General features: G+C 34.2%; 25 protein-coding genes and 1 long non-coding RNA gene across 34 annotated transcripts; 8 read left to right on the top strand and 18 right to left on the bottom strand.

Annotated features, from left to right (window-relative positions):
* Positions 1 to 1497: 1497 nt before the first annotated feature.
* On the bottom strand, positions 1498 to 3854 carry LOC128988212 (peptidoglycan-recognition protein 1-like). The gene is made up of 4 exons (XM_054409484.1): positions 3760 to 3854; positions 3091 to 3336; positions 2129 to 2256; positions 1498 to 1738 (listed from the first exon to the last, which is right to left on the bottom strand). Exons 2-4 carry the CDS (start codon positions 3324 to 3326, stop codon positions 1593 to 1595), a joined length of 510 nt encoding a protein of 169 aa, XP_054265459.1. The 5' UTR covers positions 3327 to 3336; positions 3760 to 3854; the 3' UTR covers positions 1498 to 1592.
* Positions 3855 to 5149: 1295 nt separating this feature from the next.
* On the bottom strand, positions 5150 to 8767 carry LOC128987805 (peptidoglycan-recognition protein 2-like). The gene is made up of 4 exons (XM_054408834.1): positions 8645 to 8767; positions 7297 to 7639; positions 6346 to 6494; positions 5150 to 5564 (listed from the first exon to the last, which is right to left on the bottom strand). The coding sequence occupies exons 2-4, from the start codon at positions 7635 to 7637 to the stop codon at positions 5407 to 5409; spliced, it is 648 nt and encodes a 215-aa protein (XP_054264809.1). The 5' UTR covers positions 7638 to 7639; positions 8645 to 8767; the 3' UTR covers positions 5150 to 5406.
* A 1559-nt stretch (positions 8768 to 10326) lies between these two features.
* On the bottom strand, positions 10327 to 14653 carry LOC128984911 (peptidoglycan recognition protein 1-like). Its single transcript, XM_054404281.1, has 4 exons — positions 14462 to 14653; positions 12730 to 12992; positions 11776 to 11912; positions 10327 to 10478 (listed from the first exon to the last, which is right to left on the bottom strand). Exons 1-4 carry the CDS (start codon positions 14543 to 14545, stop codon positions 10327 to 10329), a joined length of 636 nt encoding a protein of 211 aa, XP_054260256.1. The 5' UTR covers positions 14546 to 14653.
* A 9320-nt stretch (positions 14654 to 23973) lies between these two features.
* LOC128983895 (peptidoglycan recognition protein 3-like) lies at positions 23974 to 27704 on the bottom strand. The gene is made up of 4 exons (XM_054403152.1): positions 27580 to 27704; positions 26565 to 26798; positions 25550 to 25677; positions 23974 to 24423 (listed from the first exon to the last, which is right to left on the bottom strand). Exons 2-4 carry the CDS (start codon positions 26768 to 26770, stop codon positions 24281 to 24283), a joined length of 477 nt encoding a protein of 158 aa, XP_054259127.1. The 5' UTR covers positions 26771 to 26798; positions 27580 to 27704; the 3' UTR covers positions 23974 to 24280.
* Positions 27705 to 28576: 872 nt separating this feature from the next.
* Positions 28577 to 37927, bottom strand: LOC128987540 (peptidoglycan recognition protein-like). 2 transcript variants are annotated; one of them, XM_054408437.1, is made up of 3 exons: positions 37409 to 37927; positions 30058 to 30188; positions 28577 to 29100 (listed from the first exon to the last, which is right to left on the bottom strand). In XM_054408437.1, the coding sequence occupies exons 1-3, from the start codon at positions 37606 to 37608 to the stop codon at positions 28838 to 28840; spliced, it is 594 nt and encodes a 197-aa protein (XP_054264412.1). In that variant the 5' UTR covers positions 37609 to 37927; the 3' UTR covers positions 28577 to 28837. The 2 variants fall into 2 exon arrangements, with proteins under 2 accessions (XP_054264412.1, XP_054264413.1); XM_054408438.1 differs by having other exon boundaries at positions 30062 to 30188.
* Positions 37928 to 40084: 2157 nt separating this feature from the next.
* Positions 40085 to 49493, bottom strand: LOC128987029 (peptidoglycan-recognition protein SC2-like). 2 transcript variants are annotated; one of them, XM_054407687.1, is made up of 5 exons: positions 49335 to 49493; positions 48266 to 48365; positions 42468 to 42672; positions 41625 to 41752; positions 40085 to 41028 (listed from the first exon to the last, which is right to left on the bottom strand). In XM_054407687.1, the coding sequence occupies exons 3-5, from the start codon at positions 42668 to 42670 to the stop codon at positions 40871 to 40873; spliced, it is 489 nt and encodes a 162-aa protein (XP_054263662.1). In that variant the 5' UTR covers positions 42671 to 42672; positions 48266 to 48365; positions 49335 to 49493; the 3' UTR covers positions 40085 to 40870. The 2 variants fall into 2 exon arrangements, with proteins under 2 accessions (XP_054263662.1, XP_054263661.1); XM_054407686.1 differs by lacking the exons at positions 48266 to 48365; positions 49335 to 49493 and adding an exon at positions 43520 to 43856.
* Positions 43735 to 47415, top strand: LOC128987028 (peptidoglycan-recognition protein SB2-like). Its single transcript, XM_054407685.1, has 4 exons — positions 43735 to 44025; positions 44657 to 44873; positions 45785 to 45912; positions 47219 to 47415. The coding sequence occupies exons 2-4, from the start codon at positions 44659 to 44661 to the stop codon at positions 47365 to 47367; spliced, it is 492 nt and encodes a 163-aa protein (XP_054263660.1). The 5' UTR covers positions 43735 to 44025; positions 44657 to 44658; the 3' UTR covers positions 47368 to 47415.
* LOC128987030 (uncharacterized) lies at positions 48145 to 48819 on the top strand. The gene is made up of 2 exons (XR_008490184.1): positions 48145 to 48266; positions 48452 to 48819. It is a non-coding gene; the product is annotated as an uncharacterized LOC128987030 (long non-coding RNA).
* A 1706-nt stretch (positions 49494 to 51199) lies between the features above and the next one.
* Positions 51200 to 57534, bottom strand: LOC128987663 (peptidoglycan recognition protein 1-like). Of its 2 annotated transcripts, none has more exons than XM_054408632.1 (4): positions 57477 to 57534; positions 56160 to 56359; positions 55800 to 55927; positions 51200 to 51787 (listed from the first exon to the last, which is right to left on the bottom strand). In XM_054408632.1, the coding sequence occupies exons 2-4, from the start codon at positions 56357 to 56359 to the stop codon at positions 51645 to 51647; spliced, it is 471 nt and encodes a 156-aa protein (XP_054264607.1). In that variant the 5' UTR covers positions 57477 to 57534; the 3' UTR covers positions 51200 to 51644. The 2 variants fall into 2 exon arrangements, with proteins under 2 accessions (XP_054264607.1, XP_054264608.1); XM_054408633.1 differs by lacking the exon at positions 57477 to 57534 and adding an exon at positions 56941 to 57093.
* Positions 57535 to 59668: 2134 nt separating this feature from the next.
* On the bottom strand, positions 59669 to 64092 carry LOC128988033 (peptidoglycan recognition protein 1-like). Its single transcript, XM_054409207.1, has 4 exons — positions 63891 to 64092; positions 62074 to 62288; positions 60902 to 61032; positions 59669 to 60189 (listed from the first exon to the last, which is right to left on the bottom strand). Exons 2-4 carry the CDS (start codon positions 62277 to 62279, stop codon positions 60005 to 60007), a joined length of 522 nt encoding a protein of 173 aa, XP_054265182.1. The 5' UTR covers positions 62280 to 62288; positions 63891 to 64092; the 3' UTR covers positions 59669 to 60004.
* A 1450-nt stretch (positions 64093 to 65542) lies between these two features.
* Positions 65543 to 72839, bottom strand: LOC128987357 (peptidoglycan-recognition protein 3-like). 3 transcript variants are annotated; one of them, XR_008490232.1, is made up of 4 exons: positions 72745 to 72839; positions 71853 to 72074; positions 66825 to 66952; positions 65543 to 66102 (listed from the first exon to the last, which is right to left on the bottom strand). XR_008490232.1 is itself a non-coding variant. In XM_054408160.1 (4 exons), the coding sequence occupies exons 1-4, from the start codon at positions 72752 to 72754 to the stop codon at positions 65942 to 65944; spliced, it is 516 nt and encodes a 171-aa protein (XP_054264135.1). In that variant the 5' UTR covers positions 72755 to 72839; the 3' UTR covers positions 65543 to 65941. The 3 variants fall into 3 exon arrangements, 2 of the variants coding, with proteins under 2 accessions (XP_054264135.1, XP_054264134.1); XM_054408160.1 differs by having other exon boundaries at positions 71858 to 72074; XM_054408159.1 differs by lacking the exon at positions 72745 to 72839 and adding an exon at positions 72544 to 72625 and having other exon boundaries at positions 71858 to 72074.
* A 2810-nt stretch (positions 72840 to 75649) lies between these two features.
* LOC128987723 (peptidoglycan-recognition protein SB2-like) lies at positions 75650 to 82567 on the bottom strand. 2 transcript variants are annotated; one of them, XM_054408721.1, is made up of 4 exons: positions 82455 to 82567; positions 80975 to 81189; positions 77852 to 77979; positions 75650 to 76282 (listed from the first exon to the last, which is right to left on the bottom strand). In XM_054408721.1, exons 2-4 carry the CDS (start codon positions 81178 to 81180, stop codon positions 76155 to 76157), a joined length of 462 nt encoding a protein of 153 aa, XP_054264696.1. In that variant the 5' UTR covers positions 81181 to 81189; positions 82455 to 82567; the 3' UTR covers positions 75650 to 76154. The 2 variants fall into 2 exon arrangements, with proteins under 2 accessions (XP_054264696.1, XP_054264697.1); XM_054408722.1 differs by having other exon boundaries at positions 82459 to 82567.
* A 3064-nt stretch (positions 82568 to 85631) lies between these two features.
* LOC128984910 (UDP-N-acetylglucosamine transporter-like) lies at positions 85632 to 86709 on the bottom strand. Its single transcript, XM_054404279.1, has one exon. It carries the CDS (start codon positions 86707 to 86709, stop codon positions 85711 to 85713), a length of 999 nt encoding a protein of 332 aa, XP_054260254.1. The 3' UTR covers positions 85632 to 85710.
* A 1314-nt stretch (positions 86710 to 88023) lies between these two features.
* Positions 88024 to 91324, bottom strand: LOC128984164 (peptidoglycan-recognition protein 1-like). The gene is made up of 4 exons (XM_054403457.1): positions 91123 to 91324; positions 89874 to 90078; positions 88804 to 88931; positions 88024 to 88273 (listed from the first exon to the last, which is right to left on the bottom strand). Exons 2-4 carry the CDS (start codon positions 90074 to 90076, stop codon positions 88080 to 88082), a joined length of 525 nt encoding a protein of 174 aa, XP_054259432.1. The 5' UTR covers positions 90077 to 90078; positions 91123 to 91324; the 3' UTR covers positions 88024 to 88079.
* A 2199-nt stretch (positions 91325 to 93523) lies between these two features.
* On the bottom strand, positions 93524 to 96655 carry LOC128983903 (peptidoglycan recognition protein 1-like). 2 transcript variants are annotated; one of them, XM_054403163.1, is made up of 4 exons: positions 96578 to 96655; positions 95558 to 95776; positions 94345 to 94472; positions 93524 to 93919 (listed from the first exon to the last, which is right to left on the bottom strand). In XM_054403163.1, exons 2-4 carry the CDS (start codon positions 95758 to 95760, stop codon positions 93783 to 93785), a joined length of 468 nt encoding a protein of 155 aa, XP_054259138.1. In that variant the 5' UTR covers positions 95761 to 95776; positions 96578 to 96655; the 3' UTR covers positions 93524 to 93782. The 2 variants fall into 2 exon arrangements, with proteins under 2 accessions (XP_054259138.1, XP_054259137.1); XM_054403162.1 differs by having other exon boundaries at positions 93524 to 93711.
* Positions 96656 to 97240: 585 nt separating this feature from the next.
* LOC128984909 (peptidoglycan recognition protein 1-like) lies at positions 97241 to 103752 on the bottom strand. The gene is made up of 4 exons (XM_054404278.1): positions 103681 to 103752; positions 98731 to 98923; positions 98167 to 98294; positions 97241 to 97347 (listed from the first exon to the last, which is right to left on the bottom strand). The coding sequence occupies exons 2-4, from the start codon at positions 98919 to 98921 to the stop codon at positions 97241 to 97243; spliced, it is 426 nt and encodes a 141-aa protein (XP_054260253.1). The 5' UTR covers positions 98922 to 98923; positions 103681 to 103752.
* A 240-nt stretch (positions 103753 to 103992) lies between these two features.
* On the top strand, positions 103993 to 106851 carry LOC128984908 (peptidoglycan-recognition protein 1-like). The gene is made up of 4 exons (XM_054404277.1): positions 103993 to 104135; positions 104787 to 105086; positions 106350 to 106489; positions 106727 to 106851. Exons 1-4 carry the CDS (start codon positions 104116 to 104118, stop codon positions 106849 to 106851), a joined length of 585 nt encoding a protein of 194 aa, XP_054260252.1. The 5' UTR covers positions 103993 to 104115.
* A 795-nt stretch (positions 106852 to 107646) lies between these two features.
* On the top strand, positions 107647 to 112733 carry LOC128987864 (peptidoglycan-recognition protein LF-like). The gene is made up of 5 exons (XM_054408923.1): positions 107647 to 107729; positions 108472 to 108566; positions 109466 to 109710; positions 110861 to 110997; positions 112587 to 112733. Exons 2-5 carry the CDS (start codon positions 108522 to 108524, stop codon positions 112694 to 112696), a joined length of 537 nt encoding a protein of 178 aa, XP_054264898.1. The 5' UTR covers positions 107647 to 107729; positions 108472 to 108521; the 3' UTR covers positions 112697 to 112733.
* Positions 112734 to 113479: 746 nt separating this feature from the next.
* On the top strand, positions 113480 to 124924 carry LOC128987551 (peptidoglycan-recognition protein SC1a-like). Of its 2 annotated transcripts, none has more exons than XM_054408455.1 (5): positions 113480 to 113577; positions 114247 to 114339; positions 121397 to 121524; positions 122202 to 122332; positions 124716 to 124924. In XM_054408455.1, the coding sequence occupies exons 2-5, from the start codon at positions 114247 to 114249 to the stop codon at positions 124859 to 124861; spliced, it is 498 nt and encodes a 165-aa protein (XP_054264430.1). In that variant the 5' UTR covers positions 113480 to 113577; the 3' UTR covers positions 124862 to 124924. The 2 variants fall into 2 exon arrangements, with proteins under 2 accessions (XP_054264430.1, XP_054264429.1); XM_054408454.1 differs by having other exon boundaries at positions 124343 to 124817.
* Positions 124925 to 127357: 2433 nt separating this feature from the next.
* Positions 127358 to 130157, top strand: LOC128987947 (peptidoglycan-recognition protein SB2-like). The gene is made up of 4 exons (XM_054409071.1): positions 127358 to 127477; positions 127762 to 127979; positions 129260 to 129387; positions 129784 to 130157. Exons 1-4 carry the CDS (start codon positions 127475 to 127477, stop codon positions 129918 to 129920), a joined length of 486 nt encoding a protein of 161 aa, XP_054265046.1. The 5' UTR covers positions 127358 to 127474; the 3' UTR covers positions 129921 to 130157.
* A 1094-nt stretch (positions 130158 to 131251) lies between these two features.
* On the bottom strand, positions 131252 to 135323 carry LOC128984906 (peptidoglycan recognition protein 1-like). Its single transcript, XM_054404276.1, has 3 exons — positions 135115 to 135323; positions 131881 to 132014; positions 131252 to 131389 (listed from the first exon to the last, which is right to left on the bottom strand). The coding sequence occupies exons 1-3, from the start codon at positions 135321 to 135323 to the stop codon at positions 131280 to 131282; spliced, it is 453 nt and encodes a 150-aa protein (XP_054260251.1). The 3' UTR covers positions 131252 to 131279.
* A 3132-nt stretch (positions 135324 to 138455) lies between these two features.
* On the bottom strand, positions 138456 to 144371 carry LOC128985392 (peptidoglycan-recognition protein LF-like). Its single transcript, XM_054404848.1, has 4 exons — positions 144228 to 144371; positions 143477 to 143685; positions 142377 to 142501; positions 138456 to 138589 (listed from the first exon to the last, which is right to left on the bottom strand). The coding sequence occupies exons 2-4, from the start codon at positions 143680 to 143682 to the stop codon at positions 138483 to 138485; spliced, it is 438 nt and encodes a 145-aa protein (XP_054260823.1). The 5' UTR covers positions 143683 to 143685; positions 144228 to 144371; the 3' UTR covers positions 138456 to 138482.
* A 3486-nt stretch (positions 144372 to 147857) lies between these two features.
* Positions 147858 to 154052, top strand: LOC128986376 (vacuolar protein sorting-associated protein VTA1 homolog). The gene is made up of 5 exons (XM_054406726.1): positions 147858 to 148164; positions 149394 to 149616; positions 150649 to 150869; positions 152083 to 152403; positions 153714 to 154052. The coding sequence occupies exons 1-5, from the start codon at positions 148059 to 148061 to the stop codon at positions 153866 to 153868; spliced, it is 1026 nt and encodes a 341-aa protein (XP_054262701.1). The 5' UTR covers positions 147858 to 148058; the 3' UTR covers positions 153869 to 154052.
* An 80-nt stretch (positions 154053 to 154132) lies between these two features.
* LOC128986377 (novel acetylcholine receptor chaperone) lies at positions 154133 to 163364 on the bottom strand. The gene is made up of 4 exons (XM_054406727.1): positions 163215 to 163364; positions 158625 to 158763; positions 156730 to 156836; positions 154133 to 155663 (listed from the first exon to the last, which is right to left on the bottom strand). The coding sequence occupies exons 1-4, from the start codon at positions 163323 to 163325 to the stop codon at positions 155553 to 155555; spliced, it is 468 nt and encodes a 155-aa protein (XP_054262702.1). The 5' UTR covers positions 163326 to 163364; the 3' UTR covers positions 154133 to 155552.
* Positions 163365 to 179244: 15880 nt separating this feature from the next.
* On the top strand, positions 179245 to 191608 carry LOC128986726 (LHFPL tetraspan subfamily member 2a protein-like). Its single transcript, XM_054407223.1, has 7 exons — positions 179245 to 179360; positions 183492 to 183618; positions 184820 to 184950; positions 186151 to 186286; positions 186847 to 186960; positions 187466 to 187613; positions 190527 to 191608. Exons 2-6 carry the CDS (start codon positions 183492 to 183494, stop codon positions 187606 to 187608), a joined length of 651 nt encoding a protein of 216 aa, XP_054263198.1. The 5' UTR covers positions 179245 to 179360; the 3' UTR covers positions 187609 to 187613; positions 190527 to 191608.
* Positions 187635 to 199286, bottom strand: LOC128986725 (methyltransferase-like 26). The gene is made up of 6 exons (XM_054407221.1): positions 199192 to 199286; positions 197311 to 197361; positions 195617 to 195856; positions 195209 to 195363; positions 190491 to 190745; positions 187635 to 187884 (listed from the first exon to the last, which is right to left on the bottom strand). Exons 2-6 carry the CDS (start codon positions 197322 to 197324, stop codon positions 187856 to 187858), a joined length of 693 nt encoding a protein of 230 aa, XP_054263196.1. The 5' UTR covers positions 197325 to 197361; positions 199192 to 199286; the 3' UTR covers positions 187635 to 187855.
* Positions 199287 to 236046: the final 36760 nt, after the last annotated feature.

Below are 236046 nucleotides of genomic sequence, written 5' to 3'. Positions count from 1 at the left end.
TTTTATTTTTTATAACGATCACACAATCCTAAATATAGTGTATCAAATTAAATTATTCTAGTACACAGGGTACTGGCCGAAAAGGGACCGGCCTACCTCATTGAAAGACTGGTCACCCGCGATCGGGTGTCTCAGCGCAATACCCGACAAGACAAACAATTTCACTTCCCGAAGTGAGGTTGGAAGTAGGTAAGAAAGGTTTTGCCTACTTTGTGCCTAAACTGTACAACGACCTCCCCTGCGACCTTAAGATGCTGGGTATCCCAGCTTTAGGATCTAGGCTTAAGAAAACGTATTTACAATTATTGTAGATAACTAAAATATTGTAAATAGCTGGTTGATCGCTATTTTGTTTCGATCATTAGTTTTAACTGGTTGTGTAGCTGAGTGGTTATAGTGCTCACCTAGTAATCAAAAGGTCGCCGGTTCGATCCTGAGAAAAGCCAGTAGCTTTTTAATGGTTCGAAACTGGACCCAGCTGTTCCTGATCATTGGGCTTTAAATAAATGATCCTGACTAATGAAACCGCTGATCTTAGTCGGTAACAAAGCTACACAGGTCATCACACACCATTCTACACTCATCCTTCACTCATATTTGGGTTAAAATACGCACTTAAGTGGCGTCCCCATCTCAATGATTGATTGATTGATTAAGTTAGCATTAGTTAATTGACAAGAGTCATACTGTAAAACAGTTTTTACTGAGGAATGCTTGCTAATAAAAGGCATTTGAATTTATTCATTCATTTAAATAGGCTTTACTAAATAGCCTACCCCCCTATTGATTTATCTGTGCCCTCAAACGTTAACTTTTAAATACTTTTCACTCGAGGATTTTCTTTAACTAGGCTTTTATATTACATCTATTATTACACCTCTAGAAGGAAATTTCAAAAGAACTTCACCGTTCAAAATTCCTACCAAAGGTAATGCAGTATGTTAATCTGTATATTTTATTTACCTTCTGGTTTGTATGCAAATAAAAATGTCTTGGAATATTAACCATTGTTTATCTTTTACAATATTCGTCTTGTAATAATAAATACACTTTATATACATTCAAAGTACATTCGGGTGATTCAATTTGCCATTGGTCAGAGTGCAAGACTGTGTCGAGGTTTGGGTTCAAATCCCTCAATTCACCGTTTGCTTTTATCCATGTGGAAATTTTATCCAAAGATCATTATCCAAAGATTATGACATTATCCAAAGATTTAGACCCAAGCTTTTTATTTAACTTATCCAGATAAATAAATGAGGAAATTTCTCAAAATTGGAGAAATACCACTGTTGGTCATAACGATGACTAACCACGTGGTCATCAACCAATTTCAATACATTATCAAATTAGATTGAAATCCTATTCCACCTAAAAGGACATACTTGACTAAAAATTGCTTAAATACAAATTCAAGTGCTCAATAATGATTGTGCGTTGTCAACACATTATTACAAATAAGTAAATTTATACATATGAAATTGACACAATAATTACAGGTTTAACGTTAATATACATTTCACCAACACTTTTAAAATATGTAAAAGGTTTCATTAGTTCATTCATTAATAGTGTTAGCAAAATCAGTTGGTTCAAGATTCGTCTATAAAACTGACTGGTCCTTCAGGAGGATCGCGTAGTCCGATGAGTCTGTAGTTGGTGTTGATGAACTTACTTCGGAGACCCTTCATGATGATGTGAAGGGCGGAGTCCATCATAGGCCATGGTGGGTCCTTCTCTGTGAGGGTGAAACATTCAATGTTACAATTTGGAATTGGACAAGCCAAAGTAGTTTTGAGCACAAGTAATATTTCTAGCTTTGCCAACAAAATAGAATGTTAATTTTTAAAGATATATGTTGAGGAAATACCAAATAATTAAGTTCAAAACTTGAATGACAAGAACCTTTAGTGATGTTTTGAACATATCTCAGCTACTTCCCGAAATAAAGTTGTAACTTTTATTCAATTAGATTTACATAAAGACCGAAATTGAAAAGCCAATATTTTATTTCACACAATAATTCCCAACTCAAATGATTTTGACAAAATATTGAAAGACGAAGTAATTTTACATTAATGTAAAACTGCTTTTGATCAGAATATGTTTACCTATAATTGTTACTCACCACTAAAGTCTCCGATAAAACAAATGTCAATGATTTTGTAGCGAAGAGGTACATACTTCAATGGCAGGACGGGTTCTGTAAACCAACCTCTGCATTCGTAAATTATCCCTTCTTGGTTGACTGCGAAGCTGAAATAATTCGAAATTACTTCTATAATTATTTAACTCCATTACGTTATTGCGTGTATTTAATTTAACATTAGTCAGATGGAACAAAAAAAGTTTTATTGTTTAAAAGCATGAAACAGCTGTAGTCGTCATTCTACCACCAAAGATTGTTTTAACAGCCAATGGGTAATTATTTTGCTACAATAGATCAATAGGCCGAAGTAGCTACGGATAAATGAATACCCTACCCCCCCCCCACCCCGAAACACCCCCATAAAACAGGTAATTTAATCTTATATTACTTCATTCAGACGATCCAGAGGGCATTCCATAATTTACCTACTTTCTTCGTCCGGAAATCAGACTTCGCTTTTCCAAAAATTAGCTACCGGCTTTGTCATTCGCTTGTAAAAGATCATCTAATGTGCAAGACTGGTCTAGGCGTGGACAGATCAGCCAATGGCCAGGATCCTGAGCAGCACCACACGCACACAAGATGTTTTCTTCGTCTGGTAAGAGACTCCATTTCTGCATGTTTGTCTTGCATTTTAGTACCTCGACCCTGATTCGATTTAGGGTCTTCCATACCGTGTAATGAAGGCCTCCACCGGGAGTTAGTTCCTCCCTGGCTGGTATGGGAGGGTTAGTCAACGTGGCCTCCCACCTTGCCACCCGATTGCTTGAGAGTGATCCATCCAGGACTCGTGTCCGTGATAAAAAGCTCTTTCTGGACCGCAGCCGTCACTCTACAGGTTTCATTCCATCATGAAGTTACTATAATTACATTGTTCTATCTACAGCTAAACATCCACTAAGCTAATCTGCCGCTACCAAACTACTCTACGGCTACGTTACTTGTATTTGATGTTGTCGTAGCCCTCCCCCATGTGGTCTCGCTGACACAGCCTAAGCGCCTCAGCTGTCACGGTCGTTTTGTACCTCGTCATTATGTCGTCATAACCAAACTTGACATGTGTCAGAGGTAACTCTGTACAATCCATTTCCCTGCAAGGCCTCTCGATAGCCGCACCCCACTCTTCGGGCAGGAACATCTGTTTGAACATTCCATCCCATAGCTTGAACTTCCCCATTCTTCAGGATCTAGGGTATAAAAACATTATTTTTACTGAGGATGGTCAGGAAATTAAACTATTATACAGCATATTTTTATAGATATATTTTGAATAAAAAATGTCACACAGTATGAACATTATTCTTTATGTTATCCATAGTAATTATAAATACAAAAAGCATTACTCTAAAATCTAAGTTTTGTTTTATGCAAATTGATAGTGCATGATTTTAGTATATACTCGTAATTACGATTTTGTCTGACCTCAGTGTTGTGTTAACCATTACCTAAATTATGTGGTATAATTATTTAGACAATTAAATCAGTTAGTGAAAAATATTTCAGCCGAGTTTTTTCAATTTGAAAAAGATGATTTTTTGTAACATTTTGTGCTTGTCTGAAAATAAATATAGAAATAAAACTAATCAAGAGTAAAACATTATATCACTTACTTTTTATTATTTCTAAATACAGTACATTATTCTCTCTACGATTCCTGATTTCTACTACACAATCTTTGTTTTCGTTTCTGTATTCCAGACATCACTGCAATCCTTCTTTACATACTTTTTTATAATGTTTCTGGCACCAGTCGAATCGAATAAATAAATAAACTGTTGTTATTGGCCTGAGCTCTCATCATCTACTGTCATAATATCTACTGGCTTTATTTACAAAAACAAATAAAAAACATTATGTTTTTTAACTCATTACAATCAACCATACTATTTAACATTTAAATGTGTTACTGTGAACAACATCAAATGTTGAATTAAAAACCTCAATGGAGAGATAAATAGATTATCTCTAGTTATTATTGGCTGCCGGGAATTCTTTAGTAGCTTTCATATTAGATGCCGTACCATTAGCTTTGCAAATTTGTATTTAACTTTTTGAATTTAGAATTAATGCAAATTGAATGGAAATTATTATTAGCATGTATCAAGAAAGTAAGTGGTTTAACTAAGTTGTCCTTAATTATTGTGCTCTAAATAATTTACACTAGGCCAAAGAAACAGCTGGTCTACAGAAAACAAACAGCTGGTTGTTCGTAACACTCAGCTGATCCATGGACTACCCTCCATTCTTCACTCATATATGTACACTATGTTTCTCTCAAGTGTTAATCATATTACTATGCTATTAGCCATAAGATTTTAAGGAAGAAAAACTTGGACTAAATTTCAAATTTAAAGTATACAGGGTGTCCCGTAAGTAAACAGTCAAACTCCTGGAAATGGGTCTATGGGTCAAAATGAAGTGAAAATCAAGAACAGGATTTCTTTATAAAATCGCTTTTTTAACTAGATATCTTCCATTTTATATATTTCACATAAACACTTCTATCTTTTAATTGTTTCAACAGATCTTAATCTTAGAAAAAGTTGCATTGATCCAATTTATAATTTCTAAATGCAGGTCATTTAATTTTTAAACTCAATTTAGTAAAAAACTGTTGGTTTATGAAATAATGTCAAGTGAATTTTTATTTTACATTTTAAATTCCTATCAAACGTCACAAAGTTCAAAAAGATCAAACAAAAAATAACTAAAAGATTATGATTTTAGTTGTAACATGAAGTAGAATAAGGCTAAGCCGGTCAGGTTTGGTTGGCAATTGTAAAAGATTAGGCAAATCGTTGTAAATTTGTTGGTGTACAGTAAGATGATTCTTTATTTCGAATGTTCACATGTACATACTGGTTAAGGTTATCAAAAACTCATGGAAGTCAATCCAATAAAAATTTATAAGGTAACAAGGGAAATAAAAATGAAAAATATACGAATAAATAGTTTATTGTTGATTAATACAGTTGATCACATTTTTAACTGTATCACATTTAGAATCATCTATATTTCATAAATATTGTCTATTTAAGGTACTTAAATATTTTAATTTAAAGGATCCAAGAACTGTTTTTACCAAGAAAAATTAGCGATAGCATATTTATTTAAAAATCCATGGCGTCTTTCACACAGCACATTAGATTTGTGCCAATTTGCCCGAAAGGTTCCTCATCTCCAAAATATTCTGTTTACTTATTGATGTTTAACTTAAGACAAAGATACACGTTTTTGTACATATTTGAAATATTAGATCAACCTCTAAATACTTTAAAAGCTTCGTCACTTTCCCAATCCTTGGGCCTGTCTTTGTAAGGAATCACTTCCACTTGATCGTGTATTTTCCCTTCCTTCCAAAACCTTCGGACAAAGTTATAAGCTCCCATTTTAGTATCATTAGGCGGCTCGTATACTGAAAAAATGATATTTATTAAATGTTTCAAAAATGTCTGATGATATTTATATTATAAATTCAACTATTTATTCATTTCTTCATATAACACACGAAAGTAAAGGCACAAGTCAAGTTAACCAGATTTACACACTGAGTAATTTATACACGTTTTTCTTCTGATCCTTAAATATTTAATTTAGTTGTAGACTTTAATATAAATTAAAACTGTACATTTGATTTATTTGACAAATAATGACCAACATATTTATAAAGCAATTAAGAATTAAGGTTTTAGAAACTATTACCAGTAAAAATACCATTGAAACGTGAATTTTTTATAATCTTTAACAGTCTAAAAACTGGTCTATTAAATCATTGAAACATTATTTCACCTCTCTTTTGATAAGGTTTTAGGAACTATTACCAGTAAAAATCCAATTGAAACATGAATTTTTTATAATCTTTAACAGTCTAAAAACTGGTCTATTAAATCATTGAAACATTATTTCACCTCTCTTTTGATAACATCTACCTTCCAAAATAGTTAATATTTCACTAAATTTAAAAGAGCTAGGTAATATCGTTAAGAGTTTTGACGATCAAGTAAAAAAAGTCCTAATGAAAATGTATCTCTATTGGTACAAACGGGGATGGGGTTTATTATGATTTGGAGTTATGAGTAAAAACTCCAACCAAAATAATAATTGTCAAAAAAATAGACAATTGTATTCGTATGTATGATAAAATGTTGTTCGTAAATATATTTTAGTACCATAGCATGATGAAATGTGTTACTTACAGTACAGGTCACCGATGTAGGCTAGATCCAGCGTCTTTCCCGCCAATTTCCCATGGATTCCCTCGAAATCGTTGTACCGCTGTTCCCTGATCGCTTCTCTCTCCCAGCCTCTTCCCTCGTAAACTATGCCTTTGCCGCCAATAATAAAACTGGTGGGAAAATAATCAATTAGGTTAAAACTGAAAGGAAGATATATCGTTTATTTATAAGTACAGTGCAGCTATTATAAATGTTTGTTCTGTAAAAATGAAGAATTAAGCTAATCTAGCCTAAATTAACTTAAATTTATATGCATGGTGAAAAAAAAAAAAAAACGAAATATGCAATCAAATAATTAGGCACATCATAGTCTTAATGTTTGTCAAGAATTTAACACAGTCTTAAAACTATGCGTTATAATAAGGAACATTAGCATGGAAAGTTTTGTGCAATAATGAAATCTACAGTGCCATACTCGTGAAAAAATTCTAGTTCTAGTTGGCCTTATTTATTAATTTTCTTATTCTTCTATATTTTTGGGGATATTTTATTATAATTATTACCATTAGAACATATCATGTCAACCACAATGACAAAAATGGACGTTAATTTTTTACAGATAATGATGGAAAGTTAAACGAAAAACAGTCTTAAAGCCAGGACAGGTTTTCATTTTTACCACATAACAGATAAAATTCATTAAATTTTAAATGTTAACTACGTACTTATTTTTTTACCATACTTACTTTATCCTTTATTTTTCTATGAAATGGCGACCATACAAAGTAGGTATTTGAAGCCAAGTATGAATGGAAAGATTGTAAAATGAGTGGCGCGATATACTATAATCCAAGGTGTTCAGAAACGCAATGCAATACCTTACAATAAGTGTTTACCTAACTTTTGTTCTTATAAGTGAGGTAGTTCAAACGATTGTGTTCCAAAAGGCAACAAGATCACAAAAAGGCTTACTTGAAAGGAACATCATCCAACCCCTCGTTCATCGACTTCTTCTGCAGCTCCCGCATAAAGTGCATACACTCGTCCACTTTAAAGCACTCTTTCATGCTGAGGTAGGTGTAGCGGACATAGAGTACCGGGAGCTTCAGAGGCACCCCGGGGGACTTAGGAGGCAGAGCCCCCCACTCCTCTCGAGTCACCACCGGAGCGAAGAAGGGGAGTGGGTCGTCGCCCTGTGGAGGAAACGGGAGAGCGTCCCAATTGTCCACGAATCCCTTAGGGAGATCAGGATCATTATCGGCCAAATTTCTGAAATAGTCCAGTTCAAGCTTGGTCGGAATAAATTTCGCCATTTCTGAAATACATATTGCATCATTCACTTATGCATACGGTTGAATAACATTTTATACCATTTTTAAATAGCATCCAAAAATCGTAATATTTCAGCTATTTCTTATGCGATATTTTTTAACTTGGTATCATTTTAATAGGGAATCAAAGATTCTAAATAAACGTGTACTATGCATTTTTTTTTGTAAAATCAGCCATTCTTTAGTATTTGCGTTAAAAAATTAAAATGGCCGCCATTTTAAAATCTTAAGATGAATCAAGATGATTTTTTTTCTAACGTGGGTCTCTTTTACCTTAACATACATAAAAAGTTTCAAAATTACCAACTGAAAAACTTCAAAGAAAGAAATTTTAATGGGAAAAACAAAATGGCGGATATCTGGTAAACAAACCGATAAAAAAATATTCTTGATTTTCTTTCCATTTTGACCCAAGAAATCACTACGTAAAATATGTCCCCACCTTTTTTGAACACCCTGTATAAGTATTTAGGCTTTGTTTAAAAGTTGGTGTATGTAAAAGAAATAATCATTTACATCAGTCACTCGGTCAAATTGACTGCGTTTACAACTTGAAAATGGTAACAAAAAGCACATCTATCCATAGTAGGCCTACTATACATCTGCATAATCTGGATACTCCAGTAGTTAATGATATTTTCATTGAATTACTTTATTATTGATTATTGATTTTGGATCTTACAAAGGGGCTATTTTTGTCTCATGTCATGTAGTTTACTAACTAGTAGTACGCTTATTCTGCGCGTAACGGGATGAGTGAACGTGAGCGCAACAATGGAAGATGTACGCTTCATTCATATTAACCAAAAACGTAAGGAAATGTTAAATGGATATATCAGGTATTTACCTCACATAATCTTGAAAACATCCTAAAAATAGTTCCAAATGTTTTTAAACTAGTTAAAGCTCTAACTAACCTATTCTTCTAATATACCTATTTTATAGAGAAAAAATATATATTTTTATATAGTACAAATTCGAAACAATACCTGGTAGTTCCTTGACAAAGATTTAAGTAGAAAACGTCTGTCAAATTATTGTTGACAGTTATAAACTGTCTTGAAACTCACAACACTGACTTCACATGTCGGACAAGTTAATTTTTTGTGATCTCTCAAAAGACTGAGATTTTGATATGGATTCCATATGAATGAAATCATGTTATTGATACACACTTATATTGCACAAAGATAAGATTCTCTACCCTTCTACGCTTATTGTTGTTTGGTATTGTATTGTTCGTTATGTACAGCATGTTACGTTGTGCAGATTCCACTTCAAGTCTTTTAAATATAGTAATAATTTATCCCATTAGGAATTTATTTAGTTAACCATCTTTTCTCAACTATAAAAATGAAAATTAAGTATTCCTTCGATACATCCCATTAATGAATAGGAACTAGATTGTTTTCTTGTATGTATATTATAGTTTGTCCTCCTCAAGACTAAAAAGAATAATGAGAAGAATTTTATAGCAGTTCCTAATATACCAATTTAATCAATTTATCTGATGTTGCGGAGAATTCTGGAAAAACAAAACTAGATAAGCTGAAATATCATCAAACTTTTGGTGAAATTGAACTTAATTAATTTAGTAATTTTATATTGGCTCTATATATTGAAATTAGTATGTAAATATCGACTGGCATACAATTTTGAAAATAAATTCTAGATTGTTCAGACAGATAATCATAAAGATAAGTCACGAATAACACATATATTTAACGTCCGAACTAGTGATTGCTACGACTATCCGCAGTACTATCCTAATAATTAGACCAATTCATTAATACCAAGGCAAAACTGTGGTTCGGATTCCACTATAAACTGAAGGTCCTTTAGTTGCCATTAGCTGTATAGGCTATTAATTAATTAACAGCTGTGTCTAAGGAATATGTCGGCCTTAGTCACTGAGAAGACTACAAGATCACACCACTCATCCTACACTCATCTCCATTATTTATACTTGGCTTAAAATACCTACTTTATATGGTCACCATTTCAATAAAAAGTATTTAAGTATAAAAACGATGAACCCCCATTTAGCTGTATTCATGGTTTTAATCTATTTTGATCAGAATTTGTATTGCAGATTTATACATAAGTCACAGTGTGCTGGCCTAATAGCCAAAAATAAAATTGATGCAAATTACACTATTGAAAATCAGTATACAAATTTATTACCTTTAAACACACTCACATACTATAATAACAATCTAACAGTTTTAATTTTTGCGAATACCAACATTCAAATAAGGTTTAATGTCTGTTTTATTAAAATTATGAATTTTAAACCACGATCTAATTTTCTTGTATTTTACTCCATAAATGATTATATCCATCATAGTGCCGGATAAATGCCATGGTAAGTCTTCACCTAAAACAAAAGAATCTATTTAATAAAAAGGATTCGGTTTAAAGTGTATAAATCTTTAAAGTTTAGTTTCTATTACGTATTGAGATTTTATTTGTTAAATTTTAAGGCATATTGGTATCCCCTATTATACATACAGAGAGTTTACAATCAGTAAATTCCTTTACACTCCTTCTAGAGAGCGAATTTCTCTGTAGATACGAAAAATAAGGTGTGTTGTAGTATGATGTTGAAATATTGAGTACTCGATAATTTTAAAAATATATATTTCAACCAAGCTATTGAAAATCACGGACTTTATTCGTTGGATATTTCTGGAACTCCTTTGAGATATTCGTACTTCGTGTTATAGTTAAACAGTTTAAACAGTGGATGGACGTGTTCATTTTTGATTCCGTACAAAATCATGTTTATCAGAGCCCTGACAATTGCCCATCTCGGTCTTTTACCTGTAACAAATCAACTTAGTTTTTAGCACAAAAAACAGGTTTAGTCAGTTAGTAAGATTTACATTCTTTAATTTGGTTTGTAAAGAGGAACACTTGTGAGAATAAATTATAGATGGTCGAATGGCTATAATCACCATACCAGAACACTTGAATACTTGAATGCTTGAACAGAACCGGTATGGATCGTAAACATAAACAAATTACGTTGCTGGACCGAATCCTAGATGTTAAATAATGTTTATTTTCGAGCCAGAAACATAATTTGTATATGTTTAAGATCCATACCGGATCAGTTCAACTATTCTTGGTGGTCACCTAAAAATTAATTGTAAGATCGTCCCATCTAATATTTCAAAAAGGCACTAGATTTTACAAAATCATGATCCTCACCCAAGAACAGATGATCGTAGTTAATAACAAAACTTTACCGAACACCCACTCCAAATCAACATCTGCTAACGGTATAATACTAACAATGTTTGATAGTTTATTTGTTTGTAAAATATATTCTAAGAACCAGTGGATGGAATCTGAAGTAAGTTTGGGATTAGAGGTTCTTATAGCTAAAAAGTGGTTGGGTAAAGCCATAAATTAAGGGAAACTTGTATTCCGCTCTACGACAAATTAATTTAAACATTTTAACATTGACCTTATGGTATGAATAATAGAAAAGAAACTGTTTGGATCATAAACATATGCAAATGACGTCACTTTCCCAAAAGTAACTATTATTATAATAATATTTATATGTAGCTTTCAAAAAACTTACTAAACAATTAATTAATTGTCATGGCTTTTTCGGGTCAGTGACGTCATTTGTTTATATTTTTATCCATACCATTTCTTTTCTAATATTCGTGCCTTAGGGGTTGCCATGGTGGTAATGGGAATATCAAAGTAAATGTTATCAAAAGAATCATAGCATTGCTAGCAAAAAATAGACTACCATCAAATTTTAAGTAGATTACAAAAAAAGACATTCTGATTAATACTGTTGAGCTACTGTATGAGTAATAATAATATAACTCATAAGGTGATTACTGAGCGCCAGACAGATAGACGTGTTATTTTTACAAAAATCACTTCTTAAACAAAACTCCATAGCAGAACAAAGGCCTTAATCACATTAACCTTGAACATTTTATGAAAAGAATCAAGACATTTGAATTGTAGAAAGATGTGACCAAAAAAGTAAAATTTAAAATCAGTTGATACCAAACCACCTATGAGTTTTCAACATATGCTCGCTACAACGTAAATCAAGATTCTTAACAAAGGATAATATTTTTTTTCCCACCTGTATTTTTATAATCTCCAATGTAAGCAATATCCAAACAGTTCCCCTTAAATTCTGGAAAGTCTACATTGCTTCTTGTTGCTTCCTTGGTCCATCCCCTTCCTTCATAAACAATGCCTTCAGATCCAATGAGGAAACTGTAAACGAAAATGATATTTATATCATGTGGCATGTGTAGATTCTACTTAATGTAATTGCAGGGAATTATTTTCCGCAATAGGATTATGTAGTTGTTTTTGTTTGAATATGTTTTGTACCATTTAACTACAGTATTACCATATGTATAATGAGATAAAAAGAGTTGTTTATAAACAGTTGTCTCAGACGTATCATGAGAGTGTTCTGGCCAAACACTATATCAAATGAACATTTTGAGAGGCAACAGGGTAACAAAAGATCAGCCTGGAAATCATAAGACGGAAGTGGAGGTGGCTGGGTCACACGTTTCAGTGCAGACTATTAAATATCTTCAGTTAAGTAAAATAGCAAAAATAATAAATGAGCTTACATAGTGTTCAAATAAAAAAAATGGTAACGTAGAAAAGTTTCAAAGTAGAACTAAGTCATATTGTTAATGGTTCTTACTAGATTGTTGGATCCCAAGACTTATCTTCAGATATTTTCAACCAATTGGCTCTGAAAGAAACTGACCTAGAGATACGACTGGAGGTGACACTTAATGATAGAATTGCGAGTTGTTGGCTGTTATTTCGTACAAAGGGATGAATTGCATTGTTCATTGTTGTGCATTGTAAGTTGCATTGTGTTGTGCATTTTTGTTGATGTACATCGGACCTGGGGGAATAGAGGATTGTAGAATTGTAACAAAGGCATGAACCAATGAGCTGGTTGATTCTCCTAATTTGTTCAACATAAAGTTTTACATCCTCTCAATTTTCTAGCAGAGTTTCTATACCACTGATACCTAAAGTTGTATTTATGTTGAGTACTCACTTTGGAGCAATATCCGGGAGGTTCCTAACGTTCATGTCGTACTCCTGGATCTTCTGCACTCTCTCTATACACTCGGTGTTGTCGTAGCAGGAAGGACCCCCGGTGCAGTACACCCTCACATTGGTGACAGGGAGGGTAAGCTTCGTGGCGTCCCCAGGGTTCTCCTCGTACCTTGGTGCCAGGGAGAACCATTCCAACCTGGAGACGTACACTATGTAGGGTCCCTTCATTGGGTCTACGTATATCATCCCCACCATGGCGTTCTGGCTGACAAAATATGTGTTAGTTATATAAACAAAACATTAAATTTAATTGTATGAATTGTTTTTGTCCTTAAACAAAACTGTATTATACCGACCACACCTAATAATTATAACCTAGCCTAACCTATCCTAATCAACTTCCAAATAAGATTTTAACCTCTAACCTATCCTAACCTATCCTAACCTCTAACCTAATCTAACCTAACTTAGCCACCCTTAGGTTAGGTTTGAGATTAGGTTAGGCTAAGAAGAATTTGTAATTTAAACCAATTAAAATCTTAATTGGAAGTCAATTTATCGGTGTGGTCCACCGAAAAAAATGTCTAAGACAATATTACGGACATTTTATATCACGCTCAGTAATTAAAGAATATGCCTAACAGTAGTTATTTTTACAAAGATTTCTAATAAATGGTTAAAAATACATGTACTGTCGAGCAATAATTTTTTTCTGTTAAAATACCATTGGTTTCAAACCAAAAGTTGTATTCTCATGCCAAATAACAACATATTTTTCATTGCTTGACTTGTGTAGGGTCGTCATAAACACAAACACGAAAATGTAAAAAAAAATGTTTAATAGTTGTTCTTGAAAAACTATTACTATTTGAATTCTTAACCCCAAGCATGTGGGGAAGCGAGCTGGTCTAGTGGTCACCAAATCACCAATGCATTTTACCAATGAATGAATGAATGAATTACAAGTGGTATTGCCGAGCCTGAAGTAATGTGAAAAACAATCCCGGGCTCACGCCTATCGTCCTAGGACAAAAAACCCAAGCATGCAAAAGAGTGTTAGGCACTTAAACTATGATAACGAACCTGTTTTGTGTTTTGGATCCCCCAAATGTACCGAGTTTTCCTGGAGACTTTAGGCTTCCATCATCTGGTAAGATAGGAGAATAAGGTTACTAAATCGTTATGGACAAGAAAATGTGAAAAGTTCTTTTCAGCTAAATCTTTGTATACAGTAATAATTTAAATTATCTGACTTTAAGCTTAGTATATTTCTGTTATGTTAGAATTTAATTAACGTAGATTATTACGTTAAGGAAACTGATTTTTTGACGCCCTTGACTTTCACGGAAAATTTTCAAAAGAATACTTAATTTAATTTGAGATCAGTAAGATGTATCTTAGGTACACTCAACAAAATATGTGATTTTCCATATTTTTGTATATTTCACTTTCCCATTGTTGATTATCTGACCCAATAATGTAAGCTTAAAGTCTTCGAAAAACAATGGCAATTAAATCCTGAACATAACCCCTTAAGGAAGGGTTCTAAATAGATATTAGAAATTACATAGGTATTAAATATGTCAGTGATGTTTGTGTTTTTACATTGTTGTTTTAAAAACGTATGATATATAATTCTTTCTTACTTATAAGTTTATAATTGCTAATATTGTTTTATGTTACTGAAAATGTAACAATGGCTTAAAACTATTTTATTTCAAACTACATACTTTGTCTTTCCTCTCGTTCCAATTTTCAGGAGTCGGTTTTAACAGATCCAAAACCTCAGGGGGAAAATCTGGCATTTTAGACATTTTGTTTACAATGTACGAGATTCTATTGTATTGAAGATAAACAAAACAGTATTACTAATTTTTGTAAAAATCCAAACTTCAACACGCTAGTTTGGGACACCTACTGTAGACAGCTTAGCCACAGTGATAAGTAAATTTTATATAACAGACATATAATTTAGATATCAAATTAGATAATGGTAATACAATGTTCATTTACTAAATGTTCAGTGCCAGTAATCATAACCTCTATTTTCGTTACATAAGTGAACCTAAAAAACGGAAAAGGATACTTTTTTCTGCAATATTTATAAAAAAAAATAATTCTTTGAAATCCATTACTGTAGGCCTATAACTTATGTACAAAAATGTTGTATCCTCATAATTTTTGTTGCTATCTGGAAGTCTTCAAGAAGTGTAAACCCAGAATATACTTATTTAATACGATGATGCAAATAGAACACTAGGGATAAGAAATAAATTCAATTTGTTGTTGTATGAAATGTACTGTATTTATATAGTTTTTTACCTGTATTTTTAACTAAAGTTATAGTAATAAAAACTTGTATAACATAGTACTTAACTTCTTATTATCTAGGTATCTTACAGAGTCTACTAAGATAAACAAAATAAAAATGCATCATTTACAAAACAAAACAATACTGAGTACAAAAATATACAGTTTTAAAAGACTAAGATCTTAGTCCTCAATCTTCTTTGTACAGTGAGTTACTTTTCTCTAGCAAGTCATGGTATTCGCAGTTTTTATCTATAAAACAGTGTAGCATTCCGAATGTAAACAGTTCAATGCTGTAATCGTACATAACTTGTGGCAGCGTTTCTTCTGTAAAAATAAAAACAATAAATTAAACAAAAATAATATAAATTAGGCTTATGTATGTATAATTTAATATTGAAAGACATTAAAGTATAAAAGAATTTATTGTTGTTTCAATTTCTTTTGCTGTAATGTGTAATAAATTTTAATATAAAATTTCGAAGGTTCCATTGTTCATAAATAATTATTGAAAGATATATTGGTATAATTTTTTTAGTAGTTGTAAAAGAGCCTTTAGAAGGGTGTGGCGGAACAAAAACGGCAACACCGCAGTACCGGCCTATTGAAACAGCTGTTGCACTATAATGGACGTCAACGCAATGTTCATATTTTTTTACTTTAGTTATTACCATAGCAATAAGCGGGCGCAACCTTTCCACGCACCAATCTGTGGCCTGGTATTAGAGGGGTATACAATTATTTAAATGATACATGCTACATGTTCAAATTGTCAAGTATGCGAAATATATTTTCCACAAACAAGAAAGAACGCTTTTGCGCGTTCTGATTAACCATGCGGTTATGTTAAGCAAATTTTATAATCGTAATACAAAACACATACATATTACAACAATCGGGAACAATAGCTGGTTTTTTAAACAGCTTTAAAATTCTTCATTTTAGACTTTGGAGTAAATGCCTTAATGAAAAGGAAGGGTAACTCTACTGGTTTGGGGCTACTAGTTAGTTGGGTAGATGAGTGGTTCTATTGCTTGTCCGAAATTAGAAACTTTTTGATGTGTCGAAACTGAGCCCAGCTGCCCTTGATAATTTTTCTTTTAATAAATGATCATGAATATTGAAATAGCTGGTCAGTAACAAATCCACACAAGGCATCCCACTTTATCCTTCACACTTATTTAGGTTAAAATACGCATCTAGTTGGTGTCTAAATCGATAGTGATTAATACAAATAATTGCTAAAGTTACAGTCTTACGTGTGTATCCTCCAAGGTATGCAATGATGATGCTTTGACCTTCAATGTCCTTGAAATTAGGCTCAAGAACAGTCCTTGTGATCCAGCCTCGGCCTTCAATCAGCTGACCTCTTCCTCCGACTGTGAAACTGTTAATGACACGTGCAAGTTTGTTTGGATTTTTTTGAACGCAGATTTACATAGAGGATAAATCATTTGAGGTCTTATCTACTACGTTATTAGACATAGTTTAAGGAGACACAGTTTAGACCATGTTTAACCAACCCAAGCGTGGATTACATTATCATGACGTGAATCATCCCTTAAATTTCATACGGCAATGTGAAAGAGTCCCCTTATTGATATTGAAATAGATTAATCGACCAATTTCATTATTTTTTTAAGTGGAAGATCCAATTTTGAGGACCTAGTGTATCAATCTTATCCAAACTAACACAATATTAGCATATAATTCAACTCAAAATATAGCACACAGAAACATAAAACACCGGAGAGGTTTTTTGATGTAGGCCTACTATGTACAAATACAAGCAATAATATTATTCCAAAAGGGGAGGCCCCGTTCTCTTTCTATTTCCTTTGCAACCCTAGCGGCGTGTACTTCACATAAACACACACTTAGAGCTGGCTTACTTAGGATTGTTGAGCTGGTGTTGTATTACCTTCAAGGTCTTTGTCTAAAAGTATTTAACTTTAAGCCTCCAGCTAAATGTGTGTTTCTTTTCATCATTGTTAATTCAGCATGTTATTCTATGAAGGGAAGAGTCCATTTATTATGTATTTACGATATACCGTCACCTGAAACTTAGGCTTTATGAACCACTGTGAGAGAGTGTGTGTAAGGACTGATTAATCCTCTAGTACTCAACAGTAAACGATCTAGTGTAGTAACGTGGCTTGAATCCTTCCGTTCATCAAACTACTACAAATTCTCTATTTTGTAGTTGGCCAAACTGCGTAGTCTACCTCCCATCAAACCCTTTTAAATACAAACCCTCTCAACTTTTTCACAAGTATTTTCCTTACAAATGTGACACTCAAAGCTATCTTACTTGTATCTGATGTCCTCCATGCCCTGACGTATGTGTTTATCCTGTAAGATCCTCATTTCCCTGGCACAAGCCTCATCACTGATGCACTGACTGGTCTGAGCTATGGTGAGAAACACATGTTTCACAGGTGGAGTTATGGAGACACATCGTCGAGCTGGAAGCGCATTCCAGGCTTCCCTGTTGATCCATTCCAGAGGCATAGTTCCGCATATCTTTCGGTATGGAAGTTACCTGGAAGCTAAGGAAGTTTTTAGTCTTACATAAATTAATGAAACAGTAGCTTTATTAATCCTTACTGAAAACTAAACCGAGAAAATGTGAGATCTTTTGAGTGTTCAACGTCAATTGTACGGTTTTTTTTGGTAATGGCATGGATTAAACCCTGGTCTTGTTAATTTAACGTCAAACGTTTTGTTAGATAGCATAGTTTATTTAAAGCACAATGGAAATTGGTATTAAGTGTTTAATTTCACCCCTGTTTGGGACCAAACGAACACCCAAGAGACGTCTTGTTGAGATTTGAAGACGATCACTACAATTTTAAAGTATGATATTGGAGTTTTATCTTTTATAACATTCAAAATGTTTACAAACCTATTAAAAAGAATGTCATTTTTGACACGTAAAATCTATATATAAAGGCAAAAGTACCCATGAACTTTTGAGAAAACTACAAGTCACATCCCCATAAACCATATACTTAAAATGTTCGTCATGACGAGAAACATTGCGCAAAATTATCCATTTTTTCATAAATTGCCCTTTAAGGTCTTAGTTGCTTTCCAAAGGGAACTTTCCATATACTTAATGTTAAAAATACCTCAGCTGTTCTTATTTGTATGGTATTCTTTCAAAAAATCTGGTGTGATTATTTGTTTGTAATGCTGTATTTAGTCCAGTCAAGGAATGAGGTGTAGAGTGCGTGAGCAGGTAACTAAGCGATTCCTTCAGAAACTTGTTCAGGGGGCTTAGGGTGTTAACATACCAAAAGTCCTGACTCCTAGGTGGTGAGCCAGGGGTGGAGGGGGGAAAAGGGGGGGGAGAAAGGTACGCATTTTGGGTTTTTTGATTATATCTCGAAAACAATCAACTTTTTGTATACTATAGTAAATTATAAAATTGAAGAAGATTAAATTTTCTACAAGAAAAGTATATAATGTGTTTATTTTGGTTCTAACAGATTACGAGTTATAACTTATTTAATTGATATCTTATTAAAATACTCCTTCCATAAGAAATACATGTAAATTAGTATGCGAAATGGAGCGAATCCTATCCGCCCAAAGGAAATATAAATGATATTCTGGAAATCTTGACAAAATTTCCAGTAATTTGACACTTTAATCATTAAAATTGATCCAAAATTAAGGCGAGGGCGAGGTAACAAAATGTCGAGTTTTGGTGTTTTTTTATTGGAAATATAAAAAAACCTTAAATCTTCCCATTTTTAAACGCTCACCCTCGCTTTAATTTTTGACAACATTTCATGATTTAAGTGTCAAATTACTGGAAATTCGGTCAAGATTTCCAGAATATCAGTTATATTTCCTTTGGGCGGATAGGATTCGCCCCATTTCGCATACTAATTTACATGTATTTCTTATGGAAGGAGTATTTTAATAAGATATCAATTAAATAAGTTATAACTCGTAATCTGTTGAACCAAAATAAACACATTATGTACTTTTCTTGTAGAAAATTTAATCTTCTTCAATTTTATAATTTACTATAGTATACAAAAAGTTGATAGTTTTCGAGATATAATCAAAAAACCCAAAATGCGTACCTTTCTCCCCCCCTTTTCCCCCCCTCCACCCCCTGGCTCACCACCTAGGAGTCAGGACTTTTGGTATGTTAACACCCTAAGCCCCCTGAACAAGTTTCTGAAGGAATCGCTTAGTTACCTGCTCACGCACTCTACACCTACTTTTGGATCATTCATTGACTGGACTAATTCTGTTTTGTTTTTTTCATTTTATTTTAACCAATCAATAGTTTTTTATAATACTTTGAAGTCAAACGGGTTGAAGCCCGTGGGTAACAGCTAGTTTTTAGTAATGCTGAAATAATATTGATTACTATATAATCGTGGTTCCACTATTTGTAGGCTAACGCAATCATGATTACCTTCGGGTACTTGGTATCTACAAAGGGTATTCACAAATTTGTTATCAAGTATTGCCCTCTTTTCTAATTGGAATAAGCTCGTATTTCGGTAATATTCTAACCACTCAGTATAATGGACCAACAATTAAATACCGGTGCAGCAAACCTGCCGACTAAGCGAATTTCCATTTGCCTGGATTGATTTTCAATTAATCTATTAAATTAACATTTATAAATAACGAGTACCTAGGTTTGTTGCTAAAGAAAACTAATCAAATGTGTTTTTATTAAAATATTAATAGCTTAGTATAAAATAAATATATCTGCCAAGTTTGATCAACATATATCCAAAAACAAGCCAACTTCAACATTTTACAATATTCTCCATAAGAATAACATGGGAATTTTAAATTAACAATTTTTTTAATTTTCTTCGTAACCAATAACCGTACAAAAACACTTTGATATACTTATTAGGCCTCTGGGGACATTAAAATGAAAAAGTATATCGGTCCCGGGCCTAGGTCTTACCACGAGACCTACGGTAATAGCTACTTCCCTATAGGGAAATTCGCTAAAACAATCTATACAGGGTGGAACGAAGTTAGTGTTAAAAAATTTGATGTGTTAAATTACTAAGTATTGGTGACAAAATGGCACCAATTTAAGTTTCCATACCCTCACAGGTAGGGAATAACAGACAATTTAAGATTTTTTCAAAATATTTGTACTTACTTACATAAATTGTCCATAAGTGCATTAAACATATTTTTTATTCCAAACTCATTGTCATTTTCAGAATCTTCGTTAAATTTCCAATAGTAATAGTACAAATTCATTGAGATTAAACATCTGCATAAGCCCTTATTTGACCATGGAAGTTTGAATTTGTGATTTTTTATAAAAAATTAATAACTTTTTCCAAAGTTTTTCTATACTACACTGGACTGTAGAGAATGTCAAATATCACTAAAAACTTCAGCAGTTAATAACCTTTAAAATGATGTATAAACATCTACTGTTCCTTTGATTTGTCGTTCTCAAATTTAAGAGTTTCTCATGCAAAACACGGAACGGCTAATATTAAATTTCCTTTAAAATAGCATGTATTTGCTTAAATAATATGGCAATAGCTGCAATAACAGTTATATTTGAATAGGGTCTATTGTAATTTTTAGAATCCTTGTTAGATTTATTATAAGAATATTAAGAATCTATTAGGATTAACATCCATATAAACGTATGTTTTGTGAAAACATGTTAAATTAGTTTTATTTTTATTTTTTGAATACATTGAATATTGTTTAAAGTTACACATGGTACATTTAACTTAAGATTTGTTTAAGCCTAAGCAAATACTTCCAATGGAGTAGCCTATAAAATTATTTAGATACTACACTTTACAATCTTGTCAATATGTTCACCGAAAACCGACAATTAACCTAGTTCACAAATAATACATTTATACATTTCATATATTACATTTTATGTAATAGTATACCAATTAATTGATTGTAGTGCTTAGACACATGCTAATGGAAATAACTCAGTCAAGTGACATATTTCTTAACTAAAATAATTGTTAACACCTCAAAAATACTTAGTTTTAGTTATTTATACAAAAACTAAAAGTTAATTCTAAAACACACAATATTCGAAACTTAAATAACTGTTCCTTACTTCCTTGACGTTTTAATAGTTGCCTTCTATTTAATGCCAACTACTTGAGTTTTTTTTTTCAAAATCTCCTCCATTTTCCCAGATACACAGCCAAGCTTTTTTGCACGTGGCACCAACAGCAACATTAAAATACAACGTTCCTCTGACTAGCACATCTGCATTCATTATCCAGTAGTTAATTTCCTAAATATCTTCTACTAAAGATGAGTAGACCAAGTACTCCACATAACACACAAAGCAAATCTAGTGGACTTAGGTCTGGCGACCTGGCATGCCAGCAAACCACACCATCATTATAATTCTTATCATTCAAGTTGTGTATTTTGCTTTAAGTCAATCTCGCACATCGGTTGAATGTGCCATAGAACTAACACCGTACAGATATTTAATTTATTCCAATAAATAAGTAGATAACCCCCAAAATGAAAATTCATCACAAAACATAGTTTCATAACGTGTTAATCCTAACAATTCCTCAATATTCTTGTTAGGAATTTTACAAGGATTCTGAGAATTGCAATAATACCCATTTAAACATGATTTTTAAAGCAGCTGCTGCCGTATCATAACAGCCAATACATATTTTTTTAAAGGAAATTAAACATTAGCCGTTCCGTGTTTTTCATGAGAAACTCTTAAATTTGAGAACAGCAAATCAAAGGAACAGTAGATGTTTATACATCATTGTAAAGGTTATTAACTGCTGAAGTTTTTAGTGATATTTGACACTCTCTACAGTCCAGTGTAGTATAGAAAAACTTTGGAAAAAGTTATTAATTTTTTATAAAAAATCACAAATTCAAACTTCCATGGTCAAATAAGGGCTTATGCAGATGTTTAATCTCAATGAATTTGTACTATTACTATTGGAAATTTAACGAGGATTCTGAAAATGACAATGAATTTGGAATAAAAACCATGTTTAATGAACTTATGGCCATTTTATGTAAGTAAGTACAAATATTTTGAAAAAATCTTAAATTGTCTGTTATTCCCTACCTTTGAGGGTATGGAACCTTAAATTGGTGCCATTTTGTCACCAATACTTAGTAGTTTAACACATACAATTTTTTAACACTAACTTCGTTCCACCCTGTAAATACACTAAGCAAATACTTCCAATGGAGTAGCTATAAATTTGTATAGTTATATAAAAAATTAAATATTGGTTGTTGATTTAGTAAAGAACAAACCAATGAAGCCAACATATCATAAAATGATGAATTAGTATATTAATAGTTTTGTTTAATACTTATTGTACTCTAGTTTTAATAAAAATATTTAGGGATTTTAAAAAATACAGTTAAACTTAAGTAAGTGCGAGACTCATTACACATTTCCCGTCACTTAACCAGTAAAATTACAATATTATTTAAATAAATTGGGTATGTGTTTTACTGTAATTTTTCATTGCTATTATAAGTTTGATAACGTGGTAAACAAACTAGGAATAATTTCAAAATTATTAAATACAAAGTTTACTATACTATTTGTAATTTGTAAAAAAAACCTTATGCAAGCTTGTAACAATTATATTGTCAATAACCAAAGGTGAAAACCATTTTTTACTGTACAGCTAAAATACTACCTGAAATTGATTGTCTGTATTAAAGAGCAAATATAAACATCTGTTTTGGTCCTATAAGCTGGTTAACTATATTTCGAATAATTATCCTACCTTGTTGATTGTGGTTTCTATTTCTGATAAGAACAATTTTGTATAGACAAATAAATTATGTAGATGACCTTCGTCTGGCTAGGTCAATAACCTTAGTTATATGCAACATTTAACTGTTCACGTTATCCTAGGATAACAGTCCTAGAATAACAACTGTTAGGGAATGGTTTCCTTAGTTTTACCTTTTTGGTGTCTATGAAGCACTGGTGAAAGAGTAGAACTGTAAAAAAATAAATACATTTAATTTTTAGTTCCGCAAGATGTACCATGTGATTTAGCTAGTGATCTAAAAATACTCGTCGGTTCTATTGTAAATGTGTTGGGGACGGAAAATTGTCTAAATTTGTAAATTAACTATAGGAGGTTTTAAAGGGGATTTTGTCTTAAAAGGAGGATGAATTATGTAGAATTTATTGAAATTATTAGTTTTAAAATTGCTTTTAGGATAAGTTTGCTCAGCACAGCTTTCTTTCTAAAGCTACTATCTTAAGAAAAAAAAAAACAATGTATTTCCGAGGTGGGATTAAGAACATTTGCGGTTTAATTAACTTACATCAACGATTTTGGATACTGAAGTTTGACATCTCATTAATATAAACCAACTGTAGCAAGTTTTTACTAAACAAACGTTTTTTAATGTGCGTCTTATAGAAAGTTTTACTATGGCATTTATTCTTCTTTATTTGGTTTTTTATCCAAAGATAGCTAATATAATATCATGGCCTCCTTTAATAGAAGGCCGTGGCGAGACAAGGTGGCAACGCCGCTGTTCCGGCCTACTGAAACAGCTGCTGCACTATATTCATAGAGCTTCAGCGCAATGCTAATGTTTAGACTTGTGTATTACTATTGTTACCATGGCAACAGGCCGGCCGGTGCGACGTTGCCACACACCAACGCCGTGCCCTCGTATAGAGAAAGAGATAATAATATTTCATTTTACAATACTTTTCTCTTAGTTAGGCAGGTTAGAAAGATTTGCGTTAAGAATAAATACATCATTATAAAGAAGCACACAATGTTTGTGGCTGTATCAAACCTTTTGACAAAGGAATTAATAACTGTTGCGATGACATAGGAATTATCAAACTGCATGTGTGTGAGAAAACCCTGTCTGGTAAAACGTTAAATAAAACTAGTCTGAATATACACTTTTATTTAACAAATCTTTCATGTGCTGGACGTTTTTTTGTGCAAAGTTTACAAATAAAACAACGTTACAAATTTTGACACGGCTAAAACATACAGAATATAAAACATTAATTATACCACCACTATAAAACACATATTTACAATTCCATACAAAGCTATTATCAGTGTTGCATCTAACCATTTCCTTCAGTATTTCTTGGCTTAAAGACTCAGAATAGCAGAATTCGTTTAGTAATTTACTTTGTGAAATGCAGAAACCTTTACTGGACTTACAAATTAATGTCTTAACTTTAAGTCTGGAGTAAGCAGATGTTAAACATTTGTCTTCAATCCACCACTTCTTACAGCAACCATTATGTTTTTAAGTTCAAAGTCCCTTTTGATCAATCCATTTTCGATTCCAAATTCAATCAAGTCACCAAGTTGTTCAGCTGCGGCCTCAGACAGATTGATGACTGAAAAGAGTTTGTAGGTTTATAAAAAAACCAAAAAGTCTCAAAAAAGATTTACTTAAAATATTTAATTAATAAAACTTAGTAGATTGTTAGGATTATTTAAATTTAAGTTGCATTATAATTACTGAGCTTACAATTTACTCTCTACTCTAAAATGCTTTTTAATTGGATGCCTCATAAGGCTTTGGGGTTTCCGAATAGAATAAACGGGGAGTCGTTTCTTTTGGAATTTAAAGGACCTAGAATAGAAAGTAAATTTCCTTTCGGTTACATTATTGATACAAAAAGAAAATCGGAATTAAGAAACGTTTTTGGCCAAATAACGCTTTACATTTAAAAGAAAACTTTGAATAAGTTTAAAAGAGAAACTAACTTAACCGTGAACGTGATTTATTAGCAAGCTGTTACAAAATAAAAATAACATAGTAACCAGTACATTAGTCGGATTTTCAATTTGTAAAAATAAAAATACTGATATTATTTCTGGGATTTCGAGCACAAGTTATACATGGGGTGGATTTAGTCCTACTTCAATTTACAGATTTTTGTTTGTGATACATTTTTTTAGTCAATCAGGAAACTCACTAAGGATTCCAGAGACCCACAAAACTGTTGTTCACAAACTTTCATTTTCTAGTTCTTGCGTGTTCTAAATTTACACTATTTGTTTGTCTGAGCAGAGTATGGTTTGTGTGTTCTAAAATATTTTATTATAACATCACTATGGAACATATTTTCATTACAGCTAAACAGCTCTATATAACAGCTCTCTATTACATGAGCTTTCAATAACAGTATACACTTCTCTTACTTAATAAACCTTTTTTTTAGATAGGGCCTTTGGCTTAAAGTCATGGTTTGATCACTAAAAGCTATTGGGCTTGTAAGCTTTGTGTCCCATCCACCAAGCTAAAGCCTATACAATCATAGGTATACGTCAGTCGTGCATCTTCTAATCAGTCTAGATAATAAATTACCTACATTTATATTGTCAAACGTAAAATTATTTTCCAATGAATATGCAGAGGTGTACTTCTTCAAGGATAATAAATATATTCATATTTAATTTACGAGATGTCGTCCTACCCTAAATTGGAATTACTTCCCACTAAAAAATATTGCTTACCCGATTGCTTGCCTATGAAAGCAATGAGGAGGCTGTAGCAATTGCTGCGTGCGAACCGCAAAGGAAGCAGTGGAGCGTGGTACCAACCCTTGGCCTCGTACACATTCCCGTCGTCACCTATCAGGAAACTGAGGAATCATAATCACCCAATCAAGAGAAAATAGGCACTTCTGACAACTTTGTTAGTTAACACAAGGTTTCCAGAGTCTCACAAAATACACAATATTGGTGTACTTGTGTGGAAGTCTAGTCTGTGTAGTCGTACAAGATCTTGAACATTCAAAGAATTAAAATAAATCTGGGAGGGTTTCCCATTCGTATTACCCAGTAGTATGATTAGCTGTGTAATGGTTATTTTATACCTGGTTACAGAACACATGGCTTTCATGGATTGTCCTCTTCATTGTAATTATTTTGCCTTGAAATTTAACATTAAAAATTGATCCAATATAAGCTATTGACGCTGTCAAATACATCTAAAACTATGAAATTCACTCATATTGAAAAATAAATGTTTATTAGAAATATTGAAGCTACCCAGACACAAAATATACGAAACTTAAAAGTTGTTTGGAGATGGGAAACCCTTTTAGTATTTACAGTCAATGATCATTAACATTAAATACTACAAGTAGAATTGTCATTCAAAAACAAAATGTGAAAATTTTTGTTAGGTGTTCTGTAGGCTCAACAATATATAGAGTTTCTGGTGGTTTACTGTAAATATAATGTATCTCATTTTAAGGTAAATATTTTTTTTTCTTTAGCTGTAGTACCAAAGAACATGTAGTTTAGGTACTACACATAAATATTAATAATTCGCTTCGATTAGTTTCAAAGTTAGTTAGAAATCAATAGTAAGCATTGCAACACACTTTAAGTACAACAGACAATTATTTAATTTAGAATTAATTTGAGCTAATCTAAGTACTTTAAAGGCATGAGTTATTAATAAGCATGTTAATGTTATGGTGTAATGTACCCCATACAAAATCCTACAAAAATTATTGCTTACTTATATCGCAGGTCCTTTAGATGATGCATTTTCGTAGTTAGTCCAAGTAAATCCCTTAGTTGACCAGAGCAAGCTTCTTGAGTGAAGCATTGGTCCGAGTTTGTGTTCATAAGCCATACGAATTGAGCAGGTATTTGGACGAAAAAGTTACTTTTAGGCATGGGGTTGGGGTCCCATGTACTTCTTTCGAATAGTTTTAGTGGCATGTTTGTTTGTAAACGTATCTAGAAAAAACTGGAAATAAAACAATAATTATTGTCATACCATTCACATTGCAATATTCTAACAGAGATGGGAGAGAAACTCGGCATGTATGCTTAATTTTAAATAATGTTTTAAAAACTGTTGAAAGGGGTAATTTTGTTCTATTTTACGATGGATGCATTGTATTCTCTTAAAAGGCTTTTTAATTTTGTTTATATCTTTAGACAGTTCAGATATTATTAAGGACACTCATCAAAATTAACACATTTTCATTTACCTACACACTCATTTAATCCATATATAAATCCAAAAGTACCAATGAACTTTTGAGAAAACTACAAGTCACACCCCCATAAACCATATTCTTAAAATATTCGTCATGACGAGAAACCTTGTGCAAAACTATCCATTATTTAATTTGTCCTTTAAGGTCGTAATTCCTTTCTAAAGGGAACATTCCATACAACTAATGATAAAAATACTTAATCTGTGCTTATTTGTATGTTATTCCTTCAAGTTATTACCTTATTAAAATCAGGTGTGATTATTTGATTGTATTACTGTATTCTGATTTGTTTATTTCAGCTTACTTAACCAATCAATAGCAAATCTGTTGTTTATTTAATTGATTAGATACTTGACTTAAATAACTAAATATAACAGTATTATTTACTTCATTAATAAATAAGAAGTGCGTACAAGAAAAATCTTATCGTACATTTTTGTTTTACCCTATAAAGTATTAATGAACAAATTGTTTAGTCACAATAATCCTTCAGTTAACACTTTATATTACCTTTTTTCAACTAACCTTATTTAGTTGCATGCATAAAGACTTATTACACAATAGACTTGGTAAGAAAATCTGTCGCTTTGATAATTGTATTTACAGGGGACGATAATAACCTTAAATTATTTTAAAAACATATTTCAATATGGACGATTTTGTAATACATAGTCCATTAATTAATTGCAACGTTCTTGATGGTTTATTGGTTTATATTAAATCACATAAATTTAAGTTCCAAGTTAAGTGTAATCTGGTAAAAATATTTTTTTAGAAATGTAATGTGAAACTAGTCTTACCAGAGTAAGCCGTCGAGAAAATATTATTTACTGTGTTAAAAACATTTATCTTCTATTGAGTATTATCAATGTTAAGTAACACAGCGATAATAATAGATGACTAACATTGGAGTAGAGAGTTCAGCCCTGCAGTTGAGCTTCAAACAAACTGAACATTTTGCCTCTTAATGATGTGCAAATGTTATTTAACAATGTTCATACATTATTAAAAAATGTGTAAGGTTTGTGAAGACTTTTTTCAAATATTAAATAATGTGTTAGAAAACATTGTGAACTTTAATTTATAGTAAGCTAAATAGTTGTTTTCTTACTTCTAGTATATTTATCAATTGTTATGTATTCACAAATATACTGAAAACTGTCTAATTTAAAGGGTCGGTTTTAAAACTACATCCTACAATTTTATTACCAAAACCTAAATTTAGTTTTAAATCCATATTAAACACTAACAACTTTTTCACTAGTATTTTCCTTTTCTATAGTCAAACAAGTACTAGACAAACAGCCCAATACGTAACTAGCTTATGTCAACTAAAGGCAAAATTAATAAATAATTTTACAGCAGCTTGCTAAAAATGTAAAGGCGATTTTTTGATAAAGTAGACATATATGTAACGAACATTGTTTTTCGATCATACAAATAATATGGTCATGGTATTTTATAAAACAATACTATTAAACATCTTTAGTAGGTACTTTATTACACACATTAGAATCTCAGGTGGCGTAAATGCCTAGATTTAAACCTTAAATATTAAATCAAACAAATGTATGAAAATAATAGGTAAAAATGTAACATAATAAATATTAAAAATAAGTAAAATACAAAACGTTCTATTAGGTTTATACAGAAATCCTTAAATGTGTAGACACTCATTCCGCCTCACTTGCACATTATTTTACTACGCTTTCTCTTTAGCTTGTGCAATTTAAAAGGATGTCTTTATTTCATTATTTTCTCGTTTTTTCGTCGAATGTAATAATTACTTCTTAAAAATATATCTAGTGTCGATTTCCGGGGACAGTTCGTTATTCAGTCCCATCTCTTTGAGCATGCATGCGGTTCTCGTCCGATTTTTCAATTTGGTAATGTAGGAATCTTTGATCATTTCTTCAATAACTTCCTCTCTAAAGTGGTCTTTGAAGAGGTTTTGAGATCTGTAGCTCTTTTTGAGATAATTGTTGTCTATGGCATAGTCGATGAGATCGCTGGCTGCTCGCATCATAATTGGGGTCACTTGGTCATCTGAACAAAAAAAAAAAAAATTATGTTCTCGAATTCTATCTGTTTTTTAAATAAAAGGTGTCAAATAGCTGACACATGCTTTATTCTATAAGCTTGTCAAAAATTCTTAAAATAATACTGTGGGAATAACTATGTTATTTTAAAAGTAGTTTTACAAACATTTTACATACAATTACTTAGGAACCGTTATTATGACAGAGTTGGGGATTAAACTCTAAGGTTTAAATGTCCATCATAACATAGTATTATCCGTTATTTTATGGGTTTTAATGGGGAAACCCCAACTACGAAATAAAAAGTTCAAAAATAAAACTCATAACTTCTAAGATTTTCGTATACACAGGTTAAGTTTCGTTGACAGTGATGCAACCAGAGAGCACAGAATAGAAATTTATATTCTGTGCTCTCTGGGTGCAACCAACATTGTACCAAACACTAATTGCATCACTCAACAATTAAATTCGTCTGAACAGCTGATTAGTTGAAGTTCGAATCATTAAAATTTTACTCCTTCCCTCTCAATCCTTGAACCTCATTGGTCCGTTACCCGTGTTGTTATGAAAAACTAAGCTGTTATGAAAGTAAACAATGCTGTTATGGGAAACTTTTCAATTCTTAGAACTAAACTGACACGGCTACTCTTAAAAAACGGTCGTAGGTAAAAATACTAACGTTGATGTAGGAAAGTTAACGTAACAAATGATTTTCAGCTCAAAACTATTACTTAAAATATTTAATTCCGAAGCTCACTATGAGAAAGCCTTGCAAATGTGGTTAAATACATTAAGATACGTTATTTTTTAAATTTATATATTATTTTCTGTCTTTTGTAGCAAAGCTGCATATGTAGCTACAGTTAGTAAACAATCTTTAAATTAAATTCGTAAAAATACCATAATAAATTTTATATAAGTTTTCTATATTTGACAATATGGTGTTTAATGGAATAATACTTACTGACCCATCTCCCGATGAAGGCTATCAGTATACTCTGTTGCTGGTTTCTGTCCCTGTACTCAATGGGGAGACTTGGCGCGTATTTCCAGCCTCTTCCCTCGTACACTTGACCGTCTCCCCCGATCATAAAACTATGTGATTAAAACACCCCTTATTACCGACCTTTGGTATACTTTATTAGAGATTTAAACATTAATTATTCAAACTGAAAATGCTTATGGCTTACCGTATGTTTATAAAAACACAAAATAACAAAAACACAAAACTTCAGGAAAAGGCGAGGTGTCGGAAGACTATGTTGGTTTTTGAATCTTTTGCTTACAAACCAGTATTATCTAAAGGCACGAATTCAGGTACCCTATTTGCAAATCTAGTGGTCAGCGTCTTGGACTTTGGTAAGAGAGGGAAAGATTCAATCCCCGGCATATTCAAAACAATATGGATCGGGTAAAAGTAAACACTAGACTGCAATAAACTAAGCTGAATCACTTTATTCTTCTATTTTAGAAAACTCTCTATGTATGTATTCAATCAAACTTTGAACAAAGTATATTTAATTGTAGTAGATGTTAACAATTGCATATAATACGTTAATTGTGGTGTAAATACTGAAAAATGGCCATTTAGCTAGGTCAACATGGCTGAATTTCATTATTTAAGTATCACAACAGTAAAAAATCTAAATTGATTCAAACTTTCACTGACTATAATTAATTGATATTCAACCTGCACAATGGATGACGCATGAACTTACCACTAATTAAGACAGGTTTTTTTTTCAATCCAAATAAAGCTATGACAAATTTGCTGTTTTTTACTACTAGTATAGTACACTGTAGAAAAACCAATTCATCCATCATAAAGTTGAAATAGACACTGTTGTTCTCGCTTCAGGAAACAGTTCCACAATTCCTAATTGCTATGTAAAAAAAGCGTACAATTTGGTTAAAATAAATAAATAAATAAATAAATAAGGTCTTTATTCATGAGCGAATTTCAGTTACAAAACTGTTTTACAAATTGACTCAAGTCAGGACTTAAACTAAATAAAACCTCTTATAACTACGAAACAAAATAAGATTAGTTACAAACTCTTTAGGCGATTCTTAAAACTGTTGTAAGACAGTGCTTTTAGCTTGCAAGGAAGTGCATTGTACTGAGCCGGCCCGAAGTAAGAAAACCCCCTTCTCCCAGCATCAAGAACAACCCTTGGTATGTCAAGCAACAAGTCCTGTCTAGTTCTGCGCTCTCTCACGGCTGACCTCGCTTTCAGTTTTTCCTTCAAGTACTGTGGTGCCTGAGTGACCAGTGTTTTGTGGACGATACATGCAACCTGCTTATCACAGCTCTCTCGGATGGACATTGTATTTGAGATCCTACGGTGACTTGTTATATGATCATATTTTTTAAGTTTGTATACGAACCTTAGGGAGCAATTCTGTAGCCTGTGAAGTATTGTGATCTGTTCCTGTGTTAAGCTGTATCCAAAAACAGGTAGGCAGTAATTTAAAGTAGGGAAAATCAGGGATTTGACCAACCTCAACTTAATGTTTTCAGGGAGCAATGTTCTAAACCTATTAAGCACTTTTAATTTTCCAACAACACGTTTGCTTATCTGTTTTACATGGCTAGAGAATGTCAGCTGTGAGTCAATTGTTACACCAAGAATCTTAATGCTTTTGGAAGTTGAAAGCTCTGAGTTATCAACTGTAACTTTGATGCTATTTTTTTCCAGCTGCTCATAGATTGCTGTATTGGCAAAGTGTATAGCGGAACATTTTTCAGGGTTTAGCTTTAATCCATGATCCTTAGACCATTCACAAACCTTTGAAAGGTCACTACTCATATGCTGTAATGCCTCCCCAACCAAAGTAGGCTGGTATGATAAGAAGATTTGACAGTCATCAGCATAAGAATACATAATCCCGAAATCCAACACTGATTCAATACCTACTATATACAGATTGAACAAGATAGGACCAAGACAACTTCCCTGGGGAACACCGACTGTCTTTGCCACTGACGATGAGAGCTGATTGCCCACTTTTGTAATCTGTGATCTCCCACTCAAATATGTGGTCATCCACTCTAGAGCCTTACAATCAAATCTAAAATATTTTAACTTTGAAATCAACAAGCTATGGTTTACAGAATCAAATGCCTGTGTATAATCTAACGACGACAATACGCTGCATAGCTTATTATTTTTTGCTTTGTAAATTTCATCAATCATGTTAAGCAAAGCTGTGCATGTACTGTGTCCCCTTCTAAAACCAGATTGGTTAACATCTAAAATCTTCTCTGCATCAATGAAATGCGTTATCTGGTCCACAACAACCTTCTCTAGGAGTTTTGACAACGAAGGCAACAGTGATACTGGTCTAAAGTGTGAAACCATGGATGCATTGTTCGTCTTAGGAAGGGGGATTACCAGGCTATGTTTCCAACATTCTGGGAAACTACCCGTTCTTAATGACATGTTTATTAGGCGTGTTATTACAGGTAGGCAGTAAGGGCTTAGTGACTTAATCATATGAATGTTGATTCCGTCTATTCCAGCAGATGCTGAAGTTATGCTATTCATGGCCATTTTTACTTGGCCTTCACTTACTTCAGAGAAACTAAAAGTCCCAGAAACGTGTTTAGCAATGTTAGATTTGTAATAGCTTAGAACATCAGGGTTAATAGTATTACCAGTTCCCATGGTGGCAAAAAAACTATTCATATCATCTGGAGCTAGTTTACAAGAATTATTGTTCTTTTGGTTCAATACAGATGGACCATCTCTCCGAATTGATTTCCAGAACATTTTAGAGTTCCTCATTTCAATATTATTGCTGAAATGGTTCTGCTTTGCCCGCCTTATTGCACCATTTAACCTATTTCTAGCCCCACAGTACTGCTGCCTAGACTCAGGGGAATTTGCATGCAGATGCTCCTTCTTATATTTATTTTTTATTTTTGTGAGAAATTTTATTTCCTCATTCCTCCATGCAGCTTTTCGTTTGGTGACTCTTTTCCTAACTATGGGCGCACACTCATCATAAATCTGAATGATTGAATTTGTAAGTTTAGTACAGATTTCCTCTAAACCATCAATCTTAGCTATCGCTGCCCAGTTGGTTTTTGAAGCTAATGAAATAAAGTGAGGCATGTCAAACTTTGTGAAATCTCGATATGTTATATATTCTGCATTCCGTTTTTGTCTGCTACACGGAAAATCACAAAAAACCAGTTTGTGGTCAGTTAGTTTCTTACCATAGCTAGTTAAAATTAGGGAAGTGTCAATCACTCCCACCCTGCTCATCTCCATAACACTTTCAGTAATAATATGGTCTATAAGGGTCGATGACATTTCTGTGACCCTAGTTGGCTCCATTACCAACTGCGATAAGCTAAGGGATTCCATCAGATTACTTAAGAACTTTCTATCACTCTTTTTTTCCCCGAATAGATTAATGTTCAAGTCCCCTAATAATATTACAGAGTCAACAAGTGGGAGAGTGTCAATAAAAAGAGAGTATAATACAGATTTCAGGTAACTATAAGGCAAGTCAGGTGGTCTATATAAAAAGCAAACGCAAATCTTTCTGTTTCCAATATCAACTTTCATGCATATATAGTCCATGTGATTGTCAATATCAGTTAGTTGCATCAGGTTTACATTTTTTCCAGATCTCACATAGACTGCAACACCTCCTCCTTGACCGGATACAGAGGTGTCAGACTTCCTATCACTCCTCAAAAATGTATATCCTGGTAATTCAAAACAGTCTGAGTTAATTTCTGGGTTAAGCCAAGTCTCCGACACCCCAAGTATGTCAAAGTCAAAATCCTCCAAGACATAACTGAACTCAGGGAAACCTGTATTTAGGGATCTTATATTTACATGTCCTATCCTGAAACTATCAACTGGACGTTTTTTCCGTTTCCCGAAAAAGACTGCCCCTGAGGCACTGACTCAGTGTTTACACATAATTGCTGGTAGTCACCAGACTTACGTTGGGTTGGTTTGACACCATTTCCTACATCACTTATTTCACTTCCTACTTCCCTAAGCACATCCTTTGAAACCCAATGAAATATTAAATTTTCCATTCGTTTTACACCCCCTCTATTCAAATGCCTTCCATCACGAGACAGATGATATCTGCGAATTGTTTTGTTTCCATCAGCAAAGGCTACACCAAAGTTGTTACACATGAGGTAAAGCTGTTCATTGAAATATGCAAGAGATGAGTTGTCTATGTCCCTACGACAAAGAACACTGCTTACAATAAGCTTTGATTGTGGGAAATTATGCCTAGCTGTACTTAAGAGATCTGCCATTTCATGCAAAGCCTCGCGCTTGCCCGAACCACCATTATAACCTGGACCACCGTTGTAGCCATACATCAGGTTGTTTGTACCAACATGAAAATAAATGCATTTAGGTTGACAAGTAACATAATTCATGAGTTTCTCTTTTATGTGTCTAATTATTGACCCTGGATTTACGTCAACCAAAGCCCCATTGTCAGCTAATTTTACCCCTGAAAATCTCAAAAGTGAGTCCCCAATTATCAACGTGTTTGCCAGCGAAACTCCCTTGTTACGGTTACCCACCCGCTGACCAAAAGCACTGTCTCTTGCTACATGGACATCAGAAGAAGTAATATTAGGCTCACCATTGTTCTTTGCTAAAACATGCACTTTACTTTTTACATTTTTTTTCTTTCTTAAGCTACTATTTCTAACCCTCCATACCCCAGAAACATTCTTTACCGAGTCCACTACATTAGTACCCATTGGTTCATCTAAATCCTGTAAAGCACTAAATTTATTTTGACAGTCAATCTGAGCCTTCTGATACATTTGGCTCTTCATTGATCTATTCTTACTCTTGCTCTTACGCTTGTTATGATTTACATTCCAGTTACCATCATCCGAAGAAACTTTACCTTGATTCAACCCTTTGTTTGGTGACTCACTTATACTAACATTATTTACATTACTATCAGCTAGAACATTGGTTACAGGCATGATATCAGTATTTACTAAATCCGTGGACTCAGAAGGAGTACCACACTCATCATTACTTTGCTTCTCTTGAAAGGAGTTCACATTAGCTGTCATCACCTTACAGCCAGCACCTTCCCCAGTAAAACAATTGTACCATTCAAGGAACTGTAAATGACAGGGTCTCTCCCTCTTACAAAACCCCTCATAAATAAACTTAGCATTAACAAGTACGCTAAGCCCACACTCAAAAGCATTGTTTTGCTGATTACAAGTCACTTCTGTAAAAATACATTGTTCAGAAAAAAGCCTATTTGCAACTTCTTTAGCTGTGTTTGAGTTGGTATACTTAAGAGAGTCAAAGTGAAATACATGTTTTGAAGCCACATCAACAAACAGTAAGCTCCAATGAAAAATGTCAGAGTTCAGAGCTTCATGCGTGCCTACTGGATTATTACAAATACATAAAAATGCATAATCTAAGCTAGGAAATGACAGCTGCAATAGGGATTCATTTACATCTTTAGCACTACCATGTTTAATAATTTGACTCACAGCAGGCCCTAGAAAAGCAGTTTTTGACTTTGATTGCCCATTGTTGGCAGCTAATGCCTGAAAATAATAATCAATTAGTTTGTCATCGAGAAACCTATTACTAGACCATGACCTTGCCTCGGCTTCTTTTACCTGGGCTTTCATTTTTGCAATAATATTTACAGTTTCTGTCTTTTGTTTTAAAACATGCTCAATTTGTTTACTCAATGAATTTACTTCTAAATCCTTGTCATCTAACTTTTTTTGGATAGCATCCAAATCGCTAGTTAAGTTATTTAGCTTAGCCTTAGTATTACTTAGACTAGATTTTAATTCTATGTTCTCTTTTAAGACAATGTCTTTTTCTTCTGTCAAAATTTCCTGAACATTAAAAGATTCATTAAGTTCCGAACGTCTTTGTGTTCTCTCTTCCTCACACCGAAACTCAAGTCCAGTTATCTGAATGTTTAATTCAGAAACCAGCTCCTCCAACTTGTTTACTTGTTCAGCAGACTTATCCAGTGATTTAACCAAACAAGCTAAATGTGGCTCCAAGACTTGTAATTGACAGTCTGGGTTATTTGCTGAAACCTTTTTAAATTCTAGACAAAGATCTGAAATTAAGCTTCCAGTTTGTTCATCCAAATTTTCAGTATCAGTCAAAATATTTTCAAAAGTAGAGTCACATAAATTAAAAGTCATTTTACCAGCACGTGTCATCACCATCTTGCTATTACAAAAATAAAGATTGTAATTTTATTTTTAAAGGTTCAAATGAATAAACATAAATATAATGTCAATAACTCTCAGTCAATGAGTTTAAAACAGGGAAACGGAGTTTGTTTTCCCCTGCGATGTATCTGCCGTAATCAACAATACTGTTCTGTAGATGAATTGCAGACCAGCAAATAGAAGGCGCAGCGAAAAAGCCGTGTCTCATCAACCCCCGCCAAGCAGATGCAACCGGTTGAAGGGATATTTGGTGCGGCTGGCTCCCTGCAATGGGTTATCAGTGCGCATGCGCCAACCTAGTTGTGAATGACAGCAGGACGTTGGCAATGTCGGATTTCCAAGAATCTGACTCTTCACTGATAACGGCAACTTTGCTCTTCCGAAAAATTAGACTACTTACAACAGTCCGGAGTAGTTTGATACCGCGGCCGCACAGGCGCAGGGTCCAAGAAGAATGGTAACTAGTTCAAACTACGAACTGATTCTTAAAACTGCACTGATGTTTGAATAAAATCACCTTCGATATCGTCCTCTACCTATCGTCCTGGTTCTATAAAATTAAAATTATTCTACAAGTAGGAATTTACAGTTCGCCAAATGCATTAAGTAATTCAATATCAATCAATCAATCAATCAATCGTTGAGATGGGGACGCCACCTAGGTGCGTATTTTAACCCAAATATGAGTGAAGGATGAGTGTAGAATGGTGTGATGACCTGTGTAGCTTTGTTACTGACTAAGATCAGCGGTTTCATTTAGTCAGGATCATTTATTTAAAGCCCAATGATCAGGAACAGCTGGGCCCAGTTTCGAATCATCAAAGACCTTTTGACTTTCCTCAGGATCGAACCGGCAACCTTTTGATTACTAGGCGAGCACTATAACCACTCAGCTGCCCAGACCTAACTTGTTTGTTTTATGTTTCCAAATTTTACAGTTGACTTCTATACCAGGATTTGTTCGCTTCTCCCTGCGGTTTACCACTTTCAGTCACACATTAGAGACTAGTAAAACTATTTACCATCACGTTATGATAATTTGAAGCAAAACCCTACAGTCACACAACTGACATACCGACATACATACCTGAAGCGTATGTCTCCATATTTTTTCATCAAGTGAATGGACTGTAGCCTCTGACATACTTTTATGCAGGTCAGTTCATCAGAACACTCTCGGGTCTGAGTAGCGATGTAGTAGACGTGGTATAATGGTAACTGTAAATCGTTCCATTTCAATGGTTTCACCGCACCCCATTCATCCCTCCTTAGATAACTTAGGGCCATACTGAGCTCAAATTTTAGTATTTGTGTAACATTTGAACAGCCGGTGTCACAAGTTTGTAAAGACAAAGATTTTTTAAATAATTAAATATATATAATTTCCATAAGATGGTTGAAAGTGCATTTTGATGTAGTTAATGTCTCTTCATCTTCCAACAGGACTACAAATGTTCCTTTAACCTTCGGGAAAATAGAGAGGCCACTCCCATTTCAGCACGGTAATAGCGGATCATAAGAAAACGCTGAACATTGTGGTGGATAAAAAAAATCACTAAAATAATTTTAATGTAAGAATAAAATTAAAATGGATTCACAGTAGTTTAAGCACCATTCACCCCAATGATAACAACATTGTGCATCACTGTTCATACAAGTACTAAATAGGCCTGATTAATTTCGTAATTGTTTTATCCACATGATTCAATTTTGTAACTTCAAATCACTACTGAAGATTGTAACAGATTATCAGTAGTTTAAACATGCAAGCCATTTATTTTACAGCTCACTCTTAATACATTTGATTTTTAGAGTCTTATGTTTAAAAAAAAAAATACTTTCTTGATCAGTAATGTTTAGTTTAGTTTTAATTTTTGTTTACTATTTTAAAAAGGTTTATTTTTTGTTTGTTGATCACAGTGTCATGAATTTATATATACATTAAGTGTACATGTATTTTGAAAATAATGCCATAAAGAAAAAATATCTTTGTAAAAGAAACAGGAGAGTTTTACCATACTGCTCAAAATTCGGTTTTTAGTTAATTGTGCAAATATTCTAGAAAACAATCTTTGTCACATTACACACGCATAAGTTTGAAGCTTTTAGTTTATTTACTGACCAAAACATAAACTAATATTAACATGTGTACTAACTATCTATCGGTTCTTGTAACTTGTGTTGTGAAAAGTCATAAAAATGAATATTTTAATCTATTTAGTCGGTTTATGTGAACTTAGAATTAAATATCGATTTAGATTTAGTTGAAAATTTTCAATCAATAAAACATTACCAGTTTGGTTTGATTACAAACCTTTTATGTTACAGAATAATAAGTTTTTCGTAATTGGGATTACTTGTTTATTACATGAATTCTTACAGGATTTTGTGTCCAATATACAGGGTTAGTAAAAAGTGTGGAGACCCCCTGTTATTTTTTTAACGGCCCATTCTAGAAAAAACTAAACTCGGCACACCATTATGGCATGTTATTAAGTACTTTTTGGGCACAACCGCCACTTGGTGTTCATCCCCAAAATGGGAAATTTTGGGGTAAACTAAAAAATTTCAAATACAAAGACCCATCGAGTGACCCCTCATTTTGAAGGCCCTGGTAAAAGAAAACCAACAACGCAAACTAGAGGTCTCTATCTCAGCTCAGTACAAAATGGCAGCCAATTGAAATTCTCATAAGTTCCCAAACCCAAAATGGGGGATTTTGGGGTAACTCAAAAATTTTTAATGGTAAGCCCCATCGAGTGACCCCTCATTTTGAAGGCCATAATAAAAGAAAACTAACAACGCAAACTATAGGTCTCTATCTTAACACAGTAAAATATGGCAGCCAATTGAATATAAAATTGCAAGTTATTTCCAATTTCTAAAGATTTCAATCAGCTTCCATTTTTTACTGGATTGAGATAGAAACCTCTAGTTTGCGTTGTAAGTTTTCTTTTACCAGGACCTTCAAAATGAGGGATCACTTGATGGGGCTTATCATTTAAAACTTTTGAGTTTCCCCCAAAATCCCCCATTTTGGGTTTGGTAAGCAAGTGGCTATTATGCTTAAAAAGTACTTCATAACATGCCAAAAAGGTGTGTAGAGTTCAGTTTTCCTAGTGTGAGCCGCTACAAAATTTACAGGGGGTCTCCAGACTTGGAAAGCTGCAAGTTAAATTCAATTTCTGAGAATTTCAATTGGCTGCCATTTTTTACTGGATTAAGATAAATACCTCTAGTTTGCGTTTTTGGTTTTCTTTTACCAGGACCTTCAAAATGAGGGGTCACTCGGTAGGTCTTTGTGTTTGAAATTTTTGAGTTTCCACCAAAATCCCCCATTTTGGGAATGTACACCAAGTGACGGTTATGCCCAAAAAGTACTTCATAACATGCCATAAAGGTGTGCCAAGTTTAGTTTTTCTAGTATGGGCCGTTAAAAAAATAACAGGGGGTCTCCACACTTTTTACTAACCCTGTATTATAATCATTAAAAAAATGATGGTACAAATTGACTTTACACACATACCTAAAGACAATACTTCTCTTCAATCCAAATGCTCATGAGAATAGTTCTACAATCATGCTCTAGTAACTAATTCTTGTGAGGGAAAATGATGACTTCGGGGATTAATATGCTACTTATACGATTTTAAATGTGTATTCAACAACTCTCACTTCAACCAATCTCATTTAAATTGAATAGTTTTGTTTCATATTAAATGAGGCAGCCTGTATCCAACTCAAACAAATTATTAGCCCTGAATCATGCCTCTTTTTATTATACTTATAATACTTACTCATTATCACTTCACTCCAGTAATACAAAGTATTATGTTGTTCTCAAACCTGAGAAATTTAAGTAAACATGAAGATGAAATACTTAGTTTTAGTAGAGCTGTTTCATTAATACATTTTTAGCAAACTTTCCATAGACAACAGTTTATTCGGTCAAATTGTTAAGTGATTTCCACCAAACCCAACAAAACCAAGCATCCGTTAAAAAATAATCTTTAAAAAAGTGTTGAGTATGAAAATAGGTTGTCAGGTTTTTTATTTTTGTTATTTATGCTATCCGATTTTACCCTCGGGACATTGATAATAACCAATACGTCCTACTAAATGTTTTATCAATTGTATTTTAAAATTTATTTTCATTTAAAATGTGGCATGCAGGCCTTTTAAAGAGTAATTTTACACATTAGGCTCATCATTAAAATACTTAAGCCTAATTTTTCTTTCATATTGAAAATTAATTTTAATAGATTTAAAAACCCTATCACTCACTGAATCATTGGTTTAACAAATATTGCAATCTCCATCCATATATGATTATTAATGAAAAACGGTTTAGTTGCTATACTTATTCTTAAAATCCTGCACAAATCTATATATTACCACTTTTGACTTATAATAATATATATTAAAATGCTACATACAAAAATAACCAAATATGAATTAGTTTCATTATCAAACTCCAGTCGTTAGATCGTTTGAAAACTGTGACTGAAAATTCTTTAGAGTGACCCGAACACCAAGTTGTCAACGTTTTTCACTTCGTTGTTTGTACAATTTGCTCGGGCTGATCAATTCCTTCTTTCCTCTTAAATATTTCCCACCTCTTGCAGTCTTTGTCGATATAGTTGTTTTCTATTCCATACTTGACCAGTTCTTCTCTGGCCGTCAACATCTCCTCTGGCAATGTTTCTTCTGAAAGACAATTAATATCTATTACATTTTGTGGAATTTATATAAACTGTTACATAATACTAACTGACAACTATTTTTATACTCTACATAAGTATTTTATTTCAACCTGTATCTTGCAGGGAAAAATCTTAACCTAAAACATTCCTCGTACATAAAGAGGATGGTTAACTTATTTATATTATTTGTAACATAACATTTTCCAATTGGAAAACTTGTCAAATAGGTGAATATATTGCGAATTCAGCATAAATTAAGATAGATGAGCTTAAAAGTAAAGATAGTTTGTTGAAATCTGAGGAATTAATTTGTTTTCATCAAAGATAGTCGACAAAATCAAGTTTATTTGAGCCTCAAGAACATATATACTTGGATTTCTTATTTTAGGTTTTTACTGGGGCGTTGATTGAAATTATAATAATCAAACTGGGCCATGTTTTGAACCAATAATTCAACAAATTTTTCTCAGGATCGAATATGTCACCTTTTGACTGTCGTGCAAACATTGTAAGCAGTCAGCAACCAGCTGAGAATGAAACAAATTTAGGATCTATTCAAAATTCACTAGACAGGATACGTATGACTAAGAAAGTACTTACCATCATATTGCCCCACAAAGCCTATAAGAATACTTTGGCTGTTGATATTCAAAAACTGCTGTGGAAGAAGGGGAGCGTGGTGCCAGCCTCTTCCTTCATATATTTTACCATTGCCAACAATCATAAAACTGAAACAAATTTTACTGTAGCTATTGATTATTTATTATTGTAGTTTTTCACTTAGATTTCAAATGCGAACATCATGTTTTTATTTGTAACTTCAAACTTAAAAAAGAAACACTTTTGTAAACTTCTTAATCGCCAATAGATAACTTCAAATATTTTTCCGTGTTACCTGTCAATCGTTCTCTTCGTTTGTTTAAGTCTACTAACATTTAAAAATTAAAATAAGTTTTTGAAAATTGCCATATGGCTTCAGGCAAAGAACTTTGAGATTGAACTTCAGAAAATTATTCCAAAAGTAAATTATTGTCCTATACCAGTTACTCCAGGTTAGTTAGCTCCATCATCCAGATAAAACAGTGACAATTTGAAGTAAAGTCAGATTTTACCTGTTAGCAACAGGACCAAATTTTTTGCAAATGATATCTTTTATAACTTGATTAGTAAGAATTGAAACAGGTTCACCTACATGTAGAGTAACAAACTATTACTAGCAGTTATCACTCATTGAGATGGGAGTGCCACCGAAATATGAGTGAAGGATGAGTGTATAATGGTGTTAGATGATCTGTGTAGCTTTGTCACTGACTAAAATCAGCTGTTTCATTAGTCAGGACCATTTATTTAAGCCCAATAATCAGGAATTTAGCTGGCAACTAGCAGCTACTGTACGCCTAATGTACATGCTACAGGTGTAAAACAAATTTTGGAAATAATTACTTAAACCTGATGTCCTTCATCTTTTTCCTTTTCATATGGAAACTTTGGACGTATCTTAGGGTGAATTTGCAGACGGAATTGTTGTAGCATGGGTAACCATTCGTGGCCATACAGACCACATAATTTACTGGGTGTTCCAAGACGTTGTGAGCCAAGGGAACTTTAGCACCCCAATCCTCTCGGTTCACAATTTCAAGCGTCATACCTGATAATAAAATAAGAATGTCAGAATGGGCTTAGCTTAAACAGTGTTTCAAATATTATTTTCAATCAATAGTCTAATATAATATTTTGCTGTTAATTTTGTTCAAGGAAAGGCTCCAGGCCAGGAATTTGAATTGTAGAAAAAGGAGGATAGCATTTAGCCTCCCTTGAAAGTGTAGGTAGGCTATAGGACATGAAAATACACTCCAAATTTACAAACTGTAAACTCTACCATATTCTCTACACTTGACAAAGTCCCTCAGGGGACATAATATTGTGTGCACAGTGTATCTTCTGTATGTTCTATGACCTACCTACGCTTTCAAGGTAAGCTAGTTGCTATCCTCCTGTTTCTAAAATTCAAAATTTGCTGTTAAGTTAACACAGGCAAATATTTTCACCAGAAACACTTTAACTCTCCTAAAAAGCATTTAAATTACAAAATTAAAAATATGTGTAGGAACTTGTATCATAAAAGTGAGTGATTGATTTGATTAAGTGAACCAATTTGACATTTCAGATTTTATATTATTTTATGAAAAATTACGATTGACATTGGTTTATGTATCATAGAACACGTTTTCCTAAATAGTTTAAATTTTTGGGGTTTCTGTAGAGAAAACCCGGGTTTGTTCGGACCTGTATTTACTATAGACGCCTTTCGTATACAAATGTGAAAAACAAATTACCACTGCAAACAATATTTTACAGCATCTTGCTTAACAAACTTCGTGTGGAATTTATTAAGAACTATGCTGTGATTATGTTCGTCTAAAATTATTAATGATCATCCTTATAAATTATGGTATTCTAAAAGGTGTTGTTATTGAGGTGTTTTAATACAATACCTGATGAGGGTTTCCAGTTAATAAAGCTACAAAGAAAATCACTTCAAGCCTATTGAACTCACAAATCTCCGTAATACATACATTTTATTCAATTTAAAGTGCCAAAAAGACAAGTAATACTTTTATGTAGTATGAAATAAAAATGTCAGGCTTTTCCTATCGTATTTGAGATAGTGAAATGTTGATAGTGAGATAGTTGTCTCTAAACTCATTTTTGTAGGGCAAATAATCCGATTTTGAAAGTAGCCTAGAACATTTTTGTTTGGAATCTCCTCAAATAAAATGTAGCGTAATTGCTAGAAATAGTAATGTTTTTGCAATTAGAGTAGTCATTGATGGAGTGTTTAAGTATGTGTTTGAACGATGCCGTCTCAATAATTCTTTTCATTGATAATTTGGATAACACCTCGCTATCTTATTTGGAATGAAAAAGCGCCATGAAGTCACCTTTAAAATTATGTGGAATGAGTCTTGACGTACATTCATACTATGTGATATAGACAATCGTAAGTATCAACGGTGAGAGTTCTTAATTTATATTATTAATCAATTACAATTTTGTAGGAACACATTTTTTTTACTTTTAGATTATTCAAGAATTATAAACATAGAAGCATACGTTGAATTTGACATATTAATATTTTTTCGATAGTTTGGGGTCTATCATATTTTACCTCACTTTCAGGCTGTATATGTGTTATGGTATGGCCTGTAATGATTAACTTACCTTTTGAAACAATTCATGTCACTAACATTAAATTTCTTACGCTTCATTGCGTTCATTAAGTTTGGAGCCTGAGAAAAAAGTAGTCAATATTAGTCTTACTCACGAGCACCACTGTTTTGAACATTGCACATTTCATATAGGCCTACTCGTATATTGGTAAAAAGAAAATCTCGGATTCCTGAAGTCAAAAAGTTCTTGAACACAGGCGTGCTTGAGAGTTTTGCTGGAACGGAGAAATTTTCGAAGGTCAAGCTAAGGAATAATTGGGAATGTTTGTTGTGAAGGGTATTAATATCCGTCAAACAGTGTTGAAAATATGAATTACTTAAATCACTGAAACCAGAGCTTTTCCAGAAATATTAACATTTATAATCTTTAATTTTTGTTTGTAAAAATTCCTTTCTGTTCAGGTATGATGGACAAAGATCCTACAATCATAACAAGAGACGAGTGGCAGGCACCTCCCATACTCCAGAATATGCTGATCGCTAGACTCCCAGTGATCTACGTATTCTGCATGTCCACTCACACTAGAGCGTGCAGCAATCCTGAGGAGTGTCACGACTTGGTTCATCGTCTGGAGAAGATACACACAGAAATACATCACCATATAGCCATCAGATATAAGTAAGAGCTCAATCAAAGGATGAGTATGAACAAGAATTATCACGGTATACGGTCGGAAAAAGAATGGTCAAACTCTAGAGTAGGAGAAATGATCAAACTGTACAACAGGTCAGAAACAAGAATGAGATTTTGGAGTAGATAAATACAATAATGAAACTCTGGAGTAAGACATAGCAATATTGGTCAAACCCAAAATCAGAAACAATAAATTGAGAGGACACGATAATGGTCACACATTCAAATTGTTTAAAAAAGACAACGCTCTAGAGTAATATAGACACAAAAATACACTCAATAGTAGGTCAAATACAACAACTATCAAACTATAGCTTAGATCAGACACAAAAAGTGCAAATTCTAGAGAGGAATCAATAATGGTCAGAGTTCAGAATCTTTTAAATTACAAAACTCTAGAATAAGACAGACACAAAAATCCCACTCTATCATAGTAGGCCAAATCTAATAGTAATTAAATTAAAGAGTAGGCAAAAAATCCCACTCTTCAGTAGATCCAATACAATAATGATCAAATTATAGAGCAAGTCAGATAAAATAAGGGCTAACTCTAGAGAGAACACGATAATGGTTACACTTTAGAACAGTTACAAAATTACAAAACTGTAGAATATTTCATACATAAATCACTCTATAGTGGGTTAAATACAATAATGATCAAATTATAGAGTAGGTTGGACACAACTCAAAAGTAAGTAAGATGTAGGATAGGAAGAATTCAGTAAAGCAAGATGGTTGAATGATCATCTTTGGGACTGTGAACTACTAAACAATCCATTTTCTCTCTTAGTTTTTTTGCTAGTTTATAATTTTATGTTATTTTGGAACCAGGACATATTCTCTAGATGACGTTTTGTGTTTCTCATTATAAACAACATGTATCCTTGCCAGCACAGTTTCGTGATCACGGGAGAAGGCTCAATCTACGAGGGGAGAGGCTGGGGGGTGCAAGCGATGCTGCCCCTCAGATATACGAGGTACAACGACCGTAGTCTGGTGGTGGGCTTCATGGGAGATTACCTAGGTAAACTGGTTATAAAATAAGTTTTTGTGGTGTTGTCAACTCCAATATTTACTGTTTTTTTAAGGTTCAAACCCCAGTATTGTTCTTCTAACGACCTTTGGATAGCACTTAACTATTCGCCTTTGGCTCGCTGGGGGCGGCGAGGGAAAGTTCCTCGGGGGCAGGATGTTTCCGGGAATGTTTCCTGCGTTAAAAACTAACGATAGCTTGGCTGTTGCAAGTATTTTATGTAGGAGTTAATTATTTATCGGGGCATCAAACAGGCCTTGACATGTTAGAGTCATAATGTGAATTTGATACTCAAATACTTAAAACTTTTAAGGCATCAACTGTAAAACTATTTTTGGTTCGACTAATCTATATAAATAAAATTATATAACAATAATGGTACAATTTCAGGGGTTAGGGGTGTAACAATATTTTAGATAGCCTTAGGATCCCTTCGTGGGGGGGGGGTTTAATATATTTGGTACGAAGAAGAATGGGCCTCCTTTGGGGGCTGACCTTGCTTCAACACAATTTTTAAATACCTTGAACGTCTATGAACAGTTTAACATCAATTTTCTAAAGGAAGAACTTTGAAAGGGGGGGGGGGTTAGGATGGGATTGGTCATCATGGGATCTATTTTTTTCCATTTATTTAAGCCCATGACCACTAACTCTATTACCTCCCCTGTAACAGCTGATCTAAGTACTCATAAAATTAAATAATTTAAATTGGGAATAAATCTTGCAATATTTCGGACAACAGCAATTTAAAAAAATCTAGAACGTCTAGTAACAGTTAAACAAACATTTTTTTAAGGGGGGGGGGTCTAACTTTTTCTGTTGATTAACGGTCATAACCAATCCACTCTCATAATTTTATCAAGTCTCTAGTCTGCTCTTTCACTGCATGCTTGCTCTCCATAAGAAATAAGTAAAACACACACACAAAAAGCGCTAAAAAAGACTTTTTTATTTTGAAATCCACCATTTTTAATTTTGTTGGTGGGTAGCAGTTTTAAAATGTCAATTTTGGCAATTTTTCTAAAAGTTGGTGGCATTAAAAGTACAAATATATGTTCGAAAAGTCGTTTTAAAAATTAAAACACCCAAGAAATCCGAGATATTTTAAGATTTTTGGAAATATGGCGTTTTTGAAGGCGAAGGAGTGTGATTTTTGAAAAACGCCTAAGAGTGTCTTGTAAAAAATTTAATTCTGACTAAGGATTTTCTTTCAAATCATTTCTAGCTCTTACCATTTTCGAGCTACAGCCGTCTTAAAAAATGTGCTTCGGGCTGTATAATTTTTTTTCTGTTTCAGAAAATACGTTACCGAGACTTATGAAACGACGGAGAGAGGAACTCGTACAATATGGGATTAAAAACAAGTATATTTCGGAAAATTTTGAGGCAATACAAATATTTAAGCAAAATGGAAATAAACAAGAAATTGTTGACTTCGAGGTTTAAATCTAAGTAATGGATTGATAAAAGATTAAAATTTAATAAAATTATATTTTTAAGTACAAAAAGCTACAATAAAAGGCTTAAGCATTTAATTAAACTAATTTATTGAATTTTTGCTTGTACAAAATCATGTGATACAAAGTTATATTTAATATTTAAGTTTGTATTAAAAATTAATATAACCATCTGTATAACTGTGAAAGTGGTAGTATTTACTAATTATCCTGTTTGTGCAATTTTATAAAATGTATTTTAAAAATATGTTAGAATGATTTAATATCTAAGAAGGTAAAATGTTTATCATGCTTTATGTAAGCTTTGACAAACTTACTCTCCACTACATTTATAATATCTGGTCACGTATAAAATTTAAAATAATATCTTTCACATAAAATAACGATCAAAAGGTTGTTTGTACAGAAGAACAGAAAAATCTTATACAAATATTACTTTTTCATTTTCATTTACATCATATAAGAATAAATAATCTTGAAGGGCACTTTTTGAAAAAACAAATCTTAAATTCAAACACAGGCATTGTGAATTCTAGATAAGTTGAGTACACTCTTATTGCAATAACAAGGTCCTCAAACAAGAGGAAAGAGTATTTTTTTTATAATTAACTTACAAATTCAAGAAATAGATAAATAAATTACATATAAAACCCATTAGCTACAGAATGTGACTAATTCTTATCTATTTAAAAGAGATAATAAATAATAGTCCATAAGAAAGAGGTTGTTTTATGATCTATCTATGACATTTAGAATATAAGCTTGTTTATTGTGATTATATGGCAGGCATATTGTTGAATATTAATGGAAATGCTTATACCGTGTTAAAACATGATCGTGTCGTTATGGACGAAATTTTTATACCTATGTGTTTACTCAGTACTTACGGTGAGTATTTATAACAATGTTGAAATTTTATCAAAGTTTGTAGAACTATTTCCAAAACTGCTCCGTCCAACTGATTTAGTGTTATCAGAAGGATTTTAGCTTAAAACAAAAAAAAATCAATCTTTTAATACAAATTATAAAAATAAAATTAAAAAATTTTTCTTAATTTTTCTTTTCTTTTGCAGAAAACCATTTATGAAAAACTAAAGGAAGCCCCGACGGACATATACAGATGGTGGTGTGATTTAAAAGATTGTTTTGACGATTAGGAACCGTATTAGGATGCTAACTGTTTATTTATAAACTCATTTGCTTTATATTTAAGATTTATTGCCTTATCACTTATAAATAAGATGTTTAATTGTTAATAAATGTATTGGTTGTAAAAGAGGTGCTGTAATAAAAGTGTATAGCCAATATATTACTGAATCATAAAAAATGTATAGGTTGAGTAACGATGCAACATAAAATCATACATATTTATGAATCTATTTTTTGATTGAATATGTAAACGGGCTTATTGTAAATATACTACTCATAATTATAAATACTTTATATTTGTCTGTTATTTTTACCAACAAAGTTTACTCATATTTCTAAATGAATTTTACTACATAAAAACTTGTTATAATGGAAGGAAAAGCTTAGGAACTGGCTTAACATTTAAAGTCTTAATTTGAGGATGTATATATTGCTCATTTCCTTGACGGAGTGGACATCATTCACCTTAAAGTAATTATGTTACTTCAAATTGTATTCACCTGTTGAAAATTTTAATATGTGTATGATTAAGGTACACATAAAATAACACAAGATTACACAAGATTTGAAGCAATAACATTTTTTTGTGTTTTGGTAATTAAAAATGTTGTTCAATCCTTAATCTCTTGAAATTCTTACTCTATGACAGCTCTGAAAAAAATAATACAAAGTGCAAAGAAACGTTCAACTTAAAAATTAATAAAACTAATAAACTTTAATTTGTATAACACTTTATTATCATAGTTTACATTTTGATTGATTATTCATACTTTTAAGGGTTTTATTGTACATTGTAAATATATTTACCTCAACTGCCCATATAAACAGATTCAGAGTATATTAAATAACCTAAAATTCCTGCCACCATGATAATTTCCGCCATTGCTACAAATATTAACAATATTCTGCTTGAAGTGTCCAGCTTAACCATTGTGGTAAAAAGGGAACTTGACAAGCTACGCAACGTTCAGTAACTGTTTCCACAGAACTGTGAAATAATAGGCCTATAAAACCAAATAAAGATAACACTACCGTTTCTCTATCACACTGTGGTTAGAAAACATGTCTATGCACACTTAGTTCTGTTATTAGTTGTTCATGAACAACAAATTTTTTTGCTAATGATGGCGCACCATGCAGAATTCGGAACAGCACAAATGTGAGATAATAAAAAACATAATTGAAACTTGAAATTATTTTGCGATAAACGTTTTGTGACTTATGCTGCGGTAGACCTTGCTAGAAGACTTTTCAGTTTTAGCTGTGGACATGCCGTGTTGTTAATTAATTACTCCTATTGCATAATACAAAACAAAATTAAAACAATTTTAGTAAATCATGGGTGAGAACAAAACTACTTCTAACATGTTGACGTTACAGTACATGGAAAAATGTTTTTTGACGTGTCTGCCATATCTACTTTGTCTTGTATGCTCATTTTTTGTTACTCATCTGGTTTGAATTTCAATAAATTTGGAGCAATATTGAAACCTTAGCTGGTTTGATAAATGCAATATTTATTAAGAGTTCATAAATAAATTGTTCATTTGGTTTAACCAATATAAATTCGAGTGTACCAATACAATCTTATGAACTACAAACACGTCTATAGGAAAAATCGAGACCTTTTTTAACTGTACACACTCCTTGGTGGAGTTTCCTAATTGACTAGCCTTTTCGAAAACTGTATGAATGGATAAAAGACCAATAAATTTATCTTGTGATGACAAATAGACTGTAAGGTGCTTAAATAAAACTTAAGGAAGCAGCTGGGCTTTTGGTGTGTTTTAATTCATGAAGACACGCTTAATATGTTGTTATGTAATTTAATTTACAGAGTATTTACAGCGAAACTTATTTTGCTAAAAACATATATTTAATGTTGAATCTTCAAAAAGTGTTCAGTACAATTTCCATCTCGCTGAATTCGTTACCAAATTAACTATCTTAAGGGCAGGCATGATAATCCATAATTTTGTTTACACTTAGTTTCCTTCATGGAAGCTATTTAAAGGAGGTCTTCCATTTCTGGCATGCAAACCTACCAATTCTCGAAGAAAAACAGTAGACAGAAGTCACTACTAGCTTTACTACTAGCTTTGTAGTTCTAGACTAAGGCTCAGGTCCACACTCTTCAGTTCTAGACTAGGATTCAAGACGATCCATCTGTAACTCTTATTTAAACTTCCAATACACAGCCCGACCCCAGTAAGGGATAAGTCAAGGGAAGCCCACTACTTACAAGGGTTGTTTTTTTACCTGTGATATCAAAAAGCTATCCCGACTTTCAAAATAATCTTAAGAATAAATTTAACCATCTCTGGAAGAGAAGTTGGCCTCCATCAACTGGCGAGCTGGTTAAAAGTTTTTTTAAGGTACCTCAATCAACTAACCTCCCAAGACAAATTTTGAAGTTGAAATATGATTAGGTGGTTTAAAGGTCAAATACTTGGTTGTTGAACACCATTGTTTCGGATCCATAGTTGAACTATATGTATCATGATGTACACTTGAAGTTAAATGTATTCATTTACAGTAAGTTGAAACGCCACCTACTATGCGTATTTTAACCCAAATATGAGTGAAGGATGAGTGTATTATGAAGTGTGATGCCTTGTGTAGCTTTGTTACTGACTTTGGCCAGTTGTTTCATTAGCCAGGACCATTTATTGAAAGTCCAATGATCAAGGACAGCTGGGTCCACTTTCGAACCATCAAAAAGCTGCACGTTTTTCCCAGGATTCTTCGAAACCACGGTGACCATTCGATTAGTAGGCGAGTAACATAACCACTCAGATACCAAGCTGATCCCTAGCTGATGCCAGCTTCCCCACAATCTTAAGTATAAAATACAGTTTAGAAAACATACTACATATATTTGAAAAATTACTTAAAATTACCCTTTGAATGCGTTCTTTTTCAAGCTAGTCGTTGTTTTCTCGTTTCACGCACTATGTCACAGCCGTTCCGTGTGTAACTTATAAAGTCTTTGAAAGTTCAGAGAAGTATATCCAGATGACAAAGCTATCTGATGACAAAGCCATCTAACGACAAGCTCTGACGCGTCAAGATGTTCACATTGTTAACTTTGACGTGGAAGGTCCGCCTCTCACTTGGTCAAAACAGATCCGGATTTAAAGACCGCTTCTCTGTTATTGTTATATCGCGGTACTGGAAGTGTTTAGCAATCATCCCATCCTTCACGCCAAGTTTCACAAGTTCCACGGCTGCCTGGGCCATGGGCTTAGGAACCGTGCTGGCTGTGGAAAACAGTTTAAATAATAGATTAAGAAAAATTCAAACAATAACGTTATTTTTTTATGTAATACATAACTATTTGATTTTCAATAAATTTAAACTATAATTGATCATACTATAAAATGTATGCCCCTTAGTTACCATTGGCTGTATGGGCTATTAATTAACAGCTGGATCATGTCAGCCTTAGTCACTAACAAGACTACAAGATCGTGCCACTTATCTCCATTCATAATAGACTTATAACACCTACATTCGTTTGGTCGCCATTTCAGAATTTAGTATTAAGGTTTAGTTGAGGTTTATTTTGAAATAATAAGTTTATTGGTTTTTTCGATTAATTTTGAAGGCGAGACAGCTTGTTGTTTTTTGATAGTCAAAAACCACAGCTATGGACATAAAACATTACTGGATTTTTCGTAATTTAATTTATTAATTTTACACTAATACTTTTAATAGTTTAATAAATCAAATGGTTATGACACGTGCGACAATTAACGTTCCAAATCTATTTTAGATAATTTTCAAATTATCGTTGCAGTCTGTTGGAAGATTTAGTAAAGTGTACAGGAAAAGACAAGACATGCATTCTTTTAGCTATACAAAGGCGTGGGAACTTCTGAATATTCAAGTGTGAATCCACTTGAAAATAAAAATGGTCCTTTACGGTCACCATCGCCGTAATGTGTCCCACAAAATATTACTTCAAAATGAAGCATAGCTCTAGTAGTCCAGTAAAATAAGACATTTTGGTATGCAAAAGGTCGGGTAGTTCTGATTTTTGGATATGTTGTTAGTATTGGGCCCATAACATAAAATCCAAGTTATCCACCTCGAGATACTGCCGCTCGCCGCGGGGCGCGCCACTTGTTATCGAAATATTAAAAATATGGCAATTCCTATTGTTTTTCACTCAATCTCTCGAACCGTTGAGTTTGCCGAAAATTTTATATTATTACATTAAAGAAGAATAAATTTGTGACAGTTTAAGCCCAACAGCAAGTATGTAGCGTAAATAATGGTCAAAATACAGACCATCAAAATAAATAAATTTTCCAAAGACGTATAAAAATTGTGGTTTTTTCAATATTTCCACAATATAGTTGTTTGAAGCTAACACCGTATTGATTTAGAGAGTATGCCAGTTTATTTGCTATTAATAGAAAATAAATGAAAGTATGAATAAAAATACCCCCACCTCAGCAAACCTGCAGACTAAGCGAATTTCCATATGCTTGATTTGATTTTCACAAACCTATTTAAATAACATTAGGTTTAACTGGTACCTAGGTTTGCTGCCAAAGGGAGGGTTATATAGTATATAAAATAATAATAGTATGATAAGAAACAAATAAATTTACCTAATTTTATAAAAATGTGTATAAAAAAAAAGTTACGAACTTCACCGGTAATGTAAGATCCTGTACTACAAAACTACAAAATTTCAAGTCTCTGGCACGTTTCTTAATGGTTCAGATGAGCGTACGAATGTCGGTATTTTTCAATGTTATTTAAAAAAAAAAGAATAACATGGGGGGGGAATTGTTCATTTAGAGGGGGTTGAAAGGGAAAAATGGGATTTTTTGGAATTTCTCCGGGCGGTTGGGCCCAAGACCCACGTGCGTGCCAAATTTCATCTCCCTGGCACGTCTAGAAGTGTCCAAACGTTTGCCTGTCAAAACATGCTAATTCTCCGTAAGAATATACGTCAAAAATTATTTTTTTCATAGAAAATTCATTATTTTAATTTTTTTTCGTAAATTAAAATTATAGAAGGTCACTTTAGTGACTTTCTTTTTAATGTTGGGAGCATAAAAAGTAGAAATATATGTACGAAAAGTCGTTTTAAAAATTAAAAACACGTAAAAAAAATAGAGGATTTTCACAATTTTTGGAGTTAGAGCGTTTTTTGAAGGTGAAGGAGTGCGAATTTCGATATGACGCCTTCTCAGAGAAAACTGTCTTGTAGAAAATTTAATTGCGAACCTACAATTTTTCCTCAAATCGATTCTAGCTCTTACCGTTTTCGAGCTACAGCCGTTTTAAAAAAACATGTTTTTCCGAAAACCGAAATTTTTATGGAATTTTTTTGGGGGGGTAGAATTTTGAAAATGGGGTTTTTACGAATTTCACCGGTAATTTAAGATGCCATAGTACAATACTACGCAAATTCCAAGTCTCTAGCACGTTTCTAAACGTTTCAGATGATCGTACGAAAATCGGTGTTTTTCAACGTTATTTCCCATAAGAATAACATGGGGGGAAAATTGTTAATTTAGGGGGGGTTGAAAGGGGAAAATGCGACTTTTCGGGATTTTCCCGGGGGTTTGGGCACTAGACCTACAAAACACCAAAAATTTCAAGTCTCTAGCTCATATAGAAGTGGTCTAGAAGTAGTATATAGAGATTTGGTTCTCGCAGGAATCATTGCGCTTCTCGCTGGCATATATACCACGCCCGGCCTCTACCACACCGGGAGGACCCCGATGCTGCTAGACGTCGGTAGAGATTCACTTCTCTACCATACACATTGGTGATGTCTCACACTCCGACAGTGGAGCTTACGTCTCAGCAGCGGACTTTGTTCTCCTTTTGTAAACTCTGAAGTGTAATGTTAAAATAATACATTAACACTTTTATTGCTTTTGTAAAGCAAACTTATTGCTAGGAATAGGAAGTAAACAAAATTTAATGTTTTATAATATGTAAATTGGTAGCTAGTATTTCATCAGCCACTACAATTTTTTTATTTATGACTACTATAACATTATCTAGTTTTAAGCAATTAAATAATTTATCCTCTAGTATTGTAATAAACAATATTACAGTAAGCGTTTAATCAACAACACTGATCTCTATGCGTAAACATGAAACACACATTCAGAAATGCGCCAGGCTTTAGAATAGGAGATTCTAACTGTTATATTTTAAGTCAATTACAACTACTATCGAAACATGTATTTGTCATAAGTTAGTAGAATCCAAATTTTTATTTAAAAAATAATACACGGGTATTGAATCTGTCTACATATATGGTTGGTCAACTAAATGTACGTTTTAATGGTTTTAATGGTTAGACAAACGTTGCGCCCCACACAACTATCAAATGGTCAATGTTGTGGACACTTACGTCTCAGCAGCGGACTTTGTTCTCCTCTTGTCACTTTTGTGTAATCTCTAAAATGTTGTAGAGCTAATTAGGAACGCGAAAAGTATAGAATACCGTAATTCGCTCATTTATCAACCGGACACCAGTTTTTCGATACAAACTCCCAAGGGCTCGAAGCTTAATTAAAGGATTGTACTTTATTACATTAAAAATATTATATAATGAGTCAGTTCTTACGTTTGTTTTTATTTATTTATTTATAACTAGCTGATATACCCACGCTTTGCAACAAAGGAAAGAGGATGTGGAAGAGAAAATGTTGGTTCTTTGAAAATACCACATGAAATGGTTTTTAAATCCAGTGCCAATGGGTGGTTTATTTTGGTAAAATTCCGTTTTTGTTAACTGGGGTTGTGAAGACATTTTTAACTATTTGGGACGATTATAAACTGTGTAAATAAGTGTATATTTATAATTTTCATAAATGTCATTGTTTTAAAGTCAATTATTAGGTAAAGCTGATCTTCCAACAACTTAGAGTACTGTTATATAAATAAATAAATATATATATATATAAAACAGAACAAAAAAAAACATTGATCGAATTAAGGCCTCTTTTTCTGCAGCTCTTTAAGTAAATTTCTCACTAAGCACAAAGTAAAATACCCTAATTTTCCCTATATAATATATTTAAAACTTTCTCCGACGGTTGTGATCCGGTAATTACACAATGTACTTTACAAGTTAAGTTGCAATTACCCTGACAATGAAACTAATAAAAATGCAGTTACAACAGCAAATAAGTAAACAGTTCTAAGTTTTAAGTAGCTAAGTTTTGTGTTTGTGAAACATCAAGGTATTTCAACACTTGCTGAGTACCCTGTATGTACTAATAATGAACTTACCCGTGTAAGTTCCCAGGTAAGCTATGACGATACTGGTCAAACTGTAACTCTTGAAGCTTCTTGGTAGTTCAGGAGCCAAGGCCCAACCTCTTCCTTCGTACACTGTAGCGTCTCCCCCGATTATAAAACTGTTGGAAAAGATTAGCTTATTATTTTGAAGTGTTCTACTTTGTATCAACTACCAGCATGTTTCATTCGTACTGTCTTTCCATCATAGTTTTTTAACTCGTATAAGTATCAATGTATTGTTTGCAAGCTTTTGACCAACCTATTCACTAGACTATATTAGCAGATGCAGATTTCATAGGTTAGCATAACCTCAAAACCATTAACAATATGTAAGTTATCAAACCTGATTACTTATATCTGATGTCTGCCATCCGCTGAATGTTGATGTTGAACTCTTGTACCCTGCGAACCATGCCGTTACAATACACCCGGTGACGACATGGTTTGGTGTGCGTGTTCATCAGGAATACAGTCTGTGCTGGTGACGTCATGAACGTAGTTCTGGCGTGTGGTAGGGCGTACCACCTGTCTCGGCAGATGATATCCAGCATCTACAACAAGGGAGTCTGTCAGGACGAAGTATTTATAGAAAGAGTGGCTCATGTCATAGCGAGGCCGATAGTTCAGGCATCAAAGACCAAATAGGGGAATAATTCCAAAATGCCAAATTTGGTTCAGTTGTTGAGGAAGGGTCCTTAAACTTTTTAGGATGCGTGATGTTTCTCCCCACTTTTTCCCCTCGACATGTCTTAAGGTAATAGTCCTTGCAAAAAAGGTGCATATGAAACTTCTTTGTTGATAATTTTACGTAAATAATTCTTAAGGCTTACGACAATCGTTTTGCTGGAGGCCGTAGTTATTGAGTTATTTAAGAAAACCCCGATAAAAAGGGACCTTTAAAATCACCCAACCCTTTTAGCTCTACCCCCACTGGTCAATACCTTTAGTAGGTTGTTTATGGACCCTTTCCCCTACAACTGTAAAAAATGCTTATACGTTAATTACTCGTATTTCCCCTATTTGTTCCTATTTTATCTTATATTTTAATACGATTGCGAAACAAATGTACTGATAGAATGGTTTTCGTCCTGGCGGGACACTTAAGATTTATCAGTATATTCTGGTTTTGTACCTTGTTCCATACGTCCCACGCACGAGCCTCCGGACCACGTGTAGAGGAAAATTACAGGTTTAAAGTTTTGTTAATGGCGTACTTCTATGAGATAGTCACAGATTGCACTAGTGGAAAAAATTTCATTTTCTGCCTTACTTGTTGTTACTGAGATGACTTACCTGAAAAATGACGAACTTTATTGTATATGTTTTGTATACCATGGGAAAAAAGAACCATTTAGATTGGAAGGAGCTTTAAAATTGAAAAAAAATCATCTGTAGAGTATTTTTTAAATATGACATATATGTTAATAAAATATATTTACATCGAGAAAAAGCGCCCAACTATCAGTTCACATGGGAAAAGCAGTTAAGTACCACAATATCTTCTGTGCGAAACACACGCAGAGCATTTAGTTAAAACTATATTACTAGATATTTTACAGTGAGTAACTGAATAAATTAATCATTTCGAATACATAAACTGTGTACATATTTTATTATACAGGTGTAAAACCTGTATTTGTGTTTTACTATAAGTAAGAAAAAAATTACCTCCGTAAGAAACACACTTTTTCAGCACCCTCATAGGTTTTACTTATTTAATCTAAAACGTTAATAACCAAACCACGAATATCTTGACCATTGATAGCTTGGTGTAGATAAGATAGAATTTATCTAAGCTCAGTATGGTTTTGTGATTTCAGTAAATACAATACTCTACTAAGCTGTTCTTATTGTAAATTACTGTTGGAGGGATATAAAAAGCATTTAAGTGAATTTCCCATTTAGGTAGCTTTAAAGTAGGTCTGGTAAGACCTAGTCACGGTCTAATTAACTTTTACTTTTGAATATATTTTATTTGTTTATGCGTGTCTGTACTCTAGTAAAAATCACAGGATTTTGATTAAATTTGGAACATACGTGTAAATTTACGTTTATTCGAGTTAGTTTTCAAACCTGCATGTGAATGAAGTTTTATGGTGTTTTTAAGGGATTTAAATTGGGTTTTCTCCTTTTCAACCCACAAAACCTATAATTTTGCGATTTCTTTCCTGAACACTAAGACCTCAAAAAATAACTCAGTATATTGGAGCGTTATTGTACTTCTGATGTTTTCCAATCTTGGTCAAACTTAGTAAATTGACCAAGTTAACTATAAGTTAAAAAAACACATGTTATTAACTTTGCATCAAACGTAGGCTACGAGCTCAATTAATCTACTGTTATTTAAATAGGGAATACATCTGACTTTTTATGGAAATATTTTAGTAGCCTAATTTAATTAGATCGATTAAAATCCGTTCAGTATGCAGGTTTTCTGTGATAGGGGTATTTTAATATGTCATATTTGATGGTGGTTTTGTAGTCATTTCTTAAAATATACTTAACATTTAGCGAATTATTCGTGTTCTTTGATAATACCTTATACTCTTTGATTAAAAACTAAAATAAAACCCCTAATACTCTTATATATTACACGCAGTACAACAAGTACATACCGGTACATTGGACTTTAATCAGTATTCATCTGAAACAACAATGAGATATTTTATTTCTATATTAGTTGACTGAACTAATATTGTTTGGAGTCTAACCTCTTACTGCATACATACAACCGTACTTCTTCAGTTAGTCCTTGTGGCACTATATTTTACGTTATAATCCACCACTCTTTCGCTATGTAAAAATTATATTTCTTTATAGTATATTTCATAACTAGGGCTTAAAGGGACTCTTTTCGACCCAAGCTTAAGTTTCGCAACCAAAGGCGAAGCCAAGGTCGGAAAATGAGCGAGGGTTAAAAGACACCTTTTGTCCGTGTGATGAACTATACTTTTCATCATTTTGCATCATTAATTTACAAACTAAGCTTGAAAACGAAGATACTTCCCTTGTAAAGATAACCTCCTTAAACGAATCCATCTTTTTTGCAATTTCGCTAATGTAAATAAACACCTGTTTTGTAAGTGGTACGAATCTTTTACGATTGTCTTACAGTGCATTTTATACCATCTATTGACAAGAATGCAACAATAGGTCTTACCTAATAAAGCAATCGATAAATAATTTCAATCAATGCGATTGCCTACAATCATATTAATTTACAAGTGTTTACAACAGCTCACCTTTACTGCCTAGGGTGGAGTAATAATCATACTTTAGACCCGCAACGCATGTATTAAAAATGTCTTTTTTGCTGCAGTATGACGAAAAATTAATTTTCTCACCACTGCATGGAAATTACCATATTGCCACACCTGTAAACAGTACGCAAAAAACTCATTTACGCTCTTAACCGGGAGTGACCATTCCCGCTCGCTTAATAATTAAATCAGCTGATTTCACTGTTCTATAAAACACTACAACACGTTAAGCGAATAACATAACCTAAAAAAATCAAAGATACCAAACCTTAATGCCATCTTATATACAACTAAAAAGTAAATGTAGTGTATTATAAGTTAATTATGGAGGTAGGAAACCATGTTTGAATTACTAGCACAAACAGTCATTGCCGCTCTCGAAATGTATACGTTCAGTCAAAGGTTCAGCTAAAGTTTCTTGTGGCCATCTACATTTCTGATGCGGCAGTGACGTAATTTGCGCTCTTAGTACACAAATAGCTATTATAGTATATGTTAAAAGTAAATCTTCCTCTCGTATTGTTTTACAAACACAAATATATTTTATAAGCTATACAATGTACGATGTAGCAACCAGAACTAATTTTTAACAGCAATTAATTTATGGTTATCTCATTGACCCACTAAATGCATGTTTCGATATCAGTTTTCACTGCAGCATTACAAAAATCTTTTATTACATCTGCTTGGTAAATGTTTATCTAGTAAATCTATATAGCTTAATATGGCTCATTTTAATAAGTTGCATACTCATGTTAGTAAAAAAAATGGATTTATCAAAACAAAGTTATCGGGTAAAAAAGGAAATTGTTTGGGTTTTCATGTTTACTAAAAACATATTAAATATTAGACATATTTTGGGATAAAATCTATAGTTTATGTACAGAGTGGTCCTCTCGTTCCACTACACTACACCTATTTTCACAATAAATACTTTTAGTTATATATATTCCGTCTATTTGCAGTTCGTTCGAGTCTATGTGTTTCACGCATTTCTTTTGCTCGTGATTGGTAAGTCATTTGATCATTATAGAGAAAGAATTTTGAAATAAATCCGTTCTTTACGCCATACTCAACTAAAAGCTGACCAGCCCTGGCCATTTTCTTGGGCATCGTGTCCGCTGAAAACAAAAAGATAAATGAAAGAAATTTCGATTACCTTTTTATCGTTGAAGGAAAAATGTAAGGCAATAAAACTTCATTTGTTGGTTGTAAAAATTAAAACTCCATGGCCAGTCTTTAGAAACTTATTTGTGTAGGCCTTCACTTAAATTAGGTTGATAATTACATATTCCCTGTAAATTTATCAACGTGATAAAATATTCGAACTAAATATTGTTAATAGACTTTAAAATGTTCTAATGCAAAATCAATTTGTAGGTTACACCTACAAAACAAAAAATATAATTTAGTTGATAAACGTTAAAAAAGGTGTATTTCTTCATATTACACTCTAATACATATTCATTTAACCAAGACTATTTCAATCTTCTAAAATATTTAGAATAATAGATTCATAAATAAGTGTTAATGTTTTGATGATTTCAATCTTAATCAAACTTATTTATTTTTACTAAAGCTGTGAATCTTAAATTTTACAAATATATTTAAATCGATGTCCTCTATTAGTTTTTTTTTATTGTTTCTAATCCAATAGAATTTTTTATAATTAAGTCAAATCAAACGCTTTTAGGGGAAAGTAGGTGAAACCCATTTAAATTTGTGGATGTACCGGGAATTCCGAGACGCTAACCACTACCAACACACCCAGTCTATAAAAACGTACATTTTGTTTTTATATTGTTTGCTATCCTGTATATTTCAAATATTTACCTGTTAGTCCACCTCCATGGTAACCTATTAAAATGCTCTCTGGGTTGATGGTTCTAAATTTATGGGGTAAAAGGGGTTGAATGTACCATCCACGTCCTTCAAAAACCACCCCACTTGACGTCACTATAAAACTGAAAATAAAACGATTAAAAAAACAATAAAATAAAAAAGTATATAAACCTGCACACTGTAAACTCCTCTGCTTACAGAATAGTACAGTAAGATATGTTTTAAGTTTGTCGGGAAATAAATCTTTCAAAAGCTATTCCAAGTAAAATTAATTATTTGGTACGATAAAAATGTATCAAACACATATTTCAGCTATATTTTCTTTGGACACCCATATAAGTCTGATAAATTTCAACCACTCAAATCTAACATACTAGAGCTTTTCACAACGCCGCACAGCGTTGCTTAGAAAGTGCATTACGTTGAAATGCACGGATAAAAAAGAATGCAACTCTAATGTCCTGCTAAGAAAGAATTTACAAAGTCACAGACTTTGCTTTGAAAGAATAGTCATGGTCAGGTTTGCTTTGAAATTTGCTGATCCGAAAATGTGTTTAAGATCAGTGTTAAAAGTAACGCATTTATAAGTAACGCCTATATCTCTTTCTCAACTATTTTTCTACACCAGTGGAATTTTGATTTAAGTCAACGTGAGATTAAATGCTTGTAAGGGAATCAAAGTTTGTGCATGTCCCGAGGGGGACAGTCCAACTACTCGCGGTGGTTAGATTTTGGATGAATAGTTTTATGACCCCCGAAAGATCCAGTCCAACTCCGCGCGGTGGTTTTAGTTTATAGTCAAACTCCTAAAAGTTATGTTACACTTTTTCGTAGCTTCTTTATTCATGTAGGAGGTTAGGTTAGGTTAGTGTTAAAGGTTAGGTTGGTAAGGTTAAGTTAGGTTAATGATCATGTATTAACTAAGACTTTGGGACATATAAACACCGCCCGGAGTTGGACAGTTGGACATGTGCCGCGAGGGTCTCAAAGGGACTACCGCGGAGTTGGACAGAAGGTTCGGACAGTTGTCTGACCACCGCGCGTAGTTGGGATAAGCCCGGACCGAGAACCCGTCCCTTCCGCACCGAAGTCCAAGGCGCTAACCACTAGGCTAGTAACACATAATTATTTGACCCAATCCTGTCCTCGTGTCTAACACTTACTTGTGCCTAATGTCAGGCTGGCTCTGCCCGTACACATGGTATGCCTGAGTTGACTGTATCTCGGCAGCACAATCCGACACTGTATCACACGGATTTCTGTTGATGGACATTGTGAAAATGTACATCGCAGGGTGTTTTAGTTCCTTCCCCGGTTCCATCTCGTTGGCGGCTCCCCATGACTCCCGTGTTATAATGTTTAGGTCCATCACGAAATCCTGGAAGAAATTGACAAGGACGTAAATTACAGGTTCTACGGATTTTGAGTAAAAGTTTGTGTTCTCGTGAAATATTTATAGTTTTTGTTATGCTTTTTGGTGGTAAAAAAGAGGTCGCGAATTTTTAATAGTACTGTCAATAAATTAGGGGTGGATTAAAATAAAACTAAGGTTGTCCAGTGATCGAAACCTCGACCGAAAATATGTATTGCGGTAATAACACACTTCTCTAATTTCACCCAACATTGTAAATAAAAAACATGTTTTTGGAATTTCTTCCATTTGTTTTGATTATCTTGTATTTCGTCACCATCATGGCAACCCATTAGAACTATGTTATTCTTTTTTTAATTTAAAATTCATTTTTGTGCTTATTTTTGAGCCTGTTTTAATTTATAAGCAGATTCTGCACATCTACAGGAAAATATATTTCTAACAGTGTGCGTAGATTTTCTCTGCGATGCACATAAGCTGAGAAAAACGGGTTTCAAGAAACATGCTTGCCTACTAATATAAATATAGCAAAGGTTTTAATATTGCTTCGAACTACAGTATGCGCAGATTGTTCTGTGATTCAAACAAGAGAAAAAATGTTTTCAAGACTTGCCTATTATATATAGGATATTCTCAGGCCTACTGAATCTAACACTATTTTCCTTAAGTTATTATGTTATACCTACGTACACAAACTTATCTGGCCACATACGTAGGTCTAAAAATGTATTAGATAATCTTTAGATTAAATGTCTTCACCACTTATATATTTTTGTACTCTCAAATACGTTGGTGACCACGAAGTTGACCAATAGTTCTTGCTTGACTCGTAAATTTTGGGATTACAATGGGTTGAAAAGAGATTACTCACTTTTGAACTATTTTTAAAATTAAGATCCTAATTTGATTGTTGGTCAACTCACATGCCCACCAAATTTGTAGTACACATACAAACTGGCTGAACAAACCTTGCAGAACATTGATTAGTAGACTCTTTTCACAAACTTACTTAAACGGTATCAACAATCTGACAACTATTTTATACAATTAGATTGTCAACAAGCTTAACCAAGGGCAAGCTTTGGGAGTAACTATGATATTTTATGTGGGAAATCGTAGCAATTTTAATAATTTTTAACAGTAATTGTAAATATTACTGCATTGGGAGATGTACCATTTTCTTTATAAAAGGGCCATAAAATACTAGATTTTAATCAAAATCATATACTGCTTTTGTGAATACTCGATTTTTCTGTTATTGTATGGGTTTAATTGGAAAACATTAAAAATTAATTTTTACAAAAATGAAACATCCTGGAGATGCTATGGGTTAGGACACACACACATACCGAATCACGTCAAAATCGGACCACAGTGGTGTAGTTTGTAGCTCTGTACACAGTACACATCTACACACACACTCACACTGATTTTTTTCTAAACCCCGCTTTTTTAGTTAAGGGGGGGGGGGTGGCACAACGAATTTTTCCACCAAAAACTCGAGTATTAGTGCAAAAACATTACTTTCTGAATATACTATTATAGGGCGAAAATAAAATTTTGGAATGTTATTCAGTTTGTATTTAGATCAATGTTTGTAATACATACCACTCATATATTGATGGATACAATCAACTTTTCAACTCAAATCAATGCACCAATCTTCTGAAACCTCTCCTGCATTGTCACGTAAATTGTCTTGTTCAGATTACATTCACATTTTTTCTAATATTTCTGTGTAAGTTTTAGAGCATTGAGCCATTACAACAATCTGAAATGTTATAAATACGCCATCTACAATGATGAATTGTAGATGGTAGTTACTTAGCTATCTAATCGGAACGTGTTATAGTTCTTGATTTCCTTGATAAAATCGATAACAGGATAAGGTTCAGATAATGTACATTTATTCACCCAAGCAGATATTTATTGTTTTGTTCACCGACATTACAATAACTATAAAATTATATTATAGTCTCTGTGTCATTTATTAATAATTGAGAGGGTTATTTATTAATGTGGCTATTTTTGGTTTTTTGATAGTTTTAATGATTACTATACTCTGCATACATTTCCTTTTTTATCCTATCTCGTTTTACCATTTGTTAAGATACAAGGTTTTATAAAAAAATATTCATAATTACATCGTTTACATTGGAAAAAGCATGTTTACAATGCGAAAGTAATGTTTACTATCTTATTTGGATTTTGCCGACGTGAACAAACAAAGATTTGTTATATTTTGTCAAATATTTCAATTTTCATCCACCAAAGTAAATGTTAAATTTAAATTGAAGACATAACCTAAAACTACTATGCGTTTTGTAATGTTCCTAAATGCAATAAAGAAATATAGAATGCCTGTTTTAATTAGGAAATAATATTCTTTGTAGTGTAGTGAAAGGTAGTGTTCAAAGTATACACATTCTTGACCATTTAAAGTGCTCCATAAATCTTGCACCTTAAACATGGTCCTAAGTATGTGATGACTCACTTTCTAATCTTTTTATGAAATATATTATTACCTACGATTGTTTTTTTAACTAGCATTTTCAATTCAGTTCTTAGAATTAATAAAAAGGTTCACTCAACAGTATTGTTGACTTACTTTGAGAAAAAAGAAGTAAATTTGCAATGCTTCTAAAATCAACTTATCAGCTGTAAAGGTAAATTTAATTGATTATACAATTATGTGAGTGGTCGGTACAATGAGTCCGTTGCATCACGATCAGTGAATCAGTGGCTATGAGAGGTTATAAACAAAAACATAACCTCTCTTAGACGTAATGAGTAGTGATAGTTAGTAATTAAAAAACTTAAGTAGGTAAATTAGTGTACGCAACTCGCGTTATTAGCATTTAAGACTTACGCGATCGTTGCGTAAACTACTATTTCCACACTCATGTGTATTTAAGGGAGTTTTAAAATTAAAATTAGTTTGTTTAGACAACGAAATTACTAAGGCGTAGCATTAAAACATTTTTTATTCGCAGTATACTGTTTAAATACTTTTTATAGTGATTTTTATTGTATGTGCCAGTGAAATACAAAATGTAGCTATTTAAAACAATTTTCTATGGGAAAGCCATTCAACATCCTCTAATTTCGTTGGATGTGACAGGAATCGTACACTCGGTTTGGACCAAAGTTTAAGACGCCAACCATCAAGCTACCAAAACACATTAATGAATAGCTGTTATCGAAAATATTTACTCCTTTAGCGTGGTTTAGTTAGAAGTTTATTAATTAGTCACTTCCACTTTTACACTTTCCATAGCTTCTTTATTGTATAAATTTTCACATAGATATTCACATAGATATTCACATTCTATTACAGTATCTTTCTCATATTAAAGTAAAATCAAGGTGAAAAAGACCCTCAGAGAAAATTAAATGGATAGTGATGATTTACATTAAGTCTGACTATATTCTTCCTCAACTTCCTCATATATTTTTATTTTACTATCGACTATAGAATGATCATAAAGTAATTTACAAATATAATATATATTTAGACTAGTTTGTTGCATAATTGACTATCATTACTCGTAAAAGTAAACTCTTACGGAACGCACAATCAAATATTTTAAATTTCCTGCAGCGTCTTTAGCTGTAGAATCGTTTTTCATGAAATAGGAAGTGACTAAACATTTCTTAGCTTAAAAGACAAACTTAGCTTCAGCAGGATTTGGGGTGCCTACTTTATCAGTAAAATCTGTGATGCTTTTATAAAGGCAGTTTTGTTCTATGTAGTTATTTCTCTTCCCGTATTCAATCAGTTTGTTGGCTGCAGAACACATCTCATCAGGAAGCTGATCCTCTGAAATAATAGGTGTAATAGTATTAAATTGTGTCGCTATAATAGTCTAAATAAATTAGATATATTTAACTGACAAGCTTGTCGTTGCCTGCTAATGCAAGGAAAAGATCACATTTCCTCCGCTGTTAACAGTACGCAAATCACCTTATTTCACTGTCAGCTAATTTCACTGTAATTTCTACACTAACCAGCAAACATAACCTAAATTACATTTTATACACATCAAAAAAGTTAATCTGTGTGTTTAATAAGTTAATAATTATGGTGCTAGGAAAACCCTCGTGTGTACACTAATAGCTATTTCAGTTTTGTCATCACTTGAAAAATCTATTCACAAAATTGAAAATAGTTTTATTCTTCTTTGACTATACTAGTGTGTAACGGCATTAATATTTTGTTGACAAAATTAAGTAGCTGTTCAAAGACCAAATTCTTTTAGAGGCAACATGTAATCTTTGACAGAACACACTCTTGTTTGTATGTAGAAGTATTAGGAGAAAAGCTTTACCAGAATTAGTTTTTAATGATTTTTGAATTTTCTGTTTTATTCAACTAAGCTCAATTAAGAGGAAAATTCCAAAACTTGCACTAACCTTTGAACCGTAAAACGTACAAAACTGGACAACATTTTACGTAACAATACTTTCTCCAGTTACTATGTATGGAAAGAGAAAGTAAACATATATTTCTCGGTTTTACATCGAGTGATTAATTATTCTCACCTTTGTACATTCCAACGAAACCGATCAGGATGCTCCTCATTGCATCTGCGACAGCAAAAGCGGCGAGTCTGGGAGGGGTCATCCACCCCCTTCCTTCATACACCCTCCCATCCCCTCCAATCATGAAACTGGACAATGTAAAAGCTGTTGTTAATATAAAACCATTGACGATAATTGAAAAACATATATGGCTATAGGGTACGATTTAAAATTTACCTCAAGGTTTTTATAACAAATTTCGTTCGTGAATATCCTAAAACACAATAGTTGAACCAATTTGCATTTAGATGTGAAGAACAAATTTGCAGATTGGTTAAATAATTAAGGTAGGTTTCGTATTTTTTTATACCGTATTCATAGTTTGCTCTGTTCACTTACAGAATCATTTGGTGCATAAATTGTATGTCTTAAATTTATTAAAAGTATGGCTTTCAAACGGGAAAAAATAGTATATTTCATCAATAGGGCCTAAAGTGAATCTTTTCGACCCGAGCTCAAGTTTTGCTATCGAGGGGAAGCCGAGGTCGGAAAATGAGAAAGACACCTTTTGCCCGTGTGATGAACTATTTTTTCGTCCCTCCTGTAACCTTAAATAATGTCCAAATTCCGCAATCCCACGAAGTGAAATATCTCGGCATGACGATTGACAAAAGATTAACATGGAAAAACCATATCTGGAATAAAAGAATGTACCAAAATTTAAAATTTAAAAATCTTTCCTGGCTCCTAAATAGTAAATCAAAATTGACCATCTATATAAATAAAGTTAGAGTTTTGTCTGTACATTGCTCAGAATCGTAAATTTTTAGGTTATTTTTACGTTTTATACATTAAAGAAGCCGAAACAAGTCTCATCTAAATTTCTGTCTGTCTGTCTGTCTGTCTTTCTGTCTTTCTGCAACACTCAAGATGGCATTTTACGCAATCTTCTCCAGGAAAACGAGAGTACCTATCAAGACCCAAGTCATTTTAATGTATTCACTGGATTGGCGAGAGTGTTTTTAGCCTTTAAAATATGGCCTCACTACTTTGTAATTAAAATTACGGACGTTCAAAAATGAAGTTTTGTGCGATTTTTGTCAAGTTTTCGTCCAATTTTTATCACATAATCATCTAGGAAATAACGAACAGCTGTTCGGATCAAGATTATTTTTTCTAGCTGTCACTGAAATGTTTACAAATGTTGTTTACAAACACCGCAACCATTTCCGATCACGTTTTGAAGGCAAATCCCATCCAAGTGAGATTAAAAACGTTTTTCTGACATAACGGATTTAATTAATCGCAAGTGGAATAATATAGTGTAATCGTAAATTAAATAACTAGGCATCATCCAGGTCAGGAACCAGACATTCTTTGTGTATAAAATTGTTCTTGAGTTTTGATAACCAGAAAGAAGATATTGAATCAGTGTTTTATAAGGCTGGCAAACTTAAATTTACTAATGATCGTCACCAATAGCTTAGAAACAAGGTTCCACTCATTGACGACTCTTCAATGGCGGTTGTGTAAAGTGTGAAGTAAAAAATCACAACTGCAGAGGGTGATTGTAACAGAGGTTTACGGATGATGCTAAGCTCGATTTTCCAATGTGTCACTTTCTGTTCCTACCATTGACTATATATAGTTAATAGTTCCTACTCACCGTGTGATGCAATCGCTGGACCATACAGCCAATAGGCCCATAGCCCATCTCTTGGGTACGTACTCTTACAGAATTATTTTTATAACAACCTTTTCGACAACGATCCTTGATACCGGTACTTTTCCATAGAATACACGGCCTACCTAGGTACTTAAGAAATAAAATTACAAACGTCCAAAAACCCAACGTTGTGTAATTTTTGTCACATTTCCTTATAATGTTAATAGATATACCAGCAATCATTGTTTAGAGAATACGTAATCTATTAAATAACAGAAAGTTATGTTGTATAAGGTTGTTTTTTTTTCAAACTGACACCGATAAGTTTACATTAAGAGTTGTGTACAAATAAAGCAATTAATGGGAAATAACTTTGATTGCCGATAACTTTTTATGAGAAAATCCAAAACCAAGAGATAAATAACCTTGATTAACGCATATAATTGGTCGGATGCACTACAGTTCTTAACTGTAAACGTTGTTTTTGGTACGGTACTGGTTCTTTTCCTTTTAATTATTGGTAGCAGCAAGAATCATTTTTACGTACCAACACATCACAGTAATTTACAAATTAGTTAGTGGTGTTGCACCTTATTTATTACAGGCGTAGGCCTATCCAATTTATTGATGTCTTAACTGTATATTTTTTGCTTTTTCTGTCTGGATTCCAAATTGTTAGTTTATGCTAAGCGATAACGCATTTTAGTAAAACATTTATTCAGCAAACCATCATGAATTGTTCAAACGCTTTGAACGTTGTTTATGTATCAATAGTTCGTGGTCTATTTTGGTAATTTTTACTATAAATCACCAATCTAAATCGTCTATAGTAGGCCTACTGTACTTCATTTCATATAGCAAACCGATTCAGATAGCATTTCGACAGAATTTCGGGTCATCTCCGGTCCAAGCAATAGCAAATATAAATTGTTATGATAAAATTTTATGACATTAACAAAGATTTCAAATACTAATTTTATATGTACTTTTTTATGCTTAAAGCGTAGCAAATTCCCTAATTAAGTTCTGTATTTTTGTGTGTATGTCTGTTGGTAACGCATTAATGTCCTTTATTTCTCAGTATTTCACGGAAAGGACAAGAGCACCTTGAAAATGAAAATGTCAACCCGAATAAAGTGTTAAATTATGAGTTTGAGGTAGTACCTTAAATACCTTTAACCATTATGTTATAATCCTTTAAATTCTGAACAAAATTGTACAAATCCCATTTCCAAAGGTTGTTGACAAACTTATGGGAGAAAGTATGTGTCAAGAATGCTGATACAGTTTTTTTAGTTTAATCATTGCATTTAACATATGGACCAAAAAGATCCGGGTGACATTTAATTGCGAAGCATTAGTTTTGGCTTGAAACTGTCAGATACTGTATTTGCGAAGGAATAGTTTTGTCAGCATATCTGAAAATATGCAAACCAACTGCTGTGCTTTAGTATATAAGAAGGTTTTAACTGACTATGATGAGATCCCCGTGCGTAGAACGGGCACACAGCTAGTTCCAAATAAATTATTACTATACAAAGTAATCCTGAAGCCAATTTGGACTTATGGAATCCAACTGTGGGGAACGTCCAGTATGTCGAACATAAACATCATCCAACGATTTCAGTCAAAAGTTTTAAGGTTCATCCTGCAAGCCCCGTGGTATGTTAATAACAATATCCTTCACAAGGACAGTAGAATTCCGACGGTTGAAGAGGAAATAACCAAATTTAGTACAAAATATCTAAAGAAGCTTAAAAATCACCCCAATCACCTGGCTCTAAACCTTTTGGACAACAGTACCAGTATATACAGGCTGAAAAGGATTCATGTCTTGGACCTAAGCTCACGTTTTGTTTGAACAATTTAATTTTCCCCTGTTTATTTACTTATTTATTTTGTCATTGAAATATTTTTAAGTTAGATCTGCCAATGGACAGAGACTAACTAACGTTTTATAAATAATTGTTATTGTATTTGCTGAATGTTCAAAAAATGAACAGATTGTAAATACAATTGTGAAAAAAATATATATATATTACATAATTAATTACACAAACTAAGCTATGAAACGAAAATATTTTTCTAAATAACCCTTCAAAATGAATGAGCTTGTCTTTAATTCTGCTAATGTAAATAAGCAGCTGTTTGGTAAGTGATTCAATTATTTCGTATATTACGATTGTTCCATGCGATTCTTGCATACGAAATTTACAACTGTTTACAATAGCTGATTTTTATTCCCTAGGGACTAAAAAGGCTTTTTACTCCCTAGACACGCAACGCATGTATAAAAACGCCTGTTTTTGCTGCAGTATGACGAAATAGTATATTTCGTACCTAGGGCCGAAAATTAGGTTTTGCCGGCTCGAGATAGTTCGAGACGAACTCGAGAACTTAAAACGATCGAGAGCTGCAAAACCATTTCGGGCCATGGTACGAACGCTATTTTTCACCACATTATACCCTTATTAGCACTATTCGCCACAATAATAATGTACACTAACACAACAAAACTACAACTTTAAGGTAATGTGAAGAAATAATTTGAGGAATAATAAAAAAAATTTTAATAAACAGTTGCTAGGCAGTGGTGACGAAAAACAAGTCTACGGTCCCCAAAATATGATCGCAGCTGACATGGCCAGCAAAATGTAACTTTCAGCCACAAATTAACGTTTGTAATACAGCTAAAAACATAATATTGTGGTGAAAAAATCGTAATTGCGAAATTAGATTTTCAATTTGTTAATTGGATTATCTTTGAATGTCAAACAAACTAAAAATTACTCATTAATAAATGATTGCACCGTAATTAGAAAGACCAATTACTTGTAAGCCCCTATATGGTGTGAAAACAATTGCCTGTTTCGTTCGAACTAGTTGAAAAACATCATCGTTGGCTAATATACAAAGCAAATGAGGTAAACAAAAAAAAAAAATAGAAAAACAAATTCAAACATGAGAATTTTCTCAGAGCATCGGGATTACATCATTATCACCATCATTTTTGATTTGTGGGATTAAAACCCAATCCTACTTTACTCCCTTCGGGTTATGTATGTGTGTATATATATTCACCAGTTGCTATAAAAAACCCTCAAAAATCATGAAAATACCTCATTAAAATGGTGGAAGGAAAATACATACGTGTGCATTATCGTCATATGCTGACGTCACTCAGATTGCAAACACCATTTTACCATTTAACAAATTATGAAAGCCATAACAATCAAATCAAAACAAATATATACTTATATGGCAATACAATCAGCTGATTTTTTGTTTGCGATCTGGGTGACGTCAGCATATGACGGGAATAGCACACCTATTTTCCTTCCACCATGCCTCATTACTGTATAACAAAATTAAAAACATCTTACTTTACTTGAATCTAATATCCGTGGGGAACCTGGAGAAGTGTTTATGCTGAAGGAAGCGCAGAGTCCCTTCACAGAAAAGGGGGTCGAAGCAAGGCCCTGTGTGTGTAGAAGCGGCGTATACTATGGTAGCCGGCCTTATAGGAAGATCTTTAGTCTCGTACAGTTCTATTTTAGTTCCGCTCCATTCAAACCTTGGTATGATAGCAAACTCTTCCGATGTGTCTGAAACGTAAAACACACTAAACAACCCGTCAATAAAATATTGACCTAGTTTGAAAATAATTTACGAACATTTATTATACATTTTGACAACTTTTGGTAGCTCAGTTGTGTTGGTCTCTTAACGACTTGTAAAAAATCATTGTAAAATACACTGCTAATATACAGCACACAATTGCATGAGATTGTAAAGAAGGGCTCAAAACCTAGTTTGTGAGAAATTATCAAAATTCAGCTGTTTATTTTTTTAACTAAGTGTGATGTATGTTCTAGCCCTTGAATCGTTATACTAGGACTCGACTAGGTATTTCTGAATGTTAATACTTAGTATTTTCTTGAACATTACAAATAGATTTTTTGTTATATAGTTTTTATAATACTCAAAACTTTCTTTTGAATTAAGATGTGTATTCAGCTATATTACAGAAAATAATCAAACCAGGTGTTCAAGTTTGCTAAGACTGCACTATACCTTCATTGACGTTATTTCTTCGAAACATGTTTGAACAACCATTTGAGATTATATAAAATACGTGTCTCCACAAATTTAAAAATCCTAATGAACATCAACGTTTACTAGGACTGACACTAGACTGTATGTTCCATTATTATTTATGTCACAAAATACAATCTGCCTTATAAATTTCCCTTGTCAATATGAAACTTTACTTACCTGTTGTCATGTTTATTTTAACTGAATGCTCATGTTATTTTTGTATTGTTAAACTTCATTTTGTAGCTATACTCAACACAGGCTATAAAGCTTTGTTATCAGAACAATGTTCAGATGTGATAGCTTATGAATTATAACATCCACTGATAGACATCTAAAGTTACTTAAGAGTTTTGTGGAACATTTACAGTTCGGGTATAGATCAATCAAGAACTCAGCTGAAAGACGTTTTTAATTTTTTTTAATCTTTTTAACTTCCTCAGGTTTAAGGCAGCATAAACTTAAATGAGTTAGCGAACTAGCAAGATCGAGTCATATGGAACGGAGTGTTAACTTATAAAGATTATGACGTTTTTAAAAACATTAAGCTTTTCAAATTTTTACCATTAAATCATGGAAATATATAATTTTCATTTTGAGGAAACAAATAATTTTGTACAACTAGTGTCCCTGTTGCTCGAATTCGAGCAATTGCTAAGTATTACAGGCTTTATTTTAAAACGAATCGCAGTCATAATTTCTGATGACTTTAAAAGATTCGACTCAAAGATTTTGTAAATACTCATGATGTACATAACAGATCGATATAATCACAATTTCTTGTAAATATCTTATCATTTTTCAAAAGCTGATCTTGTTTTTCTGTGTTTTCTACAAATAGCCTTACTCATAGCCGCATTAGGTTGTCCACAATAACGATTATAAATAATAAAAAAAAAACATTATTTCTATTTCTTCTCCTTGGTGGTGTTCTATGACTTTCCTATGTTTCCATAGTTTGCAAATCACCTCTTTCAATGATTACTAAGAAATGCAGCGCAGTGTTAATTTAGTTTTTTTTTTACTATATAAATTTATCCAGGCTCTCTCACTTTTTTCCATTGTAATATTTACGCCAACCCAAATTCAAATAGTAAATATTTCATTTCAACTAAGTCGGAGAAATGCGAAACTTTAAAGGGTCCCAGGGCCTCACTCTCAAATTATTTCGATAAAAAGAAAGTTTCCTGCACAACTTCACGTTCTGCTCTTTCCAATGACACCAAAAACATGTCAATCGGTTCAGTAGTTTCGGAGGAGTAATTGTCACAAAAATCCTGCTTGCGTATTAAATAAGTATATATATATATATATAAAGATGGTGTTGTTATACAATTAAAATTTACAGAAAGAAAACCTGTACATTTAAAATGATCATGTTAATCCCATGGAGAATAAGAAAACTCCTGTAGATTGCTTGTTTATGGATTTATGTTGTTTTGGTAAATTTATTCATTTTATTATAGGTATACTATTTACATTTGGACATAAATACTTTTTACCTTCCACGTAACAGCAAACCTAAATACTTGTTAAATCGGATGTTATTTAAATGGGTAATAATATATGACTCGTTTAAATTGAAATCCCCTTGGTCCGCAGGTTTGCTGTGGAGGGGGTATGTAAACTTTGATTAACTAAGACATCAATTTGTGTTTCCATGTAACAATTTAAATAGCATTTAGAGCTAATTTGAAACATAACAGCTATGTTAATGAACAACTTACATAAACCCAAGTAAAAATGTATTCACCTGCAAATTTCCATTTAAAATATTACGTAAAAACTTTGCAAGTAACACGTTCTATTAGCTACTAAAGGTTTTGGTTAAATAATTCGAAACATGTCACTAGTTTGTAAAACGGTATTTTATTTTACATCTCACTTTGTTTATTTACTGCCTTTACAAGGATTATTTGAAATGGTCATGAACGTTCCTAATGCACATTTAGAGGTCATGTGTTGGTACACTCGATATTTTTTTAATAGCACAGCAGGTTAAGCCTTTGGGTTTTGGATAATAAAGTTCCATACATTTTCAAATGCTAAACATTCTTATTGATTTAATATCCTGGTCTTTTTTATCGTATCTACGCCAGTGGCAATTTTTGTTACGAAGTCATTTCGAACACTTTCAAGGGAAAGCGGTCCAAACCCATTAAAGTTTGGTGGATGTGTTTGTGTGTTCAATCCCCGATTGAACCCGTCCCTCCCGCACCGAAGTCCGAGATGCTAACCACTAGGCTAGCAACACAACCACATGCAAGTTTTGGTTTTCGATAATGGTTAAGTGCTATATTTTTTTAAGTCCTTTGTACCATCACGTTATTTTACTTTTTATTGTTAAGACTATAACAGTACGGCACATACTTCATAATCTACCTTGAATAAAGATTTTTGTTAATTTCATCGAAATTAACTCCTTGCGTAACTGGACATGAACCACGGTCATACTTTACAAAATGATTCATGTACTATTTACTGTAGAAAAAGTCAATAATAGTGCAAATTAATAATATATTTTTTATTAAATGAAGTAAAATCCTTCTTATGCTATGCAAAGTAATAGCTCCTGCATGTATGCTTGTTTTAGCTTCTAGTTTTCATGTTTTATTTGTGATACAAGTACAAAGATAGCTGTGCATACTGTACCTCATTATATAGATCTCATCAGGGATTTTATAACATTAGTTCCTACCTCATCATGTTTTTTTGCTGCTCTCCTTAAAAGTCAAACGTTAATCACACCTAGGACCTTCTTACAGGGCGAAATATAACATTTCCTTGTTGAAAGTTAGTTTACTATGTACAGTTTTGTTAATCATTTGATTTGCCTACGTTAGTGAAATAAAAAATATCGATTGGTTATTTGTTTTGAACGTTTTCATAAATAATACGAAAATAGCTAAAAATATTATTTAAAAATCTATAATGCCATCTATTAAAAATCTATATGCTTATCTTAATATAATTGAATTGCGTTACTAAATCACACTTCATACTGCATATTGTATTAATAAATATATTTATTAGGTTTTATTAGTGACTAAAATAACAAAATAGAATACTAATCAGTTTGCTGTTAAAATTTTTTTTATTTATTAAAAAAGGGCACCTTTGGTAATTAATAACATGTCTAGGGTTTCCCAGACAAAACAAAATCTGTTTGAATTCGTGAATTACATTTAACTTTGACTTGTTAAAAAATGACATTATATACCGTCAATATTAAATAATCATAACTAGTTCTTTTTAAACACCTTTTTTCTTTAATTATTTGAAAAATAAAAAAATGTTTGATCTAAAATGATAGTGATGCAGTTAATGATTAGATTTCAGAACCTAAATCGACATACTCTCAGATATATGATCATTAAATAGATCACTGCTCACAAAATCTTTATAATCCGGCAGAAAATTAAGATATTGTACAGGAATTCTTTAGCCATCGTCCCAAACCCACATTTCAGACGCTTATTTCAACCGTTTCGGTTGCGATATCGATTCAGAACAAGCCAAAACATTTTATTAACATTAACACTAATCTTAACTTATAAATACCACAACAAGTAATAAAACTAAATAATATTTCACACATGGCTGTGAAGTTTCGTGAGTATATCGTAGTACAAGAAGTCTGATGCGATGTGGCCCTGCTGAATTCCGTATTCTATGAGATCGTATCCTGCCTGTGACATGTTGGCAGGAAGATCTGCCGCTGAAGCACAAACAATTAAGTGAGTAAAGATACAACCAAGCAACAATACGAAATTTCAAATGCATATGATCATGGCTTCATCTAACATGACTGTTGGATAAGATGATGTTGGATAAGATGATGTTGGATAAGATGATGTTGGATAAGGTTATATTTGATAAGATTATATTGTATAAGATTTTATTTTTGACGATGTCAACACGCCAGGATGTCAAATTATGGATGAGTTAAGGAGTGTTGAATGAGATGAAATGATAGGTTTGTTACTGACTATATTCAAAGATAAACAGTTTTTTTAGCCAGGACCATTTTTTATTTTATTTTGAGCCATTTTTCTATAATACCGTTATTATAAATACGTAAAATATCACTTGTAATAATGCATTTACACTTACACTGTTTATTCAAAAGACGGTAAATACATATACAAGATAGAAAGTGGTGATCGATTTGGATTGGACGCTCATCAGACCCAATAGGCGAATGACAAGAATTAAAATGGCGTCCCTTATATAGAAGTACCCAACAAGAAACTTCTATAAGTACAACTGGAGTCAAAAATCAATTGATCATTAATTAGTTCCTTTCTATAATTACATTTTCCCTTATAAATATACACCTCTTCCCAAGCATTCATCCCATTTCCTTTCTTACAATTCTTTAACGTACATACAGCTTCTAATTTTTCCCCTAATGAGTGGTCATTTCGTAACAAGTTATGTGTGACATTTGATCTTTTCGGGTTTTCGTGCCTCTAAAGAGGAACGCCATTCAAGGGCACCAGAGTACAGCTATGTACCATAAAAAAACCATGCCTCTGTATGGAGAGTTATTTACAAGAGTTATTTGACGTATTTATGTACTTTCAGACACTTAGAATTCACCACTGTAACGTTACGTTTTTAAATAATTCAGTAATCACTTTTTAAGAATTAAATGCAAGCTTGACAGCTCCTCCATGCTCTTTTAAGGAGAGTCAAAGAAATGTTTTTAATTTTTTTCAATTTTTACTTTTTATGTCCTTTTTATAGCACAGAATGTTTTCTTAAAAATTGTATACTTACATTTTTAATTACTAACCTAGAAATGTATAAAAAAATATATTTTCCATAACATTGCAGTGACGTTTTAAAGGTAAAACTAGTAGATCCTTGGTTGACCCTTGGAGGCTTTTCTTGCCGATTTCCGCAACTTTACTTTTTAGAACTTTAATGTCATTTTTTTCAGGACTGGTAATACATCCAGCTGTGAAATCTTTACCATGTAGTCTTAGTGACTTATTATAAACACAGACATAAGGATTTCATCATATCTTTAGTAGAAGCATGTAAAAAAAATAATAAATTTTATTTTTGAAACAAATATTTTTAAAATCTATACAAACCCATAAAATAGTTATTTTTAATTTTAAATGAAAAATCTTGTGTCTGTCACTAGTTAATTAGTTAATATAAAAGTATACCAAGTTTCACTATCCTACCTGTTCTAACTCCTGAGAAAAATGACATTTAGTTAACATTACTAAAGATAGGACCTCGGACTCCCCTTAAGTTAAAATAATTTTCTTACCAGTAAAGTCACCGATGTATCCAATGAGGATACTTTTGTTGCTCAATCTGGAATGCTCTCTTGGTAGAAGAGGTGAAGATGTCCATCCTCTGCCTTCGTATACATCGCCATCACTGCCCACTATGAAACTGATAATAGTGTTAGTTAAATCTACAAAGCCTTGTTACTAGCTACACAATTATTTACTGGGTACCAGTAGAGTACCTGCACTTTGAATGGAAGTGGTCTATATTTGTAACGTGCTTATTGTCCGCCGAACTCGTTCTGACGTTTGCAACGAAAGTGGACAATTTAGTTCTTTTAAATTTACAATATGAAATAAAACTGATTAGTCTACTAAGAACAAATAGTTTTCTCATAGTTTTTACATGATTGCACTTATACTGACAGACTCCGTTACATTTTTTATTAGAGTATAAACATACTCAATGGTATAAATAAACTTACCAATAAAACCCTACAAAAGCTGAAAGATTTGTCTACTTTTACCTAAAACCATTGACTGTTGGATACTGAAGTACAATAGTCAAAGCTAAAACTAAGACAAAATCTTTTCAGAGTATAAAAAACAGATTTCATAATGATCCTACAGTGCCATTCGGCCTAGAAACAAATTACTTACCGATTAATTTTGTTGTTTTGCATTAAGTTTAAGAATTAAAAATTAAAATCCGTTTGAAAATTGTTTTCATGGAGAAAATAGGTATGTAGGAATTTGTTCACAACGAAAGGCTTGGTTGGAGGTACTAAATACATGTTTGATATAAAAAAAAACAAAAAAATAGCCATTTCCTGGTGGAAACAACAAAAGCTCCATAGGAGGAAGTAGTAATGATACGAACTTGAATCATTTCAAAAGCTACAAATCAAATTAAATCAAATCAAATCAATTTATTGCCATCAACATTATAAATACATGTATAGCAACGTCATACAATTTCATCACAGTATATCCATTAACCTACTTAATATGTTTTACAAATTCTTTTACCTTATACACACATAAATCATACAAAATCTTTCTAATAGTAAATTTAAATTGTCGTATTTCAAGACATTTAATGTGAGCAGGTAACATATTATACAATCTTTTGCCAAATTCACTAAAGTTATTGATTGTGGTCATAAAATTACATTGGTTTGGACGGAGAAAAGTGTTTTGTCTGGTAAAATGGTTATGAACTGAATCATTTGTAGGGAAATCTCTAATATTATTTTTAACATACAGTAAACAATCTAAAATGTACAGAGAAGTGACAGTTAAAATTCCAAGTTTCTTGAATAATGGCTTACAATGTGTTTCACTGTCAACAATTGTTACACAGCGGTTGTTGTTACGCTTCATGGTTCATGACCTCCACGGCCCAAAAACAAATCTTGGATAAATGTTATGTACGTACTTTTGCAAAGAACTCCCCAGTCTTTGTCTACAACCTAATTCGAAGATTAAGGTCAAAGGACACTATAACTAGGATACACTAGGACACTGTAAATATTTATTTTAATCCACCCAGTTTAATTTGTAATTGTTTGTATGTTTCACCTTAACATCCAACGTAAAGCAGCAAGAACCATTTACATATTACCTAGACTTAGAGGGTCGTGGGAATATGACAAAAGATAGTAGTGATAGGCGAGATTTTAACCCAGAACCTCATGGACGAAGCCCCAACCTGCTCCCAATCTACCTATAGACATCCCAAGAACAAAATAACCTGCGCAGAAACGAAAAGATCACGTGGTTCGCGCCGGTAGGTGTAGCGACCCTTAAGAATAAGAATAAGAATAAGAATCGTTTATTGCCATAATAATACAGAAATGTACAGGGCAAAAGTCACTAAAACTAAACAAATAAAATCAGACCCATAAAAATAAAGATACAAACTTCAAGAGGTACTTACTATTTACATTTTAAAAACGAAGAAACACTGTAAAATTCCTTATCAACTAAATATTCCCTCAAACCATGCTTAAATTTTTTTTAAATTATTTTCGCCCTTGATTGAATTGGGAAGAGAATTGAAAAGATGGATACACATGCAGAATGACTGTTAGCGAATTTCCCTATAGGGAAGTAGCTATTACCGTAGGTCTCATGGTAAGACCTAAGCCCGGGACCGATTTACTTTTTCATTTTGATGTCCCCAGAGGCCAAAAACACCATTCATTCAAATTTTTATATATCTATATATAGAGATATATATATATATGTGTGTCCATCCGCACGATAACTTGAGTAATTTTTGTCCGATTTTAATAAAATTTGGTTTGAGGGTGTAAGGCAGGATAAACTTGAATGAGTTCGCGAACCAGCATGATCGGACTATGGGAACGGGGGTTTATGGGGGGTTTTATGGGGTAAAAATAGGTTTTTCCCATTTTTGACCCTAAAAACACACAATTTTACAATTTCTTTTTAAACCATTTTGTAGAGCTTAAAAAAACAAATAATTTAGTATATTGAAGCGTTATTATACGCCTAATTGTTATGGAGAAAATAAAAAAAAATTGTAATTTTAAAATTCCCATGTTATTCTTATGGAGAATAAGTCAACTGTTGTAGTTTGCTTGTTTATGAACATATTTTGATCGATTTTGGAAAATACTTTTATTTACCATTATCATTTTATAAAACAATCTTTTTTACCCTCCCTGTTGCAGCAAACCTAAGTACTCGTTAAACTAATTCTATTTAAATAGGAAATAAATGTGCTATTTTTATGGAGGCATTTTAGTGTAAATCCAATCAGGTAGTGGAAATTCGCTTAGTCTGCAGGTTTGCTGCGGCGGGGGTATTTTTTATTAAAAGTGGTACGGGATTTTGGAATAGGTAGGTCAAATTTATTTCTAAGATTGAAGCTGTGGTGAGATGACTCGTGAAAATGAAACATTGTTGAATTCTTTTTTAAGAATGACAAGGATTCAAAAATGAAAATTGATGGGAAGGTCAGCATATTATTTCTACGAAAACGGATCTACAAGACTCTCTGCATTTTAAGTTGAAGATTAATCTGATCCCTCTTTTTTCTAGTTTGAACGCAAACCTGCGCGGCTCGAAAAGGCCCAGGGTTCTTTTGTTTCTGGGATGTCTATAGTGAACATTACTGTACCACACGTGCTTACTTGTATCTGATATCCCTCTGGTTCTGTCGTTGCATGTGTGATCTCTGAAGCAGTCTAAGTGTTCCCATACACACCAGGTGGTCGAAGCAGGGTTTGGAGTGAGTGTTCATACAGAAAACATTCTGTACAGGCGTGAGTAGAGCGTTTACCATCACCCGGGGTGGTAGGGCACCCCATTGGTCCCTCGGTATGATATTCACTGGCATGTCTGTAAACTGTAAAAAAAATGATTGTTCAAAGTTCAAAGTGATGTTGACTATAGCCTGTCACTATAATTCGAGCTGGTCAGTAGAGCACGGAGTTTAGACTCCAAGGTCCCGGGTTTGAATCCCGTCAATGCCCAATGGGTCATATGTAAGAGAACCACTACCTTCTAGGCGTATAGCAGAATTACTTTTACGTCCCAATTATTTACGATTTGTTATTTTCTGTGTCTTCACTTTTAAAATTCGGGTTTGATTTAATGAAAATTATGTTCTACTGATCAATAATTATTGTCAGTTTTCGGAAAACCCTTTAAAAATCCTTAAAAACAAATTACTGGACAACTCCAGAGGTATTTTAAATATACTTGAGTTAGTTTGAGGTATAAAACCTTAAATTTATTCTGAGTAACTGTGTCATTTCTGACACATTTACTTACCGATTTCGCATGGTTAGTTCACCCCAAGAAAAAGAGAAGTTGTGACAGAAATAGTCCTACTTTAGCTAAAGTATTCCCTAATAATTTGAAGGTGTTGAACAATTGTTATTGAGGTAAAGCATACAATTAGGAAACAAATGTATCAAATGTATCATTATAAACAAATGTATTATTAGGTCTGCAGGTATCATATCTATCAATAATTCACTTATTTTTTATTAATTTATTAAGCTTACACGAGATATGGGTAGTTTCCAAATGAAGTACACACTAGTTTTTATATTTTAAGTATAATTTGTAATTTCTATTACTTTTAAATCGTTTTCTTATCAACATCTTCATAAATGGACGCAAGAAGACTATACAAAAATAAAATATACAATTAAGTTCTTAGTTGAATATTTTACTTTAACTTTGAGTCAAAGTAACATAAGTAAACAGTATTAAAGTGTGGTCACTTTTGAAACACAACTTTTTTTAAGTTGTTATTTAAATGATTTAAATATTTTTTTTCAAACGAATAAAATGTCTGTCAGTGAAAAACTATTCAACAACCTTATATTAAAAAAATACAAAATGCAATAAGGCTCAACCTATAAAAATTAGGATCCGAACACTAAATTCAAAAATTCAAATTCAAATTCAAATTGTTTATTTGGCCATTAAACATTACATAATAGGCTATGTCAATACATAATTCAGTAAATAAAAATAAACCATCATCAGAGATTGGTTAACAATCAAATCAAACCATGCTTAGTTTAAGTCAAATAGCATAAGGCAAATAGCATAACTAATATAAGGTATACACAAATTTTTATTTGTTATGTTACTTACCTACCTAAGTTCACTGTTTTAATGGTCTTTATCACTTTTAATTTTCAGTGTTATAAAATATATTCTTATAAACATTTAGTCTGTTAACCTAGCCTATGTGATGAGTTAGGTGTTAAAACATAACTCACTAGTTAACTGATAACTATTTGGCACTTTGAAAATCGATAAGATTACGTATGATTTAAATAATAGAAATGAGTCTTATTTGTGTGTCGCACATTATATAATGTTTGTTTTTCACATAAAACATTTGCGTGTAAAGGCTACACTGAACCTTGAGTTTTTAATATTTTACACAGGGGAAATTTTAATACTCAAAATTCTTATAGTTTATAATTCTTTTTATGATAAAAATCTTCCAGTGGTTTTTAGACTGACGACTGACGTAAAATTCAAACACTTATTATTATTATTATTATATCGAACTTTACGAAGAAGCTTTATCCGTGCTTTGCAACGGGAAATGAATGCGGAAGAGAATGATGCTGTTCTTTAGATTTGCTGTATAAAATAATTACATATTATGAATTCATTTTATAATCAAAACTTATTTCCCCACTAATTGAAGTAGAACCTCTTTAATCCAAACCCCTGTAATCCGAACGCCTCATTGCTGTACTCTATACACAGTACAGTAGTTCTTTATTGCATGTATACTGTATTTATTGATACACTCACCGTAGTTATTTCAATTGTAATGTATAGTAGGCCTACTGTTTATTCCTTATGTTTACTACTGTATTACATAAACACTGTATTTTACTTTATAAAGCATTTTTCACTTTTTCCTAGCTTTGTTATGTAAAAACAACAATATGTTCTGTAATCCGAATTATTCAATAATCCGAACTACCCCCGGTCCCAATTAGTTCGGATTAAAGAGGTTCTACGTAAATAGTTTTCTATATTTTTGGATAAAGGGAATACATATTCCAATCAATTACAGTGTAAATGGCTCTGATGTATAAAATATAAAATAGTATAACTCTATGACTTAATGATTATCATTACCCTTTGAGAAGGGGACGTCCTCTCTGTGCGTATTTGAACACAGAGCGGTGTTAGGAATGAGTGTAGAATAGTGTGATGCCTTGTGTGGCTTTGTTACTATGATCAGCTGTTTCATTAGTCAGGAACTTAAAAGCCCAATGATCAAGGACTTAAATTGTGTTCGAACACTTCAAATTTATTTAAGAAAATATTTTCTTAAGAAACCTGTTCTATCACACAGATCGTCATAGGTTCACGAGATTATTGTTATACATGTTTTCAATCATTGGAAAAATTATACAAGTGCAGAAGGGCACTTTGCCCCCAGTGTCCATATTTTGCTAAATTAATAGTAGTTTACAGCAACTGGATAAAACAGTTTACAATATTTATGTACAAATATGTGCATGATTTAGAAAGTCATTAAGCTGTAAAACTGCAATTTACTACAGACTTTTCAGAGAGTTTACTTCGATGTTGTTAATTCAACTTAGTGAAAACATAATATGGATAAGTATACAAATAAGAATTTGAACTCTTAGAGAGCCTTTGAATGTTATTAGAATAACGAAATGGGTTGTGCATGTTTACTAACGCTAATCAGCAACAAAAACCATTTAATTTATCTCTAAAAATATATTCTTAAAGTGCACTGAGCAGCAGCCTCCAAAATACTATGTAACTTGGTATATGTATAATGTATGGGTATACAGTTACAAAATGCTCAAACTCACAATGTGACATTTATAATTCGGCTTATATTTCTCCAGCAGATTATTATCTGCAAAAGAAGTTTATTGTGCTCTTATCGTGTGTAATAACAACCAAACACAGAAACCTGGCCTAAAATAGTATCTATCTTGACAGATTATTTGAAGTGATCTATATTACAGACCGTGGCTCACTGGGTTGTTACTAATACTATTTACTGGGTTGTTGTTAATACTATTTAAGCAGCTACTATCATGACAGAAAGGTCATATTCCTTTTAAACTTGATCACATCATCCTTTATAAGATACTTTGTTTAACAATGCATGTAAACGTCAATATTGACGTAACAGCCAATTTTCAGTATTTATTGCTTTTTGGAAATGCGGCATTGTTATGTAATTTGAATTATTTGTTGCCAATGAAGCCGCACAACCATATAAACGAGGAGGTCCCTAACAGTTTAAGAGTAAAAGCCAACTTCACTTCAAGTATATTCCACTAGATCCACTAGATCCTAACTTTCCGTAGATGAATAATTAGCTTAAGCCTTGACAGTGACCGTCGATTTCGACGGGTTTCATCTAGTAGTAAATAAGTCTGCTTAGAATATGATTTTGCTTATAAGGGTTCTTTGGAACACAGATTGTAAGCTCAACAAACCAGCTGATATTTGTTACTGCTCTCAGCTGTTAGTTTATGTTGTTGTTGACGAAGTTTGTTGGTGTTGTAGTGAATAGGCCGTATGTTTAGTTAATATTTTTGAATATATTTATAATTCCAATGAAAAAAGGGCATAAGGAAGAAAAATAATTGTTGTCCGAGAGAAATGCTAGGAATGTAATGCAAATATAAAAAAAAAAAACAAGAAAACATATCGCAGTAGCCTACTTATATTAGTTAGCCTAGGCTACTGGAAATCTACTGTGATATATAATTTTTTCTCAAGATCGTGGGATTAATATAGCTACTAAAAGTCAAGTTTTGGATTAAAAAATAATTGTACTCTACCTAGTAGATTTTTATAGAATATAGATATAGTTACCTGTTCTAACCTGTGCTGACATATTGGCTGATATTTGTTGTGATCAAAATCACGATTAATTACCAATGAAATTGTCCTTGTTTCCAGAAAGAAAATTGTATACAACTACAGAACAAAAAATGACAAGAAGATGGATTTTTTTAGTTACCAAGATATTAGCTACTAGATATTCTTGTATATTTGACAAATTTTGCAAATTTTATTGTTGAAAAAGGTTTTTGTTTTTGTAAAATGGCAGTTTTATTTTTAAATGGACATAAAACATAGATTGCTTACATATTCATACCAAAACTATACATGTAGTTTTAAAATGTCATTAGTTCCTTTCACTGGACACAGAAAACATAAAAACTAAAAGAGTAATCTTTTCGATATCAAACTTAAAAAAAACCAAATTTTTGGAAAAAAGGGTTAAATTTTTTTACACAAATATTAAATAGGTTAAAATTACAAAAGATTCTCCTGATTGGATCCCTACAAACACAATGCTGAATCTTCTTAAGGAAAACAGTTAAACTTTGAGCAAAGATTCTTTTGCTGAGTCCATAACGCTCTCAGCGAGTTTCGCTTTTGGGCTGTAACTGTAAAGGAATACTGAAGCTATGACCATAGCAGCTCCTAAAACGAATTGAAATGTTATCGTAAAGTCAAACAGATACTCAGATACTATGCAAGATATCACGATCGCTAGAGAAGTGGCGAACCCTTTCAATATGTTGTCAGCGTATTTAACCACCATAGCCACCATTAGTCCCCCACCAGCCTGTAGTACAACCAAGTAAGCGATGAACCAATCGTATCCGTGGAAGAAACCGTTGTTGCTGATGGCACTCAGGTCTTTAGCGAAGCAAGCCAACAAGCCAAACGGAAGCGAGAGAAAACTGAGTTGAACGTTTCTCGTCCAAACTGAAACGTCAGATCCTTTCAAGATCATTTCGAAATAGATGCCTGCAAAACCCGACAAGACACAGGCACCGATAGCAGCGGCAAAGCCGATGAGTCTGTTCTGTTCAGCGTTGTTTTCAGCAGTGTCAGAGGCACCGGTCAGTTGAACCATTGCTACTCCCATCGCCAGAAGCACCAGAGAAGCCCATTGCTGTGCTAGCAACTTCTGCTTGAGCATCGTCACAGCAAACATAGCCGTTGTCAAGATCTTTAGCTGGTAGGTTACCTGATATGTTGCTGCGTCTAAATGGGAAGCGGACAAATACAAGAGATTGTTCTGGATGATGTAAAGGAGCGAAGGCACACACACTTTGAGCGTATCCATCGGTTGATTCACAATGTTGTGTAAGGTTGCTATCCATCGACTGCCTTCTTCTTTATACACGAGAGCTAGACTGGTCACCAGCTTGACCAGCTCAGCCATAACCACGGCAGTAGAGGGGAGGAACTTGTCACCGGTTCTGGTACAGGCGTATCGCATGCTGAGTCCTAAGACAGCATTCTGTAGAGTCAGAGTGACCAGGCTGACCACCTTCAGCGTACGCGCTTTCCTTCGTCTCTCCATCCAGTTGATAAGTTGGCTGGTACTTAAATTAGCTTAACGTAACAGGAAACAATTGAGATGTAAGTAAACATTTCAGTAATCTAACCTATTCCACCTAGCTCAAGTTGAGTTCTGCACAACAAATAAATCACCTGAAGCACCGCAAAAAAATAAAAACATAATAACGTAAACAGAATTTACATTTTCCAAGTTGAGGAGTTGAGGCACAGGCCTTCAGCATACTCGCTTTACTTCGACTCTCCATCCAGTTGATAAGTTGACGCGTACTTAAATTAGCTTAACGTAATAGGAAACAATTGAGATATAAGTAAACATTTTTAGCAACCTAATCAATGAGTTACGCTACAACAAATAAAAACACCTGAAACGCAGGGAAAAATAAGAACACAATAGCATAAACGGTTTACATTTTACAATTGAGTTAAGACCCTAGGTGCAGGCCTTCAGCATTCGCAGTTGATAAGTTGTCACTTACTTAAATAACCTTAACTTGTTACAGGACACAATTGAAATATGAACCAACATTTCATCAACCTAAACAATGAGTTCTTCCATACTTACCATAAATTTGAAAAGAAAAACTCCTTTAAAAATGTAAACCTGCATACCTTTAAATCCCCTAATTATATTTGACGCCAATAGATCCATAATATTATAACTACATAGCTTAGTGTAACAATAGCATCAATTGCTTGATATTGATGCTTTATGAAAAAGTGTTTAACCTCAACCCTTCAAATGTAGTCAAGCCTCTTAACCTATCAATTAGTATATAAATTACAAAGACAAATGTGAGGAATATCTTAAAACCTTTACTACCTTTCTTTAACCAAACAAAACCTTCTTACTTAATACCACCCACATTTGATCATTGTAAATAAAACACCATAGCAAATTCAATAAAGTAAACAAGCACTTGTTAATTGCACTGACAGCTGTTTCATTTTATTTTACCCTTAGGAAATCAGCTGTTGGGGCACAGCCCTTAGGAAATTCGTTCATATAAATTCTTTTCGGAAAATCTACACACTCTAGGGGGTTACTGGGAATGTAATGACTATAGAACTTGATTTAATTTAGTCATGGAATATGTTTACATTTTGTACAAAATGAAAAGTAGGAAATGGTTCTCCCTTAAGAGGTGTAGGTGTAAGAGAACTCTTCGTCCTATGCTTATCTGTGATTAAATGCAATGCCTTCTAATTACAAAAATAAAACATTAAATTAACTATAACTATCAAAACAAACCTATCCAACCTAGCATGTATTCTATTAAGAATATTATTTAGGAAATGACAAACAATTAATGGCCAGCACTTTAATAAATTAGTCATAAAATAATAAAATAAAAATAAATAAATAAGAACAAGCTACGCGTAATCTTGTTCTTCATGTAGTTCAGGTTCTCTGTACACATTATAATATTTTCTTTCTTCTCTTTCAGCTACGGATTGTGGGTACATGATGTCGTAATATTGGTAGTCGACCGCTATATGACCTGCTTTGACCCCAAATTTGATCAGGTCAGAAGTCGCCTCGTCAATTTGGGTTGGCATCGTCTCAGCTGAAAATCAAAATTGGAAGTTTAGCAGAAGAAATTTGTGTTCTGAGGTTTAGTTACTTTATGCGTAATGTTTTGAATATGGAGTATATCTTATATTTAGGATCGAACTCATCAAAGCCTTAAACCTTCGTCACTTTAGCCTTGAAAGTTCAGTTTATGACTAAAACCACTTGATTAGTCAGCAGAGTTCAGTATGCCAGAGCAAAATCGATGAGCGGATAGAAAAAATAGGCATCTACACTGTGGTTTTATTTCCAATGAAAATGACTATGTTTCTTCGAGTAAATTTCGAATTTTTTTTATATCACACCAAGTTTTTAATCAATATTAACTGAATTTGGCTAAAAATGTTGGAAGGTGTCTATTGATCGATGAAAGTACACATTCTGTCACAGACTCAACTTCAGCGACATTTCTATTAGACCAAACAAACATAATAAGATAATGGATGGATGGATTATGGATACATCAAAAGAGTGTTCAATTAATCAATTAAATTACATATACTGCAATATTATTGGTGTTCTCACCTGTATAATCACCCATGAAGCCGATGAGCATACTTTGAAATCTCAACTTGTTGAATCTCCTCGGTAAGCAAGGAGGAATTGTCCAGCCGCGACCCTCGTATACGTTACCATCCTCCCCTACCATGAAACTGGAAAAATAATGACAACTTTAGAAGGCATCTGCTTATTACGAGTTTTAAAGCTATGTCATCCTTCTCCACCATAGAACTAAAACAATAGAACCAAACCCCTTAGCGGTAAGTAACTAAATAACAATTAAAATTTATCTTGCCAAAGGAAAAAGCCAAGTCGATATAGGGCGTAAGTCTCTGACGCCATCTCACGCCATTCTGCCCTCATATTTTGTTCATATTTGGTTTGAAATATACCCAGTATTATTCCCGTCTCAGTTGGTAATGGCGTAGATTAAACATAAAATCTTATTCCTAGATTTGTTATCCATACCTAGGTTGCTGTTTGACAATCAAAAGATTTCCGCTTCTATACCGAGAAAAGTCAGAAGCTATTTGAAGGCTCGAAACTGGAATCAGCTGTTCCTAATCATTGGTCTTTAAATAAATGATCGTGGGTAAAGAAACAGCTGATCTTTGTCAGTAAAAAAATCAACATGGATCACCAGACTTCATTCTGAACACTTCTTTCACTCAAATTTAGGTTAAAATTCGCACCTAGGTGGTGTCAGCTGAAAACAATTTAAATGTTGGTTCCGTCGTGTGTCTCTAATGCTGTGAGTGGTTTTGTGGTTTTGTTTACATTTTGTTTCTTCTTATTTCTGTAATTAAATATTATCAATAATTTCCAATTAGTTGAGATGGGGACGCCACCTGGGTGCGTATTGTAACCCAAAAGAAGTTAAGGATCAGTGTAAAATACTGTGAGATGGTCTGTGTAGCTTTGTTACTGGCTAAGATTAGTTTCCTCGTTTAACCAAATAAAAAGGGACAAATCATAACTTGCCCTTATGTTAGTTTAGTGTTACCAACAAAAACTAGACATGATAAACGCACTGAAGATTTTAAATTGGATAAGGCAATAGTAATGATATTTTGACAATCAAATACTTCACCTACTTGAACGTGATGTCCTGATAGAGTAAGTTGGATGCATGCATTTGCTGAAGTTCTCTTACTCTCCCTTGGCACCGTTCCTGGTTTAGACAAGGTGTTGTGAATGCGTTTTGGATGAACACCTTGTTGCACATCTTGAGATATTCTTGGCAGTTGATGGTGGGGTTTGTGGACCATTCCTCTCGTGTCACTATTCTCAGAGGCATCTCTGTGGAGGAAATAGAAATTTAGAATGTTAAAAAGGAGTCAAGAAGGGAAATCAAACAGGAATGAGGAAGAACTTTGTTAGTTTTGGAGCATTTGAAAGGAATATGAAGAGTAACTGATGTCTTAGACAAAATTTAGACCAACAAGTTTGAACAATAGGCAGTGCCTGATCAGATGATGTTGACTGTAAAATAGCCAAAAGTATATTGGATGTACCAAAGCTGAAAGAAAGTGGAGGTCTTTTATTTTGAGGAACATAAAGACTACGGAACAATCCAATTATTTTGAACATCTTGGTATGAGAGATTTGTAGCATTTTTAAGCATCCCAGATCGTTTATAGGTTACAAAAATGTTGAGTGGACATGGTAATTTTTTGGGGGCTCTAAAGGAATTAACCATTTTAGGTTGGAATGACCTAGGCACTCAAGAAAAACCAACCACTTGCTAAATTTTTTTTTTTTTTAATTTGTTAATTTATGATCAAAGAGAAACAAAGTGTCCTTACGTGACTTAGTTTGTAAATTTTGAGGAATCAAGATCCCTAGACATCCTTTGAGTAAAAAATTTAATATATCTTTTAGCAACATTGGGTAGAAACACCCTTTTGTCCCTTGAGAGTGAACAGATAAGAACCATATTTCTTAAAATATGTTACTGAAATATTTATGTTCTTCCTCAGGCAAGAAAATTGTATTTTTGTCATTGTTAACAATTTATTTTTATGGTAAGGTAGGTCAAATACGTTTTATGAATGGCTGTTTATCGTGATCTTTTTTACAATGACATGTTAAGGATTGTAACTGGTTTCATTTAATTTTAGGTTATTGATTCATTGTTGACAGTCCACATTTTCTAATAAAAACAACTATATTACAAAGAATCAGGCACAATATATTTTATTGCTGTACAATAAACGATTGCGAAATGTTTTCCAATTATTTTCCTTCTTGTATTCTCATTACATCATACTTTTTACCTACATAATTCAATCATAATGTTTATTTTTGTAAGTGATATTTAAAAAAATAAGAACATTTACTTACTTTTTTCAAATAAGTTCCTACTGACGAAAGAAAAATGTTTCCATACAATGAGTAACTTAATGTGAAAATTTATTTCTTGAATATGTCTTTACGATCAGCCTGAGCAATAGTTCCCAAAAGGCACTGTAGCTTTCTTTAATAGTAAACTAGTATGATCCGGCATTTAATTTTCATTGAGGAAACATATTTACATTAACTATCATAGTTTTAAATTATCACGTGATATGGTCAAGTGAAGTCGTCACCACGTTTTTCCTTATCACGTGTTTTTATTTTCACACTTGTATATCACACACACTTTAAAAAAACGTGTGAATTCTCACGCAATATTTAGATAAAATTTCTTGTACTGCTTAAAAACTAATAATAGGGGTTATCAATCTATATTTTTCTATTAGTAATAGGCCATTCATATATCAGTTGCAATAAAGACTTCAACTACGTTACTTGTAGAGTAAGATTGTTTTGATTTTATCGTATGAGGTCGTATACTGAAGAACCAATTATATTGTATTAGTAGAGGTTGACACAGTTTAAATGTACCTATTAAAATATTTTTTGCCCACTATACAATTTTAAGCTATTTTGGACGTGATTATGAAGGCTACTTACACACAATATAAAACGATCAAGCACCAGAAAAGGTCCTCAGCGTAATCCTCGTAGGAAAAGTACACAGGGAAAGCACTGAGGAAAAATTCCCAGAACATTTGCCAGGATCTGGTCCTGTGTACTTTCCCCTTTAAAGCATATTTGCACCCCATTGGGGTGTTTTGTCAATTGGACCTTTGGGCCTGACTCCACCGGTATGAGCCCCCTGTGGGGAACACCTGGGGTTGTTTAGATCGGTGCCCCTGGTTGGCGTGTTAAGCCACCATATCCGCTTTACTGTTTTGTCCCCAGTGGCCAAATGACCTGCATCCAGGGACCACGAATGCGCCAAAAAAGGGGATATATCCCCCACCACAGCTACATAAGAGAGCCGTCCAACAAAGAGTGACTCTACGTCAGGCAGAGGGGGGCTAGCGCATTGAGAGGTCGAAGATTTCTACGTATTGAGCTTCCAGACAATGTGATTGAGTCTCCAGAAATATGAAGGCAGGAGCAGTGGATGACTGCCAGAGCCGAGTGGAGAGAAAAAACTCAGCGTAAAGACTTAAATCTCAGTGTTTTTTTATCTCTCACCTTCACATTCTAGGTCGCTAGATTCTCGCACGGAACAGTTTTACACATTACTTCAATCTCTGGAGGCTCGTGTCATTATCAAATAGAAGTCCTCCATTGGTGATTGGCAGGATTTGAACCCGCGACCATGGGCTCCAAAGTCCCGCGCACTACCTCTGGACCGGCTCACCCCCCTCGTATTGAGAGTAATAAATGTAGTTGTAGTTGTAGACTAAGAGCAGTATCCGCATAGGCGTTAGTCAATAAGAGAGTCTTAAAACCTCCTTAAAGGTCTGTATGCAGGAAATAAGGTATAAGTCGAGAAAGTACCCAACTATTACAGAATTTTTAAACAAGCATCAAGGCCACTTATACATAGTTTAAGGTAGCCTTAACAATTTAATCCACTCATTCGTATGGACAAAAAATGTGCCATATCAAACTTAGCAGTAAAATTAAGCTTTGAATATAAAATTAATCAAGGATGTATAACTTCATTTCATGCAGCAGGTCTAAACAATCACATTATTCTGTCACGCTTCTATTTCCCGTAGCGAAACACGGGTATAGTAGTTATTGCAATACTGTAGTAATTTTGCCTAACTAAAAAACTCAGATATGTGAAAATACAATATAGGCCCCAATATACACAAGAGGTTTCAAAATTGATTTCAAAGCTGTCATTTTAAATAATAAACATTTAATGAACAAACATCACTCATTGATATAAATTGCCACATTAAAGAATGCTTGGGCTAATTTTAAACATGTACGTTATTTTGGTTGTAAAGATGCTTAAACTCATTTTATCAAGAGGCTCCTATGGTTAAATAACGTGGAATGATGACATTAAGCAGTTTTAAAAGATGCTATGGTTTTGATAACAATAATTTGACCCTAACTTAATGTAGTGTATTAAACCTCAATTTTGGAAGAAGAAGCTCTTCAAAATCCATCTTAAGTTGAGCCTACAGCTTAAGCTTCAGACCACCGAGTGGGTTATATCACAAGCAAAAAGTAATTTGTGATAGCGGGTTCTGAACCCAGGTTTTAAGACCAAAGCCACGCGCTTTACCACAAGACCAGCCATTCTCCAATATAACCCGGTTAATACACAAACACACTTCTGAGGCATTTAACTATTACAAGAGATTGTTTTGTGAAAATGTTTAACCACATTAGGGAAATATTAAATAGACCTTAAGTTGAAATTTCATATACAGTATATACAGTACTATCATATTTCATATACAGTATTATCATTCTTAAATCCTTCCCAAAAAACACCTTTTTCCAAACGTAATTTTTGTGGGAAAGGCGTTAATAGATCATTCAAAATAAATTTCGGCAGGATATAGTTTTTTGCGATTCCATACTTTATTAGTTCTTCTCCAATAGCGTATAGCTCCTTTGGCATTTCTTCATCTGAAAAATATTTAGGAAAAGATTTAGTTATCTATTGTCGTAATTTCCTATAGTGTGTATTAGTAGTCATTTCAGCCAACACATCTTCGTCTAGACACAATTGATATAAGATCGTTCATAATGTATTTTTCTTTGATGTATTTATTTTCCACACCGTATTTCACCAATTCATCTGCGATTATGTAAAGATCCTTTGGCAGCTCGAGATCTGTAAGCAAATACAATGTGATGTATGATTTAATATTGTTTAAAGTGTTAAAGTGATTTGGAGGATTCGTTCCTGAAACATCTCCTATGTTGATCAACGGTTGTTAATGATCATAGAAAAAATATTCATCTGCTGAATCATCACAATTATATTTTAATTTCCACAGGACTGTAAGATGGAGAATCCTAGGAGGGAAAAGAACGTTACATTATGCATACAGCTATAGAAGTAAAAATACCTAACTTCTTAAAACAAATATCGTATATGGTAAAATTTTAAGCTTACGTTTTATGCGTTTTTTTATCCGCACGTAGAATTATGTTATAGGCTAAGTACAGCATTACAAAAATATTCACACCATGTGCGTTTTACATTTGTTTACGTTTGCATGTTTTCAGGTATAGGCTACATTTTTAACTACTTACATTTATACCATCCAATGAACGCTATATAGATGCTTTGGTGTTTGAGTGATAAGAATTGAACTGGTAGATCAGGGGCATCGAACCATCCTCTGGCTTCTATAACCTTGCCATCGTCCCCGATCAGGAAACTGAAAGAAGACGTGAGTTATGCATTAACATGTTAAATATTACTCAATACTTTGCATGTTTGAATCTCCTTGTAACGTAAAAACGTGAGGTTCGTGAAAATATTCATAGAGTATAATTAATTGAACAGGTTATTAACCTACTATGTTTAATGGTGGTTTTAAACTCTTCTTAAATTTAAAAGATTCATGATTTCATACAGATAAATTTGGTAAAAACAATCTTATGTGAAGTAATGACAAATGCTTATGTCTGCTGACTATGCATTTTCGTTTACAATCTTTCCTCGACTTCATATAATTACACGATGTATTATGACCCAACTTGGCGAATTTAAGTGCACATTTCAGTAAGGGATGTGTAAATGGAGTGAAATACATTGTGCGGATTGTTATTGACTAAACTCATTGACTAAAGTTCACAAAGTTTTGGATATTTGAGGGTATGCTAATTTGTCCCTTCCACTTCACCCTTACTATGCAACAACAGCCAAAAGCTTGTTATGATCAGCTGGTATATACTTTAGGCTAAAAAAGGAGGGGGGTCAAGAATAAGGAATAAGGCAACCTTCCTCTTAAACCATCTAAATTTTGTGACGGACTATACTACCAGCTGGATTTTTAGCCATACATTAACAGTGATCGAGAACAGGTGAAATCAGTTCTTAAAGCACCAAGAAGTAACAGAATTTTATATGGTCCTACTTGGTGACCATATGATTACTCTATTAGCCAAGTATCGTAACAAATGTGAAAATTGTTTGTAAATATTTTTATTGGTGAAACATCCAATCACTGGAGCAAGCACCAACCTCATCTTCTATCCAGGTAGTATCACTTTCAAAGTACAATAAAAATTGGGAATTTGCAAGCAAACAAAAGTGATAAAAGGTCTGCAAGATTTCTATACGGCCAATTAAGATCCAATCCAATATCCAAAAATCAATAATATAGGGAATCTCGCTCACTTTTTCACATCATGGCTGATGTTAAACTAGATGTCCACCCTAATATTTTAATTCTCTGATTCGTATAGCAAAAATATTGAATTTTACCCGATTTATTTCCCAACACACAGATTCACTCACTTATAGGCGATATCCTTGCGTTTGAAGTCAAGCCTATGTTCCCTCAGTAAGCCTTTAGTCCTCTGTATACATGATTCCCCATCATTGCATGGGCGGGTGCAAGTAACGGTGTACCACACACAGTAGGCCGGGTGTAGTATCTTGTCAGGCTTTTCTTCTCTGAATTTTGTCCATTCTTCACGTTTCACAAACTCCAGTGGCATCGTTTGATTTGGAATCCTAAACAACACTAACTATAGTACTTTCGTATCCTAAACATGAATGCATGAATTTTCCTTTCATTGTGTATTTACTAATATGGTTCATGCAAGAAATTGAGTATGACCTTTGTATGCCTAACCTATTTAAGTGAACTAAGATTTGTGTTTTAACATTATCAATTGAGAGGAGATCAACCCAAAAATGAGTGAAGGATAATTGTAGAATCTTTGACTATCCAAAATTCAGTTGTAAAATATTGTGAGATGATCTGTGTAGCTTTGTTACTGACTAACATCAGCTGTTTCAGTCAGGACTTGTCAGGATCATTTAAAGCCCCATGATTAGGAACTGGTGGGTTTTCCTTTGAATTTGTGTTTTGTTTGTGTTTTTGTGTGTGTGTTTTGTTGAATTTGAATTTCCTCAAAAACACTGCTATTTTATATTTCTACTACAAAGCTGAACAGTTATAAAAAGCTAAGGTACGGAGTTAGAAATTAAATCACAATGACAATGATGTCCTTTTGATGGCTCTGTCTACGGTATTAATGACAAATCTAGGCTTTTATGCCTTAGCACCTCAGATTTAGTAGCGTAAAGTGGATGTCTAATTATTTATGTATTTGTAATTTACTTTGAGACATCCAATTAAATATTAATGTAGATATTTGGTCCTATTTCTTTTCTTATTATTAATGCAACAGCAAAACTAGTTAGTTTTAAAACTATTTCTATTGACAAGTAAATTTTCCTAAATTGTTATATCTTAATTTTATTTTTACTAAATTATTTTACATGTAATAACACGAAAAAGTAGCTTACCATAACGTACAGATAGTGTTATGAATCACACTGTAAAAGCAACATAAGCCGTTAGTCTGTTATTACATTAGTCATGTGTAATCTGGTTTTGTTATAAGAGTATAGGTTATTGATAAGATCAATTTATTAAGTTACGATTAACTTTGTTATATTCATTCTCTGTCTATTAAACACCAAGCAAATCAATTGAGATATGGATTCATTTACACAAACAAACCGTTTCTGGTCTTTAATGTTTTAAATTATTTGAGCATCGAAATACCAAATTTTATTATATGCTCTTTGCAAGGAAATGTACAAAAGTTAATAATTTAGTTTGAAGCCAGGTTATGTAGCTGTTTGAGGTAAATGAGCTTAATTCGCAAAATAAAGAATCATCTTTATATTTTTTCAAACATTGTTTTTGTTTCCACTATCTTACATCTGCAATCCACATTAAGGGTTAGTGATTTAAACGCTAAACACAAAATATGCAGTGTAAATTAATTCAAAAACAGAGTTATAGCAGCTATAAAAATAGTCAAGAATCAATAAATATGTTATAATTGATAATAATTATACAATTTACACTATTATACAACATGCCTAATACATTAAATCTATCTATATATATCTATATATATTATCTATCTATATATACAATATTAAAATTGATAACATCTTCTATGTTTCGATGAATTCCAAATTGTAATCTTCAGTGATGTACTTCATTCCTACAGCCATATTTACAAACTCCTGAAGAACGAAGAAGAGCTCATCGTTGTTAAAAGCTGTTAACACATTTCTGGTGAGGAAATTCTGGCAAAAATTAAGGTCTATTGAGGTATCTACATCCCTGAATCCAACGAAAAGTTGACTCAATCGTCATTTTGTACTCAATTAGTTACAGTATTCTAGACTAAACCACATAAACATAAAATATTTAAGCTCAGTAATAAATGCAGAGTTAAGAGTAGATAAAACCTAACTTCACAGGATAACATGATATGCTGACCAAGACCAGCTGTTTTTTTTTTATTTTTTTTATTTTTTTTTATTTAGATTAAGTTACTACTTGAAAGTCTAATAATCAAAGGAGCAGTTTTAACCTCGTAAAAAGCTATCTTAATTATTTAAAACTACTTAAATTTTACTTCGCTCACCACTATTTTGTGAACATAATGTTAGTGTCTGATTTTTTCAGAAGCCACTATATTACTACATATTTGTTTTCTTCCTTATCCTGACCTCCTGTAAGATGTTGATGTACAACTAGAGGTTGAATAAAGATCGATAGAGGTTCTTTGTAAAATATGTTTGTCACACAGATAAAAAAACATTTAATACAAGGCCGCGGCGAGACAATTGGCAACACCGCAATGCCGGCCAACTGAAACAGCTGTTGCTTAGATTCTTAATGGAGCCTCCACGCAAGGCCACACTATTGCTTCACGCCATGTTTATGTTTTCACGTTTGTTATTATTAACGTTATTACAATGGCAATAGGCCGACCTTAACGTTGCCACACACCAACGCTGCGGCCCTGTATGATAGGAGGACTATACTGTAACTATGTTTTTGTATGTACATTTACAGAATATATACGTACTTGTTTGTTTTCCAATACAACCAATGTATATACTGTATTCTTCGAAATCTGCATATCCGTGGTCTAAGCTTGGGCACGATTCCCAACCTCTTCCCTCATAGACTAACCCGTCACCGCCAACTAAGAAACTGACAGAATGAAGTACGGTTAGAAAATTCCTTAGAGTGAGAAGGAGAATTCTAATTCTGGTATTTATTAAATGGCGTATAATTAAACATAATAGGAAAATAAGAGATACATTTCAGACACCATGTAGTTGTTGAAGCAAAAAGTATACTTTTAGAAGTACTGGGCTTGTGATTATAAGAAGTGGTGAACTTATGAAAAGCAAATAATGTAGAGGGAATACGGCGGATGGAAGAAGATTCCATGTATTTATAAGAACGAGGTGACAAGATTAAGCTAATATGAGAATGTTAACAGACGATTAATCAGATGAACAGGATTTGAAGAATTGGAGGCAGATAATTTATGGTACAAAATACTAACTTGGGAGTTCTTAAGCAAGTACAAAATGCGTAAACGGTGACTATTTGTTGACTTGTCAATAAAAACACTACCAACTTGAAGCGTATGTCCTGCAGCACAATACGATGCTGATTCTGAAGTCTTCTACACTCATCGGCACAGGTATCTGGGCATGAGCAAGGAGAGGTGTTGGTGTGTGCATAGAACACTCTAGAAACTGGTAGTTCTAGATATGTTGATGACTTTGGGCACCTCGCCCTCCACTGAGCACGGCTCACTACCTCCATATCTGACAAAATGTATGACTTCTTCTATAGAACATTCATCATGTAAAAAATTACACATCTAACTAAAAGGTGGTCCTTAAATACTTCAACCGATTGATTGCATACGTTTTTGTATTTTAAAACGTAGCTGGGTTTAGCTATCTACGATTATTTTTCTTTTGAGTTTAGACACTGAATTAGACATGCTATTCATGCGGACCAGCTTTTTCTAGTAGGCCTAATTACTTAAGTATACAGTATTATATTTTATTGAGCTTCTATAGAATATAATTGAAGCTCAGTGTACTACAACATACTATGATATACATAATTAAATAATAACTTTTAAGTTACCATTCCTTTTGGTATTTATAAAAAAGACACTTTATGGGGGCTTTAAAGATATTTTGGTTTGCAATTTGTTTCAATCTTATTTAACAATCTGCATCTAGTCTTTGGTATGTTTTTCATTGTTAATAGATAACTAGTAAACACGTTGCTCGAAACCGAGCAATTGCAAAGAAGTAAAGTAGCCTAGTTATTTAAAAACAAATAAAAGTCATCATAGTCCAGGTAAAATACGAAAAATATATACCTAACCTGGGAAAAATTGCTTTAAAGCCAATCAAAGTAGAATTCTTGTCATTACATATTAGGGGAGGTCTCTACCAAAATCCGACAAAATCCGGCCATGGGAAAACCTCCAAAATCACGATTTAAAATGGCGGCTTTTCCCAATATTGGAATATTTTCAAAAAAAGACACCCCACTGCATTTTTAATCCACATTTTTCGAGATATTGACTTGGGACCACCGCATATATTTTTTGGGTGATTGGTACTTTATTTTGACAGTGTAATCGTTTTTGGCCGCCATCTTGGATCCGCCATATTGGATATAAATATAATTTCTTAAATGTAAAGATAGTGTTGTGACACATCATAATAAAGTAGATTTTCACGCAGATCACAATGCCGAAATCCGTTTTTTAATATCTTTATTCGTTCTAAAGATATACTAAAATAAAAATTCTACCCTATACATTTCTTATGGACGTTTCGTATTTTGAACATTTTTTAAGATTATTTTTCTTAAATCTCCAGTTCTAAATGAGGCTTCCAGTTCGTTCTGGTCTCAAAATGTCCAGTGATGTAACGGCTTTTATTTGAGCTATTGGTCATCAATTTACATGGAAATTGCTTTCCCTCACTCTTGTCCCTTTGGTGTCAATAAAATGTGTTAATAGAAAAGAATAATGCACAAACACTCAAATGATATAGTGATAATGTTTATTACTTAATGTACATAGATATCAAAGAAAAAAAATACAAAGAAGATTAGTTATAAATTAATGTTAAGGCATTACATCACTCTAGGTCTGAGTTGTTGTCAACGTCTTTATCCTTCTCAATGTCCATTTAATTCTCACAGCCGGCCTGCTGGCAGTGTCCACAAGCTCTTGTACAGGGTAAACCATTCTTCCGGCAACTGCAGCGTGTTGTTACACAACCAGAGGCACAATTACATCGTACCTTTGAAAGTAAAGAGGCGGGAGCTGGTGGCAAGTCGCACATTAGAGGGTAATACTCATTATTTTTCTCCAACCATCCCCAGTCTTGTGGATTTGCAGCGTCACTATCTGATTTCCACACATGAACTTGATAATACACACGAAGTGAATGGTATTTTGTAGCAGATTTTGTAGGAGGTAATCGTTCTGGCTTGATGAAGCCTTTTGCTACAAATACCTTGTCACAGAGCATGCGGTGGCGGAGAGTTACTAGCTCTTCGTCAGGTTTCCCACCGCATAGTATTAACATTGCTCTTTGTCCAGCTTCTGCTATTTTATCTTGATGTTGATGTGTAGCACAGAACACGCTGGCCGTTTCTCGCAGATCTTTATCGTTTAGCAGTTTTTGAAATGCACTTGTCTTTCCGACACTATGGATACGTGAAGTGGTATCACATCCTGTGAACGCATGCAAAAACAATAAGTGCTCACATATTTCAGGTCCAAGGCCTTGCCGGATTAGATTAATGTTATAGGAATTGAATGTCTTTGCTTTCCTGTTTACATCACTGCGGAAAACTAGGGAAAAGGGGGAGTGTTTGAAATAATGCAAGAGCAACAACAATAAATCTGTATCTTCGCCTATTACCGTAGTATTCATGTTTTCAGAAGACGACACTGCCTCTTTAACAATATCTACATCGGCATCCCCTAAGGCATGTACAATCAAGGTTATCAGCAGCAAGAAGTAGGACACCTCCCTTATCAGCTTCCACTAGGTTCTCGCTGGCTACAGTAGCTGCATTCCTTTCAAATTTCTTAACCTCAGAATATGAAGAACAGAATCCAAGATTATGTAGTGTCTCAACAAGGTGCTTTGAACGGAAGTGGTAATGCATTTGTATTGCTAAGCCTATCTGAAGAGGAGGAAGTAAAGCTCTGGGTCTCACAGCCTGCATTATACACTGTCCTATTGAGGCAACACGTGTTTCAGTGTCTTTTCCAGAGAAGAGTTTAGTCAACAACATTCTCAAGCTAAGAGGAAGGTACTGAAGAGCTTGCTGAAGCTCTAGTTCTTCGCAGGATGGGTATGTATAAATTTCCCCTGATGAATGTGATTTTATATCACTTTGTATTAGCCTGGCTGCTGTATCTATGATCCACATTTTCTGTGCATCCTCTGATTCTTTTGGCATTGAATAATACGAATGAAGAATCGTATTAGCTGTTTCTCGCAAGGTGATAACATCAACTTTTCCACTCTGTCCAGATATTACTATATTGTCTCCATAGTGTTCAAGTAGTTGACGCTTCATGTATCTTCTGTCATACGCATTAAGTTCTGTTCCCTGCAGAAACCCCTCCATTAATGACACGAGATCTCCAACTGTCACCTGTTCGTCATTATGTGATTCTAAGTGAGCACATATTTGTAGGAATGCATCTTTTTGAAGTTCATTTTCTGGTCGACCACTCCTTCGTTTTTTTACGGATGGATTTTCATTACATGCATATAGCTTAGGGATGAGATTGCCAGTGCGAAAATTAACACTACACGAATTATGGTACACACATTCTGCAGCTTGCAGGTCAAGTCCAAGATATTCCAGTCGTCCTCTGACGATATGTGACCATTCATCTTGTCGTTGCTTACAACATGCCATAATCGAGTGTGCAAAGGTGTCTGTTTGTACTCGAATGCCTTCGCCATTTCGCCCGTACTTATCATTGAAGTGTACAAATGTACCACATAATAAACAGTCTAGGTTGCTCCTGAATGAAACATCAGTTGACCGAATGCTTCTTTTTTTAACTGGGGAATCGTTTCTTTGCTTCTGGAGGATAGAAATATCTTTTTTGTCCGTGTACCGTTTTCGGCACGTTGAGTGTACTTTAAACCCATCTGCTACAATTATAACATCTTGGCGTAGTTTACTTGCATTGTTAATTCCTTCAGCACCTTTTGGGCTTAAAACTATGAGGGTATCATTGGTATCAGACTTCTTACATATAGCACACTGACCTGATAAGACTTCCATGATGATATTTTCTTTAGGTTATGAAACATACAACGATATTTGGCAGTTTTGCCAATGAAATAGTATAATTCATTGGTACAAACCATTACAAATGACACAATTGTGGTAATTTTAATTTATTACTATACTAAAACTAAACAAATGTCCAAAACATAACGTTAAAAATACTTATTATTCGTATATCAAAAAAGTAAAGCACTTTTTATATCAACAACATTGAAATACGTAATATTTGTAAACACACTAAATATGTTATTGTTAAACAATAACAATCAGCTGTTAAATACAGTGGGTGTTAATCAGCTGTGTAATTTCCACTGCTTTATATGCACAAGTACATGACTAGGGAGGGAAAGGAAAATGTGAGAGAGGCGGAGATCAAATAGACAAATTTCAGCAACTTGCAATTTATATATATATATATATATATATATACATATATATTTATATATAAAAATTTGGAGGAATATTATTATTAGCATATAAAGGGATCTAAAAAAATCTGCCAACCATTTTACTGCCTACTTACAAGAAATAAATAGCTGCTTTATATATGGGGAATATGTGGGGAATACACTACTGTATTTGTCTATTGTAAAATATTGCATTTTGTTATGTTACAAAACCCCAAATTTCTCAGTGTTACCATGCTCGGATTTTGTCGGATTTTTGTTTATATATTGTCCTGTATGTATAATTTGAAAATATGGCTTAAATTTGCTTAAAGCAATTTTGCCCACCTCATAGTGTATTTTACCCGGACTAATCATAATTTCCGATGAGTTTAAAAGACTTTGAATTGAAAAATAAATAACAGCAATTAAATTATAGGCCTACAGCTGATCAAAATGTAAACAATTATGTTCTTCATAAGGATAACATAGGAACTTTAACAGCCACTGGGGCAGAGCCCAAGGGACTTTTTTCAAAAATGTAAGGCCAGTTTGCAAATGTACGCGACACGCTCTTTCCAATGAGACGTCAATGGATAAAATCGGTTAAGAAATGGCGGAGGAGTTCAACCGACAAAGTTTCATGTAGCGTATTAATTATATAGATAACTAAAGTCCTATGCTTTTAATCAAAACAAACTTATATGTGATGTGCAGTACTCAAACTTTAGAACAACTTGAGTTGAACTCTTTAGTAAATGAGTTTTCTTAAAGCCACACAAACGCATACAAATTATTATGAGTAAGCTGTTGTACGAGTAAAAGCTAACGAAACTTACCTCGATTTCTAGCATTTAACTAAAAACTACTTTGTTGTGTGGTTCCGTCCATCAATAGCTTTTTGACAGCTGTTTGAAACATTTAGTGACGTCATTGCTCCATTTAAAAATTTTATCACTTCCCTGTTAAAAATGACGTCACCACTTCGTTTTCTTTACATTCGAAGTTGTTTGCGTCTAAGTTTGTAAACAAACTCTTCGTTGTAAGATTTATTACACTTAATAAATAAATCACTTTTCACACTTTGTGTAGATAAAAATTATCTAATGAAACAGACGTCTTCACTTCAAACAGTGCTTGACGTAAAGAACTAAGACCAAGATAATTGATCCAAAATATGTTGATCTTGGTGATTTTCGTTGTGTTTTTTCTCTTATCAATGTTTTAGGCCAAAGTGTCGTTAACATAAAGGGAACATGCCGTAGGTCAACAACATGACAGATATGACGAAATGGTAACTAAATAATAATGGTTATAAAACTATTAAATAGTATAGTAAACAATGGAAAACCTATTTTTAAATAGCTAAGCTGTAGGTTTTAATGAAGCTAAACGCAGATCATAAATTGCTACTTTTAGTAAATGTTCTGATCTTGTGAACACCTATAATATACCATATTTGTAAGCATTTAGAATAAATATGTTCAGTGAAATTTGATTAATTAAACATAAAAACGAAGATGTTTTAAAACTTTTCGACATTTACAACTCTCTCTCTCTCGGACGATATTTATATTTTTTAGAAAACTTCTCAAACTGACATTTCATCAGTGAACAAACACATCATATAAATTGGTCAAACGTTTAATTAACCTTTAGACCCAGGATCCCAGAGGATTAAAAATATCTTTAAGGAACTTTAAATATCCCAGTGTTTCAATAAACTTAAATATGTGTTTGATGAATTTGACGTTGCTTTTTTGTATTAATCAAAAATATATAGAGACCAGGATCTAGTAGGCCTATAATTGCTTGCGCATCGTGTTATGTCGTGTACACATTTTGGACAGTAGAACTTCTTGAGTTTTGCAAGCTTATGTTAAAGGGATATGCTATACTTACATGATCTTTTAACTAAAACATAATATTTTAACAAAACCTGCAGTCCAGGCGACCCTGACCCACCTCATGGAACGGAACTCATCACCACGAAGGAGGTCCCAGACTGCGTGTTGGAGGAGGTAGGCTTGCAGCTAGTGGAGCCGGAGCCTTATGTGAAGAGGAAGCGATGGGGAGCGATGGATCCTGTGAAGCCTCCAGTGTTCAGGGATTGCCCTCCAAGCCGCATAGTGGTCGTGGACACCGGGACAAGCCAGTGTAAGACATTGGAGCAGTGTAGCTTGGTCCTTCAACAACATCAGGAACAAACCATATACGAGGGAGGACAGAGCGACCTACCTTACAAGTAAGTGGAAGAGGACTTGAAGGTATTGTTTATAATATAATATATAAGACTTACCGTCTTGAAGCAATCCAGTTTTTGTACTCAGTGTACAGCTGTTTCGGCTTTATAAAGCCATCATCAGCACATTCTTCTATAGGTCAATTCATTGTAAATATGCGAACATTCTGGTTCTTGTCAACTTTTTACAACACATTTTACACAACATAAAAGATGAAAACATAAACTTTGGTAGGCCTACCCTACTTGTATGTCGCGACATAACCTCGCTTTTGACATGTGCTCAACTGACAGACAACAGACGACTGTCAGTTGTTTGAACTGATTTGAACTTGAACTTGAATGGGATTTGATTCATTAGTTGAACTCTGGGTCGTCTGTTGTCTGTCAGTTGAGCACATGTCAAAAGTGAGGTTATGTCGCGACAGCGGTGTTGCCACTTTTGTCTCGCCATGGCAAGATATGGCGTCGTTCAATACAGGCCGTATTTTCAAAAGCGTTGAAGTAATACATCTTCCAGGCAAGCAGCTGTCTAACAAGCTGTTCTTTTTGTGGAACTATGTTCGTCAGTGTTCCAGAAATTACTGGTACAATTTACATGCACCACTTTTATATATACCTATTGACAGCACGCTTAACCTTTTTAGTCTCACACTTCGGTTGTTGTGTCAGAGCATTCCCCTCCCCTTCGGAGCTGACGATAGCGCAAAAATACAATGGAAAACCACCTATGAAGGAGACCCTAACTATCGCAACTCTGAGCGCTGTTATAACTCTGAAACGGCTATATTATATCAAAAGCATGCTGTTGCCTAAAACGGTGATTTTGGTTTATTGCTGCTCTATGATAAAACATAATTATTGGATATGCCATGACTTGAGCTGCAAGGATTGTGATCTTATCCCATAGGTGGCCACTTCACTGGAAATATTTTGTTTGATTGATCAAATGAGTAGAGATAGGCCGTGTTTATAATCATGCCAACCATATTGTGAGATTGTTGCACACCCCGTATCGCGCTTCACAAGCCATATTGAACTTCAGGTACTACATAAGGTTCAGTATTCTGTTCCTGATATTTTCCTTTAGTGGCTGTCTGTCCCACCATAAAGCCAGAAGTGATTTTCACTCTCACTCTATTTTTTTGCAGAAGAGCAGATGCCTCTTCAGACTCACCACACTTCTTACATTATACAAGCGAAAAATCTTAAAAATAAAATTGTTCTCGATCACTTCTAATTCATCTGGACAATTATATGTTACAGTTTCATGGTGGGAGGCGATGGGAGAGTGTATGAAGGAAGAGGATGGAGAGCGAAGATTGCCTTGCCAGAAACATTCGCAGAAGAGTACGAAGACGACATCAGCTTCATAATAGGACTTATTGGAGACTTTTCCTCATCAGGTAGGTATTCAACTCACAATTAGTATAGTCCTTCAGTTGGAATAGTCGGTCCCAAATTGGTTTCTATCGTTAATGAGTTTAACCAATAAAACAAGTTATTGTCTGTTTTAAATTGAGGGCAAACTTATTATTGTCGTTCAATTTTAAATTGATTATTCTTGAATGTGATTAAACAATTGTGGAGTGTAGTGTAGTGTCAAGATCCTTAGCTAATAGATACCTTTTGTTTATTTTTAGAGCTAGAAATTTGTCCTCCAGAGAAAATGGTGAAGGCAAGAAGACAGTTTGTTCTCCTCGGGAAAGACGTTGGTATCTTCGATAGGGAAATCGAAATTTGGACTGAACTACAGTGGAAAGTTTGAACTGATTTAAAAAGGAATATTTTTTACGTATACGTTACCTCTGCAATAGTATTAATTTGTGTTTGTGTGTAAACCCGTTCCAACAACTTTAAAAAATACTCTTAAAAAAGTCTTAAATTTTGTACTGTGCTTTTGTTAAGAACCAAGTAATAAATGTTTAGCTTAAATTTGTTCTGTTTTAGTACTCACTAATTTCCCTACCTTCATCCTTCAAAAATTCTCAATTTATTTCGGTGATTTGAGAATTTTTGATGACATTTTTTGGAAAAAGTACTTTAATTGAACTAACGTAAGATGGTATTAATAAAGGTTTTTGTTTAAAATTATTTCCAACCATATGCCATGTATTTTAAATTCAGTGTACGATAACTACTATTTGTTCTGCCCGTGCCTCGCCAGAAACGCAGAGAATATTAAAAAAAGATAGTGTCACAAAAAAAGATTAGGTTTTCTCAAAACTTCAAATCCATCCTAGCTTTATATATTTACATTTATTTATGATTTACATTTAATATAGTATTTCTCAATAAGACAAACGTGTGTGTGCAAATGTTTCTTTTTAATAACTCTTTTCTCTCACGTTCATGGATTTCTCAGAACATTTTTTAAGATTAATTAATACGGTATATCAATTTGTATATTATTGGATTAAGGACACGCACATGTTTTGTTTACGAAATAGTTATATTTACTCCAACAAGTCTGGTAGTAGTTTCAATTATGTATTGTAGCTTTACTGAATAAGTCAAGTAGACAATTATGTAAGGTTTATCAAACTTCAGAGACTATCTCAAGATTCGTTATCACGTTACCATTAATCACGATATACAAAGTATGTAGAAAAGTTATCTTTGTATTAATACTGGACACTAGCATATGTAAGTGAAATAAAGTTTAGTATAATGTAACTCCAAGTTTATAATATATATTTTAAATCTACACAACATTAAGTTATTGCAGCTCAAAAATAAGAAAATAAAAATGTTAACACAAAAAATAGTTCACTATTCCGCTTGGAGTTGAACCTACATTTAACTTACACAGAACAATCAAAAGCTTTCGTAAATTTGAAAAATACGTATTGAATTAAACCATTAAAATTTTACTTGTCTTAAATCATTATCTACATCATGGGTTGTTTCTGCGACTTAGCTTACATTTTCTAATTAGTTTTATTATAACTAGCAATAAAATATAAAATCCTAAGTAATGTAATTAAAAGTTTAACGATAAAAATGAACTGTAATTGTTTCGTTGGCATGGTTTTATTGGTTTATAATAAATCTATATTTATAAAATAGTTATATAAAAGGCTATTTAATAACAGTTCTAATTTATCGAGTATGGTGTAAAAGACCCACTACCTGCCGGTGCAGGTTAATTTGTAAACTAGCAATAAATGATGGAGCTGATGTACTTTCTCCAATTACTTTTAATGACATCCTCAATTAATCAGTTACACCAAATGAAAACTGAGAAAAAATAGGAAAGCTCGATAGTTCCTTATTGAATAACAAAAATGTGTTTTTTGTCGTTCAATTTCGGTTTTCCAATCTTAAGGCATGTTAATATGACAAATGTTCTTACTTTTAAACTTAAAAATATTTATTTTATTTTCAGAAATCCATTCTCCTTGGTTTTTAGAGACTAATTGAAATAATAAAAACAAAATGGCGGATGAGGAGCCAAAGGTAGAAGAAAACGCAGAAACTCAGGTAAGAAAAACTAAGAAAATCCTGTGAAAAACAAAGATTTTTAACAGGGTCTTTAACAATATCAATCAATTTTTTAGAAATAAACTGTTATTATTGTAGTTACCAAGCAAGCACAAGATCGTTTCCTGTTATTATGGGAAGTCAAATACCTTTCTTATGTTCAACAAAAAAGTAGTGATCATTGTCACTTTTGGTAGACGATTTATCTTTGGGAATGGAGTAGCCTATTAGTTCTGTTTAACTTTTTATTGATACTTTTTAACTGTGGGTATAGCGTAAAAATATTTAAAAATACGTATAACTCATCCATAGGTTAATACTGTTTATTTTTACTATGGTAAAATTCAAAAGAACAAGAATAAAAAAAAATACCTTGAGTCAGTACAAAAACTTGTAAAATAAATTTCCCAATAATAATTCTCTACATGGATTATGATTCTTATGGGAGATTACTTTGCAAGAGGAACAAAATTATCATAGTGTAGGCCGTAAAAGTATGATACATAGTGAAATTAGGTTTTCAATCTGTATTTAAATAACAGTGTTTACTAAAAGAAACCATCACATTAAAACTGCAATTGTATCAAATAATCGGAAATTCAATTTAATTTGACACATCAACAGAAATATTCTTTGAGCCACAGGCATTCGAATAGTTACACAAAACGTCAGATACACCCATTTTATTCATAGGAAATAAAAAAAAATACGTATAACTCTTTGAATACATAGATAATTCCTCACATTGGCGATGCCTCAGACCAAGCAAAATTGATACAAGAACTTAATTAAAATACCGAAAAAAATAAAAATCTCACGAGAAAAAAATAAAATAAACCTAAGAGCTTATACAACCATTCATACAAAGTTTAAGAATAATATTTTAAATATTTACCCAGGCTGAAGATGCAAGTCCAACGGCGAAGTCCACCAAAGAATCAGCGATGGAGAGGATGATAGCTAGAGATGTTTGGGGAGCAGTCAAACCTATGGAGCAGGAGTCCCTAGCTACTCCAGTGTCCAACATAATCTGTACCTACACAGGTACTGCGACATGCGCCACACAGGAGGAGTGTACCAAGATAATCAAGGACCTTCAGCTCAGCCACATGGAGGAGCAGAAAATGACAGACATAATGTACAAGTGAGTATATTAAAAGGACATACTGTACGAAGATAATCCATGGTCTTCAGGTCAGCTACGTGGAGGAGCATAAAATGACGGACATAATGTACAAGTGAGTATATTAAAAGGACATACTGTACGAAGATAATCCATGGTCTTCAGGTCAGCCACGTGGAGGAGCAGAAAATGACGGACATAATGTACAAGTGAGTATATTGAAAGGACATACTGTACGAAGATAATCCATGGTCTTCAGGTCAGCCACGTGGAGGAGCAGAAAATGACGGACATAATGTACAAGTGAGTATATTAAAAGGACATACTGTACGAAGATAATCCATGGTCTTCAGGTCAGCCACGTGGAGGAGCAGAAAATGACGGACATAATGTACAAGTGAGTATATTAAAAGGACATACTGTACGAAGATAATCCATGGTCTTCAGGTCAGCCACGTGGAGGAGCAGAAAATGACAGACATAATGTACAAGTGAGTATATCAAGAAGACATACTGTACCAAGATAATCAATGGTCTTCAGGTTAGCCACATGGAGGAGCTGACAATGACAGACATAATGTACAAGTGAGTATATCAAGAGGACATACTGTACCAAGATAATCAGTGGTCTTCAGGTCAACCACGTGGAGGAGCAGACAATGACAGACATTATGTACAAGTGAGTATATCAAGAGGACATACTGTACCAAGATAATCAATGGTCTTCAGGCCAGCCACATGGAGGAGCTGACAATGACGGACATTATGTACAAGTGAGTATATCAAGAGGACATACTGTACCAAGATAATCAGTGGTCTTCAGGTCAGCCACATGGAGGAGCAGAAAATGACAGACATAATGTACAAGTAAGTATATCAAGAGAACATACTGTACCAAGATAATCAAGGATCTACAGGTCAGCCACATGGAGGAGCAGAAAGTGACAGACATAATGTACAATTGAGTATTTATAGAGTAGTGTACGCGTGAACATACTTTGATGGCGTTCTGCACAAGTGAGCATGTGTAGATTAGGTATAAGTAGACAAAGATTAGGTATAATAATTAAGAAAAGTACAGTAATACAAACGAAAGTATTAAGTATTTTTAACATGCTGGCAACACACAGTAGAATAATGGAGTATGATTATTAATCCAGATGGTTTCCAGTTTCTTGATTGGAGGAGACGGCAACATATATGAAGGGCGAGGGTGGACGACGTACGCCCCTCCGGCGCTAAAGGGGAAGAGGTATAGCGGACTGGACAGGAAGAGTATAAACGTCGCTATGGTCGGAGACTACAAAGGTAACTATGATTCTTTGGCTTTTCTTGACAGTCAGATATTTTAAAAATACTTCTTTTTTGATATTTTGTTATATTTTCTTTTTCAGAAGGAGAGTCTGAATGATCAAACCAATGTACATGAATTAGTAAATAATAGAGCATTTTGGCGATTAGTTAGTTAAATCTTTGTCTGTGTATGAAATTAACCAAAGACTACAACTAGACATTCCATCCCCATGTTAAATTTGTAGCGAGATTTTTTTTTTCAAAATCTTCGTAGTTGACGTGAGCCACATACAGATTGCGCTGATCGAAACAACTAAATTCTGTCAAATACACAAACTTTTTTACCAAGTCAAACTTAGGGAATGACTTATGATGAGTTATAGCAACTGTTATGACCTGTTACTTTCCGCAGTGTGAGGGCAACGGTTTGTAGGTACTTATGCAAACCAATCCCTGTCTCTGAGCACGGACGGTATGGTTATCTTGAGTGTGGGGGGTTCTTCCCGGAACCTCAATTGAGTCAAGGGTGTCGCCACCTCTGGTGGATAGGTTCATCCGGGTGGGTCCCACTTCTATACCTGCCTCCTTTTGGGAAACCCTGATGGCCTGGCAGTGATGTTGGGTCTGGCGGGCAAACGAAGTAGATCGGGTGCTGGGTCCGAGCCCGCCAGGGGTATCTGGGGATCTATCGCTCTGGTTATCTCTGGTTTCCCAGCAATGGGTAAGGCCTCGATCGGGCAGCGGTGTAAATGGGAGGTTGGGGTTCCCCCCGTCAGCGTGCTGATGGTCCCCTTCCTCCTGGCTATCGATGGCGGGTTCTGCCTGTCAGGGATTAGATAGGTCCCGAGTGTTGCTTGCACTAAATGCGTCTGGGCGCTCTACCATGGACCTCTAGGTCCCGACCTAGTGGAACCCAGGTGGAGTGACGCTTAAACAAGCAGCCGGAATCCCTGGTTAGGATTGAGGGGCAACCCTCTTTCCGAAGGGTCTGCTTCGGCAGCCGGCGAGCCTGATGACCTTAAGTCATCCGCCCATGGTGTGCTAAAGGTTGATGCGTAAGCTTCGGCCTACATCATGGGGCCCGGGTATGTCCTAAAGGATAGGTACCGGGTATGCAGTCAGGGGGCTTCGGCTCTCATGACAACAATAAATGTAAATGTAAATGTAACTGTTATGACCCATCAACTTGGTCAGCAAAAAAAATAAGGTATAAAATATAATTATAGACACTAGCGCATTCTGTGACTGGCTCACACAACTATTTCCTTTAAAAGAAAAGAAAATTGGCTACAGCTGGTCCATAGATGGGATATTTCAGTATCCAATAGTCAATGCTACAACTTTGGATAATTTACGGTATATTTAGTAAAAAGGGAGATATCTGCTAAATTTTAGCTTGTTTCACTAGCAGATTTGGTTTATATAACATTTGCCAAGCTAACATTTTTATTACCTTGTATAATTTTACTCAACATATTTTTTTGAATTCAACTTTATTAAATACTTAGCTGAACATGATTCAAATTATGAGAATATACAATTATAATTTGATTGTTTTCCTTTAAGTACTATCTTTAAACAGTAATAAAATGATATTGTTTCAGATGCTGACCCCCCAGAAAACATGCACATGGCAAGAAAGGACCTCATAGATTTTGGAAAAGAGCAAAATTACATCGACCCCAACACTGCTGCAATGTGGCACGGATTTTAGAAATAAATTTTAAAAATCTCTTCCTGTTTAAATACATTTATACCTATGTTGTATTAAAATTATGATTATTTAGGTCATTGCAATTTTTTCCTTTTTTAGTACTACCAGTTTAGCACCAAGGTTTCATTTTAAGGACCTATAAACTGAGAAATATCTAGTAATTGGTGTTTAGTGCTAGCCTTCAAATAACTAAAAGTTTTTGGTTGAAGTATAGTTAAAGGTTGTTCGTTTGAGTCGATTCAGAACCCAGATTTGTAGTTTGGCAATCAATTAGGGCATCTTACGAAATGTTTGCTCTAAAGAGACCATTTCTTGCAAAAAAAAATATTATAAAATATCACTGGCATCAATTCGAAAGAGTGTGCTAAAATAAATTCTGCTTTATATAACAACGTATGAAGTTCTGATATACATTGGTCCAATTTCATAAATACGAAATTATGTATAAGTTTAAATTGTATAAAAATATTGACATATAGGCCTAATCAGTAAGCACTGTATGTATATAAAATTAAATGCATTTTTACTTCCATATACTTTGATAGTGTGTAATGAAAGATGGTATGAGGACCATACTTTGTTTGAAAACTTTTTTCTGAAATGAGTACATTATGGTAAAGTAAGTTTCACATTTCCAAGCAAGCCCGTGGCCACTTTAAAGTTGTTTTAAATTTTGTATTCATAAAGTTAATTGATTTCAATTTCAACACAGATTACGATAAATGTGATAACTGTAGAATTATTAATTGTTAAGATATTGTATTGCATGCAAACGGTTGTGTTGTCTGCAACAGTTAGTTAAGTGAATCGATTGCTAGTACTCTAAAGCAAATCAAAATGTGTTTATATTTCTGATTAACTCAACTGAAATATTCTTTGAGGTTAGTGTATGGTTTATTTGTTAATTGATATAAACTGTTCACGAAACTGCAAAAGTGAATGAGAGGAAATTGATGGTATAGTTAATATTAAAGACACTCATTCCCTTTTTAGTATTTTTTCCTTTTTAAATCGAAAATCAGACCTAACTAATCAATTTTGTCAACAAATTTACATTTAACTTTAAAATTGTACCCTTATACACCAAACGAAAATTCCATTATGCATTTTTGCTCAAGAAAGACAATGTAAACCACTATGCTTTTACAGTGGAATAAACATCAGTGTTCATTTAATATCCATTTTTATGCTAAAAGTATGATTATGTAAATGTAAATCTGTATAAATACAATTACAGTTTTGCCTGTATATTGCTCCGAGTTATATATTTTTTGGTTATTTTTACGTTTTATACATTAAAGAAGCCGAAACAAGTCTTATCTCAATTTCTGTCTGTCTGTCTGTCTGTCTGTCTGTCACGGCCAGAAGACATTTTACGTGGACTTCTGAAAAACAAGAGCATCGGTCGGAAATCTTGAATATAAAAATTTTGTATTCACTGAGTGTTATATGAATATGTATTTAAACTGCCCAAGAACCTTTTCCAAAAGTTCCATACTATCGAAAATGATTAATTAAACAATAACAATAATCAACTTAATGATTTCAAGATGGCGAGAGTGCTTCGTATCAAGTACAGACCTGATTGGGGCGCTCGTGAGGCGGCCTGGGAGGAATCCCTCAACAGAGAACCTGCCACAAAGGTAAACGTTGGGTTTGATAAACTGAATTTTATTATTTTTGACTGTCCTACCTTCCCGTCCTAGTACTATAGGAGGCTCCAGGCTGAAGCAATCTTACACCCAACTTCAGTTAGGCCTAGAGGATGTCAGCATTATTAAACCCTTAAGGTATTGATTGGCAAGATTCGATCCCCTAGACTTGAGGACCGAAGCTATGTGCTCCATCACTGGATCAGCTTTTCATTATATAAATCAAGTTAATAAATGGCGAATCTGGTTTTAGCATTGATTTTCATATTTAATGTAGACCAGTCATTTCGCTCTAAAAATCTTAAGCTGCTTTTAATTTTGTTCAAATTCATGTTACCTGACGAAAACATAATAGATAACTTTTATTTCGTTTGCTGTTTTACCTTATTTTTAGGAATATTTATTTATAATTTAGTATTTTGTTTGTCCTTTCATAGTTGAAATCAACAATTATTTAACAAATAGGTTGTTTCATTGTAGTTGTTAGCCTCCGGATTGCCAAATAATATTATAAAAGGTTTAAATACCTGCTATTAAGCAATCCAATTTTGTTGTTGACACAACTAGTTTCGGTGTCTGTGTGACACCATCATCAGGCTGCACAAGGACAGTTTTCTTTCTTCATACGAAGAGCGTCATATTTACACGAAAATAATAAATAAACATTTAAACACGACACAAACACGAATACGAGACATTTATGGTAACTGATCAGTTAAGAAAACAGACGACGCTAACCCGACGGAGTTTGAGTCCAGACTGCGGGTGGTCAATGCAGTGGTGTACGTCCGTTATCTTATCATCCTAGGTTGCGTCCTGTCAATCACTCAATCACACCTCCCCTCTCCAGTAAACCGATGGCGGTGTCATACATAAAATTAGACGAGAAAAACTGTTGGTCATTTAGTACATTATGGTGGTCGGATTTTACTGCCTTATATATCTCGAACTCTTCCAATGTGTTAATTTTATATCTGTCTTTAGAAAAATGTAGAATATCCATATTGCTGCTAATGTTGGTATAATTGTGGCCTTGGGATATTAAATGCTCGGCAAAAGATGATGTTTGGTGGGCTGTTGACGCTTTTGGAATATGCTCTTTGAATCTTTTTGTAAAGGAACGTGCTGTTTGGCCGATGTAATATTTCGTACAACAAGTCATCAGCTGTAAGTTATTGCTGAAGTTATCAGCTGAGCAAGCAAAAATAGCCTTTCAGTACAAGGACATAAAACTAAAACTTTGCAAAACGATTGAAAACATAAAGTTTAATAAAACATGCCTACAAAATAATTTGGTTCCAAAATACATAAATGTAAAAGTTAGTGGTAAATCAAAAGCCGCCTTAAGAGCTAAAAAGTCTGCTGAAACCATTTGGATTAAAAATGAAATAAAACATCTTTACTTTAAGAAAGATGCTTTAAACAAGCTACTATTTAAGAAACATTTAGAGTTAACGAACAATTTACACATAACTCAACAAAACAATGTTTTGCTTGAAATTGAACTACAGGTTAGCAGAAAGATCAGTTTCAAAAAGAAAACTCAAAATAAAAAAGTTAAAAGTCTAATGGAATCTCAACATAAAGAAGAAATTATTAAATGCTCTCACACATTTTTTAAAAGAGTTGTAAATAACACAAAAATTGAATTTGAAAATGAGGAGTTAAATTTACTGTGCAAAGGCTTAAATTTTAATTTTCCTAACAGCAAGAAAAATAGTCTGTTTACTGAGTTACTAGACACTGAAGCTTCAATTAAACTAATAAAAAATAATGAAGTACGTGAAGCTGCTCGAATCATTATGAGTGATAAAGCTAGATGTATCGTAAAAAATCCTCCACGTACAAGAAAACATTTGAAGTTCAACGCCATGAGACATGTCCTAACGAGCGTCAAGCATAAGCTTGCCGACCACAACGCTCTTATCACCAAAGCTGATAAGGGCAACTCAATTGTGATAATGTACAAAAACGATTATGTAAATAAGGTAACAACGTTTTTGAACGTTAACAAAATACATGCTTTAAATAAAGATCCGACTTTAAATTACAGCAAATTGATAAATAAAGCCATTTCAGAAAGTAAAAACCTTTTATCAAAAAGTGAAATCACCTCACTGAAGGTAACTAATCCACAAGCCCCTATACTCAGAGGCCTCCCCAAGATCCATAAGCCTGACGTCCCCATCAGACCCTTAGTAAATTTTATGCCAAGTCCAGCCTACAAAATAGCCAAGAAGCTAGATAAAATAATAAAGGACCAAATTTTATTGGAAAATAGTCATAGTATAAAAAATAGCCTAGAACTTGTTGATAGAATTAAGAACCATGCTGTTAAAGATAACCACAAATTGGCATCATTTGACATCGTAAATTTGTACACCAACGTCCCCGTTCAAGAAACAATAGCTCTCTTACACCAAAACCTCATTAAAAACTCAAGTTTATCCAGAGAGTCGGTAAATGAGTTAGTTTCACTCACAAGATTAGTACTAAATCAGAATTACTTCAGATTCAACAATGACTATTATTCCCAGAAAGAAGGGCTGGCAATGGGTTCCCCCCTCTCCAGTATTTTAGCAGAGATTTTTCTCAACAACCTGGAAAATAAACATTTATTTTCTGATTCCAACCGCTACAAAGAAAAGATCCTGTTTTATTTCAGATATGTAGACGACACTATTGTTTTGTTCAACGGAAACAGTAGACAGTTGTCGTTACTCAACGCATACTTATGTGGCATTCACAGCAACATGAAGTTTACATTGGAGGAAGAAAACAATAATTGTTTGAATTTTCTGGACCTCACCATAAAAAAGCATCAAAATAAATTTGAGTTTAAAATATTCAGGAAACCAACATGCACTGACCAGACCATTCACTCAGAATCCCATCATCCGTATTCACACAAATTAGCTGCATATAATAGTTTCATACACCGATTACTCACAATTCCAATGAATGAACAGGACTACAACGAAGAAGTAATTACAATAAAACATATAGCCGTATCAAATGGTTATCCAAGTAGTATTGTGGATAAACTCATCTACAAACATAAAAATAAAACAGGAACTAATAATAAACAGAACAATTTCATCTCTGCAAAATTTGGCACCTTTATGAGCAATAAATACAAAAATCTCATGGCAAAAAACAAAATCACTGTTTCCTTTAGAACAGAAAACAAGCTTGGTTCATTGTTAAAGGAACGCAGCCCCACGATGACGCAATCTTTTGATAAATCTGGCGTTTACAAGATCAATTGTACCGATTGTACGAAATATTACATCGGCCAAACAGCACGTTCCTTTACAAAAAGATTCAAAGAGCATATTCCAAAAGCGTCAACAGCCCACCAAACATCATCTTTTGCCGAGCATTTAATATCCCAAGGCCACAATTATACCAACATTAGCAGCAATATGGATATTCTACATTTTTCTAAAGACAGATATAAAATTAACACATTGGAAGAGTTCGAGATATATAAGGCAGTAAAATCCGACCACCATAATGTACTAAATGACCAACAGTTTTTCTCGTCTAATTTTATGTATGACACCGCCATCGGTTTACTGGAGAGGGGAGGTGTGATTGAGTGATTGACAGGACGCAACCTAGGATGATAAGATAACGGACGTACACCACTGCATTGACCACCCGCAGTCTGGACTCAAACTCCGTCGGGTTAGCGTCGTCTGTTTTCTTAACTGATCAGTTACCATAAATGTCTCGTATTCGTGTTTGTGTCGTGTTTAAATGTTTATTTATTATTTTCGTGTAAATATGACGCTCTTCGTATGAAGAAAGAAAACTGTCCTTGTGCAGCCTGATGATGGTGTCACACAGACACCGAAACTAGTTGTGTCAACAACAAAATTGGATTGCTTAATAGCAGGTATTTAAACCTTTTATAATATTATTTGGCAATCCGGAGGCTAACAACTACAATGAAGTTATCAGCTGAGCAAGCAAAAATAGCCTTTCAGTACAAGGACATAAAACTAAAACTTTGCAAAACGATTGAAAACATAAAGTTTAATAAAACATGCCTACAAAATAATTTGGTTCCAAAATACATAAATGTAAAAGTTAGTGGTAAATCAAAAGCCGCCTTAAGAGCTAAAAAGTCTGCTGAAACCATTTGGATTAAAAATGAAATAAAACATCTTTACTTTAAGAAAGATGCTTTAAACAAGCTACTATTTAAGAAACATTTAGAGTTAACGAACAATTTACACATAACTCAACAAAACAATGTTTTGCTTGAAATTGAACTACAGGTTAGCAGAAAGATCAGTTTCAAAAAGAAAACTCAAAATAAAAAAGTTAAAAGTCTAATGGAATCTCAACATAAAGAAGAAATTATTAAATGCTCTCACACATTTTTTAAAAGAGTTGTAAATAACACAAAAATTGAATTTGAAAATGAGGAGTTAAATTTACTGTGCAAAGGCTTAAATTTTAATTTTCCTAACAGCAAGAAAAATAGTCTGTTTACTGAGTTACTAGACACTGAAGCTTCAATTAAACAAATAAAAAATAATGAAGTACGTGAAGCTGCTCGAATCATTATGAGTGATAAAGCTAGATGTATCGTAAAAAATCCTCCACGTACAAGAAAACATTTGAAGTTCAACGCCATGAGACATGTCCTAACGAGCGTCAAGCATAAGCTTGCCGACCACAACGCTCTTATCACCAAAGCTGATAAGGGCAACTCAATTGTGATAATGTACAAAAACGATTATGTAAATAAGGTAACAACGTTTTTGAACGTTAACAAAATACATGCTTTAAATAAAGATCCGACTTTAAATTACAGCAAATTGATAAATAAAGCCATTTCAGAAAGTAAAAACCTTTTATCAAAAAGTGAAATCACCTCACTGAAGGTAACTAATCCACAAGCCCCTATACTCAGAGGCCTCCCCAAGATCCATAAGCCTGACGTCCCCATCAGACCCTTAGTAAATTTTATGCCAAGTCCAGCCTACAAAATAGCCAAGAAGCTAGATAAAATAATAAAGGACCAAATTTTATTGGAAAATAGTCATAGTATAAAAAATAGCCTAGAACTTGTTGATAGAATTAAGAACCATGCTGTTAAAGATAACCACAAATTGGCATCATTTGACATCGTAAATTTGTACACCAACGTCCCCGTTCAAGAAACAATAGCTCTCTTACACCAAAACCTCATTAAAAACTCAAGTTTATCCAGAGAGTCGTTAAATGAGTTAGTTTCACTCACAAGATTAGTACTAAATCAGAATTACTTCAGATTCAACAATGACTATTATTCCCAGAAAGAAGGGCTGGCAATGGGTTCCCCCCTCTCCAGTATTTTAGCAGAGATTTTTCTCAACAACCTGGAAAATAAACATTTATTTTCTGATTCCAACCGCTACAAAGAAAAGATCCTGTTTTATTTCAGATATGTAGACGACACTATTGTTTTGTTCAACGGAAACAGTAGACAGTTGTCGTTACTCAACGCATACTTATGTGGCATTCACAGCAACATGAAGTTTACATTGGAGGAAGAAAACAATAATTGTTTGAATTTTCTGGACCTCACCATAAAAAAGCATCAAAATAAATTTGAGTTTAAAATATTCAGGAAACCAACATGCACTGACCAGACCATTCACTCAGAATCCCATCATCCGTATTCACACAAATTAGCTGCATATAATAGTTTCATACACCGATTACTCACAATTCCAATGAATGAACAGGACTACAACGAAGAAGTAATTACAATAAAACATATAGCCGTATCAAATGGTTATCCAAGTAGTATTGTGGATAAACTCATCTACAAACATAAAAATAAAACAGGAACTAATAATAAACAGAACAATTTCATCTCTGCAAAATTTGGCACCTTTATGAGCAATAAATACAAAAATCTCATGGCAAAAAACAAAATCACTGTTTCCTTTAGAACAGAAAACAAGCTTGGTTCATTGTTAAAGGAACGCAGCCCCACGATGACGCAATCTTTTGATAAATCTGGCGTTTACAAGATCAATTGTACCGATTGTACGAAATATTACATCGGCCAAACAGCACGTTCCTTTACAAAAAGATTCAAAGAGCATATTCCAAAAGCGTCAACAGCCCACCAAACATCATCTTTTGCCGAGCATTTAATATCCCAAGGCCACAATTATACCAACATTAGCAGCAATATGGATATTCTACATTTTTCTAAAGACAGATATAAAATTAACACATTGGAAGAGTTCGAGATATATAAGGCAGTAAAATCCGACCACCATAATGTACTAAATGACCAACAGTTTTTCTCGTCTAATTTTATGTATGACACCGCCATCGGTTTACTGGAGAGGGGAGGTGTGATTGAGTGATTGACAGGACGCAACCTAGGATGATAAGATAACGGACGTACACCACTGCATTGACCACCCGCAGTCTGGACTCAAACTCCGTCGGGTTAGCGTCGTCTGTTTTCTTAACTGATCAGTTACCATAAATGTCTCGTATTCGTGTTTGTGTCGTGTTTAAATGTTTATTTATTATTTTCGTGTAAATATGACGCTCTTCGTATGAAGAAAGAAAACTGTCCTTGTGCAGCCTGATGATGGTGTCACACAGACACCGAAACTAGTTGTGTCAACAACAAAATTGGATTGCTTAATAGCAGGTATTTAAACCTTTTATAAATAGGTTGTTCTATATCGTTGAAAGGGGCAGTTTCCAATTCTGTAGAGTAGCAGTAAATAAATAGCGAACATCAAAGTACATCTTAGACAAGACAATGCTCTATAAAGTATTTTAAGCCTGTTGGGGAATGTGTCTTTGGTTCCCGTCTGTGAAAATATGGTGTACAGAGTTAAAAAAATGAATATCGGGGTACTTCAACTCTTTATTTAAAGTAACACATTTTTTTACTGTTAACATAAATTTTTCCCATGGTACATTTTTTCTACCTTAAAAATAAATATTGGAATGTGTTAAATTACTTCAAGGTACTATCTGTTAACAGAAATCACAATATATTTTGTATTATTTCCAGGTATTTTTCCACCATCATGCTAACCTGTATGGGTGGCGGAACAATTTCTGTGACGAAGTGATGAAGATCATGCAACTCACTCAGGACCGTAACATAGAACACTACGGTCTGGCAGACTTGGCCTACCAGTGAGTGAACTCAATACTAAACATCTGTATCTTAGCATTATCCTAACGCAACTCTAATTCCAACAACAATACACTTACTTACTTACTCCTGTAGCCAATGAAAACCAAGGCGGTCTTTGGCCTGGCCAACCATGTGCCTCCAGGATCCTCTGTCCTCTGCCAGCTCCAGGTCTGCTCCTGCTCCCATACTCCTTAGGTCCTTTCTAACTTAGTAAATCCATCTCATCCTTGGTCTTCCCAACGCACCCCTGCCCTCCGGAGTACAGTAATGTAATAATACAATAATACAACTCTACTATGAATTTAAATACATATTCAATACGCTGTTCACTATGTGACATCAATCTATATTATTGCTTAGGTGAAACATACTAAGCCTACAGCTAATTTATACTTCTTTTTGGAAGGAAGTATTGGGGTACGATGGATGGTAAAATTATAAAGTATTCTATAACGTTTATACAAGGAAATCAATACTCTAGGGATATAAAAATGAAAAGGTAAATCGGTCCCGGATATAGTGTTGGAGGATTAAAATCTGTTATGGTTTAGCTAGGATTTAACTAAGTTAACATTGCTATTGAAAATTGGTTAAAACTATATATATTTTACACTGTCTTACTGATATGTCCCACGTGCAATCATTCCGTTGTCACTGATTGTTGTCAAATTTCTAGTTTCTACATCGCCGCGGACGGCTACGTCTACGAGGGGAGAGAACTTAAATACAACACCCCTGAGAAACTACGTTACAACCCTAACTGTTACGGCAACAGAATCGATATCTGCTACCTTGGCGACTATCTGGGTAGGTTGGTTTAAACTTAACTATTTACTTTTAGGTTTTTATTACATCTTAGTTTATATATGGAAAAGCAAAATTGTGTTTAAAGAGAACGTTAGGGAATATGAATTGATAGAGTGTGTTAGTCTCAATTCTGGTTCCTCTGTCGGATTCCCTACTGTTTGTTCTTTCAGGCTTGATTAAATCGATAGAGGATTCGACAGACAATACTTTTAATAAGCGCACCTTGTTGATGGGTTGACTACGTCCATTCTCAATTGAAAACTGTGTACTACCATTGACTATACACAGAGTAGACTTTCCATCCAATGTAAACATTTGAAGCCAAGAAAAACATGAAGTTCAGCACCATCTCACGAGAGGGTACAAGTGTATTGGGTTAAATAATTATACGGAAAGTAAATAAAAGAAACGTCTTATAACACTTAAAACATATATTTACGCTTATACTGTTACTCACAAGACGGTAAATATACAAAAAGATGGTAAGTGGTGATCGATTTCGATTGGACACTCCAATCATCATCAGACCCAATAGGCGAATGATAAATAAATAAATAATTATATATCCTATATTATTGATAAACAAAAATGTTTTTTGAACACATTTTTCTCAGTATATTTTGTAGGGAAAATCTACGCATAATGTTAAAAAAGATATTTTTCTGTAGATGTGCAGAATCCTTTTGTAAATTAAAATCGGCTCAGAAAAAAAAATATTTGAAAGAAATTAACATGGGCCTTGTGAGTTGATATTCTGGTGATGAAATAACAGCGAGATGTAAACAGAAAATCAAAACAAATTGCAGAACTTTCAACCAAATGTTTTATTTACAGCGTGGGTTGAAAAATTACAAAAATTACGAGAAGTCTGTACATTACATATTTTTGGTAAATTTTTCGACCACTGAACGACCTCTATTTAATATTATTGTTCCTTGCCAACAGCTGAATGATTCATCACATTTACACACAGAATATTGTAATTATAGTTCGGCCGCTTAGAAAGCGACCTCCTCCAGCATTGGTTTAGCATTAGCGCGCAGGTCGTTTTCTAAGCGGCCGAACTATAGTTGGTAGACCATCTCAACTGATTGCACCACAGGTTTTGGCCTCATATTTTACATTGGAAGGGAAGTCTACTCTTTGTATCAATGGTACTACCAATAGTCAATGGTACTATTAAAACATATGAATGGGTGGTCTAACTCTATCAATAGTTAAAGTTAATAACGTAAAATAATGTTGTTTATCTTGCAGACTGTGTAGATGATTCATTTTCATTTGACTTAACTGTGTTTGCAAAGTTAAATCACATCCTATTGGTGCTCAAACTATCTTGTAGGTTACAGACTTGAGTTTAGGGATTTTTTGCCAAAACTTGATATAAAAAGTTTTCCAGAAGTACCTACATAGGATTGAAATAACATGCAAATTTATCATCACTGATTTCCATGTTTTATTGACAGTTAGTGGCCTTGTCATGGAGGGTAAAGAATATATGGGTCGCTTCATATCGGTACGTGTCGATGAAGTTTAGTAATTGCTGTGTAGGTCTCAAAGTAGAAATCCGGTCTTCAATCTTGAATATCTTGATCGTACCGAACTTTTGAAATGTTTTAGTTCTTCTACCCATGATTTTTCAGCTGCCCAAGTCTCACCCCCTTATACATACACTAGCCACAACAGCTTTCTCCACTACAACTCACATAACACAAACTCATTAACAACCACAATTCACATTAACTTAACCCTAACTCTCGCTAGGATGCCTAGGCCAATTTTGTTCCTAACACAACGTACGTTTCGCAACACACGCAGATCTTATCGTATCCAAAAGCTGTGCCATAAAAATATCCTCAACCGCCCCAAACGCTCCTGGCCCACTAAAATTTCACAATCCTTGTGGATTTTCCCTTCACTGGGAAAATTCGTTCCGAAAGAAGCGTCCTTTTCTTTCTTCACCCTCCGTGTCCACATGCAAACCCCAAATAAACCTAAATTGTGTTTTAGAGAAGAAACCGCCTCCGGTTATGAAAACCATGGCAAAAATGACCGTCGACTATTGTATCCAGGAAGGAAAACTAGCTAGCGATCACGACAAAATCAACATACACGAGAAAGACGTGAATCCCCTCATTCAGACGATTCACCACTATATGAGAAGGATCAATTTCAAACGGGGCAAATGGAAACTGGTCAAAGACTTTGACCCCAGGATGTATGGAAAGGTTGGCCCTGTCAAACCGGAGTACAAAATCAGACCCTACCACAAGGGGAAGAAATTCGGCAGGCACACGGATAGAATGTATAAACATACTCTGCATAGGAAGTATGGAAAGTCGCACTAAGATTTTAGAATTTACTAACTAGTCGTGTTTTGTAGAAGAGAGTTCAAAACCGAAAACAAAGATGATTGAAGCTGGGATCCAAGTGGCTGATTACTGCATCAAGAATGGGAGACTGCACAAACTCTACACGTTTACCAACGTATACGACAAACTTGAGACGTACTACAAGAGGATAAATTGAGTTTGTCTATAAATTTGGGAGATGAATTGAAAAAAAAGAGACAGAACATGCATCACAACTATGAAAAATATGAAAGACGATTAATGTGTTTTATAGGTTAAATTATGCTAAATATTGGATGTGTTTTTATAAGTACAAAATAAATTAATATATGTATTTATATTCATGTTAAAGATCTTTTTTGTGACCAAAATATGTAAACTTATTTGACAAACATTACTATTTGTTTAGTAAGTAGAGTTAGAATAATATGAAACAATTATACATTTTTGTGTTTTTATGTATATCTGTAAAATTATTTTGGTGTTTTCAAACTCACAAAGAATTGTTGTAACCTGAATGTACTCTTAAAATAATTTTAATACAATACAATTTATTTTATTTAAATTATTTTAAGAATTCATTCGAAACAATGCAAACATAGTTTATTACATTATACTGTATATGATAACATTTTTTCTAATGTTACGAAATTGTCAATATAAACTTATATGCCACATTATGGCATCTACGATTATTACTTATTAAAACATAACAAACATGTAAAAAGTACAACAATTATAACAGTTTTGACATTTTAATCATTCCCCATCACAAAAACAACAAATGCATATAGCCTAAACAGAATGTAATTGTTTAGTTAATTATTTTATTTATAGAGTACATTTCTTTCAATCAATCAAATAATTTATTATCATGGACATTTACATGCATTGACATTGTCAGCGAAGCAGAACATAAAATGTCAATGTTCATTGTCTTAAGTTGACTTAGGTATGAGTCCGTTGTAGAAATTCCTTTCAAACTGTAAATACAATAGACTATGAAAAATTAACAAATGAATAATTATCAAAATTGAATAAACAAAATAGACTATATAGAAATAATTAACATATTTCTTTATATGCAAATTTACGGATTTATTTTTTATATTTTATTATTTTTTTTATTTATTTTTTTTTTTGCAAATTTATTTAATTTATTATTTTTATATCGTCACAAGTTGTTCCAGGAACTCTTCAATGCTGTAAAAAGGATTTATTCAGATCCAGTCACTGATTTTTTTAAATATGTTTTGTAAATAATAACTTATTTACGTTATTAACAACCATTATAAACTTTCTTACACATAACAACATGACAATTTAAAGATTTGCTCAAACTAGGTGCTGGTACCTTATTTGATGTCTACTGCGAGTATTGTTGGATGAACATCTTCATTCAGGACCATAACTAGTTTTTTTTTAGTTTTTTTTTAGAATAAATTAAAAGTTCTTAAATATAAAAGGTCATAACAGTAAAAGTCTTTAATTTAATGACAATAGGCCTAGGATGTTCAAGATGAGCTGGACCATCAATAATTCCAACAGCTTTTTTTAAATATTAACACTTCTTCATTCTTGAACAATTATTGACCCAGACAAGCAAGCAGTACTTAATCATTGGTTGAGAAAAAGCAAAATACGCCATTTGGATATACTCTGGAATTAGACAGTGTTTCAAACGCCCCAACAAGAAAACAACTCTTGAAAGTCTACACATCAAGATTTTAGTGAAGAAAATTAGAAGCAACTTTATTAAATGTAAAATCCTATCCTACAAACATTTCAGACCATATTTTCAAACTTAATTTGGTTTACAACATTATATTAATTTTGATCATGCAACAAGTCCTGGCGTAGTATTTAGTAGATGAGGAAAGCAAACATATTATAAATAAGTTCTAACAAAAAGCAGGCATTGAACCATGAATATTTTGTTTTAATGTTGACCTCTGTATTATTTTTTTCAGTCAAAAGTTTATGAAGTATAAAACAATATAAAGTTCGTAAAACTAAATATTTTTTACCTTACGAGCAGTGGAAAAATAATTTCTGTAAAACAATATTTATTTTAAAAAGTGTACAAAGTAACCCCTAAAAATACAATTTCAGTTAAACGAATCAACTTACAATGGTGTTACTTACTAGTACACAAGATGAAAATAGACTCAAAGACCTAGAAATATATGACAAAGCATTATACGTTTCATACAAAGTAATACCCAATATAAACATTTTGGAAATTAGCCGGAAGACTTCGAAAAGGCTCAGTTGCTATTAGCGACTTTCGTAAGTATTTGTTGAATATAAACATTTCTATAGCAAAACTTAAATAATGTAGCTATAATTTGTGTATTTACATATTGAAGCTTAATTAATGAATACAGGCAAATTTGAGGGAATGAAGTAATTCGGAGGGCATGAACCTATGAAGCTTTACGTAGAGAAACAAAGTAAGATAAAATCCGCCTGAACTACAGTTTTCGGAAAACTCAACAAAAGTGGAAAAAAACGAGTTCTGAAGAGGCATAATATGTATTTAGATAAGAGTAAGTAATTTTGTGTGATAGCTAGCATCTTAAAAATATATAACCAGATTATATGTGATAACAAGAGTATGAATAATTATCAAGCTTTAAGTTTAGTATAGGCCGGTATTTTATGTGAACGTATACCTTATTAAAAATATCTAAAGAATATAGACTAGTTCAACTGATGGATTTTAAGATTTATCCAATGACAGACAGCCAAGGACATTGCCAACTGGAAGGCTGAATTTTAATTTTACAAAATGGTAAGCTGAAAAAATAGTTTAATAACGAAGTCAGGCTAAAAAAACCTTTAAACTCGGATTTGAAAGTATTTTTTCTTAAAATATAAAAATACTCGCATTTATCAAATCAGGGTGTATATTTGTGTATAGCCTAAAGTAATGTGATGGATGCTTTCCATCTCTACTAGTGTCCTATTATTAGGACATACAGTGGAATTGTTAATAACTGTACTGCATATACTGTCATTTAATTTAATGGTGTACTATAACTTACTAAACATAAGATGTCGTCAACTTGTGTTCAGAATCAAGGCCCGAACTGGCCACCATTATGTATCCTACCTCGGAGCTACTGGCACGCCTCGCCACCATACATCGAGGAGGCCCTGGAACACCCCATCAAGTATGTGTTCTGCATGAACACACGCACCCTTCCTTGCCACATTGAGAACCAGTGCAGCCAGGTGGTCAAGGGTCTGCAGGACGCACACCGGAGAAACCACTACCGGGATATCCGCTACAAGTCAGTAAACCTAGAGTTTCTGTAGGATTAGTACAGCTATAAAACGGTCGGGCATTAATTGTGCCAAAGAGTTCCTTAATTGCGCCAAGCCCTCAAAGGGTTCCAAAAAATGATTCTTGGTTGCGCCAAGCCCAAGCCAGGTAGGGATGAGTTGCCGGCAGAAGGAATGTCCTTGTTAATTTAAAGTAAATGTTCACTTTCGGGCTAATGACGTCAGCTGTTGAAGTTATGATCTATACCTTTCTGTTTTCTATTTATGTGAAGTAGACATCTCATGCATATGGACCAGCTGTAGGCAACGTTTTATTTTAAAGAGCATAGTTAATTGAGCAACGCATAGAAATTTATACTGTTATAATAATAATCCCCCCCCTTAATTTTGAATGCTTTGTAAGACGGATATTATAAAGGTGCTGTGTTTAACAAAAATGTTGTCCTTTCAACTTTTCCCGTTGAAAGTGTATTTGGCAAACATCTGTATTTTACACCAGTGCATTCTGTCGGTGATTAAATTAAACTACGTTCATGTTTACTCCAAAATCGGATGCAGCTTTAACATGCAAATGGCAGGTCTACTATTATGAATGAAAGTTATTAATAAAACAAACCAAATCCAACATATAAAATACAATAATTATTTATCTAGAAAATGTTGGAGTAACTTGTTGTTAACTAATTTTTGAAGTAATGTAATCATACTTAACGGTATAAGATGTTTTAAGCTATTTACAAGTCATTTAAGACTTATAGCTGAGTGTGTTTATATCCTAGTTGTTAACGTCTATGAATACGGTGTTAAAAAGGACAAGTTGGTTTTGAAAAGTTTGAGCTACGTTCCAATCATAGCGCTTTTAATAATAAAATACAATTATTCCAAGGGTGCAGACCCTAAAACACCATGTAGTTTTTATTTTGTAAATACTGTATTCGACAATGGGAGCATAGTTTGACTAACACCTTGAATTGAAGTATTAGATTCAAACAATTCTTCCTCCGAAATAGTAAACGGTTTGGAACATTTGGTAAAACCTTGATAAAAAGACTCTCATGTGACTTGTTATCAATGTTGCCTTATTTTCGTGCTTTTCAATAACATTTAACTGGGGGTAAAAAAAATCAAGTGGATTTTAAAATGACACTTATCAAGGGTGACTAGTTAGCGAGGGTCTTGTTATCGAGTTTCTACTGTGTTCCTAATCCACAGAGAATTTATAAGCTTAGAAACAGCTTATTGAAGAGTGTGTACTGAATCTCGTATGAAAAGTAATTGATTTGTACAGCTTCGTTATAGCAGGAGACGGTAATGTATATGAGGGAAGAGGATGGAAATGTCAGGGGATTCTACCTGAGAAATACAGAGAGTACAATACCAAAGCGATCATCCTAGGCTTCATTGGTCACTACACAGGTATGTTTATGGTTATGTTAGATTATGTATATGTTTTGTTTTAGAATAATATTTTTATAAAGGAGAAATATCTCCATTCAAGCTTTCCTCAAGGTTAAACCACATCATGAGGGTTTGTAAGATTTATAAACAATAACATCTGGATTGTTCGGAACCTAACCCTGGACATGTAATGGTAAGGCAAGATCAAATGAAAGGCACGTTTCCTAAAAACAAACTACACAAACTACTGTACATCTTCTAAAGCAATCAAAAGTTTATATAGTTGTAATAAATGTATCCTCAGCTGCAATAGTTTACTAGTAAACGTATAAGCCTCTCTTAAAGCTTTTCAATATTATTAAGTAAAGAAAGTATTACAATTAATTTGCATTTTACTACTTGTGTTGTTTTCAGAGGTTGACCTCCCTGAAATTATGGTTCTCAGAAGAAACGAACTGGTAACATATGGTGTGAAGCAAAAATACATCGCAGAAGACTTCCAGCCCTATGAAATATTTGAACGAAGGCCAATGTATGACACGTCAATGTGAAGGACGATGATTCTAAAAATCATCTCAGTGCTAAATTATAAAGATAAATTTATAAGGTTGAAAAAGACTGGTACACTATAATACATATGCTCTATTGAAAATATAGCGTAATTATTTTTTACTTCTTCAATGTAACATTAAAGAAAATGTTTATGACTTTAAATATTGTAATAAAAAAGTGTTATCCATTACAGTAAAGATTAGTTTAGTTATTTCTTTGAGAGTAGCCAAACCTGAAATAAATTAGAAAAAAGTGTACCTAAGCTACCTAAAATCATTAATACCCTTTTCTTGATATCTGCAAAAACTGTACATATTTTAATTATTTATTATTATTTTATGGACATGTCGTTATCACGTAACTATTTACCAATTGTGATGAAATGAAATTGGGTTATCATTTCCAAAAGTAATACTATTTCAGCCTCAGCCAGGGTAGTGTAAAAGTTCTGAATTTGAATAATTATTTTAGTTCTTGACTCTTTCATCACCCCACCCCCCCTCACACACACACACACACACACACGCACACACACACACACACACACACACACACACACACACACACACACACACACACACACACACACACAGACAGACAAATGAACCTAATATAATTACTCTTAAAGTGTCAAATTTGTTTAATTCTAAAAACGTTTTTTTATCGTCCAGTAATTGTTTGTTGTCATTGACAGAAAAAATTAGTAACAATAATTACTTTATTAAGTTATTTTTTAAGATTAGTACTTTTTTGCTAATTATGTAGTATTTTCATCAGCACATGGTATGAAGGTGTTTTAGATAATACTTTGAATCTTTAATTTTTATTTAAGATGTGGCTTTTCTGTTTATCTGAGTTAAACGAAGGTACACTAGTTTGGCACGGTATAACTTGTCTATGAGGGAAAATTAACGGGTTCCTACATAGTTTATTTAATTATGAACGTACAGGATGTACACATGATTTTAATTTTTTTTTTTCAAGTATTATTAAAATGTAAAATACCTACTCATTTGAAAATATAAGTAGGCCTAAAGGTGAATTAAAAATCAATCTAAATTTTTTATAGTTTATTATTTACATAAGATCTTTTCTTACTAAATACAGTTAAGTGAACAATTATTAATATTATCTTGAATTTATCAGTGGTATTAAAAGTGCTATTTTAAATGCTTTCATGAGTGGAATTTAATTACCTAATTATTAAATTACCTTTTCATAATATAAAATTGTCAAAAAAGCTAACCTAACAAAACAAGTATAAAATTAAGCTCATATATCATACACATTATAGACAAATATATCATATAAAAATAACTAACTACACAATTCAAGACCTGTTTTTCTTTTGTTACGAGCTACACCATGTGGAGTTCGTAGTTTTCATCTATAAAGTGTTTCTTGATTCCAAACAGTATGAGGTATTTCATAGCTTCCAGCATAGGTCTGGGAATGGGGATGTTTTGATCTGAAACAGAAAATATTGCTAGTTACAATAAATGTTATCTTGATACAGCCTATTCCGTAACATAACTCAAAGCTATCGAGATAAAATCCCGTACCGTATACAGTAGTTATATTATGATGTACCGGTCGAATGGCTTGAAGCATATTAAGTTCTCTCAATCGAGGAGAGCTCTGACTGCTATTCAGAACTTCGTCCGAAGTTCTCAATAATCTTCTGAAAATGGTTCAAAGGTGCCTAAGTTTCTTCAGCTTTTAACGAAATCACTCATGTCTAATCAACAGGTCAACGTGTCAACAAGTATTTACCGGTTACTAGAAAGAATAGTTGTTAAAATTATTTTATTCCAACTAATAAATCTTAGGTAGCTCAAAACATTTCATTTTTTCTTCAATTTTTATGCCCCAGAGGTTCTTGAGCAAAAGCAAATAAAATTCAAAATCTTATTGAAAGGATTAATTGTGTTACTTAAATAGCTTTTGGAGTTTACTTACCTTTGTAGTCTCCAATGAGAGCTATGTGCACAGCGTCCTTGATGGTATGTCCCTTTGGCAGCCAATACTTAAATTCAGTATAGTTATGCCACCCCCTTCCCTCAAACACCGTTCCGTCAGGTGCTAGTAAAAAGCTGGACACGAAAAAGGTTGTAAAAAACATTTTCTTAAATGTAATAAAATGCGAAGCAGCCTGTCTTACATAGTCCTACACATATCCTAACTCCTTGTTCAGCTTATAAAAAAGAAACCACCTTATCAAAATTATATGACGTTCTAGACCATAGGGCATTCATATTCAGAACACCCTTGTAGTGAGCACTACTTCCGTTGTGCCGTTGTACCTAAGAAGATGGCCAGCCTAGGCCAATTATGAACACTACTTTTTACTTAGGTTGTACACCGTTACTTCTAACAAGACTGGCATCTTGAGAGCAATAATCGAGCTCTACTATAGTACTTATTACTTGTTTAGTTGTGTTCCGTTGCTGCTATGAAGACGGTCATAGTTATAGCAATATTGGAACACTTCTACCATTACAATGTACATTGCTTGGTTAGCTGTGCTCATTTACTGCAATAATGTTATCTGCAACAAAGCTGGAACTCCAACCTGTTATAGTAGTTTACGCAACGATTGCGTTAAGTTAGTCTTTACGACACGAGTAGAAAATTTAAGGCACGAGCCTTGGCGAGTGCCTTAAAAACTTCTACGAGTAAACTTCTACTTTACCTACGACAGTTTTTTTAATTACTCACAATCTAGTTTTTAATTTCTAAAAATCACTACTCATTACTTTTCAGAGAGGTTATGTTTTCGTTTATTGTCAGTGCCAATGAAAGGAAAGTGATGCAACGACTTATTGTATAATCAGCTGATTTCCAGTAATTACGTGTTTGTAAAACTTTGTTAAAAAAATACGTTACCTTTTCCAGGGAATGAGTTCTGCTAGCAGCTTTCATACCATAAATACTGTATCAGGTACAATGAGGAAAATTTTGCATTTTGTTTTTGAAAACTGAATGATTATAGTGAAACAGTTAATTTACAGTTAGATCTCAGGATCGAATATTATTGAATATTATAAACAGTTAGTTCTCTCATTTCCATCTCGTCAACTTCACTTTCACTGACATTTTTAAATCAGTTTAATCTATCTTCCTTTAACTTCCACAAACTTAGGTTAAGAATACGCGAGTATCAACAGGAACAAGTCAGATCAACAATTAAAATCGTCAACTGATCAGCTGATCAGCTTATTAGTTTACGTTCGAAGCATTACAATTTTACTTCTTTTCTCTCAATCCTTGAACCTCATTGGTCCGTTACCCGTGTTGTTATGATAAAAACTATGCTGTTATTTATTTATTTATTTATTTATTTTATTTTCAATGCTACAAAACAGCACATGCCAATTACTTTGTAGCATTAATCAAATGCTTAGTTTCATTGCTTAGTTATGAAATGAAACTATGCTGTTATGAAAGTACCCAGACAGCACACTTTCTTCTCAGGACATCCCACGGATATTGCGACAGGATATGCAAGATATCCCATAGTGGTCCTATGGTCAACTTGGGATATCACAGGATATCCACAGGAATGCCTAATGTCCCCGCCCGGGGATGTCCTACGGATAAGCTCACACGCATATCCGTGGGACATCCGAGGTCATCCCAGGGTAGTCCTCAGGACATTCTCAGGACATATGGGACTACTATGGGATGTCCCTGGGATAAAGTGTGGTCTGGGCCTGAACATAAAAAACACAAAATAATATAGATTTAGTATGAAAAGCTTAATTATAAATTTAGTAAATTGATTAAATAGTTAATAAACACAAATTTTGAAGAAAAAAACGAGAAAAAAGTTTTTGGCCCAGACGGGTTTCGAACCTGGTACCTTCGCCTTGTGAGCCTCTTACCTTACCTCCTGAGCTATCTGCGCTTGTTGATTATGGGTGTTTTCAAGTGGTTAAAGAGTAGCCGACAGTTGCAATGGTCGCAATACTTAAAATATTTTTGATACTACAGTATAGGCTATATATGATTCTGTTAATCTGTTTAGGCCTCAAGTAGTTGAATTGTTTTTCTGGTAGTTGGAGAGGATACTGGTATTTGAATATAGATTATTTAATCACCATTAGATTAGCACTGTAATAATTGATTGTTATATGATTAAAATTAGTTTTTTGTTGTTTTATTAATTTAAAGTTAGAATTAAATTCACATTCCACACAACTATGATAGAACTCTAGTTTTCCTGAACTCAGTGGTAGTAATATGTCAGTAAAGTAAAGTCAACCCTTGCTAGCCATAGTATTAACAAGACATATTTTCAATCTGGGAAACCTTAAACTTTTAAAATAAATTATAAAACCTCAACATCTTAATGCGTGGGAATCTTATTTTTAGAAAAAAAAAACAGACCAAAATTATTTGTTAAATAATGAAGACGGCCCAATTATAAATTCGGAATTACTGAAAATAATTACATCAAGAACAACACTGTAACATATCCAAAATTCAAAAGATTAATTTTTCTAATATTATTTTTTATTTTTCCAATATCCTTTAAATCATCTGTTTTAACTTTGTTTAAAATTAATTTATTGAGTAAATATTTCCTTTTTGTACTAGTGTAAACACAGCCTGAAGATGGAAACCAAGTTTCTGAAAGCACTAGTGAAAAAAACAAATTATTATATATTGGCCTTGTTGAACATTTAAATTTGGATATACTGTACATTTCATCAGTGGTATAGTATTTTTTTTCTTCAGTTTGTTACCGGGACATTACGGGACATTACAGGATATCCAGTGGATTTTGTACATGTCCCGGGATGTCATGGGACATTCTGGGATATCCTATGGCATTCGTACATATCCCGGGACTTTACAGGATATCCTGAGGTTAACTTACAAATCCCGGGACATTACGGTATATTGTAGGATATCCTGTGGATTTCGTACTCGCTCCGGGATTTTGCGGGATATCCTGAGGATAGCGCACATATCCCGAGACATTCTCAGGACATATGGGACTACTATGGGATGTCCCTGGGATAAAGTGTGCTGTCTGGGTAAACAGCTGGTAAGTGAAACTTTCAATTCTAAGAACTAAACTGAAATAAATACTTTAAAAAACTGTCGTAGGTAAAAATATTTGACACGGTTCTGTCCTGCAGACCACGAAAGCGATCAAATTATGGTTTTACTAAGAAACAAACTTACTTATAAGGAATGTCCAGACGCTTCTTGACAGCCTGATGATACTTCTGGAACCTTTTGACGAAGTGTTTGCAGCTCTGAAGAGAGAAGCAAGGCTGGGTCCTTGTAAGGGAACATATGACATGTTGGACTGGTAGAGTCAGGGGAAGAGTCTGTTTAGGCTGCCTCGCTCCCCATTCGTCTCTCGTTACCATGGTGATTGTCATAGCCATGATTACTGCAACAATGTTGTCATTTGGGCACATTACAAAACCGTTAGGTATGTATTTTGATTAATTGACTCAGAAAATACCTTATTTTAAATTATAGCATTGACTATGGATAGGTATGGACAATGGAACTAAGGCGTTTCATTCCCATGCTAAGTTCAATAATAGCCTCCTTTTAGAGGAGGTTATGGTTCGATCAATGTTTAAAAATAATTTTGCATAATCATTGACTAACTTAATCCGTTTTTTAACTGATCTCTAATATTCATTAATTCATTATTCTTAATTCATTGTTTTGGCATTCTCTAGTTCCTTATAAACACCAATATTTTAGTTAGTTTTCATTTCTTTTTTTCTTTTAGAAATTTGGTAATTTTTTCCTTAATTTTTCTAACAATACCTGTTCAAGAATAAAATATTTCTTCTGACAGAGCCTTTTGCAAATCAAAATTTGTAATAAATAGCTATTTTAAATGTATATCGTTAGGATTTTTTGAGATTATTTATAAAATACCAACATTGAAACTTTCATCATACCACAGATTATAAAATGAATGGAGTATTTTTTAAATCCAATAGATCTTACATTGTGTTAACTTTTAGCTTTTATTAAAGCTTTATTCAAGCTAACATTTACAACCATCAAACGTGTTCTAGGAATTGTTTTAACATTCCTACGTGCTTATTAACTGAATACTACATTTATATTTCAAAATTATTTTATTATTTTTATTTTAAAATTTTTGATACAAATAGTAAAACATACCTTAATTGTATTAAAATATTCCCTGTAAATAAAAACCAGAGTAACCTGCAAGCAGAAAAATGCTCCTTTTCAGTCTTTTTAAAACTTATCTTAAAACTTATGTTTAACTTGCGTTATACGTCGCACGCACTTGAACTAGAATGTTTGTTTTAATATTGACCCATCATATTATATAATTGGTTATCAGTGTCGATCACATTATTTAAAAATATCCATAGACGGCAAACTTGGCCAAAGTAAGGAATTTTTTAAATGACAAATTACAATCTTGTTCCATAAATTTAGTTCTAGAAGTTTCTTTACAACAAAATATTGATAAAATAGATTGGTTATGCAATAACTGTAGATAATATATTACAAGCTATGTAACATTGTTCTGGAGTTATCCAACTATGTTTTATTTTGAATTGTATGTTACATAATTGTTTAACTTCCGTGTTTCTTTTACTTTGTTTTAGTTCGGATATTTTACAGTCGTTTACTTGTTGTAAAACTTTTACAGTTGGTAAGAACATTGCATGTACATGTACATTGCACTTTTTTCATCCCCCCCCCCCTTCACCGAATTAAATATACTAATTCACATTTCTTACTCCTTGTTAATAATGGTTTTTGCATTGGTTCTCATGAACCATAAATTGAAAAAAAATATTCTTTTTAAGAATACATTTGTAGTTTCATGTACATAACATGATTTACAATAACCCGTTATTTTTTCCAAAGCTCTTCCTAAAATATAAGTTAAATCCGTTGCAAAAGTGAACCTTAGTGTTCATTTAAATTTTAAATAATATTTTATTTAAGCACCCTTTTTTTCTCCAGCTTAGGAAACTGTCTTAAATTGTTTTTGTAACCAAGAGAGAAAATGTATATAATGCTTTCTTAAGCTGCAACCCCATATTTACACTTTAAACATTTATTTTGGAAAACACTACAACTGGAACTTGCCGAAAGGACTATCACATAGTAAGATAAAATTTATTTTTTCTGTAATCAATAGTTGGTGTGCAACTTCTTGCTGGAGGAAATCTCTTTTCCACCACACTAAGATATTTTTAGCTGTTTTACTGGTTTTTAGCTGTTAATTGGTGGCCGAAAGTTACATTTTGCTGGCCATGCCAGCTGTCATCGACATTTGGGGACCGAGCAGGATTTTACATCCCTAGGGCCGCAAAATCAGCTGACCCCTTACTTTCTTAAAACATGAATGCATATTAAATACACAACCAGAATCCATAGCATTGCAATAGAACTGTTTTATTGTCACCGCTGCCTAGCATCTATTAATTATTATTTTTGCTGATTCTTTAAATTATTTCTTTACATAACCTTTAAGTTGTACTTTTATTGACTATCAGTGTGCATTATTACTGGCGTGAATAGTAGTAATAGGGTATAGTGTGGTGAAAAAATTTCATCCCGGCATAAGAGGTTCCTCTATCAACTCTTGCACACTGTAGAGGGGCCTTTGAAAGAGAGCAATTCTAAAAATTGTCTCGACTGTTGAATATTAAATTTGACAACGATTGTTTAAGATGGGCTGTTATTAATGTAAACCCAAGTGGAGAAAGCAACAGATATTTATTTTACCACGCCAATTTTGAGATAGTCATATCTCCAAACCAACTCCCCATCCTGAGTCACCTCGCAGGGTGGCAACATGACCACATTAAATACATGAAAATTAACTTTCAAGTATACCACATATAACACTTCATTACTGATTAATGTTCATCTTATCAAAAATTCATATTATAATAAATCCCACAAAAACAGAATAAACTGCAGAATTTAACAAAAATATTCTTTTAAATGCATTTTACAAATAGCCTAAACTATTTTTTCTAGAGACATAATTTCATTTAAAGAAAATGAATCATATTTATCTGAGGCTGAAAACAAATTCGAGGTACTGTGGAACGTCATGTTCCTACATAAATGGACGCTAAATTATACCAAACAAGGTTTCTCAAGAGGTCTATAACCACCATTATTATTATAACCCTTTATTTAGGATCAGTACTCCATTCCATTGTAATTTCTAAAGGTTTTAGTTCTAGCTGTGTTGATTCTTAAAAAATATGTCTCTAATAAAAACAACTTTTTAGTGGGCATAATTGTTATCTTTAGATGTATCATGGTAATAAATCATTTTAAAGATATTTATGACCGGTACCAATTCAGAGCGTTGTTGTATTGTCTGTATTTTAAAGAGCATTTACATAAACTCTCAGCGAAGCTAGGATTGGTGATTTAAGACACACACTACAATATTAAATAATACATTTAATGACTTATAGTAATATTTATAATTAAAATATAACGTACAAAATTTATAACATAAGCAGTGGTAAAAAATACAAGAATAATAACACAATAAGCACTCCACATTATTATCACCGTGGAAAATGCTGTTCGTAGTTTTCCTTGATGTATCCATTTTTGATGCCGTTATTGATGAAAGAGTCGAGCATTTCAAACATGGCATCGGGTGGTTGTCTGTCTAGAACAAAATGTGTGTTGTTAGAGAATAACATACCATGTTTGCTTAAAAAGGCACCAGTGGATAAATAAATAAAAATTAAAAGTTGTTTATTCCTTTTTGCACAGTAAATATTATATCGTTTTTATTCACGTCATCGAATTACCGTGCGTAACCAACATTCACGGAACATCTTCTATATATTTAATACAATAAGGGTTTCTTCTGTAACATCTTTTTCACCCGTTTAACTTAATCGATTTTTACGATTTCGGTAAAGCTTATGGTCCAGTGGAGTAACGAATTGTATCTAAAAAGGTCATTTCCTTTAGGGCTTCGTCCCCTAAGCTTTTGATTTATTCAAAGACTTCGCTTTCAACGATGTAGTGGTGCTGATCAACTTGATTTAATAACGCTTTCAAATTTAAATTTTAATTAAACAGCTGATCCTTCATTTAAATGTTTAATCTCATTGATTGAGCGAAGCTCTTATACGTCGCCTCTTATGCATTTCGTAATACGCAAACTCCTCCTAGACGGCTGAATCAATCGTTTTCAAATTTTGCATGGTGATAAAGACCATATCGGTGAGTGCTAACATCTATATGGCGTTAAAAAAGTCTCTCAGGAATCCGCCCCACTGGGTCTCTAAGTTTCAATGTAATCCTTATGGAAGCAGTATTTGACACATAAACAAAGACATATGATCAGCTGTTGGCTTTTGAATGCAGCAGATAAAGAAGTAGCTGATAGCATTATTCCACAGATATTTGAACAGAAACGGTATGGATCATAAATATAATCAAATGACGACACTAGCTTGAGGTCCGTGACGAATCAAGTGGTGAAGGAAGTAATGAAGGAAGTAGTAAAGGTGAGCAGTCTGGAGTGTGGAAACTGTTTATGACGATTAGATTAAGGTACTGTATCTGCATTCCTAAATTTCTATGGGAAGGGAGGAAAACAGGTCCGCGACGTAGGAAGTGGTGAAGGAAGTAGTAAAGGCGAGCTGTTGGGGGGGGGGGGGATGGGATCTGTTTGTGACCATTAGATTAAGGTATTTGCAAACCTATGATGCTATGGGAAGGGAGGGAAACAGGTCCGCGACGTAGGAAGTGGTGAAGGAAGTAGTAAAGGCAAGCAGTCCAGACTGTATGGGAACTGTTTGTGACGATTAAATTAAGGTATTTGCAATCCTATGATGCTATGGGAAGGGAGGGAAACAGGTCCGCGACGTAGGAAGTGGTGAAGGAAGTAGTCAAGTCGAGCTGTCCGGAGTGTGGGAACTGTTTGTGACGATTAGATTAAGGTATTTGCAATCCTAAAATGCTATGGGAAGGGAGGGAAACAGGTCCGCGACGTAGGAAGTGGTGAAGGAAGTAGTCAAGGCGAGCTGTCCGGAGTGTGGAAACTGTTTATGACGATTGGATTAAGGTATCTACAATCCTAAAATGCTATGGGAAGGGAGAAAAACAGGTCCGTGATGTAGGAAGTGGTGGAGGAAGTAGTCAAGGCGAGCTGTCTGGAGTGTGGGGACTGTTTATGACGATTAGATTAAGGTATCTGCAACCCAAAAAAGCTATGGAAATGGAGGGAAATCGGTCCGCGATGTAGGAAGTGGTGGAGGAAGTAGTAAAGGCGACTTTTTCGAAGTGTGGGATCTGTTTATGACGATTAGATTAAGGTATCTACAATCCTAAAATGCTATGGGAAGGGAGGAAAACAGGTCCGCGATGTAGGAAGTGGTGGAGGAAGTAATCAATGCGCGCTGTCTGGATTGTGGGAACTGTTTATGACGATTATATTAAGGTATCTTCAATCTTATAATGCTATGGGGAGGGAGGAAAACAGGTCCGCGACGTAGGAAGCGGTGAAACAAGTAGTAAGGTGAGCAGTGTGGAGTTTGGGAACTGGAAACTGTTTGTAGCAGTTTTAATGTATCTGCAATGCTGAAATGCTATGAGAAGGGATGGAAGCATGCCCACTACATAGGAAATGGTGACAGAAGTAGTAAAGGCTAGCCGTACGGAGTGTGGGAATGTTATTTGTGGCAATTTAAGGTATCAAAAATACTAAAATGCTATGGAAAGTGATGAATACAGGTCCACGACGTAGGAAGTGGCTTAGGAAGTATTTAAGTATGAGCATAGTGTGAGATCCGTCTGTGGCAGTTAGATTAATGTATCTTCAATCCTAAAATGCTTTGAGAAAGGAAGGAAACAGGCCCCACGACGTAGGAAGTGGCGAAGGAAGTAAGGCTGGCAGTGCAGAGTGGGGGAACCGGTTGGGCAGTTAGATAAATGTATCTTTAATACTTTAATGCCATGAGAAAGGAAGGAAACGGGTCTATGACGTAGGAAATGGTGGAGGAAGTAGTAAGGCTAGCAGTGCAGAGTGTGGGAACTGTCTTTGGCAATTACATTAAAGTATCTGCAATGCTAAAATGCTACGGGAAAAGACCGTAGATTGTATGTTAAAATTATTACGAAGCACGAATCGATACATATTTTCGATACATGCAATCGTTTACAATCGAAATTTACAACTGAGTTGACAACAGCAGATTTTTACTCCATAGAGGCTAAGATTGATTTTTACTCCCTTATTTAAAAAAAATGCTAATTAGATACCCGCAACGCATGCATTAAAAATGTTTACTGCAGTATGACAAAAACAATATAATATGAACCCTTGATGACTCCGCTCAATTTTGTGGATGCCTCTGCGAACGCCACCTAGTTTAGATATTTAACAAGGGCCGGTTCATGAAAATGAACTTTAAACAGACTACTTTTTATTTACTACTAGCTGGCCCGACAGACGTCGTCCTGTCCTAATGTGGTTTTATGTCAAATGCTCGTTAATTTTCAAGATGAGCTTGTTTGCATGCTCAATCACGTCCTGGTTGAAGTTCGATCGCTACGCTCACTCACCTTTTGGTTGAAAATTAGCTGTTGTCATAAATTAAAAAACTTGTGCTGCACCCTGCTGGTAAACCTATTAACTTTTTAATGCTATTGAACATCACAGAATCAAATTGTTTAGTTGAACCAGCTGTTAAGATTCTTTAATTCCATTTAAATATGAGTACTCATAAGGTTAACATAAGAAACTCCAGAGCCACTGGGGCGGAGTCCTTTTGACGGATCTGCACCAAACTTCACACAAACCATCCTTAAATAATGTTTAATAATGCCTGAAAGTTTCATTACAATCTGTTGAGTGGTTTCGGAGTCCATAAAGGACAAACAAACAAACAAACAAACAAACAAACGTTCAAACATACATTGGATTTTATATATTTAGATTGTAACCTGAATGAGGTAGGTATACCAACCATTTTTTATGGTGTAGATATACAAAAAAATAGATAGTAAAAAAATTGTAAATTAGTGGATTTATTTACCTAACAAATAATCTCTGAAAGGTAAAAGGATATTGTATTTAGTTTTGCCTTCCAAACAAGTTCTGAATTGTCATTCCTGTGTTAGATTAGTTTTCAGTTTAGAAAATAACAAGTATTTAAGTATCTAAAGTAAATGCTTATTTTTATGCTAAGATAATAAACCCAACAACGCCTAAAGAAGAAAGCTATACCAAAGAAGAAAGTTAATGTTTAACTAAGATAAAAGAAACATTTCAATTTAAAAGCGCTTGGGCGTTAACGAAATAAAACTCATCCAAACAGACTACTTCATATTTTGTACTTAAGAGAAGTCAACTCAATCTATGGTTGTGTTACAGAAAACTTATAATGCAATAGAAACCTTTTACAAAGTAAATCTGCTTAAATAATTATTTACTTCACCTTTGAAGGCTCCTATCATCGCAATAATGATGCTTTTGTAGTTCAAAGTCATGATGTTTTCTATTTTCGCAGCGTAAAGCCATCCTCTGCCTTCATACATGTTACCATCACCACCTATGAGGAAACTGGAACATACATGAATTTATTGAGTAATTGAATGGTGCAAGAAGAATAATTATAAGTTATTCTTTCTTCCCATAGAATCGTAGCATCTGAAGTTTTACGAGGGTTTAATATCTGTTAGATTAGAATAGATGTCTACGACACTTACACACCAGGTTGAAGATAAGTGAAGTATGTGAGTTGAATGGAATGAAAACCGTTATTGTATATGCTACTTAGCTTTTCATTATGCAGCCTTGTATACATACTTGTATTAGATATGTCGTATAGATGGTTCTTTTATGGGCTACATAGCTTTTTAACATGTAGCCTTGTATACATACTTGTACCGAATGTTGTATAGACAGTTTTTGCTTTGGCTACTTGATTTCAACATGCAGCCTTGTATAGCATACTTGTACCGAATGTCGTATTGCCAGTTCTTGTATAGACTACATAGCTTTTTAACACGTAGCCTTGTATACATACTTGTACCGAATGTAGTATAGCTAGTTCTTGTATATACTACATAGCTTTTTAACATGTAGCCTTGTATAGCAAACTTGAACCGAATGTCGTATAGCGTTCTTGTTTAGACTACATAGCTTTTTAGCATTACCCCTTGGGTACTTACGTATTATACGGAGGCCACCCTTATACAACGCGCTGCGGCGGTTAGGTTTGGTCATCATGAAGCTTTTATGACTTGTCTGGTTCGATTCATAACGAAAGTAGGAAAGTCCTACAAACATATTTATAATAGACCAACCTAACCTAACCACCGCAGCGCGCTGTAAAATAAGTGGCCTCCGTATAATACGTAAGTACCCAGCCTTGTATACATACTTGTCCCGAATGTAGTAAAGACAATTCCTTTATACATTGGCTACATAGCTTTTCAGCATACCGCCTTGTATATACATACTTGTACTGGATATCGTATAGACAGTTCTTGTATAGGCTACAAAGCTTTTCAACATGTAGACTTGTGTACCTACTTGTAACGGATGTCGTGCATACTCTTCTTGTAGATGTGGAACTTCTGTAATCTCCTCATCTGGGCAATGCAGCTGCGACGGTCCCAACAAGTGGCGGTCCCAGTGTAGCAGCAATATATGTTGGACACGGGGGGTCGAAGATCGGGCTTCCATAATGGCGGTTTTTTGGAACACCATCCATTCCGTGTTATAATGTTCAGCGTCATCGTCTGTAAGGAGGGAAAACTAATCAGTAGTTTCACATGATTGTTCGTGGGATGTGGATTAAATTATAGGCTTGAGACGAATACAAAATATTTCACATTTATGTTTCCTATACTTCCTGACTTTCATCCCACTCAAGGTTAAGTTGGTGACACCAATATGTGTACATGAAATCTTATCGTATAAAAAAAATTGATAAACAGCAGAATATATATTTATTGCGTTGAAAACTCTAAAAGTATCTTATAAGAAGTGATACTTATTGGCTGTAAAACCTAAATGTAATAGGTTTCATTCAAGTTACGTTACATTCAATTGCAATATTTCGAACATTTGGGAAGGATGACGGAGCCTATTAGTAATAACTTATATGGTGTGACATTATGTGAATCGCTCCAAAGTTTGTGTATAGGCTAACTATAATACCAAATGAATGTCTTACATTTAACATATCTTGGTTTTTAACCATTAAAAATATATAATACTCTATAGAAAATCCCATTATTTAAATAATTACTTTTGAAAGTTATTTTAAACATTCACCTACCTCACTCAGTGGAAATCCGTCCCCTTAGCAGATCAATAAACAAATCAAATATGCCAGGGGTTTATAGTAGGTACTTTTCATTTTGAGAACCACCATTAGTAAATCGATGAAAACTAGCATAACTGTGTATAACTATATTTTATACACTTGTTGAAACCATTGTTTTGTTTTGTAAACATTTTTCAAATAAGTCAGTAAGTAAACTTTTTCAACTGAAAATTGAATCTGCGATATAACTAACATTCATAGACAACTCTTGGATAATCCATAAATTAGTAAACAAGCAATCGTTGCAAGCCTGTTATCAGTAATTACGTGAATATATCTCAGCCTTTACTGAACATAATTTATTACAGTAGGGTCTACTCCTCTAACATTGTAAGTCTCTAAACACGATTTTTCGTGGAAGAAGGGATTGAAACGACATTACACTTTTACGCTTCAGAGAGAGAAGCTCAGGTAAAATGGCATCCTCTACACAAGATACTGTATGAACTTGGTACGCCTGCAGCGGGCTCCACAGCTGCGTGCGCTGCCTCTCCACCATCCCCACCTAAATGACGACCAAGTGAGCTGACGGTCAAGTCAATTGTCGACGAAGGGGATTCTCATATTTAATAATTTAATTTTACAGGCTGTTCAACGGGTCTGATGATGAAATAACTGGCCAACGAAGAGGTGTTTCGTGTTTATCTGTTTGATTTAAAAAGACGGTCAAGTGACCTGACGACGAAGTAAATTGTTGATCTACTGGTGGTCCCTAGATTAGATTAAAAACACATAAAAACTATATTTAGTATATTTCAAAGGAATCAAACTTCACCAAAATCTGTACACCTATGATAAGACATTTTACACTTGGATGAAATCAAAAAGTTAACTTGCACTTTTCAAAGTCAATATAACAAAAATGTTCGTTCCTTGATTAAATCGTTGTTATGTTTTTCTTATAGTACCGTTGGAACCTCAACTTAACATGTTGGATATATAAAAACAATTCTAATACAATTCATTAATATAATCAGCTGCCATTTACCTAACCTCAACATTTTATTTTCAAACAAAACATGAAATTCTTAACACATCAAGTAGTTTCAAGATGAATTGAAATACAACTCTTTAAATTGCACAGTGACATATATTTCAACATTTAAATATATACAACATCAAATCTTCTATTAATTTAGCCAAGAGAAATTTGAGAAGTCCCATTTTAAACTATCTCACCTCCACTACAAACTCCACCATGTTTTATCTGTGTATTATACTTGCTTTTACGTTGTTTTGTGACTCCATTTTCGTCCTTGATCAACAAACGCCACAAAATTACTACAAAATACTAAAAGTTTCATGTTTTGCAGGGCCAGAGGAAATAAACAAAGCCTACAAAATCATGGCTAGGAAATATCATCCTGACAAAAACGATTCTCCAGATGCAAATGCGATGTTTCTCAAAATCCTGGAAGCAAGGGATGCACTTTTGCATCGTAACAGGAATAAAAGATCTTCATTTCCTTTGGCCGACCAAGGTTATATCGGCGTTATGTTTAATTGCGTGGAGATTTTCAAAGATGTGTTTAGTGATCTCCGACATAGAGTGTTATGCTTTTTTAGATCCCAGATTTATGAACGAGGACTGCCATAGTTCTGAAAATCCCAGTAAACATTTTACTTCGAATGGCAAAATTTTTTCCGATGGCAGTGAACTGTTTGGTTAAGAATGAAAAATTGTAGCATAAATTTATTGACAATAAACGTATATGCCACTTAACGTAGTTTTAAACAATGTTTTTCTAATTTGATCTTTCATAGGCTATATTAGTTTTCCCTAATTTTCATATTTTTCATTAAGTAGTGCACAAAACCTAACTAATTTAAAGGTTAGCCTACCAATGTAAAGATGTAGATGATTAGACCCGACTTATGCGCGTAATTAAGAAGTAAATGATGGTCTTGAAAATATATATCAACAACAAAAATGGAAACATAAGATGATATTTCGTTACAACCTCTTGATACATACAGTTTAGTGTTAAGTAGGATATACCCCGAACTACAAGTTGGCTATACAAGTGAAAACATCATTATATATTGAACTATTTATTTTCAGTTTCGATACTGTAAACATTTTTTTTATCAAACCAAATTTTTTTATTGATAATTCCCTAATACAAATCAATTAATACTGGTAAGACAAATTATATATGTAAAATGATAAAATGAAGGCTCAATAGAGCAGCGGGGGAATTGTGGCACCATCTTTAAACTGAATGCTTCCAATTTTGCGTCTTGTTCCTCGAAACCCTAAGTGAAACTGCTCGAATGATGGAAAGCTGGCTTTGGATCCTTAACCATCCAATAATTTGGGAGTATGGTTTTTTCCATTTTACAGCCAGGGCCTCGCTTGTTCTCCTCTGAAACGCTTCATATTCTTTGTGGGGGACTCCTTCCGTACAGCCCTGATGGAGTCGTGCTTATTGCTGAACATCTAGAGATTGGAGCCTTCAATCCAATTCCTGAGTTATTATGGTTTGTAGTTTTAAGATACTATAGTTATCAATGAGTCAGTGAGTCACATCACTGTTTATCACTGAAGCCATCACTTTTGTAAAGTCATATAACTTTTTCATTTTCAAACCATGACCATAGACTAACCAACGCCATGACTAACCTTTCTTATTATCTGCTTTGCAATTAATACACAATACGGCAGTAACTCCCATCTAGTAATACCAGCACATAAAACAATAACCACCTTCTTCATATAAGACGTCTCCCCAAAAAAATCCATAAACATTTTCAAAGCTTTTCCTTCAAATTAAGTATCAAGTCCACGTCAAAGGGCAATATTTATAACGGTCTTGCGAATAAATACAACCACAGTGTCAGATCATTTGTCACTCGACAAAATACAATTAACGTTAGCCATGTAAAAATAAGCCAAAATACACAACTTCTTAAATAGTAACATTTGTTAAACTATTTCCATATTGTGACCAGCAAAAACTTCAGCCAAACTCAAGAGTTACTGGACATAAAATTACCCTTAATTTGTCTTAACATAATCTATGATATTAAGTAAACTCAATATACAGGGTGAATCAATCGTCAAGACCTCCCTCCCTCATCTAATATTTTTCTAAGTGGGTATACAGAGGTATCCTTTTGATGGTCGTTCAATCTTATCAAGAAGTTTCATTTTATGATTTTGAACAATTTTGAGTGCCCCCCAAAATGAGGTATACAGTATTTGGGGGGGGGAATAAACATTTCCATTATCGTAAAATGAAACATCCTGCACAGGCTGCATGGCTACCCAAAGGATAGGCTAACTCATAAATATTTAATTAGGTACAAATAAGAGGGGAGGGAAAATTACTTTTTTACACAAGAAAATAAACTTAGAAAAAATAGACGGGGGAGACTTTACTTTTGATTCACCGTTTATATTAAGGGTGTATATTAGTTAGGAATGCTAAGGTTCTAGCGTTCTAGCATTGATGAGTGGATCGTAATCAATGGCTCTACAGTGCTTAACAGAAAAGTCGTTCGTCTCCTAAACGTCTGGATGAAACGGACGTCTACATCTCAGCTGTTTTAACCGATTCATAATCAAATCACCTCACCTGTCATTGTTTTTGACATTGGTGTTGATGGTTAACTGTGATTGTCAAGTGCGAGAATTGCGTGTGACTATTATTTATTTGCGGATTCAACGTTTGCAGCAATCCTATTTGTTGATTCAAGATTTTGAAAAGTTTTTTTATAATTTTCTAAATCCTGTACTGCTAATGGTAGCCTTACATTTTTAATTTTTGCGTGTTTACAGTCATGTCTTGTCAATTGCCACCTTGTCCGGCTTCATTAAAACCAATTCAACATTATTTAAAAACAGCAGCTGAACATGATGGAAGAGATCCAGTTATAAGCTACTGGTGTAAGTAAAAAGTAATCCGTAACATGTTTCTTCAAGTGGAACTCCAAGCTATTCTTGTTTTCTAAACCTTAGGTTTGTCGAGGCCTAAGTTTAGGTCCATCCCATCAAAATGGTTGAACCTTCAATTCCTCACTGGGTACAGGTCATAGGGGAGCAAGCTGGTTTAGTGGTTAGAGCGCGGGACTCGAGTTCCTGGGGTCCCGGGTTCAAACCCCGCCAAATCACCAATGGATTTTATCTAACTTGTGAGATGCCGTAACCCCTAGGTCTAGCCTAAAGAAATGTGAAAAACAATTCTGGGCTCGTGCCCAGCGTCCTAGGACAAAAAAAAAAAAAAAAAAATAGTACAGGTCATACATTTTCACTTAAGACACATTGAGCTTCATGCTATAGTTGTAGGCGTACTTTGATTCAGAACATCCAATAGAAGACTATTCAAGCCAAAAATATGAGCGACTAAGTTAGACTTAGTATAAACCGGTCTGCTGCACCACAGAGTAGGCTAATATGGTACCGTACAGAGGAATCTTGCTTATGGGACGACCGTGTGCTTTCAGCTCTGCTATGTTGTGCCAAAATTATAGGCCTACTTGAGACGAGCACTGTGTGGAAATTCCTATCGTATAAGGATCAGGGTCTTCCTCCACCGTAAGTAGTACGTAGTACATGAAGGTGAGGGGGGCAGTGTCGGACTTTGTCCTAGACATTAGCACTATGGCCTAGAGCTAGACAGGGCCGTCCGAAGGGGGGGGGGGGGGGCGCACAGCGCCTATTTGTATTAACATAGTATTACAATATGTGAATGTGACTATTACTGGGGGGGGGAGGGGGTGCCACGACCACGTTTGCTCCGGGCGCCGCCAATCCTAGGGACGGCCATGGCGCTAGACACTTTCGGTCATTTAAGTTTACCATTACGTCTTACCATTAGTCACCTTACTTCCATGTGGCTGCACCTAGAAGTAGGCCGATCAATAGGCTATCAAATTAAAAAATATTTAGCAACCCAACAAACATGATAAAAAAATTGGGCATCTGGGTAAAATTGGTAGGCCTACGTAGGTAGCCTAGTGTCTTTTATTATTTTAAAACTATTAAAGCTAGGCTAGGTTGGATTCAATCCTCTTGACAATTTTTATTTTTTATAGGCATGTTATGTTACTGTATAGGTACTTTAACTTGCTTTTGCTACTTAAATTTATCAATGTATTAATTTTGTCTCTTTGTAGGTCGCATATATGCTTTGCAGTCAGCACTAAAGTTGGACAAAAAGTCAGATGAGGCCAAAATAATGTTGATGAGTTTGATGGATTGGCTTGAGAAGGAAAAAAAGAGGCTTTCAGACAACGAAGCAATAACAAACGATGTGGCAGCTCAGGCTCATATTGAAAATTATGGTTTGAAGTTGTTTTTGTGGGCTGACGGCCAAGATAGAGCTGGGCAGTTCAACAAGTAAGTAACTTATTTTAGCCTACTTCTAAAATTATAACTTAGGTAGGCTACCTACCGTAACTTTTTAATTCTTTTATAGGCCCTACCTTCTAACCTAAATCAATACTAGGCCACATTAAGATTCCTTGTAGGCTAGCGGCCATTTTTGATAATTTCAAACAGCTGCTGAAGAGTTAATTATCATCCAAAAATAGTTTTCCTAACACAGAAGGGGTACACTTCCATATCTGTTGGCACAAACAACCGAATGAGTAATATTGATTGTTCGATTGTTTAATTCAATATATCGTTTGGTTAGCTAGGATAGGTTAACCTTACCTAACTAACCAAACGATATATCGATCGATATTACTCATTCGGTTGTTTGTGCCAACAGATATGGAAGTGTACCCCACAGAAGTGATTATAGGCTAATGTAAAATATCTAGTAAGTTTATACTGTGAGATTAAAAGTGTTGTTTTGAATGTATTTCCAAGGGAGTCCATGGAAGCCAAAGGCCATCTTGGATTAGCCCACCATAAGAGCAATGTTAATTTTCAAACAGCCGCTGCAGAGTTATTTACTACCTCAAAATATTTTGTCAAATACCAAAGTGATTGTAATTTAAATATCTTGTATTACTGTGAGAATAGAAATTTGCTTTGTAGGATTTTATTTGTTTTATGAGTTAGAACGTAGGTATAGGCTCCCAAGGGCTCTTAATGTAATGGAGCGATCCAAGCGATATAAAGCGAGTAGGCTACTAACTAAAAGTAGCATTTGATGCTATCCCTTGCAATCATAATTAATACAAACACAAGCGCAATATTTAGGGCTACGATAGTTGTTCAAAATAATATGGCATAAGTTAGGGGTCATTAATTTTTATTAAAGAGAAAGTCTGTTAATCTTGAGCTTCTTTGCTTTAACATGGTTAAGACCCTGTTAAAACAGATTTAAAATGCAACTGACATCCTATAGGGCCTATTTTGTTTTCAAATTTTCACCTGACTTGTGTGAACTCAAATCTCTGTCCTATATTTTTCCCACAGAAATGTAGTGAAGGCGTTCTACACAGCTGGTTTTCTCATGGACGTTCTGAACACTTTTGGCGAACAGACAGACGAGATCCAGCAGAACTGCAAATACGCCAAGTGGAAGGCTGCGTACATACACAACTGTCTGCGTAACGGAGAAATGCCAGTCCCGGGACCTGTGGGTGGTGACGAGGAAGGAGCTGGTGCGACTTCGGGTTACAATCAGCCGAGCTTGGGTAAGGTGTTAGTTTATGTAATGCTGTGAGTTGTTCGGTTAGGTCAGGCCGGTTTCAAGTAGAGATTAGTATGGTTTAACTTGAAAGGAAATAGGCTACAGTGAATCGCATACCACTAGCTATAAAAACAATATTTTGGGGTTTTAAACTGCATCAAATAGACTGCAACAGGGTTAAATAGCATTAAAAATATAAAAAACCATTGTTAACTGACAAGATTTATTAAGTTTTTCCACGGTAAAATGTATTAAATGATGTATGTACCTAATTTAGTTTTCCATCCAAACCACCATTTCCCAAGTTGAGTTTCTTTTGATATCACCTACTTTTTCTGTTTTGAAGCCATCACCACCAAAAACATTCAGAACCGACAAATTTAAAATCATATTTATAAAATGTTTCAAGGTTAATTATTCATTTAACAGTGAAATAATATAGTAGGTAGTTGGATAAAACTAGGCCTATATTCACCTACTCAGCCACATAAGGCTATCCATATATGCACTGTGATAGACACATTAACAAGTTATTACAAACTGTGTATAATGCAACATGCTAATAAAAGTCAAAAAGTAGGCCTAAGTTACAGTCGAATGCAGGTGCCAAGAGTGGCGCATTATCTTATAACACACAGGGTGAATGAGGTTGTTTGGACTTACCAGCTTCAGTATACAGTGATACCTTACAGGAATGGAATGTGATTTCTTGGTACTATTATCTTTCACACGGAGGGTCAAATTGCATGGTACGTTGGATAGCTCAATATGGTTTATGGACTGTACTGGGTTGACAAGAAATTTTTCCTGAAAATACTGTCAACTGTTTTTTGTGCTGTTGTACAAATCTGTTGCCTAAGGTAATAAAATTAAAGGGATGGCAACAGTGACATCTTAAAGAAAGTTTCAGTTTCGGTACATCAAACCCTAGTAAATCTTAGGTTATGAGCCTAGATCTTGCTGGAATAAGTTGAATCAGAGTTGGTTGATATGAAAAACCTCTGATTGTTATTCTTAAACTATAAAGGGAAACAGAGAGCAGCAAACTCTTCCTTCAATTTTATGAATCATTGTCAAAAATCATTAAAATGGGTCTGTGCTGGAAAGTAATGCCATTAGTTTCAGCTTCACATAGAAGTGTTGGTGTTTAATTGCCCTCTTAAGTTATTCTGTCGTAACTTATTTCTACCCATGTTACTTCATCAAACTGTTTTCAGGTTTTGACAACATCTCGCAGCCTAGTCAGCCAACGCCACCGCCTTCAGACTCACCTTACAACCAGCCTAGCAATAGCAACGCTCCCTCTTACGACTCTATTCATTATCCGACACCCTCTAATGAAGGGTTCCATCTCCCTACTCCACCAAGTGGACCAGGCTCCTACCATAACCTCCCTCAACCTCCTCCCTCCCAACCACATCCATCTCCCTCCCCATCACCTGCTCCTCCCACTCCTCAACCTACTCCCGCCACATACAACCCGCCCAGATACGATCCTGCTGCCATTGACCCGGCGCTGTTGTCCAACCCGTCTACAAGTAAGTTTCACATGTTTTGTGTCTTAGAAATAAGTATTTGCTACTGGATTACATTTGTACATTTTGAGAGATATTTTGGAATCCACCTTGTTTGGACAGTTGAGTATAAATCCTGAATTAGCTGTATAGCCAAAGATACATGGGCTATCCATAAATTTAGGTCTCCATTGGCCTGTCGAGGTCAAGCCGTGTGCCCACTGCAGTGTTCTTTACTTCTAGGTTATTCCCACCATTATGGGACGAATAGTCTTGTCATAGTAGAAAAAAACAAGGTAAAGAAAACTTTGAGCTCCCACCATGTATTAATCATTTAATTTCTGTGTTTTAAGGTGTTAATCGCCAGTTTCAAGTCTTATCACCAGTTTACAAGCTAATAAAGAAAAAATTTTAGACAAAAAAATTCAATTTAAAAGAGGTTGAGGGATATATGGCCGCAGGCTATTAACTAAAACCTGTAGTCTTAAACATGTTATGCACAGCTTTAGGGTGGCTGTGGTTGTTCGTCAGTCTTGTTTAAGACAGTGACCACAATTAGGGAATTTTTGTATGCAGATTGCGGTATGACTGAATGAGAGATTGTCAAACCAATAGGGGAGGTTTCTATAAGACGATCAAGGACAATGGAAACATTCCTAGTCTTAAAAACGTTGACTTAGCAAACAATAATTCATAAACTTTAATTATTGCCTTGATGAGAATTGACAAACACCACAGCCGACCTAATTGTGTAAATGTGTATGGCCTTCTGCAAACCCCTGAGCCACTTATGCACATTTTGTCTAAACATTTTTTTGCATGCACACGTTTCAACAGGGAATGGGAGGGAGTTGACATATCTATCAGGTTTGACCCCTAAAACTGATTTACATCCCTTGCACTTAAATTTACGTGTTTCCCTCCCTAAAAACTGTGAATTATATATTAATCGACATTCTAAGGGTTTTCATTCCTATGCATAAGTACATAGTGCATATAAACTTCAGGGGATTTCCTCAGTATTTTTTTTTCACACTGATTTTTATCCAACATTACTTGTACTTGTACTTATGTACCACAGTTCTTTCTTTCTCTCTTCTTTTTTCTTCTACTCCAGTGGCATTTTACGAGAAGTCAACGAGAGAAATAAATGTTAAGTGGATGTGCCGTGAATTGAACCCATCCCTCCTGCACCGAAGTCCGAGACGTTAACCACTAGTCTAGCAACACACCCAAAACCAGAAATTCAAAGCCCATGTGATTGACATCAGCCTTTAATCCTTCTCCCCATTGAAACGGCTAGGGCACTTTTTGTAACAATGCTGTGTTTGTAGATGTCAACGGAGTCAAACTCCAGCCAGAACAAATCTCAAAGGCGCAGAAGTACTGCAAATGGGCCGGCAGTGCGCTTTCATACGATGATGTGCCTGAAGCCGTAATGAACCTTCAAAAGGCCCTCAAACTGTTGACTACAGGAGTGGACAGCTGAATAATCTACACAGTCGGGGCCTCTCGTATTTATTTATAAAATATTTCAAACAGAAAATATATTGAAGAATTCTTTACTCTTTGCGCTTAAAATGTTTTGTATTATACATCTTCGGCCTGTTTAGAATTTTGAGTCGATACAGTGTAACAATTTGCTTATCTAGAATAAATATTATTTTTTAATATTTTTGCTTTGAGTATTTTAATAATTTTCCAAGTTTATTGTAGGCCTAGACTAAGATTATTAGGATAATAATAATCAAAAGAGTTTAAATATATTTATTTCAGTGCTTAATGTTTACTGGCTTAAAACTGTATTAGATCACAAGTGTCGTAGTGAGCAAAAACCATGGTAGTGTAAAAAGCCTGTCTAAAACTAGACACAATATGGTTCCAAGGATAAAAACATATAACACTTATAAGTAAAACAATGGTAACGTCCAACTAAAACAATAATTTACAAAACAGTACTTATCACTCTAAAAGGGTCTTGGATGCAAATAGCATATTCAAAACTACACGATACAAACATAGAACGATATACACATAGTTTTGGTTATATACAATACTCGAAAAGTGTTGTATTCAAAGTTTATAAAATCGATCACCTTTAAAATGTAACGATGAGTATATTTACATACAGATTGTTCTGAACAATCCTCAAACAACAAACCTCATAAATAATGGTGTTGCACATTAACACAAACAGATAAAATCAACAAAACAATTTAACAAACATATATAATACAATATTTATAGTTCTATCTATAAAGAACCTTAGGAACAAAATCTCCAAAGATGAAGTATTAAGTATTGATTTTTCATATTGAACATGGTTTTTTTGGCAGATATATTTTGGAAGACATTTGCTATGATTGAGTGGATTGTAAATTTGAAGCCGGTAAATCTATTTAAATTTAAATACAACCAGAATATTTTTGTCAAGGACGTAAAGAATATCGCAGAAAAGTAATGAAACAAAGTGTTAACTAACTATGTTTAGAACCTAAACACGACACACTTATTTTAAGTGATGATAACAATTTTCCTAGCAGGAACTTAAGTCTTTGAAAATGTTGTTCCAGGGTTCTTAGACAATGTTTCATATTTTTTCCATCACAGAAGCAAGTGCATAATGAACACAATCTAAAGTAAGACTCCTTTAATGTTCTTAAAACCAAGCAATAACACAATAAGCACAACTTTCAAGCTTTGTTAACAAAGATCAATCCATATGACCATGGCAGTGAAATGATGAAAGAAAATCTTTGTATATTGCATCAACTTGTATTCCGACATATGACTTTATTTTGTTGCCAATTTGTGTAAATTGCATTAAAAAAGGATTGAAAACACTAAACACAGTTTCTCTGCCCAAGCAATATTTAAAAATGGTTTCCCCTACTATCTTTTCTGTTCTTAACATTTTAAAATAATGACGAATTTAAAGTCATAAAGCACTAAAATCTTTTTGTGTATTTGTCGCTAATCATTAAGCCAAAGTTGGTCATCAACTAGACTTAAGTAGGCTAACTTTTAGTTAATACAAATTCTCTAAATCTAACAAAACTTTCTTTTGTGAAGCAAGCTATTGAGACTTGTACAAAAAAATTAAGTCTAATCTAACCCATAAGTCATCTAACTCAGGTCGTAGTAAGAGGTACTTTGTTGTCTTAGCTTTGTTTTCAGTCTTGTTTCTTTTGTTTGATGTCTCCGTTCGTTTCTAGCGCAGATTCCAATTTCCGCCTCAATTGCCAGTCGATAACCATCCTGCCCGTTAACATGAAGAAGAATACCTGAAAAGATTAATAAAACATCAAATTATTGCCGGTTTAAACATTTGAAAAATTTGGTTTATCACTATATTTGCTGATTAAATTGAATTTGTGTGCCAAGTTTAAGAATCCTTTGTCGATGGCTCTCACTCAACTTATTAATCCAATCAGCATTTTTGAAAAGCCATTTTTATAAATGGGCAAGGCTTTGTTTCCTAGCCACATGCCCTTTGGTGATGTAAGCCAGCGGCGGTAAGATGTTACAACGGTGATACAATCTCCTCCAATCAATCAAATAGAAGACTGTCCTCATCCACAGTACAGTGTAGTACCTTGTTCCGAGTATCTTCACTTGTTTGTCACTTAGAGACTTGGTTAGCAACACAGATCTTTGATGAAGAAGTAGAATTGCAAGTCACGAAGAGAAATAAGGTATAGAGAAATATTGCATTAGAGACAACTAGCTTGTACTAGGGGAAATATACTTGTGACGAGTGAGGAAGAGCACTGTGTGGAAGTTCCAATCGCACAGGGTCTTCCTCCAGTGTGAGTATTGTAGTATGTGATGGCGGGGGAGGAAAGAGTATGATGGGGTTAGGAGAAGCAGTGGTGTTGGACTTTGCCCTAGACTCCAGTGAAAAATTTTTTTTTTTGTTCTTATGCCAGTGACATTTTTTATGTTTTGAAAGGGAACGGTCCAAACCCTGGCCTTGTTACTATCTAACGTCGGCCTTTTTGTTAGATAGCATTATTAATTCATAGCCAAATGGCATCTGGGTCTGGAAATGATCTCAGTTGGATTTGAACCAGTGACCTTCAGATTTGAAGGCAAACACTTTAACCATTCGGCTAATGCGAGATACCACATTTAATCTTTCCTCTGTACCTTACTTCTCTGTGGTGTCAGCGAGTGGTTAAAATTACAAACGTTGGGATTCTATGACAAAATCATTTCAAAGCTTAATCACCGCTATGATAAGTGCCTAAATTTCTTTGGCAACTATGTACAAACTAGTATCTAAGCTGCTCTTTGAAATGTACATTAAAACATGTTTTCTTGTAAAAGCCCTTTCAATTATGACATTACCAGTGCTGGTGCTATACGTTCGAACTTGTCATTGACCATGTAATGTGAGTAGACAGCCATCATCATGAGAAACAGAAGTACTATGTTGGCCCCTTGCTTCACCATATCTGTCAAAGACAAACAAAAAACCAATTAATTGTAAACCAACACTTTTTTATCCTGGAAAACAAGAAAACAAGTGAAACACATAATATTCAGTCCATCACTTGTTTTTGCTCTGAACCATGCATGAATCCAACTGAATCATTAACAAGTGCTGAATACAGAACAATGATAAAGGTTTCTTACCTTAACAACAATTAGATCAGAACATGTTTAATGAGAAATTACATCAACAGGTGATTCTTGGAAGTTAAATAAAAGGAAGATGAGAGAACAAAGTAATTGTTGTAACAGTAATAAAAAAAATTATATAAAAATAAAATAAACAACAAATTGGGCCCATACGGAACTAGCCTTGGGTGGTGCGGGGCCCAGTACAAATTTTCAGAGCGGGGCCCCTGAGTTTATACTCCCCCCTTTTTCCATAGCTGGTATAATTAACGTAAAATTCAAAGAATTTTTATAACAATTTTAAGAGTTGCGGGGCCCTATAGAGCCGCAACTTGCGAACGTCCCTAAAGCCGGGTTTTCCTAGGCGCGGAATCGGCGAGCGGAGAGAGGAACGCGGAGAGCGGACTCCACTTGTCTTAGGCAATTTAATGTTACTGTTTTCCTAGAAGCAGAGCGGAATTCCATGTTAATTTCAATTCCGCTCTCCGCATTCCGCTTCCGCGCCTAGGAAACCCCAGCTTAAGGTCAGATCTGGGCCCAAGCAACAACAAAATGTTAATAATGATAGATATTGTTTTTATTACCTACATCACAAGGAAACAATTTCTTTTAAGGGAAATTACCCATATAGGAAATAAGCTATTACCGTAGGTCTCATGGTAAGACCTCGAACCGGGACCGATTTAATTTTTCATTTTGAGGTCAAAAGAAAGTCAACAGAAAGGTTCAACAGAAATCAGTACATTTACATAACACAATCTGTTAGTGGCTCACATCAACTACGTCCATTTATATTTAAAAACTAGCGACAAATTTAAGATTGAAATATTTAGTTCTATCAATAGACAAAGGCTTTATGCAAACTCATTGGCTTTTTGGCAGATTTAACAGATGGCAAATAATAGATTAATATTGCAAAGATGGACTGTTTCCAGTTAGATAAATTTGACTAAAATGTTCATCAACAGTTAAAAAAAGTGCAAACATTTCCAATCAAGATCGTTAACTGCACTAGAAGTGGACTCATCCGGGTTTTTGATGAGTGGCCAATTGAAGTCTATTGTTCTATGCTACATCAATATTTTTCTGTAACTAAAATTAGCATTTACTTTTTTATTAAAGCAATAAGCTCCCTACTTACATTACACTTTTGTGGTTTTATTCCATCATAGAGTTAAAATATCTCATGAATTGGTATTGGGAGAAGGTTTTAGACTTAAAACACCGATGATTAAAATGTATTACATTGATAAACAACAATAGCCATCCATTAACTCTTTTGAAATTTAATTAAACCAATGTTTTACTTAAATTCAAAGGTATTTTTTTAGTTCTTCTAAATGCATAATTGTTTGACTTTTGGTTTTGATATCAGAGAAAGTCGTGTGATCCATATAAGGCTCGATCACGTGACCTTGAATTACATATCGTTTTTTTTTTCTTAAAAGCCCACTGTTAAATTCTGAACCATTAAAAATTCCTCTACTTTCTAGTTTCTACTACTAGTTTTCAAGTTAGTGCTTTCTAGTTTGCACTGAACAAGAAGTCCTCAAAATGTATGTAATCGCTATCAATTCAGTTGTATTTAAGTTCCAACCATATAAAATCGTGTTATAACTTACGTATTGGAATGAAAGCCATAGCAAATCCACATACTATTTCAAGGCTACCAAAAACTCTTCTGTACCATTTTGCCGGGATTTTGAAGTTTAGCGCTTCTGCCAGTGGAAATACTTTTGCATACTTCACATATTCTTTTCTCTGAAAATAAAAATATTAATAGTTAAACAAAACAAAATGGGAAGAGTATACAGACAATGTTCATTTGATGTACAGCAGGCTCCTCTTAAAACTCATCACCTTTGTAAAAATAGAACTGTCAACAAAAGGTCTCTTGCCAATATTTTCCACCTTGTTTCAATTTGATAGTAGCCTACAGTAAACCTTTGAAAGTTTGAGACTTATTGTAGTTCGATACGGGCTGAGCTATTTTGTCAAGTGTTATTTAATGGTTACTATTATGATGTGAGCTAATTTGAACATTAACTTGTCATTTATTGTTGTCTTGAGACTTAACTAATTAACAGTGAATTTGTTTACGTATAAGCCGAGTGGGCTGTAGATAAATATATGCCGATGCTTGATGTGAAATCTGTATGCGCATACCTTCAATTAGAGACCTCATCATGAAAATCGGTTGGGTAGAAGAGCCAAACGAACTTGGAAAAGAAAAACCGAATTTTTAATATATAAGATGACGTTTGTGAAAAATTTGAGTATTTTATCAATTTTAAAGTTGTATGCTTTAAACCAACTAGTAACAGCATTGATAGTTGATAGTACTTGGTGATCTTAGAGATTCAGGCCTCAAAGACCCAAGTCATGTCGCTTCACCCTCAAAACTGTTTATTGTTATGTTGCTGTAAACACTGAACATTGTATATATATTTAAGATTCCAATTTGGCAGAGATTCTGATTAAGTGCTTTCACCTTCATAGCTTAATTTTCAATCTGATTCAATCCCAAGAATTAATTTGGATGCCAGCAGTTGCCGATGTAAATTAATCACACTCTTTTACACCAGTCAAACAGACTTATGTTAGACAGCAACAGCGCATGGTTTTAAACTATTCCATATTGCCCAAAAAATCTTTACAAATTTGTTAAGGTTGCAAATATATTTATTTTATTCAACCAAGAGAGACTGACAAAAAAGAAGATTCTTTTAGAGAGCTGACATTATTTTACAATTCAAATTCTATAATTTTAGGAAATTTCTCTGTACAATCTTCTTGATTTATAATTTGTTCTATTGTACACCTTCTGTATTTGTTTAAAGATATACGGAAAGTAAATAAAAGAAACGCCTTACAACACTTAAAACATATATTTACGCCTATACTGTTACGCACAAGACGGTAAATATACAAAATACCCCCGCCGCAGCAAACCTGCAGACTAAGCGAATTTCCATTTGACTGATTGGATTTACACTGAAATGTCTACTTAAAAATATAACATTTATTCCCGATTTAAATAGAATTAGTTTAACAAGTACTTAGGTTTGCTGCATCAGGGAGGGTAAAACTGTTTTTTTTTGTAAAATGGTAATAGTTAGTAAGAAATAAAAACATTTTCCAAATTTGATTAAAATATGTTCATAAACAAGCAAACTACAACAGTTTACTCATTCTCCATAAGAATAACATGGGAATTTTAAATTTAAATTTTTTTGGAATTTTCTCCGTAACCATTAGGCGCATAATAACGCTTCAATATACTAAATTATTTGTTTTTTGAAGTTCTACAAAATGGTTTGGAAATTAATTGCTAAATTTTATGTTTTTTGGGTCAAAATTGGGAAAAACCTATTTTTACCTCTGTAAACACCCGTTCCCATGGTCCGATCATGCTGGATCGCGAACTCGTTCAAATAGACGTAGGTTTACACGTTTGTACCAAATTTCATCAAAATCGGATCATTTTTGCTCGAGTTATCGTGCTGACGGACACATATATATATATATATATATATATAAATATATATATATATATATATAAATATATATATATATATATATATATATATGAATTTGAACGGATGGTGTTTTTGGCCTCTAGGGACCTCAAAACGAAAAAAAAATCGGTCCCGCGTCCAGGTCTTACCATGAGTACTACGGTAATAGCTTATTCCCTATATGGGAAATTCGCTAAAAGATGGTAAGTGGTGATCGATTTCGACTGGGCACTCCAATCATCATCAGACCCAATAGGCGCAATTTTGCTTATTGGGTCTGATGATGATTGGAGTGTCCAATCGAAATCGATCACCACTTACCATCTTTTTTGTATATTTACCGTCTTGTGAGTAACAGTATAAGCGTAAATATATGTTTTAAGTGTTATAAGGCGTTTCTTTTATTTACTTTCCGTAAATTTAATAACACGTACAATGCTGATCAAGAAGTTATTTAAAGATATCACAAAAATTAACCTTTACAAAGAATTACTTAGAAGATCTTTATTAATTCTATGCCTTAAATAATTTGTCAGTATAGCCATGCACTTAGCGAAAAAAGGAGTCTTTAGCCTGCAGACTAGAGGACAGAGGTGCATGAATCACAATTCGTGAAATGATTTTTAAAGTTCTTGATAGTTCTCAAATACTTTTGTTGACCCGAAAAACTAAGAAGTCATAACTGATAATAAATGGTTATGCTACCTTCACACTTACGGCTAAGGCAACACTTAGCGACTTTGTCACTGTAACTTTTTTTTCTATGGTCGCTGGAGGTGGCCACAATAGTCGCCACCTCCAACTACCAATTTTAACTTTTCAATTATTTAATTACAATAAGCAATAATGGTCTGTTAACAAGCATTTCAATACTTTTGAATTCTTAAACCATTTTATGTATTTTATTTTTATTTAAGCATTGACCCACCAGTAAATTTTCCGAAACAGACTTTATTGTTTGTTAATTTTGTTTCCCCTATACTATCTCCCATACTAAATAATCTATTAACAATTTGTTTGTAATAGAGAAATACCATAGAATAGTAAACCTGCGTTTCAGTGAAATAGTTTTGTTTACTACTCTACTAAATTAGATTCTTTTATTGTTAGAATTTTTATTTATTTAGTTTATAATTATATACGAGCTGTTGGCCCGTCCTACGTACGGGAATCGAGTAGTCCATTAAAACTATATATATTGCGTCTATTACTAATTCAAGCATTAAGTGGTTCAAAATTTATAGTAAAGAAAAAGCTGCCAAGATGAATTAAAAACATGTAATCGTTGTTATTTTCCCAACCTTTCCTCAAAAAGTCGAGTAGTTTAATAATTTTCATAAGCTTTCTTTTGAAGATTCGAGAGCTTCGATTTGTATACAACAATGGTTATAGAATCTTACTTATTTCCTATAATCAATGACAAAATAAGAGTAAATAAAATAACCTCATAGTTCCTGGTTTATATTTAACCAGCTGTTAGTTAAAACAAATTATATTGCTCTAAAACAAATCGAAGATTATAGTACAAAGATTGCTTTAAAAAATAATTTGAACATCCTAGTATTTTACTATGTATATTTAATTAATCTGTCATCCTCTTACATAAGTATTGAACGAATCAATGATTAGCATTACACATAGTATAAATAGTCAACCCTAAGTATGTCTCCAAATGCTGAATTTGTGACACAAAAGCTGAATGTTTACAGCTGTTATGTTAAGCAAATTATTTTATGCCAAAAGCTAGTTTAGAATCTTAGCGTCGGCTGCTAGACTTTTTAAAAGTTAAAACTTAATTTCTAAAAAACTGGGACCCTAAACTAAAATTATGGCTTCGACATTCCCTAGTTCTCAAAATTATCTTTCTTTCAACACAAAAATCATGAAAATCCGTCGAGTGGTTGATTCAGAATCGCGAAATAAAAAAACACTGTTTCGTTTTAATATTATAGATAAATTAGATATTTATTTATACTACTCTACTACCATGTTACAGGTCGGAAAATTTAAATTTTTCCATTGTTGAAAATATGTTTGAACATCATAGCTCTTCAACTTCAACCCCTAAATTCATGCAATGAATGAATCCCTTTCAGTTTCTTCCGGTTAAATGTAAAACCGGTTCCTAGAGAAACACTGATGTTTAGCCTGAGGCAGGTCAAGGAGACGATATTTATTAAAAACTTCAGCCTGAAGGTATTTATAAAAGTGGAGACTTTGAACGCTCAACAAGAACTGACTGTCCCTCTGGTTGAATTTGGGCCAGGGGCAAAATGCCAGCCACAAATAGCTGAGCTCTGCCCTAGTGACCACTTTCTCAATTATTAAGCATTTTGTGAAAAATAAGACATCCAGATATCACATTTATAATCTCAAAAGTCTATAACATCAAACAAAATTTGTTGGAATTGGAATCCAGGATTTGTTAAAAATATAACAATAAATTGTAAATTCATAAATTAAATAAATTTGAGATAATTATTTTTTACTGCAAATAATATTGTTGAAGGTCTAAGAAACAAAACTAACATGGATAAACACTGAATTAGTAAACAACGTTGAATTATTTACATCTAATCATCCAATTACGCAGAGTGTGAATGTTACCGACATAACTCAGCATGAATTGGTAAACACACGTAACGATTTTTCACCCCCGGACCACAGAGTACAGCAAAACAACCCTATACATACCAGGTCTTTGTGTAGGTCCTTGCTGATGATTGAAGTTAGCTTCATAGTACCCACAAATATAAAAAATATCCCCAACAAAATAGATAAACTCTTTAACACCACCGACCCCATGATGACAGTTTGGCCAAGATTGTTTTTTTCCTTATCGCAGACGACGGCAGGGGGTGCGCGCGCTTCGGCTGTGATGCGCGTGCGCGCAGAAAATAGATCCACGCGCCGATTCTGATTCATGACAAGATAGCCAATAAACATGGCATCACCTGACACCAGCGCTAATTTGATTACGAGTCAAAGATCAAAGCTGTCAGCTGGAGCTTCGAATCACTTTTAACCGGAATGGATTATTTATTTTCTTTGAGTCAAGTTATTGCAGCTGATCGCCTAATCCTGTAGTAACGAATAATTTAACACCTTTTGCACTTTCTAAGCTGCGATAGTTAGGCCATAGATTAAATTGTACTCCCAAATAGACTTATCATACACTTAATCATTAGCTCCAGGCAAATGTAAGCTTAGTTCCGTAAGGCCGTTTTGTAATTATTTATTTATTTATTTACTTTTTTTTACAAAAAGAAGGATATTACGAAAATGTAACACATACTTCTACTCTGGTATCATGAACGAAGAGTTAAGCATAAATAATAGTAAAGTCCACCCTAACCCACACAACACAAGAAGATCCTTGGAATGTCTTGGGGATATTCTGTATATCCCTCAAAAGTCCTCAGAGTTTCCTGGGATATATCCCTATCCACCCAAATCCTGATCCTTGGGATATCCCATAAGGATATCATACATAAAAACACAAAATAATAAAGATTTTGTCTGAAAAGCACATTTATCAGTTGTGTATTTTGATTAAATAGTTCATAAAAAAATAAAAAAAATAGAAAAATATGTTTTCCTTTAGACGGATCTCGAACCGGATACCTTAAACCTCATTACCTTACCTCTGAGCTACTACCATTTTACAAAGGCAATTTATGGAATCGATTATTGAACCAGAAAGTTTACAGTTTTAATCCCGCTACCGAATACGCGTTGCCAAGTCAGGCGACGGATTTTCTTATGAGATAAGTTTAGTAAATATAAAAATACAAGAAATAAGACAGGATCTGTTTTTCGCGGCCCTAAATGTACTACCACAAAACTATTGAAAAATGTTGCTTGATAAACATATCTTTGACTATCCAATATCCAATAGTCAATGGTACCGAAAGTACCAGCACCGAAGAGTATAGTGCTCATTAGGGCCTATAAAATGTACAGACTTAAAATTAGAGAAAAAGATCTAGTCACATCAGTTCAGCTAAATTTCATCGGACATAAACAAATCCAAAAAGACTTTAGACGTTACATGTTGCAAATAGAATGAGAAGTATATTTGCAAAATCAAAAGTCAATGTCAAAACCTGGCACCATGGATTTTTAATTATTTAACGCCTGAATTCAGCGTCATGTGGACAGTAGCACAAGAATGTTGTTCTTGCAGTATCAATAGTTAGCAGGCGCTCACTAATAGGAACATTACTTCTATTATTAAATCGATTACAACTGCCGAACTGCCACATTTTGTTCCATATCTATATAGTTTTCTAGTAGTTTCATGGCAAAATTGATTCATTTATTGTTTATACAGTAAAAACCTTTCACTTAATTAATTTCACAAACTACGCCCTCATGACGTGTTTTGCCGTACTTAACGTATTAATTATTCCAGGTTTACTGGTTTATTCATTGGCTTACTCATTAAACATGACATAAAGTCTGTCAATTTAGTTTTATTTCCAGATTTTTTTACATCAATTTAAAACATCAAACACTACTTGGTATGAAATAAAATTAAGTAAAATGAAAACATTGAGGTAAGAGATGTTTGCATCCAACGTCTATAGAATGTTTGTTGCAATTAAGGAATTTTACCTAATGGAATCTGTTAAATATGGTTCTGCATGATAATGCTACATGCCAGGTTTTAGACCGACGAAAATTCCTAAATCATAAAATTAAATATGCTCCCATGGATTTTGAATATTCTCTATCAAATTAAACATACTCACAGAGAACTTCACTATGGTTTTGAAGGAACAGAAATTTGGTCGTAATCACTTTCGTTAAATATAACATGCTTATGAACAAGGCTTCTGATTTCTCAATAGGATAGCTCTACTTGCACTTTATTGAATTGGATAATCCATTCGATCAATGTGCAGTTCCCATGTAGAAAATGTTTGTTTAAATACTGCTTGTAGTGCTGTGTTAGTGCTTGTGGTATAATGGCTAATGGGAACAATATAGGCCTATCAAAATAAATCTCTGGCGCGTTTTCTGTCGTTTGGGTACCTACGTTACCATTTGGACAAATCTCGGGATGGATTTGTGTCAGAAACGTGTGCCTGTATTTTTACGTGACAGGACAGATGTCTGGAATATGACAGGTTTACCATCTGCTCTATTTTCTTTTAAAACGAACATTTTGACGCAACTTTCCGGAACTAACGTTTTACAATGGTTTATTCCCGATTTTGAGTATGAGTAGGCTGCGGTGAAGTTAGCCTAGCCAGTCCAATCCACTGTTCACAATGTGTTTGTTGTAAATAGCTATGTCATGTTCCCGGTATTTTGGACAAAAAACATTTAATTTCAGTATCGCAACATTTTTGATGTTTTGGACCGATACATATATATACAGTATGTTGGTCCGTATATTTTTTCGTAAAAAATAAAGTTTTATTTAAGACAGATAAATAGTTCCGGTAAACCTCTGAAAAAATGAGTGCCCATCAGGAAAGAGTAGTAAACTTTTTAACAAACATGATGCTCATCATATCAGCTGGTTACTCAGCATAAATAGAGCGCAAAAAGACAGGAAAAGAAGAAAAAGATACTGGAATCTTTCCGGTAGGGATGTGTCGATTCTCGATCTCGATGCCACCGCGGTTTGAAACAGAAAACATACGTTTGCCGCCACAGATGTTTCTACTTTGACGTTGTGTATACATTACCATTTGTGTAACGTTTTCGCCGGAATCACTTTGTCCCCGAGACCACTTGAGTCAACTGTAAAGTTATACAAACATCAATACAGTTTTCGCCTAACCTCAAACAAACCGATCTCATTGTTGTAAACCACGTGTTCCACGTTCTGTTTGTGTTTGTTTCCGCCCAAACAACAACTGGAATGGGTTTGCTATGGGAATACTACTTTGGAGGAAAGAACAAAAGTTTTGAGAACAACAATACAAAGACCCCAAGAACTCATCTACATGCATCCGTCGTCGCCAGGGCCATCTTGATCACGTGTCTATTCTGTCCACGGCTACTATGATCGCTCATTTCTTATTCTGATCGTGTATCGTCTGCAAAGATCCCAGCCAGAGAACACCGCCTATCTGATTGAGTCTTCATTTCATTGTCAAGAGAAGATAACAATCATCTCCAGTTCATAGATTGTGTGGCTTTCAATTGAGAGGTCTGGTATAGTCTCGTGTTCATCAATATCAATCAGAGAAGTAAAGAACATCTAGTTATACATTGTTTTTCTGAAGGAATACGAGTGAATACACAATATAGGATAATAGATAGTGTTATAATATATAGGGAAAAGCGTTGGCGTTTGTACAGCACATTGAAAATGAAAGAACCCGTATCCTATCATGTGATTTGGAATTCGGTAGCGTTACTTTTTTTAATCGACTTGCGCGCGCACTAGGGTGGCACGGCAATTTTTGGGGTAGCGGATTTCTACCCCCGGATATTTACCCCCATGAAAAAACGCCTACGTCATTTTGACGTCACGAGGGGCGGGGCTTATACACGTTCGAGAAACAGCCCGCGACTGGAAATCTACCCCCGGACATCTACCCCCGGACATCTACCCCCAGACATCTACCCCCGGACATCTACCCCCGGAAATCTACCCCCATTGGTCAGCTCTTCCGCGTATCGGCCAATATTCATTGTGTTGTATAATTGATTTTATAAATTGCTTTACCTTCTTATATCCAGTAGTAAACATGCGATATGTCGATGTCTGTTTTAACATTATCCATATTTATAATTCAATAAGTTGTAACAGTCCTTTTCAACCCGACCTACTTCACTGATTTTTACGATTGAGGTGTCTTTTAAAAGCTTAAGATCTAGCGCAGCACAAAATGGTTCGATTATGGCTTCAAAATGTTGACCCCTAACCCTTTGATTTATTCCTAGAAGGTGCTTCCAATGGTTGACCAACTTTTACACTATACAGTAACAGTTTAAAAGTGAAATGTGAGGAGTACTCATCAGATCAATTTTTAAGTCAGGTTGTGAAAACATGAATGATCGTCTGCAACTGTAAACAGGAGATGAAAAAGTTATGAAAATAATATAATATTGCGCACTTTTCACATGGTCAAGTGTTACATCGTACTGAACCATTGTTTTTACACACATTTCTTAAAGGATAAAGTGAATAAACTGTGGTGACCTTCCGGTTTATTCAATGTAGGCCTAGTAGGAATAATTGTTTAGTAAAACAAAACTCAGTTGTAAACTGTTAAATTGAGAAAGAGGATCAATAAAAGTCAGGTGTATAATGGTAAATGTTTCATATCATCTAGTAAAAAAAATAGTTTCTAAGATTTAAATGCGTACTAAGAAAGGATTTAAAGTATTTTCTCTTAAATACCTAAAATAAGACAATTCAGTTGTAAACTGTTAAATTGAGAAAGAGGATCAATAAAAAGTCAGGTGTATAATGGTAAATTTTTCATATCACCTAGTAGTAAAAAAATTTAGTTTCTAAGACTTTAGATGCGTACTAAGAAAGGATTTTAAAGTATGTTCTCTTAAATACCTAAAATAAGACAATTATTCAAATTCAAAATAATGGCCACATTCAATTTTTTAAGCATAGCCTAACATCTTTTAATATATATATGTATATATATATACGCCTAAATACCCCCATTGCAGCACATTCGCATATTCAGAGCATGTATAAAGTCTTATTGGAAAATTCTGCCTTAAAACAAAACTTGTCAACTTATGTCCATAAATAAGTGTTCAAAAGATTCATTCATAAGAATACCAAATAGGAAGTGAATAAGCAGGTTTCCTGTTAGTAAAATGTTAAAATGAGGCATTTTAAGGTAGTATACAGAACAGAATTAGGTTAAACCCGTCGACACTGACGGTTACTTTCAAGGCTTATGCTAATTCATTTTATAACTGCGATAAATAGATTGAAGTAATACAAATTTTGAGCATTTAGCTCTTTAACTTTTTTGATGAGTAATAAGTGTAAAAGCAATAATGACTATTGCGTTAGTTACAAAATATGGTTGATCATTCAATGAATAAAATATTTCCCATACCGTACGTCATAACAGTTATTATTACAATGTTAACCGGTTTCTCTTCTTTTGGAAGAACCTTTAAATAGTATTAAAATCGTATTGGTCAATCTTTTGTGATAAACACTTCCGATCCGCGCTCATGCATGCGCTGTTAGCTGTTACTGTATGTGAAAGTTTGTCAACCATTTAAATCACTGTCTGGAAATGAATCAAATGCTTAAGGGTCACACTTTTGAAGCCCTCTATCAACATATGGTTTTAAATACCATTTTGCGTTGAGCTGAATCTTAAGATTTAAAATTAGACCTCAATCATAAATATCAGTGAAGTAGTTCGGGTGAAAAAGGGCTGTTACAACTTATTCTATTAGGAAGATAGATAATGTTAAACAAGGCAATGACATATCACATGCTTAATACTAGATATTAGAGGGTAATTATTAACCGAAGAGACGTTGATTTACATAAAACAATTAATAAAATCAATTACAACAATGAATATTGGCCGATACGTGGCAGAGCTGACCACTGGGGGTAGATTTCCGGGGGTAGATGTCCGGGGGTAGATGTCTGGGGGTAGATGTCCGGGGGTAGATTTCCAGTCGCGGGCTGTTTCTCGACCATGTATAAGCCCCGCCCCTCGTGACGTCAAAATGACGTAGGCGTTTTTTCATGGGGGTAAATATCCGGGGGTAGAAATCCGGCGACCCCAATTTTTAAAAGTAAATAACATTAATTGTAAGTATATAGGTATAATATCAGATCGTTCTTCTATGAGTGTTTGTCAATGTACGTGAAATGAGTTTATAAGTGCATAAAGTGTACACTTTTTTACACATTACAATGTGTGTGTAATAACAATTTTTAAAACTTGATTGGCACTCAGGGTAAGCACAGAGAATTAAGGAAGTGAGATACGTTCCTTATTTATCTGTGGGATAAGTAAATACCGTATTTAATTCATTCCAATTATGATATAGAAACTGCAAATAGAAGGTCACAAAACCATTATTTAATGCATTTTTATAGGATAACAAAGTGAATTTTGTATAAACGATTTATTGGGTTCACTCACCATAACCTTCTCAAAGGACTGACTTGCGTCATTTGATACCCATTTCAACAATGTTCCTATCCCAAAAATCCCAAAATGACCACGTAAAGTTTATAGAAGTCGAGCGGCGGGTCACGGCTCATTGCACCCCCCCCCCCAACCCCCTCCACACCCACACAGGCATTGTTTGGCTTGGGGGAGTCGATGGTAATTGCCCGAAAAAAGCATAAGGTTGCCGCGCCGCAGTTGAAATCCACGCGGCTCACTCAACAAAAGATCCCCGCTTAATTTGACTACAAAGATCGAGGATAATTTATGTTTTCAAATCAGCTATACTTTAGGATATTCTGAGATAGCATTAATAGCAATATGCCTAAACGAGATCGTAATTTTTTGACATGCCTGAATAATTTTAGACCTACTGTTGAGTTTATGAGAATGTGGAATTTGAAATATTTTACTGTCATACCGCAAATTCCTTATATTTCTTTCTCACAACTGTGATTATATCGTTGACCACAAACCCTAATGGTTTATGGCCAATGTATTGAGTTTTGTAGTTTTGAAATAGTTATAATCAAATTTTCCATTAAACACAAGTAAATTTGTTAGGAAGTTTCACAACAATAAAGGCAAAATAAAACTAGGAATAAGCAAGAAGAAAACCTACTCAGAAGGTAACTGAAAGTTGAACGGGTGTGTGTTGATCAAAATATGTTCATAAACAAGAAAACAACGTTATACTTATTTCCATAAAAATAACAAAATAAACAACATAGGAACATTAACTTTACAGTTTTTTATTTTATTTGCTTTTTAACCATTAAGCGCATAACAACTCTTCAAGATACCAAATTATTATTTTTTAACTCTACAATGATGTAGAGAAAAATTGTGGAATTTTATGTTTTTAGGGGGAAATGGGAAAACCAATTTTTTTACCCAACAAACAACCGAAAACCCCTTTATTGTTTCCATATGCTGGTTTGCGAACTGTTCGAATAAACACAGGTTTACATGTTTGTACCAAATTCCATTAAAATCGGATACATTTTCCTTGAGTTATCGTGCTAATGGATGGTGTTTTTGTCTTTAACGGGGTTTTGTTCTCAGTGGACTTCAAAAGAAAAAAAAATCGGTCCCGGATCCAACACTCACCATGAGATAAGACCTATTTTTTGTAGGAAATTTGCTAAAATTTAGAAACAAAAGATATTATAAATCCGCAGAAGGAAGTGGAAGTTGCACAAGCTCAAAGCCAATCAGCTGATCGGAAGTGAGTGAGACGTGAAGGAAGCCAGCGGGCAAACATCTGTTCACACCTTCCCGCCACTCATCAACTGTTTGTAAACAGCTGAGAATAGAAGTGAGATCTCAGCTGTTATTGTGGCACTCCTAGCCGCACCCCATAATGTAGCAAGCGCTAGAAACAGAAACAAAACCAAAACACCAGGAAATCTGTTGTGTTTGGATGCGTAAACAGTCAAAGCCAAGTAAATTCGATCAAGTCACAGGGTTAGAGTGTTAATTTGAAAGGGTGGAATTAAAAAAATATAACGGACTTAATAGATATAGACTAAAAAGAATTCTACGAAAAAAGTGTTGTTTATACACGGTAAAAATAAAAATAAATGTTGTATTCTGAACGAGTCAAGAGAAGCCAATAAAATTCCAATGAATTATAACCAATGCGTAGTTGTTAACTAATCAGGAAAAAATAAAATTAATATCAGATGATTTCTCGGAATTAGAGGGGGACACCGAAACTGCCACGACGTTTTACGATCATGCTCCATACTGAAACTGCCACGGCAATTAGTGAGGATTATAAGGGTGTTTTTGAGAGGGCTCGAAACACTGAAACTGCCACGGCGGATTCCCCAGATAGACGGGGAGAAACGGGAGACTCAAATTTCCCATTTCTGTCTTAACCTTTTCTTTCACAATAATACGTTGATTGGAAAAATAAGTGATTGATTTGCCCTTTCGTATTTATATTTTAGGAGTTATTTTATGTTAATTTAAGTTTTTAGAGTTGCGACTGTTAGATTATTTACTTTATAAGTATTTATTCCGTCTCTTGAGAATATATTTGCTTTAATGAATAATTATTTACCACTGAGAAACAAGTTTTATGTTTCATTTACCACTTTTATAACACTGCATTTTATATGATCTGTTCGACGCTTTTAATTACACGAGAGGTGATCAAATACTAATAAAATACTGTAAAACTGTAATATTCAAAAATAGTTTTATTCGCCCAAGACACTAGGTTGCAGAACTACAAAATACTGTACCCAACCATGGTCTGCAGAGGGGCGTTCACGTGAAATCTCAGTGGAATGCCCTCCTATTAGCTTGACTCATGTAATATTTTTCAAATTCGGTATTTCTCAACAGTTTTGTGCCATCCTTCAGAGAGTTAGTAGTAAGGGTGTTGGTGTGTTAGTTATACTTAGTTGATAGTCTTTCGATGGAGGATAAGATATTTGAAACGAAGAGAAAGGGCGCGGCGTTGTTAAGTAGACGGCTACCGTTTTGTTATACAAAGTGTGGTGTTGATAAGTGGTTTTGCTAGAGAAAAAACCGGGGAGGATGTCGAGCAAAATGCTTCACATATTATATATAACAACGAGTAACAGTAACTGAAACGATTTTAACGCGTACCATTCTTCAGTCACTGTAGTGGGTTGAGTTTAGATAGAGACCTCTAGCTTTTGTCGATATTCTTTCTTCGATATATATTTCTTTGACTAATGGCCTATTAATATGAGGTGTCACTCGATGGGGCCACCAAAATAACCTATTTTTGGTTTAAGAACAAAATTTGAATACAACAAAAAGTTCACTTGCGTGATATAGAGACGTGTACAGAGTTTTGTTTTCTTGGCGTAACCCATTAAAAAGTTAACTGGTGATGTCCATACTTTTGCCCAGCCCTGTATATGTGAATAAACAAAATTTATAATTGAGGTATATTAATAAATAAATATGCAAAAACATACACCGAGTCTCATTTCATTCTAATTAAACATGAGAAAATGGGAAACAAATTCGTGTTGATTTCCCACCAGGCGTAACATCCGTGACAATTTTCTGTGATCATAGAAACGACCGAGATTATTACTTGCGATCACGGAAACGCCTAAAAATGAAGAATCGGCATAAGAAACTTTAACGAACATCCGTGATCGTATGTTACGATCGTGGCCAAATCCGTGATAATTTCTAACGATCAAAGGCAGAAATAACTGTGATGGTAAACTACGACAGCAATGATGATGACCGGTGATGATTTCACAATTGCGGCAACATTCGCATTCATCTCCAGCGATTATTTTAACACCCGTAACTATTTTTCGCGATCGACGAAAAATTAATGATCATCTTGCACTTGCGGCTTAGTGTGTGATGATTTATCGATATTGCACCAATATTCGTAGTCATTTCTACAGTAGTTTCTCGCAATGGCGTTTTTCGATTACGCAAAACGTGTAAACTCTGTGTTTTCGGGTGGATTTTACGGCAAATATTTGACCATTTTTATTTCCCGGTTTCTTATTAAATTCAATTACAACTCATGGACTTTTTCCTGATACTTAAAATTCACGTGCTATTCCCGGTTTCTAGGTTGGCAGAATTAGATGACCCTGAATTATCACTACAAGTAGCCTAGGCTAATTAGGATTTATTTTTTACCGACCGTATCTAAAATGTATACTTATCAATTTTGAAGTTTTTATCTGATATTATTAATGTAAACCTACACATTAATCGCCTTGTGTATACAAGTATAATTGTATCTGTATATTTCTTGGCATAGTCTTGTATTTTATTTGTATTTCGTACTAAACAAAATCTGGACAGACTCGAACTCAATTCTGTGTATTCTAGTCATCACAAAGGATCTCATACTTCGACGCCAATTCCTAAGACAATTGGAACGCAGTGCGCGCAGTATTTCCAACTCATTGCTGAAAAGCATGTTTTCATGGTATTCCCAGCTCATTTCTAAATACATTACCTCCACCGCAGCCCGCAGCAAACCTGCACACTAAGTGAATTTCAATTTGTTTTATTGGATTCTTACTAAAATTGTCCATAAACAAGACATATTTATTCCCCATTTAAATAACATTAGATTTAACAAACACCTAGGGTTTACTACTACGGCGAGGTCAAAAGTGTTTTTTTGCAAAATATTAATAGTATAGGATGAAATCAATAAATTCGTCAAATATGATCAATATATTTATCACAATTGTGTTTTATTTATACTTCAGGACACGTATCCTGTTGTGCTATTATTTGCATTAGATTATGTTTCTTCTTGTGCAATTTTGACGATGCCTACCTACACCTTGGTATATTTATAAACTGAAAACTTCCAAATCTAATGATAAAATATGTGTTTATCGAGTTCTTTAACGCCAGTAATTCACTATAACGGGTTAAGAGCATTCATATAATACATTTAGTAAGAAACATTTTACATTCCATTGCAATCTTAATCCTTTAGAACATATTATTTAATTATTTCTGACTTCATCGGTAGTTAAATGTCTTTTTCTATTGATACTTGATTTAAATAAGTACAAAGTTAGTATGGCCTCTTTTAAGTAGCGACATGAAAAGCGTTTAACTAAGTTATGAGCAAAGTAAAGTGTTGTGTTTCAAAATTGTCACTGTGATGAGTGAGGGATATTCACACTCCCGTTTCTCCCTGCACGTTGCCAAACCAACCTCCCCTTCCTGAGGAATCCGCCGTGGCAGTTTCAGTGTTTCTAGCATTCTCAAAAACACCCTTATAATCCTCACTAATTGGCGTGGCAGTTTCGGTATGGATTATGATCATAAAACGTCGTGGCAGTTTCGGTACAGCCAATTAGAGTATCCCATGTTTATACCCAACAATGGTAAAGAAATTATAAGTCTAAAACCATTAAGCCCATTAATGTTAATTTGTAACTATTTTTAAGCAAGAGTATACGTCTAGTACTGTCAGATCTTAACCTTCTTTTGAATTGATTCCGAATCGTTATATTTTCAGAGTATTGTACCACAGACAATACAACAGGGTGTTTCAAAAAGAATCATCCGATTTTGAAAAATCATAGCTACTCATCTATGAATCCGATTTGATCGAACATTATACTGTTGGAAAGAGGAAATTCTCAGGTTTCACGGAAAATATATAAAAGTCCCATTTTCAAATTTTAACCCCCCCCCCCAACCAAAAATCCAAAATGGTAGACATCTGAAAAAGAAAAAAACAGTTTTTTAAAACGGCTATAGCTAGAACGCGGTAAGAGCTAGCGAAGATTTGAAAGAATTTTCACGGTCAGATATTAAATTTTCTACAAGACACTTTTAGGCGTTTTCCGAAAATCACACCCCTTCACCCCAGAAAAACTCCCTACTTTCAAAAATTTGCATTTGTTTTCAATTTTTTTATTATTTTTCACAACTTTTTTCTACCTTAGTAAATTTGTATTACAAGTTGCACATATGCTGTACATCTAAAGGACTTTATTATTTACTCTTTAATATAAAATTAACCTCATGTCCGTATGATTATTAGTTTTCAAATTGTAAACCTACGAAATCGGATGATTCTTTTTGAAACACCCATAATACTTTCCATTGTGTGTGATTGTACCTTAAAGTGTACGTACATTATCAGTACTTTACTATTTGGTAATAAAGACGGCAAAAAATACTTCACGGATACTGTATATAGTTTTATTTGTTTTTAAGTAAAATAAACATAAGTAATAATAGTCAAAACAAACTACACATACACCACATAATCAAGACATGGATAAAACATAGGTACTCCATTAGTAGATTTTTCATCCTTATGAGCTGAAGACAATATTATTTACACATAATGCGGTGCACTGTAGTGGTCGTGTTTTGTTTACAATTTGTTTCTTGTTATTTTAGTCATTTAAAACCTCGTTTAGCAAAATAAAACGATATTATAATAAATAATAACTCGTCCCTTAGTTTAGTTATATAACCAAACATTAAACAAAAGTCATGAAACTAGCCCTAAAATAATTCAAAGAAAATGTTGTCGACACTAGCGATCAGTTTCACCGGACATGAACTAGGCACGGAAAACGAGCTTACAAATTTACATTGGGACGAGAAGTCTACTTGTGCATACACCCAACAGAAACATACGTTAAAATTGTCAGCTGATTTAAGATGACCAATCTATTGGGAAGTGTGTTTTACTATTTAGGAGAAGGAATGGAGAAATTATCACATTGCTGTTGCTCATATTTTGTGACACAATTTGATCACATCATAGACTCTTCGTCGCTCAACAATTGACTCACAACAATAACCAAGTGATGCGCGGCTTGGCGGCAATTGAAGTGGACACCGGAACTACAATGGCGTCCGCCCCCCACCGGAAGTGGTAATTACTATTTATAGCTGGCGCCTAGAATCAATTATGGCCCGCCTGGAACCTTAGTCCACTTCGGGGCTGTTTTGGACATAATGGACTTACTGGATCCAAAAGTTGGGAAATGGCCAGTCTAGGTCGGGGACATTGACTTGTTATCAGTTATCAGTTCATAGGTCAAGGACGCTTCAGACCGTAATGACCGGATGAGATAAGTGTCTGGCCAAGTTTGACTCAGAATAAATACTATCGTCGCTTATTTCGCAATTCGTTTGATTATTCAAATTGGTACAACAAACGTCGTGAAATCCATAAAACTTGTTTAAATAGAACATTTCCTCATAATTGAAAGTTGTTTTACTCTGTTCCTCATTTGATTTTCATAATTTTAAATCAAATATCACAACGTTTAGATTTTTATTACTACTTAGTATTGACAAAAAGTCCCTTATCGTTTTCCTGTCGATAGTCTATTTTTAACAGATATTTTAAATAATTGTACATTATCTCGAATCAAAGAAATGTGAGTTAGAGGAAGAAAAGGTTTTATTTTGTATCAAGAACAAAACTCTTTATATTCATCATCCAACCAAAACCGATTCTGACTTACAGCTGTAAACAAACATGTGTAACAATCAAATCAGCTGATTACAAAATATCAGTGAACATAGTGGTTCTGTTATGTCTATCAGAGAAACCAATCAACAGAGGTTCCAGAGTGGTTTGTATTCATTGGTTCCAGCGACAACTGTGATAAATTGTCACGAATTACGAGCCTACGAGCTCACAGTCAGCTGGGCCCCACGGCAAGCCTCGTAAAAACTCGTGTTTTTTACCCCAGCAGAGCCCAGCCCTACTGAGTCATCAGCGACCCTCTGCGGATTAGCCTTCTAAACATTCCAGAGTGGATTTTGAAAAATCTATTCTACATCATCCCCGTGTGAGAACGCCCAACAGTTGGACTCGGGGCGTAAAATAATTTTCAAATTCAAAATTTCTTTGTATTTACCAAGCCAATGATGTATATTGGGATCACTATCGAGTAGTTAATATCAGTGGGAGAATTCTAACGGTTCAATAATAATAATATCATTGTTATTCATAATTTAAAATTTTTAATATTTAATTTCTAAATGGCGAATTGGTGGGGTTTAAATATCAAACTCTATTAGGTACGCCTATAACCGAATAGTAAACATTTCACCGTGGATTTTCTATTTTCGTCAACTTTATGATCGTTTTGAACCTTACTTTATGCGGTTAAAAAATGAAAATATGAACAAACAAACACCAAAAGGGCAGAAACCCTGTTATTATTGCAAACGAAACCCAATGCTTGTACAGTATTACAAACACAATGAAATATGCAGAGAAAAAAGGTATTTTTTCCTTTTTAATATGTTAACTTCCAATAAACAATATGTGCAATCATAGAGATGAAATAGTAAGTCCCCCCCCTGCAATAAGGTAATATCATAGATAAAACATACTCCCTTAGTAGATTTCTCATCCTTATGGAACAGCTGAAGACAATTTTATTGTTAGTACATGTACGGTTTATGTAGAGGTCGTGTTTTGTTTACAATTTGTTTCCCGTTATTACAGCCATTTAAAACCTCGTTTAACCAAATAATACGATGTAATCATAAACAATAACTCGTCCCCTAGTTATATAACCAAACAGTAAAGCACAAATCAAGAAATTAACCCTAAAATAATGGAAACAAAGTTTCATCGACACTAGCGTCTTTGTGTCACGTACATGAACTAGACACGAAAAACGTGCTTCAAAATTTACAATGGGATGAGAAGTCTACTTGTATACTTCAATTAATTTTAATTGTTAAGATTGTTTAATGGTGAGGTTTGTAACCAATGCATAAGATAATTATTTATTTCACATAGTACACACATTGTTTACTTTGACAGTTGGCTACACTGCTGATAAAATGTAATCAGCTGAAATGTCAATCAAAAGCACCTGTTTTGATAACAATAGTGACAGATTAGTGCTCATGGCACAAGCCAAACATCTGGATCCTTCGCCGGAGGAATTAAAATGTGTCGCGAGATTTTTGTGGGCAAAAAACCTGAGTATACAAGAAATCGACCGCGAACTAAACCTTGTGTACGGGAAAAACGCGGGAACATTTCGCGATGTGGAAAACTTGTGCCGAGAATTTGGCGGGCAAATAAACTGGTATAGTGGAACGTTCGATCAATATGACATCGAACCGTTTACATCCGAAAAGAGGAAGCCACCTAGATTCCAAGTAAGTGAGTGTGTGTTGGTTAGAAATACAGTTGTAAAAATGCTCGACTAAATTTGAACATAGATAACGGCTTTTGTAGACAGTCCTAAATGGAAAATTCATTTTTACTTGATGTATTTTTTTTATTTACCAAGTAACGGTAAAATGCCATGGTTAAAATATTCTATTCGACCATTGATGAGTATACAAAGTAAATACAAACTTATACAGTAGGGCCTACTCATGTTATGATATGAGACCTGGACAAGACAATATAGTTTTGGACCATTTGAACTATTTTTAATTAATGTTTTTTTTGGACGTATAGTGGTCTTGGAATACTTCGGAATTATTAAATGGACCATAAATAAAATTAAATCAAACATCAGTTAAAAAATTAGTAAACTCAATCAATGGCCACCGCAACTATGAGAACTATCACGCAACCCACCAACATTAAAATAATTTTGTAGCCACAATTACGTCTGTAAATCGTTATGGAACAATATTTTTGGTTTTTTTATCCTCTATTTATGACGGGAATGTAGATCGTTGCTTTTTTTAGTACAGGTATCGATAAACCAGTACATCCTAATTCAGTAAAAATTCAACCAAATCTCACAATTATTTTACACATATAATGTAAATACTGTACAACAATAGTATTTACTTTGTTGTGCACTTTGCAGTAACACAATTAAATTACAAGATTAAACTACTTGTACTTCAACACTAGGACAATATCTCAATGCTACAAAACAACAGACACTTTTTACTCCCCGAAGTTTCGTCTTCAATTCCATCCCCCTTCATATAATTAAACTCCCTCCTGTTTACTCCAATAAAACCGGGCGGCAGTTTAAAACAATAGAGGGACAACAATCATACATTGTTTACCCCTTGACCGTCCCAAGGGGGGGGGGCGGCGCGCGCATTCGGAAATTGGACCCAGCTGTGCGTTGCCGCGTAACTCATTATAATTCCAACGCGCTGTGAGTTAAGTCGTGAGTTAGTGAGCGCAGTCAGTGAGTGAGTGAGATTTTGAGCCGCTAGTGGATATTTTGGATACGTATTCAAGGTATGGAATTCACTATAGTAGATACGTTTAGAGTTTAGGCAGTTGTTCCATACGTTGGAGACTGGCATATGGGAATATTTAGTCGTTAGTGTTAAGTTCTGACTTTAAGGGGGTACAATTTACGTACCGGTATTGCTGAGGTTAAAAATAAGTCATACTTTTTATTTACATATTTCAATGACTTTCACAAACATTTAAATTAATTAACTACGTTTAAATTAATTAACCCACGTAATGTTGCATGTCAAATTGGACATAGAAAATAAGTGAGTCGCCAAAGAACCATTAAGTTAGTTCTCTATTATTTATCTATAACATTTTTAATAGATTTGCAAGTATACTTTTAGTTTGTTATTAAACTTGTTCTCTATCATCACGTAGACGAATAGACCCTGACCCTCCCTCTTTGATCACATTAAAATCCACTTACGACAAAACTGTCACTTAAAAACAAACACGTGAATTGCCACTTGAAAAACGCTTAACCAGTGACCACTCCACTATGGATACTAAAGAATCTCCTTTTAGCTTTGAAAAACCTCCTTTGAAAAAGACTCCTGTGTGGTTATTTTTCACATTAACTTCGCGTAGGGTTTTTTGTGTCATCAAACCCCTTTACTTATACAACGATATGTTAGCACTAAGCGAATCTAAAGTTTTAGTAGGCCTACAGAAAAGAGTAGACATGGTTTTAATGAGTGTCCCTTTAATCGGTGTATCTGCTCTTTAATCGATATAGTGAGTCCGATACTTTAAACTTATCATTATAAATACTGAGAGTAAATAACCTTGGATCGTGCTTGGACAGTGGTGGTTTCAAGGGGGAGGATACAGGGGTTAAATCCCCCCATTGGACCCTGGACAAATTAATTTAAACATACATTTCGTCCTAAAGACTTAACAGATATGGACACAGTTCTAGATGTGAAAAATGGCCTAGGTCACCAATCTGCTTTAGAATTTTTTTGGGGGGTGCCCCGGATCCCCTTTCCTTATTACGGGGAGGATCCATACCCCCCGAACCCCCTGGTAGTGGTAGCCCCCCCCCCCCGTGACAAGGGATAGGAGAATAGGAAAACCACCATAGGAGAATAAGAAAACCACCACTGTATTTGGATATGATAAACAATAAACACGATGTATTTAAATAATAATAGCATTCACACAAACAAGATAACAAACCATAAATATGTATTACAAATGAAGACGCCGATGCACCACACACAACACAGACCCATGAAGCGCGTATGTGTGTGAGGTGGTGTGTGTGTGTAGGCGATCGCGTCACCGTATATGGTGTCACGGTGAGTAACGTAACTACAGCGTGGGTGTTTGGTACTAACTTACATTTTTAATCTCGCTACATTTACATACCATCCCACATTCCACGTGCAGTAACACGAGCTAAATTCGTTATGGCAAATTACATTTCACATTGAACTGTAGGTTTTAGTTTCGTCTTTAATAACCAATTGAGCGGCGAGAGAGCACAGATTGTGAATATTTTTAGCTATAACGGTACTTTAAACATCGATTCACCTATGAATGAATTGATGTATGATGGAAATACCTTTTTGCTAGCGTGTAAAATAGGCTAAATAAAATTTTCTTATCAACCATAACTGTTGTCAAATTATACTAAACGGCCTAACCTACTATACTAAACGTGGTCTTATCCTGCTATTAAATATAGCAACTCAATTGTAACTTTTTTCATGTAATTCACATTTGGTTTAATCATAGAAAACAATATATTGGTACAAAATGTTTGTCATTTGGCAGTCTCCGTTTGGGCCTGAAGATGACAGGCGTGACTGGACAAAACTTATCATTATTGTAACACCTTTTATACTACGGCTTGTAAACATTTTCAGAATAAGTGCACATATTGGAAAAGCTTTGAAGACGAGTTTTATTGCATTCGTCTATTCAATAATCATACACTTTTGAGGCTACGCTACTAAAGCAGTAGCCTATAAAAGTGTTATTGTAAGCTTGCTAATTATAGTCATCTCAAATTGCGCCTGATTCGCGTCTAGCAAATTCAACTGACTTGTATCCATGTGTCGTGTTACCTGCTTGTCTTGTATGTATGTGCATCGATGTTTTTCGCCTTCCAAAGTGACGATTGTATCAGAAAAGCTTGCAATAAATGTTAGGGCAGTACATAGCCTAATGATGACACATTTTGGTACAAACTCTGAACTTAGGTAACCATTTCTGGAATTTTAGACTAATCACCAATTTTATTTTTTTAATCTAAGCAAACAACAATGTCATTTTTAAATTACATAATTTTAAACAGTAAGACATGATTTGCGGTCTTGTGGACACAAACGCACGACGACGTTGCGGCCGCACACCAACGAACACGTTTCTGTGTGCCGCACACAGATATGAAATTCTCGGGACGAGACTTATTTGTGTGCGTCACTAGACGTTTCCGGACTGTTGAGCTTCGTCCTTCAAATGTTGAATGAGAGGCTTAGTCATGTTTTGCAAGGGCCATATAGGATTGCTTAAAAAGTATCTAAAAATTTGTATTATTGGGTTATTATTAAAATTATCTTTATGTAAAAAAAAGTTAAAGTAAAGAAAACACACAGATTAATTTGTTCTAATTTGTAAATGAGTGAAGGTTAGCAATTTTTTCAGTTAAGAGTGAAACTAAACCAACAGACTCTGTTGAACAATTGTTAAACATTTTAATAAATAAATGAAATACCCCCGCCGCAGCAAACCTGCAGACTAAGCGAATTTCCATTTGCCTGATTGGATTTAGACTAAAATGTCTCCTTAAAAATATCACATTTATTCCCTATTTAAATAGAATCAGTTTAACACATACTTAGGTTTGCTGCAACAGGGAGGGTAAAAGTGTTTTTTTATGTAAAATGTTAATAGTTAGTAAGAAATAAAAACATTTTCCAAATTTGGGCAAAATATGTTAATAAACAAGCACACTACAACGGTTTACTTATTCTCCATAAGAATAACATGGGAATTTTAAATTAACAATTTTTTGGAATTTTCTCCGTAACCATTAGGCGCATTATAACGCTTCAATATACTAAATTATTTGTTTTTTTAAGCTCTACAAAATAGTTTGGAAAGAAATTTCAAAATTTTATGTTTTTTGTGTCAAAAATAGGAAAAACCCATTTTTACCCCATAAAAGCCCCCATAAACCCCTGTTCCCATGGTCCGATCATGCTGGTTCGCGAACTCGTTCGAATAAACGTAGGTTTACACGTTTGTAGCAAATTTCATCAAAATCGGATCATTTTTGCTCGAGTTATTGCGCTAACGGACACATATATATATATATATGAATTTGAACGGATGGTGTTTTTGGCCTCTAGGGACCTCAAAACGAAAAAAAAAATCGGTCCCGGGTCCAGGTCTTACCATGAGTACTACGGTAATAGCTTATTCCCTATATGGGACATTCGCTAAAATTACCATAATGTTTTCAACATGTAAGGCAAATAATTTCATAATGATAAAACAAATTCAAGCACAATAAATAAAGAATAATGGCTCATGAATTCCTTACATTTGTAAACATAATAAATTTCTTACATTGTACAGTACAAACTTTGTAAATTTGCTTTCTAATTTGTTCTGTACTGCAATATATTTAGTACAAGTAACTTACTTAAATGCTGTGTATTGGGTATGAAATACAAAAGGTTTAAAATCTTGTTTCTTTAATAATTTATGTTTTTGTACTGTAAAAAATAATAAAATTGATCCATGCAAATAAAACTTAGTGTAAATAAACATTTTGTATACGTATCCTTTGAATATGACAAGTAATGTAGTAGAGGTAATATAAATTACTCAGCACGCTATGCTTTCTTGGCTTACTGTATCAAGTTTCTTGAAGAATAGAGTACATTTAGCTACTCAGCTACCATGCCCTAACCGGTATTGGCTAGTAATCTTCCTGTGTGTTCAGTTTATAGTAGAATTCAATGGTAAGACAGAAAAAAATTAATTGATAGATAAAAAATGTATTTAAAAAAACTTAACTAATTCGTTTAAGTTGAAATCTGAAAGCAAACAGTATTTCTTTCTTATTTTTGGCTCTTGTTCTACAATTAGAATGCTTTTTATTTATGCTGACAGATGGGACACGTGATCATCACTGCGCTCAGTCTAGTTTGGGTTTTACTGACCATCACTTCAACATTGGCAGTCTTCTCTGCGATCCTCACTCCCAAGTGGCTCATGGGTCCGATCCCTCTTGAAGTCGGTGAGTATATCCTTTCAATAGAGCTACTAAGTTTGCCAGCTGATGAAATCATTGCTAACCCAGTATGACCTGAGCAACGTCTAGTGTTAAATTTGTAAGAAACAAAGGTCTCGATATCTACTGATTAATCCAAAAACAGCAAAAATATGCTGTTAGGGGGGTCTACAGGGGCTAAACTCCCCCTCCCATTGTGCCCTGGAAATATAAATTTAATCTTACATTTTGTCATAAAAACGTATCAGAAGTTTTTGAACACAGTTCTAGACGCAAAAAATGGCTCTGAAAATCACCAAAGGACTTTAAAAATAGCCAATTTTCTGGGAGAGGGTGTATGCTGTATATAAGATTATTTCTTGCTAGGAAGACATTTGTCTGTACAAGTACAAACAAATTAACAGAAGAGGAAGAGACATCCGTTTGAAAAGGAGTTGTTAGTAAATACTTTTAGGACTTATTTATACTTAACCATCTGGCGAGGGCTTATCTAAAGATTAATTGGTCAATGCTTTAGCTCTAGAAATACTGGTCACTGAGTGAGAAACGATAATGTGCTTTACTTAATAGTTAAAATGTCATAAGCCCTATCAAAAACAATTATTTGAGTAGTTTGCAAACTTTGTTAAAGTTCTTAATTGATGATGGGTTCTTGTCTTTACAAATTATGCAACTGATGGTTGGTTAATTGGTATTTTTCAAAGAAAACTGGATCAATCAGAAACAGCTTAAGAATGGAATATAATAGCTGGAAATGAAATATTTCTAGTTCTAAGAAATATTATGAATTCTGTTTATATTGTATTTGGATGTGCTTCTAAATGAACTACCAAGTTATTAAAATCATTAAAACTCAAGATTAACAATTATTACGAATTTATAAAATTAAATAGTAAAAGGTCATAGCAAATTATTTTATCAAAGATCTTGTGTCAAAGAAAAATAACTAATTGTGAACTTATAGAGTAAAACAAACCTATATCACGCTGTAGTGAATGCTGAGTGTTTTTTGTCATTAACTGGCTTTCTAGCCTGAATAATCACAATGTTGGCTGTATTACCATCAGTAAATGTTGGACTTACTGTAGCAAAACAAGACATGTAGGCTTTTAGTTACATTAAAATGTAAAAAATTAAATTTTTTAAAGTTTGAGATTTATGTTTTAACAAAAAAAAACTTCTAGTTATCTGTTATTTTTTGTTCCAGAAAATGGCACAATCGTTCCATCCGTTGGTATTTTCAACCGGTGCACTCGTATCAAACATCAAAACAACTGTGCAGTGTTCGCAATGGACGGTTTAGCAACAGACAGTGGGGTGTTTCCTTCTTTGTGGAAGGTAAGGTCTTAAATTTATGTGTTTAAAAATCATTCTCACTCCTTTTGTTGTTTGGATAACAGAGTTTAAAATTCCATCTTATAATGCTTCAATTTTATTGCTTATAGAATGTTAGTTAAAACATTTTGTAAAAAACATGGATAAAACACACTCCTAGTGATTAATATCTACCATAAGCTATCTGTCAATGCTTATTGAGATTGTTTGGAAAGGATCAATCAAAATTATCTTCTTCTTTCTTGTCAGAGCCAATAGAAAAAATGATTGTATGGATTAATCCCTTCAACCAATGCCAATGGGTTCAGGAGTTACTTGCGACTCCAGGCCATACCAACACGAGCGGCCCCTGCCCCTTATACAAAACACCCCGCCCCCCGTCTCCGAAAAATTGTGAAAATCTCCTTCGATTGCTGCAAAATCAAGGATATCTTCCCCGATCACTGGAAAATTACAATATGGTCAATAAGCTGCGACAACCTTCTGCTTGCAGCCTTAGTGATAAATCTGATACTGTCTCTAACCTAAATTACCATATGAAATTTTATGTTAGAATGGAAGTAATGACTTGATCTATGATTATATTATGGTATATATATACAGTATGGTGAGATAACAAAATCCAGGACTGTGGGTGACGATCACGTTATTGCTGAGGCCACAAGATATGATCTAGGGAGACAATATTCCAGAAAAAAATCTGTTGATGAACCAAGAGTGGCCCCTGGATTACTTACTCTGTCAATATCTGACCTAAAACATCTCGGTAGTCTAGAGAGGATCGCCAGAAGAACCCACCCTGTTTACAAGAAACCCAGGGGCGATGGGGCGGTCACAGTTTGGACACTGATTTTGTACAACTAAACATTAATTGTTTTGTCTCAGACAATAATCCAGCCCAAAAATGATCTAGGACAACATACCTCTTTCAGTGAATGACTGTTACATTTGTTATAAATGTGGAATCTCTTGACAACGGAACCTCCAGATATTGGAAGATCTTGGTGTGTTCTCTTTTCTCTTTAGTCATGTGCAAACATGTTGAGGTGGAAGGAGAAAGATGGACTGGAAAAATACTTATTGATGTCTCCAGTGCATCTTGTTGCGCACTATAACTTGTTACGGCGATGACAAGGAAAAAATTCAATCTCTCTTACAAAAACCGCTCATCATACCTTACTTACCTCCCCTGTGTTTTCTCAGCTGTCCCTGGTGTTGTTCGTGCTGGGGCTGGTTGTGATGGTGTTGAGTACAATGGCAGCAATCATCAGTTGTTGTGTCCAGAGCATCAACCGCAAGAGCATTTTCACCATCACCGGCACCGTACAGGCCACCGCAGGTGCTCATCTTGTCTTTATGTGGTTATCTACATTACACCATCAGCATTTTTACATTTTATGAAAGGGAATGGTCCAAATCCTAATCTAAAAACGACCTGTTATCAGAAAGTATCATGTTAAAAAGAGTGTGCTTAATAAATAAATGTGTACCAGTACAATCATAGGAATTGTTATTCAAATACTCTTGCCACTATCAAAACTTAAGCCAACCTTCTGTGAAAGTAGCATTCATTTGGAAGCCCAATGACAAATCAAATAGTTTCTAGGTCCAGTATTGATTTTGCTTGTGATCGCACCAGCGAAGCGACCTTCAGATATTTGTATCTTTGTACTGTTCAGTTAATATCAGATAATTAACCGAGCAAAAAAAAAAAAAAAAAATAAATAAATTTGGTGTAGAATTAAAAAATGTACCACAATACAAATGAACATCTTATTAAAATCCAAATTAATGTAGTGCGAACTGCAAATGAGTATGAAAAAAACTTAACTCTCTTTTCCTCATAAAATTTTTACCAAAATCTGATGCAGACAAATACAAGAAATGGTTTATGTGTAGGACTTTTCTACATCATGGGTCTAGTTCTGTATGCAGCAGGCTGGGGAAGTCCTAGAGTGGTCAAACTATGTGGCCGAGACGCGGGGCCCTTTACAGTAGGAGACTGCACATTTGGTAAGAAATACATTGTTCTTATCTGTCACCTAACAAATTTCATTTTGTTTGAACCTCTTTATCAGTCTGGCAGCCCATTTGTTGGTCTGCTTTACTATCAGGTCCTCAATATATTGAGAATATGCCTTATACTAATTCTGAAGTTCCTTATAATTATACACTTGTGAACAGAATTCTGACATTGTAAAAGAGAAATGGTTGGTATGCTTTGAAAACGGGAAGGGATTGGTGTCGGCCTATCTATGGGAGTGCACTTAACAGTAGCTAGCATCCAACATAGCTTTTATAGTCGAACAACTATAAAAGCTCTTCACTCTAAGCTTGAGTGGGACTGTCTTGCCTCCGTGTCGGAATTGGGTAGGAATGATCTTACGCTTTGCTAGGTGCCTTGAAGGTGTGCCTCAGGCATTGAAGGTAACAAAACCGCAGATAGAAATTTTAAGATAAGAAAAACCTTTTTTACCACAAATGAAGATTTTAACTGACACAACCTGATGATCACCAGGTTGGGCGATGTACACAGGCCTAGTAGGAACCTGCTTGACGTTCCTGACGGCTTGTCTATCAGTCTGTGCGGAGAAAACTACATCCAGCGACAAAGTTAGCCGTAAAGTAGAGAGGGGACAGACTCTTGTGTGCCTGCTTTGAATCAGGTTGGTAAATTAAACTCCAAATAAAATAAATCTTCTTTATTAAATAACTTACAGTTAGTTTTCTTCTTCATCAAGATTTGTGATCAATGATTATGTACATGAACACTATACATAAATTATCACAGGAAGTACACGTTTTGATTAAAACTAACATCTTGAATGTTCATATTTTCATGTTTATAACACTGCTTAAGACTGCAATTTTCTATAAATACACACATAAACACGGCTTATATCCTTGATTAAATACGCTTGACGAAATAAAAAAATCCTGTAAGAACAGAAACAGAGACAATTTTTAATTCATGAGAAATTTTAAATTCTTAATGGTGCAATCCCCAAGCTACAACTATTCTAGACTCCTTGTTCACAATGCACTAATGCAGTACAATACAGTCTATGAGCCATGTATTTAAAATAAGACAGTTTCAGCGACACTAACCCATTTTAAAACCTCAGGTTTCACAAAACCCTCCAAATTGATCTTTTTTCTTACAATTTGTACTATACTACTTTCAAATTAACCAGGATCAAAATTCAAAATGTAAATCAATTAGAAGCCTTTGACTTTAAAATTAATTAGGGGCTCCGGTATTTCCAGGTCTAATAGGGCCAACAATTGGTTCAATGAGGAACAATTGGTGTAATATGGTCCCAATTTTATTGTGACCGCAGAAAACGTTCTCGATTTCACAGATACTGTTGAAGATGTTCATGATGTCACCACGACATGGAGGGATATCTTGTACAATATTGTACATTGTACTATGCCAATATTTTAAATATTTTTGAATCACTATTCACTACTTAGCTAAACAACCCGATTTTAGCTTGAAACCAGAAATCCCCTCCATAAAGTTACAGAAAAAAAGTAAAATGTTTAGTAGGACCTTTACAAGAGTTGTTAGGACTGTGGACACAGCCCTTACAAAAAAAATATAAATAATATTATATTGAATATGATATTTTTAGTAATGATAGTGGGACGACTATCTCCCATTTGAACTGTACTGTACAGTGAACACTGATTTCTGAATATAGTAGTGGAATTAGAGTGTCAAGCAATGGAGTAACTAAAAAAACAGCTGGCGTAATGTAGCTCAACCAGGATTCAACAAATATTTTTCTTAGTTTTGTGTTTTGTCTGGAGCCCCACAACTCGGTTCAAGTGAAATACAATAAATACATCTGCATTACACCAGCTGATGTTATGCTCTATTTGAGTCAAATTGTATCAATGTTGAAGTGGTGGTTTGGGAATCGCTACTTTAGGATTGTAAACAAGGTTTTACATTACTTTATAGGTAGTTAAATGCTAAAAAAAATTTGACAAAACTACTTGCCCTGATCAAAATTTACTAACAAATACCCTTGGACAAAATATTTGTTACATCCGAAAGATATTTCCATCCGCACCACATTTGTGTATAACATTTTTTCACAACAGGGCTGTAGGTAAACATCTAGAGTTTGGCTATAAAACAGCCAAGCTTCACAATAATTAATTATTGACATTATAAGAATCTTTGTAAATGTAGATTTAAGTATAATATATGAAATGCTTAGCACAAATCATCTATAAAATAACACGCGTAAAATATATAATCCAAGATCTCATAATAAATACTCTCTTTGTACTCTTGATAAAGAAACCCTTGATTATAAATGCAATGAGTGATCAAGTAAATCTCTCTACAACGTTTATTATCTGCCTTTACTTCCAAAATACTTGTGATAGATAAACAAACAAAAGACAATTTAATAACTTACCATCTCACCAACAAGTCTGGTACCAGAAAGCGAAGATGGTAAAAATACTAGATATCACTTTCATACCACGTTTTTTTGAAATTATACTACTACAAAAAAAAACTAATATCTCATGTTGTTATATAAATTGACCCACCCTTAAACAATTTAAAATGAAAACAATTCTTTTAGAGTTTTGTCTTTACAAAAATAAATAACTAGCAATTTGTTTACCCTAGATGGGTATCGCACATAAATTTGACGTAGGACGAGTTATTTTTAGCGTCCCACCCCGCACCCCCTCAACCAACGCTACCCTCCTTCCAGCAGTGCTCTCAGCAGTCATTTGCCTAGTGATGCCTGCCTTGGTTGGGTTGTAGTGTGTTTTTTTACGTTCCTTGCCAGTCGGTTTCTTGGAACGCATACATCAAACTTACGTGTCAATACCCTTTGTGTGTAGTAAAATGACCGGCTTGTGTATAGTTAACGGCCGACAGTACGCCAAATCTACGTATTTTTATCCTTAGCGTCACACTGTATGACGATACCTTTCTAGTGTTAAATCTATGGCAGTATGAGAAATGGAAAGTTAATTAGAGAGGTTTTAGTGTAGGCTTACGTTGTAGAGAGTTTGATGAGCAAGACTATATGAAACATTGGAACAAACTTTGTGGCAGCTAATATGTCCATGAAATGATTTTCATTCGCCATCTTTGAGTTCAGGACCCAACCTGTTCCTGTGCTCTGCAAGGGATTTAGGCTTGTTTCTTGCTTTTTAAGATGTAAATTCTTGTAATTTTTCCCCATAAAATTATTAACTGTACGTAAAAATAGACAGTAGTATTTTGGTTTTAGGGAAAAGGAATTTAAGCTGTTTGCTATTGTACGATTTAGGTTAAAATTGCCAAATATATACAATATGTTAGCCTTGCTACATTTCAAGCTGTCTTAGTATTATATTTTAAAATACAAATTTAAGACAAAGATTATAAAACTGCAGAGCTATAGATTTGTTTTCTGCTTTAATGATGGTGGCTGATGGATTGACTTGCAAGTTCCAATGTGTCATATAGTTCATTACATTACATACAGCCATGCATTTCACTGCACGATTGTAAAGTTAATTACTTTGTTTCATCCATGCAAGGAACTTATTGTTTGCAGGAAGATCGTGACTCCGGACCAAAGTGAGACCGAGGCCTGAAGCTAGAGGTTCCAACTCTCTCGTCAAGTCTCTCAAACCCCACTCTTCATTCTGCGATCGCAGGGACCTGTCAAAGCTTACGTTGCTTTCCGGTGTTATTTTGCTGTCCACTGCGAAAGGCCCGTACATAAACAAGTAGCCCCCTGGCTTTAGTATGTAAGAGGCTCCCTTGAACAGACCTGAAAAATTAAATATTATAAAGTACTTTTAATTACTAGAGCCTGAAGTCACTTGCCTCTAGCTCAAGTTACGAGTAAAAGTCAAATGTGATTATCATATATTTATATTGATGTCATACTATACCATTCGCAAAACAAATATTTTGAATATATTGTTTACCTTAGGGTGTCAACTATTTGGGGGGCATTTATTTGACGACCCATGTCCAAGTAATTGTACAGTTTAAGATGAAAACAAACATTTTAAGTCTTAAGTGATTATAAAAATTAGAAACTCTATTTTACAGAGAAGATTGACAAAGCAGAGTAAAATGAAGACGAATCCTACAGTACAATAGCAGTTCAAACAATTTACTGTGATATAGGTGGTTTAGTTTTGTCTTGATCCAACTGACAAAAGACTGAAATACTAAAACACCAATAAAGATGTACTTCAAATGTTGTACTTAACCTTTCCTTTAAATAGTGATTTTATCCTCAAAGTCCCTAGTAACGTAAGAGAATTTTTTTTAATAACATATTTTTGTAAATCACCATCCAACCTATATCCAAATCGAACTTCCTAATGAAACGTTGTGGGGCCAAATATTACGCTTTAATACTATAAGACTTTAAGCTTTGAGTATGATATAGCATAGCAAATTTTAACTTTTTATTGAGTTACAACTTATGCTGTTACTTTCAAATATAAATATATTTCTGAACTGTAGTTTTACGTTTGAGTCCATATTATTGTTGTTTTTTTGTATAATTTCAATAGTATACAATTAAGCTTAATTTTTAAGTTAGCTTGTAAATTACTGTGAGACTTTTTTTGTATATTTGTAATTTTTTAATTTATTTTCACAAATTATAGTAAATAAACGGTGAAAAATCTAAATTATGTTATTTGACCTTATATTTCAAGCAAATAAGGATATTTATGTGTGTTTTTAAATTACACAACACACTTTAAATTTAAATGGTCAATTTACCCTCTAACTTAAGACAAAAATCTTAAATTTAGGGAAATGCCCCGGACATTTCTTTTTGAGGCCGCTGTTCTTTTACTGGAGTGTTAAATAAAAGTAGGCATAAACTTGTACTTAGCCTTGTAATCATTGGTTGTTTTATAGTAAAATCTGGACCGATTTTAGGTCAGGTTTTGTTTGATTGAAACTCGTTGAAACTTTATTGACAATTTTCTATTTTGCACTGAAGTTAAATAAATGTCAGAGGATAGAAATAGATTATCAATACATTACTTTGTTTGACTGAGTTGAACAGTTTTAAAGTTACATCTAAATATACCAAAACCCCTTGTCGGTCAGCGGGACTGTCTAGGAAAACTGGGACAAAGCAACCTTCATCATGACTGAACTTGGCTTAATGTTCTACCTAGACATTCCATTCCCATGGTAAAGTTGTAGCCATTTTTTAAATGAAAATCGTTGTAGTTGATGTGAGCCACCGACACATTGCTCTGATCTAAATTACCGGTGCTAATTTCTGTCGAATACACAAGCTTTTTTACCAAGTTAAACTAATGGAATGACTTATAGCTACTAGCAACAATGAAATGAGCCATAGCAACTATTATGAACCATCAACTACCGTCAGCAACAAAAAAGAAAATATAATTTTAGACTAGCGCATTCTGTGACTGGCTCACACAACTACATTCTTTTTAGTAAAAGATTGGCAACAGCTGGTCCATATAGATGGGATGTCTACTTCTGTATCCAATAGTCAATGGTTCTACTTAAAATGGTTTACAATAACTACATTTAATAGTAATCCTTAGTCGATGTAGGGGCAAATAGTTTCGGTTCTTCTGAACCATTATCAGGTAATCACATCATTAGGTCGTCAACATAGTTCTTCAAAAACCTTATTTCAGCCCGGGCACATTCAATAGTTATTTGTAGCCTATAACTAGTGCCCGAAGTGGCACTTTGCAGCACATGAGAGAAATGTTTATGCACAATCCGCAAGCTAGTGTGGAAAGTTCCTCGAGAGCAGCAAAGGCACTTTGTAACTTTCCAAGTGAAGTGCACTCGAAAAACTTTCCACACTTTTGACTGCGGCTCGAGCGTACAGATAATATTTTTACTAGATACCTAATATAAAGCAAATAAATAAATAATTAATCTTTCAAAGCCTAAACAACACATTTTAGGTTAGGTTAAATCCAAGCGTTGAACGAAAATATAATGTCAACAGGTTAAGTCCTAGTATCAAAATTAAATACCCCCGCCGCAGCAAACCTGCAGACTAAGCAAATTTCCATTTGACTGATTGGATTTACACTGAAATGTCTACTTAAAAATATAACATTTATTCTCTATTTAAATAAAATTAGTTTAACTAGTACTTAGGTTTGCTGTATCAGGGAGGGTAAAACTGTGTTTTTTTTTGTAAAACGTTAATAGTTAGTAAGAAATAAAAACATTTTCCAAATTTGATCAAAATATGTTCATAAACAAGCAAACTACAACAATTTACTTATTCTCCATAAGAATAACATGGGAATTTTAAATTTACAATTTTTTGGAATTTTCTCTGTAACCATTAGGCGCATAATAACGCTTCAGTATACTAAATTATTTGTTTTTTTAAGCTCTACAAAATGGTTTGGAAAGAAATTGCTAAATTTTATGATTTTTGGGTAAAAAATGGGAAAAACCTATTTTTACCCCATAAAACCCCCCGTAAACCCCCGTTCCCATGGTCTGATCATGCTGGATCGCGAACTCGTTCGAATAAACGTAGGTTTACACGTTTGTACCAAATTTCATCAAAATCGGATCATTTTTGCTCGAGTTATCGTGCTAACGGACACATATATATATATATATATATAAATATATAAATATATATATATATATGAATTTGAACGGATGGTGTTTTTGGCCTCTAGGGACCTCAAAATGAAAAAAAAAATCGGTCCCGCGTCTAGGTCTTACCATTAGTACTACGGTAATAGCTTATTCCCTATATGGGAAATTCGCTAAAAGGCTGTAAAAAGGCTGCATCAGCTGATTGTAGCTGTAGTACCTGAAGTGTTGCCAACTTATTTTCAAGCGTACACACACGTATTAAGTGCCTAATCACACTGTTTTGTAGTAATTGGTTGTAATACTCAGTGCCGGATTTAGGGTACTTGCGGCCCTAGGCCAAATTACTTGAGCGGCCCTCCCCCTATGGTGGAAATTCCTTGCGATCGCGGAAGTAATCGTGAATATCTCCTATGCATCAAGGGGACATCATCATTGACACCCGTGATCGTGGATGAAATCATGGACATCTCTCCTAAACTAAGTCAAAGCCATCATAGGTAGGCCTATCCGGGACTGCGACAAAATCTTTAACATCCCCCGCGGGCTGCAACAAAGGGACATCATCCTCGACACTCGCGATCACGGCGAAATCGTCATCATATCCCGTGAGCTGTGACCTGGAGGACATCATCAACGTCACCCGTGGCCGCAGTAAAATCGTGAACATCTCCCGCGGGCCGCAATCACGGGGACATCATCATAAATACTCACGACCGTGGCAAAATCGTAAAAATCTCCCGTGAAGCAGCAATCACGGTGACATCATCATCGACACTTGCGATTGCAGCAAAGTCGTGTTAAAAACATCTCCCGTGGACTGCGATCACGAGGACATCATCATTGTCACCCGCGGCCGTGCCAAAATCGTAAATATCCCGCTCGGGAAGCCATCACGGGGACATCCTCATTGACACCTTTAGCCGCGGCAAAATCGTTAATATCTCCTGCGAGCCGCAATTACGGGGACATCATCATTGACACTCGTGATAGCGGCTAATTCTTGAACGTCTCCCATCGGCCGCAACCGTGGGGACATCATCATCGACACTTGCAACCGCGGCGAAATCGTGAACATCTCCCGCGAGCCGCAATTACAGGGACATCATCATTGACACTTGTGACAACGGCTAATTCTTGAACATCTCCCGCGGGCTTCGATCATGAAGATACATCACAGTCACCCGCGGCCATGGCTAAATCGTGAACATCTCCCTCGGTCCGCTGAGACATCATTATGTTCACCTGTAATCCTGGCAAACTGGTGGTTTAACTTTTGATCTAAAAAATGTTTTTCTCAATCCTCCGCGGCCCCCTTTTGCTTGCGGCCCTAGGCCGCGGCCTAATCGGCCTAGTGGTAAATCCGGCACTGGTAATACTGGAGTGCAGTAAAAAAATGAGGGTGCAAAAGTAAGTAAATGCAGGAATTAGCTACTTTGTGTGCTATAATCAGCACAATGAAGCCTGCTTTGTCAGGTATTATCTGATGCCTTGTAGGCCTGATAAAGGTTTAGAAGAACAGAAACTAGTTGTCACTACAGCAACCAAAGATTACTATATGCAAATATTGTCACAATTTTAAGTATAATGAACAGTAATCCAAAGGCTACACAACCATTTGAAAACAAAATTTCTGTCTCTACGAACCTTCAGTGCAGGCCCAGGGTGATATGTGTATCATGTTGGCATTGTACATATAGTCCACAGAGCTCTGGGAAATCCCACCATCAAGCCAGGTGTCTGGGGAAGTCGTTACGTCGAGACGAGCTGCCTTCTTCATGTTTGAGATTTTTAAATGATTCCTAAAACATTCATTAGGTTGTGGTCATCAAATCATCTGAAAATACAGCTATTTGTGTATTAAGAGCATCATTGCCGCTTGAGAACTGTAGATGCCATACATTAAGAGAGCAGCAATGACGGTTTGTGCTTGTAATACACACAATGTAGTAAACACTGTGCACGGCTCATTCAACGATGTACTTTTTAAATACAAAATTGGCTTCAGCCGGCCCATATGCCTACTTAATATTCCAAATCAATGATACTACGTACCTGAATGCATCAATACTGCTCAGTAGGCCCAAGTCGTACTCAGTGGGCTGGAAGGTGACGTGAGGGAAGTGTGGGGCAAAGTGCGAGATGTGCTGCCCGGTACCGGAGGCTACCTCCAGGAACATCGGGGGTTGACCCCCCACTCCAAACCCACTCTGTAGCGTGATGTATTGCTGCAGACACTGCAGAATGAAAGACTTGTTGCGCTCTGCTGCAGGATATATCACAGCTCCGAGAGGCCTGCACAGTAATTTAGTTCAAATGTAATTTGAAGTCGTCATCCAAGAATAATATGATATTTTTTTGTATTTTTTTATTGATTTATAACATAGAAATAGGCAACAATTAAAATTGACTTGGATAGTGAAAGAATACTTAGCCTAAATCTACATTATTATTCATCATTTCCTGCAGAATTGATTTTTTACAATATAGAAATATGTTTACAGGTATCTTACGAAGTTGCATCTAGTCCATCATCGTGTGTGTTAGGGTCTGCTGCACATTCTTTCAAGTTAATAAATTGTATCCTTGTTTGAGTGTGTTAATTATTGTATTTATGTCTATTGACGATGACATTGTGTTCTGATGATTTTATTGCTTTATTTGAGGCTTAACAATGAAACTGTTGTTTTAAAAACTAAGTAGGCCTAGTTGCCAAGACTAGGATTGATGATGTAGGCCTAAAGAATGTAAATATATTTTTTGATTGTTAGGCCTACATCTATAGTTGTCTTAAGTTAAACAGCAATTTTGTCATAAAATATGAACATTACTTAGTAGGCCTAATTAGTTGTAATAGTAAAGCAAATAATAACCAAACTAGTAAGTACTGGCCTAGTTATAAAATGCCATCTCAAAAGAAAACAATTTAGGCAGACTGACTTCAACAAATCTTCAAAGAATAAAATGCCTTGGGCTTACGCGGTCCAAGTTGCGTGTAAATGAACCCCAATGAATATTTGGAAATATAAATAATTTTTCAAAAGCATATACCTAAGTTACGGTATTGGTTCGAAAACGCAACTGTTATTACATTGAATCGCTTTGGTAATGCGTTCTTCCTCACGATCGATGCACTAAATATTCACGGCACAGCTTTTGTTTATGTAAAGCATAGCGTTTTGTAGCGTTAGGGCCTACTGTTTGCAGAACGGATCATTATTCTGCAGAAAATAAAGTAGTTGACTTTCTACAGAGATACTTTTTGTAAAAAAAAAATGTTAAATTGTTGTGTAACATATTCTGCAATAAAACGTACAGGTTATAATGTAAAAAAGGGCCATTTGACTGAAAAAAAACCAGTCAGGCAGGCTGGGCTTTTTGCAACCCTCCTCGTCTTTCTGCGACAATGTCGTACTGTCGCACGTAGTTCTACTTTGGAGGTGCAGTGGGGCGGGATCGTGTACGAATGGTTTTCCTACTCTGTATTTTACAAAGAACCAAGCAACAACACAACTTATGGGAGTTCATTTCCAATTTCAAATACGGTAGCAAAAAAAAAGTGTTTTTAAACACCAAATAAGTTAGGCTTATGATGGAACAGAATTAACAAACTTGAGGCTTTTAAGCACCAAGAAACTCTGTAGGCCGACTAACTTACTTTAACCTATTTGTTTCTATAATAGTTTTTTGCAAAGAGATAAAACAGTAAGTTTTTCCATGCTTCGATGGCTTAACATTGCATACTTTACCTTTCAGATGTCATGATGAATACAGCTACTTCTTTCTTACTACCAAAGCACCTAAAACACAGAAAATAAGTTAACATGTAGGCCTATTAAGTTAAATATCTAGGTACTAAGAATTATTTAGCGTAAAAGAAACTCATTAAGTTATTGCTAAAGGTCAACTTCACATTTACAGGGTAACTTACCTATGATTTGCATTTAAAACAAAGTAATCACGCTTGTAACACAATTTAAGTGTCAGGCTATCTTAAAACAATTGCAAAAAATTAATCAAAAAAATAGTAAGCTGATCTGCTTTAATAAGTTACCCTAACTTAGTGTCTCAGTATTCGGTGTGGGAGGGAGGGGTGTGTATGGTTCCTGACACATTTCACAAAATCGTAGGCACTATGGGTTTGGACCAACTTACCCTAAAAGTGTTTCTTTACCTATAGCCTACTCTGTAACTTACTCATGAAAAATGCCACCAGGCTTAAGCACGGTTCGCACTAGGCTGCTGGCCAGCAGCTGGTGATCAGCGGCTGGAACCAGCACCAGCAAGCAGCGGATTTTGCACAGAGCACACTAGGTAGCTTGTCAGCCACTGGTGATCAGCGTCCGTGGGACCTCGTTATCGAATACTGTTGATTATTGAGGGTGTGTGAGAAAGAACAGCTGTGAAATTTGGCAACAACTCACTGTAAGCTGCTTCTTTAATGCCCCTACTTTTTTGAAGAGGTCCCACAAGCACGCATAGTTTTGGAAAAAATTTAAGAAATCAATAGGCCTAACCTGCTTCCCCTGCAACCACTTAAGCTCAGTCATTTCTATTTCTATGCTACAAAATTACTACTTTTTTAAATCGCCTAGAGTTCAAAGCTCAGTTCTTGTCGCTATTTCGTCCTTGGGTCCTCATAAACCAAACCAGTACTTAATCTAATGTTGAGGATGTGTGTGAAAGAGAAAGAACATTAGGCCTATTTAAAGACGCTTAACCACAAGAAGAGGCGTTAGGGCTGCAAAAATTAAAAGATGAATTAGAAACATACAAAAATGTTTTACGAATGGCACCACTTCCTGAAATTGCTAGAATTTAGTTAAATAAATATATAATTGAGAAAAAGATTGAAACAGGTGCAAAAATGGACAAGTGGAAAAAGATATATTTTGGTCGCCGCTGGCACACTTCTATAGGTGGTCAGACTACACTGGTGGCTGGTGCCAGCGAGTGCGAGTGGTCACGTGACTTGCTAGTCGCCGCTGCCTCGCTACCTAAAGTTGAACATGTCCGACTTTGCCAGCCGCTGACAAATACTCGCCGGCTTGCGGTGCCAGCTACGAATTCTGTGGTCACATTACGCTGACAGTAGCGGCTTCTTTCAATTCGCCGCTGATGCCAGCCTAGTGTGAGCCGTGCTTTAGGCTTAATAGGCTACAACAAGAAAATAGCTTAGCCTACTGTAGGTACCGGTAGGAAGATATAATTGAATAAGTAACGGATTTGGTTAATGCATAGGCCTATGCCTAGTCCTAAGTTGATTTAATGATTGCAAATGCTATTTCTTAGCTAAACTTAACTGAAACTCTTTTATGTATGATAGGCCCTACGGTACTTAGGATTACATATTTGACTTAAAACACTGCATAAATTTCACGTAATGGGTTTAGGAAGGCAACCTTTATAGGATTATTAAATAGGTGAGGCCAAAGCACCTTATAGACCCTAGCCTAGATAATTTTACGGTGTTTGTTGGTGACTTGTTGATTGGACTTTTCTTGGATTATTGACAACATCTTGTGCTACTGCTACATATAGTCAATGGTTAGACCTATGTAATACGTTATCTTAAGATATCTCTCCATTAAGCGAATTAATTGGTAAAAATCAGAGCTCAGAGCACTTACGAGATGGAACGATCTCAATTTGTTAACAAATAAAATCAATCGTCAACACAATAAACACACGCCACACGGTAACCTCAAATTCTGTTACCAACGACATAACAATGCTGAAAGCTGACGACGGGAGTTGAATGTTGAATTTGAATAGTTGATTTGTGTTTTTTTGTCCTTAGGCAAACAATTCTTTGTTACCATGAAGCTTATTTATTTGTTACCAACGGATTTACACCAATTTTAAAGTTAATTTTTTTGCAATTATAAAGAAGCTCATTACGACTAAGCAGTGACTACTTTTTCCTAACTCTTTTCCTTTTATCCCGTTTTCCAAATTTATTTATCCATTTTTCCTTACTCCTTTTCCCTTTTTCCCAACTCTTTTCCCTTTATCCCTTTTTTCCCAAATTATTTTTCACTTTTTCCCCAACTCTCTTTCCTTTATCCCGCTTTCCAAATTTATTTTTCCCTTTTTCCCAACTCTTTTCCCTCTATCCCATTTTCCCAAATTATTTTTCCCTTTTTCTTTACTCCTTTTCCCCTTTTCCCAAATCTTTTTCAATTATACCATTTTTCCAATTTATTTTCCCCTTTTTCCCAACTCTTTTCCCCTTATCTCGTTTTTCCCCTACTGTTTTCCCTTTATCCCGTTCTCCTAACTCTTTTTCCCTATTTCCCAACTCTTTCCCCTTTAACCCTTTTTCCAAACTCCTTTTCCCTTTTTCCCAACTCTTTTCCCCTTATCCCGTTTTCCAAATTCATTTTTCCCTTTTTTCTTACTCCTTTTCCCTTTTTCCCAACTCTTTTCCTTTCATCCCGTTTTCCAAATTTCTTTTTCCCTTTTCTCCAACTCTTTTCTCTTTATCCCATTTCCCCAAATTATTTTTCCCTTTTTCCTTACTCGTTTCCCCTTTTTCCCAACCATTTTCCCCTTATCCTATTTTCCTAAATTATTTTTCCTTTTTCCCAACTCTTTTCCCTCTCTCCCGTTTTCGTAACTCTTTTCCCTTTTTCCCAACTCGTTTCCCTTTATCCCTTTTTTCCAAATTATTTTTCCCTTTTTCCCAACTCTATTTCTTTTATCCTATTTTCAAAAATTATTTTTCCCTTTTTCCCGTTTTCCTAATATATTTATCCCTTTTTCCTAACTCCTTTCCCCTTTTTCCCATTTCTGTTCCCTTTTCCCATTTTTCCAAATTATTGCGTACAAATTAAAACAAAAAAGCTTAAATTTAGCTTGTTTAAGGGTTAGTTTTAGCTGGTTTTTAGCTTGGTTTAGGCTTGTTCTAAGCTTGTTTTAAGCTTGGTTTTAGCTTGTCTAAAGCTTAGTTTAAGCTTGTTTAAAGCTTGATTTAAGCTTGTTTTAAGCTTGATTTAAGCTTAATGTAAGCTTGATTTAAGCTTGTTTTAAGCTTAATTTAAGCTTGTTTTAAGCTTGTTATAAGCTTGTTTTAGGCTGGGTTTAAGCTTAGTTTTAAGCTTGTTTTAAGGTTGGTTTTAGCTTGTTTTAAGCTCGATTTTTGCTCGGTTTTAGCTTGTTTCAAGCTTGGTCTTGGCTTGTTTTGAGTTTGGTTTTAGCTTGTTTTAAGCTTGGTTTTAGGTAGGATTATGCAAGGTCGTAGCTTTGTTTTAGTTTGGTTTTAGCTTTGGTGTACTATATATTTAAATAATAAAATAAATCTAACAAAATAAAAAATAATGTTTTTTCTAAGTCCATCAAAACACACAAACACAAACAAATAATCTAGCTGATGAACAATACAATCGACATTATCAGTTTACAGACAGTACCCTTGGTTTTAATTTGGTTTTTGCTTGGGTTTAGCATGTTTTAAGCTTGGTCATAGCTTGTTTTGAGCTTGGTTTTAGCTTGTTTTAAGCTTGGTTTTAGGTAAGATTAAGCAAGGTCGTAGCTTGATTTTAGTTTGGTTTTAGCTTTGGTGTACTATATATTTAAATAATAAAATAAATCTAACACAATAGAAAATAATGTTTTTTTTAAGTCCATCAAAACACACAAACACAAACAAATAATCCAGCTGATGAACAATAAAATCGACATTATCAGTTAACTTGGTTCGTTAACTTGGTTTAAGCTAGGATTAAGCTTGGTCGCAGCTTGGTTTAAGCTTGTTCTAAGCTTGTTTAAAGCTTCTTTTATGCTTGGTTTTCAGAAATTAAATGAAAATGGTTTAAGCTCGTTCTAAGCTTGTTCTAAGCTTGTTTTAAGCTTGTTCTAAGCTTGTTTTAAGCTTGTTCTAATTTTTTTAAGCTTAATTTTAAATTGTTTAAAGCCAAATTTAAGCTAGTTTTAAGCTTGGTTTACGCTTGTTAAGCTTGTTTTAAAATTGTTTTACGCTTGGTTTTAGCTGGTTTTAAGGTTGGACTTAGCTTGTTTTAGGCTTGGTTTTAGCTTGGTTTAAGCTTGTTCTAATATTGTTTTAAGGTTGTTCCAAGCTTGTTTTAAAATTGTTTTAAAATTGCTTTAAGCTTGTTTTAAGCTTGGTTTTAGCTTGTTTTAAGCTTGTCTTAAAGTTGTTTTAAGCTCGGTTCTATCTTTGTTTGTTTCTGTTTAAACTTGGTTTTAGCTTGTTTTAAGCTTGGTTTAAGCTTATAAGCTTGTTTTAAGGTTGTTTTACGCTTGGTTAAAGCTGGTTTTAAGCTTGGTCTTAGCTTGTTTTAAGCTTGGTTTAAGATTGTTTTAAGATTGTATTTAGCTTGTTTTGAGCTTGGTTTTAGCTTGTTTTAAGCTTGGTTTTAGGTAGGATTAAGCTAGGTCGTAGCTTGGTTTTAGCTTTGGTGTACTATATATTTAAATGATAAAAAAATCTAACACAATAGAAAATAGTGTATTTTCTAAGTCCATCAAAACAAAAAAAACAAACAAATAATCCAGCTGATGAACAATAAAATCTACATTATCAGTTTACAGACAGTACACTTGGTTTTAACTTGGTTTTTGATTTGTTTTAGTTTGGATTTAGAAAAAACGTTAAGTCTTTGTTATAGTTTGGTTTTAGCTTTTTTTTAGCTTGGTATTATATTGTGTTAAACTTGGCCTCACTTTGTCTTAAGCTTGTTTTAGCTTGTTTAAAGCTTGGTTTAAGCTTGTTTTAAGCTTAATTTAAGGTTGTTTAAAGCTTGTTTTAAGCCTGGTATAAGCTTTTTTAAGCTTGTTCTAAACTTGTTTAAGCTTGGTTTAAGCTTGTTTTAAGCTTGGTTTTAGCTTGTTTTAAGCTTGGTTTTTGCTTGGTTTTAACTTGGTTTTCGCTTGGTTTTAGTTTTGATATAGAAAAAACGTTAAGTTATGTTATAGTTTGGTTTTAGCCTTTTTTCTCCAACTTGGTATTATACAGGGTGATTGATATAAGTGTGCCAGCCGTTTTATTCGAAAACTATAAGAGATACCAAAAAAAGTTAAAGGGTAAGTGCCTTGGATTTTTTATTAAAAAAATTATAGTCAAGTCAAAAAAATTATTTTAGCCGCCATTTTTTCCAATATGGCTGCCAACTTTGATTTTTCTTATGGAACACCCTGTATTTTATGATGTATTCTGGTATAAAAAGTAATTTTAAGACGATTTTATTCTTGTAAATTTTTTCATAAACCTAACCGTTTCAAAGATAATAATGGTTTAAGTTGTGAAATTTTAAATGGTTTTCGAACAAAACAGCTGGCATGCTTGCTTAGGCCTTTACCGAAACTCTTTCTCATGCAGAAATTTCAAAACTTTAACCATTATTATCTTTGAAACGGTTAGGTTTATGAAAAAATTTACAAGAATAAAATCGTCTTAAAATTACTTTTTCTACCAGAATACATCATTAAATACAGGGTGTTTCGTATGAAAAATCAAAGTTGGCGGCCATATTGGAAAAATGGCGGCTAAAATAATTTTTTTGACTTGACTAAAATTTTTTTAATAAAAAATCCAAGGCACTTACTATTTAACTTTTTTTGATATCTCTAATAGTTTTCGAATAAAACGGCTGGCACACTTATATCAATCACCCTGTATTGTTTAAAGCTTAGCTTTACTTTGTTTAAACTTGTTTTCAGCTAGGTTTTAGCTTGTTATAAACTTGTTTTTAGCTAGGATTAAGCTTGGTCGTAGCTTAGTTTAAGCTTGTTTAAAGCTTGTTTTAAGCTTGTTCTAAGCTTGTTTAAAGCTTGTTCTAAGCTTGTTTTAAGCTTGTTTTTAGCTTGGTTTTAGCTTGTTTTAAGCTTGGCTTAGCTTAGTTTAAGCTTGTCCAATGTTTGTTTAATCCAATGTGTTTGTTTAAGCTTGTTGTTGGTTTGTTTTAAGCTTGGTCTTAGCTTGTTTTGAGCTTAGTTTTAGCTTGTTTTAAACTTTGTTTTAGCTAGGATTAAGCTTGGTCGTAACTTGGTTTAAGCTTGTTCTAAGCCTAATTTTAGCTCGTTTTAAGCTTGGTTTCAGCTTGTTTTAAGCTTGGTTTTAGCTTGGTTTAAGCTTGTTAAGCTTGTTTTAAAATTGTTTTACGCTTGATTTTAGCTGGTTTTAAGGTTCGTCTTAGCTTGTTTAAAGCTTGGTTTAAACTTGTTTTTAGCTTGGTTTTAGCTTGTTTTAAGCTTGTTCTAAGCTTGTTTTAAGCTTGTTCTAAGCTTGTTTTAAGCTTGTTTTAAGCTTGGTTTTAGCTGGTTTTAAGTTTGGTATTAGCTGGTTTTAAGCTTGGTTTTAGCTTTTTAAGCATGGTTTTAGGTAGGATTAAGCAAGGTCGTAGCTTGGTTTTAGTTTGGTTTTAGCTTTGGTGTACTATATATTTAAATAATAAAATAAAAATAACACAATAAAAAATAATGTTTTTTCTAAGTCCATCAAAACACACAAACACAAACAAATAATCCAGCTGATGAACAATAAAATCTACATTATCAGTTTACAGACAGTACACTTGGTTTTAACTTGGTTTTTGCTTGGTTTAAGTTTGGATATAGAAAAAACGTTTAGTTTTGTTATAGTTTGGTTTTAGCTTTTTTTTCTAGCTTGGTGTTATATTGTTTTAAGCTTGGCTTTCATTTTTTTTTAAGGTTGGTTTTAGCTTGTTTAAAGTTTGGTTTAAACTTTTTTTCAGCTTGGTTTTAGCTTGTTTTTAACTTGGTTTTAGCTAGAATTAAGCTTGGTCGTAGCTTGGTTTAAGCTTGTTCTAAGCTTGTTTAAAGCTTTTTTTATGCTTGTTCTAAGCTTAATTTAAGCTTGTTCTAAGCTTGTTTTAAGCTTGTTCTAAGCTTGTTTTAAGTTCGGTTTTAGCTTGTTTTAAGCTTGGCTTTTGCTTGGTTTTAGTTTGTTTTAAGATTGGTCTTAGCTTGTTTTGAGCTTAGTCTTAGCTTTTTTTAAACTTGGTTTTAGCTAGGATTAAGCTTGGTCGTAGCTTGGTTTAAGCTTGTTCTAAGCTTGTTTAAAGTTTTATTTACGCTTGGTTTAAGCTTGTTTAAAGCTTGTTTAAGCTTGTTCTGAGCTTGTTTAAAGCTTAATTTTAGCTTTTTTAAGCTTGGTTTAAGCCTGTTAAGCTTGTTTTAAAATTGTTTTACGCTTGGTTTTAGCTGGTTTTAAGGTTGGTCTTAGATTGTTATAAGCTTGGTTTTAACTCGGTTTAGGCTTGTTCTAAGCTTGTTAAAAGCGTGTTCCAAGCTTGTTTAAAGATTGTTTTAAGCTTGCTTTAAGCTTGGTTTTTGCTTGGTTTTGGTTTGTTTTAAGCTTGGTCTTAGCTTGTTTTGAGCTTGGTTTTAAGTTTGGTATTAGCTGGTTTTAAGCTTGGTTTTAGCTTTTTAAGCATGGTTTTAGGTAGGATTAAGCAAGGTCGTAGCTTGGTTTTAGCTTTGGTGTACTATATATTTAAATAATAAAATAAAAATAACACAATAAAAAATAATGTTTTTTCTAAGTCCATCAAAACAAACAAACACAAACAAATAATCCAGCTGATGAACAATAAAATCTACATTATCAGTTTACAGACAGTACACTTGGTTTTAACTTGGTTTTTGCTTGGTTTAAGTTTGGATATAGAAAAAACGTTTAGTTTTGTTATAGTTTGGTTTTAGCTTTTTTTTCTAGCTTGGTATTATATTGTTTTAAGCTTGGCTTTCATTTTGTTTTAAGGTTGGTTTTAGCTTGTTTAAAGTTTGGTTTAAACTTTGTTTCAGCTTGGTTTTAGCTTGTTTTTAACTTGGTTTTAGCTAGAATTAAGCTTGGTCGTAGCTTGGTTTAAGCTTGTTCTAAGCTTGTTTAAAGCTTCTTTTATGCTTGTTCTAAGCTTAATTTTAGCTTGTTCTAAGCTTGTTTTAAGCTTGTTCTAAGCTTGTTTTAAGTTCGGTTTTAGCTTGTTTTAAGCTTGGCTTTTGCTTGGTTTTAGTTTGTTTTAAGATTGGTCTTAGCTTGTTTTGAGCTTAGTCTTAGCTTGTTTTAAACTTGGTTTTAGCTAGGATTGCGACGATATTTTCTCTGCACTGGAAAAAATAATATTAAAAGTAAGTGCAGTCGCAACCGTTTGCCGAGGATAGCTCAGCCTACGATGGCTGGGTAAAGTTTCAGGGTCTGCGATAAGGTCAGGGAAACCACTAGGCCAAAAGCCGGGTCTAACCGGTATAGGACTGGCTCATACACGGGCACTGTGAACAAGTCAAAAACAAGTCACCAAAACAAACGTGCAATAATCACTACCAGGCCTACGCCGATTCTCCACACTCCTAGGGGGTCGTTGCTGACTACGCAACTCGGGCGTCGTCCTAACTATCCAATAATTAAGCCCAGAGTGCCTAAAACACGGTGAGTTACACGACGACTTGCCAATAAAAACCACAACGCGTGTTATCACCAGGCGGGGTCTACTAGGCCACTATAATCCAATACACAACTCTATTGCCCAAGCTAACAACCAAACAGTTTACTCAATAATAATACCAGATAACAATACAAGTGCACTATAGGTAGAGTGACTACACCACTAGTAGCTGGTCTCAATAAATACCAAGCCAAACAAGCAAAGCTAAATGGCAATCGCACTACTATTAAATTATTGAGCTACTTAGTAACAGATAAATAAATATTAAATACGTTCCAAACACTAGATAAATATATTATCTGATAGCCGGTACTCCGCTATCCAAGCTACCAAGATAACGTGTTGGACTACCAAACAAGCTGTTCAGGTTAAATTAAAATAATCAAATGAATAAACAATAACAGCCCTACTACTGCTACTGCTACTACCAACTTTATGTTACTTAGCTGGGCTTCTGTTAATCGGCTAATAATATTAGCTACTAGCCTACTGGCCACGTGTTTCCAACTACGCACGCTAAATCGTGCAGCCTAGGTTTGTCGGGCCTCAGAGTTATTAGTAATATAACTAACTCTTGGTACAACGCAAAATAATAACTACTACAGTCAATAAATTATATTATTTGCGCTCTAGCACCTGCCCAGAACCGTCAGGAATATACTTTAATATTATTCCTGACTAATATAAATCCTAACTACCGTCAGGCTTTGACCAGCATGGTTACAACTCTAACTCTCGCAATCAAATCAGAGATGAGTGTTTTAGTACTGTAACAACTTTCAACTCTTAAACCAAAAAGTAAGGAACGTCGTCCACTCACCGATAGTGGGTCTGTACCCAACTTACACCAACACTCGGCGCGATCACACCACCAACGTTCTCCGACACCACTGTCACGTTCACTCCTCTCTACGTACACCACCGACGTATCAGCCAGACACCAACACTCTTCACTCTTGACTGTCCGAGATCCGCCACTAGAATGTCTGTCCTAGGCTATCCTGAGAAACTAGGATATCCCAGGCTTATCGGCACTGATAAGCCGGATCAAAGGGCGCTAGCCAGGTTCGCCGCCACCGCTTGCTTACCTCAACAGACGCGCGGCCCAAATAACGAAAATATACCCCCCTGGGAAAAATAACTCGTTACATCCCCCACTTACATCGGGATGAAAAAAAAGAAAACGGCCAAAAAGAAAAAAAAAATCTTTGAACTCCGGCCAAAACAAAATACTCCAACCCCTAACCCAATGGTGAACCCTACACCACAGGTCTCAAACTTAAAACAAAGAAAAACTCTTCTACTCGCCGCTACCAGCCAACATGGTGCTGAATGATTTAGCATCAGAAACCAGACGGGGATTTCCATTGCAAGGGCCTTCGGGGTCTTCGTCACCAATTTTGACACTGTCTATGCGGCCCACTTGACCAGAACAGTCCTCACCCACGCCCATTCTTATCACCTCCGTCACGACCGTCACAAGTCCGAGATGTCGTATGACATCCATACCCAAAATCATATCCGTGGTAAGAGTGGGAACGTACAAGGCGTCTCCAACCCACCGTCTTCCCGCAGCCTCCCCTGCCAATCGGAACGAATACTCTGCCCTAGACCGCGACCCATCTGCCATCCTTAGAGGAGAGGGTTTCTTAAAAGGTTCTACCCCCTGACATTGAAGATGATCAGCGACTTCGCGCCCAACCAGGTTAACTACGGACCCAGTGTCCAATAATGCCTTAAAAACGCTGCCCATCAGCACAACTTCAACAAAGGGCCTTGTCTCCGAAATCAGCCGGTTCTCGTCTACTCCACCAACCAGGCTGTTTAGTTTTCCGAGCCACTCGGACCACTCTTCTGAGGTCGTTCGTTTTGGGTGGCCTTGCCCAGTTGACCTCCTGATGTCTGAGCTGGCCTGCCGTTTCCCGCACGACATCCACACTGGTTCGCAGTAAAACCAGGTTTCCCACATCCAAAACAGGAGACGGTCCTCAGTTTGCCACAGCCTCTGGCAAAGTGACCAATCTCCTGGCACCTAAAACACCGTACATCCTTCGCACCATCTGCCACTCCCCTAGTCATTACGGGCCTTTGTTCACGGACCCGGTTAGAGTCAAAATCTACTCGCTGCCCAATCGACTTGGTCTCAATGGATGGTGTCTGAAAATTATGTCTTTCGACCACGGCCACTTCAAAACACTTCTCAGCCTTCTTCTTGGGAACATAGGCGGTTTCCAAAACCAGCGCTACGTTTGGTGAAGGAGGAGGTCGGAAGGCGGCCTTCTCTCGCAAATAGGCCTCATAATCTTCAGCCAACTCAATCATCTCGGCCAGATTGCGGAAGTCACGCCGGCGTACCATCAGCTTGTACTCTGGACGAATGTTATTGTAGATTAGGTCCAATCTACCATGCTCTGACAACGTACCGCTACGCCTAAGCAAGGTACTTATGGCAACAACGTAGTCCCGGAAGTGCTCGCCTTCACCCTGTGTCCTTTTCCGGATCTCCTCATCCAAGTTCCTCCAATATCCTGGCGGGAAGAACTGGATTTCAAACTGATGCCGGAAAGCTTCGAATGAATACAGGAGCTCCTTACAATTCCTGTACCATAGAAGCGCTGAACCTTGCAGCAGCTCCGGTAGCGCTCTGAGCAGGTCCTCTGATGATACGGAGTAGGACACCATCAGCTCTTCGAGGCGCTCCAGGAACGACACAGGGTCTCGTCGGCCATCAAACCTCAAACCCCACTTCCGTACCGTGTTACATATTTTGGAGCAATCCTTTGGCTCCACCCTGCTGGCCTCATTTGAGAGCATATCCGAGCCTCGTGGCAGCTCCAAGCTAGAAGGCCGGGCTGGTCTCTCAGAACTATCATTGGGCCGCTGCCATCCCTCGGGTCTACTTGGTAACCCAAAGGTAGACAGCTGAGCAGCCACAACAGGGGACGTAGGGTTGGCGGGTCTTTCGAACCCATAGCCGACCCCATAACTCGGCGAGCCCCTCGCCTGTCGCACCACCAATGCAAGTTGTTCTCGAAGAGTCCGGGTATCAGTCTCCAAAGACAACCCAAGAATCTCCTTGACCGCCTCTAACTCCCTGCTAAGTTTCCCTATCTCTATTTGGCCCGAATCAGCACTACCCAGTACCTGAGGTACGGTTCTCGGGGGGTCAGAAAGTCCCATAGTGGTAATAGCCGGCGGTACATAAGTCGGTGCAGCAGCCCCAGCCGTACACAGCCTGTCATCGCTGTACCGACGAGCATTCCGCTGCTTCCAAAACGACGAGAATCTCTGCCGTAATTCCGCAGAAGTTCCAGTGGTCACCAAACCATACTGGTCCATCGTCCTCATGAGCTCCCCTTTCGAGAGGTCATATATCCAACCCACGCGACCGTCCCGGGGCTGCGACCCCAAGGACATAGTCGCTGGCGCGGAATAAGTCAGAGACGTTGTCACCATCGTACCCACGACCGATGAAATAGTCGGCCAAACAGGCGAAGACGCAGGCCACAATGACGACGTCGTCATCACCGACAGTTCGGAGCTAACCCCAGAACTAGTTGTAACAATAGCAGACGTGATAGGCGTACCGCCTAGCACAGACGTCGTACTCGTAGTCACAACCATATTTAAAATTCAAATACCACGAATAAACCGCAAAAATAAGAGCGAAACCAATTAAAATATATTTAACACCGTTATAATAAATCAAACCAATTATAGGTGTGAAAGTCAAACCACAAATACACAATAAGGGTTCTCACTCAAATAATATTCAACACTAAAGCTCAATTAATTAGCAAAATTAAAATTACTAACTAATATCTATGTATACAACCACTAAATAAATTAGGGTTACACCACGCTGTAACAGAAAACAGGTTAGGACTACCCAACCGACTATAAAATCACAGCAGGTCTGCCTAAAACTCTGCTCAACAGCTCAGGTCCGCAGCCAATCTGCACAAGTCCGCAGCAAATCTGCAAAAATAAAATTATTTTGTTCGGGCGCCGTTAATACGTCAGCAACTCAGCACCACTGCCAACCTCAGTCCCTGTTCGCAGGCGCCATCTTGCGACGATATTTTCTCTGCACTGGAAAAAATAATATTAAAAGTAAGTGCAGTCGCAACCGTTTGCCGAGGATAGCTCAGCCTACGATGGCTGGGTAAAGTTTCAGGGTCTGCGATAAGGTCAGGGAAACCACTAGGCCAAAAACCGGGTCTAACCGGTATAGGACTGGCTCATACACGGGCACTGTGAACAAGTCAAAAACAAGTCACCAAAACAAACGTGCAATAATCACTACCAGGCCTACGCCGATTCTCCACACTCCTAGGGGGTCGTTGCTGACTACGCAACTCGGGCTTCGTCCTAACTATCCAATAATTAAGCCCAGAGTGCCTAAAACACGGTGAGTTACACGACGACTTGCCAATAAAAACCACAACGCGTGTTATCACCAGGCGGGGTCTACTAGGCCACTATAATCCAATACACAACTCTATTGCCCAAGCTAACAACCAAACAGTTTACTCAATAATAATACCAGATAACAATACAAGTGCACTATAGGTAGAGTGACTACACCACTAGTAGCTGGTCTCAATAAATACCAAGCCAAACAAGCAAAGCTAAATGGCAATCGCACTACTATTAAATTATTGAGCTACTTAGTAACAGATAAATAAATATTAAATACGTTCCAAACACTAGATAAATATATTATCTGATAGCCGGTACTCCGCTATCCAAGCTACCAAGATAACGTGTTGGACTACCAAACAAGCTGTTCAGGTTAAATTAAAATAATCAAATGAATAAACAATAACAACCCTACTACTGCTACTGCTACTACCAACTTTATGTTACTTAGCTGGGCTTCTGTTAATCGGCTAATAATATTAGCTACTAGCCTACTGGCCACGTGTTTCCAACTACGCACGCTAAATCGTGCAGCCTAGGTTTGTCGGGCCTCAGAGTTATTAGTAATATAACTAACTCTTGGTACAACGCAAAATAATAACTACTACAGTCAATAAATTATATTATTTGCGCTCTAGCACCTGCCCAGAACCGTCAGGAATATACTTTAATATTATTCCTGACTAATATAAATCCTAACTACCGTCAGGCTTTGACCAGCATGGTTACAACTCTAACTCTCGCAATCAAATCAGAGATGAGTGTTTTAGTACTGTAACAACTTTCAACTCTTAAACCAAAAAGTAAGGAACGTCGTCCACTCACCGATAGTGGGTCTGTACCCAACTTACACCAACACTCGGCGCGATCACACCACCAACGTTCTCCGACACCACTGTCACGTTCACTCCTCTCTACGTACACCACCGACGTATCAGCCAGACACCAACACTCTTCACTCTTGACTGTCCGAGATCCGCCACTAGAATGTCTGTCCTAGGCTATCCTGAGAAACTAGGATATCCCAGGCTTATCGGCACTGATAAGCCGGGTCAAAGGGCGCTAGCCAGGTTCGCCGCCGCCGCTTGCTTACCTCAACAGACGCGCGGCCCAAATAACGAAAATATACCCCCCTGGGAAAAATAACTCGTTACAGGATTAAGTTGGTCGTAGCTTAGTTTAAGCTTGTTCTAAGCTTGTTTAAAGTTTTATTTACGCTTGGTTTAAGCTTGTTCAAAGCTTGTTTTAAGCTTGTTCTGAGCTTGTTTAAAGCTTAATTTTAGCTTTTTTAAGCTTGGTTTAAGCCTGTTAAGCTTGTTTTAAAATTGTTTTACGCTTGGTTTTAGCTGGTTTTAAGGTTGGTCTTAGATTGTTATAAGCTTGGTTTAAACTCGGTTTAGGCTTGTTCTAAGCTTGTTAAAAGCGTGTTCCAAGCTTGTTTAAAGATTGTTTTAAGCTTGCTTTAAGCTTGGTTTTTGCTTGGTTTTGGTTTGTTTTAAGCTTGGTCTTAGCTTGTTTTGAGCTTGGTTTTAGCTTGTTTTAAACTTGGTTTTAGCTATGATTAAGCTTGGTCGTAACTTGGTTTAAGCTTGTTCTAAGCCTAATTTTAGCTCGTTTTAAGCGTGGTTTTAGCTTGTTTTAAGCTTGGTTTTAGCTTGGTTTAAGCTTGTTAAGCTTGTTTTAAAATTGTTTTACGCTTGGTTTTAGCTGGTTTTAAGGTTCGTCTTATCTTGTTTTAAGCTTGGTTTTAGCTTGGTTTAAGCTTGTTCTAAGCTTGTTTAAAGGTTATTTTAAGCTTGTTTAAGCTTGGTCTTAGCTTGTTTTAAGCTTGGTTTGTAGGTAGGATTAAGCAAGGTCGTAGCTTGGTTTTAGTTTGGTTTTAGCTTTGGTGTACTATATATTTATATAATAAAATAAATCTAACACATTGAAAATTATGTTTTTCCTAAGTCCATCAAAACACACAAACACAAACAAATAATCCAAGTTTTAACTTGGTTTTTGCTTGGTTTTAGTTTGGATTTAGAAAAAACGTTCAGTTTTGTTATAGTTTGGTTTTAGCCTTTTTTTCTAGCTTGGTATTATATTGTTTTAAGCTTGGCTTTACTTTGTTTAAAGCTTGGTTTAAACTAGTTTTCAGCTTGGTTTTAGCTTGTTTTAAACTTGGTTTTAGCTAGGATTAAGCTTGGTCGTAGCTTAGTTTAAGCTTGTTCTAAGCTCGTTTTAAGATTGTTCTAAGCTTGTTTAAAGCTTATTTCAAGCTTGGTTTAGCTTATTTCAAGCTTGGTTTAGCTTGTTTTAAGCTTGGTTTTAGCTTGTTTTAAGCTTGTTTTAAGCTTGGTTTTTTTAGCTTGTTTAAAGCTTGGTTTAAACTTGTTTTAGCTTGGTTTTAGCTTGTTTTCAGCTTGGTTTTAACTTGTTTTAAACTTGGTTTTAACTAGGATTAAGCTTGGTCGTTGCTTGGTTTAAGCTTGTTCTAAGCTTGTTTTAAGCTTGTTCTAAGCTTGTTTTAAGCTTGTTCTAAGCTTGTTTTAAGCTTGGTTTTAAGTTTGGTATTAGCTGGTTTTAAGCTTGGTTTTAGCTTTTTAAGCATGGTTTTAGGTAGGATTAAGCAAGGTCGTAGCTTGGTTTTAGTTTGATTTTAGCTTTGGTGTACTATATATTTAAATAATAAAATAAAAATAACACAATAAAAAATAATGTTTTTTCTAAGTCCATCAAAACACACAAACACAAACAAATAATCCAGCTGATGAACAATAAAATCTACATTATCAGTTTACAGACAGTACACTTGGTTTTAACTCGGTTTAGGCTTGTTCTAAGCTTGTTAAAAGCGTGTTCCAAGCTTGTTTAAAGATTGTTTTAAGCTTGCTTTAAGCTTGGTTTTTGCTTGGTTTTGGTTTGTTTTAAGCTTGGTCTTAGCTTGTTTTGAGCTTGGTTTTAAGTTTGGTATTAGCTGGTTTTAAGCTTGGTTTTAGCTTTTTAAGCATGGTTTTAGGTAGGATTAAGCAAGGTCGTAGCTTGGTTTTAGCTTTGGTGTACTATATATTTAAATAATAAAATAAAAATAACACAATAAAAAATAATGTTTTTTCTAAGTCCATCAAAACAAACAAACACAAACAAATAATCCAGCTGATGAACAATAAAATCTACATTATCAGTTTACAGACAGTACACTTGGTTTTAACTTGGTTTTTGCTTGGTTTAAGTTTGGATATAGAAAAAACGTTTAGTTTTGTTACAGTTTGGTTTTAGCTTTTTTTTCTAGCTTGGTATTATATTGTTTTAAGCTTGGCTTTCATTTTGTTTTAAGGTTGGTTTTAGCTTGTTTAAAGTTTGGTTTAAACTTTTTTTCAGCTTGGTTTTAGCTTGTTTTTAACATTGTTTTAGCTAGAATTAAGCTTGGTCGTAGCTTGGTTTAAGCTTGTTCTAAGCTTGTTTAAAGCTTCTTTTATGCTTGTTCTAAGCTTAATTTAAGCTTGTTCTAAGCTTGTTTTAAGTTCGGTTTTAGCTTGTTTTAAGCTTGGCTTTTGCTTGGTTTTAGTTTGTTTTAAGATTGGTCTTAGCTTGTTTTGAGCTTAGTCTTAGCTTGTTTTAAACTTGGTTTTAGCTAGGATTAAGCTTGGTCGTAGCTTGGTTTAAGCTTGTTCTAAGCTTGTTTAAAGTTTTATTTACGCTTGGTTTAAGCTTGTTCAAAGCTTGTTTTAAGCTTGTTCTGAGCTTGTTTAAAGCTTAATTTTAGCTTTTTTAAGCTTGGTTTAAGCCTGTTAAGCTTGTTTTAAAATTGTTTTACGCTTGGTTTTAGCTGGTTTTAAGGTTGGTCTTAGATTGTTATAAGCTTGGTTTAAACTCGGTTTAGGCTTGTTCTAAGCTTGTTAAAAGCGTGTTCCAAGCTTGTTTAAAGATTGTTTTAAGCTTGCTTTAAGCTTGGTTTTTGCTTGGTTTTGGTTTGTTTTAAGCTTGGTCTTAGCTTGTTTTGAGCTTGGTTTTAGCTTGTTTTAAACTTGGTTTTAGCTATGATTAAGCTTGGTCGTAACTTGGTTTAAGCTTGTTCTAAGCCTAATTTTAGCTCGTTTTAAGCTTGGTTTTAGCTTGTTTTAAGCTTGGTTTTAGCTTGGTTTAAGCTTGTTAAGCTTGTTTTAAAATTGTTTTACGCTTGGTTTTAGCTGGTTTTAAGGTTCGTCTTATCTTGTTTTAAGCTTGGTTTTAGCTTGGTTTAAGCTTGTTCTAAGCTTGTTTAAAGGTTATTTTAAGCTTGTTTAAGCTTGGTCTTAGCTTGTTTTAAGCTTGGTTTGTAGGTAGGATTAAGCAAGGTCGTAGCTTGGTTTTAGTTTGGTTTTAGCTTTGGTGTACTATATATTTATATAATTAAATAAATCTAACACATTGAAAATTATGTTTTTCCTAAGTCCATCAAAACACACAAACACAAACAAATAATCCAAGTTTTAACTTGGTTTTTGCTTGGTTTTAGTTTGGATTTAGAAAAAACGTTCAGTTTTGTTATAGTTTGGTTTTAGCCTTTTTTTCTAGCTTGGTATTATATTGTTTTAAGCTTGGCTTTACTTTGTTTAAAGCTTGGTTTAAACTAGTTTTCAGCTTGGTTTTAGCTTGTTTTAAACTTGGTTTTAGCTAAGATTAAGCTTGGTCGTAGCTTAGTTTAAGCTTGTTCTAAGCTCGTTTTAAGATTGTTCTAAGCTTGTTTAAAGCTTATTTCAAGCTTGGTTTAGCTTATTTCAAGCTTGGTTTAGCTAGTTTTAAGCTTGGTTTTAGCTTGTTTTAAGCTTGTTTTAAGCTTGGTTTTTTAGCTTGTTTAAAGCTTAGTTTAAACTTGTTTTAGCTTGGTTTTAGCTTGTTTTCAGCTTGGTTTTAACTTGTTTTAAACTTGGTTTTAACTAGGATTAAGCTTGGTCGTTGCTTGGTTTAAGCTTGTTCTAAGCTTGTTCTAAGCTTGTTTTAAGCTTTTTCTAAGCTTGTTTTAAGCTTGTTCTAAGCTTGTTTTAAGCTTGTTCTAAGCTTGTTTTAAGCTTGGTTTTAAGTTTGGTATTAGCTGGTTTTAAGCTTGGTTTTAGCTTTTTAAGCATGGTTTTAGGTAGGATTAAGCAAGGTCGTAGCTTGGTTTTAGTTTGGTTTTAGCTTTGGTGTACTATATATTTAAATAATAAAATAAAAATAACACAATAAAAAATAATGTTTTTTCTAAGTCCATCAAAACACACAAACACAAACAAATAATCCAGCTGATGAACAATAAAATCTACATTATCAGTTTACAGACAGTACACTTGGTTTTAACTTGGTTTTTGCTTGGTTTAAGTTTTGATTTAGAAAAAACGTTAAGTTTTGTTATAGTTTGGTTTTAGCCTTTTTTCTCCAACTTGGTATTATATTGTTTAAAGCTTGGCTTTACTTTGTTTAAACTTGTTTTCAGCTAGGTTTTAGCTTGTTATAAACTTGTTTTTAGCTAGGATTAAGCTTGGTCGTAGCTTAGTTTAAGCTTGTTCTAAGCTTGTTTTAAGCTTGTTCTAAGCTTGTTTTAAGCTTGTTCTAAGCTTGTTTTAAGCTTGTTTTAAGCTTGGTTCTAGCTTGTTTTAAGCTTGGCTTTTGCTTGGTTTTAGTTTGTTTTAAGCTTGGTCTTAGCTTGTTTTGAGCTTAGTCTTAGCTTGTTTTAAACTTGGTTTTAGCTTGTTTTAAGCTTGGCTTTTGCTTGGTTTTAGTTTGTTTTAAGCTTGGTCTTAGCTTGTTTTGAGCTTAGTCTTAGCTTGTTTTAAACTTGGTTTTAGCTAGGATTAAGCTTGGTCGTACTTTGGTTTAAGCTTGTTCTAAGCTTGTTTAAAGTTTTATTTATGCTTAGTTTAAGCTTGTTCAAAGCTTGTTTTAAGCTTGTTCTGAGCTTGTTTTAAGCTTAATTTTAGCTTGTTTTAAGCTTGGTTTTAGCTCGGTTTAAGCCTGTTAAGCTTGTTTTAAAATTGTTTTACGCTTGGTTTTAGCTGGTTTTAAGGTTGGTCTTAGATTGTTATAAGCTTGGTTAATATATTTAAATAAAATAATAAAATAAAAATAACACAATAAAAAATAATGTTTTTTCTAAGTCCAACAAAACACACAAACAGAAACAAATAATCCAAGTTTTAACTTGGTTTTTGCTTGGTTTTAGTTTTGATTTAGAAAAAACGTTAAGTTTTGTTATAGTTTGGTTTCAGCCTTTTTTCTCCAACTTGGTATTATATTGTTTTAAGCTTGGCTTTACTTTGTTTAAACTTGTTTTCAGCTAGGTTTTAGCTTGTTTTAAACTTGTTTTTAGCTAGGATTAAGCTTGGTCGTAGCTTAGTTTAAGCTTGTTCTAAGCTTGTTTTAAGCTTGTTCTAAGCTTAATTTAAGCTTGTTCTAAGCTTGTTTTAAGCTTGTTCTAAGCTTAATTTATGCTTGTTCTAAGCTTGTTTTAAGCGTGTTCTAAGCTTGTTTTAAGCTTGTTTTAAGCTTGGTTTTAGCTGGTTTTAAGCTTTGGTTTTTGCTTGGTTTTATTTTTTTTTTAAGCTTGGTCTTAGCTTGTTTTGAGCATAGTCTTAGCTTGTTTTAAACTTGGTTTTAGCTAGGATTAAGCTTGGTCGTAGCTTGGTTTAAGCTTGTTCTAAGCTTGTTTAAAGTTTTATTTATGCTTGGTTTAAGCTTGTTCAAAGCTTGTTTTAAGCTTGTTCTGAGCTTGTTTTAAGCTTAATTTTAGCTTGTTTTAAGCTTGGTTTTAGCTTGGTTTAAGCCTGTTAAGCTTGTTTTAAAATTGTTTTACGCTTGGTTTTAGCTGGTTTTAAGGTTGGTCTTAGATTGTTATAAGCTTGGTTTTAGCTTGGTTTAAGCTTGTTCTAAGCTTGTTAAAAGCGTGTTCCAAGCTTGTTTAAAGATTGTTTTAAGCTTGCTTTAAGCTTGGTTTTTGATTGGTTTTGGTTTGTTTTAAGCTTGGTCTTAGCTTGTTTTGAGCTTGGTTTTAGCTTGTTTTAAATTTGGTTTTAGCTAGGATTAATCTTGGTCGTAACTTGGTTTAAGCTTGTTCTAAGCCTAATTTTAGCTCGTTTTAAGCTTGGTTTCAGCTTGTTTTAAGCTTGGTTTTAGCTTGGTTTAAGCTTGTTAAGCTTGTTTTAAAATTGTTTTACGCTTGTTTTTAGCTGGTTTAAGGTTCGTCTTAGCTTGTTTTAAGCTTGGTTTTAGCTTGGTTTAAGCTTGTTCTAAGCTTGTTTAAAGCTTGTTCCAAGCTTGTTTAAAGATTATTTTAAGCTTGTTTAAGCTTGGTCTTAGCTTGTTTTAAGCTTGGTTTGTAGGTAGGATTAAGCAAGGTCGTAGCTTGGTTTTAGTTTGGTTTTAGCTTTGGTGTACTATATATTTATATAATAAAATAAATCTAACACATTGAAAATTATGTTTTTCCAAAGTCCATCAAAACACACAAACACAAACAAATAATCCAAGTTTTAACTTGGTTTTTGCTTGGTTTTAGTTTGGATTTAGAAAAAACGTTCAGTTTAGTTATAGTTTGGTTTTAGCCTTTTTTTCTAGCTTGGTATTATATTGTTTTAAGCTTGGCTTTACTTTGTTTAAAGCTTGGTTTAAACTTGTTTTCAGCTTGGTTTTAGCTTGTTTTAAACTTGGTTTTAGCTAGGATTAAGCTTGGTCTTAGCTTAGTTTAAGCTTGTTCTAAGCTCGTTTTAAGATTGTTCTAAGCTTGTTTAAAGCTTATTTTAAGCTTGGTTTAGCTTGTTTTAAGCTTGGTTTTAGCTTGTTTTATGCTTGTTTAAGCTTGTTTTAAGCTTGTTTTAAGCTTGGGTTTAAGCTTGTCTAAAGCTTGGTTTAAACTTGTTTTTAGCTTGGTTTTAGCTTGTTTTCAGCTTGGTTTTAACTTGTTTTAAACTTGGTTTTAACTAGGATTAAGCTTGTTCTAAGCTTGTTTTAAGCTTGTTCTAAGCTTGTTTTAAGCTTGTTCTAAGCTTGTTTTAAGCTTGCATTTAGCTGGTTTTAAGTTTGGTATTAGCTGGTTTTAAGCTTGGTTTTAGCTTTTTAAGCATGGTTTTAGGCAGGATTAAGCAAGGTCGTAGCTTGGTTTTAGTTTGGTTTTAGCTTTGGTGTACTATATATTTAAATAATAAAATTAAAATAACACAATAAAAAATAATGTTTTTTCTAAGTCCATCAAAACACACAAACACAAACAAATAATCCAGCTGATGAAATCTACATTATCAGTTTACAGACAGTACACTTGGTTTTAACTTGGTTTTTGCTTGGATTAAGTTTGGATTTAGAAAAAACGTTTTGTTTTGTTATAGTTAGGTTTTAGCTTTTTTTTCTAGCTTGGTATTATATTGTTTTAAGCTTGGCTTTACTTTGTTTTAAGGTTGGTTTTAGCTTGTTTAAAGCTTGGTTTAAACTTGTTTTCAGCTTGGTTTTAGCTTGTTTTAAACTTGGTTTTAGCTAGGATTAAGCTTGGTCGTAGCTTGGTTTAAGCTTGTTCTAAGCTTCTTTTATGATTGGTATAAGCTTGTTTTAAGCTTGTTCTAAGCTTGTTTTTAGCTTAATTTTAGCTTGTCTTAGGCCTAATTTTAGTTTGTTTTAAGCTTGGTTTTAGCTTGTTTTAAGCTTGGTTTTAGCTTTGTTCAAGCTTGTTAAGCTTGTTTTAAAATTGTTTTACGCTTGGTTTTAAGGTTGGTCTTAGTTTGTTTTAAGCTTGGTTTTAGCTTGGTTTAAGCTTGTTCTAAGCTTATAAATTATTTTTCCCTTTATCCCGTTTTCCTAATTTATTTTCCCCTTTATCCCTGTTTCCTAACTCCTTTTCCCTTCTCTTTTCCCTTTTACAAATTAATTGTTCTAATTTTTCCCCTTTTTCATAACTCTTTTCCATTTATTCCTTTTTAATAATTTTTTTTCCTTTTTTCCAACTCTTTTTTCTTTATCCTATTTTCTTAAATTATTTTTCCCTTTCTCCCAACACTTTTCCCTTCACCCCGTTTCCCTTATTTATTTTTCCCTTTATCCCGTTTTCCTAATTTATTTTCCCCTTTATCTATTTTTCCTAACTCCTTTTCCCTTCTCTTTTCCCTTTTTACATTTTTCCAATTTATTTTTCCCTTTTTCCCTACTGTTTTCCCTTTATCCCGTTTTCTTTTTCTTGTAGATTCATCTCTATGCATCAGACGAAGACAACGAGGAGTATGTTTACATACGATTACGCATTACGCTTGAGTGCGTGGATATATTCAATTTATTCATCCTTATCCGCATTTAATCACGATTTTAATTTAAAAAAAATGATTGGCCAAACATAATATTATTATGGCAAAAAGCTGACCTTTTGGTTAATTACTGCTTCTTCTTTGGAACTGGAACCAAAAAGCTAAATTCCCATATTTCACCATATTAGAATATTACATTAAAAAATAAAAGTGAAACATTATTTGGATAAACTTGACATTGACTTATTAAATTGACTGGTTTGAAATGAACTTAAAACGTTTGACAGAAATTTTTTAACCAAAACTACAAATTATTCCATAAAATCAAGAAATTATACGAAAAAAAACAAATATCATTATGTAGACTATTTTCAATCTGGCAATTCAGATGCTGTCTTATTATAGTCTTTTTAAAATATGTCATATGAAAGCGCGCTTTCTGAGTACCTATGTGTTCTTACATAAAAACGACAATAATAAAAAAGATTTCCAGGGAAAAATTATGCACACTATGGCAACCTTGAACCCTTGAAAACGCTTGACTGTCATAAACTATTACTGAAGTTGAAAAAGGTAATACAATACACACTGGTAATACGCTGTGTCAGTTTACAATAAAAATTTGAATGGTATTGTGTAGTACTAAGTTTGTAAAAACCTGTGATTAAAACTTACTCCAGGCAAAATTAACAATTATACAAAACAACAAAACGAAGATAAACCTAATACGAGCTAAGAGAGTATTCTAAGCCAAGGTGTATTGTTTACTTAGCCCCGCCTTCACAGTGTTTGCTGTTTGAAGCTGTATACATAATTAAACAGCTTAAACCACAATATCATCTCCATATCACATTGCCAGCCAACTTAACAGGGTGTCAAATCAGTTTTGGCAGCTCTTCATGGAAACATCCCAATCTAAAGTAAAGGGGTAGATTAACCGCATTAATTTATACTTGTTAACAAATTATTTTAAGGAATGGAATACTACGTAATGTGTATGGTGTATATTTGCTAGCTTATTACAGGGGCTTTTATGACATCTGTGTGAGACGGACAAGTTTAGTTTTCGTTATATCTAAAAACAGTTGAGGAGTTGGTCCGCTTTTTCTTAAAATAATTAATTCAAAATGTCTTTTGATAGACCTAAATGCAAAAATAATACTCGATTACAATGAATTATAAAATTGTAAATTTGCATCCTCCCGACTGACGAATTCAACATACAATTTAGAATTTACTAATAGAATGACAAAACAAATGATATATTTATGGTTATTATATTATTTTATGCCCCACCTATATCCAATATTGAGTTTAGAAAAAGAGAAAAAAAAGAATAACTTTAATAATCCTAATATTTTAGGGAAACACTATGTTAAATTTGCGGATAAAGAATAAATATTGGAGTTTGTTACAATAAAGAGTGACATAACACTAAGCAAGATGTATATTTTGCAACTTATCAAACAAATAAAACTCGTGACTGTAGGAGGCTCATTCACTTCAATATAAGTGAAATTCCTTATAATATTTTAAGTAGTTTTAAATTGTGATAGTTTTAATCAAGAAGTTGGTACCTAATTTAGAAGAAAATAGTTCATTTGTAGTTTCAAGACTTGAAAATGTTCTCTTGTAAATTTCATACTAGTGCAGGACCATCTACTGATGCCACGAGTACAGTAGGGATATGGTTGGAATACTATAAAACTGAAATTACATTCGAACCTTTAAATTATAAACCGTTATAACGCTGAGGTAGTTTTAAACCAAATATGTAAAGATAATTACTAACTGTAATTTACAAGCACAATTCAAAAAAAAAAAATGGTTACATATTACTATGTTAAAAAAGAATAGTTAATACTTTTAAAACGTCTTATTAAATAGAAATATCTTGATATTTTCTATTCAGTACGTATACAGTTTATTTTGTTTCATCAACACTTTGCACATATATTAATTAATTATAATATAAACATATCACGAACAACATATCTAAAAACTAGTGTTGAGACCTTAATAGTTTATTGATCAAACATCTTCTGTTAAAGTGAGCCCTTTGCTCTTATTAATTAAAGCTTCAATAGGTATCAACATAAAAAAATAAATCAAACAACGAATATATAAAGTGAGTTTCATCTAGGATCGTTGAAATTTTATATAGACTAATTAAAATCAAAATCAAAAACACTTTTCAAAGCAATTATAAAACACACATTACCAAAATAAAAACACAAATAAGCTTTTATAAACATTGGTCCCTTTAAATGTGATTCTCAACAATTCTATCTAGGTTTAGCGTTTAGTCCAGTAACAGAAGCGGAATGTAGCAATTCAAGGGTAATTACTGTGAATCTTTCTTATGGTGGGTGAATCTGGGAACTAAATCTCTACAACCGCCCTTCCTTATAATAAGCCTCTACCGTTACTGTAAATAATACAGTATGTATAAAACATGACTAGGACTATATGTTTTTATGTTTGTAGTCAAATAATAAAATCTATATTCTTTGGGGGTTTTAAAGTGTAATGTTTTTAAATTTAAAAATAAGAGCGAGTTAAAAAGGTTCTTTACAGTATAACTCTTAATAAATGATTGAACTTAAACAAAATATGGTAAGTAACACAATGATAAGGAAGTTACAAAAGGTATAGTGATGTAGGCCTAGTTGTTAAGTAATATTTCTGTAAAATTATGTTTTATGTAGTGGTTCACAGTTACCACTATATTTTCTTTTATCATATATGATAAACCGTATGTTTTGATGTAAAATTCATCATTTTGTTGATTTACGAGTTAAATAATTGAATCTAAATAGTGTATACAAGATCTGGTGGAATATTAACTTGCGGTTTAAATAATCAAACTGACTTAGTCCATTTCTTATCATCCTTTTAAAGTGACGGATACAAAAAATTCGTTACTTCAGTTCAAATACCCAACCATGATAATGAGTTTTAAATTAAATTATTTCCTCAAAAACGTTTGTTCTTTAATCCATTTTCACACAGTTTGAATTTGTCTTTTAATAGTTTATAATTAAATATTTGTGATACAACAGTAGATTCTGTTTTATGTTATAAAGGTACAGCTTTAATGAAGTAAAATCTCATATATTTACACCAACAAATAAACTCAAAGGGTCGTTTTCAACAGGACAGTCACACCACATAAACCTTTGGTGTTTGGGTCAGTTAGTGACCGTGATGTACACTTGTGTTTGTACTGCAGGTTTTATGGTCAATGGTGGCTCGTTCGTGATATGTTTTACGTTAACATTAAGACTATATAAAAAATAATATGTCATACAAACAACAAGTAATAAAATACCTATGTTATAGATAACTAGGTGAAACCCGTCGAAATCGACGGTTACTTTCAAGACTTACGTTAATTAATCTAACTGCAATAAATTGGGTGAAATATACACATTTTGAGCATTTAGCAATAAGTGTAAAACAATAATGATATTAATTGCATTAGTTGCCAAATTTGGTTGATCATTCAATGAATAAAATATTCCCCATACCGTACGTCATCGGAGTTATTATTAGTATGTTATATGGTATCACTTACTTTGGAAGAACCTTTAAATAGTATTAAAATCATATTGGTGGACCTTTTGTAGTTAAACACTTCCGTGATTTCATCAGTGTAATATGATTTTATTTCAAAAGAAAATATATCTTTTGGGAAGACATATTCTAACTTCAAAGAGAGGTATATCCGTTACAGTGTAAGTTAGATTTTTCCTTCGTCACGTCGCGTCAGTTCATATCGTGCTTCTGTGCCAATGAATGAACCATTTAGCATAGTTTTGAGAAATTGATTGTGGGGTTACTGTTAAAGCTGGAATTCCTTGACATGGGGGATGTCAGTTAGTTGTCTCAGCCTTATCAATAACATAAAGTTGTCAATATAATCTTTTTACGGAATGTTAGGTGTAGTGGAATACTTAAAGTGAAGTTGGCTTTTATTCTTTAACGGTTAGGGGCCTCCTAGTTCATATGGTCTTGCGGCTTCATTGGCAACAAATAATGCAAATGACATAGCAATGGGACATTTCCAAACAGCAAAAATACTGTAAATTGGCTGTTACGTATATATTGACGTTTACATATTAGTATTATGTGATCTAGTTTAAAAGGAATATGACCTTTCTGTCATGACAGTAGCTGCGTAAATAGTATTTTATCTTTGTACCATATTTTACAGCCAAAATGTCGTGTTATTTTCAATAATGTTACCAACCCAGTGCGCCAAAGTTCGTAATATAGGCAGGTGCAAATAATTTGTCAAGATAGGTACCATTTTAGGCAATGTTTCTAAGTTTGGATTTTATTAGACACGATAAGAGCAAATATTTCTACATAAATATTTGATATGTGTAGAATAATATGATAAAATGTAGGCAAAAGTGGTGAAAAAGGCAGACACACCAACCCGTACAATAGATATAAGATTGTTCAATAAGAAATAATTTAAGAATTGCTGTGATAAAAGGATTTTCCACTGATTTCGTAATGGAACGTTATATTGCAATATATATGACATGATAAAGAAGAAAATCAATTTTAAAATCAGAAAATAATATTGCAAATACTTATTTGGTAGAATTCAGTAACTCCCAATATGTGTGTTTTTTGAAATACAATTTTAAAATTAACAGTTGTTTTATTAAAAAGTATTATCCTCATGACCAAAATGTAAACAAACCTGTGGAGGGATCTTTAAAGGCTTCTGGGGCAGAGCCCTAAGCGAATTTACTTTGTTTTTTTCTTGATAACTCATCTACAGACCAAGACCTTTCTTTGGACACCTCTACCAAGTTTCTACGCCCAGCCGTTCTCTCAAATTAGTGGCGACAAAGTTTCCAATTAAATATTTAGATTCCGCCATGTTAATCTTATGGGAGAAACTCCAACTTTGATGGCCTGTGGGGCAAAGCCCGAGGATTTTTATTACACGAATTGGTGAAAGGGGGCGTCTACACAAAAAATACTTTATTTTGACACGTCGTTTGTTAAAATCCGTCCATTATTAACGGAGGAGTAGTGTTTCGTAGAAATCGCCTTCACGTATTATACATAAGGATATTTAAAAATGCAAATCACTATCAAATTAAATTTTAAATTATAAAGCATGTTGTTAGTACAAAAATTAACTCTAGGGAAATATTTTTCAAGAAGTCAAAACTGGCGTACCAAGTGATATTTGAATTGTAAATCTGTATTCAGTTGCCTTTGTCGCCTGTTATATCTTTGATCTCATCTGTAGGAGCCGCATTCGCACCTTTATGCCTTTATGTGTTGGAAATTCATTATAACTATCATAGAAAATCACAAACCAATATTCCATTCATTTTTTTGTATACAGAGCAAACAAAAAGACTTTTGAAATAGCTGTTATTTAAAATATCATATGTATATTACGTAACTAGTGGGATTACAATACAATTACGGTGAACATATTTCTGACGAGTGATGTACGATTTCTTTAGCCACACTACCTCAAAATAACATAACAATAAGGATAACTAAAAAATCTTTAACTTTTCTACCGAGAAGGACTCAAAAACACTAGTTAAAACTTCACTGGGAGGTTTTGTTTTTATTTACAAGTACTCACTGCCTTTAGAATATTAGACTACTTTTAGTATTACAAGTCTTAAGAATTTATATTTTGAATTAAGTATGGTGTATTTTTTACTTTTATTATAACATACGTTTACAGGAGACCAAGTGAAAGCTTCATTTAAAGCTCTTCAATCTCGAGGCCAAGATGAATTATTTTACATTTGCGATAATTTAATCTGAGAGTTCTGCGAAAGTACAAATGTAAAATTGGTTGTGCTAAATTTCGTTTTCACTTTGTTTTTTCTATATGTGCTTGTAAATGTGTTTTGTATAAAATATAAATTATCAATTTCATGGCACAAACATGCAAATTCAAACGTCCATTTAATATTTAAACACCAAACGTCAGCTAAAACTCCTGTCAAAGCAATCTTTGTGTCACTTTATCGCTGATTGTGTATTACCAATGGAATTATTGGAAATATTCCAGTGACAATCTATTAAATTCACGCTGACTGCCAATTGTGATTTATTGCTTTCGAAGCTGTTCAACGTTACGTTTTATTACAAAGTATTTATTTACCTTGAGTGTGTTTTAAACGTAAAAGAAACTTCTGTTAAACAATTTCAAAGAATTGTTTGGCACTTGTAATTTATGTATTTAAAACGTTTTTGACATGGAATTTTAAGTCGCCACATAGCAAAGTCGTTAATTTGGGGGAAAAGTAAGCTGGTTGTCATTTCGTTTCTAATGAAGCAGCTTTTTCACTGTTGGTCTCATTAGGCAAATAAAGTTCTTAGGTAAACCTCTCCCGCGAAACTTCTTCTCATTACAATATTTGTAAACAGGTTTTAAGAAGGGATGTTTTGGTATGAAATGTAAATGAGTATCTTTGAAATTGTTAAGATTTAGTGGTGAATAAAAGGTAATGTTTCCACTAAATAGTTCACACTTAAAAGGTCAGTATTTTAAAAATTATAAATGTAGCTAACCATAAAATAACCATTAATTCTATAAAAAAAAAAAAAAAATAGTAACTGTTCCTATAAAATGAATAAAATAAGTATAAAAGTAAAGATGGTTGCCAAACATGTATGTAAGTATCATAAGACACTAAAATGTAGGCCTACAATACGAAAATCTGTAGACTACACATTTTTTCTTAGTTGAGAATGCTCTACGACTTAAGATGAACAAAACACACACTCATCACAGTAAAACTTTACTGTGTTGAAAATCTTACATTGGGTTAAAAGTGTAAAAATATCCTACAGCGAATTAAAAACAACCAAGAAACCATTTTGACAAAACCTATTCTATCAACATCATCTTGGCCATCCCATGAGCTAAAGAAAAAAAAAACTAAATCTGAGTTCCATTACAAATAAACCACTTAAAAACTTACAAAAGTAAATTGTGTGTTATCTTGGAATGTAAAAATTTATTTGCTATCGTAGCCGCATTGTGCCATTGTTAACGTATAGTTTTTGCTATTTTCAAGGATATCATGCAAGATAGACATTAGTATTTGAAATTAAACTTGAAAAAAATATGTCTTGATGTAAGTCTAGGTGAGATGATATCCTATTAAAACTGCTATCTATAAAACGTTTGAAAATCATTAGTTATAGTTTTGTTGACAGATATTAGCGTTTCACCCGAAACACAGAGAAGCTTAAGAAAGACGTCTTACAGAATGAATTCAGGCCTGCAACGATTTATACAGCCTGCAGACTCGTCTTAAACACAACTTTTCTTTGATAAAGCTTTGAACTTGTTTTACATTAATGAGCAGTTTCAACGCTATCTGCCTATCATAACTAGAGTTTTATTTTCTTGTTCTAATATAGCATAGAAACCGTTATATTTTCAAACTATTTAACGAATGTCAAAACATGTTCAGGTTTTTTAGGTACTTAATTTTGAAAATGGATTGGACACATTTTTTACCTATAAGTTTTTTTTGGTTAGTTTTAGAGTTAATTTGTATTTTGATTTATACATGAAATGGACCACATTCAGAAGTAGGATATACAGGATTTCGTAAATAATTTTAGGATTTAGTAATTATTTAAATACCTTAACATAAAAATTCTTCTTTATTTGTGAATATTTATAAAGTTATAAGAAAATAGGCTAGAAGAAAAGGAATAAATTAGGCTACCAGAACAAAGGTTAAAACAATAAATAGTATAAGTAAATATTTTAAAAAACATTGAACGCATGTGGAAGGCTTCCCGTGAATTTAAAACATGTCGAATTTACATAAAGATTAAAGGTTACAATGTTAACCTATTCACCTTATGTATAAATAGTAATAGTAAAAGCCCTCAACAGTTATCCAAATATATTTACCTACAGATATATGACTGAATGAAACTCTAAAGCACCAATAAAATGACACAAATATGGGTCTATGAGTTTCCAAAAACATACATGTTCATGTATTGTAAAACATTTTATTTTGTCCTATGATGATTTTTCGGGCCTGGGTTTAATTTTCACATTACTTCAGGCTAGACCTAGGAGTTGTGGCATTATCACTTAGATACAATCCATTGGTGATTAGGCAACATTTAATATGTGATAACATGGGGAGCGAGCTGGTCTAGTGGTTAGAACTCCGGTTTAGGACTCCGGTTCCTGGGGTCCCGGGTTCAAATCCCGCCAAATCACCAATGGATTGTATATAGGTGATAATGCTGTAACTCCAAGGTTTAGCCTGAAGTAATGCGAAAAACATTTCCGGGCTCGTGCCTAGCGTCCTAGAAAAAAAATGGTGATTTGGCGGAATTTGAACGCGGAACCGCGGGGACCGAAGCCCCGCTCTCTAACCACTAGACCAGCTTGCTCCTCATGTTATCACATATATGTTTGTCAAACATTGTAGCCTACATGAATGATTATTTGTATAATACAATGAGTGTAAAGTGTATGATGCACAAGCTATTCAATGGTCCATACCTACGGGACACCATTATGTACGTTGCATAGCACAAACATAGCCTGATAATATTACAGGGTTTACAACCCTCAAATGCATAATTACTGTAGAGTTACCTGACCCGTAACGGCTATAAACAGTATGCAATATTATTTCATTACAAATAATTTAACTTGATCTACGAATAGCTAGTTTTCAATCTTACTGTTTTCTACTGTTTAGAGTTGAATAAAAGAAAAGATTCAAATAATTGTTGTAGTTTTTGTGTCTTTACATTAAATTGTACTAAATTTTTTGTTATTTTATATAACTTTGAAATAAATATTGTTGTATCAAAGTATGTTTAGGAAATTAAAATACAATTATTACACATAATTGTGTTTTAATCTTGTATTAATATATTTATAGTTTTTTTTTTAATTCTTACTTATTGAAAGTCAGACATTTTTGTGATGGCGTAAAAATTGACCACATTCGCTTAAATCTATCAAATATTATATTGCTATTTCTAAAAGTGTTAGGTATGCCACAATTAATTAAAACATGGGAGATATTTATTGGCCAATCAAGAATTTGTTCTAAATGCACAAAAAAATGTATTTATGTAAATACTTTTGGAGCCTAATGAGCACAGTTTAATTTTAGGGAAAAAATCGTGAGTTTATGTTTAGGGGTAAACCACTCCTGGCAAGCAAGCGCTTAAAAAAGCAGTCCTTACTTGTGTAGAATAGAAAATTTCGTAAAACCTTTAAAGGAGAATAATATTTTAAAATTTTTTTTGTTTTATTAAACTTGCCTATCAGGTTTGAATTTTTTATCCCCGTAATGATGTGTTGTAACCGACGTCACTGTATCAACAATAGAGATCAATTAGATTATAGTAGCTATGACGTCACTGATGAGACCTCTCAAAGCTCGTCATTTGACGTAATTAGATTCCTGAACGATAATACCAATATAATTAGTCAAACATTTACAGGTTTGCATTACGCTGTTGATGACATAAATAATGATATAATAATTTTTGTTAATTTAATATTAGGATGAATAGTGGTTTGTATAAAAAGTCGTATTTCAAAGTGTATCAACACTGAAAGAAGATTTGTTTAAGGTTTGTTTGTTGAAGTTTAATAAGAAATTTTGGAAGCGAGAATTTACTGTAAATTTTCCCAATGCTGATAAAGGCAAAGTACTACCGGATCATTAACTAAAACACTAGATTCCGTAAGATAAAATTACTTACTTGTGATAAAACAAATGGAGGGAATGGTGTGGATGATTCGTAAAAATACTGTATGATTCCACTATTATCCCTAACCTCCTAACTAAAAATATGAAATTTTTACATAACGATATTATCTAAGTTATGGTCGAAATAAAATAATTGTTTGTTTCTCCCAACAACATAGTTGTTCTAGCATAAAAGTGCATTAGTTATAAGTGTATTAGTTCAAGATCGTGGTAATTAATATTACATACACAGCTAAATCATAATATTCCTGTTCAAACATATTATTATTACCATCACCATAGTTTTTCGGGGTATTGCTTTTTATGGGGTAGGGTGAGCAGGTCTTGTGGTAGAGCGTGGGAATTCAGAGCCCGAGGTCCTGGGTTCAAATCCAACCAATCACCAACGGGTTTTATCTAAGTGATAATGCCCAACTCTCCAATGTGTAGCCATAATGTGTAAAACAGTTCAAGGTTAGAACTTAGCGTCATAGGACGAGAAGGTGACGAAAAACAGTTTTTGTACTAACATTTTTCTTGATACATTATATATAAATAGCTAAAAAGATAAGTATAGAAGACAGTAAGCCTTTTAAAAGTGAAGGGTTTGTGTGGTAGAAAGCTGAATCATCTATAACCCAGTGAATGTATTCTTTCAGTAACCTTAACCTCAATAGGCTATTCATATTATATTTAAAGAATGTTCTATTATATTATTTCACCTTATAAAAAAATGTTTTATTGATTAACGATTGATAAAAATTATAAAATTTTAAGAATGAAGCTACTTGTCTTAAAAAAAAAAACTTTACTTATTTGATATAAACGTATTTTCTAAGAAATTCTTTTTTATATAATTTCCAAAAATGTGATAGTTTATATCTAAAAAGATAAGGTTAAGTACAAAAATCACTACTGTATGTATACATTTATAAGTGCCGATAAGGTTAATAGAACTACAAATCTAATAAGAAAAGCTATTTTAACTAGCATTCTCCATAAAAGGTCATTTTTAGGCTACTATTTAGAAAATGTAAGCCCCCCATTAATTTTTTACCACTATGAAATCACTCTCATATAAGCCCCTCGCTTAAGCCTATTTATTTTGATTGTAAAAGGTTAGACATTAACAATTATGTTGGTAAAATTTAATTTATACGAACGTTTAAACTTCTAACTAACACATATTAAATATTTAAATAGGAAGACTTCTATGTCTATATTCACATTATCAAAAATAGTACCAGATATTAACAGTAACAGGATGTACACTTATTAATTATGTACATCTATTTATTTTTATTTGTATCTCGAATGGCCTTGGGAGCCAAAGAAATGGAATTCTCATAAAATATGCATTACTCCTAGATTTTAATATGGATCACAATTTTATTCTGCAATCTTCTCTATGAACGTTGATTTTCAATGTAAAACTATCTGAATTATTAATGCAATTACCATATATTACCATTGCATGGAAAATTTCTCTGGAAACTGTCGGAACAAATTATTTAAATTCCTACAAAATATAGCAGCTGTAGGTTGTATAGGTCCTATTCGTCTGAACCATTATAAACACAAGTTAATATATTCGTGTATAACCTTTCTTCAATTTAACACATAACGATATTCGGAATGCTTATTCGGTTGCTTATGGTCATTAAAAATATTGTTTGGTCAAATTTTAGTTGGCCTACTATTTAAAACACGGTCACAGATTTATTGGAATCTTCGTTCGAGGCAAAGATTTAACAATGGCTCTTATAGCTTGTTTGTAAATGGAATATTTTTTGTGAACTTAGTGGGAGAAATAAAAACAAAAAGCATAAACAACAACATAATGTGTGATTTATTTTAACACAATCAGTGGAATGATAAATTTATGAATGGTCTATATATAAAAAAAGAATTCTACTTTTAAGACGTACTGCGTTAATACCATTCATTGGCTGTTTTTAGTCTTCTTACGAAACAATACAATATTTTAAACAATTTCGATACTTTTATGTAAGGAAATATGATCACCAATACACATTAAGAATACGTGCCATAGCTTTTTTATACATTTAAACATTGAAACCGTATCCTTGGCTTTTTGGGATTCTAAAATGAAGAAAATAGTCGATTAGGACCTAGATATTGCCCGATAAATAAATAATTAATAAATGTATACTGCAATAGCATGTTCCTTATAGGTTCGCATGAGTAAATTTAACAAAGCAAATGAGTTCATACAAATTTTAATTACTAATAAGACATTTAACATTACATAAAGGTCATAATTAATTAAACTTCCTTTGTCAAACAGCACTAGTTCCAGTTCCCCCAGTTTCGTTGGTCTTGAAAGTTTCTAGAATCATTTTACTTTCAAACTCAAATAATTAAACTGCGATAAGTATTGTTTAACCTGTTTAAGAGTCATATTATCAGCCATTATCATGTTTTAATTTAATTCGTGTATAAGTTTCGTTCAAACTTTTCTAATCTTCACTATAGAAGAGAAAAGTGTATGAAAACAAGTACAGTAGTATTCATTTAGAACTATCATTACATTTAAATCAACATGGTATTTATTCATGGAGTAATAACAGTATAGTGAAACGTAAATATAATACAGAATTTACTTCATTCTACTGACAGTAAAAGACATTTTATAAAAAAATTGTAATCATCGCTGTCAATTTCACTAAAATTGTTTATTATTTAATAAATAAATGATTAATTATAGGTTTTATATGGTTTCCAGGTTACAATGGGGCCTAGCATTGCAATGCCATCAAATAACCTCTTTAAACTGTTTACATGATGTTATATGAACTTACTATTCTTATCAAACCAAAATATATCACATTGTTAAAATATAATGTCACATCAACGAATTTTTCAATATTCTGAATTCAATTGTCGGCTTTTTTGTAAATTAAGGTTGAATTACTTAGGTTGAAGGATAGGGTACGAGTTTAAAGATTATTCTACTTTAAAATTTATAGTTTGACACCAAATGCTTAAAATCAGTGCCATTGTTTAAAAATATTTTCTAGTAAAATTTGCGCGATCATTAAAATTAATAAAATTCTTGTATGTAATGTATTCTGTGATTAGTTAAGAACTAACCTATTACTAAAGCTTTTACTTACTTATTTAATTTATTTACTTTATATACTTATTTACTTTATTGGTATTTTACCTCGATACAGGAGGAAACAAATATCTGGTTTACTGTGGCCCGGGTACAGTAAAATACTGTATAGCGACAGCGAGTATTGCCCTGAGATACGAATTTAATAATGCACAGTGTTACCCCTTTTTGCAACTTGCAAAATGTTTGTTTATACAAGAATGACATTTTCTGTTCCTAGAATGGAAACATAAATATGTATATTTCATAACAAATACATGCTCTATTAATATTAAGCAACTAAACTCCCAAAGGCTAAAATGTAAACAAGTTTTTTTGTATATAAACAACAACAAAAATAGTAAAACGAATTTTCTTAATTGCTTGGCGACGAAAATTTAATGAAAGATGAGACCGGTTGAAAACTCGCTAAAACCTGTAACGAGTTATTTTTCCTAGGGGGGTAATTATTTGCTATTTGGCCGCGCACCGATTGTTGAGGTAAGCAAGCGGCGGCGGCGAACCTGGCTAGCGCCCTTTGACCCGGCTTATCAGTTCGGATAAGCTTGGGTATCCCGGGACTACTGGATAGCCGAGAAGGACATTCGAGTCGTGGCCTACGGTGATTGAACAGCTGGTTCGTGATTGTCGAGTGAGACGTGTATTGCTTTGGTGACATCGGTGTGATATTGGTGCTCAAGGCGTGTTGGTGTCAAGTTGGGTAGTAAGTCAGTGACCCACTTGAGGTGAGTGGACGACTTGATATTATTAGTTTGATAATATTAATATCTGATTTATTTGCGAGGGTTAGAGTTGTAACCGTGCTGGTCAAAGCCTGACGGTAGTTAGGATTTATTTTATTTTTTTTTATTTTTTTATTTTTTTTTTTAAGAGGTTGGCGGCCTCTTTTAACCTTGCATTTGCCCGTCCACATAGACTAAGCGCCCGTGCGTGGATCGTTTACAGCAAAGCAAGGAGTGAGCCGGTACAGTACAAAGGTGAACTGTACTGATAAAATGTTATCGGCAGTGACCAGGATCCGAACCCACGACATCGCTGCCTTGGGCCCGGAGTCCGCGACGCTACCGACTGAGCCACCGACTCACTATATTAGTCAGGAATAATATTAAAGTGTATTCCTGACGGTTCTGGGCAGGTGCTAGAGCGCAAATAATATAATTTATTTGACTGTAGTAGATATTATTTTGCGTTGTACCTAGAGTTAGTTATATTACTAATAACTCTGAGGCCCGACAAACCTAGGCTGCACGATTTAGCGTGCGTAGTTGGAAGCACGAGGCCAGTAGGCTAGTAGCTAGTTTTATTAGCCTATTAACAGAAGCCCGGCTAAGCAATATAACGTTGATATAGTAGCAGTAGTGGTAGTAGCAGTAGGGTTGGTATTGATTAATCATTTAATTATTTTAATTTAACCTGAACAGCTTGCTTAGTAATCCAACACGTTAGCTTGGTAGCTTGGATAGCGGAGTACCGGCTATCAGATAATATATTTATCTAGTGTTTGGAACGTATTTAATATTTATTTATCTACTACTAAGTAGCTCAATATTTTAATAGTGCAATTGCCATTTAGTTTTGCTTGTTTGGCTTGGTATTTATTGAGACCAGCTACTAGTGGTGTAGTCACTCTACCTATAGTGTACTTGTATATTATTATGTGGTACGATTATTGAGTGAACTGTTTGATTCTTAGCTTGGGCATTAGAGTTGTGTACTGGATTATAGTGGCCTAGTAGACCCCGCCTGGTGATAACAAGCGTTGTGGTTTTTATTGGCAAGTCGTCGTGTAACTCACCGTGTTTTAGGCACTCTGGGCTTAACTATTGGATAGTTAGGACGAAGCCCGAGTTGCGTAGTCAGCAACGACCCCCTAGGAGTGTGGAGAATCGGCGTAGGCCTGTTACTACAGAATCGCTGTTTTCTGTTACAGCGTGGTGTGTTGTGAACCCTAATTTATTTAGTGGTTGTATACATAGATATTAGTTAGTAATATTATTTTGCTAATTAATTGAGCTTTAGTGTTGAATATTATTTGAGTGAGAACCTTTATTGTGTATTTGTGGTTTGACTTTCACACCTATAATTGGTTTGATTTATTATAACGGTGTTAAATACATTTTAATTGGTTTCGCTCTTATTTTCGCGGATTAGTCGTGGTATTTGATTTTTAAATATGGTTGTGACTACGAGTACGACGTTTGTGCTGGGCGGTACGCCTATCACGTCTGCTATTGTTACGACTAGTTCTGGGGTTAGCTCCGAACTGTCGGTGATGACGACATCGTCATTGTGGCCGGCGTCTTCGCCCGTTTGGCCGACTATTTCATCGGTCGTGGGTACGACGGTGACAACGTCCCTGACCTATTCCGCGCCAGCGACAATGTCCTTGGGGTCGCAGCCCCGGGACGGTCGCGTGGGTTGGATCTATGACCTCTCGAAAGGGGAGCTCATGAGAACGATGGACCAGTATGGTTTGGTGACCAATGGGACTTCTGCGGAATTACGGCAGAGATTTTCATCGTTTTGGAAGCAGCGGAATGCCCGTCGGTACAGTGATGATAGGATGTGTACGGCTGGGGCTGCTGCACCGACATTTTTACCGCCGGCTACTACAACTATGGGGCTTCCTGACCCCTCGAGAACCGTACCTCAGGTACTGGGTAGTACTGATTCGGGCCAAATAGAGATAGTGGAACTTAGCAGGGAGTTAGAGGCGGTCAAAGAGATTCTTGGGTTGTCTTTGGAGACTGATACCCGGACTCTTCGAGAATATCTGGCATCGGTGGTGCGACAGGCGAGAGGCTCGCCGAGTAATGAGGTCGGCTATGGGTTCGAAAGACCCGCCAACCCTACGTCCCCTGTTGTGGCTGCTCCCATGCATACCTTTGGGTTACCAAGTAGACCCGAGGGATGGCAGCGACCTAGTGACCATTCGGAGAGACCAGTCCGTCCTTCTAGCGTGGAGGTGCCACGTGGATCGGATATGCTCTCGAATGAGGCCAGCAGGGTGGAGCCGAAGAATTGCTCCAAGATATGTGACATGGTCCGAAAGTGGGGTTTGAGGTTTGATGGCCGACGAGACCCAGTGTCATTCCTGGAGCGCCTAGAAGAGCTGATGGTCTCGTACTCTATAACATCAGAGGACCTGCTCAGAGCGCTGCCGGAGCTGTTGCAAGGCTCAGCGCTTCTATGGTACAGGAATTGCAAGGAGCTCCTGTATTCCTTTGAAGCTTTCCGGCGTCAGTTTGAAATCCAGTTCTTCCCACCAGGATATTGGAGGAACTTGGATGAGGAGATCCGGAAAAGGACACAGGGTGAAGGCGAGCACTTCCGGGACTACGTTGTTGCCATAAGTACCTTGCTTAGGCGTAGCGGTACGTTGTCAGAGCATGGTAGATTGGACTTGATCTACAACAATATGCGACCTGAGTACAAACTCATGGTGCGACGGCGGGACTTCCGCAATCTGGCCGAGATGGTTGAGTAGGCTGAAGACTACGAGGCCTATCTGCGAGAGAAGGCG

The sequence above is a fragment of the Macrosteles quadrilineatus genome, unplaced genomic scaffold (assembly GCF_028750875.1).
Source record: "Macrosteles quadrilineatus isolate MER2022 unplaced genomic scaffold, UCM_ALF_1.0 Scaffold_2__2_contigs__length_208266976, whole genome shotgun sequence".
Taxonomy (NCBI): domain Eukaryota; kingdom Metazoa; phylum Arthropoda; class Insecta; order Hemiptera; family Cicadellidae; genus Macrosteles; species Macrosteles quadrilineatus.
This window is presented reverse-complemented; position numbering and strand designations above follow the sequence as displayed.

Coding starts and splice junctions, on each gene's coding strand:
- LOC128987029 (XM_054407687.1), bottom strand. CDS start 42,670: ATGACGCTTGAAATTGTGAACCGAGAGGATTGGGGTGCTAAAGTTCCC. Junction 41,753..42,467: donor ATGAAGGACATCAGGTTTAA/GTAATTATTTCC, acceptor AATTTGTTTCAG/TTTTATGATTGTTGGCAATG. Junction 41,029..41,624: donor CTTTGTGGGGCAATATGATG/GTAAGTACTTTC, acceptor ATTGTCTTTCAG/AAGAAACATTGCCAGAGGAG.
- LOC128987357 (XM_054408159.1), bottom strand. CDS start 72,571: ATGTTTCGAAGAAATAACGTCAATGAAG. Junction 66,953..71,857: donor CCCACGGATATTAGATTCAA/GTAAAGTAAGAT, acceptor TACATTGTCCAG/TTTCATGATTGGAGGGGATG. Junction 66,103..66,824: donor TTTCGTTGGAATGTACAAAG/GTGAGAATAATT, acceptor CTATTATTTCAG/AGGATCAGCTTCCTGATGAG.
- LOC128988212 (XM_054409484.1), bottom strand. CDS start 3,326: ATGGGGAAGTTCAAGCTATGGGATGGAATGTTCAAACAGATGTTCCTG. Junction 2,257..3,090: donor TACGACAACATCAAATACAA/GTAACGTAGCCG, acceptor GAATTATTTCAG/CTTCGCAGTCAACCAAGAAG. Junction 1,739..2,128: donor TTTTATCGGAGACTTTAGTG/GTGAGTAACAAT, acceptor TCACCCTCACAG/AGAAGGACCCACCATGGCCT.
- LOC128986726 (XM_054407223.1), top strand. CDS start 183,492: ATGGGACACGTGATCATCACTGCGCTCAGTCTAGTTTGGGTTTTACTG. Junction 183,619..184,819: donor TCCGATCCCTCTTGAAGTCG/GTGAGTATATCC, acceptor TTTTTGTTCCAG/AAAATGGCACAATCGTTCCA. Junction 186,961..187,465: donor AGTAGGAGACTGCACATTTG/GTAAGAAATACA, acceptor GATGATCACCAG/GTTGGGCGATGTACACAGGC.
- LOC128983895 (XM_054403152.1), bottom strand. CDS start 26,770: ATGCCACTAAAACTATTCGAAAGAAGTACATGGGACCCCAACCCCATG. Junction 25,678..26,564: donor CTAAAGGACCTGCGATATAA/GTAAGCAATAAT, acceptor ATGATTCCTCAG/TTTCCTGATAGGTGACGACG. Junction 24,424..25,549: donor TTTCATAGGCAAGCAATCGG/GTAAGCAATATT, acceptor AACTCTTTTCAG/TCATCAATCTGTCTGAGGCC.
- LOC128987864 (XM_054408923.1), top strand. CDS start 108,522: ATGGCGGATGAGGAGCCAAAGGTAGAAGAAAACGCAGAAACTCAG. Junction 109,711..110,860: donor ATGACAGACATAATGTACAA/GTGAGTATATTA, acceptor GATGGTTTCCAG/TTTCTTGATTGGAGGAGACG. Junction 110,998..112,586: donor TATGGTCGGAGACTACAAAG/GTAACTATGATT, acceptor ATATTGTTTCAG/ATGCTGACCCCCCAGAAAAC.
- LOC128988033 (XM_054409207.1), bottom strand. CDS start 62,279: ATGGACCTAAACATTATAACACGGGAGTCATGGGGAGCCGCCAACGAG. Junction 61,033..62,073: donor CAGCCTGACATTAGGCACAA/GTAAGTGTTAGA, acceptor TTTTATTTTCAG/TTTTATAGTGACGTCAAGTG. Junction 60,190..60,901: donor CCATGGAGGTGGACTAACAG/GTAAATATTTGA, acceptor TTTTGTTTTCAG/CGGACACGATGCCCAAGAAA.
- LOC128984908 (XM_054404277.1), top strand. CDS start 104,116: ATGACAGATATGACGAAATG. Junction 104,136..104,786: donor ATGACAGATATGACGAAATG/GTAACTAAATAA, acceptor CAAAACCTGCAG/TCCAGGCGACCCTGACCCAC. Junction 106,490..106,726: donor TGGAGACTTTTCCTCATCAG/GTAGGTATTCAA, acceptor GTTTATTTTTAG/AGCTAGAAATTTGTCCTCCA.
- LOC128984909 (XM_054404278.1), bottom strand. CDS start 98,921: ATGGAGGTAGTGAGCCGTGCTCAGTGGAGGGCGAGGTGCCCAAAGTCA. Junction 98,295..98,730: donor CTGCAGGACATACGCTTCAA/GTTGGTAGTGTT, acceptor TCATTCTGTCAG/TTTCTTAGTTGGCGGTGACG. Junction 97,348..98,166: donor TTGTATTGGAAAACAAACAA/GTACGTATATAT, acceptor ATGTGTTAACAG/CTTTTAACAACGATGAGCTC.
- LOC128984906 (XM_054404276.1), bottom strand. CDS start 135,323: ATGGCTATGACAATCACCATGGTAACGAGAGACGAATGGGGAGCGAGG. Junction 132,015..135,114: donor CGTCTGGACATTCCTTATAA/GTAAGTTTGTTT, acceptor TTTCGTGTCCAG/CTTTTTACTAGCACCTGACG. Junction 131,390..131,880: donor TCTCATTGGAGACTACAAAG/GTAAGTAAACTC, acceptor TTTCTGTTTCAG/ATCAAAACATCCCCATTCCC.
- LOC128983903 (XM_054403162.1), bottom strand. CDS start 95,760: ATGCCACTGGAGTTTGTGAAACGTGAAGAATGGACAAAATTCAGAGAA. Junction 94,473..95,557: donor CGCAAGGATATCGCCTATAA/GTGAGTGAATCT, acceptor GTCTTCTTTCAG/TTTCCTGATCGGGGACGATG. Junction 93,712..94,344: donor GTTCATTGGATGGTATAAAT/GTAAGTAGTTAA, acceptor AATATTTTTCAG/ATGAAGAAATGCCAAAGGAG.
- LOC128984910 (XM_054404279.1), bottom strand. CDS start 86,709: ATGGAGAGACGAAGGAAAGCGCGTACGCTGAAGGTGGTCAGCCTGGTC.
- LOC128987805 (XM_054408834.1), bottom strand. CDS start 7,637: ATGGCGAAATTTATTCCGACCAAGCTTGAACTGGACTATTTCAGAAAT. Junction 6,495..7,296: donor TTGGATGATGTTCCTTTCAA/GTAAGCCTTTTT, acceptor TTTTCCCACCAG/TTTTATTATTGGCGGCAAAG. Junction 5,565..6,345: donor CTACATCGGTGACCTGTACT/GTAAGTAACACA, acceptor TCATTTTTTCAG/TATACGAGCCGCCTAATGAT.
- LOC128986725 (XM_054407221.1), bottom strand. Junction 195,364..195,616: donor AGCAGTATTGATGCATTCAG/GTACGTAGTATC, acceptor TGAATGTTTTAG/GAATCATTTAAAAATCTCAA. Junction 190,746..195,208: donor ACCCTGGGCCTGCACTGAAG/GTTCGTAGAGAC, acceptor TTAATTTTTCAG/GTCTGTTCAAGGGAGCCTCT.
- LOC128986377 (XM_054406727.1), bottom strand. CDS start 163,325: ATGGGGTCGGTGGTGTTAAAGAGTTTATCTATTTTGTTGGGGATATTT. Junction 158,764..163,214: donor AGGACCTACACAAAGACCTG/GTATGTATAGGG, acceptor TTTTATTTTCAG/AGAAAAGAATATGTGAAGTA. Junction 156,837..158,624: donor TATGGCTTTCATTCCAATAC/GTAAGTTATAAC, acceptor TGTCTTTGACAG/ATATGGTGAAGCAAGGGGCC.
- LOC128986376 (XM_054406726.1), top strand. CDS start 148,059: ATGTCTTGTCAATTGCCACCTTGTCCGGCTTCATTAAAACCAATTCAA. Junction 148,165..149,393: donor TCCAGTTATAAGCTACTGGT/GTAAGTAAAAAG, acceptor GTCTCTTTGTAG/GTCGCATATATGCTTTGCAG. Junction 149,617..150,648: donor AGAGCTGGGCAGTTCAACAA/GTAAGTAACTTA, acceptor TTTTTCCCACAG/AAATGTAGTGAAGGCGTTCT.
- LOC128987551 (XM_054408454.1), top strand. CDS start 114,247: ATGGCGAGAGTGCTTCGTATCAAGTACAGACCTGATTGGGGCGCTCGT. Junction 121,525..122,201: donor CTGGCAGACTTGGCCTACCA/GTGAGTGAACTC, acceptor TCAAATTTCTAG/TTTCTACATCGCCGCGGACG. Junction 122,333..124,342: donor CTACCTTGGCGACTATCTGG/GTAGGTTGGTTT, acceptor ATTGTGTTTTAG/AGAAGAAACCGCCTCCGGTT.
- LOC128984911 (XM_054404281.1), bottom strand. CDS start 14,545: ATGTCTAAAATGCCAGATTTTCCCCCTGAGGTTTTGGATCTGTTAAAA. Junction 12,993..14,461: donor GGAACGAGAGGAAAGACAAA/GTATGTAGTTTG, acceptor TTTGTCAGCCAG/AACGCCATGGTGGGGATGAT. Junction 11,913..12,729: donor CTCCCGGATATTGCTCCAAA/GTGAGTACTCAA, acceptor TTTCGTTTACAG/TTTCCTCATTGGATCTGAAG.
- LOC128987028 (XM_054407685.1), top strand. CDS start 44,659: ATGATGGACAAAGATCCTACAATCATAACAAGAGACGAGTGGCAGGCA. Junction 44,874..45,784: donor CATATAGCCATCAGATATAA/GTAAGAGCTCAA, acceptor TTGCCAGCACAG/TTTCGTGATCACGGGAGAAG. Junction 45,913..47,218: donor CTTCATGGGAGATTACCTAG/GTAAACTGGTTA, acceptor TTTCTGTTTCAG/AAAATACGTTACCGAGACTT.
- LOC128987540 (XM_054408437.1), bottom strand. CDS start 37,608: ATGGCCCTAAGTTATCTAAGGAGGGATGAATGGGGTGCGGTGAAACCA. Junction 30,189..37,408: donor TATGGAGACATACGCTTCAG/GTATGTATGTCG, acceptor TTAATCACATAG/TTTTATGATCGGGGGAGACG. Junction 29,101..30,057: donor CTTCATCGGGAGATGGGTCA/GTAAGTATTATT, acceptor TTTTTTGTTCAG/ATGACCAAGTGACCCCAATT.
- LOC128987663 (XM_054408632.1), bottom strand. CDS start 56,359: ATGCTGGATATCATCTGCCGAGACAGGTGGTACGCCCTACCACACGCC. Junction 55,928..56,159: donor ATGGCAGACATCAGATATAA/GTAATCAGGTTT, acceptor CTTTTCCAACAG/TTTTATAATCGGGGGAGACG. Junction 51,788..55,799: donor TTACCTGGGAACTTACACGG/GTAAGTTCATTA, acceptor TGTTTTCCACAG/CCAGCACGGTTCCTAAGCCC.
- LOC128987947 (XM_054409071.1), top strand. Junction 127,980..129,259: donor TACCGGGATATCCGCTACAA/GTCAGTAAACCT, acceptor TGATTTGTACAG/CTTCGTTATAGCAGGAGACG. Junction 129,388..129,783: donor CTTCATTGGTCACTACACAG/GTATGTTTATGG, acceptor TGTTGTTTTCAG/AGGTTGACCTCCCTGAAATT.
- LOC128984164 (XM_054403457.1), bottom strand. CDS start 90,076: ATGCCTCTGAGAATAGTGACACGAGAGGAATGGTCCACAAACCCCACC. Junction 88,932..89,873: donor TATCAGGACATCACGTTCAA/GTAGGTGAAGTA, acceptor TTATTTTTCCAG/TTTCATGGTAGGGGAGGATG. Junction 88,274..88,803: donor CTTCATGGGTGATTATACAG/GTGAGAACACCA, acceptor TTTGATTTTCAG/CTGAGACGATGCCAACCCAA.
- LOC128987723 (XM_054408721.1), bottom strand. CDS start 81,180: ATGCCAGTGAATATCATACCGAGGGACCAATGGGGTGCCCTACCACCC. Junction 77,980..80,974: donor CAGAGGGATATCAGATACAA/GTAAGCACGTGT, acceptor CACTATTATCAG/TTTCATAGTGGGCAGTGATG. Junction 76,283..77,851: donor ATACATCGGTGACTTTACTG/GTAAGAAAATTA, acceptor TTTGTGCTTCAG/CGGCAGATCTTCCTGCCAAC.
- LOC128985392 (XM_054404848.1), bottom strand. CDS start 143,682: ATGACGCTGAACATTATAACACGGAATGGATGGTGTTCCAAAAAACCG. Junction 142,502..143,476: donor ATGCACGACATCCGTTACAA/GTAGGTACACAA, acceptor TGTATGTTCCAG/TTTCCTCATAGGTGGTGATG. Junction 138,590..142,376: donor GATGATAGGAGCCTTCAAAG/GTGAAGTAAATA, acceptor ATTTTGTTCTAG/ACAGACAACCACCCGATGCC.